Below are 263,550 nucleotides of genomic sequence, written 5' to 3'. Positions count from 1 at the left end.
TTGATCATGTGCAAATGTTGTAGGTATTTTACGGATAAGCTTGGAGTATTATAATTGTTCATTTGGTTTGGTTTGGCACCTACGTTCGTTTAAGTGATTGCAAAAGACTATGAATAAGTTGGGGTACTATAGTCGTTTATTAAGCTGAAACAGGCGATTCTGCCCCGGGCTAGACTGTGAGCACTTTGCGTTTATGTTCGCGTTTGTGTTTTCTTTGTGTTTAGGTTGGGTTTGCGTTAGTGGTTGCGTTTTGATTTGGTTAGTTTTTGTTCTTTCGTTTTTCGTTTTCGTTTGTGTTTTTTTTTTGGTTTTGTGTTTGTATTTGTGTTTGTGGTTGGTTTTGCCTTTGGATTTGGTTTGTTTTCGTTTGCTTTTTCGTTTGTGTTTTTGTCTTTGTGTTTGTGTTTGTGGTTGGTTTTGCATTTGGATTTGGTTTGTTTTCGTTTGCTTTTTCGTTTTTTTTCTTTGTGTTCGTATTGGTGTTTGTGGTTGTGGTTGGGTTTGTTGTTAGGTATTTGTTTTCGTTTGCTTTTTTATTTGCTTTTTCTTTGTGTTTGTATTTGTGTTTGTGTTTGTGGTTGTGGTTGGGTTTGTTGTTAGGTTTTTGTACTTGTAATTGTGTTAGCGTTATGTTTGCGTTTTGTTGTTTTGGTTTTGGTTGGTTGTAGTTTGAGTGGGCAGTGCCGGGTTTATGATGATTACTAAACACACAGGTAATGGTCTTTAACTGAAAGGTTTTTCACAGAAGCCAGAGCAGGACCTGGCCGGGACGACTAGTATTCTTATATAACTTGGAATAAAGACATGATTTTTAATTACTTAAACTTTTTAAAAAAAAATTCATAAAAAACGTTTTAATAACAAGCTTTTATGTAATGATGCACTAAAAAGTAGAAAATAAATTATAGACTACTATTTAAATAACTATAAAGAAAAGCGTGGGTCACTTTAGTATCTATTGGATACCTTTACTAATGTTAAGGAAGACACCCACGCTTTTCTTTATAGTTATTTAAATAGTAGTATATAATTTATTTTCTACTTTTTAGTGCATCATTACATAAAAGCTTGTTATTAAAACGTTTTTTATGAATTTTTTTCAGTACTTTACATGTTTTATTTACAATAGAGTTACATGACTAAAAACCATTGCGCGCCTACTGAACATCACGTTCAGTAGGCGCGCAATGGTTTTTGAACGCAGCCATTACGTGATGGCGCAGCTATTGAAGGTGATGACGCGTGTGGTGTGGTTGGCTAGACATGCCTACTAATTCGGTCCAAATTTTAATTAATTCATAAAAAATTAATTAGGCATCCAATTAAGTCAAATATAGTTTCAGATTGCATTGTCTTCATGTCTTGACCCACGTGCCAAGTGTGAATCGTATCGGTCAAGTAGAAGTTTCCGAATTTTCACTCCTGCGTTTCGGTCTAGACAGACTTACGACTGACGACTGACGAGGAAGTGAGTTAAATAAAAGCTTGTAAAAATAAAAAAAGAATATCATAGAAAAATGAATTACTGTGCACCAAGCGAACGCCAAAACAAAATGTGCATAATAGTGCGCAATATTATTAGTACTTTATAAATTTACATGCGTTTTTTGATAAATCGGAAATAGCGTAAATTAGTACTTCCGGTCAACGGAAATTACTCAAAATTTGACAGAAGGTAGAGAATTAGATCTTTTACTTACACGTGAAATTTCGTTTATCTATCTGAAAAAGTTCTCAAGTTATAGGCTTTTGAAAAATTCAAAGAAGAAAAAGTACCTTTTCCGGTTATCAAAAATCGCTCAGAAGTTGATACGGATCTACGATTTTGATAAAATACTTATATATAAAATTTCATCATCCTAGCTGTAACGGTACTCAAGTTATCGTGTTTACACACAGACAGGCAGACAGACAGATACACACACACACAGGCAGACACACAGACATACGGACAAGATTGCAAATTTATGTTTTTCCGTATCAGTGAGGTGTAAAATAGTCGAGATTTGTAAAAATCTCGATTTTTTTTTTGCACAATTACAAGACTTTCTCTATACTTCGTATATACGAGAAAGTAAAAAAAGGCGAAATGATATAAATAAAAACAAAATCATTGGCATAATTATTTTGCCAAAACAAAGAAAATAGCAAGTTTTGAGTCAGGCATAAGGACAACCCGATTGAGTATTCAATTGCTTATCAATGAGGGGATGAAAATATCAAATGAATTCTTTACTTCTTTGATGCAGTGTCGCACCCGTGGTGGGTGGGGTAAGAAAAGGGTGCTTCTGGCAAGAGAGGAAAAGTTAGGATTTTTGCCCCTATAGATAAAATAAAAATTAATTTAAAAAATTGCACTACAATATGGTAGAAAGCATTAATCTATTAAGACATTTTTGATGTTGGTTATTATGAAGATTTAATAAGAGACTTTCAATACTATGATGATATTATTGAAAAGTTATTTTTATTTTTTTTCATGCATCATAGTTTTTCCGAAGGGTGGGTTTCGTGTTGTATATTATGAGGGGTGATTATATTAAACGGTTAGTGGTTGGAATAAATGCTATATTGTTATGCTATACCAGTGTTTCCCAAAATGCTTCGAGTGGCGACCCCCTTTTATAAGAAGTAAGTAACCCGCGACCTCCGTAGAAATAACAAGTCAAAATTAGTAAAGAAATTAATATGCACTAAGATTTTCTAGTAGATTTTCAATTCTACATTTTTCTTGATAACCGTTTAATTCGCTGAGTGAAAATACATGTTATTTACTAGTCTCAACATTCGTGGTTGAGTTTTTGTTAACGCCAACCTCATGCCATTCTCGACATTTAATTTATTTCTTTGTTTTGTTTTCAATTGGATAAATGTTGAAACTTTATTCTCGCAAAGATATGAAGACACTAAAGTAACTAAAACTCAAAAAGCAAGCAGAGTCACGTTTGGGTATCAATGGTGCATACTACACTAAAATTGTGTGAGAAGGTTTTCTTTAAATACTTTACGTGACGCGGAATCCTTCCACTAATCCAATAATTTATCTTCTAATTCATGGTAAAAGTTGGCAACATCAAGGGCAAGAGAATGGGTAGCGAGTCAATGCAGATTATTCTTTTCTCAGCTCATTGAAATAACGCCGCAGTTCGTTTTCAAGAGATTCAAGATGTCCAGAATCCTCCTTCAAATCATTTATTTATCTCACAGAGTCATCTACCACACTGCAGAGTTTCTCAAACATGGCAATATTTCCAAGATTTATTTTTCTTCGCCAATTTTGCAGCTTTGACAAAATTGCCGCAAGATTATCATAAAAAGAGACAGGTGACCAGAAAGAAAAACGGAAAAAAGCGCAACGGAAAAAAAGCGCAAAACAAAAAGCGCAAACAGAAAAAAGCGCAAACACAAAAAAGGGCAAACGGAAAAAAGCGCAAACGGGAAAAAAGTGCTGTCATAGACTGTATTATTGGGAATGTTTATTATATTGGGTTTTACATGAAGTTGCATGAATGTAGAGTACCTGGCTAACGGAAGGACTGTCTGAGCGACTCGTCATGTATTTTTCCATGCTTTTGTGAGATCGCTCATTGACGTAAGGAGAGAGAAAGTTGTGTATAAAAGGTAGAGCGCAAGATGAACGAGGTGTGCTTGCCTGTGAATGTGTAGTAGGATGTCACCACGTTACTTTGCTTCTTGATTGTACTATAACAGTTTTTCTTCTACTATCATAACTATGGATTATTATCATTTCATTGTGGATATTGTAAATAAAGTTTAAAGTTGCAAACTACTGTTGTGTTAGTGTTTCAAACGAACCCACAACAACAACCATATCATCCTATCAACAATGGATATTACTGTTGTTACATTGGTGTCAGAAGTGGTAACACGTGTGTTACATTATCAGAAGTAGTTGAAAAATTTGTTGCTACATTATTATCAGAAGTGGTTGAAGAAGCTGATAAATTATTGTCAAAAGTGGTCCACATTTGATACATTGGAGTCTGAAGTAGGCGTATACTCAAGTTGTTAGATTGATGTTGTTATTGAAGTCAGAAATAATCAACGTTTTTTCTAATATTCTTATTAGAGATTGAAGTTATGGAAATCTACAGCATCATATATATTGTATTCAAGTCAGGTTATCAACGTGATAATTGAAATCACATACTTTTCGACATTGTCTCACCAATGTCGAATACAGATCGTCTGTAACAGGCATTGTTACATGTATATTCTATCTGGATTAGCTGATCAAATTTCTATTTGGATTTAGCTGATCAAGTATTAGTGTTTTTTCTACTGTGGATTAACAGATCAAGTTTATTATTTGTAACTGTTCTCAAACTGTTCCTAAAGCTGTCTTATCTAAAGCTGGACACATTTCTACTCTAAAAAGGCTACTGGAACTATTTTGAAATTTTCTTCAACTATTTGGAATTTATTATCAAAGTGAACGTTACTATTTTTGGACGTATATATATATGTATATACTATGGATTACCAGATGTCTGATATCAACTGACAAGCCAGAAACAAAAAAAGCATAGTGTTACATTAATCACAATACAAATTGTAAACTAATAATTCTATTTCTTTACATTTTATGTAACAAGTATTCAGTGATTGTGATTGATTATTTCAGGAAGAGTAACATTATAAAAATGTCAGGTTTTGCAACATTTATACAGGTGGGTGAGAAACTAGGAATGAGATTAGATGGAGAAACATTGGCCTACATAGAGGAAGTATGGGAATATAATATGGGAGAGAATCCAGACCGATATGAAAGTACCTTACACATTTTATTAAAAAACCTGCAAAAAGAAGAAGAAATGTCAGAAGTAGATAAAGCAGAGGAGACTGTAAAACCAAAAGGAAAGCGGAAAAAAAGAAACAGAAAACAGAGAGCAGATAAAAGGGCTGAAACTAAGGAAAAACAAATCATGTCAAATTTTGATAAATTAATATTTATAGCGGAGGAAAGCGGATTGAGTTCAGAAGACAGCATAGCCTGGGCAACCAATCAACTCGAAAGAGAAAGGAAAGAGAAAAAGAGAAAATTAGGAAGCAGAAGAAGAAGAAGAAGAAGAAGAAGAAGGCTAGACTAGCCCATGAAAAAGTAATGAAAGAATTAGTCGATGAGGTAGAAATAATGCATTATAGATTAAGAGATTTTACATACACATATGAACCAAAATTCGAAAGTCAACAGGCAGAACATGAAGAAGTAAATATTGGCAACATTTGGAATGAAGAACAGAGTAACATAATCCAGGAAGAATTGAAACCCTAGGATAAAATAGTCGGTGAACTTAATAATGATTTCAAGGTGACAGATACATTAGAAAGTCTTAAGATTGACTCTTTTGACTGATACGCAGGTACGCAAGAATATTGGTAGAAGTTTTACCGTAAGTCCATCAGAGAATGGCAGTCAAGAAGAAATAAGTCCATCAGAGAATGGCAGTCAACAAGAAATAAGTCCATCAGAGAATGGCAATCAACAAGAAACAAGCCCATCCGTGAATGGCAGTGATGATTTAATAAGTCCATCAGAGAATGGCAGTCAAGAAGAAATAAGTCCATCAGAGAATGGCAGTCAACAAGAAATAAGTCCATCAGAGAATGGCAATCAACAAGAAACAAGCCCATCCGTGAATGGCAGTGATGATTTAATAAGTCCATCGGAGAATAGCAGGAATCATGATAAACTAATGATGATTAACGAAGCAGTCAACGTAATAAGCAACAATGAAGAGAACGTACCTATTGAAGATTTACTTAAAAAATTAGAGTCAAACTATAAAGAGGAGATACTAGAACCCAAGAATAAATTTAACTAAGAAATGGAGAAATTGACACAGAAATATATGTGTGAATTAGAATCAATAAAGAAGTACAAGGAAGCTAAGGAAGGTGAAAAAATAACTAGAAACTACAATGTCATTAATGCACAAACTGAAACTAAAAGAAATTTAGCAAACTATGGATACAGTCACCATGTCAATAAGAAGCCAAAATCTAGATGTTTTTACTGCGGAAAAACATGTCATTACCAAGATCAATGTTGGCATAGGTTGGCAAATCAGAGAAGAAACAATTTTGTACAAAGAAAGTTATGTGGGAAATACAGTAACATCAAGTATTTAAGAAAGAATGTATCAAGTTCCAATCAGAACTACAATAATGTGAAGAGGTAGGCTATACTAATGAAAGATACCGAACCAAGACATATTATGAGAGGCCAAGGCAATGCCATAATATTTGTATTAACTCGGTTGATAAACCATGTGAACGAAAACAAATTAAGAAAACTACGACGTAAATCAGAAACAAGAGAAGAAAGAAATGATACAAATAAAGTGTGACGTCGTTCAGAAACCAGAGGAGAATAAGTATAATGGTCAAGAAAAAACTAATATTAAAACAAATGAAGTAAGACAAGTTACACGAAATCTAGGAAATCATTATAGTAGCAAAGCTAGTAGCTACACATACAATTTAAGGGAGAGATGGCAAACAGGTCATTGTCAACTACACAAGAACGATTACACATGCTATAGAGTTAAACAAGGATGCTAATTTAAAAAAGAAACAATATACAGTACCTTATGCATACAGAGATGCAGTGAAGAAAGAATTAGATAATTTGATCGAAACTAACAAAATACAACGCTCGAATTCATTTGTAGCTTCACCAATGGTGATAGTAAAAAAAGAAGAATGGAAAAGTAAGAATTTGCTGTGTATATATAGAATTGAATAAAATCACAAAATTAGACGCAGAACCATTGAGAGATACCAGTGAACTATTAGACGAGATAGGGAATTCAACAATTTTCACTCATCTGGACTTAAACCGAGGTTTTTGGCAAATAGGTATGGAAGAGGAATCCAAACAATACACAGCGTTTACAACTGATGAAGGATTATTTTAGTGGAATGTTATGCCCTTTGGCCTAGTAAATTCAACAGCAACATTCTCCAGATTTATGAGAATAATGCTGGCAGATATAAAGAATGTCGTACATTTTGTAGATGACATAATTATCCATTCCAAGGATATCAAGACACATATACATTCAGTTAGAGAGGTACTAACAAAATTAAGGGAGCATGGGGCGACTATTGCACCTGAAAAGTTGAAATTTGCAAATGAAGAAATGAATTTTTTGGGATTCAAATTAGGCAAAAATCAAATTAGACCTACTGACGTAAATAAAAATAAAATTCTCAACTTACAGATTCCTAAAACCAAGAAAGAAGTCAAATGTGTATTGGGTCTATTTAATTTCTACAGCAAATTCATACCCAAGTACTCAGATATAACTCTACCTCCTAAGACAGCTAATTACCAAGGACAGCAGTAGAACAATAAGTTGGTCTAAAGAATGTCAAGATGCTTTATAGCTAATAAAGCAGTACTTTGAACAGGAAGTAACGCTTAATGCACCTAACTTTGATAAGACACAAACACTAGTAACGGATGCTTCAAATTATGGATTAGGTGTATGTGTAATGCAAGAAGTGGACAAAGTACTACGGCCTATTTTTTATCTAAGGAGGTCACTGAACAAAACAGAGCAAAACTACTCTACTGTGGAAAAAGAATCTCTCGCCGTTGTATGGTCCATGACCAAACTACAGAAATATTTATTTCGAAGGAAATATTCGTCCTTCTTACAGATCACAAGCCATTGATAGCTCTAAACAACAAAAGGAAAGCCAACAGCAAAATAAACAGATGGTCATTGATTTTGCTGGACTTTCAATATGAAATAGTCTATAAAAAGGAATGATAATGTAGTCGCAGATTTCTTGTCTCGTCAAAATGTTGATAATACAGAAACTGATCCTAATCTACAGCACATAAGTCAACACTTATAATGTAAATAATAGTTTCGCTGTCTGTGTATCTATCTATCTATCTATGTATATATCTATGTATCTATCTGACAAGAACGCTCTAGAGAAAACACAAGCAGGGAGGGGTCGCTACGCCTCTGGGTTCAATAAGTGTCATGGGCGGTTCCAGTCCCTTTGTAACATAGAGTTAATCTGGCTAACGTTTCCGCTGGACCGGTGGGTCGCTATTCAAGTGGCAGATCCACTTTTGGCCACACCCAGGGTGATGTAAGAGCTAACGTCAGCTGTATATCAAAACCCCCCGGGTGTGCTTGGTATCTCGCCCCTTTTATAGCCCTAACCCATTGATCGTAACTACCCCTAGTTACATACTCCCCGTCAAACTACATACTCCCCGTCAAACTTTTATTGGTGACTGAGGTAGATTGACGAGGAGCCACATTGGTGTTAACAGCCTTTTATTTACAGACGCCATGATGCAAAGAGAGAGAGCGGAAGTGGCCAGAGACAACTATATATAGATAACAACATGTAAGGGACATCACTCAAGATAACAATATAAATATAATACCAATACAATTATCTCAATCTATTACATCCCTTTACCCTTAGAACACAATAACACATCTCTCAATAGAACAATTGATAGTATCCTAAAATCACCAATTATATTGTAACATGAACACTATGGTAGATTACATCCTTACAAACAATGCACAATATGCCACAACATAATCAAGATACAAAACAATAATGTCAAAGTCCTCTTGACCTTTAAAATCATAGGTCTAACTTATTTGGGACTTTGATTGTCCTGCTTGACCTTCTCAGTGGCTTTTGATTTGGTGACTCAATATTCTGACCATTTGGATTCTCTATCTCAGGAGGTCTAGGATTTAAATCATTAACTCCAGAATTTACATTTTCTGACTCCAGACAACTTGGTTCACTCATATCAACAGAACTTGGTTGTGGAACAAACTGAGTTGGTGTGAACTGATCAGACTTGGTGGGATTGACAGATTCACACTTATTATCTGCACAAGTTATTTTTAACTGGTCTGCATGTCTACGGACAATAAGTCCATCATTTGTTTTTACTTTATAAGACACAGGTCCTGTACATTGAACAATTTGACCTGGTATCCATTTTTCCTTTCTCCCATAATTTCTCAGATACACATTATCATTAACTGCAAATTCTCAATAACAATTAAGAACATTTTGTTCATGAAAGGTCCTGCGAAATCTATATGTATACGTTTCCATGGTTCGATTGGCCAGTCCCAGTTTTGCAAGGGTGCTGTAGCTGGTTGCTTTGAATGTTGTGCACAGCTTGAACAAAGCTTTACATATTTTTCAATATCAGCATCCATATGTGGCCACCAGAACCATGATCTTGCTAGACTCTTCATTTTGGAAGAACCAAGATGAGTATCATGTAAAGTTCTTAAAACTTCTTTTTGTAACATTTTGGGGATAATTACTCTTGACCCCCATAGTATACATCCATCTTCTAGACTTAACTCTGTTTTTCTTATTTTATATGGCTTTAAGTCCTCATTCACTGACTCTTCAGGCCAACCATTTTTACAGTACTCATATACTTTTATTAAGCACTCATCTTTTTGTGTTTCTCTTTTAATATCATTCACATTTATATTGGAGTTATCCATGATAGTGAAGAGAACAAATACATCTTCTGGTACATAGCTCAGGCTCTGGTTTTTTAAAGGTAATCTACTAAGACTATCTGCACTATTCTCAGATCCAGGTTTGTATTTCAATTCATAATTGTATGCAGTTAGTGTGATAGCCCATCTTTGAATTCTTGGTGAGGCATGCTCAGGTAGGGTTTTGTTTTCTCCAAATAAACCTAGCAATGGTTTATGATCTGTAAAGATGGTGAACTTCCTACCAAACAGAAACTTATGAAATTTCTTAACACCAAAAATGATGCCTAAGCCTTCCCTATCTAACTGAGAATAATTTTTCTCAGCCTGGTTCAAAGATCTACTGGCAAAAGCAATGGGTCTGTCACCCTTCTCATCCATGTGGGACAAGACTGCTCCTACACCATCTGGTGAAGCATCACATGTTAATATAAGTCTTTTCCCTGGGTCATAGTGAGTTAGTAAGGTGTCAGCAGACAAAGCCTCTTTTGCTGTATTAAAAGCAGTATCTTGTTGTTTACCCCAGTGCCAAGTTGCATTTTTCTGTAGCAGCTTGTACAGTGGTGATAGTTTACCAGACAGATTTCCTATGAACTTTGCATAGTAATTTATTAAGCCCAAAAAAGCTCTTAGTTGTTGGGTATTTTCAGGTTTGGGTGCTTCTTTAATGGCTTTTGTTTTCTCAGGTTGAGGTCTGATGCCTTGTTTGCTCAATATATAACCAAGAAAACTAATTTCTGTCAGCATGAATTGACATTTATCTTTGTTTATCTTTAAACCTTTTTCACCAACAATTTTCAATACTTTATCAAGTGTTTTAAGATGTTCAGTGTCATTCTTACCAGTTATGTACACATTGTCAAAGTACACACAAACATTTGGAATGTCCTTAAAAATACTGTCCATGACAGCTTGGAAAATTCCAGGGCTGGATGATATGCCAAAACATAGTCTTTCATATTGGTAGAGTCCTTTATGTGTGTTTATTGTCGTATAGACTTTTGAATCTGGATGCAGTTCTAGTTGAGTGTAAGCATGACTAAAGTCTAATTCAGTGAATTTGTCTCCTCCTGCCAAATTCAAAGAGATTTCCTCAATGTTAGGTATAGGGTACCTATTTAGCTCTATTTGCTTATTCAGTGTAGTTTTATAATCTCCACAAATTCTTATAGAACCATCCTTCTTTAACACTGGCACAATGGACGACGCCCAATCGGAATAGTCTACCTTCTTTATAATGCCATTAGATTCCAATCTACTTAGCTCATTTTCAATTTTATTCCTCATTGCATAAGGTGGAACTCTAGCTTTGCAGTATCTTGGATTTGTGTCTTTAATGCTTAACTTCACTGTTCTATCATTTAGTAATCCAGAGTTACCAAAAACACATTTATTTTCAGATATAACTCTATCTAGTGAAGTAAGACTAGATTCTTTTACATTCTTCAATGAACAAATACTCTCCCAATTTAACTTAAGATCACTTAACCAGTTCCTACCTAGTAATGGCGGTCCATTTCCTTCAACCACAAGAAGAGGAAGTTTAACACTTTGACCATTATAACTTACATGAACCATACACTCTCCTATTACCGGAACATTGTCACCAGTGTATGTTGTTAGACACTTGTGACACGGCTGTAGAGACACTGATCCTCCTGTGACAGCGTCAAAATCTTTCTTTGTTATGACTGTTAGAGATGCTCCAGTGTCAAGTTGGAAGCTGATGCTCTTACCGTTGATATAAACTTGTACATTGATGGGAGCATGACTTATTGATTTCACAGAGAACAGGCTGAAATCCGGCTGCGAATCAGTTTGAGCATTTTCACAGGTAGAGTGGTTCATTGGTTGGGTTAGGTAGTCTTGGTGAGAGTTAACATAGTGCTGCTTTTGGTTGCGGTACTGTCTTGACTGGCTAGATTTAGCAACAGACGAAGACTTTGCAAAGCAGGCCTTGGCAATGTGACCTTGCTTACTGCACTTATAACAAGTTGCAGACTTGAACTTGCACCGATGAGATGCATGGGGACCTTTACATCTATGACATTTTTGATAATTATTACTAGATTTAGATCTAGGGTTTGAACGAGCAGGCTGTTTAGCATAAGTTGGAATGCTCTGATGGGGTTGATGTTTATTGACTAACCTGCTGTTTACTGCATGGATCTCTGAAGGTGCTAAAGATCTCGCCGCATCAGATGACTGCTGGAATGACATTGCAAGTTGTATTGCTTTTTCCAATTTTAGATCTGACTCGAGCAGCAACTTTCTTTGAATATCAGGGCTGTTTACACCTGTCACAAACTTTTCACATAGTCTGTCAGACAGCGTGTCTCCGAATTCACAAAATTCACTTAAATGACGTAAAGCAGCAACATATTCTGATATTGACTCGTTTGGTTGACGAGTCCTACTGTCAAATCTAGCTCTACATAGAAACTTTGATGGGGTAGGCGCATGGTGGTCTGTTAGCAATTTGCTCAGCTCGTTAAAGCTCTTGGTAGTTAGACTAGCTGGTGCGCATAAGTCTTTTAGTAGCCTAAATTGTTGAGGCCCTATGACTGTTAACAAAATAGCTCTCTTTTTGGCTTCTATCGTCACGTTGTTTGCTTCAAGGTAAAAGCTTAACCTATCTAGGTAATCCTGAATGATTTCATCATTCGCATCAAATTCTTTTATTTGGCCATACAGCGCCATTATTCTAGAAATAATTAGCTAATAAGCTCTAGCAAACCTCTTTTTTGCGTAAGTAGGTGCTCTTTCTAGTAGATGTTTATCCTTCGTCGCCAAATGAGGTAGATTGACGAGGAGCCACATTGGTGTTAACAGCCTTTTATTTACAGACGCCATGATGCAAAGAGAGAGAGCGGAAGTGGCCAGAGACAACTATATATAGATAACAACATGTAAGGGACATCACTCAAGATAACAATATAAATATAATACCAATACAATTATCTCAATCTATTACAGTGACCACACCAAAGTGTTCTAAAGTTTTCCCTCCCCTCCACTTATTATCCCTTCGTGCCGAACCTGGTACTATCTATTTGCAGTTAAAACATTTTGTACCCTTACGTTTCCTCATGCTCCTCCGCGGGCCTATAATTGGTTTCTCTATGCTCTCTCTGTTTCTGAGAGGGTCTGTCTCCTCATCGTTGTGGTTATCCCCCGCTGGTTTATCACTTTCCCTTTCCTGTTGTTGACCCGGTTCCATGATGGGTATGATGATTTCTGAGTACATATTTGGTTCCCAGAATTTCCTAGCTTTACGTGTGTGGTACTCCTTCTCTTAATTAGGGTAATATTTCTTTAATTGTGCAATGTTTACCCATCGATCGGCTTTGGTGTGATTCTCGGCTTTCACCTTGAAGGGGCCACCGGCAACTTTAGGCATCTCAATGACTTGCCATACCCCCTGTCCCCAATCCCCATACTTCATGTATTTTGTTCCTGCCTATAGGGTGGCTGCGAACTAATACTTTGTCGTTCAGTCGGTTGGCGGATCTTTTGTCTGTACCGGCGGTTCTCTTCGCCGTGCTTCGTGTTCTAGTCTTTCTTGTACCACCATGCACATCTCTCTTATCCGCTTCATATGTTCATTCACATATTCCAGTGCGGTTTATGGGCCAGCCATGTTTTCCTTTGTACCTAGGAATAAGTCAAGAGGGAGTCGAGCCTCCCGTCCGAACAATAACATATGTGGCGAAAAGCCGGTCGTGGTTTGTGGGGTGCAGTTGTATAGATATACCAATTCTGGGAGAAAATCCGGCCAACGTTTTTTCTGTTCAGGTTGTAGAGTACGCAGCAGATCATGCATGCTGCGGTTAAACCGCTCGCTCTGTCCATTACATTTTGGGTTGTACGCCGTGGTCCTCGATTTGGTGATACCGTAGTGGCTGCACAGTTGGCTAATTACTTCTGACTCGAAGGCCCGTCCTTGGTCAGAGTGTAATTGTGTTGGTATACCAGTAGCACCATTTGGTGCCAGTTGGTGCCAGTAGCACCGCCGTCGTAATATTTTGAGAGTTCTCTCCTGCCCTTGGTGTCCCGCTCTGTCGTGTGCCAACCTTATCATTTCTTCTCGTAGCTTTGTAGGTACCACCACCTGGTGTATTGTTCCTTCTATGTCGTCATGTATTCTCCGCATGAGATCACCATCCTTCCTACTGAGGCGGTCCCACTGACTCAGTAACTTCTTTGTTTCATTGGTCAATGGACGGACTGTTCCATGTGTTAATGCCTTACTTCAAAACAAAACACAGGAAACATACATAGCATTCTTACAGCAGCTAACGGTCTTAAACACAAACCTGCAACCAATTTCTATTATGATTGACTTTGAAATGGCTGTGATAAAAAGTGTTGAAAGGGTATTTCCAGAGTGTTAGGTAAAAGGATGTTTCTTCCATCTTAGCCAAAATATATACAGAAAAATTCAGGACTCTGGCCTTCAAAAACTCTACCAAGTTGATAGTGAATTTGCTCTCAGGCTCAGAATGCTACCTGCGTTGGCTTTTGTTCCCATCGAACACATGATTTATGCCTTTGAAAAAATTATTGGAAATTTTCCCCTAGAAGCAATGCCGATTGCAGACTACTTTGAGGACTACTATATTGGCATACCACAACGTTGAGGTCGGAGACAACCTATGTTTCCACTTGATATGTGCAGAAGACCATATGCCAAAAACAAACATATGGGATGTTGCCACCCAAATATTTGGAAATTTATTGACTTTATTAAAAGGAACAATCGCCCCAAGAGGTTTATTGTACACAGATTAATTCAGGTCACTGTTTACGAAAACAGAAAAAAAATATATTGATAGCAGCTCTCGAATTTTAACTGTTGTTAATAAATAAATAAATAAATGTTTAATGAGTCCACCATTATTGAGTATTTGCGAGGCATCGCTCACAATCTGTCTTTTTAAAGTTATAATAAAAATATTAAAAGGAACAATCGCCCCAAGAGGTTTATTGTACACAGATTAATTCAGGTCACTGTTTACGAAAACAGAAAAAAAATATATTGATAGCAGCTCTCGAATTTTAACTGTTGTTAATAAATAAATAAATAAATGTTTAATGAGTCCACCATTATTGAGTATTTGCGAGGCATCGCTCACAATCTGTCTTTTTAAAGTTATAATAAAAATAAAACAGTTTTTTCTAATGTTTGTTTTGTATTTATATATTAATTTTGTTTCTCGTCATCTTTGGTTTTCCTTATATAAACCTCAATAGGGGGGTTTTTTGTCCAGGGGGTTTATATCGCGGAGGGTTTTTGTCCAGGGGGTTTATATCGCGGGGGGGGGGGGTTGTATCCAGGGGGTTTATGTCGCGGGGGATTTATGTCCAGGGGTTTTTGTCGGGGGGTTTATGTCCATGGGGTTTATATCCAGGGTTTTTTTGACCGGGAGCCCCTAATAGATAGTCCCTGAATTTTTCAGTCACAGCCCATTTTAATGTCAAAAGTTCTAGTTTCGTGGCGCTGTAGTTTGTCATGTTCTTCTCTGATCCGTTCTGACATACGCAATAACCCTGAAACCTTCCTCCTGTTGTTGTGATAGCACGGCTCCCAGACCTTTAGAGCTGGCATCAATCTCTAGCCTAAATGTTTGTCAAAGTCTACGTCTCCCAATATCGGTGCCTTGGTCAGAACCTCTTTCAGCTGCTCAAATGCCTTTGGCATTCTTGAGTTCATAACGTCCCTATCAGTTGTGTTTTGCCTTTCTTTTTCTCCTTGTTATGTTTCTGTGCCATTTTGTTTACCAACTCGTGCAGCGGTGCCGCAATTTTAGAAAAAGCCAGGTACACATTTTCTGTAGTATGAAGCAAAGCCTAGGAACGATCTGACCTCGACTGTGGTTGTTGGCTGTTTCCATTCTTTAACTGCGGTTAATGCATCTGGATCGGTTGCAATGCCGTCCCCGGAGATCACGTTGCCCAAAAAAATGTACGGATTTCAAACCGAATGTGCATTTGTTTTTGGTTCATCTTTGGGATGAACTACTGAATGGTTCGACAGAATATAATGGTAGTGTAGACCCTCTCACTACATTGCTGCGGGACACATAGCCCCAGTTATAACATATATATATATATATATATATATATATATATATACTAGCCGTCCCGGCCAGGCCCTGCTCTGGCTTCTGTGAAAAACCTTTCTGTTAAAGACCATTACCTGTGTGTTTAGTAATCATCCTAAACCCGGCATTGCCCACCCAAACCACAACCAACCAAAACAACAAAACGCAAACATAACGCTAACACAATTACAAATACAAACGAAAACAAAAACCTAACAACAAACCCAACCACAACCACAAACACCAATACAAACACAAAGAAAAAACAAACAAAAAAGCAAACGAAAACAATAACCTAACAACAAACCCAACCACAAACACCAATACCAACAAAAAAAACAACAACTGCTGCCTTGTAGTTTGTTCTTGGTTGGACAAAGGCTATGGAAGCAAATCCAAAAAGAAAAGCAGGCTGAAATCGGAGTCAATGGCCTCAATGGCGCATAACCAGTTGACACGTAACGCTTAATTGTGTTGGAGGCGTGGTCGAGTCGGCAAAAAGCTCATGGTTGATAAATTCGAACAAAGTCTCGAGACTGGCAGATAAATCTCGATCCCCTTCAACACTAATAATTAAGAACGAAGAAGAAGAAGAAGAACAAAAAAAACAACGAAAAAGCAAACGAAAACAAACCAAATCCAAACGCAAAACCAACCAAAAACACAAATACAAACCCAAACAAAGAAACACAAACAAAAACGAAAAAAGAAAGAACAAAAACGAACCAAATCAAAACGCAACCACTAACGCAAACCCACCTAAACACAAAGAAAACACTAACGCGAACATAAACGCCCGGGGCGGAATCACCTGTTTTAGCTTAATGAACGACTATAGTACCCCAACTTATTCATAGTCTTTTGCACTCACTTAAACGAACGCGCCTGTTTCAATTTGATGAACAATTTTAATACTCCAAGCTTATCCGTAAAATACCTACAACATTTGCACTTGATCAATCCCCGCTAATTATGTAATTATTTTTTTTTCCCAACACCAAAACAAAGTAATTAAAAAGTAAATTATTTTCGACTAATGCAATGGTTTTATAAAGGGAAGTAATTTTGTTTTCCTAATTTATCAAAGGGAAGTAAGTGCTATAGGACTAAATAAAGACATAATTAGAATTTTTGTAAAAGATGATATTTTTTTTTAAACTTGTGTTTAATGAACATGCCGACAATTATTACTGTAATTTGAAAAATGAAAATGATTTCCCAACACTTTCAATGGTAATTTTTTAGCTCATAAATTTAGACAAATGCGCACGATAATTTTCTAACACTTAAATTCGTACAATTCCAACGACATACAAATGCATTACATACAGAACTGAGCTTTATATATTATATATATATATATATATATATATATATATATATATATATATATATATATATATATATATATATATATATGTGTGTGTGTGTGTGTGTGTGTATAGGTATATGTATATACATGTTTCCAGTTCGTCACAGTCACAGAAAAGAAACCAAATTATAATGGTCATTTTCTTTGGTTTAATTTGGCAAGCCAGGCGACATGACGTATCAGCGTAGCAAATTGTTGGCCAGGTGCTGAAGACATCTCCCTGTCAGTTGCAAACAGGAACATTTATCTTCGGTCGATCTCGGCCAGTGTAATGCTAATATCTTTCTAAGAAAAACCATTATGGCCTATTATATAATTAAAAATTATTGGTGACCTATATGTCAAGACATTATCTCTCTCTCTCTCTCTCTCTCTCTCTCTCTCTCTCTCTCTCTCTCTCTCTCTCTCTCTCTCTCTCTCTCTCTCTCTCTCTCTCTCTCTCTCTCTCTCTCTCTCTCTCTCTCTCTCTCTCTCTCTCTCTCTCTCTATATATATATATATATATATATATATATATATATATATATATATATATGTTACGGTCAAAGCCCGAAGTGCGGCCAAAGTACGCATTGGTCGGCCATTGTGCGCATTTGCCAGCTATCTTGGCCATAGCCCGAAGGTCTTAGAACTGAGAGCTTAATTTGTACATTGACCGGCCAATGCGCGCACTTGTCGGGACGCTCTAGCCAAAGCTAGAAGACCTATAACTTGACAGCGTATTTCATACATTGGCCAGCTAGTGCTCACACTGGCCTAGATGTCCTATCTAGACTAAGTTGTGATAGTTTTTGGCCGGTAGTCCCTAGCCAGATGATCTTTTAATTATGACTTTGACCGGTCCACCATGGCCAAAGGTTGAAATCAAGAGCCATTTCTGACTTTCAAGTTAAGTTTCTTGCTTTGGCCGACTTCGGGTTTGACCGTAACACACACACACACACACACACACACATATATATATATATATATATATATATATATATATATATATATATATATATATATATATATATATATATATATATATATCAGAATAGGGGCTAGGCCTAATGGTGTCATCTGTTAGTGGGGTAAAACATTGATTTGACTGTAAATATTTCAAATTTTCGATTTGATGCCAACCCCTTAAATAGTGTCACCTGGTGCGGACCGTACCTCATTCACCGCCTTGTGACTGCCAAGGCCTACTACTTACCCTGGGATTACCTGACACTGTTTCAATAGATTTGCCCATAATATTACTTAGCAGAAATTTTTTTCCACATATTATTATTAATTCCAGGAGGAGAAGGCGAGGAAAACAAACAAGAAAATGGCTAACGGACACTAAGGAATGGACTGGACTGTTTTTGTTTTTTTTTGTAGTGTAGATTTATTAAAACTACTTTGACTGTTCGACTATATAACTATATACTTAGTATATAGATCTACTATATAGTTCAATCAAACCCGGTTTAAGAACCGCTGAAACTTCAACTTAGTAGACAGCAAATAATGATTTATACTTTAAAACAGTATGATACTATGCTGCAGTTTTTGTTTTGGTAGTTATGTAATTCTGTGTAATATTTTGTCCATTACTTAACGAGACTAATTTAGTTAGTCACAGTTTTAGACAAAAGGTTGATCTACTATAATTTCTAAGCAATATATAATATAGTAGCCTCCCTTGTTAGTAACCTTGACATTTATTTGCTAAAACTAAAACTGAAAGTAAAACTAAACCTAGCACAGCCGACCTAGCATCTTAAATTCTTATTCTTAGTTCTAGTTTCATAGTTTGATCTAGAACTATAGGGGGCCTATGTAGTATATGCCTTTAAGCCTTTATTTTATTATAGAGATCTAGAAAACATTCTCTAGTTTAGTTTTTTAGTCCTATTATATCGATGCTAATGATAATGTTTTAGTACCAGTTTACTGAGTTTAGCTAATAAAAAGTAACAATTCTAGTTTTAAGTTGGCCGCAAGTTAGTGAAAAGTAAAAGTTTATTTTTTTAATCTCCTTTAATATTTAAACTTTAGACTTTAGGTCTTTACTCTCTAGTTAGTCTTCTTTCTTTAGTCTTTAAGTTTTAAGTAGGCCTAAGTCTTCATTGACTTTATTTTAATACTTTTAACTTGTTAGTGATAGTGTAGTGATGACGTAGTGTAGTAGAATAGATCTAGATCTAGACTCTAGATCTAGATCTAGATTAGATTCTAATTCTAGTGGCCGTTAGATTTTTTAAATTTTTAACGAAATTGCACCATCTTAAATCAAAATGAAATGCTCGTGAAAAATGTGTATGGGGGGGGGGGTCATCCATCAATGATTTTTTTTGGACGATTTTTTACCTCCTCCCTTCCCCTCCGTCACATATCGCCACTCCCCCCTACGAGTGTGACGTCATTTATGGACAACCCCTATGACAATGTTGAATTTCCTTACTTTGTCACTTATTTCACTAAGGCCTAAATAATGTATTTATAAAATGATTAGCCTAAATTTGCCTAAAAATAACTTTCGAACCCCTCATCCTCCTTTCTTTCAGGCAGTTATTTTCTATTCTAGGCCTAATAAATGTTTCCTATTTACTATTTTGTGAGGGGGGAATGTCCCCCTCTGTTCTTGAATAGATTACTGAAAGAAGGGTTTGGGGGGTGGGGGTATTTTCTGGATTTATGTAATAATAATATAATATTTAATAATGTCTTAAATTATTATTAATAGTCCTAATGATATATGAAATTATTTTGTAAAGGTATTTGGTGGGGAGCACAACCCATTGTGTCAGATTTTTTATGTTAGGAATATGATTAACCGTTAACATTTCCTATAATTATTTGTAGACCTTGTAGTAATTAGTTAATGAGTAGTAACTTAATACTAATTGTTTTTTTTAGAGTTTTTACACTACAGTAGCATCCCCTTTATTTTTGGAATGGCCCTATTGATAGTGAGAAGTGACATTTAAAAATGCACCTCATGTAGATTTACTACTTAACATTAACATATTTTAAATAGCCATTGGTTACCCACATTTCTTTATTTCATATTTTACCTGAAGGAGACTGATCAAAATTAACTAATATTTCAATCATTATAAAGCTGCTTCACTGGTAAAAATACTCAAACCCCCAACAATACACTCTCAGTCGGACTATCTATGGCCTACCATATTGCTTTAAAGTTATTTAAACTTTAAAGTAGTTCTTACATTTATAGACTATTTCTTTAAAATAAAAAGGATGAAAAACATGCTTATATTGATTACAGTGTGTTTGGGGAAGGAAGGGTTTGCATCATCTAATTAGTAGGATTTATTTTTGTTGGGACATGTTACAAAAGAAGGATCTGAGAAAAAATGCAGAAATACAGAAACATTTGTTGATTACTGACCACTTTCATTTTGTTATTTGCAATTGTACTATACAATGAATTTATTTTATTTGTTATTAAGTTAATTTAATTTTTTCTGTAAGATAATTCATGAGGTGTATTTTTATCCCTTACAGGTGAGTGAATGGAAGCTGACATGATGTTGTCTCGCTTCAAAGGATGTCTTGTAGGTGCTCTCACTGGCGACTGTATTGGAGCTAAATTTGAAGGCCAAAGTTATGTGAAACTTAGGCATGTTTTGGAACATGTGGAGAAAATAAATGATAGTAATATATTTCTTGATACTGTACTATATTCTGTTACTTAGATTACACAGTATTTAATTGAGGTAATTTTTCTACCATAATTGCAAACGAGTAAAGGTTAGTGTTAGGGCACTATTACAACAAGGTTAGAGCTCAGTTAGCTTGTGATAGAACAAACACGAGCTTAGATTCTGTTTTACCTCTGTTCATAGAAGTACCATTATCCCTGCGTAGTTTCTGTAAGTTTATATCAAACTTTAAAAAATGTGTCTTATCAGACAGGCTTGAACAGAAAAAGAATGGGACTAGACCAGCCGATGTTTACTGCCATACCTACACAGATGACACAGCTATGCTAAGAAGTGTGGCATACTCACTCCTTGATAAACATTCTTTTGATGCCAGGGATATGGCAACCAGGTGACTTACTTGATGTGACTTACAAACTGATAGTAAAGTTTATAGCATGCCATGATTAAGATTTTTACAGGAGACTATGTTATGAATAAACATGTTAAATCATTTTATTCTGTTATTACCAGGTTTGCAAAGGAATTTGATAAAGAACCACAAAGAGGGTATGGTGGCAACATTCCTGTGGTATTTAAGGCACTACTAGATCCAAATTTGACAGATGTATTTTTGCCAGCAAGTCAACAATTTGATGGAAGAGGTTCCTATGGCAACGGTGGGGCAATGAGAATAGCCCCTGCCCCTCTCTTCACATTTGTAAACAATGACATCTCCAAACTTATGGTTTGTTGTATTTTTGTACTGCTAAATTTTAGTCTTGACATACAGTTTTATTTTTTCACATTATAATTCTAGTGTTGCAATGTATTTTGTAATTTGCCAGCGTTTATTTCATTCAAATTTTGCTCTGGTTAAATATAAGAAGGAAACAAATCTATCTCTTTCTGAAATAAAGGGAATTCACTGAGTGTTCAGAGTTGTTGATAATGTACCAGGCACCGACCTGCAACTTTTTTAGTATCATATATCACTTATTACAGTGAAGAAGTGCTCTCTTGATGGCCTACACAATTTAGCATTAAAAGAATAAAACACAATATATATCTTGGAACAGAACTTACCTGTTATGGTAATTATTAATTAGGATGTGTAAGTAATAGGATCAACATTAAATAATAAATATTTATTTTATAATAGCATCTAGTCACTGACATTACACGGATTACACACAGCCACCATTTAGCCATCAATGGTGCTATCCTTCAAGCACTAGCAGTTGACCAAAGTCTTAGATTACCAGTGTCCAGTCACGTAGATGCTGACAGCTTTCTTGACTCACTTATATCTAAAATGAGGCCAGTTGAAGAGAAAAATTTGAACTCTTCACCATCTCAACAAACTAAATCTGGGAAACCTTCAAGGCAAGTATTTTCAGCATTCAAGAATTTTAATAGTGAAACAATTGTTAATATAAATGAGATAGCCCTAAAAAAAATTCTGATTTTTGAAAAAAATACTTTTATTGAAGAAGTGATTGTATACAAATTTGTTGTCTAAAATAAGTGGTTGGTAAAATGCAGTTCAAACATTTAAAAATTATTTTAAAATTATGCATTGCTTAACATCTGCTACTCTTGAAATTGGTGGAAAGAATAAGTTGACGTAACTTCTTTAACATTCTTTTCATCCATTGGGCTACATAGTTTTTTTCTAATGTAGGCCCATTGTATATAAATATAAGTAATTTAGCAGCAATATTTTAATGTTATATTTTTAGCTCTAGTCTTTGGTTCTATACAGTTTTCATGAAGTCTTGCAGACTGATTTAGATTATAAAGTTTTTATGTGTACACTGTCTATAGCAATGAGAAGTTCACTCTTTGACAAAAAAGTTAAATGTCTTTATGAGAGCAGGAATGGGATGGTGTGGCCTAGCGGTAGAGAGCTAGACTGATAACCCATAAGTCTCGAGTTTAAATTCAGGTTGTAATAAGTTGAACGTCCCTGAGTCCAACCAGCTCTGATATGTAACTAACTCATGTTAGGGAAACAAAGGTGGCTGTGCATAGTGCTGACCACGCTATCTCTTCATATGCTGAGATCTCTGAAGCAGATAAACTCTACTTCATCTGTCCCATGTGTCTTGGGCACAAATGGGAAATGATGATGATGAGTGTAGAAACAGGATGAAGGATAATTGCCTAAATTTGTAGCCAAGCATATACTAAGTAGTAACTAAAGTATAATTACAGCTTGTTCAGTTAACCACATTTCTTATTTTCTTATTCACAGTAAAAATAAAGCTGGTATGTAATAAGAATTGGAAAAAAAAAGTTAAACTTTTACAAATTTTTAATTCTTATTTATGAATTTTTACTGGCCTGGCTAGCATTTAGTGCTCTGGCAACACTGATTGTTACATTGCCAGATAACACTTCAGACAACTGCATTCATATGCTCCCTTATTATTTCATTCTAGTTTACAAACACATTTTTAAAAAATCTAATTTTCTCTATTTAATTATTGTATTATTTTCTGTAAATTACAATTTAAAGCTTAGTAGCATAAGTATAAAAATGTTTATTTAAATATATTAGAAATGTATAAAATATTTATTTGAATACATTTGAAATGTGTACTATATGCTACAATTAAATTTTTTAGACTGAATGTCTTCAAAGTAAGCTAGTATTTTGAAAGTGCTGAGGTGAAGCTGTTTACTTGATCCAAGAAGTGTTGATAAAAAAGCTTATTAACACAATTGTTTGTAATACAATTTTTTGAAGGACCCCCCCCCCCCCCCACAAATATTTAATCTTTGCTTGAATATTTTACCACAAAAATTCATTCTCATCCTCCAAAAGCTCCTAATATAACTGAGTTCACAATGAAAATCTGGTGCATTTTAGATTAACAGATTGTTTATGTTCTAATGACAATTATCTCCCATATTAAGAATCAGGGGAAGCAACGTAGAATTAAATCTGTATTTGGGGAATAATAATAAAGTCATGCAAAAAATTATAAGTGTTATAACTTAACTAAATTTTAACATTTTAGTAAATCTCATTTTGTAAATTTCTCCAATATCATTACATTTATTTTAAAATTAAAACAAATGTAATGAATTTATAACATACATTTAAACATGCTAATAAGAACTGCTTTAATTAGTCCAGTCACATGGGAGCACTGTGAATAACAAAAGATATCTTCTCTTGTCTTCTGTACAATTATATCGTCAAGTATCTAAATATATTGTTTTCATTTTTACAGAGCCTTGGATCAAAACCCCACACCTTACTGTGCCAAGCTGGAAAGAATGAAAGAATTTTTAAAAGATCATTCCTTGTCTAAGTCAACAGTTGTGGATGAACTAGGTAACTTTTAAAACAAGTCAACTTTTAGCAACTTGTATGACTAACAAACTAGTGAAGTGTTTGTTAGTGTTCAACGTAAAGCCTACATTATGCTTAAATAATTTTGGTTTATGAGATCATTGTTTAGATTAGTACTGGTATATTTACATTTAAAGTTATGTTTTTACTAATTTTTAGTTGGTATTTATATATGTTAATTGAATTAATTGTTTGTTTACATTTGTTACACTTGTCAGAATTTACATATGTTAATTGAATTAATTATGTTTGTTCACATTTGTTACAGGTACTGTTGTGTAGTATTTACATACATTCATTGAATTAATTGTGTTTGTTCACATTTGTTAGACAGGTGCTATTGTTTAGTATTTATTGAATTAATTGTGTGTTTACACTTGTTACAGGTACTGTTGTGTAGTATTTACATTGAATTGTGTTTGTTCACATTTGTTAGACAGGTGCTATTGTTTATTGAATTGTGTTTGTTCACATTTGTTACAGGTACCGATGTGAGTGCACTGGGATCTGTGCCTGCAGCCATTTTTGCTTTTTTAAAATCAGCCACCCAAAACATTCCTAAGCTTGAGGTGAGTCTTGTAATCAATAATCAATACCTATTTAGCAAAATATTAACTTTTAAAATTTTTTTTGTTGTTGGTTAATTATCAAATTAGCAAGATGCTATTATATTTCAATGTAGTTCATTTTGTAGTATACTTAATAGAATTCTAGAAATTGTTACTGAAGGAAATAAACAACATTATTATTAATAGCCATAAGTTTTAGTTTTAGAAGGAATGTTATTTTTGCAACTGAATATAAATGTAGTAAATGTTAACTCCTTTAATTTTTTATTTCGGAGTCACTTTTTGTAAAGATTTTTTATTTTGTTTGATTTTTTCGTTAGTGAACAGCTTAAGTCATAGACTATTTCATAGTCAAATTAAGCATAAAGCTAGCTTTACTGGAAAAGAACTCTAAATTTATCACATTGCCAGTCATTTCAAAGCTTTGTTCATAAAGAAAAACTGCCAGATATCACAGAATTATAATAAATCTGTGAATTACTGGTTTTCACATAATTATTTAGTTAATTTAGTCATCATTTTGTGCGTTGTACTACAGGAGTACATGGGGATGGCTGATGATACTGAAAATTTTAGTAGACTTTAAAAGCTCCTAAAAGTTTCTATCTGAATACTTTATTCACATTTTGTAGAAAGTGAACAGCTTTGAGAAATCCATCCTGTATGCCATATCCCTGGGAGGGGACACAGACACTGTGGCTACCATGGCTGGGGCCATCGCTGGAGCCTTCTACGGCCTGGAAAGTATTCCTGAGCCATGGCGCTATTATTGTGAAGGGGAGGCTGATGCTGAATGTATGGCTGAGAGGTTTTTTGAAGCATTTACAAGTCCAGCATCTAGTAATGACCAGTGAATTGAGATTTTAGCTTTTTATAAAATAAGTATTGTTAGCAGTTTGTCCATTGTTTTTACTAAATCGTTTTTAATACACATTTTAGATAAATTGCACAGCCGTTTAGCCATATTAGCAATTTATTAAGATTTAATGGATTCTAATTTTACAACACTTGATTATTCAATATTTTAAAAAATATTTGATTTTTAACAAAAACAATAAGCAGCAAAGGCGGATGTATATTTTGCAAATAAAATTGACAATAAACTCATAAAATTGTCATTTTTTGTATGGGAGTTTATTGTGCTTATAAAGAGATAGACAAAGAATTTCCTGCTAACTACTCTCAAAACTAAAATAACTAGACCAAGCAAAAATACAGCAAAAAATTGTTTTATTCAAACTTAAGCATGGATATAAAAACATGATAGTCATTAGTCGGAGTCTGAAGAAGATGATGAGCTGCTGCTGCTTGATCCAGCCAGACCTTCAAAGTGATATCTGTAAGGAATTATTCAAATCAAGTGGAAAATCTGTATGTAAAAATCATCCTCCCCACCCCTAATATCATTATTGAAACTAAGATCACCACCTCAATAGATGGAAGCTTAAAGATCCTATTCAATTGACATGACCCCCAACCCAAGGTTTTACTTTATGTGTAATGATGACCTACCTTTCTTGTTCTGTCAAGTCCAAAGTCTGCAGTGCTTGCTCTACTAGTGGAGAAACTTCTTCATAGTCTAAACTTAGCATCAGATTCAGCACTTCCTAAAATATAGGGGAAGTAACCAACTATTACAGATATGCCCCATAATATGCATCGGATTCAGCACTAAAACAAAAACATTGGGAACTACTTTTTAACTCAATATTTCTAGAACATTCAAGAGAATACAAATCTCTACTGTAGACTGTGAATATAAGGTGTTTAGTACAGTTAACCTGAGATTTTAAACCATATGATTTACCTTATGGTATTATAAGATTTCTGAAAGGTAGTGTGTGAAGGAGGGGGGCGTAAAAAGGGATGACTAATAAAGATTCCAATTTACAGCATAACATATATTTGGAGGTGGGCGAGACTTATGAAGAGTGTTTTAAGGAAGTTTTTTAAAGTGTGAGAGTGTCAGGAATAGGGATGGCTATGTAGGAATGTAAGAATGAGTGTTGTAACTAATTTAAACATATACTAAGCTATGTTTTACTGTACATTTCCAACTACCTAACACAGTTCTAAAAGAAGTCTGACCTTTGTCTGGTCAACACTTTTAGCTTGGATCAAATTCTCACACAACTGCTTCAGGTTGTTAGCACTATGGAGTAAAAATTGGAATGGTTTTCATTGGCTGATGTATGGTATCATCATTCTAGTGAAACAGTAGGAATGAAAAAGTGAGAAAAGTTTAGAATCTTTAAAAAAACAAAAAAAAACAACAAAAAGCCTTGACTCTTTACCTTGGATTGGTTACCTTCATATCTTTTCTGTCTTGATACAGCTTGAATAATTCCCTGAAAAGGTAAGTACAGAACATCAAAAACTGGTTGACACATACCTAGTTTAAAAAGATAACATTTTCTAATTTAAAATTCACAAACAAATGATTTGGTGAACAAAAGCTCTGTATTTTTCATTACATAACATTTTTTATGGGTATGGGTAAACAGCTTAATCAGGGTGGCCAACCAATCTAGAAAATATTTTAATTTATTCTCATACAGTACCGATTATGTTTGCAAACATTACGTAGTTATTATGCTACCTTTTTTTTAGCTTCTATACAAAACATTTATATACATATTTTTACTTTTTAAATTAGTAAAAACTTCTTTACTTTAATTAGTAAGCTTATTATGTTAAACAAAAGTTAATGCAAGAATCTTCACAGTATGCTGTGATTTGCCATTATTTGCATCATCATGGGTGGAATCTACCCCTACACAAGAGCACGTATTCACGAAAATATGAGAAAAAGCAAAATTTTGTGTAAAAGTAAAGATGACTTTAAAATTTTACCAGAATTACCTTAGTTAAAGAACTAGGGAAGCCAAAATTTTGTGACACTGATCATTCAAGGTGAAATCAAATAATATGCCTAGGGCAGGTACTTAAAACTCAAAATGGGTGGGTTACACTTCCTTTGAATGTTGAAGGTTAAATCTTCCAGTGTTAATGTATTTCAATGAAATAAAAAAACAAACTACAACAGTAACACAGCTGTACTTAAATACACATACCAGGCTGTAACTAGATCATTGTTGTTCAGAAATACAACAATAAAATCACCAAGGACTGAACCACTAATGCTGAAAATAAAAAACAACAAGAAATGTAACATGGTATGTGATAAATATACTAAAAATAACTATCTCTACAATATGGCCAAGTGAGGTAAAATAAAAAAGCCAACCAACATATGCTAGTTTACCATCCAACACAAAGTAGGATAAAACTAAAAAAAAAACAACCAGCATACACTAGTTTACCATTCAATACAAAGTCAAATAAAACAAAAATAAAACAACCAACATACGCTAGTTTATCATGTGACATTGAACCAACTTTTTGTTCCCAATTTTTCAACATGGACCTGGCAATATCACAGAGTTCACCTTGTAGCTGAAACAAATTATAACTTCACTATAATAATCAACTATTAATTATAAGTATCACTATAACGATCAATAATAAACATCACTATAATAATCAACTGTTAATTATAAGTATCACTATAATAATCAATGATAAACATCATTATAATGATCAATGATAAACATCACTATAATAATCAATGATAAACATCACTCCATTCAATAAAGTCTGTACACATCCCCTAGCTGCTACAAACCATTTCAACATAAACCAAGATATAAGTTAATTCACATATCAAACACCCAACTGCATGAAATATAGTAGTAAAAAAAAATCTAATTACCTTGGGTTCTAGCTTTTGCTTGGACATAGCATTTGTGAAGGCTGATATTAATGTTTCATCTTTAAACATATTAGACATACTGAGTTCTAGAAGGAAAATAAAAACATTGCTGATATCATGAGGTCAGTTTACAATGAAAATAAATACATTGCTGATATAATAAGGTCTATCTAGAATTATCTATCTAGAATTAAAAAAAAAACATTTATCTAAAATAGATACAAAGTGTTCATCATAAGGAAAATTGTGTCACCAAGAAACTGCTTGTGTACAATACAATAGTGAGTGCATGGAAACACATTAACCAATTTGTAAAAAAAATAAAAAACTAGGCATACCTGCATACAATACTGGCAGGTAGTGGTAGCTGTCATACATGACCAGGCTCTCCAAAATAGACAAGTAGGTCTCTACATTTGGTACATAAATCTAAACAAAATAGATATGTGTAATGTAAAACAGATTAAACAGTGGATAGATTCTAGGTCAAGATATTAGGGCATTAGTTAGTTACATGCAGTAATTCTAGTGACAATGTAGCTATTTGAATGGATAAATCCACCTCTTTAATTACTAGGTATAAAACTTTATACAAGAAATGGATGTGTAACACATGAAATAAATGTTTCTATACACTAAAAACATAAAAAAATAGTATGATTTTGAAGTAAGACTTAAATGAAAAGATTCATAAATTATCATTCTATTAAGAATTCCCCATATAAATTATTATTCTATAAAGACTTAGAAATATAAATTATCATTCTATAAAGACTTACAAATGGGACGACACTCTGATACAGTTTCATGGTTTCATCAATGTGTTCCAGCTGTATAACCAGGTGAAACAGGTCATTACTGAAACAAAGATTCTTAGCTATATCGGTCTTCATTATATTTCAGATTCCTCACTTTGTAATCAATACATTTTAAAACATAAGTACGATAAGTCAGATTCATGAATTATGCACCCAGAATCATATCTATCTCAACTTTTTTTTTCTGGAAAACAAAACAGATTCAGTTTAAAAATAAAACTCATCAATAGGAACATATATATTTATAAATAGGAAGTATACTTTTTATTAAATAATTTTGTAAAAAATTATTTTACTACAGTATAAAAACTATCAGCAAAAAATGTAAATGTTGTATTATTTCAGTAATTTTTAGGTAGCACTTCTCATATATTGTGGTAAAACCTTTAAAGAACTTTATTTAAAGTCATTTCACTTTTGACTAAAATAATATATATTTTATTTAGTCCTTTTCGGGTTTGAAATCTGGAAAAATGAGCTAAGGAACTGTGCTATGCTGTCTAACAAAGTTTTGTCAAACCAGTCAAGTGTAACTAGGATTTAATTAGGAAAGATACACGAGTTCTCAGAAACTGTTAGTACCAAATATTTTTTATCCGCCATGACCAAATGGTCAAGACTAGGGTCTAAAAAATGGATTTTGACACTACCTGCTAACCAGTTACAAGAAAAGCAATTTTTTTCAGTAAAAATAATTCTAATAACATCAATTGGTAGAGCGATGCAAGTGTAAAAAGGTTATTATTCATACAAGCAAAAGAGCATTGCAAAACGTGTTCACAATTTCTAACTTACTAATAACCATATTGCAGCTGCCGATGACCAATCAAGTCACTGTTTTTTCCAGTTGTGGCTATCTTGTGGACTCGTAGTGCCAGTGTGGATTCAGGGAAAAATGTTGATATCTGTTTTTTTAATAAGAAAGATTTTACTCAAACTGTGTACACTATGATAGCATTATTAAAAACAGGAAAATTGATTGAAATAAAAAATGAAATATTTAAACCTACCACTCTCATAGCATTTCTGAAAAATAAACCTGAAAAGTAAAACAATTTGTATTTTGAAAATTGTTCACATGTATTTACATTTATAATAATGTAATAATGAAGTATCTCTTTAATATAGACAATATTAGACAATAAAAGCAAAATATCTGTGAAAAGATTTTTAAAAAAATGTTTCTAGTAATTTAATAGAATCTATTAACAAAATTAATTTTAAGTAAAAACTTACCATCATTTTGTGAAGTACATTGAAATTCTTTGCCTTCAATATCATCAAGGATCTCTAAAAACAATGTTGGATCCTTGGCTACTCTTTCTACAGAAAGTAAAACATTTTTTAAGATTAATAAAGCAGGAAACTTTTTTATGTTTGATAATTCAGAAACAAATATATACTTGTAAGTAGAATAATTATATACCTGAGAAAGCAATGATGTTGACTAGACACACAGTACCACACAGTAGTACAATTATAATTATGCATGAAAACACAACAATAGTTTTAGCTAGACTAGAAAGGTAACAATGGTCTGTCTTCAGGACAACACAGCAATATTATTTAGCTAGATAATACAGTATCACATCTTTGTACATGATATTGAAAACACAACAACAGTTTTAACTTGAGTAGAAAGGTAGCAAATTTTAAGATAGACAATACAGGTAGCATAATTACATGCTTAGTATAGAAATTAATAAAAAAAAACACAATTGAGATAGTGGCTGTTAATTTACAATTAAAGAATAAACACATACCTTTAGAGTAGTAGAAAATATTCAATAGATCAGTGTAGGTCCCCAATGATGGTTCTGTAAGGAAAAAAAAACATAAACAAAACTTTTAGAAAACATTCACTCACCATTAAAAATAATAAAATCCCCCACTGACATGCTGACTGAAAGAGCCTATTGAAACTGACCTACACCACAAGCTTTCATCTCAGCAAAGACAGAGAGAGCAAATTTCTTAGCACCAGACCATTTTGAGACCCGTCTGCAGTTGAACAGGATAGAGTTGAAGGTTTCCACATTCGGCCTTATGTTGAGGGCTGCCATTTCCTTCAGTAAACCCTGCAACAGTACAATACAAGCAATTACTCATCATGGATGGGTACCACCGTAGGAAGAAAGCAGCCCAAGTGTATACAGTTTCTAAGTGTGGAGAAAAATGAACAATTAAAAACATGTTAGCAGCGACTAATAAAAAGTATGTTTAAAAAAAATCTTCTTAAGTTTTTTCAAATATTAGGTAGTATTTGACTTAACCGTTGACTGTACTATGCATCAGAATACTCTGTTTTTTGGTAGTACTGTGCCTAAATGTCTGCAAACAACTACTTTTGTTTCCATATAGCCACAGGGCACTGTTAACGAGATTTCCAAAGATTTGCATGCAAGCAGGAAATAATTTTTATTTACATGTTTTATAACAAGAGGCTAGTTTTGATTAATGTTTTAAAGGTTCGTTATTCTTTTTTGAAAGGAAGCACTGGCAATGTATTAGTGAATTAGTGTAATGAAAACGAATTAAAATGCCACTGATAATGGATTGGACTTTGATTACAATGTATACAATATAATGATTTTGAAATAAAAATAATTTCAGTTATGATGTTGAATATTTTATTAAAAAATTTTAATAGAATAAATAGAAAGTGATTTTAAACAAACTGTTTTGCTAGTTTTGATATTATTATTATTTTTAATTTGTAAATCTTGTGTTTTTTTTTGTATTAATTATGTACCAAATAGGTATATTTTAAACTAATTTTAAAAAGAGTAAAGGCTTAAAGAAACATTACCTCAATTTCTTGTGTGATCACATCAAAACTATCATTGTCTAATGAAATAACAGCCAGTAACAGGTTATAAGTGTAAACATCAGCTGAGGACAGATGTGATCATCTTCACAGTATATTGGTACATCTATGTTCCAGAAGTGTACAGAAAAATGAATGATGTGTACAAAAAATTTTAAATTGTGTATAAAACTATGCTTTATTAACATGAAGACAACTGTTTTAATATTGTACACAAACTGTTTTAATACACTTTTTAAATTAATTTTTTCCATTATATAAACACATGAAATCAAATTTCTTTGTATAATTTAGCACCAAAACAACAAATGTTCTGTGTAAAGTTCTAAGTTAAGGCAATGACTGTGAAACAATAAGGTTGAGAGAGTAACAAATGTTGAGATTGAAAACAAAATTACCTTGAAAATTGGCAGATTTCATTTCATTGTACATAGCCATAGCACTTTTCTTGTCAAAGTTCTATTGAATAAAAAATTAGTTACAAATTTTTCCTTGTCACAGATCTATATCACAGATTTAAAAAATAGAAAAAAAAGATTAAAGGATCGAAACAAACACACGAAACTTTGACCTCTACATTTAGCCATTAGGATTTTAATTCTAATTTTATAAAATATTATGGTTGCAAATATTATGGTTGCAGAGGAATGTGCTGAGGAAGTTATTAAGTTCATGGTGTATTTGTAACTAAATAATATATTCCTAATCTAGTAAATCTATAGCAGATGCAAAATTTGGAAACTTTAAACGGTGTGCACACACCCAATACCATCAAAACCTGCATCTAACTATAAAATTGTAAACTACATTCAGTCTATGAAAAGCAAGTGTACACACTAAGAAAAACAACTTACGGCAGCCATCCCTCTAATGATGTTGTTGTAAGCAGTGGCAGTTTTTTCTGGGAGTGAATTAAAAACTTGCTCTGCTATATTGCCTTTCCTGAAAATATAATTTTAAAGTTTTAACATGATGTACTAAAAATATGAAAAATTCCACTTTCATTGAAATAAAAGTTACTTTAACTAAGCTCTACCAATATGTTTAGAGCATACAACTGCTAACAAGAAAGTCTCGAGTTCAAATCTGGATTCAAGTCAGTACATGTCCTTGAGTCTACCCAGCTCTTAGTTGCCATAACTGAAGGTATCACCCAACTCCCTTCTAACAGTTTAGCATTTTCATTTTGTCGCAATATTTTATCATTGTAACTGGATAAAACGTTTTGAAATTACATTTTACCATGTTTTAAAATTTGGTGTCAACTGGCATGGACCGTACCCCCTACCTTGTGACGCTTCTGACACAAACTATGTTTAATAAGCAAATGATTTAACTTACATTCACAAAAACTGTATAATACTCAAACGACCAATAACGGTCTAAATGTAAATCACTTACTCCCAAGTGCATTGTGGGAATGGTGAGTGTTTGGGCACCTGCAATGCTTCAATAAAGAGAGAGCAATCGTCCTCATTGTTTGGATTTGAGCAGTTGTATACAGTCAGTAATTCTAGAAATTTCTCCTGCACTTCTTGACTCAGTTGAATTTCTTAAAAAAAAAATGTTTTTGTTTGAAATAATTTTGCATAAAACTATAAGAAATTAGCTAGAAGATACTTTAAACTAAAAATTCAGGTATGTAGAGTATACATGTACATGAAAGAAAATAGAATTTATTATGTCTACTTCATGAAAAACTTTTAGATTTTAGGAAAGGGAGTAAAATATATACTTTCTGCTTTTGCTTTCTTGTAGACTTGAATGGCATCAGTTATGTTTTTCCTTTTCATCCTTTCCAACAAGGCTTCTTCTGAAGCATCTTTGTGAATATATTCTTTAAAAAGGTCTTCCCAAGCCTGAAAAATATTTTGTTAGACTTCACTGTTTCATTGTTTGGTGATAGATAGCATGTCTCAACTTTGACATTGATTCTGGCCAGATTTTTATAAAAATAAAGCACACAAAATCTTACCTCTGGCATGGGCTCTGGCCAGATTTTTGTAAAATAGTCAGGATACATAGATATCATCATCCTGGCAGTTTTTTGACCACTTCCTTTAGCAGCAATAAAATTTTTCTAAAACAATAAAAAAAATTAAATTCTTTAATATTTGGCTTTGAAGCACCAATTAAACAATTAACAATATTCCCTTGTTTTTCATAACCAATCAATGTAAAAATAACAACCTATTTTATTGAAGTCATTTGACTATAAACAGATTATTATAATATATTGCTAGCGGCAAAATAAAGTTGTCAAATGCTCCCTCACTGCCCTACTGGCGGGATAAGTTGACATTAGCTGGTTATGTATCATGTATGAGAGAGTGAAACCTTAGTAAACTTACTTTTACTCTGTCTGATGTGGCATATAAGTAAGGGTCATCAATCGATGCATGCATTGGTTGATTAACATCCTGTAAATGATTGAATTACATTGCATTATCACATTTTACATATATTGGTCTTCAGAAAATATTTTTCTGTGATAAATAGAAAGGGAGATCTTACTGGATGGCTTGCTACCTAGTTGACTACTACACATTATCTAAAGATCTTATTGGATGGCTTCCAATTTAGTTTACTGCTCCACATACAGGAAGATATTAATGAATGGCTTTCTGTCTAATTAACAGCTAAACAAATTATCTAAAGATCTTATTGGATGGCTTTCTACCTAGTTTCAAAGTTGGCAGTAATGGCTAATATCCTCAGTGTGGTGCTGTGACATGTGTGAAAGGTGTGTAAGTGGAATCAAATATTGTAAAATGTGTACGTATTTTGATTAATGTATAATTAGACAGTAATCAAATATTGTAAACTATGGATGTATTTTGATTAATGTATAAATAGACAGTTTAAATATTGTAAACTATGTATGTATTTTGATTTATGTATAATTAGACAGTCCAAATAATGTAAACTGTATGTATTTCAATGATTGTATAATAAATTATTGGACTGTTACATCTGTGCATGTTGGTGCTGTACAAAGTGAGCGCATTTAACAGAGAAAGCCATTTGGTTGAGCTACGTGGAGTGTGTTGTGGAGGGAAAAATGGAAGGATACTGAGGAAAAAGGGTCAAAAGTGATTGATGCTTGGGAGAGCTACGGGTGAGTAATTGGGTAGAGAAGCCAGTGTATTTGGGATTAAAGAAGAGGAGTTTGATTAATCAGATGTTGTATTTTAGGCATATTGTTGTTAAGTCAATTCCTGTTGGAATCCCAGAACCCACCCATCACCCCCACCCCCGGATGAAATAGAAATAAATAAATAAATAAATATATATATATATATATATATATATATATATATATATATATATATATATATATATACACACACACACATAATATATTCTTTAACACATTGTCTGCCATTTGCCACCCCCCAGGAACTATAATGTCACCCCCCAAGGGAATGTTACTTGTATAATAAATACAATTACAAACTTACATTTCTGACAGTTGCTGCTAGAGCTTCCAATATAGCAGTTGGACTCCTGGATATAAAATGACATTACATTACTCTTGATTGAAAGACAATTACAGACTTAAGTATAGTATCTAGTAAGCTATATGAAGCAGCAACATAATTATTATAATGATAGAAAACTTAAAAGTTTAATTTACCTATCAATTCTATCAGGTATGATTATAGGTTCATCTGAAAAAAAAAGATTGAAAATTCTCAAAATACATTTGCAATTGAAAAAACTGATTACACATTAACTTAACCTTTTTAAAAAAATATGCAAATGGTGATCAGTATAATAATAATCATTAAAAAAGTTTTAAAAAACCCACGTTTTCTGATTGAACTAAAAAGTAGAAAATAAATGCTATACATCACAATAATGCAAGCGATCACTCTACTATAAGCGATCAAAAACGTGGGGCGCCGAAGTAAAAGTTATATTACTATTGATTAGATAATACTATTGACTTTTATTAGGGAGCTTGTAGAGAGTCAACAGTATTAGAAACTGTAAGAAAATCACGGCGCCCCACGTTTTTGATCGCTTATAGTAGAGTGATCGCTTGCATTATTGTGATGTATAGCATTTATTTTCTACTTTTTAGTTCAATCAGAAAACGTGGGTTTTTTAAAACTTTTTTAATGATTATTATTTTCTACTTTTTAGTCTTTGTCTGTTTGTTTGCATTAAAATCTTGCTATCGATTTTATCTTTTCACTTTTTTTTGGGTAAACGAAGACAACTCGTAAAAAGACAACTCGTAAAAAGACAACTCGAAAAAAAATCGTTGTGTGAATACGTTACTGACTAGAACACATAGATTTGAACCCGTGTCGAGTGGGATAGCAATCGTGTGCCCAACCACTCGACCATATCGTCTCCCCCATACTGGCCTACCTCCTGTAAGTTTAAACTCGGTTCAAACTAAATTATCTGCCCCTAAGCCTGTCGCGACTTGGGATCGTTCGCTTCACTGCGCGCGAGGTACGCGTCGCTCGTTTTTTTTCTAATGGCTCGCAGAGGAGAATTATATATATAGATTATATAGCGGTCTAAAATGCTCAATAAAATGTTTCCATTGATCAATTTAGTAATAATAACAATTGAATATTCTATGGTCATCCAAAAGAAAGCTTCCCTGAAAATTTCAGCGCGCTAGCTAACTGGGAAGTGCCAGAAATTTCGATCGCAAGATTTGATTGGAAAAACAAACAAACAAACAAAAAAACAGAGAAAGCAAGTTAAAGAAAACGTGGGAAAAAAAACAAGCAGAGAAAAGATAGTAATCAGAATGAAATCTTTCTTACCATCTTTAGCACTTGGATCTAGAACAATTGGTGTTGGAGCAGGGACAAAGTCTTTGTTTCTTTTAGGCTTTTGATAAATTTTCAATGTATTTCCTAAGCATGCTCTGCTCGTTGATACGTATCTACAAAATGTGATTAAACAAAAAAGACTGAAGTACCACAGTCAATAAGCACTATTTACAACACTACCTTCTTCCTAATTTGTCTATTCCCAGTTGCCTATAATTTCTTGGGAAGGAGGTAAATTTTGGGAGTTCTATTTTTTGCTTGTTTATATTTTTTTTCAGAGAAAAAGTATTTAAATTTAAGTTTATAGCTATTACTAGTATTAGTAAAGAGTATTAGTAGTCTATAGGGCAAGCCGCCCTATTCTGAGCAGTGCTGGTGCCAAGTTATTTAGCACCCTAGGCAAAACTTATTAAACCCCCCCCCCCCCTTGCCCGCAAATTTGTTTCAGGCCCACATATTATGAATATATAACACACACACACACATATATATATATATATATATATATATATATATATATATATATATATATATATATATATATATATATATATATTTACATACATATATACATACATAAATATTAGTTTTTCTCACTAAATCTAGAATTTACGCAATTATCAATTTAAACATGACCACTGAATAATAGACATCCATATTTAATCCATTAGGCACTAACTTTGGAGTTTTTAGTTCGTTTTAAACTAAATTAGTTAATTAAATATTTATTGTCAATCACTGCCATGTCCAACACATCTCTCCATGACAACTCTTCTTAAGCTTGAAGCTAAAGAAAACCACAAATCAGGTTAGACTTTTTAAGTGGCCATGCACAAGAGTTCCTCACTAGTGATCACCAAATAGCGGTCACGTGGTTTTTAAAAAATAAAAATAAATTGGTTGTGATATGGACGCCGGTCTTATAAAAAAACAGCTCACAATATTTGATTTCTTTTTTCATAGACTGATAAAACTAATAATGCTTTACGTTCTCGCTCATTTCTGTACCTACACTGTTGATATTTTTTAAATTCTATTAATTTTAATGAAACCAACTTTTGAATTTAGCCTCCGTTCTCCAAACCAAATTTTAAAATGCTTTTCTGGCATATCTAACCCTGCCACTTATGGTTTGTTGTTATGACACGGAAATCCCGCCATTTTGCGCATGGTAAACATTTTTAAATGTAATTAGTTGAAGGTCCTGGAATTTGGCCGAAAAATCGCCGGAAATCAAACGTCCGGTCCGGGCGCCATATTGTTGTTAGCAACCGACCACGCCTTCAAGTTAGCGAGAAATAATAATAAATTTATATACATGCATATATATATACATATATATATATATATATACATATATATATATATATTAGTAAATTTTAAATTAAACCTTTTAACCTATTTCATTGCAAAGTATATCCACCATAACACAAGAAACCACACAGAGATAGACTGAAACTTATTTCTGGTCTGAAAGAATCCTATTTTAAAATACCTCATTAATGCCTGTCGCAAATTATGAATAGTGGCATAGAAGTGGTTTGAGTAAGGTTTGCCTATTTTTAATACTACAACTTAGGCTATGTATTTTTTCCGTCTGTTTTTTTGTATTCACAAAACCACTTGTCTATCAAGGTACAGAAAAATATTTCTGAGTCGAATTTTGTTCCCCTTATCTAAATGGCCTGCCCCCCCCCCCTTCACTCTCCATTATTGCAGGGTCTGGCGGCATAGTAATTCCGCCCCTGTAAGTGTTAAGAAAGCACCATTTGGTACACAATCTTACAATTTTGGTTGTACTATATAGAGAAGGACATCTGATTGTGACATCTGCTTAGGAAGCTACTAATTGAAACTTGTTGAAAAGATCATCAGCATCAATATCTGATTATCTGTATTACTTATGTATTAGCATAAAATGGCATTATGCATTAACAATGTTTCTAAATGTTTGCAGTCAATAAAAAAACCAAACTACACGGTTGGACTTGGAGACGCTAGGGCGAAAAATCTTATTCCAACTACTAGTCACTTCGTTAATAATAATTTTTTTTTAATAGGCCTAAGTGCCTAATGAAATCTCGAAGGTTTTCTCTAAAAAATTTTGAATGATTCTTTCTTAAGTCACACTGATAGTGATATTATCTAGATTTAGTAACTATGCCTAAATTAATAATACTAAATAGGCCTATCAATAAAATTAAATAACTTAGGCTAATAATAATTAATAAGATACTGAAGTTGAAGAAAGGGAGGTAAGGCCTATTTAATTTTTAAAGTTTAATTTTTTAATTTAGAGGCCTATAAGTGTATAGTGTATCAGGATAGGAAGAAGGTAAAATCTTAGTTTAGCGTCGTAAATTCGGCCAAAACTAGTAATGTAGGAGAGAGTGAATTAATGAATATGTCATTAAATATGAGTATATTTTCGTATATTTTGATAAAATATTATAAATAATTGAATAATAGATCACCATTTATGGTTAAATCAATTTAAATATCCTGAAATTAATTTTTATCAACCCTGTTCGAGATAGTAAATTTGCTATTAAAAACAGCAGCCATCTTAAGAAATTGTTATTTAGAGTAGCTTCCCTTTTATTTCTATTCGTATGAAAATGTATTTAAATATGATTGTCTTGTTGTATAGTCCGTATTACAAAGAATTTTTTTTTAATTCTGCTCTTTAAAAACTGAATTTCCTAACAAACAACTTTATTAATTCTAGAAGCATTGTGAGATGCAACTTGTATTCATGTATTAAATCACGTTTTTTTTACTAATGTTAATTTGATCTTACTATTACTATACTATATAGTATATAGTATATAGTTTGAGTTTTTTCTTATTGTTTGATTGTTCACTATTTTCATTTCAGGTTTTTCTTTTTATCAATTAGTGATTCTATCGTAACTTATGACATTTTTTGCTTCTCTTTACCTTAATTAAACCCCAAACTCCGTCATATTTTTGTTGTCAATGTCACAAGTCATAATGTAAAAAAATTACGCTTCACTCTGCCTTATCTAAGATCTCTAACCATAATTTTGACAACATTAAATGTTTGTCATCATTTATATATACAGAGAGACAAAATGTATTATCCACCAGCTTCCCTCGTAAAACATCATCTAAAACAATGAGCCAGTCCACCCCTTAAGTGCGTGTTGTCATTATGGTCGATCGCAAGTCTCCACCTCCCAGACACATGTTGGTTATCCTTTGTTGTCAAATTGTCATTATCAAGTACACAAGTGAGTGATATGGGGTTGTCCATAAATGATGTCACATATGATTTGCTACGGGAGTGAGTGAAGATTTGTGACGTCAACTCAGGCGGCTTTGCAATTTATGACGTGTCGGTCTCATGAAAGGAGGTGAACGGGGAAAAATACCTAGGTGGTTGATGGAGAACCTCTATAATGCTTTGTTCAATCAAAATAACGATAAATAAGCATTAGTATACGTATACCTTGCTTAAAACGAATCATCACAAATGTTGCAAGCCTGCTAGTTTAAGACATTCGGCAAAACGGCCGCAACACATTATCCCCGTCAAAAAGGCTTGCCACCAAATGCCTGCCGACGAATAAGCCGCGTCTAATGCGGGGCGTTAGGAATACGGCCATTAGCATGGGCCGCGTTAGAGCACCAGTAGGCTATCGCGCTTTGTAAGATGACGTAAATACTTAAATTCAATTTCGCTAAACTGCGCGAAAATTTAGTAATGTTCCATCGTTTGAGGAAATTTATTTTCTTGGACTTAAATTGAAATATCATGTTGACTGTTTGGCTCTTAATTTCCGAATATCACTTTTAATGTATCAAGATTCAGAACTATAATTTACTTTAATATAAGTTTCATCTTATCGTTTATTGTGGTTTTTATAAAGCGCAGAGCAGCTACAAAATCGGGCGGCCATCCTGTTTTCACCAAGCTTCTTTTGGAGCTTAATATGGGTAGTCTAGTTCTATACGGTGTGAGCTTAATACATTTTTAAAGGGCCGAAAGTCTCAAGACAGCAAGCTTGCAGAAATAACTACGTACGTTTAAATGGACGAGTGATAGATGTGTTAGGGGCTGTTTAATGAACACCAACTTTTATGTAATCATATTAAACGTCGCAAAAGCGTCAAAAAGGCAGTGCTTGTTGTTTTTTTTTCTATAAAATTAGCCTAACGGTCGGCGGTACCGACATGACGTCACGTGCGAGCGTTAACTCGGTGACGATCTGCTAAGTGGGGGAATGAAAAGGTGGGGTTCAAGAAATGCGACTCGGCAAGCTTTTTACATTTCTTGACCCTTCTTAATAGTTCTTTTGTCCCCACTGAGAAAATGGATCACCAATGAATGACGCGTCATACTTCTACAGCTGGTCTTTCTCCCACAACCATCCCGTTTTCACGAAAAAAAAAAACCTGACCCGTCTCCAAAATCACATTGCTGAGTTCTACTCAACCTCTCCCCACCACAAATCACAATTTCTATCTGAAACAATATGTTCATATGTTTGCTCTGTAATAATGCAAGCTGTCATTACTATCTTAAGAGCGACGTCATTTATGAGCGATCTAATATTGATTTGCTTACTGCTAATAAAGTGTTCAAAAGTTCGACCTCCCAACAATTGTTGTGGTCTTGGATGCACACTATTAAGTCTGATATGGTCTATTAGTCATTCATGTCAACTATATTTTTAAAAAAAGAAAAATTACTATACAGGGGGTCATCCATAAATGACGTCACGCTCTTTTTGACGATTTTTACCCCCCCCCCTCCCCTCCGTCACACGTCGTCACAAAAAGCCAGACCCCCTCCCCTAAAATGACGTCACACCTCAGCCTACAATCCCCTCAAAATTGCAGTTGAATTGTTTTTAAACAGCTATATTTTTCCAAAATCTTGTCTGAACTCTGTCAAAATAGAGTATTTTAATCAATTGTTATTACAATGTATTAAAACAGTTTTTTAAAACGCAAAATAACGTCTATAATTCGTTTTGTAACATTGCTTTTTTAAAATGCAAAAGTGTGACGTCGCACCATCTGAACCCCTCCCCCTCCCCCTCCCCACACAACGTCACAAAATTACGGACCCCCCTCCCCCCTACGAGTGTGACGTCATTTATGGACGACCCCCCCCGGCATATATTAAAACAATACAAAACAATCATATTAAACCACAAAATCAACACAAAAGACATGCGAATAGACAATTTATTGTTTTTAAAACATGGCCGCTGCTTGTATTTACTCATTGTTGTCTCGAACGGGGTAGTTTAAAGTTTATTATAAGGATATTTATGACTGGTTTGGTCTTGGATTGTGATTTGTTATTCAATTATCTGTTATATTGTGTAAAATATGACATAAATATGGCCAAATGAAAGAAATATTCATTAGTTACCTTCATCGCACATTACTAGCTACGTTGGAATTTACGACGCTAAACTAAGATTTTACCAGGAAGAAAATGAAGTTATCTTCATTGAGTTAACACTTTTCACAATGTTTAAGAAATGCTCTAGATCTACCTGTGAGTAAGTTCCGATACAAAAATTCTGGTAACTTTCAAAGTCACTTTTGTGTTTTGCCGTAAGGCGGCTGCCATTTTTTTTTTGTAAAAATATTAACTTTAAAAGGAACGACAACAAATTAAAAAACCGGATGTAGAGCATGTAGTCGAAAGAGGAGTGTCGAAATGGCCGAATAAAGACCTCAATCTAGGCCTATTTTAACAATAATTTTCTTTGTCAGGACTAACCACTTTTAGATCTATTAATTGATCGAAAAAACTGACAGTTAAATGCAAGGCCAAAACTCCACAATACTGCAGATCAGTGGCGTCGCTATGTCGGGTGTCACCCGGTGCGGCACTTCTTGGTATCACCCCCTCTTGTAATAATTGTCGATTTGTAGGCTTCTTAAAAGACTATTCAAATTTAAGTAACCATTAATGGAACTGGCATAAAGCATTTTTTAAAACATTTTACAATATAAATTCCATTTCGTTCGGGGAGGGGGTAGACTTTTTCGGCACGGGAGGGGGGGGGGCAGTCCTAAAAAGAAATGCCTGGACGACTCCATCTGGCACTACTGGTAGGCCTGTATTCTTGTTGATGATCTGACATTCTGTCCCAAGTCAGATGTAGGAGAAGTTGCGTGTAGGCCAGTAACCCACCCTGACGAGCTGTGAGTTGTTTCTGTACTCACAACATGAAGCAGATGATGTACAATACAAGCAAGGAGCGCCTTTCATGCACAGATGGCGCTTCTTGATGGTAAATACAAGGACCAATTGTAATCTCTCATCATTTATTTAAAACAAAAAGAGGAAGCTCAAGTCATACTATACCACAGATGATGACAAAGATCTCTATGAGAACTTGCTGAGGTTCACCCGGGCAAGGACATCATTAATCTCATGAGAGACAACCCAGGACATACACAGGGTAGTAGCACATCATGGGATCCGATGCTACGTGGTGATGGGAGTGTAAAGACAATTGTGACGCTGGATGGTAAAAAACGGGTGGATGCAACAATGTAAACAACCTTCTCATAACAGGTGAACATAAAAACATACAGCCGATCAGTGACGTAGCGAGGTCGGGTGTCACCCGGTGCGGCACTTAATGGTGTCACCCCCCCCCCCCCAGAGGCGTAGCGACCTTTCCCGGGGATAAACTTTCAAATTTTCGATTTGCACCCCCCCCTCAAGTTTTTCTCTATATATTATGCTCCTTTTTGCCTTGGTGTCACCCCCCTAAATGGTGTCACCCGGTGCGGTCCGCACCTCCCGCACTGCAGCCGATATCTACATGAAGACCAATACACACACACACACACACACATACCCACACACACACACACATATATATATATATATATATATATATATATATATATATATATATATATATATATATATATATATATACTAGCCGTCCCGGCCAGGCCCTGCTCTGGCTTCTGTGAAAAACCTTTCTGTTAACGACCATTACCTGTGTGTTTAGTAATCATCATAAACCCGGCATTGCCCACCCAAACCACAACCAACCAAAACAACAAAACGCAAACATAACGCTAACACAATTACAAATACAAACGAAAACAAAAACCTAACAACAAACCCAACCACAACCACAAACACCAATACAAACACAAAGAAAAAACAAACAAAAAAGCAAACGAAAACAAAAACCTAACAACAAACCCAACCACAAACACCAATACCAACAAAAAAAAAAAAAAAAAAAAAAACGAAAAAGCAAACGGAAACAAACCAAATCCAAACGCAAAACCAACCAAAAACACAAATACAAACCCAAACAAAAAAACACAAACAAAAACGAAAAAAGAAAGAACGAAAACAAACCAAATCCAAACGCAAAACCAACCAAAAACACAAATACAAACCCAAACAAAAAAAACACAAACAAAAACGAAAAAAGAAAGAACAAAAACGAACCAAATCAAAACGCAACCACTAACGCAAACCCACCTAAACACAAAGAAAACACTAACGCGAACATAAACGCCCGGGGCAGAATCGCCTGTTTTAGCTTAATAAACGACTATAGTACCCCAACTTATTCATAGTTTTTGCACTCACTTAAACGAACGCGCCTGTTTCAATTTAATGAACAATTATAATACTCCAAGCTTATCCGTAAAATACCTAAAACATTTGCACTTGATCAATCCCCGCTAATTATGTAATTATTTTTTTCCCAACACCAAAACAAAGTAATTAAAAAGTAAATGCTTTTCAACTAATGCAATGGGTTTCATAAAGGGAAGTAATTGTGTTTTGCCTAATTTATCAAAGGGAAGTAAGCGCTATAGGACTAAATAAAAACATAATTAGAATTTTTGTAAAAGATGATATTTTTTTTAAAACTTGTGTTTAATGAACATGCCGACAATTATTACTATAATTTGAAAAATGAAAATGATTTCCCAACACTTTTAATAGTAATTTTTTAACTCATAAATTTAGACAAACGCGCACGATAATTGATCTAACACTTAAATCCGTAGAAATGCCAACGACAAACATATGCGTTACAGAATTGAGCTTTATATATTACTAGCCGTCCCGGCCAGGCCCTGCTCTGGCTTCTGTGAAAAACCTTTCCGTTAAAGACCATTACCTGTGTGTTTAGTAATCATCATAAACCCGGCATTGCCCACCCAAACCACAACCAACCAAAACAACAAAACGCAAACATAACGCTAACACAATTAGAAATACAAACGAAAACAAAAACCTAACAACAAACCCAACCACAACCACAAACACCAATACAAACACAAAGAAAAAACAAACGAAAACAAAAACCTAACAACAAACCCAACCACAAACACCAATACCAAAAAAAAAAAAACGAAAAAGCAAACAAAAACAAACCAAATCCAAACGCAAAACCAACCAAAAACACAAATACAAACCCAAACAAAAAAAAAACAAAAACGAAAAAAGAAAGAACAAAAACGAACCAAATCAAAACGCAACCACTAACGCAAACCCACCTAAACACAAAGAAAACACTAACGCGAACATAAACGCCCGGGGCAGAATCGCCTGTTTTAGCTTAATAAACGACTATAGTACCCCAACTTATTCATAGTTTTTGCACTCACTTAAACGAACGCGCCTGTTTCAATTTAATGAACAATTATAATACTCCAAGCTTATCCGTAAAATACCTAAAACATTTGCACTTGATCAATCCCCGCTAATTATGTAATTATTTTTTCCCAACACCAAAACAAAGTAATTAAAAAGTAAATGCTTTTCAACTAATGCAATGGGTTTCATAAAGGGAAGTAATTGTGTTTTGCCTAATTTATCAAAGGGAAGTAAGCGCTATAGGACTAAATAAAAACATAATTAGAATTTTTGTAAAAGATGATATTTTTTTTAAAACTTGTGTTTAATGAACATGCCGGCAATTATTACTATAATTTGAAAAATGAAAATGATTTCCCAACACTTTTAATGGTAATTTTTTAACTCATAAATTTAGACAAACGCGCACGATAATTGATCTAACACTTAAATCCGTAGAAATGCCAACGACAAACATATGCGTTACAGAATTGAGCTTTATATATTAGATTAGATATATATATATATATATATATATATATGTGTGTGTGTGTGTGTGTGTGTGTATAAACGGTGTTACTTGTAACATATAAACAAAGTGTGTCGAATTTACAAGGTCAAGGTTCTGATTTTAATAACTAACGTAGGTCGTTCTGTAAGTAAACTTTATGTACCATGCCAACATTGTACAAATCAAGGGAAAAAAAGATATATGGCAAATCTTACCAAAAACAACAACCCAGTACACTTACTTTATATCATAAGTAACATATGTGTCTACGTTGAACCCCCAAATTGATTCGGCCCCACCCCCCCTACATGTGAGTTGTCTCATTGAAAGTGACAAGTGTCATGAGTGTGATAAATGTCACTGGGTGGGATACATGTCATATGGTGAGAAGAGTGCTTGACATTGTCTCTCTGCGTCTTCGTTCTTATTTTAGTGTTGGAAGGGATCCCCTCCAATACAATTACGCGTCAACAGGTTATGCGACAATGTGGCCATTGACTCCTATTTCAGCCTGCTTTTCTTTTTTGGATTTGCTTCCTTAGCCTTTGTCATAATGTCAAATATATTATTGTGTTTTTTCTTCTTCATTTTGAACTTTTAATTATGCTACAACTTCAAACTTTCAAATATTACAATTAAATCTCTTCTTATCCATTTGTTAGCTACATATTAGGTGTTATAAAGCTCGTTTGGTGTTCGACAAAAAAGAAAAAAAAAAACATTTGTATGGAATAAAGCGAAATTTTATTTATATCAATAGATTTGGAAGAATGCATGACATAAAAGTTCCCATCATGTTTATAAAAATTTATACAGTCAAATATCACATTGAATATATTCTAACTCTTTTCTAACAAGTACTTATTTGCAGGAATAAGTGATGTGTTTAAGTATGTTTAACCACACACGAGACCACATATTATGTAAGCCTACGCTTGTTTAATAACATACGTGACTGCATGAGATCAAGAAGGGTCACAAAAAAGCTGCATATATGATAATTTATAAATGATACAAAGTAGCCTAATATTGTAGAATTTTAATATCAATTATAATAATTTATACATGGGCCCATACTGGATCAATGTAATGTAAACATTGTAAAACAAATATATCTAACACTAATGCATAAAATGAAGCTTTGATACAAATACAAATATGTTGAGGATAGAACAAAATAATAAAATGTTCACATTTACAATGGTTTAAATCTTTTTGAACAAAAACAAATCAGGATTCAGACTTCATCTCTTTTTGACGAAAAGCTAGATCAAAACAAAACAACAAAATTGCCATCAATAGTGTCATTATACATAGACTCGAATTATTGTTAGAGATTAGTCATTATTTTACTTTATTTTCTCTATTTCATTCTTTTTCTCAATTAACGCTCTAGCTAATTTTTATACACGCTCTAATAAAATTTTAATTCAAAACTAAACTCTACTACAAATATTCACAATTTGTATACAATGCTCAGCATCGAAAATGTGAAATTACAAATAACTACAGTCGTTCAATTTAGAAATTGTCTATTTTAGTCAGCCAATCATACCTCACGCTAAAAAGTGTAACCCACTTGTGTAGTGTGTTTACCATGCACAGTCACCTTCCTATAATGTTCCACAATTCTTAGCAAAGCCTCTGAAATGGTTCCATGTTTCTTAGCAAGCTTGCAGACCTTAAGCTTGGTACAGTTGAAAAATGTACCGAGTTGCTCCATACTCTCTGAACACATAGATCTATCTAAAGTTTTAGTACCGTCAATCGGTACTAAGGTATCGTGCCAAGGTCGAATTAGTATGCCAAGGTTTGTTATATCAAGGTTGAATCTGAGCAGCATGATCAAGGTAAAATATCAATGCCAAGGTTTGCCGTGTCAAGGCCGAATCTGAATGCCAAGGTTTGTTGGCTTCTTGCGACTGAAGGCTCTCTGTAAGAGGTTGGTCGCCTCCTCCCTGCTCATACCAGCCACAGAGACTCCATTGACACAGGTCACCTCTACACCTGGCTGGGGATAACATAGTGGAACAGGTAAACACAGTCAATACACACCCATTTGATTTAACGCATGATTTATAATTGACTTAAAAGCATATAACAATAACAGCTACTCATTATCTAGCGATTTACTTATCAATGGATAGTCTGGAGTTATTCATTACTAGTTGTTTTTTTTTACAAGTATCCCTATCCTAACAAAGACTCTAGATATAGCCTAACCGTATTCCTGACTGAACCAAATATGCTACCCAATCACTCAGTTACATTGACTGGCGGATTTCTTAAAACAAACCCTAACCCTTATTCTAACCCTAACCCTTCAAACATGTAAGACCCTGTAGATTCGCCTCAAATGAAAGCAGTACCTGGAGTCTTTGGTCGTCTGATGCTGCTCCTGTAGGCACGACACTTTTAATCCTGATGGGATGATCTCCCGAACCATCTCTGCCCCCCTCTAGTTCCAGACCTGGAATACAAGAACTGGAGCACTTCAGAACACATGTATTTACATCAATATATATTGCATAAATATATTTTTTTCACACTTGCACTTTGTATTAGTGGGATGGGCAGGGTGAGTTACTTTACCTAGAAATACGTTACTTTACCTAGAAAGACTTTGTATTTGGAGATATATATTAGGGTGATGGGCAGTATACAGATGCAGCGTGAGTTACTTTACCTAGAAATACTTTGTGTTTAGAGGTGAGTTCCTTACCTAGAAATACTTTGTGTTTAGAGGTGAGTTACTTACCTAGAAATACTTTGTGTTTAGAGGTGAGTTCCTTACCTAGAAATACTTTGTGTTTAGAGGTGAGTTACTTACCTAGAAATACTTTGTGTTTAGAGGTGAGTTCCTTACCTAGAAATACTTTGTGTTTAGAGGTGAGTTACTTACCTAGAAATACTTTGTGTTTAGAGGTGAGTTCCTTACCTAGAAATACTTTGTGTTTAGAGGTGAGTTACTTACCTAGAAATACTGTGTGTTTAGAGGTGAGTTACTTACCTAGAAATACTGTGTGTTTAGAGGTGAGTTACTTACCTAGAAATACTGTGTGTTTAGAGGTGAGTTACTTACCTAGAAATACTGTGTGTTTAGAGGTGAGTTACTTACCTAGAAATACTGTGTGTTTAGAGGTGAGTTACTTACCTAGAAATACTGTGTGTTTAGAGGTGAGTTACTTACCTAGAAATACTTTGTGTTTAGAGGTGAGTTACTTACCTAGAAAGACTTTGTGTTTGGAGGTGAGTTACTTACCTAGAAATACTTTGTGTTTGGAGATGTAAACTATCTGTTCGTTTTCTTTAAGTACTGGGTGGTCATTGACCTCACCATCGTCCTCGATTATAACCCTGTAACAAAACAAAGATGGCTGACATGAGACGATTGCTGAGGCTCTGGTGCTTGTACACACTACAGACTAACGACATGTTGTCAGCTGCTACAGATTAGAGGCTACACCATAAAACCATCTACCATACCACAAAATTCCCAAACACCAACCAAACAAACACCCACCACTTTAAAACCAAACACTCTAACATTACCCCCAACAACACCCACCACAACCCTTTTTTCTTCGTTCCTAATTTTAGTTTTGAAAGGGATTCCCTTCAACACAATTAAGCGTTACGTGTCAACTTGTTATGCGGCGTAAAGGCCGTTGACTCCGATTTCAGCCTGCTTTTCTTTTTGGATTTGCCTCCATAGCCTTTGTCCAACTACGAACAAACCACAAGGCAGCAGTTGTTTGATTTTGGAGTTGTCTCTCCCAGATGGGTTGCTGTCACAAGATATTGAGCCTCATCTGCCAAAGTGTTCGAACTCGAGACTTTAGCAACCATGAGCTTTACCGACTCGACCACGCCGACCCCCTACCATAACACCAATAACCCTAAGCCCCCCCCCCCCCCCCACACCGAATAACAACCAAGCAAACACACCACCCAAACAGCACTCATCCTCACACCAACAACTCAAACATCAACCACCCAAACACCAAAAAACCAAACACCAACTTGACCAACGGTTCCCAGACTTACGCTTCCAGTTGATCCCGTGTTCCCTTAAGGTCATGACCTGTAAAAGACGGGACTCGATTGGTCATTTCGTGGTGTCGTGACGTCAAGTCGTAAAACCCAGTTTTACCGTTGGTCTGATGACCTGATCTGGCAGGTTTGACAGGAGCTGACAGAGGTCGTCTGTCTGTAACACATTCGGACATTGAAAACAATTGGAAATTACAACAACACAAAAAAGGTTCATTAAAAAAAAAACCCAACCAAACTATAATAGGCTTAAAGCAAGTTTAAAAACAGCTCAATACTGGCTAGAGTTTGGGAGAGGGGGGGGGGGGTGAATTTATTAAAAGTTTTTTTAGCTGTTGACATTTCATTTCTATCCATCTGTATTATAATTGTTTGTCTAATTAATTGTCTAATTATAATTAGACACGTACATGTGGCAGTAGTGGATGCGTGAACCTTAGGATGCAGCAGTAAAAAAAAAAAGATCTACGTACCAGCGATGTGATTTTATTTAAACTTGGGGTTGGACAGTAGTGGATGTGCGAATGTTTTAATACAGCAGTAAAAAAAAAAGATCTACCTACCAGCTATGTTCTCAGAGTTGGACTTGGGCGAGATGTGTAGGATGTTGTTGTGAAACCCGGTGAGCAGGGAGTCAAAGCGACTGATGTGGCTTGGCGCTAAAACACGCCTGAGAATGTACACATACATTAGACTTTATCTGTAACTGTTGTGTACACGTACATAAGACTTTATCGTAATTTTTATGCACATATAACGTAGACTATCCTTAATTTTATTTGGAGGAAAAAATGTGTTTGTGTCATGATCTAATCTTTCATTTTTATAGAAGTCCCAATAACAAATGTTCTAAAATGTGTAGTTCTATGAACCGTCTTTCATATCGACACTTTTATAAACAGCCTTTAGCGATGGTAAAATACTAGCAGAGTGAAAAGTTTAGTGAAAAGCTACATTCACATAGCAATAACCCACAGATAATGACTAAAAGACAATCAAACGTGTAATGACCCATAAATAATAATTAAAGGTAACCAAGCATACAAAGACGACATACCTGACGTCATCGAGTAGCGACCGTTTAGTGTCTGTGTCTAGAATCTCCAGGAGAAGCTGGATCAGTCGTTCCAAATCTTTGTTGTCATGGTACTGTAAGACAAGAGTTTAGATACACTTTGTAGTACTGAAAGACAAGAGTTTAGATAAACGTTGTTGTCATGGTACTGAAAGACACAAGTTTAGATAAACTTTGTTGTCATGGTACTGAAAGACAAAAGTTTAGATAAACGTTGTTGTCATGGTACTGAAAGACACAAGTTTAGATAAACTTTGTTGTCATGGTACTGAAAGACAAAAGTTTAGATACAAGTAGCTGTCATGGTACTGAAAGACAAGAGTTTAGATAAACTTTGCTGTCATGGTACTGAAAGACAAGAGTTTAGATAAACTTTGCTGTCATGGTACTGAAAGACAAAAGTGTAGATAAACTTTGTTGTACTGAAAGACAAAAGTTTAGATAAACTTTGTTGTACTGAAAGACGAGAGTTTAGATAAACTTTGTTGTACTGAAAGACAAGAGTTTAGATAAACGTTGTCATGGTACTGAAAGACAAGAGTTTAGATAAACGTTGTTGTCATGGTACTTAGTGACAAGAGTTTAGATAAACTTTGTTGCCATGGTAATGAAAGGAGTTTAGATGAACTTTGATTTAAAAACTGTATTGGCAAAGTTTTGAGAACAAATTACCTCTAATAGCCCACGTTTGACACTCCTCTAAAAGCTCACTTTTGACACCCCTCTATAAGCTCACGTTTGACACCCCTCTAAAAGCTCATTTTTGACACCCCTCTAAAAGCTCACTTTTGACACCCCTCTAAAAGCTCACTTTTGACACCCCTCTAAAAGCTCACTTTTGACACCCCTCTAAAAGCCAACTTTTGACACCCCTATAACATCCCACGTGTGTCACCCCTATAACATCCCTCATATGACACCCCATTGGTACTCACACTATGGATGTGCCTGATGACCGCCCTACATTCGTCCTCCGTGAGTAGAATCCTGGCGTGATCCTCCAACATCCCCATCAGGTTGTACCTCTCGCTCGACGTGTTGAGGATCTGCGAGCCGAAGCTCCGCTCAAACACGCCCTTCTGACGTAACGAACCGGAACTGATGCTGCTCTTCTCGATTGAAAACACTGAAAAAATTAAACAGCTCGCAATTTTTAACGATAAACACGTCTGTGTAAGTTATAACGTGTCATATCAAAATCGTTTTTGTTATATAAGATCGATGCCTGAAATCGAAGATTACATTTCCGCGACATCAGGAATAACTCACTTTTGCCACTTATATATAAAACTAGCCGTCCCGGCCAGGCCCTGCTCTGGCTTCTGTGAAAAACCTTTCTGTTAAAGACCATTACCTGTGTGTTTATTAATCATCGTAAACCCGGCATTGCCCACCCAAACCACAACCAACCAAAACCAAAACAACAAAACGCAAACATAACGCTAACCCAATTACAAATACAAACGAAAACAAAAACCTAACAACAAACCCAACCACAACCACAAACACCAATACAAACACAAAGAAAAAACAAACAAAAAAGCAAACGAAAACAAAAACCTAACAACAAACCCAACCACAACCACAAACACCAATACCAACCAATAACAACACACACAAAAACGAAAAAGCAAACGAAAACAAACCAAATCCAAACGCAAAACCAACCAAAACACAAATACAAACCCAAAGAAAAAAACACAAACAAAAACGAAAAAAGAAAGAACAAAAACGAACCAAATCAAACCGCAACCACTAACGCAAACCCATCGGAGTCGCCTGTTTTAGCTTAATAAACGACTATAGTACCCCAACTTATTCATAGTCTTTTGCACTCACTTAAACGAACGCGCCTGTTTCAATTTAATGAACAATTTTAATAGCTTATCCGTAAAATACCTACATTTGCACTTGATCAATCCCCGCTAATTATGTAATTATTTTTTTTCCCAACACCAAAACAAAGTAATAAAAAGTAAATTCTTTTCCACTAATGCAATGGTTTTATAAAGGGAAGTAATTGTGTTTTCCTAATTTATCAAAGGGAAGTAAGTGCTATAGGACTAAATAAAGACATACTTTGAATTTTTGTAAAAGATGATATTTTTTTAAAATTTGTGTTTAATGAACATGCCGAAAATTATTACTTTCAGTTTGATAAATGAAAATTATTTCCCAAAACTTTCAATATTAATTTTTTAACTCTTAAATTTAGACAAATGCGCACGATAATATTCTAACACTTTAATCCATTGAAGTATGTCAACGACAAACATATGTATTTTTACATACATAATTGAGCTATATATATTAGACTAGGCATGCTGCCCATCTTCGCTTAGGCTTTCGAAAACATTGAGAATTTGAATGCTTAATTAATTCGCCCATATAAGGCGCCGGTCAGTCGAGGTCAGTTTTGACCCCCTCATCGTATACTTTTCGGCCAACCGGCCCCGGTGTTCTGTCGACCCAAGGCAGGATCCTGCCAAATTCGAAGCGCCTGCGGCGCCGGGAAGTGCCCTATCGGGCACCCGACAACTTAGCTTTATAGATCATCTAGATCTAGATCTAGAATATCTAGATCTATATGATCTAGAATCTCTAGATCTAGATGATCTAGAATATCTAGATCTAGATCAATATCTAGATCTAGAATCTCTAGATCTAGAATCCAAATAGATAAAATAATTTTTTTAAGTTAGGCCGAGAAAATCGTATTGTATACATTTCATAGCGTACATAGCTCTAAATCATATTTGAATGAAATAGTTCATTTCTTTGTATTCTAAACTCGGAAGATGACGTCATCAGTTTCGTGCTCTTTTTTTTAGTGTAAACAATAAGCGACGCCATTGTTAAATGCGTTCTTGTCCCAAAATTAAACACTTTTCCGGTTGCATAAATAATACTGTTTCTCTACATTTGAATACGCCTTTATTTTTTTTATTTTTCTTCTTTAAATAAAATTGTGGTTATACATTTAAAACATCTAACATATTATTTTCAACAAAAGTCCGTATAAAGGTATCCATATATCGCTGCCGATTCTGACGTGATGTCCGGCGAAAATATTTTGCGGACAGACAGAGAGAGAGAGAGAGAGAGAGAAGAGCGCACATGGCCTTTTATATGTTAGGATAGTAAAGTATAAATTTATTTTAATCACTACGGAAGAAAGCAGTAAAGTATAAACTTTTCTTTTCAATCAGTTATAAACTTATCTTTTCAGTCAGTTATAAACTTATCTTTGCTTACCATCAGACGAAGGAATAGACGATCGTTTTTCTGTTGAGATAAAATAAAATATTGCTGTTAAATATCGGTTAATATCCAAGTAAACGTATTGTCTATTTGCTACACCATAATCAACTTACTGTAGCCCGACCCCTTGACCCTAACCATAAACAACTTACTGTAGCCCGATCCCTTGAACCGGACCATAAACAACTAACTGTAACCCGACCCCTTGAACCGGACCATAAACAACTTACTGTAGCCAGATCCCTTGATCCGGACCATAAACAACTTACTGTAACCCGACCCCTTGAACCGGACCATAAACAACTTACTGTAACCCGACCCCTTGAACCGGACCATAAACAACTTACTGTAGCCAGATCCCTTGAACCGGACCATAATCAACTTACTGTAGCCTGACCCCTTGACCCTAACCATAAACAACTTACTGTAGCCAGATCCCTTGATCCGGACCATAAACAACTTACTGTAGCCCGATCCCTTGAACCGGACCATAATCAACTTACTGTAGCCTGACCCCTTGACCCTAACCATAAACAACTTACTGTAGCCTGACCCCTTGACCCTAACCATAAACAACTTACTGTAGCCCGACCCCTTGAACCGGACCATAATCAACTTACTGTAGCCCGACCCCTTGAACCGGACCATAATCAACTTACTGTAGCCCGACCCCTTGAACCGGACCATAAACAACTTACTGTAGCCCGACCCCTTGACCCTAACCATAAACAACTTACTGTAGCCCGACCCCTTGAACCGGACCATAATCAACTTACTGTAGCCCGACCCCTTGAACCGGACCATAAACAACTTACTGTAGCCCGATCCCTTGAACCGGACCATAATCAACTTACTGTAGCCTGACCCCTTGAACCGGACCATAAACAACTTACTGTAGTCCGATCCCTTGACCCGGACCATAATCAACTTACTGTAGCCTGACCCCTTGAACCGGACCATAAACAACTTACTGTAGCCCGATCCCTTGAACCGGACCATAAACAACTTACTGTAGCCAGATCCCTTGAACCGGACCATAAACAACTAACTGTAACCCGACCCCTTGACCCTAACCATAAACAACTTACTGTAGCCCGATCCCTTGAACCGGACCATAAACAACTTACTGTAGCCAGATCCCTTGAACCGGACCATAATCAACTTACTGTAGCCTGACCCCTTGACCCTAACCATAAACAACTTACTGTAGCCCGATCCCTTGAACCGGACCATAAACAACTTACTGTAACCCGACCCCTTGAACCGGACCATTAACAACTTACTGTAACCCGATCCCTTGAACCGGACCATAAACAACTTACTGTAACCCGACCCCTTGAACCGGACCATAAACAACTTACTGTAGCCAGATCCCTTGATCCGGACCATAAACAACTTACTGTAACCCGACCCCTTGAACCGGACCATTAACAACTTACTGTAGCCAGATCCCTTGAACCGGACCATTAACAACTTACTGTAGCCAGATCCCTTGAACCGGACCATTAACAACTTACTGTAGCCAGATCCCTTGATCCGGACCATAAACAACTTACTGTAACCCGACCCCTTGAACCGGACCATTAACAACTTACTGTAACCCGATCCCTTGAACCGGACCATAAACAACTTACTGTAACCCGACCCCTTGAACCGGACCATAAACAACTTACTGTAGCCAGATCCCTTGATCCGGACCATAAACAACTTACTGTAACCCGACCCCTTGAACCGGACCATTAACAACTTACTGTAGCCAGATCCCTTGAACCGGACCATTAACAACTTACTGTAGCCAGATCCCTTGAACCGGACCATTAACAACTTACTGTAGCCAGATCCCTTGATCCGGACCATAAACACCTTACTGTAACCCGATCCCTTGAACCGGACCATAATCAACTTACTGTAGCCTGACCCCTTGAACCGGACCATAAACAACTTACTGTAGTCCGATCCCTTGACCCGGACCATAATCAACTTACTGTAGCCTGACCCCTTGAACCGGACCATAAACAACTTACTGTAGCCCGATCCCTTGAACCGGACCATAAACAACTTACTGTAGCCAGATCCCTTGAACCGGACCATAAACAACTAACTGTAACCCGACCCCTTGACCCTAACCATAAACAACTTACTGTAGCCCGATCCCTTGAACCGGACCATAAACAACTTACTGTAGCCAGATCCCTTGAACCGGACCATAATCAACTTACTGTAGCCTGACCCCTTGACCCTAACCATAAACAACTTACTGTAGCCCGATCCCTTGAACCGGACCATAAACAACTTACTGTAACCCGACCCCTTGAACCGGACCATTAACAACTTACTGTAACCCGATCCCTTGAACCGGACCATAAACAACTTACTGTAACCCGACCCCTTGAACCGGACCATAAACAACTTACTGTAGCCAGATCCCTTGATCCGGACCATAAACAACTTACTGTAACCCGACCCCTTGAACCGGACCATTAACAACTTACTGTAGCCAGATCCCTTGAACCGGACCATTAACAACTTACTGTAGCCAGATCCCTTGATCCGGACCATAAACAACTTACTGTAACCCGACCCCTTGAACCGGACCATAAACAACTTACTGTAGCCAGATCCCTTGATCCGGACCATAAACAACTTACTGTAACCCGACCCCTTGAACCGGACCATTAACAACTTACTGTAGCCAGATCCCTTGAACCGGACCATTAACAACTTACTGTAGCCAGATCCCTTGATCCGGACCATAAACAACTTACTGTAACCCGACCCCTTGAACCGGACCATTAACAACTTACTGTAACCCGACCCCTTGAACCGGACCATAAACAACTTACTGTAGCCAGATCCCTTGATCCGGACCATAAACAACTTACTGTAACCCGACCCCTTGAACCGGACCATTAACAACTTACTGTAACCCGACCCCTTGAACCGGACCATAAACAACTTACTGTAGCCAGATCCCTTGAACCGGACCATTAACAACTTACTGTAGTCCGATCCCTTGAACCGGACCATTAACAACTTACTGTAGCCAGATCCCTTGAACCGGACCATTAACAACTTACTGTAGCCAGATCCCTTGATCCGGACCATAAACAACTTACTGTAACCCGACCCCTTGAACCGGACCATTAACAACTTACTGTAACCCGACCCCTTGAACCGGACCATAAACAACTTACTGTAACCCGACCCCTTGAACCGGACCATAAACAACTTACTGTAGCCAGATCCCTTGATCCGGACCATAAACAACTTACTGTAACCCGACCCCTTGAACCGGACCATTAACAACTTACTGTAGCCAGATCCCTTGAACCGGACCATTAACAACTTACTGTAGCCAGATCCCTTGATCCGGACCATAAACAACTTACTGTAACCCGACCCCTTGAACCGGACCATAAACAACTTACTGTAGCCAGATCCCTTGATCCGGACCATAAACAACTTACTGTAACCCGACCCCTTGAACCGGACCATTAACAACTTACTGTAGCCAGATCCCTTGAACCGGACCATTAACAACTTACTGTAGCCAGATCCCTTGATCCGGACCATAAACAACTTACTGTAACCCGACCCCTTGACCCAGACCATAAACAACTTACTGTAGCCCGATCCCTTGACCCAGACCATAAACAACTTACTGTAACCCGACCCCTTGATCCGGACCATAAACAACTTACTGTAGTCCGATCCCTTGAACCGGACCATAAACAACTTACTGTAACCCGACCCCTTGAACCGGACCATAAACAACTTACTGTAGCCAGATCCCTTGATCCGGAAACTTCCTTTTATCCGGCTCTTTATGGACGACCACGTCCCATTTTTCCGATGGTCTGTGTCGTCAGACGAAACTTCTGAGGCGGCTGTGGGTGTGGGAGGGGGGGGGGGTCGAAACAGGGAACACTTTAGTGAGGGACATAGTGGGTGTAAAACACATTCCATATACCAGGTATATTATTCAATTAACACCCAGTAACGCATTTATCACTCACAGAAACAAACACTGATGCATTCACCACACACACACACTCAAGTATTCAACACTCAAACAAACACACACTGAGGCATTCACCACACACACAAACACACACTGATGTATGCATCACTCACACACACCCAGTCATCCCTCACACAAACATACACTGAAGCATGCATCATTCGCACACACCAGTCACGTCAGAACCACTGCTCACCCGAGGAAGATGTCCCATTGACCGAAGTCCCGTTGACCGACACCCCATTGACAGTTATCCCTGCGGCTTTCGTGATCTCCCACGAGCCCAGATGGGACTTCCTGGCCTCGAGCTGTTCAATCTGTGACGCCAGGATCTCCCTGTCGGCTGCTTCCTCGTCTGGCCACTCCTTCACTCTGTCTGGCACCACTACGTCACTTCCTGTTCTGGCACTGGTCTCGTGTTTCTTGCTCTTATTCACCGTGGCGTATATCGGAGCTGACCTAACACTGGACGCTACGCTTGACTGCGTGCGTTTACCTGTCAGTTCCGTGACCTGTGAGTAAATCTCGTCCGTACCCACGTGACTTATTTGTCTCGGTTTCTGCTGTGAGGTGAAATCCGTGACGACCTCCTCCACCGTTGTTTCAATCACCGGCTCCTCCTCTTCCGGCGTGGTCACGTGGTTCAGTGTGTGGGTGACGTCACGAGTCTGCTGCAAGAAGGTCGTGTAGTCCATGACGTATTCGCTGACGTCTGAGCTGTGCTGGCTGTTGTCTGAGAGAGACCCGGAGTGGACGTCCTTCAGACTCTCAATGTCCTGCCATGTGTCCTCATGTCCTCGTCTGAACAGGATGTTTTGCTCACCCGGGTAGCGGTCAGACTGAAACATCAAAAACACATCTAGGCTGTCAGAAACATCAAAAACACATCCAGACGGTCAGAAACATCAAAAACCAAGATCACATCCAAGACTTAACATTACAAAGCAACAAATTCTAAAGATGAACAATTTGTTCTGACACATCCTTTGTTTCTATAAAATAAAATAAGTAATAACGAATGAAGCTTCGACTAGAAATCATTTGCACATCAACATTAATGCAACCAGCTCAATCACTTGTAGTACGTTAGATCACTGTAGCAACAATCCTACCTTAGAATAGGCGTACATCTAGAAAAGTTAACTTTATAGGCTAGTAATAATGTATTGTGCGTTAGGTCACAGCTAGAGCGTTTCATGTGTAGCCATTTTATCAAGGACTCGACATTAAGCTCCCAATTAAGCTCACGTCATTAGCTCACCTCAACCTGCAGGGCAAGGTCAAGGTCTTCTATGACATCAAGGTCAGAAGAATCCCACTCATCGTCTGACGTCACTCGAGCCCCGGGTCCCTGGTCAATGCTGCTCTCACGTGTGTGGTGGGCGTGGCTTCTGCCTGGAGCTGAAACGTCAATCAGACCACTAAACATGTCATCTCATTAGCATACAGTCAGACCACTAAACATGTCATCTCATTAGCATACAGTCAGACAATTTCACTAAACATGTCATCTCATTAGCATACAGTCAGACCACTAAACATGTCATCTCATTAGCATACAGTCAGACAACTTCACTAAACATGTCATCTCATTAGCATACAGTCAGACAACTTCACTAAACACGCCATCTCATTAGCATACAGTCAGACAACTAAACATGTCATCTCATTATCATACAGTCAGACCACTAAACATGCCATCTCATTAGCATACAGTCAGACAACTTCACTAAACATGTCATCTCATTAGCATACAGTCAGACAACTTCACTAAACACGCCATCTCATTAGCATACAGTCAGACAACTAAACATGTCATCTCATTATCATACAGTCAGACCACTAAACATGCCATCTCATTAGCATACAGTCAGACCACTAAACATGTCATCTCATTAGCATACAGTCAGACAATTTCACTAAACATGTCATCTCATTAGCATACAGTCAGACCACTAAACATGTCATCTCATTAGCATACAGTCAGACCACTAAACATGCCATCTCATTAGCATACAGTCAGACCACTAAACACGCCATCTCATTAGCATACAGTCAGACCACTAAACATGCCATCTCATTATCATACAGTCAGACAATTTCACTAAACATGTCATCTCATTATCATACAGTCAGACAACTTCACTAAACATGTCATCCCATTATCATACAGTCAGACAACTTCACTAAACATGTCATCTCATTAGCATACAGTCAGACAACTAAACACGCCATCTCATTATCATACAGTCAGACCACTAAACATGCCATCTCATTAGCATACAGTCAGACAATTTCACTAAACACGCCATCTCATTAGCATACAGTCAGACCACTAAACATGTCATCTCATTAGCATACAGTCAGACCACTAAACATGTCATCTCATTAGCATACAGTCAGACAACTTCACTAAACATGTCATTACATTATCATACAGTCAGACCACTAAACATGCCATCTCATTAGCATACAGTCAGACAATTTCACTAAACACGCCATCTCATTAGCATACAGTCAGACCACTAAACATGTCATCTCATTAGCATACAGTCAGACCACTAAACATGCCATCTCATTAGCATACAGTCAGACAATTTCACTAAACACGCCATCTCATTAGCATACAGTCAGACAATTTCACTAAACATGTCATCTCATTAGCATACAGTCAGACAATTTCACTAAACACGCCATCTCATTAGCATACAGTCAGACCACTAAACATGTCATCTCATTAGCATACAGTCAGACAATTTCACTAAACACGCCATCTCATTAGCATACAGTCAGACCACTAAACACGCCATCTCATTAGCATACAGTCAGACCACTAAACACGCCATCTCATTAGCATACAGTCAGACAATTTCACTAAACACGCCATCTCATTAGCATACAGTCAGACCACTAAACATGTCATCTCATTAGCATACAGTCAGACAACTAAACATGTCATCTCATTAGCATACAGTCAGACCACTAAACATGCCATCTCATTATCATACAGTCAGACAACTTCACTAAACATGTCATCTCATTAGCATACAGTCAGACCACTAAACATGTCATCTCATTATCATACAGTCAGACAACTTCACTAAACATGTCATCTCATTATCATACAGTCAGACAACTTCACTAAACATGTCATCTCATTATCATACAGTCAGACAACTTCACTAAACATGTCATCCTATTGTCATTGTTTAAAACCGTTACAAGATCTCTAGTGTCGAATGAGTGAAGCTACAAAAGACGTGATACAGAGCAAAGAAAAAGTTCACCTGTGATTATTTTGTTTCTCAGCACCTGTTGGTTGTATGCGTGTCTCTGCCCGTCGCTCCACGTGTATTCAGCACAAAGTTCTTTGAACACGGGGTACTTGCCAACAGACTGAGGAGGGACGTAACTCTACATTCATAACTCGTAAATCAGGTCCATAAAGTTAATATAATTTATCTTCTTCTGTCAAACCAGCGGTAATAAAAAATAAAGCGGGAGTAATCTCCCCTAAACTTTCTAGTATATTTTTATACACTAACAATACCTATGACTAGTACAACTTACCTCACCACTAAGTACAACTTACCTCAACACTAAGTACAATAAGTACACCTTACCTCACCACTATGATTTGTACAACTTACCTCACCACTATGACTTGTACAACTTACCTCACCACTATGACTTGTACAACTAATCTCATCAGTAGTTACTACTATAACTTGTACAACTTACCTCACCACTATGTACAACTTACCTCACCACTATGACTTGTACAACCTCACCACTAAGTACAACTTACCTCACCACTATAACTAGTACAACTTACCTCAACACTATAAGTAGTACAACTTACCTCAACACTATAACTAGTACAACTTACCTCACCACTAAGTACAACTTACCTCACCACTAAGTACAACTTACCTCACCACTAAGTACAACTTACCTCACCACAAAGTACAACTTACCCCACCACTAGGTATAACTTACCCTAACAGTGAGTATGAGGTGAGCACTAGACCTGAGCACATCCACAGGATCAGTGTGAGTAATGTTTAGAATCACCATTAGTACAACTTACCCTAACAGTGAGTATGAGGTGAGCACTAGACCTGAGTACATCCACAGCATCAGTGTGAGTAATGTTTAGAAAATCTGTGTCGTTGACCCTGACTATCTGATCCCCTGGTGCTAGACCACTACGTGCTGCAAGGCCACCCTTGTCGACTCTGGTGGAAGATATGTCCATGTTAGAAAACATGTTCATGTTAAACATGTCCATGTAAGAAAACATGTCAATGTAAGACAGACAAATGTCCATGTAAGAAAACATGTCCATGTTAGACAGCAAATAGGTCACATTTTATAGAGAAAATACGTCAGACGGTCCACTCTCTCAAAAACATAGAACCGTATAGGTGTTGTACGCACTTTGATCTTTATATCGTTTATCTAAAAGCACAGATCCGTTGAGTTCGCTCCCACAGAAACATGTCACTACAATCCACTCAAACAGAAACATAGATCCATATAATACCTATAATCACAGAACCCTTGATCATTATTTCCCTATAGCCACAGAAACATAGATCCCTATAACCACTTACCTATAGACCCCTGTAATCCACTCACCTAGAAACAGACCCTATAATCCACTCACCTAGAGATCCCTATAATCCACTCACCTAGAGACCCCTATAACCACTCACCTAGAGACCCCTATAATCCACTCACCTAGAGACCCCTATAATCCACTCACCTAGAGACCCCTATAATCCACTCACCTAGAGACCCCTATAATCCACTCATCTAAAGACCCCTATAATTCACTCACCTAAAGACCCATATAATCCACTCACCTAGAGACCCCTATAACCACTCACCTAGAGACCCCTGTAACCACTCACCTAGATACCCCTGTAACCACTCACCTAGAGACCCCTATAATCCACTCACCTAGAGACCCCTATAATCCACTTATAGACCCCTATAATCTACTCACCTAGAGACCCCTATAACCACTCACCTAGAGACCCTATAACACACTCACCTAGAGACCCCTATAATCCACTCACCTAGAGACCCCTATAATCCACTCCTAGAGACCCATATAACCACTCACCTAGAGACCCCTATAATCTACTCACCTAGAGACCCCTATAACCACTCACCTAGAGACCCTATAACACACTCACCTAGAGACCCATATAACAACTCACCTAGAGACCCCTATAATCCACTCACCTAGATACCCTTATAATCCACTCACCTAGAGACCCCTATAATCCACTCCTAGAGACCCATATAACCACTCACCTAGACCCCTATAATCTACTCACCTAGAGACCCCTATAACCACTCACCTAGAGACCCTATAACACACTCACCTAGAGACCCATATAACAACTCACCTAGAGACCCCTATAATCCACTCACCTAGATACCCTTATAATCCACTCACCTAGAGACCCCAATAACCACTCACCTAGATACCCTTATAATCCACTCACCTAGAGACATAGATCCCAATACCGTACTCTGTCCCCCCACGAATATTGAGGCCGATGAAGTCGGTGTCGCCCCCTAGGGTGAGTACCAGTTTCTTCTCCACTAGAATGTTGGGTAATCCTTTGGATGTTGGACTTTCACTGACCGGTGGTCGACCCACAACACGACTCCTCGAGACATCAAACCTGAGATGGAATAATACAACAATAACTTAATTTAGAACATCTTCTGGCTTAACGAAACATTAGACGTGGTAGAACCAACATCCTTCATCTTTTGTAATGTGAATAAATAAAAAAGAAACTTTCAAAATAGATCCGTTTCTCATTTTTAAAATTTGGAAAATTCGTAATGTCACAGAATTTTTGTTTGTTGTTGTCTACAGTCTACCAACATTGTATCACCACACATGGCGTCAAGTAGAGTCACCACAAATCCACTCACAGGGTCACCATGCCCGTGTCACCATGCCCGTGTCACCCTGCCCGTATCACCACGACCGTGTCACCATTCCCGTATCACCATGCCCGTGTCACCACGACAGTGTCACCATGACGGTGTCACCATGCCCGTGTCACCATGCCCGTGTCACCATGCCAGTGTCACCACGACCGTGTCACCACGACCGTGTCACCATGACCGTGTCAACATGACGGTGTCACCTTGCCCGTATCACCATGCCCGTGTCACCCTGCCCGTGTCACCAACTCACCACAAAACCCTCTCCTTGATTACAGTCACTACAACCGTGTCACCATGCCCGTGTCACCCTGCCCGTATCACCATGCCCGTGTCACCCTGCCCGTGTCACCAACTCACCACAACACCCTCTCCTTGGCTACAGTCACAATGCCCGTGTCACCCTGCCCGTGTCACCAACTCACCACAACACCCTCTCCTTGGCCACCTTCCACTCTGGCACCTTGCCACACCTGAGCACCACCAGGTTGAGCAGCGCTGAGCTGGACAACACCTTGACGGCACCGCTGTTGGCCACACAGTCCAGGTCCACACCGTTGGCGGTTATCACGTGATCCCCCACCTGCAGGCCGGCTAGAGCTGTGGGGGGGGGGGGGAGGTGTAAAATAATTACTTAATTACAAGCAAATTATGTGGGTGTTTCCCACACTCGTTGGTTGGGGGTATACAGATCTCGTTGTTACATTTCAAACAGAGAACCTTTTGTTTGGGCAATTGTTGCTAGAGTCTGTAGAGGATTTAAGGTATGGAGTTAGTGCCAGAGGCGTAGCGACCCTTCCCGGCGACCGGGGACAAACTTTTTCCTCAAGATTTCGATTTGCACCCCCCTCCCTCAAACTTTCGATTTGCACCGCCCCCTCAAGATTTCGATTTGCCCCCTCCTCAACCTTTCAATTTATTTCTCCAACCCATTTTGGCGCCCCCTAAGGTCGGCGCCCGGGGACATATGTCCCCGCCCCCCCCCCCCTCGCTACGCTACTGGTTAGTGCAATTATACAGGTATCGAAGTTTAGGGGAATGGGGTTATGGCAACTATACAGGTATTGAGGTTTAGGGTATGGGGTTATGGTAATCATACAGTTATGTTTTTATAGAAGCTTTATGGCAATCATAACCTATATGTGTCTATAAGAGGTTTAGGTTTTTGATCAAGCGAACAGTTTATAGCGTGATGATTGATTCGATCATGATCGTTTGACACACGTCTACCAAAAAACAAATCTTGACCATTGTCAGGTCAGTCTTAACGACACGATGGAAAATTTGACCATTGGGTGTACCAGTGCTAAATGAGACAAGTGCTAAAGGGAGACGGTGCTAAATGAGACAGTACTAAAGAGTGCCAAATGTTTAATAACCTCTAAACCAGGGGTTCCCAACTTTTTTTTACTCTAGAGCACATTCTTAAATACCGGTAGGGTGGCGGGCACCACCTATTTTACATCGACATACTCCTTCCCGTCACCCGGGGACAAAACTTTCGATTTGTACCCCCCCCCCCCTCAAACTTTCGATTTGCACCCCCCCCCCCTTAAACTTTCGATTTGCACCCCCCCCCCTTTCAAACTTTCGATCTCCATCCCCTTCAACCTTTCAATAATGTTAATGAAAAAAACTGTTTTGTATCGTTCGGCGGGCGCCATTGCGCCCGCGGGCACAGGGTTGGGAACCCCTGCTCTAAACGATGAACTCTGACTGACTTTAACCGTGTCGGTATGTCTCAATCTCGCCAAAAGTTTCTGACAAATCTAAACAATTCAGCTAATGAGATGTCTTGTAGCGATTCACCGCGGGAAACCTTATTACATTCCCATGACATTGTGACCTTCACGACCTTGCTTTATGTCACCAATGTCTTTCATTCCCTCGCTATTTGTCGAACAATTTCTGCTTGACTGGTCAAAGAGAGATAACTCCGTTATTCTGATCTTTATGACACGAGTCGCCCCCCATCCCCACTCACTGACTCAATCGTTTCACAGGCCAGGAGAATCAATAACAAAGTTCCAGGCTATTTATAGTCAGTAAACGTGATTGACAGCGTGAGAGGTGCGACATCTGACAAATATGACGGATGTTGTACGTCAGATAAACGTGACGGATGTTGTATGTCAGATGATGGATGTTGTATGTTAGACATGACGGATGTTGTATGTCAGATAACGGATGTTGTATGTTAGACATGACGGATGTTGTATGTCAGATGACGGATGTTGTATGTTAGATGAAGGTGTTGTATGTTAGATGACGGATGGATATGTCAGATGACGGGTGTTGTATGTCAGATAATGTTGTATGTCAGATGATGATGTTGTATGTCAGATGACGGATGTTGTATGTCAGATGACGGGTGTTGTATGTCAGATAATGTTGTATGTCAGATGATGATGTTGTATGTCAGATGACGGATGTTGTATGTCAGATGACGGATGTTGTATGTCAGATGACGGATGTTGTATGTCAGACAAATATGACAGATGTTGTATATTAGATGACGGATGGATATGTCAGATGACGGATGTAGTATGTCTGATAAACCTGGCGGATGTTGTATGACAGATAAACATAACGGTGTGATTTTTATCGAATCAACCTCTAATATGACTAAAACAGCGTCAACAGCAACACTACCACCAACACTAACATCACTAAATTAACATCAACATCACCACATTTATCACCATCAACATCACCAATGATATCACCATGAGTATCGCCACACATCAACACCCCAATCAACATAATCGAATATGACGTATTAAAACCACCGTTGGTTTGACTTTAATGAATAATCGAATCATTTGTATCGTTAATAAAAGCAAGTAGGTTTATGGCAACATAATCGTTGAAATCGATACTACAGATTCGATCTCAGACGAACAGCTAAAAACAGAAACAAGAAAAGTGCAGTAATGCAAGTTGTATCATACAAAAGCAAACAAATAGCAAATATCAAATATACATTAAACACAAAATTAGACACAATCATCAAATCTTAATCGAAAATATTGATTTAATTTCAATAAGTACTCTAATTTTTTTTTAAATTCCATACCAGCTGTATCTACACACTGCACACCAAGACTTCAATTAACGGCACACTTCTACTATTTATATCGTGTAACCCGTTTAACACAACATAAACATTTATACTTTTGTATACCGCGTACCCCTTTCAACTACACAGATCCCCCCCCCCCCCCTCTCCCCAATAAACATTTTTACTTTTCTCAATGTAGGTAGATCTAAATACCATAGAAAACGCCTCAACACTTAAAGCGTTAGGTCGATCAATACACAAACTGTACCAGGATCGCGTGAATAAGCACATATTTGCATAAAGTCAAAGAGACATTTGTAGAGATATGTCAGCTAGGGTCAGATGTAGGAGGGGCTTTAAATCACTTGATTAAACGGAATGTTAGGGCATATTCAGGATATAATGTCTAGAGTTATGTTAGCTCAATGAACTTTACATCGACTTAATTAAACGGAATGTTAGGGCATATTCAGGATATAATGTCTAGAGTGATGTTAGCTTAATGAACTTTACATCGACTTAATTAAACGGAATGTTAGGGCATATTCAGGATATAATGTTTAGAGTGATGTTAGCTTAATGAACTTTACATCACTTGATTAAACGGAATGTTAGGGCATATTCAGGATATAATGTCTAGAGTGATGTTAGCTTAATGAACTTTAAATCACTTGATTAAACGGAATGTTAGGGCATATTCAGGATATAATGTCTAGAGTGATGTTAGCTTAATGAACTTTACATCACTTTACTAAACGGAATGTTAGGGCATATTCAGGATATAATGTTTTGAGTGATGTTAGCTTAATGAACTTTACATCACTTGATTAAACGGAATGTTAGGGTATATTCAGGATATAATGTTTGGAATGATGTTAGCTTAATGAACTTCGGGGACTTAGGAATATTACATCAACTTGATTAAACGGAATGTTATGGCATATTCAGGACATAATGTCTAGAGTGATGTTAGATAAGTGAACTTCGGGGACTTAAAAATATTACATCGAATTCCCGGAACTTGGGTATACTTTGTATTTTAAGAAAATCTTTATAACCAGCAAATCAGGAATGTTCACAACATGCACAGTAGGTAGACAGTTGAGTAGCAAACACAAGGAAGTACATTGTGTGAATCGACCCACTTTTTGTTGTGTCAGGCAGGTGTTGAGTTCTTAAAGCAGGAAGTAACACAATAGGTTTTCTGTGAAAACGACTTAAAGCGTCATTGAGTCATCACTGCGTGCTGAGCGGGATGGGCATAGTGGCTCATTCTAAGCAGACGATAAATGTCTATCTCACCCCCCCCCCCACCCGCACCTAAAAGCTTTTTATCTATTCTAAATAAAGTAATATATAGAGACAAATTTCCATTCCCAACAAAGCAACAGAGATAACAGAGTTTCTTTCATGCATCCCTGGGGGGGGGGGGGGCGGATCTCCCTCGAAGAAAGTCTACCCCCCCACCCAAAAGAAATGGAATTTATATAGAAAGGGTATACTTTTACAGTGTCCCCCCCCCCCCCACCGAAAATTTCAAGTGCCCCCCCTCCCCTGGAGAAAAAAGTCTGGAAGAAACACTGGCGACACAAAAACTGTCAATTCCAAATGGATCACGGGGTGAATATATGCCAGTTATATATGCCAATTCCCCCCCCCCACCCCCCCCCCCAAAAAAAAAACAACAACAAATAACAACAAACAAACAAAAACAAACAACAACAACACTAGTCTATACAGAGGTAGTTTGTCTCGTCGACTCATAGATATCCATACTGAAGAACATTTTGTTTCACACACACTGTATCATTACGATCATTAGTTAACAGTTTCACTTTAACGACTATAGTTTAGTCCACATAGGCAACACCTAATCTAGACTGTAGACTGTCTCAAGCCATATAGTCTACATTGAGACTTCTACTCAGTCTAAACAATCATTACATAAAAAATATCTACTAGCGATAACAGGCATATTAGCATAGCGATAGCTTCAACCTACACCTACACTATACATGAATCAGGGACATTAGTGACAACTTAGAGATCAGTTCATAAACTAACACACTTATGGATACATACCTCTACTGGTACAAGAGAATGTTCTATCCGAAATTTGTTCTATCTAGATCTAGATCTATACGCTGCAACAGCAACACGACGTATGACCAGGAGCAGACGACAGATCCGTCAAAGTGTGACCCCACTACGTCATCAAACCACGGAAGCGAGTTCAACCAAGCGTGGCGCGCGCTGTGTTCAATCGGGGTTAGAAGTGGGCCGTATTCCCCAAATTGGGGGGGGGGGGGGGTGTGGGGTGGTGGTTAGGGCAGTGGCGTGCAGACCTATGTAGATGCCCGGGGCAAACTCAAGCGGAAGATGCCCCCCATAAATACATATATATATATATATATATATATATATATATATATATATATATATATATATATATATATATATATATATATATATATATACTTTATTTAAAAAATTGTACTTATCTTAATTGAGATGAAAACGTTGACTACAGCCAGCTAAATCCAAATGGAGTAAATGGTTGGAATTTGGGGGGGGGGGGGGGGGGGGGGGGGGGGGGGGGGAAAGGGGTTGGAAAGGGGGGAGACAATTGCGGACGTGTCGTGGTGGGGAGGGGGGGGGGCTGTGATGCACTACAAAAGAGTCTCATCGGGTATTGTATTACCACCCGGGACCGCAGGGACAAAAACGCTGTCCGTGTCTACAATTAGGGCGTCAGACACGCCTTTATTAATGGGATGTTTCTCTCTTGGCCTGTTTAGGAATTCCTATAGTGTAACCAATACAGGTGAGAGTGTGCATTGAACTAGAGATGTTTCAGATTTTTTCTCTAAACCACTTGGTCAAAACGTCAACTCTTTAAAGAGATGGGTGATGCTAGATACTCTCAAAGTATCTGAACCTTGAATATAACAGAAGTGTACATTGTTTGGCTAAAGCTGCCAGCCCTAAAAAAAACACTTCTACACAGTGGCGTAGCGAGGTCGGGTGTCACCCGGTGCGGCACTTAATGGTGTCACCCCCCGGAGGCGTCGCGACCCTTCCCGGGGACAAACTTTCAAGTTTTCGATTTGCACACCCCCCCCCCCTCAAACTTTCGATTTGCACCCCCCCCCCTCAAGTTTTCGATTTGCAACCCCCCCCCCCCTCAAACTTTCGATTTGCACCCCCCCTCAAGTATATATATATATATTGCTATTTTTTTGCCTTGGTGTCACCCCCCTAAATAGTGTCACCCTGTGCGGTCCGCACCCCCCCGCCCCCCCCCCCTCGCTACGCCCCTGCTTCTACATCGGACTGTGTTTAAAAATCTACTATGCTATGTCAGACCCTTAATTTAGCTGTAAATTAAATTGTTCTTCTGGCTGCCTCTTTAAATTAAGCCATAGGCTATTAACCTCTTTTTGAAGTTGGTATTTCAATTTGGAAGGATACGCCTTTTGATACAAATCATTTAATTTAGCATATTTCGCGGTGTTTTGACTAGCCATTATTTCGCACACTTGTAGTCGCATTGACACTGTTATATTACTGAGTCCAACGTTGATGCTAGTGTGTATTAACGCCCCCCATCCTGTCCCACACCTGAACAAGGACAGCGTGCTATGCCCCCCCCCCCTCCACCCCTCTCCCGTCTCACAACTGAACTGGGATAACCCCGCCTACCAAAAATAATGTTAGATTTAATGTGTGGACGTCCACATTGGGCCAACCCCCCCCCCCCCCCTCCCCCTGTCCACACGCGTCCACAAAAGTCAATTTTTTTCGGACCCCCCCCCCCCAGTGTGGACGTCATAAATGGATGACTCCTAATTAAGAAGTGTGAGACTTAAGGACAACTTTAGAATGAAGTTAACTCGGCCCGGCCCAGTGTATCAAAACAGTACGGACTTGAAAGTTTGTATTTAACCGTACACAAAAATCCAAATGGCCATGAATAAAGAATATCATTAGAATAAAAAAAAAACAATAGGCTGTGTGCTTAATCAGTCTACGAATGCCGTTACGTCCATCATAATAAATAAGGATGCCCTACAAACATTATGCAATGAATAGAAACATAATAAAGATGCCCGATAAAATATAAAGCGAACAAGGACATAATTACTGTAGGGATGCCCTTCAGACATTCAATAATGAATATAAGCATAATAAATATCCGATAATATATAAACGAATATGGGCATAATTGCTATAATTATATAAATACAAACGTGAATACAAGTAAATTACTTTAAAGATGCCCTGATGATATATAAAATGTATGCGGGCATAATTACTGTTTGGATGCCCTTCAAAAGTATTATGATGAATATAAGCAAATTACATTAAAGATGCCCCTACAGTGTGTAAATTATAATCATGGGCTTTAATACTCTATGGATGACCACAAAGTATAAAATGATTATGGGCGTGTTCTCTAAAAGATGCCCCTACAGTGTGTAAATTATAATCATGGGCTTTAATACTCTATGGATGACCACAAGTGTATAAAATGATTATGGGCGTGTTCTCTAAAAGATGCCCCTACCTACACAAGTATCAGATACTCTATTAATTGAAAGACTGCATACATTTATTCGGGGAATATCAATGACTACTACACCACTACCCTTCACCGATGCCCCTTTCTCCCTGAAGGTTGTACGACACGGACAGTACGATGACTATAGCAGTGCCATGTGTTGATTGTATATACACATTTCGGTGAATTCGGCAAATTGTGATAATTTTATAATTCTGCCTAGGTAGACAAACCTTAGTAGACAGATTTCCTTAAAAAAAAAAAAAAAAAAAAAAAAAAAAAAAAAAAAATTAAAATTAAAAATTTAAAAAAAAAATCATTTTTTTAAAAACCCCTTTGGATGCCCCCTTGATGTGGCTGCCCGGGGCCTGGGCCCCCTCCGCCCCCCCCTCTGCACGCCACTGGGTTAGGGTACCCTCATATGAAGGCTGGTTGGAGGGTTGTGTGGGGGAACAGAGGGAGGTTTGTGTGAGATGAATGTTTGGGGGGGGGGGGGGGGCGGATGTAAATTTCCCTTCTCCACGTCCATCTTTACAAAATGTTAGACTCCCACTTCCAACTGACCTGGCATCTCAGCGCCCACCCCACCCGCCCCTTCTAATGCCCACCACTAAAGTATGACTCAAGTTTAGTACCACCTCCAGCGGCATACAGCGTATCACTACGATTAAGATCATACTCGCACCTCCAATATCGCCTCAGTGATCACAAAGTAAATTTTAGTTCCTCGTGCGATACTTTACAACACAATCGCAACAACGGCAACATTTCATAACACAATAGCAGCAACGGCGACAATTTACAACACAATAGCAGCAACGGCGACAATTTACAACACATTCGCAACAACGGCGACAATTTACAACACAATCGCAACAACGGTGAAAATTTACAACACAATCGCAACAACCGTGACAATTTACAAAACAATAGCAACAAGCCTCTAGGCGGAGTTTACAGCAGTCTTTGTTTAAAAACTGAATACAAAGTGACAAGTTCTAAATTGACAAGACTTGAAATTGACAAGCTTGCGTGGACCGCGTCAGACAGCTTGACAGATTACAGTGTTGACAGGTAACGTGAAAATTTAATTAAAAAACAAACGAAAGAAATGATTGGTCAAAAACACAGACTGTAGAAGATACAAGGGATTCACATATTTCACCGCAGCAAGCTATAATCAATCGATGAGTTGTAATACTACAGAGATTTAACAATCAGAATTTAGTGTAAATATCGTATTATATGTTGAAGTTATTCTAACACAAAATGTTTTTAGTATAAGTGTTGTGATGCTAATCTTAACCGACCTTTGATTACTATGTTAAATGTTATCGACCTACAGTTTAATTATACTGACGTTCAGTTAAATTAGGTTTAATTTTATTTACATAAGTGAAGTCAGGTTTAATGTTATTGACCTACAGGTTATTTAGGTGCAGAGGCGTAGCGAGGGGGGGGGGGTACATATGTCCCCGTGCGCCGACCTCAGGTGGCGCCAAAATGGGTTGTAAAAACAAATTAAAATATCATTTTAGCTGCAGCTTTGCATTATAAATATAAAAAATCTATGGGGGGGGGGTGCGCCAAATTGAAAGTTTGTCCCCGGGCGCCGGAAAGGGTCGCTACGCCTCTGTTTAGGTGTACTGTTATTGACCAACAAGTCAGTTAAGTTTAATGTTATTGACCAACAGGTTAGTTACGTTTAATGTTATTGACCAACAAGTCAGTTAAGTTTAATGTTATTGACCAACAGGTTAGTTATGTTTAATGTTATTGACCAACAAGTCAGTTAAGTTTAATGTTATTGACCAACAGGTTAGTTACGTTTAATGTTATTGACCAACAGGTTAGTTAAGTTTAATGTTATTGACCAACAGGTTAGTTACGTTTAATGTTATTGACCAATAGGTTAGTTACGTTTAATGTTATTGACCAACAGGTTAGTTATGTTTAATGTTATTGACCTAAAAGAAGTTTAAACTTACCCGCCGGAGAGTTAGGCTTGATGTTACTGACGTAGATTCCCAGTCCGAATTCTGCCCCGCCTCTGATACTGAAGCCCATAGATTCACCCCGTGATCCATAAATCGTGACGTAATGCTCCGATGACGTCATGGTGTTAGGAGGCGTGGCGATTCTACCTGAATAAAAAAACAAAACAGACTTACCACGTGACTTCAAACAGCGCGTGGGACGTCAAGAAAAAAAAAGTCGTCCATAAGAAAAACAAGGTAGGGCCTACATATAATCTTACACAATGATTAATGCGATTTACGACATCAATTCACGACACAAGTAAAATCTAATAGGCAATTATTTTTTTTTTAAATTCTTAAGAAAATTAAATCAACAGCATTGTTTTAAATTATTGGTTTATAAAACCTGACATTAACCCTCAGGCTTTTCAATAAAATATTTTTTTTTTGGTTAAAATTGAATGAAAAATATTACAATAAACAATACATTAGCAAATTTTATAACAAGTCAGAGTACAAATCCGCCGCAATCTTTTACAGTTGAAGTGAGTATACACAGAGGCTTACAAAGCGTAAACATCTATTTATAGAAAAAATAATTAAAATTGAGGATAAATAAAAATAAAGCGGAGTGATCTCCCCTAAACTTGCTGGAAAATTCTTATATAACAGCAACTCGGGATATAGACATGATTTTTAATCAGCTTTTACATACTTGAACTTTTTAAAAATAGAATAGAATCTCGTAAAAGAAAGAATTGCGCACTAAGTGAACGGCAAACAATATGTGTATAATAGGGAGGAATACTAACACTTTATAAATTCATATGCGTTTTTTTTTTGAGAAATCGGAAATAGCGTAAATTACTACTTCCGGTCAACGGAAATTGCTCAAAATCTGACTGAAGGCAGAGAATTGGATCTTTTACTTTTATGTGAAATTTCGTATATCCGTGTGAAACAGTACTTAAGTTAAAGGGTTTTGAAAAACCAAAAGTAGAATACCGAAACCGCTGAAAAATTAATACAGAACTACATATTTTATATAAGCCTAATACTTATATATGAAATCTCATCAACCTAGCTATAACGGTACTCAAGTTGTCGTGTTCACATACATACACACATAGGCCTACACACATGCACAGGTATACGGACACAATTTTCCGACACATGGAGGTGTAAAACGTCGAGATTTGAGAAAATCATAATATCAATATTTTGCACGATTACTATACTTCCTCAATAATACGCATACGAGAAAGTTTTTTTTTTTTCAAACTTTGCGTTAGCAATTGTATATTAAATTTTTATTAACAAAACCAGATGGGTGTATACATTGATAAATTTTGTTTGATGGTCAAGACACTATTTCAGATTTCAGCAGTTTACTTTCTTCAGTGGCGTAGCCAGGATCGTCTCAAGGGGGGGGTTCCAATTTTTACCCGGGGACAAACTTTCGATTTGCACCCCCCCCCCTCAAACTTTCGATTTGCACCCCCCCCCCTCAAACTTTCGATTTGCACCCCCCCCCCTCAAACTTTCGATTTGCACCCCCCCCCCCCCTCAAACTTTCGATTTGCACCCCCCCCTCAAACTTTCGATTTGCACCCCCCCCCCTCATACTTTTTATATATACCGAGGGGTCTATGGGGGGGGTTATGACCCCCCCTAACCCCCCCCTGCCTACGCCACTGACTTTCTTCATACTCCGTTTCATTTAATAATCCCAAGACTGCTATAACTTGGTACTGTTTGGCCTGGAATCCTAACAGGGTTTTTCTGAATACCTTCATATCTTTCCACATCAAATAATTGTTTTTAGCTAACTCTGCCATTTGGTTGTTAGGTGTGCCAGGATAAAAGATAAAAAAAACGCATACGAGAAAATATAATTCTTTTTTTTACGAGAAAGTTTTTTTTTTTTTTTTTTTTTTTTTTTTTTTTTGTTGAGCATGTTCATTTATTATTTTAACTTAAGAAAAAGATATTTTTTAAATTACTGCACATGAAGTCTAAAGGTTTACCATTTTAACTTTTTATGCATGTTGTTTGATATTTTAAAACAACTTTTACAAAGGTTTTGAAATATTTATGAAAGAATGTTTTAGAAGGTTCATATAAAGTTTAAAGATGTGCAGAATATAATGTTCAGGTTTGAAATTTTACGAGAAAGTTAAAAATTGAAGATAAAGGCAAATCGACTTAATTAGATTAAAATCCTTTTGAATTTAATTTGATAACAGTGATTGTTTTAATTCAAACTAGTTGTCAAAGAGTAAATAAAAAGTACATTCAACTAAATACGTGAAAAAATCATCTGATGGAAATTAAAATATTTATAATTAAATATTGTTATAAATAAACCATCTCTTGCTTTGTTGCTACTATTCACCATTTAAATATATCTTTATTTTTAATTTTTTAGTCATAGTTGTATGTTGCTTTCCCTTTATTAGTTAAAAAGATAAATGGGAAGCAACCAATACATTTAATGTGGATATATTTTTAACATTGTAATATAATGAATATTAAAATTACACTCACATATCCTCGCACACGCATACACACACTCACAAACCCACAATATATATATATATATATATATATATATATATATATATATATATATATATATATATATATATATATATATATATATATACATCGATAGACTGCTAACCCGAAGTCTCGAGTTCGAATCCAGCCTAAAGTATTCAGATTGTCCCTGAGTCCACCCATCTCTAATGGGTATATAATTCACATTACGAAAAGTAAAGACGGCTGAGCATAGTGCTGACCACACTACCCCTTCATATGCAAAGGTCACAGAAACAGGTGAACTCTACTTCACTTTCCCCATGCATGGACCTTCAGATTCGAAACCGGAACTTATACATCGAAGTGATCCCAAATCAATTTAATGTTTGAGTTTTTCTGAGAATAAAATACACACACAACGCTTTAAAGTGCACACGAAACAACACAAGACTTTCTTGCTCTTTAGATAATTTTGAAGATCTTCGGAATAAACGGATAAAGACCCCCAATTCTTGTTGCAGATATTTTGTGTTAATCCGTTAGAGGAAAACTATTCAGTTATACAACTGCACTTTTAACTAGCCGAATTTTCAAAATGGTTTCATAATTAAGCTAAAACGATTAAAGTCAGTATAGTCGTACTAATCATCAGTATCACCATTATTCTCGTGGACCTCTAGCGCAGCATCATGCTTGGTCCTGGGCGATTCCTTGAAGTTGGGACTACAACATTCCGGTTTCTTGACTTCACCAACAAGTTTCCAAGTTTGTTTTTGGCCTATTTAATTTCCACTTTTCTTGGGGATTCCAATCTAAGGCCTGTCTGGTGATGTTGCTGTTTTCAACATGTGTCCAATGCATCCCCATTTGTTCATTTGTATTTCTTGATGTGGAGGGTGTTGAATGAGTTCCCGACCTTACTGGGTTGGTTGTTTATTGTCCTCAGTTCTATTATTGAGTCGTGTGAATGCTGTCACTGTCCACGCCTTCAAGTTTATGAAAGCTCCTCGTTCTTGCTAGATGGTTCAAGTTTTCAATAGATGCTCACGCCTCCGCAGAAACGATGGTGTTTTCCATACATAGTCACCATCTATCAACTTAGTAAAGATCCCCCCGCCCCTAACAAGTGGCACAAAAAACGTGTGAGCCTCTTTTGTTTACATTATGTCCGCAGTTTGCGCTTGTAACTGAATCCTTTCAAATTTTTAAACGAGAAATTAACCGAAGTTTTTTTTTACCTGAATTTTAAACCCTTACCGTAATTTTTCCTGCTTGCCTTTCCCTTGTTGCCCCAGATCAGCTGATCAAAATGTTGCCTCTCGGCCCTGCTCATAGGAGCCCGGATGTAAGCAAACAACTTGCTCCGCTCCGGCGTGTTGAGCAAAACTTTCAGAGCCGAGCACAACTTTTCCAGGTCGTTGGTCTTCTGGTAGTTGAATAGAACTTTCTGGAGGGCGTCACGTTCCTTGTGGGTCAACAACTGGCAGGACAGTTCCTGGAAGTGATTCACTGACTCCTTGAACATGGCGTCACAGCACGCGAGTAACTACTCACCTAGGTTGTGTTTAGATCTCCATTGACCACTCACGAATTTTAAAATCTCACAATACGTGTTACAGAATACACAATTATAAAGAAAATCCACCAAAATCAAAACGACCCAGAATGATAATAAGACGTAAAATTGTTGAGCTAGTTGTTCTGATACAATCATCCCCTACACACAACCCTAAGGAGATTTATATTGCCTTCTTCATCTAAAGTAACACGTGACATCGATAAGTAATGAAAACAGAGCAATAATACGGGCGAACTAAAGAGGGAAAACAGCACAGATGTTCAAATCGATACAATCTGTCACCACCAAAGTGACGTCACCACAACAGGGACATATGTTACTCACCTACACGCGGGCTGTGTCTGTGTGTGCGTGCACACGGTGTGTGCTGTGTACCGAGGTTTGACACGGTTCGATGATTAGATGAATAAATCATGAGCAGCCCCTAGTACTCACTGCTTGCTGGTGGCGAGACGGAGATACCAATGCGGGTAGTCATAGTTGCTTCATAGCTCGTGTACACACATTTACTTTATAATAGACTGCCCCATAGGTAGTCATAGTTGCTTGATAGCTCATGTACACATCTTTACTTTAGACTCCCCCTTAGGTAGTCATAGTTGCTTCATAGCTCGTGTACACACCTTTACTTTATAATAGACTCAGCCATGGGTATTCATAGTTGCTTGATAGTTAGTGTAGACATCTTTATAATAGACTCCCCCATGGGTAGTCATAGTTGCTTGATAGTTAGTGTAGACATCTTTATAATAGACTCACCCATGGGTAGTCATAGTTGATTGATAGCTCATGTACACATCTTTACTTTATAATAGACTCCCCCATAGGTAGTCATAGTTGCTTGAAAAGTATTCTTAACATCTTTATAATAGACTACCCGAATTTGCAGTCATAGTTACTTGATTGATCGTGTACTTCGTGTATACATCTTTACTTCAAAATAGACTCCCCCATTTGTAATCATAGTTGCTTACTAGGTCCTGTACACATCTTCACTTTATTCTTCCCTCCACACCCCCCCCCCCGATGTGCAGTCATCGTTGCTTGATATGTCGTGTACACATCTTCACTTTATTCTTTCCTCCATCCCTCCCTCCCCCCCCCCCGATGTGTAGCCACAGTTGCTTGATATGTCGTGTACACATCTTAATTTTTGTAACCCGACTTTGTCATAACTGCTTTATCAGCAACACATCTGATTGTTATAAAACAATGAAACACGCTGACAGTGCAAAATATTCCAAGTACGCGAATCTTTGTTATAAACAAAATCATTTTTACAATCATTATTATTGATTTTATGTTTGTTTTGATCACATTCATGGAATTAATAGGTTTTTTTTGTAACATCATTCATTGGTATAGACATTGTTTATTTTAATTAAAGCAAAGTAGTAATATAATATAATCTTTGTTTCATAGCACCATCACTGATACAATAATTATATCTCTGTGTTAATGAAGCTATATACGGATAGTCGGTATCGGCTTAATAATTATAGTCAACCCCCCCCTCCTCATGCCCCAGTAGTGTCAGTCACAAGCAAGACACAACTTACGTTAATCGGTTTGACTTCGATGTATTTAAGTTCAATAGCCAACACAGCTTACAATCACCCCCCCCCCCCTCCTACCAATTCAATGATGGCCCCTCAGAGCCAATTAAAACTGTTACGTTCTTTGTTTATCTAACATTATACCGTACATAAACATATACTCATACACCCATACCGAATACATGTACGCGTTCAAATGTGTGAATAATATGCTTATTGTAACATCTTGAAATGTTTTTTTCAAATTCTTCAAAACGTCATAACTTAGACCCTTCTCACTATAGCGTGAATACATTATTTAAAAGCCTCTGTGAATCGATATTTGGTTCAAGGTGAAGTTGATGTACTTACATTCAATTCAGGGGCTGACAACTTAAAAAAAAAGATTGAATCACGAAAAAAAAAGAATGAAAAGTTTAAATACAGGGTTACGTCCCTTGCAGCAACAATGGCTGCTTTCATGGGCAGGCTTGGAGTGTTTGTATACAAAAGTGAGTCCCAGAATTCCTTGGGGTTGTATTCAACACGGGATGTTGCAGCACAGAACTCATTCAATGTGTCGTTTGTGTTGGGGTCTTAGACACAAGACCTCATGCTGGGTTCATTGGAGGTCTTGTGAAACTTTCATACAGGTGAGGGTGCTGGTTGGTGCTGTTGTTTGTTGGTTGGTGTGGTTTGCTGGTTGGTGCTGGTGTTTGTTTGCTGGTTGGTGCTGGTGTTTGCTGGTTGGTGTTGGTGTTTGCTGGTTGGTGTTGTTGTTTGCTGGTTGGTGTTGGTGTTTGCTGGTTGGTGCTGTTGTTTGTTGGTTGGTGCTATTGTTTGTTGGTTGGTGCTGTTGTTTGCTGGTTGGTGCTGGTGTTTGCTGGTTGGTGCTGTTGTTTGCTGGTTGGTGCTGTTGCTTGCTGGTTGGTGCTGTTGTTTGCTGGTTGGTGCTGTTGTTTGCTGGTTGGTGCTGGTGTTTGTTTGCTGGTTGGTGCTGGTTGGTGCTGTTGTTTGCTGGTTGGTGTGGTTTGCTGGTTGGTGCTGGTGTTTGTTTGCTGGTTGGTGCTGGTGTTTGCTGGTTGGTGTTGGTGTTTGCTGGTTGGTGTTGTTGTTTGCTGGTTGGTGTTGGTGTTTGCTGGTTGATGCTGTTGTTTGCTGGTTGGTGCTGTTGTTTGCTGGTTGGTGTTGTTGTTTGCTGGTTGGTGCTGTTGTTTGCTGGTTGGTGCTGTTCTTTGCTAGTTGATGCTGTTGTTTGCTGGTTGGTGCTGTTGTTTGCTGGTTGGTGTTGTTGTTTGCTGGTTGGTGCTGTTGTTTGCTGGTTGGTGCTGGTTGGTGCTGTTGTTTGCTGGTTGGTGTTGGTGTTTGCTGGTTGGTGCTGTTGTTTGTTGGTTAGTGCTGTTGTTTGCTGGTTGGTGCTGGTGTTTGCTGGTTGGTGCTGTTGTTTGCTGGTTGGTGCTGTTGTTTGCTGGTTGGTGCTGTTGTTTGCTGGTTGATGCTGTTGTTTGCTGGTTGGTGCTGTTGTTTGCTGGTTGGTGCTGTTGTTTGCTGGTTGGTGTGGTTTGGTGTTCCTGGTGTTTGTTGTTGTTGTTAGTGTGTGTTAATGATGTTGATTAAGTTGTCTTAGTTTGTTGGTGTTGGTGTTGTTGGCAAAGTTATCAGCTTATGTTGATGTTTGTCGGTGTTGATTGGTGTTGTTTGATGTTGTTGGTGTTGGTAAAGTTGTCTTATGGTGTTGGCATTTGGGTATTTTTTGTGTTAGAGTTGGTGTTGGCTTTTGCTGTTGTTGCTGGTTGGTGTTAGTATACTGGTGTTGTTGGCGTACTTGATGTTTGTTAATGTTGTTGGTAACGTTGTCTGCCTGAAAGGTTGGTGTTTGTTGGTATTGGTAGCGTAATTTGATGTTGCTAGTTTTTTTTAATAAAGACGTTGGTTAAGTAGATGTTTGTTGGTGTTGTTGTTGTTGGTAGGCGAAGTAGGAGTAAAGAGAGATAACCAATAATTAACAAATATTTTATAATTTCCTGAGTTATCTTCCCTAACTGCCCACCCTCATCAAATTAATGACGAACTTAAATATCTTAAATTCTTTAAAACTAAAAAAAAAAAAAAAAAAAAAAGAAAAATAATGGACTGCAGATATTTTCTTTGCTCTTCATGACCTACTTGAAAGTAAATCTACCAGAAACGTTTCTGTTGCAGCTTTTATCGCGTGCAACAGCTAACATCGGTTCTAGAGCTAACCCTGACTTCACAGTGCATTGGCTGTAGCCATACCGTTCATTGTCAGACAGCAGACAGCTGAGTATGACGTCACAGGACATTGACCCTACCTGCAGCATATTTGTCCAACAATGCTGAAAAAATGCGAAAAAAATGTCATTCCTTGGAGCGTTACATGCTGCACATGTTGGCGGTATTTTGTCGACTCACGAACAAGTGCTGGTGATTTTACACCGGGTTAACAGACAGTTATAATGTCAAGTAAAGGGAGATTATCAATGCTAAATAAAGGGAGAGTATCAATGCTAAATAAAGGGAGAGTATCAACGCTAAATAAAGGGAGAGTATCAATGCCAAGTAAAGAGAGTAGCAATATCAACTAAAGGGAGAGTATCATGCCCAGTAAAGAGAGTAGCAATATCAACTAAAGGGAGAGTAGCAATGGCAGCTTAAGGGAGATAACAGGCTAGGTAAATATAAGCAAGCCTCACGTGCCCAGCATACCGTCTCTCGCTCACTCGTGCCACACTCCCAGAAGTCCCGTGAGTCAGATGATGGTTCCAGAAGCCTCTTCCTGCCGTCGTTATTTTTAGACCTACGACAGAGCATTAGCCGGGGTAAGTCAATCACAGGCAGATTTAGATGTTTTCAGTCAACCTGTGAGTCATAAGTCACATGAGCAGGTTGTTGTGATCGCACTGATAGGGCGTGGTCTCTGCTCTAGGTGGGCGGAGTTTTGGTCTTAGTCTGTCCTATATCAGCTTTATGTGGGCGTGGCTTGTCATCCAGCTAGGCCATGAGGGTGTGGCTTGCCTGTCCAAAAAGGGCGTCTATTTATCCTATTTTGTCCAATGATCAACTTAAAGTGGGTGTGTTTTGTTACTAACCTCGCCCTAATGAAGGCGTGGTTAATCTGTCTGTCACTTTTAGGATGTGGTCTGTCAGTTTGTAGGTTTCACAATGTGCTGGTTTGTCACCCTCAGCGTAAACAAATTAAACCAGGCATTTCTTGAAGTTATGAATGTATCAAAGCGTGACTATGTCCAGTTTGATAGGCTCATGGCCAGTCTAACATTAATTAACATTAATACATCAAGGGCTATGGTCGTCTCTTGTAAATATATGACTTTAAGATGTACAGACAGTCCAATAGTTGTAACCACAGACAGTCCAATAGTTGTAACCACAGACAGTCCAATAGTTGTAACCACAGACAGTCCAATAGTTGTAACCACAGTCCAATAGTTGTAACCACAGTCCAATAGTTGTAACCACAGTCCAATAGTTGTAACCACAGACAGTCCAATAGTTGTAACCACAGACAGTCCATTAGTTGTAACCACAGTCCAATAGTTGTAACCACAGTCCAATAGTTGTAACCACAGTCCAATAGTTGTAACCACAGTCCAATAGTTGTAACCACAGACAGTCCAATAGTTGTAACCACAGACAGTCCAATAGTTGTAACTACAGACAGTCCAATAGTTGTAACTACAGACAGTCCAATAGTTGTAACCACAGACAGTCCAATAGTTGTAACCACAGTCCAATAGTTGTAACCACAGACAGTCCAATAGTTGTAACCACAGACAGTCCAATAGTTGTAACCACCGTCCAATAGTTGTAACCACAGACAGTCCAATAGTTGTAACCACAGACAGTCCAATAGTTGTAACCACAGTCCAATAGTTGTAACCACAGACAGTCCAATAGTTGTAACCACAGACAGTCCAATAGTTGTAACTACAGACAGTCCAATAGTTGTAACCACAGACAGTCCAATAGTTGTAACCACAGACAGTCCAATAGTTGTAACCACAGTCCAATAGTTGTAACCACAGTCCAATAGTTGTAACCACAGACAGTCCAATAGTTGTAACCACAGTCCAATAGTTGTAACCACAGACAGTCCAATAGTTGTAACCACAGACAGTCCAATAGTTGTAACCACAGACAGTCCAATAGTTGTAACCACAGTCCAATAGTTGTAACCACAGACAGTCCAATAGTTGTAACCACAGTCCAATAGTTGTAACCACATACAGTCCAATCGCCGTATGGCCTAACGGTATACAGTCCAACTTTTTACAGTCCAAATTTTGAACATTCCACTAATTGTACAGTCAAATAGCTGTAAGACTTTAAAAGCCAATAATTATGTGATACAAATTGTTTACAGTTTAGTCCAGAGGCGTAGCGACCATTCCCGGCGCCCGGGGACAAACTTTCGATTTGCACACCCCCCCTCAAACTTTTCATTTGCACCCCCCCTCAAACTTTCGATTTGCACCCCCTCGAACTTTTCATTTGCAACACCCCCCCCCCCCTCAAACTTTCAATTTGGCGCCCCCCCCCCTAAGGTCGGCGCCCGGGGACATATGTCCCCCCCCCCCCGCCCCCCCCCCCCCCCCCTCGCTACGCCTCTGGTTTAGTCACAGGATTCTATCTACCACCAATACACACATCACTAACGCTGTTGCTCTACCACCAAAGTAAACACATCTATCAAAACGACATAAACAAATAGAACCACTTTCATCTTCAAAAACTGTTTCATTTGTCTTTAATCTTGCTACTATGAAAGTTAAAGTAACGAGACAACTTGATAGCATCAGTAATCAAGGTAACCAAATACAAATTGTTTTTCTTTTTTTTAAAGTTGTTTCTAATGTGTGAGTAATTAGTTGATTACGCAAGAACAAAGGTAATTGGATGTGATTATTTATTAAAATAGCATCCGTTCTTGAAGGGATGCTTATACTTTTTTTTATATTAGAAAACCTAAAAGCAAACATTTGTCTGTCTGTGCGTTAGTTGGTTCGGAATTACTGAAAACTTTTCACAGAAGGAAACATTTTTATCTGGAGATATTTTTTGTGTAATCTGACGAAATTCAGATTTTAAAAATTCGTTTTACCTGTAGAATTTTAAATCGGGTATTGAACTTTCACACTTAAATTCAGTCTACGTGATCAGAGTTTAATTCGTTCAAGACAAATTGTATCCGCTTTTGGCAGACACAAAAATACGACGGTTCTCACATGACCATTTATGGGCTCTATTGTAGAGTCTCACGACGAGGTGTCTAGTTACAGACTTCGTTTTGTTTCATGATCTAAAAATACATTCGCCTCGCTTTGATTTCCTAGACACCATGTGATACAACAGTCTCAAGTTTCTTCTATTTGTTGGATTACTTCCCTTCCCCGATGTACGCGAAGACACATGGGAATCAAAGGTCAGGTTATTTTTAGACCTGACCTTTCTCAACAGCAGCTATATTTAGAAACAATCGGGGTTGATACATGCTCAAGGCCACGGTGACTCACCTGCCTATAGTAAACCAAACAATTCAGTCGTACATGCAGGAGATTTGGAGAATTGATGCTACCCGTATACGACAATAGACTCGTCTGAAAACAGATGTGCTAGGTTGTTAGGAATATTGTAAAAATCAGACGTTAGGGTTAAGGCTTTGTTAGAGCTGTATCATTAACCATAACATCTTGCAGCTACATCATTAATTATAACACCCTTTATCTATATAAGTAAAGCTAACATTATAGAGCTCCATTATTAAACCGAAAACGCTAAAACTACATCATTAACCCTATTCATCAATGCTTCATCATTAACTATAACATCATGTATCTACATCATTAACCCTAACATCCATTTGCTGCATTATCAACCCTAACATGGAATAGCCGCATCTTTAAACCAAACCTGCTTTAACAACCCACAAACCTGTCTATCTACTGTAACAACCAACGGCCCCAAGTCTATCTACTGTAACAACCGCAAGTCTAGTCTATGTAATGTTGCAATGTTTGGCACCGATCCCCCACCATAAATCTTTGATCACGACGTCCTGACGTTCCCATTACGTCTTCTTTAGCTGTAGTGCTGTGACTCCAGGTTTATGGGGCAGGTTTTGTACTGTCAGCATTTTCTACAGAACTAGAGTCGGGTCATGTCCATCGTTAATTAGCTGAACACAATCACACAATCACAATTACACAAACACAGACACGTACACTCAGACACATACACAGACAAACACACAGACACACAGAGACAAACACACACACACAGACATATATATATATATATATATATATATATATATATATATATATATATATATATATATATTACTGTCTATGTCTGTATATCTGTATGAAGAACTAGAAGAAGTACTGAGCACGTTGGGTCATATTGCTTTATTCAAATTGGTCATTTCTCTAGTGAACTAGGCTATGACAAAATAGTAAACATGAACATAGCAGATTTCGTTCACACGATTTCACTCAACGTATTGTTTACCACAGACCAACCTTCTATGCCAACCTCCATACAACCATGTCATGTAAAGCCCACAGATCAGTTTTGTCCTCACCTGCCTATATAACCCCTCACCCTCTACGACCCTGAGTACCAGAACAGTTTTGCCTTCCCCTGCCCATATAACCATCCCCCATACGACTCTGGTACCCGACCAGTTTTGTCCCCATCTCCCCATATACCCCCCCCCCCCCTATACGACCCTGGTACCAGACCCTAGCACCACCTTATGGACTACATCGAAGCCTCCCGTCTACCTGCTGTTTCAATAGGTAGCAGCAAGCCTCCCGTCTACCTGCTGTTTCAACAGGTAGCAGCAAGCCTCCCGTCTACCTGCTGTTTCAATAGGTAGCAGCAAGCCTCCCGTCTACCTGCTGTTTCAACAGGTAGCAGCAAGCCTCCCGTCTACCTGCTGTTTCAACAGGTAGCAGCCTGCCTCCCGTCTACCTGCTGTTTCAATAGGTAGCAGCAAGCCTCCCGTCTACCTGCTGTTTCAACAGGTAGCAGCCTGCCTCCCATCTACCTGCTGTTTCAACAGGTAGCAGCCTGCCTCCCGTCTACCTGCTGTTTCAACAGGTAGCAGCCTGCCTCCCGTCTACCTGCTGTTTCAACAGGTAGCAGCCTGCCTCCCGTCTACCTGCTGTTTCAACAGGTAGCAGCCAGCCTTCCTTTATTTAATACCCCCGAACACTTTTGTTTTGTTTTGCCTCTTTTATCAGCTTTTAATTATCTCTTTTTGTTGGCTGAAAAGTCCCAGCAGGTGAAATAAAAGTTTCAAAACTCTAGGCCTCAAGGGGGTTGTTTGGAGAAAATATTTGAAGTAGTTCAAGTAGAGGCTATTTAGCCAGATGCTTGGGTATGGCACAGCTTACAGGCTACCGGCTATCCTGTATCAGGCTACTGGCTATCCTGTATCTTACAGGCTATTGGCTATCCTGAATAAAGCTACTAGTTATCCTTAATCCCACAGGGCACTGATTACCCTTTATACTAAATAGCTTAGCTGCTAATATAAGACTAAATTAATACACGAAGGCCTGGAGCCAGTAGAAAGAAATTTATCTTAAGTTTTCGTTGGGAGAATGAATAAATAACATTCTCAAGTAAAATAGATGTAGTCAGGGCTTTAAAACAACTTGAGACTTGTTGTATTTAAAACGGAAAAAGCTTAAGACACTATTACTTTCAACAGTAAATCTTTAGACCCTTCATAGTTTAAGAAGAAAACTTTCAGACATAACTATTTTAGAAAAAGAACATTTAATACTTTAGACTGTAAAACTTAAGACAGTAAAATTTGAGACAGTAAAACTTGAGACAGCAAAACTTAAGACAGTAAAACTTAAGACAGTAAAACTTGAGACAGTAAAACTTGAGACAGTAAAACTTGAGACTTCCCTACTTGAGACAGTAAAACGTAAGACAGTAAAAGTCGAGACAGTGAAAGTTGAGACAGTAAAACTTGAGACAGCAACACTTAAGACAGTAAAACCTGAGACAATTAAACCCGAGACAGTAAAAGTTAAGAGAGTAAAACATGAGACAGTAGAACTTAAGACAGTAAAACTTGAGAAAGTAAAAACCGAGACAGTAAAACTTGAGACTTCTCTACTTATAACAGTAGAACGCCCCCAGTGCCAGAAAGTTACCCCAGCACTTGGCACCAAAGATAGCCTCCATTATTTCCCTCTACTTGACAGATAAATCTTATCGACAAAGTTTACGTTGACGGTTTTCAAACTTTTCCCCCTCTCAGCTCACCGCTTTCCACACACATGCATGCACCTCCCCCCACACCAACGCTCACACACCTACATGCACCTCCTCCCCCCACCCTCTCAGCGTGCATCTCCCTGCAGTATAAGTCAAAGATTAGATTCTAAATTTAGACCGGCATCGCATCCTCGCTGGGTCGTAGATGAGATTTAACTTTAACCTGTAGCCTAACCAGCAGGGTGGGGTGGGGGTGCAAGGTGTGGTGGGAGAGGCGTGGGGTGTGGGGCCGGGTAGTTGTGTTGCTGATGTGGGGGAACAGGGAATGTGTAGGTGGTAAACAATCTATAAATAGACACGTTTACTATGACTGCATGAAGTGATGTTGCGTAATAATGGACCGAGAAGTTAAATCTGAAACTTAAGTTTGATGACTTGGCATGCCCGTTTATGTCCTACATTTATTCAAGGGGTGGGGGGGGGGGGCTATCAGAACTTCCGGAGGATGGAGTGGGGGGTGGACACTTATTAATATATATTTTCAATACTAATTAATGTTTTTCCCACTTTTGCAGGGGACTGTGACCTCAGCCGTTGGTATGACCTGTATACAAAAAATGTAAAAGTTCCAGTTTTTAAAAAAAGATTTTTATCTATATTTTTTACGTGGTTCCAGTCTCTCAAATACTTCTATGTCAGTAGTTCATGGTGCAAATCTCTAGATCAGTTCCGTGATGCAAGTATGTCTTTGTTCTTGTCTGCAAAACAGTTTATTTAGCTCAGAGCTTTGTCCTGCTTTGTTTAGCTCAAAGAGCTTTGTCCTAGTTTTCATGCTTTTGTTCACTCAACACACACAAGTCCACAAAGTTCATCTGATCTTGGCAACCATTTCTCTACTCACTACATGTGTTTGTCTGCCTTGCTCAGCCAACGTTGTCATTGGTAACCCTGATATTCTTGTCATTAGCCTATCTCAATGATTGGTAATCCTGATATTCTTGTCATTAGCCTATCTCAATGATTGGTAACCCTGATATTCTTGTCAGTGGTCTATCTCAATGATTGGCTACCCTGATATTCTTGTCATTAGCCTATCTCGATCATTGGTAACCATGATATTCTTGTCATTGGCCTATCTCAATTATTGGTAACACCTATAATTCTTAAAGGTCTCCCACAACCTACCAAAACCTACTCATTCATTGTTGATGTTTACTAAAAATCCAATATACCTTCTACAAATGGGATGGCGTGGTCAAAGCAGATAGAGCTCTAGGCTGCTAACCAAAATGTCACGAGTTCGAATCCGGTTCCAAGTCCGTAGAAAATCTCTCCTAATGGATCGCAGGATCTAATGAGGATTCTGTACTTTTTTTTACTTTTATCCCATCAACCTACCTAGGATGAAGTTTACCAATCAATCAACCAGCCTGGGATAAAGTTATTCAATCCACCGGCAAGGGATGTAGAAAAACTCTCCAGTCAGAAGACTAAATGAGCCATCAAATGATCAAACATAATTATTTTTAAATTGACAGGAACGGCAAGATTTACCGGATGCTGTACACGTGAGTTGAGTTAATGAAATGTTTTCGTTATGAAATAACACGTGTATATAAAAATAAAAAAGTGATTGGCACGTCCATAACATTACCTGACTTCCGCGCATGATTTTATTTGTAGGGGAAGTCACCCGGATATTCTCCATCTGGAGACTAGGTTGGATAATTAGTTTGGTTGACGATAATTAGACACCTAGTTAATTAATGAAAGTCTACTTTTAATTGCGATAATTACAAAATTTGTGTGTTTTACTGTAAAAATGTTTTCATATAAGACTGAAGATTTGAAGGTAAAAATTAGGAATAGGTAGGTAAAGATGAGGAATGGGTAGATAAAGATTATAAATAAGCAGGTAAAGTTTGGTGTTACGGGCCGTAACAACTGGTGGCCAGTATGGGGGGTAGTGTTACGGGCCAGTTGTAGGTTAGTTTAGAATAGGTTAGAATAGTCTAGAACTAGGGGAGAGTGCCTGTGTGAGTGGAGTTCACCTTACTGTGTAGTTACCCTTGTGTGTTTATGTCTTGTAATCCCAAGGTCGAATGCGGGTATAAAAGGGCGAGTGAACGATTGTGGGGGGCAGTCAGCGGGTTAGTAGCGGTTAGGACGAGGGCTGTTATGGTACGCTTGAATGCATTGAGACAAATAAAAGGAGTGAAGTTATACACGAAGCGTTGTTCTAGAATTCGAATCTAACCCGGGACGTAACATTTGGATAACGTTGGTAAAGATGTGGGATAGGCAAATAAAGTTTGGGAATAGGTAGTTAATGTTTAGGACTAAAATAGAACGTAAGCAGGAATACGCTGTAAAGCCAGGAGCTAGTGAGGGTTATGTGGAAGCTAACAAGGTAGATAATTCAATAAGCTTTACCTCCCTTGTTAAAGTACAAACTTGTGTGCAACACTTCACCAAAATTCTTTGTTTAAATTATTTTCTTCTTTACCAACCTGATTCACGTTTTAGAGCTATTTTTGGACCACTTTATATTTGTGTGTATTTATCAGGGTTTGTATTGGTACCCACCCAAGACGATCTAACCTCTACTTCCACTTTCATGTCAATAATATTGACGGTGTCGGTGTTTTCATCTAATGTGGGCTTAAAATTTGCGAAAGGAATAGTTTTACCACACAGCAAAACTATAGAATATTTCTAAAACACATGTGAAATCACAGACCCTTCCTACAACACAGCAGACTACAAATAATTTATTGGAGACCATCAAAACTACAGACCATTTCTACACCCCAACAAAACTACAGACCATTTCTAAATCCTAACAAAACTACAGACCATTTCTACACCCCAACAAAACTACAAATAAAATCTTTTAGACGAACAAAACTACAGACCATTTATATCACACCACCAAATCTAAAATAATAACTTAACCGCCATACGAACTAACTAATGAAATTACACCTAAACGAAAACTAAAAATAAAAAAATAAAACAGTTGAACAAAACCAAAAAAAAAATAAAAATAAAACCAGTTGAACAAAACCAAACTGAATCATCTGATATCGTAAGTTTACAGAAATACGAGACGAGAAATGAAGCAGATAACACACTGCAGATAAATTCTTAAAATAACCCCCTCCATCCAGATAGTGCTACTCAGCTTTTTGTTTGAAACCTCCTCCACTTATTTCATGGGGAGATCAATCTTGAGCGCCCCACCTGCCCTCCCCCATCCCCAATTCATTAAGTCTGCAGAACTCTTGTTGTCTGACTAAATTATTGTTTCCAGAAAATGAAGCCATTCGGCACGTGCCGCGAGACTTTCTGACGAGCCAAAATGAGGCTGTAGAAAAAAAAAATACGAGATAGCGAAAGTAAAAAATGTGTACAGTTCAGCGTGTTGGTGCTAGTTAGGGGTCGGCGTGGTCGAGTCGGTAAAAGCTCATGGTTGCTAAACCGAAAAGTCTCGAGTTCGAACCCTCGGGCAGATGAGGCTCGTTAGCTGGGGACAGCCACTCTTCTAGGAGAGACAACTCCAAAATTAAACAACTGCTGCCTTGTAGTTTGTTCTTGGTTGGACAAAGGCTATGGAAGCAAATCCAAAAAGAAAAGCAGGCTGAAATCGGAGTCAATGGCCTCAATGGCGCATAACCAGTTGACACGTAATGCTTAATTGTGTTGGAGGCGTGGTCGAGTCGGCAAAAAAGCTCATGGTTGAACAAAAGTCTCGAGTTCAAACCCACTGGCAGATAAATTTCGATCCCCTTCAACACTAATAATTAAGAACGAAGAAGAAGAAGAAGAAAAAGGTGCTAGTTGTGTTGGTGCTAGTTGTGTTGGTTGGATTTGAAGAATAATGACGTGTTACGTTAGTTTAGGGGAACCGAGTGGTCTAGAGAGCTGGGCTGCTAACCCGTAAGTCTCGAGTTCGAATCCGGGTTCAAGTCAGTAGACCGTCCCTAAGTCCACCCACCTCTGATGAGTACCCAAATCACGTTAGGGAGAGTAAAGCCGGCTGGGCTGACCACACTATCTCTTTATATGCCGAGGTCACAGAAACAAGTGAACTCTACTTAACTTTCCCTATAGACCGTCAGGTTTGAAAGGGGAACTTTACTTCTTTACGTTAGTTTGGAGTAATATTTACTAGATACATTTAAGGTTGTGTTCATATTTGAAAAAGATAGTATTCATTTAATATATTTTTTTTGTAACGGGAGGTAATGTTCATAGTTAAGGGAGGTAATGGGCATATGTAGGGGAGGTAATAAGCAGGTGTAAGGGAGGTAACTTGAATTTTTTATTTAGATTATGGTGATAGATAAAGGAGGCAATGGGCATACGTAAGGCACATAATGTTCATAATAAGTGAGGTGGTTCAAAGGTACGGGATGAAATAGTCACAGATAAGGGAGGTAATATTCAAATGCACGCGAAGTAACAATCACAGATAGGGGAGGTAATGTTCGCGGATAGGAAAATGTTTATGAGTTGGAAAAATTACGTTTGTCAGTACAGATACTGCCTCTGGCCAAGTGCGATAATGTCCCCTAGCAAGGGGAGGCAATGCTGCTGAGTTTAAGATTGTCCCCGAATATTGCAGATAAAGTTCGTGTTTTTATAAGATACTGTCTGACGTAAGGATAGAGGATAATACAAGAGATAAACATATGAGAAATCTGCATCCAGATCTTGGGTTATAGGTGCGAGTCTCAGCCCCATCCCTGGCTCCTTCCCACACACCCAACCCGTTAGCTCATCGAGAGTCTGACCCAGGGATTTAAAAATAGAATCTAGTTCAGGTATGTTTGAGAATTTCAAGCCGCCAGGTGAAAGAATTACAGTTACAAAAGGTTGAGGGAATCACGTGACTGGAAGATTCCTGACGGCCTAGTTGTTGAAGTGATCTAGAGTGATCTAGAAGTGATCTAGAAGTGATCTAGAGATTCTACCTTCAGATTTTTCCACTCACAAAAAATTTTCTTTTACAAATCCTAAGTGCAATGCGAAAAAAGTGTAGTTCAAATAACAAATTGTATCATTTAATTATGCTTAGATTAAGATGTAATTATACTATTGTAGCATCTGGGTAAACAAAAACTACAGTATTAAAAAATCAGGTTTAGAATATATAGGGAGAGAACTTGTTGATACTGATAGATTAAGAGGGTTATAGAGGGATTAGGATTAAAGTATTTGTTAAATCCAAACGTAGCCTGTTGGGCAATACGAAACAACAAAGTGTACACAACGACAAATAGCGATGTGTGGACAAAGGACAAATACAGATGCGGACAAACGACAAATACATATGTAAACAAAGGACAAATACATATGAAAACAAAGGATAAATACATATGTGGACATAGATCAGACCAGCCACATATCGCATTGAACAAATCACATAGCCACGTTTGTGGAAAAAACAGCAGATTTTAATGAGCAAAAATTATTTAATGCAGATATCAATTACGGCTAGAGATCCGTACAGGTATTCAATATGTACTGGCTACCTACAGATCCATACAGGTATTCAATATGTACTGGCTACCTACAGATCCGTACAGGTATTCAATATGTACTGGCTACCTACAGATCCGTACAGGTATTCAATATGTACTGGCTACCTACAGATACATACAGGTATTCAATATGTACTGGCTACCTACAGATCCGTACAGGTATTCAATATGTACTGGCTACCTACAGATCCATACAGGTATTCAATATGTACTGGCTACCTACAGATCCATACAGGTATTCAATATGTACTGGCTACCTACAGATCCATACACACTTTTATGCCACTCCCTTCACTCTGCCACACACAGAAGGGGAAACAATTCCAAGAATTTTTTTTTTCCTTCTGTAACATTCACTCTAGTACATTTATTGCGAAGGTAGCCAAGTGATTCACGAAGTACTTGACTTAGCAAATACTTGACTTGGTGTATAGCGCGACTAAAAAAAACTGACTTATGTTAAAGAGAAGTCATACAGGCAAATAAAAAAAGTTCGATTGTAAAGCTGTAAGACACATCCATTCATTCTGTTATTGCACTTGATTAGTGAGTGGTAAATACAGACAGTGTACAGTTTACAGAAAGGTCAAGGCCGATTAGATAATGTACTCCAGCAAGGTGGCGTACTTGGACTCGTCTGCGCCGTAGTTGGCGTTCAGCGTGACCTTGACATCTTTCCCGCGGTGCTTGCTCAGGGCTGCAGTCCCCTCCCAGTTGTCGCCCTTTTTGGTCAAGTGGAACCACTCCCCCGCTGCTACGGCGGCCACGGCCTTGGCATTGGGGATAAAAACCTTGAACTCTACCTTGGCCAGGCTGGTCTTGGCGTTGAGCACTAAAGGTGAGTACAGGTAGCATCCATCTTTCCATTGGGCGTACTGCTTGGGGAAGGCGTAGGCGGCTTTCTGCGCCTCCTTGACGTTGATTAAATAGTTGTAGACGTTGGGGAGGGACTTGCTCTCGTCCGAGGCGTCTAGGGCGAAGATCTGGAATTTGAAGTAGCCGGCTTCAGGGAACACAAGGACAAAGTGAAGCTCCTTGTCTTTGGTTTGTGTGAAGACGTACTCCGTGACTTCCTTGTCGCTTCGGCAGTTGATTAGGTTAGTGGTTACCTGTAGTGGGCGATACAACAGCAAAAGTTATACGGATTGTTTGGAGTAAGGTGTAAGGTAAGGTTTGCAGTAATATATATATCAGTAAGGTGGGCAGTAATGTCTGCAGTAGTATATCAGTTATGTTGCAGGAATTGTGTAACTCATTGGACGACAAAGTGTCAAATTGGTATGACAGTTTGTTCATCTACACATCATTACATAATTGTCTTTGTCAATATCTCTGTTCTCTTTATTTCGTATTAATATATATATATATATATATATATATATATATATATATATATATATATATATATATATATATATATATCGATCTATCTCTTAAGTTCAATTACACCATCTAGTAAATTACCCTATTCTGCAGAAAGCCAATCTATCAGATCATTTATCCAAAGAATAAACATATTGTATGTCCACAATCCACACACATTTTTTTTTACCTTATTTACATACTCACATCCACACCACATTTTTTTAAAAAGGTTAATCTAAAATAATCACGGCTTATCACGATTAAATTCAACTTTAATTCCTCAAAGAAAACACATCCAACTAAGCAATTGTTTGCAAAATTTCGACTTACGAAAATGTTAACAAGATAATGTAAAATTATACAAAAGTTAAAGTTGACACGAGATCCAAAGTTAATACAATATCTAAAATTGATACGAAATGTAAAATGGATACAAAATGTAAAATTGATACAAAATGTAACGTTGCTACCAAATCTAAAGTTTATACAAAAATCTAAAGTTGTTACCAAATCTAAAGTTGAAACAGAATCTAAAGTTGATACAATATAAAGTTCATACAAAACCTTAAGTTGATACCAAATCTTAAGTTGATACAAAGTGTAAAGTTGATATAAAATCTAAAGTTTATGCAAAAACTAAAATTGATAAAATACAAAGTTGATAAAAGGTGAGTAACGTACCTTGACCGGCTTTGGAGCTTTGAACTTAATTTCCAGTTCCCCATTGTTGTCCACGGAAAATTCCGGACTGTCGTGGGTTAGGGTTTGGAGATTGAGTTCACCGAACTTTGGCTGGCTACCCAGGTAACCCACGGGGAGATCGGGTTTCTCGGACATCGTGTAGGGCGGGGAGGGAGGGGTGGGGCAGAGCCTGAGTCTACTCACGGGGAAGGTAGTGTCACAGACCTCTGCTCTCCAGCAAGCACAAATGAGCAGCACGTCAGCGAAATTGGATGTCTACCTCTTATTTATAGCCGTCGGTTCACGCGGCTCGGAGCACGCGAGAGGCGGGGCGTTAACCAATCGGAGAGAAGACCGGAAGTTGCCGGAACTTGACGAGACGTCGGCACGGTTACCGCCAAGCTATTTTTAAAACGGGATTGAAAAAAAAGTTTGTTGGTAAAAATCTTCACCGGCAACCGTTTTGTGGGGGAATTTTTTTTTTTTTGGGAAGAATTGTGTAATTATTGCCGGCAAATACCAGAGGGGATGGAACTAAGGAGGGGGAGGGGGGAAGGAAGGGGGGTGAGAGATAATATTTGCCTAAAATAACCCGATTAATGCCGACGTCCTGCTTTATGTGCAGGGAGTGATTAAAGATGCCAGGTCAAAATAAAAAGGGGAAACAATATGGCCGTGCCAGAGAGAATAAATTTATTTAACTCTAAATGTTTGGATGTGGTAAATCTAAGGCCAATGTCTGGATGTGGTACATCTAAGGCCGATGTTTGGATGTGGTAAATCTAAGGCCGATGTTTGGATGTGGTAAATCTAAGGCCGATTTCTAAAGGTGGTAAATCTAAGGCCGATGTCTGGATGTGGTAAATCTAAGGTGGTAAATCTAAGGCCGATGTTTGGATGTGGTAAATCTAAGGCCGATGTCTGGATGTGGTAAATCTAAGGCCGATGTCAAAAGTTGGTTAATCTAAGGCTGATGTCTAGATGTGGTAAATCTAAGGCCGATGTCTAGATGTGGTAAATCTAAGGCCGATGTCTAGATGTGGTAAATCTAAGGCCGATGTTTGGATGTGGTAAATCTAAGGCCGATGTCTGGATGTGGTAAATCTAAAGCCGATATCTGGATGTGGCAAATCTAAGGCCGATGTTTGGATGTGGTAAATCTAAGGCCGATATCTGGATGTGGTAAATCTAAGGCCGATGTTTGGATGTGGTAAATCTAAGGCCGATGTCAAAATGTGGAAACTATAAGCAGCCTGTCAACGTTTAGGATATAATGGCACGTATATATATAACTTCAAGTTAAGGCAACCGATCCTTAATGTTGCCCACTTTAGTGACCAAAGCCCAAATGTTGCCCACTTTAGTGACCAAAGCCCAAATGTTGCCCACTTTTGTAACCACAGCCCAAATGTTGCCCACTTTTGTAACCACAGCCCAAAAGTTGCCCAACTTAAAACAACCAAACAATAATAACTTTCTGATGTGCATCTTCTAATCAAGGTATACAATGGCGTCTGGACTGCAAACGACCTCATCACTTACTGCAGTCAAAAGCCAACCGCCCGACTAATGTCACCATGAAAGGGAGATCAATACAAACTCTGCTCCACCCCCAATGCTAGCCAACACGTTTGAGTAAAATATAATTTACGGTGGTTTACTGAAGTCAGGATTTAATCGGGATGATCAAGAACATCAAAGAACTGCGGGGTGCAAGTGGGAAACATCTGCTTTTGTTGGGGGCTACATTTTAGACTTTTGGACAATTAGAAGAATCCTGGTCAATAGACGCAGAATTTTGGCTAATTGACGTAGAGTGTTGGCCCATTGAGGAAGATTGTTGGTGAATTGAGATAGAATGTTGACCAATAGGGGCAGAATATAGACCGATGGGAGAAGAAATAAGATACAATAGTACAAAGATTTATGTGTGAAATAAGATACAATTTAGCGACAGACAATCAGTAGACAACAGCCCCAAACTTACAAGGATCTGTAGAGGTAGCGTTACATACTAGACAAACAATGCACCTGACAAATTTACCCCCCCCCCCTCCAGCCATAAACTCTCATTACAAATTTTTTTACAGATTTAAAAAAGTCAAATTTAAGCTTCAAAAAACTGTTGTGGTAAAATTATTTGACCCTTTATTTTAAAGCCAATAGAATCAGACTCAGAATTAAGCTGTTTATTTCTGATTTATAAAGTCGTAATATTTATGGGTTTGTAATGTTTTGTGGTTGCTTTAAAGGAAGGTCGATCCAAATAGATATATTGAACTAGTGTTAGTAATCGAGCTTTAAATAGGCGCATGCTATAAATTCGTTTTTTTTTATCGCTAAACATTGTGAATTTCTTTTTAATGTATGTTATTGTTTCTTATACTAATAGGCCAAATACTTCAACATTGTGTTAATTGGAGAACCGTGGAAAGAATTAGTTGTAACAATGTAGGTTATGTGACATATTTGATAAATGGTATGTTTGAAATCATTGATAAATGATATTTTAGTCATATTAGATAAATGATATTTTAGCCATATTTGATAATTTTTTTAATGATGTTTGACATAATTGATAAATCAAATGTTAAGAAGGTGATCATTGGGGGTATTCGTGTGTGTGGGAGGGGGTGGGAATTTAGTGCCCCCCCCCCCCACCCCCCCCCCCCCCCGATCTGAAGAAAAAAATATCTGAAAGAAACCTTATGTGGAAAAAACCAGATCTAGTTACCTGGTCAGTACTTTTGTCATGGTCAGACAGACGGCATGCTAACTTGTATAACAGGGGAGGTAGTTGCGGAAAAATGTTTTTGTGTTAAATAAAATAAAGATTATGCCCCTTGAATTTGTTTTATAAATTAACAAATAATTAATTATATTTGTATCTTTAAGCTGATACTGAAGAAGTCATCAAATAAAGTCAGCTGATGAAGTAGCAATTTAAGTCATGAAACAATAAGCTGGAGTGAACTCCATTAATCTTTCTAGTTGGTATGGTAATTCTACTTGAAGAATCGGACTTTCAAAAATCTAGGTTGTGATAAAATATTATAAAACCGCTCGATTTTTAAGAAAAAATTTATTATTATTTTTTTTTTTGTTGAGAAAACTTATTGAGACGAAAGATGTTTAGATATTACTGTTGTTTTAGATTATGATATACAATTAACTCGAATTTTCTTTTCAATTACACAAAATAGAGTAAGGTTTCACTTTCAGTTATCGGGAATCGCTCTAAAGATGATAGAAACAAAGGTATATAACGAATAAATATTCCTTCTTAGACCTAGCGATCTATTGGGCAGATAAAGTAGAGTTCATATTTATTAATCTCGGCATGTGAAGGGATGGTGTGGGCAGCACTATGCCCGGCGGCCTGTACATTCCCCAACGTAAGTCAGGTACTCACCAGAGCTGGGTGGACTCAGGGACATCCCAGAGTCACATATAATCGAATACTTACAAACCGGTGTCCGCCTATCTGAAACGGTTCTCAAATCATCGTGTTTACACACTGACAGACACACATACAGACTAGATAAGAAACTTGTAATTTTCCTGCTCAGGAAGGCGGAAAACGAAAGAATTTGTCAAACTATCGATTTCAATGTTTTGCCCGATTACAATACTTACCCTACTCTGTATACAAGAAAAATAATGTTCAACCAACCCTAGTAGAGTTGTAGGAATTTTAAAAAAACAACCCCCTATGGTAGATGCTTCTCTATACTGTAAGCCCTATACGGCCCACCCCACCCCACCCCACCACCACACGTTTTATATCCCCCAATACATTCCGGCATGCTAGCGGGAGACATTGCGTGCACAAAAGATCTGTCTGATGTATGGGGTTAACAGCCATTTTTCTTTGTCACAAAATTATTTTTTTTAGGTAGGTGTGTAACAGTGTTTTACTTTTCTACAGGTGTGTCTAAAAGCTTTTACTTTTCTGCAGGTGTGTTACACAATTTTATCTTTAGGCAGGTGTGTCTAAAACAGGGGTCTCCAAACTACGGCCCGCGGGGTCCTCTCATCCGGCCCGCGGAGATCTTTTTGTCCACGGAAAAAACATTTGTTGGTAATGGCTGAGGAACTTTGCTCAGAAAAATCACGACATGCCTGGAAGAAACTGGCCCCCGAACTGAAATTTGATATGTAATGCGGCCCTCGGGCTGAAAAGTTTGGAGACCCCTGGTCTAAAAGTTTCACTTCTCTGCAGGTGTGTCCCACCTTTATGTCCAGGAAGTGAATTGTTCTCTGATACATCACTAAACTATCAACTTGCTAGGGCAAACAAAACTAAGTTTGGTTTGTTGACAGGCTTTGTTCTCTAGGCACAACTTGTGTGACTTATTGGATGATATGTGTGTGGAGCAGGTGTGTGGGGCAGGTGAGGGAGTCAGGTGTGTGGGGCATGAGTGTGAGGCATGTGTGTAGGGTGCGAATGTGTGTATATGTTCAAAATGTATATATGTGTATGTGTACCTATAAGTGCATGTTCATATATGCATGTATGGGGGTTGTTGTATGTATGAATGTGTGTGTGTGTGGATTTGTAAAACGGTTTATGCACGTGTGTATGCGTATGTGTATGTGTGTGTGCGTATAAGTGTATGCGTATGTGTGTGCAGGTGTTTGTACATAGCACACACTGTAAGACTTTGATACCAGAGCGTGTTTGAGCGTCACTCCAAAAGTGTATGTGTGTGCTGGTGTTTGTACATAGCACACACTGTAAGACTTTGATACCAGAGCGTGTTAGAGCATCAGTCCAAAAGTGTATGTGTGTGCAGGTGTTTGTACATAGCACACACTGTAAGACTTTGATACCAGAGCGTGTTTGAGCGTCACTCCAAAAGTGTATGTGTGTGCTGGTGTTTGTACATAGCACACACTGTAAGACTTTGATACCAGAGCGTGTTTGAGCGTCACTCCAAAAGTGTATGTGTGTGCAGATGTTTGTACATAGCACACACTGTAAGACTTTGATACCAGAGCGTGTTTGAGCGTCATTCCAAAAGTGTATGTGTGTGCAGATGTTTGTACATAGCACACACTGTAAGACTTTGATACCAGAGCGTGTTTGAGCGTCGGTCCAAAAGTGTATGTGTGTGCAGATGTTTGTACATAGCACACACTGTAAGACTTTGTTACCAGAGCGTGTTTGAGCGTCAGTCAAAAAGTGTATGTGTGTGCAGGTGTTTGTACATAGCACACACTGTAAGACTTTGATACCAGAGCGTGTTTGAGCGTCAGTCCAAAAGTGTATGTGTGTGCAGGTGTTTGTACATAGCACACACTGTAAGACTTTGATACCAGAGCGTGTTTTGTGTGCAGGTGTTTGTACATAGCACACACTGTAAGACTTTGATACCAGAGCGTGTTTGAGCGTCAGTCCAAAAGTGTATGTGTGTGCAGGTGTTTGTACATAGCACACACTGTAAGACTTTGATACCAGAGCGTGGTTGAGCGTCAGTCCAAAAGTGTATGTGTGTGCTGTTGTATGTACATAGCACACACTGTAAGACTTTGATACCAGAGCGTGTTAGAGCATCAGTCCAAAAGTGTATGTGTGTGCTGTTGTATGTACATAGCACACACTGTAAGACTTTGATACCAGAGCGTGGTTGAGCGTCAGTCCAAAAGTGTATGTGTGTGCTGTTGTATGTACATAGCACACACTGTAAGACTTTGATACCAGAGCGTGTTAGAGCATCAGTCCAAAAGTGTATGTGTGTGCTGTTGTATGTACATAGCACACACTGTAAGACTTTGATACCAGAGCGTGTTAGAGCATCAGTCCAAAAGTGTATGTGTGTGCTGTTGTATGTACATAGCACACACTGTAAGACTTTGATACCAGAGCGTGTTTGAGCCTCAGCCCAAGATAAAAAACAAACCGGAAGTGTGGAACCACAGCCAGATTAGCTTATCATTAGCCAGCTATAATTCCAGCTATGATTGGCCAGCTATGATTCCAGCTAGCCAGTAGCGTAGCGAAAGAGGGGGGGGGGGTGAGGGGGGGACATATGTCCCCGGGCGCCGACCTTAGGGGGCGCCAAAATGGGTTGGAAAAATAAATTGAAAGGTTGAGGGGGGGTGCAAATCGAAAGTTTGAGGGGGGGGATGCAAATCGAAAAGTTTGTCACCGGGCGCCGGGAAGGGTCGCTACGCCTCTGCAGCTAGCTCGACGTAACCAGCTTGCTGTTTGATTTTGAAGGCTCTATTGTCGTGTGTGCATTCTTCTTCACCTACCCTATCAAGTTCAAGATCTCAAACAAAATTTCAAATTTTCCAAAAATTTCAAATTATAGTCAAGCCCTTAAGTGTGTGTACACATTAGTCTAGAACAGGCCGTTACATTTTTATTTATCTTAAAGGACTTTCCCGTTAAGAAGCGCGAGTGGTGTTTTCTTAACCCCGTCGGTGACCCCATGACCTCTGTGTTTGTTCGCCTGAGTCGGCTCTATTCAATCGTTTGACACTTTTACTTTTCGTATTGAAGCTTTGAGTGTAGGCCTACCTGTACTCTAGCGGCGGTTGGTGAATACCTGGCCAGGTGACGTCACAGCTCTGTGCGACACGAGTTCATATCTGACACATAAACATTTCGACTAGACGATTAGCAATAGGCTATTGGCAGCTACACAACTAGACTATTGGTAACTACACAACTAGACTATTGGCAACTACACAACTAGACTATTGGCAACTACACAACTAGACTATTGGAAAACACACAACTAGACTATTGGCAACTACACACAACTAGACTATTGGAAACCACATACAACTAGACTATTGGCAACTACACACAACTAGACTATTGTCGACTACACAACTAGACTATTAGCAACTACACATGCCTAGACTATTGGCAACTACAATACTAGACTATTGGCAACCACACACAACTAGACTATTGGCAACTACACAACTAGACTATTGGCAACTACACTACTAGACTATTGGCAACTACACACAACTAGACTATTGGCAACTACACTACTAGACTATTGGCAACTACACACAACTAGACTATTGGCAACTACACTACTAGAATCTTGGCAACTACACTAATAGACTATTGGCAACTACACACAACTAGACTATTGGCAACTACACTACTAGACTATTAGCTACTAGAAATAATTAGGCAATTGACAACTATGCAAGGTTGGATAGTTAACAACTACTTACTACCTTTGACAAATCATTATAACTAGACTATTGAAAACAAATACAAGTTTAGATATTTGGCAACTACACGCATGTAGACCACAGGCTGACATTATTAAACATTTAACAAACATACAAGTATATTTAATATACATTGACACAACTACAAGCTGGTCTAAATATTGAAATAGAAATAAAAAGCTTCAACATATGAACAAACTAGATTTAGCTTAAAATATTTAAATTTAATACAGTAAAATTATTTACAACTCTTTGTTGATGAGAACTTGAGGCAAAGTCAGATACTAGCCTGTCACTATGACGTCATAATTGTCATGTGATGTCAGTGTCATCTAGTCGTTGAATGTCACATCTGCAGAATTTTTATATGTCAGTGCCTACACATCACAGAGATGGCATCAATCCTTGTTTTTTTGACATTTGTGATGTCACTTAATGTCTGCAAGCTAGACGGAATCTATAAATAGATTTTAAAAATCTATTTGGCAGACGGAAGTCAGAGATTTAGCTGGACCAAAATCAGACTGTTAACTGGCCACACAGTTTACATCAATCGATGATTACCTCTAGCTCACAATCAATCGATGATTAGCCACAGCTTTACAAAGATTAACAAACTACAGATCAATAACTGCATGGCTACAAATATAAAATCAATACACTTAAGAAGGAATGCTTGTATCAGGAAACCAAATTGTAGCAAGATATGTAAATATATGCAAAGTATGGGAAGCGAAATGTTTTAAAAAGTCTGGATGTTTATGTTAGAGTTTGTACTCAAGCAAAACGTCATAGCTGGTGCCATCCTTGTCGTAGTTGGCGTTGACCGTTGCTTTGTTTACTTTACCTCGGTACTTGTACACCTCCGCCTTCCCTTCCCACCAGTCCCCTTTCTGGGCCAGGTGGAACCACTCCTCCCCGCAGTGGATTGCCACCTTCTGAGCTTTTGGGACGATCATCTTGAAGTGGACGCTTCCGGTTTCAGATGGGTCAAGAAACAGAGGCTCATCCAGGTAGCAATGATCCTTGTAGAACTTCGTGTAGGCTTTGACGTAAGGTTGAGCGGGTCTGGAAACGCGCGCGAATTCGATCAGGTAGTTGTAGACGTTGGGTAGGGATTCCGTGGCCTCGCTCTCAGACAGAGAGAAAATCTGGAACTTGTAGAAGCCACTTTCAGGCACCCCCACATGGAACCGTAGGGCGCTGTCGTCTTTCCGCTGGATCAACACGTACTCGGGCAGTTCCACGTTGTCACGGCACCTGGTCAGCTTCGTCACCACCTGATCGAGATAATTAATTGTAATCAATTTAATTACCGGCAACATATTCATACGTTGACAATAGATAGACAAGAGAAACAAACGCAATACATGCGAGTCTAGAAAAAAAAAAAAAAAAAACAATCCAAAAAAAAAAAAAAAAAAAAAAAACCCCACTGTAAAAAAAAAAATTTCCAACTGCTGAATAACAATTTTCCACAGCATAAAAAAAGTTTTACACTGCTATAAACTGCAACAAAGACGCTATAGAATGGCTGATAACAATGGGCTATAGGAGCATTGTGGGTGGTTTAGTGTGGCTGTATCACAGAAAGCTTTAGGTGGGTAGATCAAGTAACTGTGTGGGTGTACTTGATCACACAGCTGTGTTTATAAAGTTAAGCCATGATTCAGTGTTAGTCTCATACATTGACATCTGGTAGGTTGATCAACACACCCAACAAGTGGACACAATCAGCTAGTTGGCCAACACAACCAACAAGTGGCCAACATACCAAACACGTTGGCCAACATACTCAACAAGTGGCCAACACAATCAGCTAGTTGGCCAACACACTCAACAAGTGGCCAACACACTCAGTTAGTTGGCCAACACACTCAGCTAGTTGGCCAACACACCCAACAAGTGGCCAACACACTCATCAAGTGGCCAACACACTCAGCTAGTTGACCAAAACACCCAACAAGTGGCCAATACAATCAGCTAGTTGGCCAACACACCCAACACGTTGGCCAACAAACCCAACACGTTGGCCAACAAAGCCAACACGTTGGCCAACACAATTAGCTAGTTGGCCAACACACTCAGCTAGTTGGCCAACACACCCAACACGTTGGCCAACAAACCCAACACGTTGGCCAACACAATCAGCTAGTTGGCCAACACACTCAGCTAGTTGGCCAACATACTCAACACGTTGGCCAACATACTCAACACGTTGGCCAACACACCCAACAAGTGGCCAACATACCCAACAAGTGGCCAACATACCCAACACGTTGGCCAACATACTCAACACGTTGGCCAACACACTAAGTAATTTGGCCAACACACTCAGTAAGTGGCCGGCACACTCAGCAAGTTGGCCAACATACTCAGCAAGTGGCCAACAAACACAGCAAGTGGCCAACACACACACGTCAAAACGGCTAACACACCCAACACATGAGTGCAATATCAGCCATCGAGTTATTACCCCACACACGTCCTCAAACTGACTGTTACAACATTAATCACGTGATACGTGTATCCTGTTATGACTCATTCAATCGATGAAATATTTCACAACCTGCCGCTAACGAAAATCATTTTTTTATAATATCGAGTTTAAATCAGCAGTCAGTTGAAGCTTAACGGTCTGCAGAGCTGAAACCATTTTTCATTTCAACTGTCGTCTTTGTTAGGGTTGTTTGAGGGTTGGATATACAATCAAAAACTTGATGTGTGTTGGGTTTTTGTTGGGATTAGACAGATTTATTTTCTTAATTTTTTAGCCACACGTTATGGTGCACAAAAAACGTGGGTCGGGCAGATGGGTCGGGAAATTTGATGGTGAACGTACCCACGTTTTTTGTCAGTCATCACAAGAACCTGCACAGCTCGAGGATGCACAAAAGAAAAATTTATTTTCTACTTTTTAGTCCACAAGAAAAACGTGGTTTTTTAAAAAGTTTTTTTAAAGTATTATATATATATATATATATATATATATATATATATATATATATATATATATATATATATATATATATATATTCATACACATTAATATGTATACCACCCCGTATGTATTCGCGCTCAACTGGCATGTGAATGTACTTCAAGAAAAAAAGAAAATTATACAAGTCAGGCTGTCATTTAATGTCATGCTACTGTCATTTAATGTCATGCTACTTTTTTTCATGATTACGTTACATGTCACTATTTCTAAGCATATCAAAATAAACACTTAGAAACAAAAATTACATCAGATAGCACTGAACTAACTGTAACTGAAAAAAGGATCTATGGGAGTTCTTAGACCCCCACCTCTCTCCCCTCCCCCCTTACGGTCTTATTTACGCCTAGCATAAACGCCTGCGGATGAGAGAGTGTACAAATTAAGCTTGACACGAATTCAGCAACCATAACTCTCCACCGTTCACATTTTTTTGAACAACTGACACGTTCAAAACTTTTCTTTTTAAAACATGGCGTGTCTCAACCACTCGGAAATCTGTTGACTGGGCACATCCAAGTAGGTCAGATATATATTCACTTGTGTTAAACACAGCTGGGATGTTTTCTTTTGTAAGCAATTAAAGAGGGTGGGTGGAGGTGGTACGGTTAACCGAATGTTGGGATACAGGTGCAGTAAAGTGGTGTTGTTATCGAGGTAAGGCACATTTGTGTTGTGGTATAACTCAGCGAAAAATTAAAGAAGTGCTTAAATTCTCTCATAATTTCTATAAACTGCTTTTTGTTTCAAAACATCTATGTCTGTGCTAAAACATCAAATTTTGTGATGTGTAAAATAAGTTCCAGTTGTTTTCCTAAAACATCCAGATGTTGGGAAAAAACATCTCCAGATGTGCTTAAATATCCTGATGTTGTGATAAAATATCCAATTGTTGTGGTAAAACATCCAATTGTTGTGGTAAAACATCTCCAGATGTGCTAAAACATCCAATTGTTGTGGTAAAACATCCAGATGTTATGCGGACGTGTCCTGGAGCAGACGACTTAACATCCGTCTTCCCTGTCACCCTCCAGCTGTACACGAAACGACCGTGACCTTGTGTCATGTTTTTGTTTGTTTGCATATCTCATGGAGATGAAATGAATATTTTCCACACTAAACCTTGACTGGCCAATTAATTTTGGCCCCGTGCCTAGTGGATATAGTACATCTGACCTGCTAGCGTACACATGTCTTGTTACTATAGTACACGCTTCTTGTCTACGAGGTGTTTTTGTACATAAGTGCACAACTGTACGCCGTATGAATCATTCAAGTAGAGCAAGGGTCTCCAAACTACGGCCCGCGGGCCGGATCCGGCCCGCGAGGTCCTCTCATCCGGCCCGCGGGATCTTTTTGTCCACGGAATAAACGTTTGTTGGCGATGGCTGAGGGACTTTGCCCAGAAAAATCAAAGACATGTTTGGAATTAACTGGCCCCCGAACTGAAATTTGATAGTTAATGCGGCCCTTGGACTGAAAAGTTTGGAGACCCCTGAAGTAGAGCATGCAAGACCTCAGTTGATTTATAGTAATACAACAACGTACCTACTTGCATCTGTGGTTTATTTTATGTTTATTTTATTTAATGATAAAAATACACACACACACACACACACACACACACACATATATATATATATATATATATATATATATATATATATATATATATATATATATATATATATACGGTTTTCCGTATGGGCAGATATCTCCAACCACGCCCTAGAGTCTTGACATTCGATGAGTCAGCGAGCAGGGAGTGCTCACTGTTTTCTACGTACGAGCGCGTTAGAAAAAGAATTGACTCACTCGGCCACAATGTCCCAGGACGAAAATGACCCACCCGGATTGCGCCACAATGTCCTGTACAAGTATATGACCCACCCGGAAACCACCCACCGTCCAGTTTCGTCTGGAAATGTTGACTAAAACGATGGTCTTACCTTGACTGGGATGCCTGTCTTGAGCTTGATCGAGACATTGTTGTTGGCCACCACCTTAAACTCAGCGTCCTTGTGGCTGTCAGTCTTCAGGTGCAGTTCACTGAACTTGGGCTGAGCACCCAGGAAGCCATGGGGTAGGTCGGGCTTAGCAGACATGATACAGGTCTGTCGTCTGCTGATTCACACAACGTGAATGGGTGGGGAAGCTAGCGGTTATTTACTTCTATATACATCCAACTGTGGCCAATCAGACGCCGCCTGGCTTGTCACGTGAGCTGCGAGCGTAGGTTCGTGTGTCTATAAATAGCCAGCGCATGTGACGACGGAAATTTTCTCTTTAAGGTAGTCAAGTAGGCGAAGTGGGGGACAAGTGCTGGGACGGCGAGAAGAGAGGGGAGGGCGGCGCTCGGAAAATTAGTCGTGGGGGTGATGGAAGGCGGCGCTGGGCAAATTAGTCATGGGGTGGGGCGATGGAAGGTGGGGTTGCGCTAGTTGTTTGTGGGGTGGCGGTTGGACGACGGAAGGCGCGGCTAGGCAAAATAGTTGTAGGCTGGGGGGGGGGGGGGGGGGGGGCGACGTAAGGCGTGGGCTAGATCTTTGGCAGGGGCGACGCCAGGCCATATGATCTGAGTGCTCGGTCGTTTGATTTAAATGTAGAGAAAGACAGCAAAGATGGCTGCCGATGTTTTTTTAGTTAAATTTGTCTAAAACGTGTGTGTATGTGACTTCGGACACTTGAGGGGGGGGGGGGCATTTATTGAATTTCGGGCGTTGAAAGAAACTCTGGGCATTTTTTTTTTGACAAAATGAGAAGTATGTTGTGTGATTTATAACTGGAGCTATTAGCTTACAATGTTTGTAGTAGTTGGTTTAGAGATTATATAGGTATATACATTGTCATATCGCATGTAACAGTTGGTTTAGAGATTATATAGGTATATACATATTGTATGTAGCAGTTGGTTTAGAGATTATGTAGGTAGAAATGAATATTTTTGGTATTAGAAACTTGGAATAATAAGCTTTAAACAGAATACACTGGCAATCATAATGGATTGAATAATATAATTAAGCAAACGAATTTTTCCTCATTTAAGACTACGATTTATTATAAAACTTTAGAATTCATCCACCCTATATTTTAACGCATCTATTTATTCATAAGTCGCCCACGCTAGTCCATGCTAGTCCACGCTATTCCACGCTAATCCAGGCTAGTCCACGCTAATCCAGGCTAGTCCACGCTAGTCCACGCCATTCCACGCTAGTCCATGTTGTTCCACGCTAGTCCACGCTAGTCCACGCTATTCCATGCTAGTCCACGCTATTCCACGCTATTCCACGCTATTCCACGCTAGTCCACGCTATTCCACGCAAGTCAGCCTTTATTGTAATCAGTTTCTACACATGATGAACGACCAGGGTCTAGCTTGGATGTGTACCCGCATATTTAAACAGATGTCATCATCTAGCAACCACTTGTCTACCTGACAGCATGTCTTCTCTCCAGTCCTCTACATCATCTACCTGATTTTGTTAAGGTAGGGAAGGGTGGGACAGGCAGACACACACGTATAAGTAGACACCACAACACCTGTTTTATTAGACCTTTGTACCTGACCACCCCGCATTATTCAAGATTAAAGCAAAGAGCCCCTAAGTAATTCTATGTTCATACACATTGTACAATAAGTGACCACAAAAATCTTGTCCAATTTCCTTTATTTTATGACAAAGTCATTTGTCAAAAATACATCTCTAATAAAAAAGAAAAATGCCAACTCGTAGTTATTTTAATCTAGTTACATTGAAACAACATTGATTTAATCTGATAAAAGTAATTAGTTCTGATTAAAGATGTAAAAACCGGAACAAAGGTCTGCTTGTTGTTATTTTGTCTAACTAAATGTATCTTCTAGGGTGAGAGTGGGTGTGGGGTTGGGGGTGTTAGTGGGGGGGGGGGGGGAGGAAGGTAGGTTGTGACCCCAAGAAATTTTTATTATGTTAACAAAGGGTTGGTGGTTGTAGAAATATTGGAGTTGTGGGTGTGGTTGGGGGGGGGGGGTTAACGAAATGTTGTAAGGAGGTTAGAGTTATCGTACTTTAACATTATTTTGTAGATGTGAAAAGCCCTTAAGGGACATCAAACTGTATCATGATTGCGTTGTTTAAAGCTGTAGTTGACCGTTGGCGCCCGTACGGTTTAATAACAGTTACCACGGAAACAGCGTGCTACAAAGGTATCATGTAAAGGCTACACCTAGATGTCGTCAGGTAATTGTTTGTCGCCTTCGTCACGTGACTTAGTACCTGATATCAGATCTGGCATCAAACGTCTCCGCTACGGTATACAGGTGCAGGCGTGACGTGGGGTTGCGGGGGTGGGGGGGGGGGGGGTTCAGAGGATAATGGGATTACATTGGGTTTTTTTTGGATAGCTTTATTGGAAAGATTATTTTCAAGAAAGTATTAACTATATACAACAATAATATAACAAAGATCAATACTAAATATTTACACGTTAAAATTCTTTAATATATTTTATATTACACCTACAATCAATCATCATTCTATACACACATACATATTTCCTATATAAAGAAAAAACATTTCTATATTTCTAGGTCGTCCATGAAGGCAATAGTTATATTGTGGGTGAACTGAACTGCTTTGGTTTTAATATAACGCTTAATTAGCACTAGAATTATCCAAAGTTAAAGTGCGATTTTATTTCAGTGCTGTGCCATGGTAAAGTGCGATATCACTGTAGAGCTTTGCTAGGGTAAAGTGCGAGAACACTGTCGAGCTATGCTAGGGTAAAGTGCGATATAACTGTAAAGCTATGCTAGGGTAAAGTGCGATATCAATGTAGAGCTATGCCAGGGTAAAGTGCTATATCAATGTAGAGCTATGCTAGGGTAAAGTGCGAGAACACTTCCGTATGGTGTCATAAAAGAAAAGTAAATGAGGCAATGCATGTGTGTTGGATTCAATAATCTATTTATAGAGATACACTGTGCCAGGTCAACCTATGTTACTATATATAGACAGGTCACACTATGTTATATATAGACAGGTCACACTGTGTTATATATAGACAGACCACACTATGTTAAATCTAGACAGATCAGACTGTGTTATATAGACAGGCCACATATGTATGTGGTAAGGATAGCTTGACTTGTTCACGCGGGCACTCAGCATGTAGACATCTAACCACCCAACTGAAACCCCCGTGACCCCAATGTTTACCAAACCGTAAACTACGTCCGGCCACCCTAGACGCCCCCCACCCCCATGTAACTATGGAAACAGACAGGGAAACAACAGACCGAATCAAAGGGACACCATCTAACCACACGACCACATAAACAGGGAATTCCCTCTGTAAATACAACACCAAATCCTGTTGAGATAAAATATCTAGTCATCAAATCAATCAAAAGACATACACATCTAGTGCATGAAATAAAACACAACACCTATTACAATGTTGTTTAGTGTGTTTTGTAAACATCCTCTTAAAAAAATATTTAGAATAATTCTTTCAATGTTTTTCTCTTTACTGTGATGTCTGTAGCTTCCTATAATCAATAAAACACTCCACCCTTTCTATTTTAAAATGAAAAAAAAATAACGCCTCCCCAATACAACTCATCCCATTTAGGTAGGAGGCTATACAAGAATTGCTATGACAATGAACGATCAAATTATAGGCTACCTGGATAACAAACAATCAACAAACAGTAAAGCTATTGAAGTGGCTTTCATACCGGAGTTTTAAGTAGTTGCCAGATGGCAGTTTTAATGACCAAATTGGAATACCCTTTTAAATCTGCAAAGGAAAATAGAATTTATTAAATGATATGTAAATAAAGTATAAAAGTTTCGATAAATGGCTGATTCTACGAAGGGGGAGGGGTAGGTGGGCTCATGCGAACGTTTTTTTTTTTTTTTTTTTTGCGTGCTGAAATTAGTTCTTTGAGCACTGTGTGAGTCTAGCATCTGACATACAGCAAGTCTTTGAGCACTATGTGACGTCTAGTATCTGACATACAGCAAGTCTTTGAGCACTATGTGACGTCTAGTATCTGACATACAGCAAGTCTTTGAGCACTATGTGACGTCTAGCATCTGACATACAGCAAGTCTTTGAGCACTATGTGACGTCTAGTATCTGACATATAGCTAGTCTTTGAGCACTATGTGACGACTAGCATCTTACATATAGCAAGTCTTTGTGACGTCCAGTATCAACACAATTTGTAAGAGATCTAACAAAACAAATGTTTAAACTAACAACCGTTTAAAACGTTGACAAACATGCAAACAAATACACATTTATTTTATTTTCTTCTTTTTTAGCGCCCATATATTTGTTTATTGATATAAACTTTTTTTTTACATTTGTTTTTCTGTTATAAAATAGAGTGAATGTTATGATTTATTAATGAGCCATAACTGAGTGCACACGATATGTGTGTGTGTGTGTGTGCGTGTGTGTATGAGAAAGCGCGACACTTTTAACATACGTATCTTTAATTAATAAAAAAAATTAAAATCTAATTATGTCCAAATGATTCACACATCACACTGTCAAAAGAAAGTGGCCGTAGTTTCAAGTTAAGCAATTATGATGATTTCAAAAAGATTAATTTTCTAACAAAAGTTACTCCTGACGAAAGAGGTAAGCGTTAAAACTGCCAACTAATGTCACTATTGAATAAAAGTAGTAAAAGTTACTTCCCTTGAATGTATTAATAATTTTACAAAGGTACACAACCATAATGTTGCTTTAAGAGAATGCTAAGAAATTAGATTGTAATAAAATAAAAAAAAGTTAACCAATTGTTTTTAAAACAATCTAAGTAAATAATAATATTCTATGTGATTGTATTTCACTTTGAATATTTTTCTCACAAACTTATAAATTTCAATTATTATTTTATTCTAGTTTAAAATAAAAAACGCTTACCAATATTTAAAAAACTTTATGTTGAAGAAAAAGTATTTAAGATAGGTAAGTGATGTCGATAATTCTCTCGTCTATGCTTTACTTGTAAACGACTTAACATTAACAGGGGTCGGAAAAAAAATTAAAAAAAAAGGGGGGGTCGACAACCTGCGGCTCGCGAGCCGCATGCGGCTCTTTTAATGTCAAGATGCGGCTCTCCAGTTCCATAATTATTATATTATTTCATTTTCATAACTCATAAAAATATTATACTGTAAAAAACAACAACTTTAAACAAGATAAAAACACTAAGAATAGATGGAGTAGACTGTATGCTGACAGCTACTTGGACACAAGGCCCAGCCCCACAATTGTGCTGTGGTTAGTCCCGTGGCAGTGGTTCCATGCTTTCCCCTACCGAAGTGCACATTTTTTAAAATTACATTCGCTTCCTCTGTCTGTCTGTCTAGATTGAAACGCCGGAGCGAAAATTCGGACACTTCTAACTGACAGATACGGTTATTGTTACGGTAATTGGTACGTGGGTCAAGACATAAAGACAATGCATTATGACATTAAATTTGACTTAATTGGATGCCTGATTAATTTTTTATGAATTAATTAAAATTTGGACCGAATTAGTAGGCAGTTCTATCCACACGCGTCATCACGGCCGTGTTGGGCGTGGAGCGAGGGGGGCTCTACGTCAAATGCGCGTCATCACGTTCAATTGGCGCGCGATGGTTTTTAGTCGGGTCAGCAGTATAGTTCTTTACCACTAGAATACGCCGTCCCTTAATATTTTACTGAAACTTTAGCTATAAACTTGACAATGGTTTTTAGTCATGTAACTATTGTAAATAAACCATGTAAAGTACTGAAAAAAAATTCATAAAAAACGTTTTAATAACAATAACAAGCTTTTATGTAATAATGTACTAAAAAGTAGAAAATAAATTATACACTACTATTTAAATAACCATATAGAAAAGGGTGGGTCTCTTCCTAAATATTAGACACTACTATTTAAATTACTATAAAGGAAAAGCGTGGGCCACTTTAGTATCTATTGGATACCTTTACTAATATTTAGAAAGAGACCCACGCTTTTCTTTTATGTTATTAAAACGTGTTTTTATGAATTTTTTTTCGAATATTTTTAATTGTATTTGTTATTTTATTCAGAAGGCATTTTTGTGTGTGTCAGTGTGCATTAATTTCAGTTTTTTTTTAGTTATTAGCTTCTAAATTGGGTAAGGATAGTGCTCTAGCTGATAATTTGATTTTATTATCCTAGCGGAGCTAGCTAAAATTCTTTACTATGTTTTGTGCGAAACGTGTATGTATTTGTATGAATATATATTATTTTATACTTAAACCAATTTATTTGAATTTATTTACCTAATTCTAATCAAATACCATAATACTGAAAAAAATATATTTGTAAGTGGCTCTTTAAAAACTGCGAGATTTTGAAAAATGTCGCTTTTGGCTCTCCCGCCCCAAAAGGTTGCCGACCTGACTTAGCATAAAGAAAGTATTGCAATAGTGCAATTAATCGAAATCGAGAATTTCACATGTCTCGACGTTTTACATCGCCCTGAGTCGGAAAAATATTTTGTTTTCATTCTACCGCTATGAATCTTTGGGAAGTTGTCAGAGGCGTAGCGATGGGGGGCAGGGGGGGGACGGACATATGTCCCTGGGCGCCGACCTTAGGGGGCGCCAAAATGGGTTGTAAAAACAAATTAAAATGTCAATTTAGCTGCATTTTTGAAGTTTGAAGGGGGGTGGGGGTGCAGTTGAGGGGGAGGGTTCGAATCGATGTTGAGGGGGGGGGGGGGTCCAAATTGATAAATTTGAAAATTTGCTCCCGAGGGGGGCCGCCAAATTGAAAGTTTGTCCCCGGGCGCCGGGAAGGGTCGCAACGCCTCTGGAAGTTGTTGAGAATACTCCTGGGGAGTGATATGCGGAAAAAAAAATCGAATTCACAGGAGTGGCACCCCGGCAGTCTGCGATTTTTCTCAATGTTTTGTATAAAAAATAAAAGTCGAATGCGGTCTGACACCGTTCATCCAAGTGCTATAAAGTATCACCTGATCTGGTATTATCTTGCAGGTGATCCAACAAACATCAGGTCAAATGTTACAGGTATTCAACATACATCAGGTGAAATCTTGCAGGTATTCAACATACAGGTTAAATATTGCAGGTGTTTAACAAACATTAGGTGAAATCGTGCAGGTATGCAACAAACATCAGGCCAAATGTTGCAGGTATTCAACATACATCAGATGAAATTTTGCGGGTATTCAACATACAGGTTAAATCTTGCAGGTATTCAACAAACAAAGGAATGACAGCTAACCGTAGGATATCAGCTACATCTCGTGTGCACATACATATGCGCAGGCGTAGACCAATATTTTCTTTGTGACATCCCCCCCCCCCCCTCCCCCCCCCCCCCCCCCACCATCAATGACCAATCTCTTGACTTTACCTGTAAACATCCGTGACGAATGTTTTCCCTGTCACATGACTGGTCTACAAAAATAACTAGCACGTGACTTGCGACCCTTTCAAAAGAAAACAAAAATATTATCTGGCTGTTGTACGATTTCTGTGATACGTGTCTAACTTTAACAGGGGACTGAGGAATTTCTTAAGTAAGGTAGAAAGACAACGGTATGGCCGAGTGGTGGTACATTCGACTGCTAACCCCAAAATGTTCGAGTTCGAGCACTTTTTTACGCTAGGGAAAGATAAAGCACCTGCATACAGTGCTGACCACAAAATCCCTCCACAGACAGAGGTAACTCTACTTCACCTGCCACACAGACCGCCAAGTTTGAAATGTTAACTTTCTGTTTACTCTACTTAATTAGAAAATTCCCTTCCGCCTCAAGAAACAACAACGTGCCAGCACACGTCACGTGTCTGAATATGTGACATAACACACGAACTGATCTCACATACGGTGGGATATGTTGTGCGTGGGCTGGTAGAAACTGCTGGGGACAATTGGGTAACATTATACCACAGGGACAATTGCGTAACATCACACCACAGACTGGGAAAAGTTAAGTCGTCTTTTATGGCTCGGCACAATAGACCAGTTTTACTTGGTTTCATACCCATGTGTTGAGGTGGGTTGATGTGTTGAGGTTGGTTGTTGTGCTTAGGTGGGTTGATGTGTTGAGGTGGCCTGATGTGTTGAACAGTGGCGTCGCAAGGTCGGGTGTCGTCCGGTGCGGCACTTCGTGGTGTCACACCCCTCCCAAGAAACAAAGGATATATATATATATATATATATATATATATATATATATATATATATATATATATATATATATATATAAGGGGGGTGGCTACATAAACCTATAAGTTAAATATATGCAACATGCGCGTACATGTATCTGTATAAGCTTTAATTACTGCAAACAAATAGTAACGATGTTTATCTATAGTCTGTTAATAATGCATTTGGATGTAGTATTATTTTCTCTATAGTTAAAAAGTTTAAATCATTCTGTCACCCCACCCTCTTGTTATAATTGTTGATTTGTACTTAAAAGACTATTTCACTTTAATTAATCATTAATGGAACTGGCAAAAAGGCATTTTTCTTTTGTACATTTTGCAATTTTTTGCCTTGGTGTCACCCCCTATATGGTCATTTGTCTTTTATACATGCACACCCCTACTCTAATGTATACATACACACCCCTAGAGGTTGTCATGAAAACATCAATACCCCACTGTGCCTATAGGTTGCCAACCATCTTAGCCCCAACACCAACACCTCGATGACTAATGTGCACCTAATGAATGTACCGATATGACGAATGTTCTAGAGTGGCAGTGGGAGTTGATAAGTGTGTGTCAGTTTTGCTCTGGCCAATAAAGAACACAGACAAGAAACCCGTCACGTGATCGCTGACTGACATGTTTGCGGTCATTTATCATTCTTATCTAACCTGCTGCGATCAGGGAGAAAAAAACCTATCCCGATCTCACGAGTCCGATCAAAGCATACTGCGCTTGCCAGATAAAATATTTCTGTAGCGGCTGTTTTAGACGCTGGTCACATTGGCAATTTTACGATTTTACTTTTGAAAGTTTTGCTTTATTTAGCACAGTGTGTATTCATTCTACTGAAATTGACAGTTATTTGAAAGTTTTAATTTTGTAATCTTTAATATAAAATATTGTGCTAAACATAACACACAAGCGTACATCTACGTCATAACGCATGAATACATTAAAAAAATATTAAATAGCGCTAATATATATGTTCATATTATATATATATATATATATATATATATATATATATATATATATATATATATATATATATATATATATATATATATATATATATATTATATTATATTTTATATATATATATATATATATATATATATATATATATATATATAAAGGTAGTAGTCCATGACATTACTTTTATATAACAAGGGAAGTAAATCATATTTTATCAATGCAAAAACGGTTATCTACCCTATTACTATATAACTAACTTAAAATAATAATTTACTGGTTTTACGATTATAATGCCGTAGTATTTAGAGTTTTTTTTAATATCATGTGACACGGCATACTGTGATGTAATTTAGCCCACAATAACATAAGGGAAATTAAAAAATCCAAAAATCAAGATTACAAAATACACACAATTTTTAACTTTATTGTTATAAAGTACATACAAATTTTACAGGCCTGAATTTCATGACTAAGACGATAATAAAGTTGTAAGTTTGTGTGTAGTGACACAATCTAATGATACACAGAGAAATAAAATATCCAAGAGTTGTTTCTCTAGTTACAGCCTAGTTGAACCACGTCTAGAAGAAAACAGTTTTCTGAGATACAAAAAGTGCTGGAAGTCTCAAACATGTAGGTGCTACAGCCTGGCATTTCACACATACAGGCGGTGCTAGAGTTGACACTTCTAACATACAGGCGGAGCTAGAGTCTTGCACCTCTCACATACAGCTGGTGCTAGAGTTGGCACCTCTCACATACAGCCGGTGCTAGAGACTTGCACCTATCACATACAGCCGGTGCTAGAGACTTGCACCTCTGACATGCAGCTGGTGCTAAAGTTGGCACCTCTTACATACAGCCGGTGCTAGAGTTGGCACTTCTCACATACAGCTGGTGCTAGAGACTTGCACCATGCATACAGCTGGTGCTAGAGACTTGGACCTCTCACATACAGCTGGTGCTAGAGTTGGCCCCTCTTACATACAGCCGGTGCTAGAGACTTGCACCTATCACATACAAACGTGCTAGAGACTTGCACCTCTCACATACAGCTGGTGCTAGAGACTTGCACCACGCATACAGCTAGTGCTAGAGACTTGCACCTATTACATACAAACGTGCTAGAGACTTGCACCTCTCACATACAGCTGGTGCTAGAGACTTGCACCACGCATACAGCCGGTGCTAGAGACTTGCACCTATCACATACAAACGTGCTAGAGACTTGCACCTCTCACATACAGCTGGTGCTAGAGACTTGCACCGCTCACATACAAACGTGCTAGAGACTGGCACCTCACATACATCCCGTGTCAGAGCCTATTCCTACAGAACATACTCCAACAGACCCTTGTAGTTGATGCCTTCTTCATCGTATGTTGCCATCACTTGAACTTTGGCCTTAGGTTGATTGTACTCATGAAGGTCAAGGGTATCCTGCCAGTTGTCCCCGATCTTGGTCAACTTGAACCACTCGTCCCCTACATGGACAGCAACCTTGTTAGCTCCAGGCACCAGAAGGTCGAACTTGACCTGGTCAAGATGCTTCTGTTGGGCGTTCAGCACCATAGGTTGCTCCAGGACACAGTAGTCCGTGTAGAACTTTGTGTACACCTTGGGGTAGGTCCGGGCTGGTTTGGGAACCACCGCGTCGATCAGGTAGGTGTAGACGTTAGGCATTGATTCACTGGGGTCGGTCTCCCGCAGGGCGAAGATGGTGAAGGTGTACCAGCCGGAGGAGGGGAAGCCAAGGTGGAAACAGACGTACGTCTCGTCTGGTCTCTGTGTCAAGACATAGTCTGGCAGAACTTTCTCCCCGTCACACTGGGTTAACTTGGTTCCCACCTGGCGGGGAAAGAAAAGTTAGTTTAATTAAAGTTTATTACCCATTAGCTTTAAATGGGAGCCGGACGTTTTCCGAAAGACACTTTCACGAATGCGACAAATGCCCGAATAGACACTTGCCCGAATGCGACAAATGCCCGAATGGACACTTGCCCGAATGGACACTTGCCCGAATGGACACTTGCCCGAATGGACACTTGCCCGAATGGGACAAATGCCCGAATGGACACTTGCCCGAATGTGACAAATGCCCGAATGCGACAAATGCCCGAATGCGACAAATGCCCGAATGGACACTTGCCCGAATGTGACAAATGCCCGAATGCGACAAATGCCCGAATGGACACTTGCCCGAATGCGACAAATGCCCGAATTCAACAAATGCCCGAATGGACACTTGCCCGAATGGATACTTGCCCGAATGCGACAAATGCCCGAATGCGACAAATGCCCTAATGGACACTTGCCCGAATGCGACACATGCCCGAATGGACACTTGCCCGAATGCGACAAATGCCCGAATTCAACAAATGCCCGAATGGACACTTGCCCGAATGGATACTTGCCCGAATGCGACAAATGCCCGAATGCGACAAATGCCCGAATGGACACTTGCCTGAATGCGACAAATGCCCGAATGGACGCTTGCCTGTATGCGACAAATGCACAAATGCCCGAATGGATTGGATACTTGCCCGAATGCGACAAATGCCCGAATGGACACTTGCCTGAAAATGACAAATGCCCGAATGGACACTTGCCCGAATGCGACAAATGCCCGAATGGATACTTGCCCGATTGCGACAAATGCCCGAATGGACACTTGCCTGTATGCGACAAATGCCCGAATGGACACTTGCCCGAATGCGACAAATGCCCGAATTGATACTTGTCCGAAGGCCGTTCGACCGAAAAATGTTATCCTGGTGTACCCTCGATGACTGACAAGCTGCTTGAAATATCTAAGCACACAGCGGAAGTAGTTCTAGAAAGATCTTACCTTGACAGGAATAGCTGTCTTGATCCTGATGCATACATTGTTAGCTGCCACTTGAAACTCGGATTGTCTGTGGCTGTCAGTTTTGAGCTTAAGCTCACTAAACTTTGGCAGAGCTCCGAGAAGTCCATCTGGCAATTCAGGTCTCGTGGCCATAATGTCGTGTAGTAGCGTAGTGGTGTAGTAGCGTAGTGGTGTAGTAGCGTAGTGGTGTAGTAGCGTAGGGATGTGGTGACTTAGTGTCGTAGTGATGTTGTTCCTCCAAAGCTGAATCACCTTGTCCAAGTGAGATATATTACAGCTTAAGTTTACTTCTATATATATACATTTGTGACCAATCAACTGACGCCATTCGGTCATGTGATCTGGGCCCAAAACAATAGTTAATGGTTTATGGGTAAACAGGATACATCTGAATACGTTGTAAAACATTTGCGTTATAGAAAATAGAGTGTGTGTGGAGGTGGGGGTTGATTAAACTTAAGATTTGGGTGACATAGCGTTACGTAAGTGAGGGTGGGAGAGAGCTTGAGGGGGTGGTGGGCATATTTTCTAGATCCTGTTAAATATTTCGTTACGGCTATCAGAATTGAATACAGATATTCATAAAACTGTGTGGGTAATTTTAGTACGGGACACGTGGAGGTGTATGTATGGGTAGGTCTAGTATGTGTGGGTCAGATGTGTGGGTCAGTCTAGTATGTGTGGGTCAGTCTAGTATGTGTGGGTCAGTCTAGTATGTGTGGGTCAGATGTGTGGGTCAGTCTAGCAAGTGTGGGTCAGATGTGTGGGTCAGTCTAGTATGTGTGGGTCAGATGTGTGGGTCAGTCTAGTAGGTGTGGGTCAGATGTGTGGGTCAGTCTAGTATGTGTGGGTCAGTCTAGTTTGTGTGGGTCAGTCTAGTATGTGTGGGTCAGTCTAGTATGTGTGGGTCAGTCTAGTATGTGTGGGTCAGATGTGTGGGTCAGTCTAGTATGTGTGGGTCAGATGTGTGGGTCAGTCTAGTATGTGTGGGTCAGTCTAGTATGTGTGGGTCAGTCTAGTATGTGTGGGTCAGATGTGTGGGTCAGTCTAGCAAGTGTGGGACAGATGTATGGGTCAGTCTTGTATGTGTGGGTCAGATGTGTGGGTCAGTCTAGTATGTGTGGGTCAGATGTGTGGGTCAGTCTAGTATGTGTGGGTCAGTCTAGTATGTGTGGGTCAGTCTAGTATGTGAGGGTCAGATGTGTGGGTCAGTCTAGTAGGTGTGGGTCAGATGTGTGGGTCAGTCTAGTATGTGTGGGTCAGTCTAGTATGTGTGGGTCAGTCTAGTATGTGTGGGTCAGATGTGTGGGTCAGTCTTGTATGTGTGGGTCAGATGTGTGGGTCAGTCTAGTATGTGTGGGTCAGTCTAGTATGTGTGGGTCAGTCTAGTAGGTGTGGGACAGATGTGTGGGTCAGTCTAGCAAGTGTGGGACAGATGTATGGGTCAGTCTTGTATGTGTGGGTCAGATGTGTGGGTCAGTCTAGTATGTGTGGGTCAGATGTGTGGGTCAGTCTAGTAAGTGTGGGACAGATGTATGGGTCAGTCTTGTATGTGTGGGTCAGATGTGTGGGTCAGTCTTGTATGTGTGGGTCAGTCTAGTATGTGTGGGTCAGTTGTGTGGGTCAGATGTGTGGGTCAGTCTAGTTTGTGTGGGTCAGATGTGTGGGTATGTCTTGTAGGTGTGGGTCAGTCTAGTATATGTGGGTCAGTTGTGTGGGTCAGTCTAGTATGTGTGGGTCAGTCTAGTATGTGTGGGTCAGTCTAGTATGTGTGGGTCAGTCTTGTATGTGTGGGTCAGATGTGTGGGTCAGTCTAGTAGGTGTGGGTCAGTCTAGTAGGTGTGGGTCAGATGTGTGGGTCAGTCTAGTATGTGTGGGTCAGTCTTGTATGTGTGGGTCAGTCTAGTAAGTGTGGGTCAGTCTTGTATGTGTGGGTCAGATGTGTGGGTCAGTCTTGTATGTGTGGGTCAGTCTAGTAGGTGTGGGTCAGTCTAGTATGTGAGGGTCAGATGCGTGGGTCAGTCTTGTATGTGTGGGTCAGTCTTGTATGTGTGGGTCAGATGTGTGGGTCAGTCTAGTATGTGTGGGTCAGATGTGTGGGTCAGTCTAATATGTGTGGGTCAGTCTAGTAGGTGTGGGTCAGACGTGTGGGTCAGTCTTGTATGTGTGGGTCAGTCTTGTATGTGTGGGTCAGTCTAGTATGTGTGGGACAGATGTGTGGGTCAGATGTGTGGGTCAAACTAGTAGGTGTGGGTCAGATGTGTGGGTCAGTCTAGTATGTGTGGATCAGTCTAGTAGGTGTTGGTCAGTCTTGTATGTGTGGGTCAGATGTGTGGGTCAGTCTAGTAGGTGTGGGTCAGATGTGTGGGTCAGTCTAGTATGTGAGGGTCAGATGTGTGGGTCAGTCTAGTATGTGTGGGTCAGATGTGTGGGTCAGTCTAGTATGTGTGGGACAGATGTGTGGGTCAGTCTAGTAGGTGTGGGTCAGATGTGTGGGTCAGTCTAGTATGTGTGGGTCAGTCTAGTTTGTGTGGGTCAGATGTGTGGGTCAGTCTAGTATGTGTGGGTCAGTCTAGTATGTGTGGGTCAGTCTAGTATGTGTGGGTCAGATGTGTGGGTCAGTCTAGTATGTGTGGGTCAGATGTGTGGGTCAGTCTAGTATGTGTGGGTCAGTCTAGTATGTGTGGGTCAGTCTAGTATGTGTGGGTCAGATGTGTGGGTCAGTCTAGTATGTGTGGGTCAGATGTGTGGGTCAGATGTGTGGGTCAGTCTAGTAGGTGTGGGTCAGATGTGTGGGTCAGTCTAGTATGTGTGGGTCAGTCTAGTATGTGTGGGTCAGATGTGTGGGTCAGTCTAGTATGTGTGGGTCAGATGTGTGGGTCAGTCTAGTATGTGTGGGTCAGATGTGTGGGTCAGTCTAGTATGTGTGGGTCAGTCTAGTATGTGTGGGTCAGATGTGTGGGTCAGTCTAGTATGTGTGGGTCAGATGTGTGGGTCAGTCTAGTATGTGTGGGTCAGATGTGTGGGTCAGTCTAGTATGTGTGGGTCCGATGTGTGGGTCAGTCTAGTATGTGTGGGTCAGTCTAGTATGTGTGGGTCAGATGTGTGGGTCAGTCTAGTATGTGTGGGTCAGATGTGTGGGTCAGTCTAGTATGTGTGGGTCAGTCTAGTATGTGTGGGTCAGTCTAGTATGTGTGGGTCAGATGTGTGGGTCAGTCTAGTATGTGTGGGTCAGTCGAGTATGTGTGGGTCAGATGTGTGGGTCAGTCTAGTATGTGTGGGTCAGATGTGTGGGTCAGTCTAGTATGTGTGGGTCAGATGTGTGGGTCAGTCTAGTATGTGTGGGTCAGTCTAGTATGTGTGGGTCAGTCTAGTATGTGTGGGTCAGATGTGTGGGTCAGTCTAGTATGTGTGGGTCAGTCTAGTATGTGTAGGTCAGATGTGTGGGTCAGTCTAGTATGTGAGGGTCAGATGTGTGCGTCAGTCTAGTATGTGTGGGTCAGATGTGTGGGTCAGTCTAGTATGTGTGGGACAGATGTGTGGGTCAGTCTAGTAGGTGTGGGTCAGATGTGTGGGTCAGTCTAGTATGTGTGGGTCAGTCTAGTTTGTGTGGGTCAGATGTGTGGGTCAGTCTAGTATGTGTGGGTCAGTCTAGTATGTGTGGGTCAGTCTAGTATGTGTGGGTCAGATGTGTGGGTCAGTCTAGTATGTGTGGGTCAGTCTAGTAGGTGTGGGTCAGACGTGTGGGTCAGTCTAGTATGTGTGGGTCAGATGTGTGGGTCAGTCTAGTATGTGTGGGACAGATGTGTGGGTCAGTCTAGTAGGTGTGGGTCAGATGTGTGGGTCAGTCTAGTATGTGTGGGTCAGTCTAGTTTGTGTGGGTCAGTCTAGTATGTGTGGGTCAGATGTGTGGGTCAGTCTAGTATGTGTGGGTCAGTCTAGTAGGTGTGGGTCAGACGTGTGGGTCAGTCTTGTATGTGTGGGTCAGTCTTGTATGTGTGGGTCAGTCTAGTATGTGTGGGACAGATGTGTGGGTCAGATGTGTGGGTCAGTCTAGTAGGTGTGGGTCAGATGTGTGGGTCAGTCTAGTATGTGTGGATCATTCTAGTAGGTGTGGGTCAGTCTTGTATGTGTGGGTCAGATGTGTGGGTCAGTCTAGTAGGTGTGGGTCAGATGTGTGGGTCAGTCTAGTATGTGAGGGTCAGATGTGTGGGTCAGTCTAGTATGTGTGGGTCAGATGTGTGGGTCAGTCTAGTATGTGTGGGACAGATGTGTGGGTCAGTCTAGTAGGTGTGGGTCAGATGTGTGGGTCAGTCTAGTATGTGTGGGTCAGTCTAGTTTGTGTGGGTCAGATGTGTGGGTCAGTCTAGTATGTGTGGGTCAGTCTAGTATGTGTGGGTCAGTCTAGTATGTGTGGGTCAGATGTGTGGGTCAGTCTAGTATGTGTGGGTCAGATGTGTGGGTCAGTCTAGTATGTGTGGGTCAGTCTAGTATGTGTGGGTCAGTCTAGTATGTGTGGGTCAGATGTGTGGGTCAGTCTAGTATGTGTGGGTCAGATGTGTGGGTCAGATGTGTGGGTCAGTCTAGTAGGTGTGGGTCAGATGTGTGGGTCAGTCTAGTATGTGTGGGTCAGTCTAGTATGTGTGGGTCAGATGTGTGGGTCAGTCTAGTATGTGTGGGTCAGATGTGTGGGTCAGTCTAGTATGTGTGGGTCAGATGTGTGGGTCAGTCTAGTATGTGTGGGTCAGTCTAGTATGTGTGGGTCAGATGTGTGGGTCAGTCTAGTATGTGTGGGTCAGATGTGTGGGTCAGTCTAGTATGTGTGGGTCAGATGTGTGGGTCAGTCTAGTATGTGTGGGTCAGATGTGTGGGTCAGTCTAGTATGTGTGGGTCAGTCTAGTATGTGTGGGTCAGATGTGTGGGTCAGTCTAGTATGTGTGGGTCAGATGTGTGGGTCAGTCTAGTATGTGTGGGTCAGTCTAGTATGTGTGGGTCAGTCTAGTATGTGTGGGTCAGATGTGTGGGTCAGTCTAGTATGTGTGGGTCAGTCGAGTATGTGTGGGTCAGATGTGTGGGTCAGTCTAGTAGGTGTGGGTCAGATGTGTGGGTCAGTCTAGTATGTGTGGGTCAGATGTGTGGGTCAGTCTAGTATGTGTGGGTCAGATGTGTGGGTCAGTCTAGTATGTGTGGGTCAGTCTAGTAGGTGTGGGTCAGATGTGTGGGTCAGTCTTGTATGTGTGGGTCAGATGTGTGGGTCAGTCTAGTATGTGTGGGTCAGTCTAGTAGGTGTGGGTCAGATGTGTGGGTCAGATGTGTGGGTCAGATGTGTGGGTCAGTCTAGTATGTGTGGGTCAGTCTAGTATGTGTGGGTCAGATGTGTGGGTCAGTCTAGTATGTGTGGGTCAGTCTAGTATGTGTGGGTCAGATGTGTGGGTCAGTCTAGTATGTGTGGGTCAGTCTAGTATGTGTAGGTCAGATGTGTGGGTCAGTCTAGTATGTGAGGGTCAGATGTGTGCGTCAGTCTAGTATGTGTGGGTCAGATGTGTGGGTCAGTCTAGTATGTGTGGGACAGATGTGTGGGTCAGTCTAGTAGGTGTGGGTCAGATGTGTGGGTCAGTCTAGTATGTGTGGGTCAGTCTAGTTTGTGTGGGTCAGATGTGTGGGTCAGTCTAGTATGTGTGGGTCAGATGTGTGGGTCAGATGTGTGGGTCAGTCTTGTATGTGTGGGTCAGATGTGTGCGTCAGTCTAGTATGTGTGGGTCAGATGTGTGGGTCAGTCTAGTATGTGTGGGTCAGTCTAGTATGTGTGGGTCAGTCTAGTATGTGTGGGTCAGATGTGTGGGTCAGTCTAGTATGTGTGGGTCAGATGTGTGGGTCAGTCTAGTATGTGTGGGTCAGATGTGTGGGTCAGTCTAGTATGTGTGGGTCAGATGTGTGGGTCAGTCTAGTATGTGTGGGTCAGTCTAGTATGTGTGGGTCAGATGTGTGGGTCAGTCTAGTATGTGTGGGTCAGTCTAGTATGTGTGGGTCAGATGTGTGGGTCAGTCTTGTATGTGTGGGTCAGATGTGTGGGTCAGTCTCGTTTGGTTGGGTCAGTCTTGTATGTGTGGGTCAGATGTGTGGGTCAGTCTCGTTTGGTTGGGTCAGTCTTGTATGTGTGGGTCAGATGTGTGGGTCAGTCTCGTTTGGTTGGGTCAGTCTTGTATGTGTGGGTCCTAGTCCTACTTGTTGTGTTGTTAAAGGGGTAAAAAGTCTGCGGATGAATATTTGTCAGAACAAAAAGTGGTTTAAAACCGCAGTGGGTAATTGCTTGACACCTTGATCACGTGATTTGGGACCGGATAATTTGATCTGGCATCAAATGTCTTAGCTGTAACAAGTACAACATATGCCTTTACTTGTGGGAGGTGTTTGTGGGAGGTGTGTGTGGGAGGTGTGTGGGGAAGGAGTGAAGGGAGGGACGGGGAAGGACCTACAAAGCCAAAAGACCACACAGTGGGCGGGGGAGGGGGTAGACCTAGGCCGCTAAGGGGACAAAAATCAGACCAAAAAAGTAAATGAATTGAAAAAAAAAAACAGTTTTAGGCCCGAATTGAGTTTGGGATATTTTGTGTTATTGTTAGTCTCACGGTGGAAAAAATTTCCAATGACATATTTTTATTTACTAAATTAGGAGTTTAATTTGAAAATGTAGTGAGACCGTTTAATATATATATATATATATATATATATATATATATATATATATATATATATATATATATATATATATATATATATATACGCCCATATATGACCATATCTATATATATATGACCATACCTATATATATGACCATATATAGGGGCCCGGCATTATTTGCAGTGCGGCCTTTTGTTCTAGTTCCGCCATTGGAGACGGGTGGGTATTTTCAAGACATTGCGACACTTGTAATCATGCAATAGGCCTACCTGAGTCTGTTTTAGACGTATATTAGTTGTACAACTACACATGGAGGTGTACACAGCTTAATTTTCAAATTTCATCCACTACTATTTTTATATTAACTGGAAAAAGAGATACACATTTTTTATTATCATATGTTAAAATCAATGAATAAGCTATACTGTAATTATAGCCGTGAGAAATTACGACATGAATGTGCGCTATGTAAGAGATTGAATAGAACGGGTAAGTTTAATTCTCGCTTCAATAACTTTACATGGGCACGATGATAGAGATATTTTGTTCTTACAGTAGCACTGCTGAAATCTAGGGTGCTGTTTGTGTCTCTGTCTCACTATGTCTGTCTCTGTATCTCCATGTCTCTCTGTCTATGTCTCTCTATGTGTCTCTGTCTACTATGTCTGTCTCTGTCTGTCTATGTATCTTTGTCTCTCTATGACTAAGTCTCTCTATGTGTCTCTCTGTCTACATATCTAAGTCTCTTTATGTTTTGCTATGTCTCTGTCTATGTTTCTATTTCTGTCTATGACTCTCTATGTTTCTCTGTCTCGCTGTGTCTCTCTGTCTGTCTATGTATCTATGTCTCTCTAAGACTCTATATGCATCTCTATGTCTCTGTGTGTCTCTCTGTCTATGTATCTATGTCTCTCTATGACTCTCGTTGTCTCTCTACGTCTCTCTATGCCTGTCTATGCCATGTACAGACCGATCAAACAACACAGTACCACTGTTCCTATAGTTTACCCCAACAAAGACCACGACCCAGTCAACTGGAACCAACCGACTCTAATCCAGAGCTCTAAGAAAGCCATAGACAGCCTACATGTCTGACATTCTAGGAACTGACACCCAGGTGTCGATAAAATAGGATTATAAAACTTTTGTTCGCCATTCTAGGAATTGTTACAGAGAAGACAACGAATCGTAACACAATCTAGCTCGGCCTTATATGTTCCTAACCTCGATGAACTTTGTCTATTTAAAACTTCTTTAATTAACGCCAGCCATGTTTAGATGTCCTGAGAAGACAAGCCACATTGAAGGCTAAAAATAAAAATAAACCGGGAGTGATCTCCCCTAAACTTCCTCGAATATTCTAATATAAAACTACGAGGGATGGCAACTCAGGACATAGACAATATTTGTAATCCATTTTTTATTTCTTAAACTTTTTATAATAGAATGGAATCTCGTAAAAAAAAATGAATTGCACACCAAGTGAACGCCTAATAAAATGTGCATAATAGTGCGCAATATTATGAGTACTTTATAAATTTACATGCGTTTTTTGAGAAACTGGAAATAGCGTAAATTACTACTTCCGGTCAACGGAAATTACTCAAAATTTGATAGAAGGTAGAGAATTAGATATTGTACTTACATGTGAAATTTCATTTATCTATCTGAAATAGTACTCAAATTATAGGCTTTTTAAAAATTCAAAGTAGGAAAAGTACCACTTCCGGTTATCGGAAATCGCTCAAAAGTTGATCAGGATCTACGATTTTGATAAAATTCTTATATATGAAATTTCATCAACCTAGCTGTAACGGTACTCAAGTTATCGTGTTTACACACAGACAGACAGACACACAGACATGCGGGCAAGCTTGCAAAATTATGTTTTTCCGTATCAGTGAGGTGTAAAACGTCGAGATTTTTAAAAATCTTGATTTTTTTTTGCACGATTACAAGACTTTCTCTATACTTCATATATACGAGAAAGTAAAAAACTAGGCTTTTAAAACCGTTCATAGCATGATCAACTCATTTATATCTTGCTACAACTGATCTTGTTTTTTTCTCTCTAGGAACTAGCAGTCAAATGGTTGAGCTTGTAGGATGTTTGTGTATCGAGCACCAAGAACTATAACATAATGTCTAGGATCTAAATATATGTAGCTGTACCAAGAACCATACTGTACAGTTTAGGTCTCTAGATGTAGCTGTACCAAGAACCATAAAGTTTAGGTCTCTAGGATCTAGATGTAGCTGTACCAAGAACCATAAAGTTTAGGTCTCTAGATGTAGCTGTACCAAGAACCATAAAGTTTAGGTCTCTAGATGTAGCTGTACCAAGAACCATAAAGTTTAGGTCTCTAGATGTAGCTGTACCAAGAACCATAAAGTTTAGGTCTCTAGATGTAGCTGTACCAAGAACCATACCGTAAAGTTTAGGCCTCTAGATGTAGCTGTACCAAGAACCATAAAGTTTAGGTCTCTAGGGTCTAGATGTAGCTCTACCAAGAACCATACAGTAAAGTTTAGGCCTCTAGATGTAGCTGTACCAAGAACCATACTATAAAGTTTAGGGCTGAAGGATCTAAATGTAGCTGTACCAAGAACCATACAGCAAAGTTTAGGTCTCTAGATGTGGCTCTGTACCAAAAACCATACAGCAAAGTTTAGGTCTCTAGCTGTACCAAGAACCATACAGTAAAGCTTAGGTCTCTAGATGTAGCTTTACCAAGAACCGTACTGCAAAGTTTAGGTCTGTATGATCTAGATATATCTGTACCAAGAACCATAAAGTGTAGGTCTCTATGATCTAGATGTAGCTGTACCAAGAACCATAAAGTTTAGGTCTCTAGATGTTGCTGTACCAAGAACCGTACTGTAAAGTTTAGGTCTCTAGATGTAGCTGTACCAAGAACCATACAGTAAAGTTTAGGTCTCTAGCTCTACCAAGAACCTTACAGTAAAATTTTAGTCTCTAGATGTAGCCAGTGTTTCTTCCAGACTTTTTTCTCCGGGGGGGGGCACTTGAAATTTTCGGGGGGGGCGGTAGACTTTCTTCGGGGGGGGGGGGGGGGGCGGACACTGTTAAAAGTATATATTTTCTATATAAATTATATAAATTTCATTTCGTTCGGGGGGGCGGTAAAATTTTTTCGGGGGGGGGGGGGGGGGCAAAGCCCTCCCGAAGAGATGCCTGGAAGAAACTCTGGATGTAGCTGTACCAAGAACCATTAAGTTTAGGTCTCTAGATGTAGCTGTACCAAGAACCATACCGTAAAGTTTAGGTCTCTAGATGTAGCTGTACTAAAACCCGTACTGTAAAGTTTAGGTCTGTTGGATCTAGATGTAGCTGTACCAAGAACAATACTGTAATATTGATGATAGCGACAGTCTTTGTTTCTGTCTTTTGTGTATAGTGGTTTATTGTCCTACGATTTAAAACCATTTGTTTGACATTTTCTAAGGTCAAATATGACAACACACAGAAACGAGAACCACATAATTATTCAGAAAATGTACATATTTTAAAATTATTCCTAAATCCAAATGTTTTAATAAAAATTAAACCATGTCAAATTGTCTATTAATATAGCAATATAGACCTGCTTTAAAAAAGGCAAGGCGAATTGGAGCCTGGTGGAGTGCGGGTTCGAATCCTGTTTGGGTGTAGACTGTCTTTTCTGTGACTTTAATACTTTCCTATGTCTACCTTGTGTACATTTCGGGGTCAGAGGTCACGCTAGACCACGTCTAATGTATAAACAAACTCCAAGATACAAACTCTTTCTTAACATCACCCCCAAACCCCCACTGTACAAACCCTTAACACCAACCCCCACCAGCAAACTCTACTGAACATTAAACAAAACAAAAAAAGATAAAATTAACACACACACACAAAACATTACATAACTCCATCCTTATCGATAATATTATTATAATTTCTTGAAACTCAAAATATTTTCTCTAAACAGACTTTTTTAATTTTAAGACATTTGGTAAACATAATAAAAGAATGTAATTTTATATGAAGGAAAGCGATACACAGACATAGGCTTATATCGGATCTCTAAAAATTTCATACTTGCCTCAATTTAATATGAGGTGAGTTATTCTATAAACAACCAAAATACAAACAATCCACAAATTTACTAGACTATACGCATTTATTTTACGTACTGAGTTACAAATTCATTAGCTGTAAAGTTGAACTGCTTCTCTTGTGTATAGAACATCTTAATTTTGTTTTCCTGGCATGGCGGACGACCGAGAGAAGAAAAAATTGAAGCTACAGAGATCAGATTGTAGAGACAGCAAGAAGTCTCGTGCCTTATGCAGCCCAAAACTTAACTATTGAGTTTTTTTTTCATATGCAGGCTCAAGTGATACCTGCTTGTCGACGTTTTAGATACGGACATTGGAAATTTGAAATCTTCAAATCGATGTCTGAACTCTCACTTCAAAGCTAATTCCTAGGCCCATTCCGGGGTTCTAGATCTAAAGCTAATCCCTAGGCTCATTCCGGGGTCTGGATCTAAAGCTAATCCCTAGACCCATTCCGAGGTCAAGATCTAAAGCTAATCCCTAGACCTACCATTGTCGATGTATGTAAAGCTAATCCCTATGCCTACCACTGGTGATGTATGTACAGCTAATCCCTATGCCTACCACTGGTGATGTATGTACAGCTAATCCCTATGCCTACCACTGGTGATGTATGTAAATTTAATTCCTAGCCCTATCACTGGAGATAATTGTAAAGCTAATCCCCTGCTCCCCACCCGGCGTCTATATCTAAAGCTAATCCACAGCCCCAACCTCCCCTATTCTGTATCTAAAACAACTCCCTCGCCCCACTCCGGGGCCTCTCACAGCGTATACTCCAACAGAGCAGTGTAGGAGCACGCCTCAGCCTCGTAAGACGCCATCACTTGAACTTTGGACCCAGAAGTCGCGTGCTCGTGAAGGTCAAGGGTGTCACTCCATCTATTCCCGTCCTTGGTCAACTGAAACCACTCATCCCCTGCGTGGACAGCAACCTTGAAAGCTCCAGGCACCAGAAGGTCAAACTTGACCTGGTCAAGACGCTTCTGTTGGGCGTTCAGCACCATAGGTTGCTCCAGGACACAGTAGTCCGTGTAGAACTTTGTGTACACCTTGGGGTAGGTCCGGGCTGGTTTGGGAACCTCTACCTCGATCAGGTAGTTGTAGACGTTGGGCAGCGACTCCTTGGGTTCGGACTCCTGCAGGGCGAAGATGCTGAACTTGTACCATCCGGAGGCGGGGAAGCCGAGGTGGAAGAAGATGGAGGTCTTGTCCTTCCTCTGGCTCAGCGTGTACTCTGGGAGTTCTTTCTCCCCGTCACACTGGATCAGCTTGGTGACTGTCTGAGACAAAAACACCAGAGACATTGTCAGCTTCGGTTGATCAACTTTATGTAAATTCTGGTTAGTTTGTCGTGATCGGTGGCCGGAAAGAACCGCAACGGAAAAAAGCGCAACGGAAAAAAGCGCAAATCAAAAAGCACAACGGAAATAAGCGCACACAGAAAAAAGCGCAAAGAGAAAAAAGCGCAAACGGAAAAAAGCGCAAAGAGAAAAAAGCGCACACAGAAAAAAGCGCAAACAGAAAAAAGCGCAAACTGAAAAAAGCGCAAAGAGAAAAAAGCGCACACGGAAAAAAGCGCAAACAGAAAAAAGCGCAAACAGAAAAAAGCGCAAAGAGAAAAAAGCGCACACAGAAAAAAGCGCAAACAGAAAAAAGCGCAAACGGAAAAAAGCGCAAAGAGAAAAAAGCGCAAACGGAAAAAAGCGCAAACAGAAAAAAGCGCACACGGAAAAAAGCGCAAACGGAAAAAAGCGCAAACGGAAAAAAGCGCAAACAGAAAAAAGCGCAAACGGAAAAAAGCGCAAAGAGAAAAAAGCGCACACAGAAAAAAGCGCAAACAGAAAAAAGCGCAAACGGAAAAAAGCGCAAACAGAAAAAAGCGCACACAGAAAAAAGCGCAAACGGAAAAAAGCGCAAACAGAAACAGAAAAATGCGCAACCAGAAAAAACAACGAAAAATGTGCAAAAGAGAAATTTAGCACAAAGACCATATGGACTAGATGACACATTTATACATGACTGTTAGGGCTGCTGTGAGAGTGTCGTGTTTGATCACGTGATCTACTACCATTTAAAGCGTACCACTACCATCTGCATTCCCATCACCACGATACAGGCGATAATCACTTTACACAATGCCTATTATTTTCTTGGTCAATAATTATTCAACTACTATTCTCGTATAAACATAAAACTATCGACATTACACGAAGTATCTTTCACATTCTCCCTAGTCCGAACTACCTAGCTTGCATACTATAACAACCCGTTCCTATATATATATATATATATATATATATATATATATATATATATATATATATATATATATATATATATATATATATATGGGGGGGGGTTATGACCCCCCATAAACCCCCCCCCCTGCCTACGCCACTGCATAAAAGTATTCGCATAGATTTAGAGTAGCGTCCCTTTTGTTTACATGTTTTCATTACCCTTCAAACAAAAGTCTATTTTAGTTATATTGAGATTAAAGAATGTAAATAAATAGTATACACAATTCTGTAGAATAGGAACGATTGGGAGGGAAGTGACATTTAGCGCAGTAAATTTAGAGGTTAGGTAGGGTATAATAAATGGTGGGGTTAGGAAAGTTAAGGGGTCCATTCTCTAATAGGCAATCTATGTCTCTTTCGTACTTTCGTGTTGGTTTATTGTCGAACCTGTCCTCACCTCACATCACAACAGTTGGGTGACGCTTACCGTGTAATGTTAAAATAAATAGCATGTAATTGAGTTAGTTCGAAGTGAGTTTTCATACAAGCCCAACGCACTAATTAAGGTTGTCGCAAAATGTAACATATATGTAACATATGTCAATGATGTCAATGAATTTTCATTAAAAAAATGATGTCTAGTACAGTTTACGAAACTTACGAACTTCGCCGATACTTTTTTGGTGGGTAGTTTGGTAAGTATGTAGGCGGGTAGGTGGGTAAGTGGGTAAGTGGGTAGGTGGGTAGTTAGGTAGGTAGGTAGGTAGGTGGGTAGTAGGTAGGTAGGTAGGTGCGTCATAATGTGAAAAAATATTAAATACAAAATTGTTATTTTGGTGCGAATGAATGTTGTTACGAGAGATATGACGAATGCATGTTTAATGACGCGGATGAAAGAGAGTGAAGTTTTGCCATAGGAACGGGTTGTTATAGTATGCAAGCTAGGTAGTTCGGACTAGGGAGAATGTGAAAGATACTTCGTGTAATGTCGATAGTTTTATGTTTATACGAGAATAGTAGTTGAATAATTATTGACCAAGAAAATAATAGGCATTGTGTAAAGTGATTATCGCCTGTATCGTGGTGATGGGAATGCAGATGGTAGTGGTACGCTTTAAATGGTAGTAGATCACGTGATCAAACACGACACTCTCACAGCAGCCCTAACAGTCATGTATAAATGTCATCTAGTCCATATGGTCTTTGTGCTAAATTTCTCTTTTGCACATTTTTCGTTGTGTTTTTTCTGGTTGCGCATTTTTCTGTTTCTGTTTGCGCTTTTTTCCGTTTGTGCTTTTTTCTGTGTGCGCTTTTTTCTGTTTGCGCTTTTTTCCGTTTGCGCTTTTTTCTGTTTGCGCTTTTTTCTGTGTGCGCTTTTTTCTCTTTGCGCTTTTTTCCGTGTGCGCTTATTTCCGTTGCGCTTTTTGATTTGCGCTTTTTTCCGTTGCGCTTTTTTCCGTTGCGGTTCTTTCTGGGAACCGTCGTGATCGTACACAGACATTTAATTGAACTCTATTTATGAATAAATATTATATTCAATTCGTTTAGGAACTGTAAATCTACATTTTAGTGAGTTTTTGTTCTTCCTGCTAATTATGTTTTATCTGAGATTTTAATTTATAAACAGTCGCCTATGCTAGTGCTAGATATTTTGAAAGAATATAACCAAATTGATATTTTTTAGTGGTCGGATGGCGTTGGGGATGTAAATAGTTAGCAGCTTTGGAATCCAATGGCCAACTCTTCCAGGTTACCTAGGATTGAAACTAAACATACCTGTCAGCTCATGGAACTGTGATCAAACGGTAGAGCATACGACTGCTGACATATAAGTCTCGAGTTCGAATCCAGGCTAAGTCGTAGAACGTCCACCGAGCCACAAAAGATTGGACTTACGTTAGAGAAAGTAAAGACGGCTGGGCATATTGCTGACAACGCCATCGCTTCATATGCCAAGGTCACAGAAACTACTGCACTTGCCCATGGTTCGAAAGGAAATTTACTTTACCTGTTAGCTCCGAGTTTAAACTCAACTTACCTTGATTGGGACAGCAGTAGTCAACTCTATGACTTCCCTGTTAGCTCTGAGCTTAAACTCCGGGGTCTTGTGACTTTTAGTTTTGAGCTTAGCCTCGCTGAATGTGGGCAGGGAGCCCAGAAAACCATCGGCCACTGTGGGCCTGTTGCCGGCCATGACAGGGGGGTGACTGGACCTCTGGGTGTGACTGGACCTCTGGGTGTGACTGGACCTCTGGGTGTGACTGGACCTCTGGGGGTGACTGGACCTCTGGGGGTGACTGGACCTCTGGGGGTGACTGGACCTCTGGGTGTGACTGGACCTCTGGGTGTGACTGGACCTCTGGGTGTGACTGGACCTCTGGGGGTGACTGGACCTCTGGGGGTGACTGGACCGCTGGGGGTGACTGGACCGCTGGGGGTGACTGGACCGCTGGGGGTGCTGCTTGAATACAGGTATACAGGAAGCTGTGGGACACGTAGGGGTTCTGGTGTTAGGTGGGCGGAGTCAGGTGATGGTTCGTGTGTTGGGTGGGCGGAGTCAAGTGATGGTTCGGGTGTTGGGTGGGCGGAGTCAAGTGGTGGTTCGGATGAGGAGGGCGGAGTCAGGTGATGGTTCGTGTGTTGGGTGGGCGGAGTCAAGTGATGGTTCGGGTGTTGGGTGGGCGGAGTTAGGTGATGGTTCGGGTGAGGAGGGCGGAGTCAGGTGGTTCGTGTGTTGGGTGATGATTCGTTTCTTAGATAGGCGGAGTCAGAAGGAGGTTCGTATAGACGGAGTCAGATGAAAACGTGTGATGTCTCTAAGGATGTGAGCTGTGAAGCGAGAAGATGTGAGACACATCACAAGTTGCTGCCAACTTAAAAGAACCATCAGCTCTGATACAACGCGCCAGAGTTGTTCGTGGTGGTGTTACATCATTGGGCAAGGGTTTGGAATAGGTCTTTGGTTAAAACTTGGCTAAGATTGGGGTTGTGAAATATCTTTGGAAATGGGTCGTTCATAAACCACGACACATTTAGTGGGGGGGGGGGGGCTATGTGCGGTAAAGGGGGTATGTGACGATTTGTGACGATTTGTGACGATGGACAAGGAGCGGTGGAAGGTCCATACGTGTGATGAGTTTTTGTATTTTAAAAAGTAATGTTAAAAAATAAATTGTAGCCATTTTATTTGGAATTTGTTTTCTGTTATATTTTTTAAAAATAGATACATTAATATACTCAATATTACCCTAGCTTATTAACTTCGTTTAAATCAAAATAACATCAAAACTACATGTATTTTATATTAATTAAACAAAATGATTTATCCAAATTAAAAGGGATTTTAGAACGTATTTTTAAGTAAACTTTACACTTGTTCTAGATCTAGATCCAGAAATGTAGATCTAGATCTGGATCTAGATTCTAGATGTAGATCTAGATTCTAGATTTATTCTAGATCTAGATCTATCTAGAATCTGGGAGTCCTTTTATAATTAATAACAACTAAATTATAAACTTTTTGTTACACGATGATATACAGCTGAATAATTAAAACTAAAATATTAAATAAATAATTAAAGTTTGCTAATTAGCTTTAAAATGTCCTAAATAAAATGAATTTCTCCACTAACCAGTGATGTTTTGACTAGACAGAATTTAAAATGTCTCTCATGTACACTGATCCATCAATCTATAGTGTACACCGGTGCGTCATACCAGCGGATATTCCCGTTGATAACATTTTGATTTGGTGTGATGTTTACAGTTTAGCTCTCACTTCAGCATTCATCCATATTAACTCAGAAACCTTTTTTAAACAACTTATCATAATCTTTTCCATGGGACAGATGAAGTAGAGTTTCAAAGATCTCGGCATACATAAGGATAGTGAGGTCAGCGTTATGCCCAGCTGCCTTTGTTTCCCTAATATAAGTTAGGTACCCATCAGAGCTGGGTGGACCCAGGGATGTCCAACACACTTAAACTATAGAATCTGATGATGTTAGCCACATGATCTGATGATGTTAGCCATATGATCTGATGATGTTAGCCATATGACCTGATGATGTTAGCCATATGATCTGATGATGTTAGCCATATGATCTGATGATGTTAGCCACATGACCTGATGATGTTAGCCACATGACCTGATGATGTTAGCCACATGATCTAATGATGTTAGCCACAAGACCTGATGATGTTAGCCACATGACCTGATGATATTAGCCATAGGATGTAGGCCTACTGATTTAGGCAGTGGCGTATTTGTATTATTAGCAGTTATTTAACAGTTTTGAAATAATTTCTGGTACACGGTAATGAAATTATATCAATAAATCTTATATAAAACCAGATTAGCTAATCAAATAGTAAAACATGTAGCTAAAGAACTTAAACAACAAAAAGTTAACACTCAAAAAAAAATTATACGAGCCGACCCGCGGCGTAGCATACGCCGCTATTTAGTTGTTTAATTTTTTACTTTTCAGTAATTTTATAACTTGTTAATTGGATACTACCCTACACCCCCGTGAAAGCAGCCGTCCGTGACGACAATTGACATTTATAGACGATAATGAAATGATCAAGCAGAACTTTTTTATTACCCCCCCCCCTTAGTTTCAACTCTTTTAAAGACTAAATTATCTGCCCATAATAGCCGTCACTAATTCGACCCGGCTCTAAGATTGTTGACATTTGGCGTGAACCACAACTCACAAGACTGGAGAGCAAGGGAGGGGGCGGTAGGAGGGTTCGATAGTCAGCTTGCGTCGTGGTGTCCATGAAGAAAATTATATTTTTTTATCATTATATAGATTCCTCGTGAAGGGAAACAACTCAGTAAATATTTTCGTTTAAATCAGCCTAGATTGGTTATTTTTCCTAACCAAAAGTAAACAATTAGTACTCTTATTAAGAAGCTGGTGGGGGAGGGGAGGGGGGAAGGCGCTAGTTGTGGTTTTTATTTCCATTGGGGGGGGGGGGGGGGGAAGGGGCTTTTGTGAAAATGTGTGAAGAGGGAGGGAGGGGGGGGGGGTGGCGGCAAAAAAATTATGTTATAATCAACGACCCCCAAGTACAAAATCAAGCGAAGAACAAAGTTGGTTTTAAATTTATTTCAGATATTCAATGCATAGTAATATAACAACCATTAATAATTATAACAAAGAAATCAAGCAACAAGAAATTATATACATTGAAACTGGTTTATCAACATTTATGTAAAGGTTTCAAGGATTAAATTAATTTACAAGTATAACATTGTGATTTAAGTGTCCAGGACTATAGACATATAGGGGTTCTATTTTAAGTTAAGATGACCTCCACGTCCGTGATCACATTTACTAGCATATCACGTGACCTTATTTACTAGCACGTCACGTGATCACATTTACTAGCATATCACGTGACCACAATAACTAACAAAACGTGGTTACACACTGATCAGCATTGTATATGTCATGTTGACCATCACATTATGAACCATATTGGTCTACACGATAAGTCACCATATTGCCAACAGTACGTATGTTTTGAGACAATATTGTCCAGAGAAACTATATACAGTATATTATTGTCTGGTCAAACTATACACGTTTTATAATAATATCCAGAAAACTATCCACATTTCATCATACACAAAACTATCCACAGTTCACTGAAAGAGCACTACCTCGCTCGTCCAGCACCACGTGACGTCATCAACTGTCGCATTAGTCCCGTCCTCCATCTTGTCACGACTTAGGTCTAGTCACAGAACTTGGGTAGACCAGTACACGGTTGGCTGAGCCTGACAGATCACAACAAAACGAATTACAACATCACAACAAAACTAATTACAACAACATCACAACAAAACTAATTACAACAACATCACAACAAAACTAATTACAACAACATCACAACAAAACTAATTACAACAACATCACAACAAAACTAATTACAACAAGATCACAAGAAAACTAATTACAACATCACAACGAAACTAATTACAACAAGATCACAACAAAACTAATTACAACAACATCACAACAAAACTAATTACAACAACATCACAACAAAACTAATTACAACAACATCACAACAAAACTAATTACAACAACATCACAACAAAACTAATTACAACAACATCACAACAAAACTAATTACAACAACATCACAACAAAACTAATTACAACAAGATCACAACAAAACTAATTACAACAACATCACAACAAAACTAATTACAACAACATCACAACAAAACTAATTACAACAACATCACAACAAAACTAATTACAACAACATCACAACAAAACTAATTACAACAACATCACAACAAAACTAATTACAACAACATCACAACAAAACTAATTACAACAACATCACAACAAAACTAATTACAACAACATCACAACAAAACTAATTACAACAGCATCACAACAAAACTAATTACAACAACATCACAACAAAACTAATTACAACAACATCACAACAAAACTAATTACAACAACATCACAACAAAACTAATTACAACAACATCACAACAAAACTAATTACAACAACATCACAACAAAACTAATTACAACAACATCACAACAAAACTAATTAAACCAGTACACGGTTGGCTGAGCCTGAGAGATCACAACAAAACTAAAAATGTTAAACTTTTAGTGTGAAATGCTGATTGTTATACTGATTGTTATGCTGATTGTTATGATTGTTACGATGATTGTTATACTGATTGTTATACTGATTGTTATACTGATTGTTATACTGATTGTTATACTGATTGTTATACTGATTGTTATAATGATTGTTACAACCTTGGCAGAATAAAGCGAAGGTCATTACTACAGCCTCACCTGTAGGTCTTAAGGTCATTACCCTCTGGTCTACAGCCTCACCTGTTGGTCCTAAGGTCATTACTACAGCCTCACCTGTAGGTCCTAAGGTCATTACCCTCTGGTCTACATCCTCACCTGTAGGTCCTAAGGTCATTACTACAGCCTCACCTGTAGGTCCTAAGGTCATTACCCTCTGGTCTACATCCTCACCTGTAGGTCCTAAGGTCATTACTACAGCCTCACCTGTAGGTCCTAAGGTCATTGCCCTCTGGTCTACATCCTCACCTGTAGGTCATAAGGTCATTACTACAGCCTCACCTGTAGGTCCTAAGGTCATTACCCTCTGGTCTACATCCTCACCTGTAGGTCCTAAGGTCATTACCCTCTGGTCTACATCCTCACCTGTAGGTCCTAAGGTCATTACCCTCTGGTCTACACCCTCACCTGTAGGTCCTAAGGTCATTACTACATCCTCACCTGTAGGTCCTAAAGTCATTACCCTTTGGCCTACAGCCTCACCTGTAGGTCCTAAGGTCATTACCCTTTGGCCTACAGCCTTACCTGTAGGTCCTAAGGTCATTACTACAGCCTCACCTGTAGGTTCCACCTGGTGATCTGCCAGATCATCCAGCGCTGAGACCTCCACCTGTGGAGTTTTGGTGCCACAGCCCAGGGCGGGCAGACAGGGGTTGATGCAGATCTCGTACAGAGACCCACCCAGTACCGCACCGATGTGGGGGCCAGCCACAGGGATCCAGAACCAGCAGTAGTTGTTGTAGCTGGGGATGGGATCAGGAGGGCTTTAGATTTATTGGGGTTGTTGTAGCTGGTGAAAACTGTGGTTATTTTATGATGAAGTGGTTATAAGTGTGGTTATTTTACTGTGGTATGTGGGTTAAATTGTGATAATTTTATATTGTGTGATTAGGTGGCTACAAGAAATTAACCCTCCCCCCGTCAATTACCCCACGGAGATTCCACGCCGTAGTTATCCCCTGAGCAATTACCCACTGTCAATTACCCTTGTCAATAACCCCCCCCCCCCCCTCGGGAAATTACTCCCCCCCCCTCAAGTTAGAATCCCAACTCTAACTCAAATTTTATATCCCATATATATTACCTCAATCATAACCTTCAGAAAAAGACCAACACCTAAACATTCACCTCAGCCTAAAACTTAACACAAAACCAAAACCAACATTTGGTTTAAGTCTAACCTTGACCATAAAATTAACCCTGACCCTAACCCTAGCATTAAACCTAACTTTAACCCTAACCCTAGCTGTACCGTAAGCTGTGTCGGGGGGGGGGGAGTTATATTTTACTGGGCGAGGGGTAATTAATAGGGAGGGGGGTAATGTGATAGTTACTCCGGGGGTAAGATCGGGGGGGGGGGGGTAATGCCCTGTGGTTATTTTATGGTAAGTGGTTAAAATGTTAGTTTTAGCTAAATGTTTAGCTTGTAGTTACAATAGGGTAGTACGTGTTGATCAAGTCAAATGATTGTTTGCCCCTGTAGTGTTGGAGAATTCCAAAGACCTAAGTACCATTGGACTCTTAGTCAACTGACCTAATGACCAGACCTTACTCTAAAGAGCTTATAGATCCGGTCTATGGAGCTTAAAACCTCATCACAAATCCATTGAACATATGGCCTACGTTCCCACCCTACTGACCTAATGATCTGTCCCGTATCTTCTTACCTAAAGACCTTCTTTTCCACTTTTTTGGCATTATGACCTGCTCCACTAGACTACGTTCCCGCTCTACTGACCTAAAAACCTGCATCCAATTCAACTCACTTAAGGACCTACATCCTAAATCTACTGACCTAAAGACCTTTGTCCCAAATATACTGACCTAAAGACCTTTGTCCCAATATACTGACCTACAGAGATTGGTCCCAAATCTACTGACCTAAAGACCTTGGTCCCCAAATCTATTGACCTAAAGACCTTTGTCCCAATATACTGACCTAAAGACCTTTGTCCCAAATCTACTGACCTAAAGACCTTTGTCCCAAATCTACTGACCTAAAGACCTTGGTCCCCAAATCTATTGACCTAAAGACCTTTGTCCCAATATACTGACCTAAAGACCTTTGTCCCAATATACTGACCTAAAGACCTTTGTCCCAAATCTACTGACCTAAAGACCTTTGTCCCAAATCTACTGACCTAAAGACCTTAGTCCCCAAATCTATTGACCTAAAGACCTTTGTCCCAATATACTGACCTAAAGACCTTTGTCTCAATATACTAACCTAAAGACCTTTGTCCCAAATCTACTGACCTAAAGACCTTTGTCCCAAATCTACTGACCTAAAGACCTTTGTCCCAAATCTACTGACCTAAAGACCTTTGTCCCAATATACTGACCTACAGACATTGGTCCCAAATCTACTGACCTAAAGACCTTAGTCCCCAAATCTATTGACCTAAAGACCTTTGTCCCAATATACTGACCTAAAGACCTTTGTCCCAAATCTACTGACCTAAAGACCTTTGTCCCAAATCTACTGACCTAAAGACCTTTGTCCCAAATCTACTGACCTAAAGACCTTGGTCCCAAATCTACTGACCTAAAGACCTTTGTCCCAAATCTACTGACCTAAAGACCTTTGTCCCAATATACTGACCTACAGACATTGGTCCCAAATCTACTGACCTAAAGACATTGGTCCCCAAATCTATTGACCTAAAGACCTTTGTCCCAATATACTGACCTAAAGACCTTTGTCTCAATATACTGACCTAAAGACCTTTGTCCCAAATCTACTGACCTAAAGACCTTTGTCCCAAATCTACTGACCTAAAGACCTTGGTCCCCCACCCTGCCAGCAGGAGAAAGACCCTGGGAGCTAGGTCCCGTGCCGGGTTGATGGCGTAGCCACAGTTCTGGGAGAAGGTCATCCCGATAGCCACGACAACCAGGCCTACAACCAGCGGGACATAGCCTTTCCCCGGGGACATGTTCTTGGGGTCGTTCAGTGCAGACACTAGCAGCATCAGCACAGCGGTTCCAAATACCTGAGAAGGTAGATACAGCATATGTGTAAGCTCTGTTGGTGGAGTTTTTAAGGAACATAGGAGCCGGTGTTAAGTAGAAATTCTTTAGGCAGTAAATTATTACAGTATATAAATACAGAAAAAAAGGTGATGACGTAACACAACAACAGGAAGTAGGTGATGACATAACATAACTTCAGCAAGTAGGCAATGACGTAGCACAACTGCAAGAACTACATGAGGACAACACGTACCTGGTCCCCTAGGCCGTTCGCCACCGACAGGTAGTCCTGAGGGTAGGTCACAAATATGCTTGACGTCTCGATAGTTTTGTTACCTCCCTTGAATGAATGGAAGGCATCTGTGGACCAATCGGTGAGGTTCCAGCAACATGAATATATGGTGTATAGAAACAAAAACAAAACAGTTGAATGGACAACCAGCAGTTGTATTAATAACTCTCAGGTTTATCAACAGTAGTCAGGTATATCAACATAGTCATGTATATCAACAATAGTCATGTATATCAACAATAGTCATGTATATCAACAATAGTCATGTATATCAACAATAGTCATGTATATCAACAATAGTCATGTATATCAACAATAGTCATGTATATCAACAATAGTTATGTATATCAACAATAGTCAGGTATATCAACAATAGTCAGGTATATCAACAATAGTCATGTATATCAACAATAGTCATGTATATCAACAATAGTCATGTATATCAACAATAGTCAGGTATATCAACAATAGTCAGGTATATCAGCAATAATCAGGTGTATCAGCAATAGTCAGGTATATCAACAATAGTCAGGTATGGGAACTCGTGTCAAGAATATCATTAAGAGTTAAGTTTATCAACAAGATTTACATATATAAACAATAGTTAAGTATATCAACAAGAACTAGGTAAATTAACAAGTGTTAAGTATATCAGAAAGTGTTAGGTATATCAGAAGGTGTTAGGTATATGAATAACTATCATCAAGCTGTAGGTAAGCTGACCTACTAGATCTACCTGTTGTGACGTCATACAGGTACTTTGGTCTAGAGACCACTGCAGGCCTAGTTTACATTGGTCTAAAGTTTTATTTTAATGGACATGCAGACAACGACCGTGTAGATAACATGCACATTACCATACCAGAATGGGAAAACAAACTGAACATTAAATTACCGTAAAAGAGTGCTTAAATACAATAAAAATTACAACTCATTAGCATAATAGACAGGGTAGACGGATAAAATATGACATTCCCTAAATATAGAGCTTAGATAAAATATGTAGACAACGTTACAACACATTACCATAGTAGACGGGGTAGGTAAACAAAACATTAAATTGCTATAATAGAGTGCTTAAACAAAACAACAATATCACAACACATTACCATAGTAGATTGGACAGACAGACAGACAGACAGACAGAATATGAAATGACGACATTCCCTACATAGAGACAGCAGATTACCGTAGTAGACAGACAGACAGAATATGACGACATTCAATAGAGACAACACATTACCGTAGTAGACTAGACAGACAGACAGACAGAATATGACGACAGCCTTAAATAGAGACAGCACATTACCGTAGTAGACAGACAGACAGAATATGACGACTGTAATATATTGAGAATGTGAAGTCAAGGGAACTCACTCTTCTTGAATTAGTATTATATTTATAATTATATCTTGAGTGATGTCCCTTATATATATATATATATGTTTATGTCTCGTCACTTCCTCTTCCTCTTTCCATCATGTAGCTAAGTTAAAGACTAGTTAACAAAACAGCTCTCTTTTTGGCTTCTATCGTCACGTCGTTAGCTTCAATGTAAAAGCTTAACCTATCTAGATAATCATGAATGGTTTCATCATTCGAATCAAATTCTTTTATTTGGCCATACAGCGCCATTATCCTAGAAATACTTAGCCAATATACTCTAGCAAGCTTCTTTTTAAGTAAGCATGTGTTCTTTTAAGTCGATTGATCCCATCCTCGTCGCCAGTTGTGGTGGATTGTAGCTGTTCTATTATCATACACTGACGAGAAGCCACGTTGGTTGTTAACTAGTCAGCTACATGATGGAAAGAGGAAGAGGAAGTGACGAGACATAAACATATTTATATATATATAAGGGACATCACTCAAGATAACATTATAAATATAATACTAATACAAGAAGAGTGAGTTCCCTTGACTTCACAATTCTCAATATATTACAACGACATTCCCTACATAGAGACATCACATTACCGTAGTAGACTAGACAGACAATATATGACGACATTCCCTACATAGAGACAGCACATTACCGTAGTAAACAGCGTAGACCAGACCTGAAGCAACGAACGAGCCCAGGTACTGGCCAATCCAGTAAGGGATCAACTTGCTCCAGGGCAGTTTCCTGAACAAACACAGGGTCAAGGTCACGGCTGGGTTAAGGTGACCCCCTGTCGCATTAAAATTGTACACATTTATTAATTAAACTTGTACCCGTTGTTCAAGCATGGTTTAAAATTTTTCTTGTTTAAAGCTAAGAAGGTGAATTTGACTAGATATCTGTGAATTAAAACTAAATAATCAACGATAGTTAATGACCCCTAAGATACTAGTTGACAGACCCCCCTGTTACCTGGAAGACCCACCTGAAGTTCCTCCAGCCACGTACACGCCAAAGGTGACCCCTAGACCCCAAGACCACCTGACCTGATCAGGTGACCCCGCTTTACCTTCGCTGAAAACAAATTGAGCGACAGATCCCATGCCAAACACCTGTTGAGAGACATGAATGATGTCATCTGACAATAGTGACATGCATGGTGACTGTGACCTACTTAGGTCCAGTAATGTTTTATTTTGACATTGTATAATACCTTATATGGATTGATGGTGCAACTACCGGGGTTTTTCCACTGTCTTATTAAGGGTGTCTAGGACCCAGAAATTTTCCATCAAGATCTGATTGATTGATTCTGATCAGATGACCATCCCAACCAATGGCTACATGAGTTGAGGATAACCTCCCCTGTTGCATAAGTCTTTAACTGGATCGCACCCTCGCAACACGAGGCAGTCTACCTTGATCAAACAGTCTATTAAGACCAGGCCGTCCATTTTGTCCGGCAATAGATTCTGTCCATTTGAACGTGAGAGAGCTTAAGTCCTGTGTGTGCTATGCTTTCTTAAGTTGTTTTAGTCTTCTAGTATAATATTACTTGTCGCCAAGTGATTCATGAAGCTATAGCAGTGTTGTGTGACCTGTGGCTATTTTTATACAGTGTTAAAATCTGTGATAGTATTTTTTCTTACGCTTTGTAAGTTGGGTTTTGTTATTTTCTAAATTAAATATTTTATCTCGTTTAACCTAGTGTTCTGCCACAACTGTGTTCGCTTATTAAAGGTTGTATGCAGATTGGATGAGTTGTTAACTTCAATAGTATCGCTAGTTTTCCCTAGACATCGAGATCGAGCCCTAGTGTGTTGTTGAGTTAGTGTTCATCCATTTAGGCTTTAAGTCATTTGCATATAACCCCGAAAAAAGAATCCGGGGACGTTCACCATCTATCTGGCTGATAGATAGGTAAACGTTACATGACATATGACTATAAGGACATGAATGTTGACATCTGACTATAGTGACATGAATGATGTCACTTGACTATAGGGACATGAATGATGTCATAAGACAATAGTGACATGAATGGTGTCATCTGACATTAGTGACATGAATGATGACATCTGACTATAGGGACATGAATGTTGACATCTGACTATAGGGACATGAATGATGTCATAAGACAATAGTGACATGAATGGTGTCATCTGACAATAGTGACATGAATGATGACATCTGACAATAGTGACATGAATGGTGTCATCTGACAATAGTGACATGAATGGTGACATCTGACTATAGGGACATGAATGATGACATAAGACAATAGTGACATGAATGGTGTCATCTGACAATAGTGACATGAATGATGACATCTGACAATAGTGACATGAATGGTGTCATCTGACAATAGGGACATGAATGGTGTCATCTGACTATAGGGACATGAATGATGTCATAAGACAATAGTGACATGAATGGTGTCATCTGACAATAGTGACATGAATGTTGACATCTGACTATAGGGACATGAATGATGACATCTGACTATAGGGACATGAATGGTGTCACCTGACTATATGGACATGAATGATGTCATCTGACTATAGGGACATGAATGATGTCATCTGACTATAGTGACATGAATGATGTCATCTGACTATATGGACATGAATGATGTCATCTGACTATAGTGACATGAATGATGTCATCTGACTATAGTGACATGAATGATGTCATCTGACTATAGGGACATGAATGATGTCATATGCAGACTGTATCATCGATTAAATGATGATCAGTAAACATTTCTTTTAATATCAACTTTAGCTAACGTTGACTAACAGATGAAGTTTGATCACAAGTCCGACAAATGGAATCACCCAGAAACTGTTGTATGGGGCGGCGTGGTGGGACAGTAGATCACACGAATGCTACCCCGAAAATCTCGAGTTAGGATTCATGGCTTACGTCCATAGAACGTCCCTGAGTTCAACCAGTATTAATGGGTACCTGCCTCATGTTTGAGAAAGTAAAGAGTATAATGTTGACAAATGTATCTTTTTATATCCTTATATATGCTGAGGTCACTGAAACAAGTGAACTCTACTTCCTCTGCCGCATGGTAACAAGATCGGCTCTACTGAGACACCGTAACAGTCTATACGGACGAGAATTAGACTCATCGAATAATGGCTGTACTACAGCTTAACTCACCATTATATACCAACACAATTTGACTTATCTTAAGGACAACTGTTCTATATTTTGACTCACCATAAGTTCGCCTGTACCACAATTTAACTCACCATAAGTTCGCCTGTACCACAATTTGACTCACCATAAGTTCGCCGGTACCACAATTTGACTCAACATAAGTTCGCCTGTACCACAATTTGACTCAACATAAGTTCGCCTGTACCACAAGGTACTCACCATAAGGACAGCTGTTCTATAATTTAACTCACCATTAGGACAGCTGTTCTACAATTTGACTCATCATACGTTCGCCTGTACCACAATTTAACTCACCATAAGTTCGCCGGTACCACAATTTGACTCACCATAAGTTCGCCTGTACCACAATTTAACTCACCATTAGGACAGCTGTACCAAGACATTCCGCCACCCCCTCCTTCACGTGAGTTAAGAAGATCGCCTTGCACTGCCCCTTCACACTCGATCCACCTAGCAATAAAAAGTAAACTTGTAACAACCAACCTAATGCACCACAGATACCATATAAAACTAAGGCCCAGCTAAATGAAACAACTCGATCTAACAATGTAGAATAAAATTACCTTTTTCAGAATTTCTTTCCATTCTGTCACTTCTTCAAAAGTTCCATGTCTTTATCCGAGAAGTCTTTGTCTCCGCATTCAATTGTTTATAATTTTAATTAAGTTCTCTAGTGAGCTAAGTCGTACAGAAGAAAATTGTGACAGAGTAAACAAAAACTTGAAATAGACACGAAACGAAAAATCTGGCCACACTTGTTGTTTCGTCACTTGCTGCGAGGGGAGCTGATAAAAAACTTGACAACAAGGGGAGACAAGTGGACCGTAGTTCTTAGATTACTGGCCTTGCAAGTTGAAACTAATTCCAAAATAACACAAACTTATCTATGTAAGCTAATCACGTCTTCAATTACCATTACAAGACTCTCAGGTCTAGCAGGACTTTCACCATATAAACATACATATATATATATATAATATATATATATATATATATATATATATATATATATATATATATATATATATATATATATATATATATATATATATATATGTTTGTGTACATATATATATATACGTACATATATATATATATATATATATATATATATATATATATATATATATATATATATATATATATATATATATATATATATATATATATATAGCAAAGTGGTCGGGTGCCCGATAGGGCACTTCCCGGCGCCGCAGGCGCGTCAAATTTGGCACGAAGGTGCCTTATGGCGATAGAACACGAGGGCCGGTGACGGTTTGGCAAAAAGTCTACGGAGAGGGGGTCAAAACTGACCTCGACTGACCGGCGCCTTATATAAGCTATATTACGAAAAAAAAATTCCTCCGACGACCCCCCTTGAAATTTTGTGAGGTGGTAGGAGAACACCTTGGGGTGTCACAAAAAACTCGGCATATCTGGGAAAACTTCGTAAAGCGGTCAAAACTGACCAGTTGTATTTCCCTATATAATCTTTGTATTTTATGGGAAAAACAGAGGGTCATTTCAACGCAGACTTTAGGATACTTAAGCTCAGTATATCTGGCTAATTTTTTGCATGCTCCTAGGCCAATGGCTTGACCTTTAGGGAAAACTGTCGGTTACACTCAAAGCCCTCGACGAGGGCTAAAAAGTGACCGCGAGTGAAATTCTCTTTATATGAGCTCTATTACGAAAAAAAAAATTCCTCCGACGACCCCCCTTGAAATTTTGTGAGGTGGTAGGAGAACACCTTGGGGTGTCACAAAAAACTCGGCATATCTGGGAAAACTTCGGTAAGGGGTCAAAACTGACCAGTTGTATTTCCCTATATAATCTTTGTATTTTATGGGAAAAACAGAGGGTCATTTCAACGCAGACTTTAGGATACTTAAGCTCAGTATATCTGGCTAATTTTTTGCATGCTCCTAGGTCAATGGCTTGACCTTTAGGGAAAACTGTCGGTTACACTCAAAGCCCTCGACGAGGGCTAACAAGTGACCGCGAGTGAAATTCTCATTATATGAGCTCTATCACGAAAAAAAAATTCCTCCGACGACCACCCTTGATATTTTGTGAGGTGGTAGAAGAACACCTTGGGGTGTCACAAAAAACTCGCCATGTCCGGGAAAAATCGGGAAATGGGTCAAAACTGACCAGTCGTATTTCCCTATATAATCTTTGTATTTTATGGGGAAAACAGAGGGTCATTTCAAAACGGATTTTATGGACCTTACGCTCTTTACATCTGGCTCAGTTTTGGCATGCTTATAGGTAAATGGCTTGACCTTTAGGGAAATCTGTCGGTTACACTCAAAGCCCTCGACGAGGGCTAAAAAGTGACCGCGAGTGAAATTCTCTTCATATGAGCTCTATTACGAAAAAAAAATTCCTCCGACGACCCCCTTGATATTTTGTGAGGTGGTAGGAGAACGCCTTGGGGTGTCACAAAAAACTCGCCATGTCCGGGAAAAATCGGGAAATGGGTCAAAACTGACCAGTCGTATTTCCCTATATAATCTTTGTATTTTATGGGGAAAACAGAGGGTCATTTCAAAACGGATTTTATGGCACTTACGCTCTTTACATCTGGCTCAGTTTTGGCATGCTTATAGGTAAATGGCTTGACCTTTAGGGAAAACTGTCGGTTACACACAAAGCACTCGACGAGGGCTAAAAAGTGACCGCGAGTGAAATTCTCTTCATATGAGCTCTATTACGAAAAAAAAATTCCGACGACGACCCCCCTTGATATTTTGTGAGGTGGTAGGAGAACGCCTTGGGGTGTCACAAAAAACTCGCCATGTCCGGGAAAAATCGGGAAATGGGTCAAAACTGACCAGTCGTATTTCCCTATATAATCTTTGTATTTTATGGGGAAAACAGAGGGTCATTTCAAAACGGATTTTATGGCACTTACCCTCTTTACATCTGGCTCAGTTTTGGCATGCTTATAGGTAAATGGCTTGACCTTTAGGGAAAACTGTCGGTTACACACAAAGCACTCGACGAGGGCTAAAAAGTGACCGCGAGTGAAATTCTCTTTATATGAGCTCTATTACGAAAAAAAAATTCCTCCGACGACCCCCCTTGAAATTTTGTGAGGTGGTAGGAGAACACCTTGGGGTGTCACAAAAAACTCGGCATATCTGGGAAAACTTCGTAAAGGGGTCAAAACTGACCAGTTGTATTTCCCTATATAATCTTTGTATTTTATGGGAAAAACAGAGGGTCATTTCAACGCAGACTTTAGGATACTTAAGCTCAGTATATCTGGCTAATTTTTTGCATGCTCCTAGGTCAATGGCTTGACCTTTAGGGAAAACTGTCGGTTACACTTAAAGCCCTCGACGAGGGCTAAAAAGTGACCGCGAGTGAAATTCTCTTTATATGAGCTCTATTACGAAAAAAAAATTCCTCCGACGACCCCCCTTGAAATTTTGTGAGGTGGTAGGAGAACACCTTGGGGTGTCACAAAAAACTCGGCATATCTGGGAAACTTCGTAAAGGGGTCAAAACTGACCAGTTGTATTTCCCTATATAATATTTGTATTTTATGGGAAAAACAGAGGGTCATTTCAACGCAGACTTTAGGGTACTTAAGCTCAGTATATCTGGCTAATTTTTTGCATACACTACTATAGATGACTAGGCCGTATGGAAAAACTGTTGGTCAGACTCAAAGCCCTCGACGAGGGCTAAAAGATGATCTTGAGTGAAATTCTCCTTATATGAGATATATATATATAAATAAATTGACGAACGATCTCTTAATATTATGTGACGTCGTAGACCGACCCTGGAGGCTAACAAAAAAACTTTATTCCCGTCGGAAACAGCCATTATAGTTGTTAAATATGTTCATATACCGTAATTTCTTATATAAGCATAGCAACTGTTTGTAAAAAAAAAACAAAGACATACGTCATACGTTCAGTTTTCAAGGGAGGTAACGTTTTTTAAATTATTATTTTTCAAATAATTGTATACTATTTTAAACAGAAACAGAAAATGACGAAGTATAGCATTTGTTTTAGTACAAAATTAAGTTGTTAATTTAGTTACGTATCCCAATTAAATAAATAAATAAATTTCAAAAGGCAATGTAATAAAAACTATGAGATGTACTGTTCATGGAAGCTGTGTAGTTCTAATTCCATTTTACTTATACATTGCGTACTTTCCGATATTTCTCTGCGAACGGTATTTAAATGACAAACTAAAACATTTTTTTTCTAAAGTTAGCATTACTGTTTAAATTAAAGCACTCAACACCAAATCCATCGCTAAATAATTAAGTATTCAAATTCTCAAATGTTATTTAAAAACCTAAGCGAAGCTAGGCAGTATGCCTAGTATATATATATATACGTACATATACGTATATATATATATATATACGTATATATATATATATATACGTATATATATATATATATATATATATATATATATATATATATATATATATATATATATATATATATATATATATATATATGTGTGTGTGTGTGTGTATCATAATGATGTCTTGATACTATCTATAATTTGTGTCTATTAACCTGAAACACTTTCATTTTGGGGTAGTTGGGGGGGGGGGGGGTGGATCATTCCTAATTCTCGCGCCAGCACCCTCCTGCCTCCGCCCCTGTCTACCACACATACATACAAACGAAAGAGTTAGGGCTAGTCCAAATCTATGCATGCCTGACATCACGAAAGACCAAGTGACTGAGTTATGTTCCCACTGAGAAACGCAAACCCACAGATAGCTCTGGGCCTGTTGATATCGTATGTGGGTCAGGGTTGGTCTAACGAGCCGATATTCCAAGTGCTGGGTTTGTTGTAGGAATAGGGCGTAGGTTGGGAGCACGATATTTCTAGTGCTGGGTTTGTTGTAGGAATAGGGCGTAGCTCGGGAGCATGATATTTCAAGTGCTGGGTTTGTTGTAGGAATAGGGCGTACATCGGGAGCATGATATTTCTAGTGCTGGGTTTGTTGCAGGAATAGGGCGTAGGTTGGGAGCATGATATTTCAAGTGCTGGGTTTGTTGCAGGAATAGGGCGTAGGTTGGGAGCACGATATTTCTAGTGCTGGGTTTGTTGTAGGAATAGGGCGTAGGTTGGGAGCACGATATTTCTAGTGCTGGGTTTGTTGTAGGAATAGGGCGTAGGTTGGGAGCACGATATTTCTAGTGCTGGGTTTGTTGTAGGAATAGGGCGTAGGTTGGGACCACGATATTTCTAGTGCTGGGTTTGTTGTAGGAATAGGGCGTAGGTTGGGAGCACGATATTTCTAGTGCTGGGTTTGTTGTAGGAATAGGGCGTAGGTTGGGAGCACGATATTTCTAGTGCTGGGTTTGTTGCAGGAATAGGGCGTAGGTTGGGAGCATGATATTTCTAGTGCTGGGTTTGTTGTAGGAATAGGGCGTAGGTTGGGAGCACGATATTTCTAGTGCTGGGTTTGTTGTAGGAATAGGGCGTAGGTTGGGAGCACGATATTTCTAGTGCTGGGTTTGTTGAAGGAATAGGGCGTAGATCGGGAGCACGATATTTCTAGTGCTGGGTTTGTTGTAGGAATAGGGCGTAGATCGGGAGCACGATATTTCTTGTGCTGGGTTTGTTGTAGGAATAGGGCGTAGATCGGGAGCACGATATTTCTAGTGCTGGGTTTGTTGTAGGAATAGGGCGTAGATCGGGAGCACGATATTTCTAGTGCTGGGTTTGTTGTAGGAATAGGGCGTAGATCGGGAGCAGTTCTTGCTCGGCAGGGTGTATTTAGCTTGAGCGGGGCCCTTGCGAAAAACACACGCACACACGCGCACATGCACACACACACACACGCACACACAAACATATTTTATATATATATATATATATCTAATATATAAAGCTCAATTCTGTATGTAACGTAATAAGTTTGTTTGTCGTTGACATACTTCTATGGATTTAAGTGTTAGACTATTACCGTGCTCATAGTCTAAATTTATAAGTTAAAAAATTACTATTGAAAGTGTTGGGAAATAATTTTCATTTTTCAAACTGATAGTAATAATTGTCGGCATGTTCATTAAACACAATTTTAAAAAAATAACAAAAATTCTAATTATGTCTGAAAATTATTTATATTTAGTCCTTTAGCACTTACTTCCCTTCGATAAATTAGGAAAACACAATTACTTCCCTTTATAAAACATTGCATTAGTGGAAAAGAATTTACTTTTTATTACTTTGCTTTGGTGTTGGGAAAAAAAATAATTACAAATTAGCGGGAATTGATCAAGTGCAAATGTTGTAGGTATTTTAAGAATAAGCTTGGAGTATTATAATTGTTCATTTGGTTTGGTTTGGCACCTACGTTCGTTTAAGTGAGTGCAAAAGACTATGAATAAGTTGGGTTACTATAGTCAATTATTAAGCTGAAACAGGCGATTCTGTCCCGGGCTAGACTGTGAGCACTTTGCGTTTATGTTCGCGTTAGTGTTTTCTTTGTGTTTAGGTTGGGTTTGCGTTAGTGGTTGCGTTTTGATTTGGTTCGTTTTTGTTCTTTCTTTTTTCGTTTTCGTTTGTGTTTTTTTTCTTTGGGTTTGTGTTTGTATTTGTGTTTGTGGTTGGCTTTGCGTTTGGATTTGGTTTGTTTTCGTTTGCTTTTTCGTTTGTGTTTTTTTCTTTGGGTTTGTGTTTGTGGTTGGTTTTGCGTTTGGATTTGGTTTGTTTTCGTTTGCTTTTTTGTTTGTTTTTTCTTTGTGTTTGTATTGGTGTTTGTGATTGTGGTTGGGTTTGTTGTTAGGTTTTTGTTTTCGTTTGTATTTGTAATTGTATTAGCGTTATGTTTGCGTTTTGTTGTTTTGGTTGGTTGTGGTTTGGGTGGGCAATGCCGGGTTTATGATGATTACTAAACACACAGGTAACGGTCTTTAACAGAAAGGTTTTTCACAGAAGCCAGAGCAGGGCCTGGCCGGGACGGCTAGTATATATATATATATATATATATATATATATATATATATATATATATATATATATATATATATATATATAATATTAATGTACATGATCCTATTATTATTATTTAATGTCATTTCCTCAATCTGTGTTGTATTTCCAGTTTATTTGTAATATAATTGTGTGGAGGTAATTTTTCTAAATGGTAATATGTTAATGAGCGTTCAGCAGTATTTTTCATCAATACGAAACATTGTTCGGTTATAAAGGGTGAAGTGCGCGGACGCCCAGGAGAACAGCTATTTGTCGACGCTCACATTACACCAATTTTTCTTTACCGTAGCGAAGCACGGGCGTATGATAGTTATAGTGTTATTGCTGCAGTTATAGCTATAACTTTGCCCTTTTAATGAATCTAGGTGATAAAGTATAATTTTACTTAACTCAGATTTATTATTTCAACAGTTTTCACATTTACTTTCAAACTTATATTTCAGCTCACACAGGCGGCCTAAATGGATGGAAAAAAAAATAGTTTGGGGGAAATTATGATTTGGAAAATTGAATTTTGAGAACTAAATATTTGTAAATTGATTGAGGTGAAATTTTAAATTTTCCGGTAGAAGGCAAAGATTGTTTTATTAAGTACGTTTTTTCTATTTAGTTATTTTAATAGTGGTTCTTTATTACATAATTATAGAAAATCAATTACATTTTTAACCAATGTTATAAAAGCGTGTTCATATTCAAATTTTTACCCAACTGTTACAGAAATGGAGTTTTTAAAAAAGTAAAAATTAATATTGGAAATATCAAGTTAAATTTTAATTAAAAAATAAATTGAAATTCTACATTTAATACACTATTAACAATAATATATTAAATGTAGAATTTCAATTGTATTAATAATTTGAAATGAATAAAAATAAGACTCCCTAGTTTAGTAGACAATCGCATTGAAAATCCAAGCACAAATCAGGGCCCTTAACTGAGAAGAACCAGATATTGCCCATGAATCAGCCCCCCCCCCCTCTCCACCACGGATGGACCCAAGGGACAGGGCCTACCTGTACATCTTGGAATCAGCTGTGTCGCAGGAGCTGCCGAAAGGAAACCAGAGCTGGTAATCCTATCGCCTAAGGGGCTTAACTCCGGTTTGATTTCGGAGTTTCCTCTCTTAGAGGGGCTGCTATTCCCAGCAGACGAGTTACATCTGCCCGGGGGATTGAACTGGACTCTCGGGTTAGTAACCATGTGCTTAATCGCCCGACCACTCCAATCCCTCGAAATGAATGTTGCAAGTGAAAACAAGGTAAGTTTTTCTTGCAAAAACATGCGTTCCTTAAAAATTGCATCACGGGTAACAATACTACACGAATATCTAGGCAGCACGCGAGAATGTAGCATGTTACACTACGAGAAACTACGCGTGGTGTGGATATTTGGCTTGTATTTCCGAACAAGGTGTTATCAAAATAGCGTCGCCTAGGATATACCTAGGATAACGAGGCTTTACACAGCTGAGAGCTGGCTTTTGAAACCACATGTATAGACTAAAGCTATACATGACAGAAGAAGCGAAAGTACACACTACCACTACACGAAGTTAAGGTAGCACACGAAAATGTAACATTTAACGCTACGAAACTAAACGTGGCGTGGATATTCGGGCTCTATTTGTGACTTAGGTGTCTTATCAAAATAGCGTAGGTTACCTAGGAAATACCTAGGATACGAAGGCTGAACCAGCTGAGAGCTGGCTTTTGAAACCATATGTATAGACTAAAGCTATACAAGCCAAAAGAAGCGAAAAGTACACTACCACGGCTAAAAACAAAGTTACTCTCTAAGTTGGTGCATTGATTGGTGTAAAAAACAAGCATTTTTCGAAGTTGCTGCATAGATAAAAATAAGTCTACACGTCTAAGTAGTATAGATCCGATTAATACATTTCAACAAATTCATACAATGCCGGTAAATACATACACCAAAGTTAGGCAGTGCTCGATAATTAGCGGAAACAACATTAGAAATGCCGATTCATGCGTTAAAAAACATTACAAAGTTTTGCATGCAATAAATCATTCCATTCCAAAACTGTGAGCTAGTTCATCATACACATGGTAAGCAGGCTCGTGCTTAGTTTACCAGACGTATTTGACCAGCCAAAGTAGTTTTAACATTAAGATATATTTAATTTAAATGCGCGAACCAACAAGAAAGCTCCCTTTTTGTGTTGCTGTTCTTAATGAAGAACTCAACAAAGGAAGACACAAGTAAAGAGAACGAAAGAAAACGTAAACTAAAGTGAAAATAAAAATTAACTAAATAATATGGATACAACAACACATAATCATTGAACTCGGTTTTGTGAGTAAGTAGTAAAGTTCCCTTTTAAACCTGACGGTCTACGGGGCAAGTAAAGTATGTTTCTGTGACCTCGGCATATGAAGGGATAGTGTGGTCAGCACTACGCCCAGCCGCCTTTACTTACTCTAATGTGAGTTAGGTACCCATCAAAGTTGGGTGGACTAAGGGACGGTCTACTGACTTGAACCCGGATTCGAACTCGAGTTAGCAGTCCAGCTCTCTACCTTGTTGGCCACTACATCCCTCTCCGTGCCACTTAGTTTCCGCAATTGAAATTGTTGAATTGAAATTCGATAAATACCTAAGCCTATAGATTAGTATCTAAACTCACACGTCCAGAAAAATAATGACCTATTTTTAGAATATCATCAAAACGGAAACACAGAGAAATAAAACATCAAAACTATTTATAGAAAAAACCCATCACAGATCAACCACCAAATTTCCCTAATTACTGAAAATGTAGTTAGGTTAAAAACAGCAACTCACCAATGTCAGAGTTGACTAGAACTGTACCACAAAAACAGCAACTCACCAATGTCAGAGTTGACTAGAACTGTACCACAAAAAACAGCAACTCACCAATGTCAGAGTTGACTAGAACTGTACCACAAAAAACAGCAACTCACCAATGTCAGAGTTGACTAGAACTGTACCACAAAAAACAGCAACTCACCAATGTCAGAGTTGACTAGAACTGTACCACAAAAACAGCAACTCACCAATGTCAGAGTTGACTAGAACTGTACCGATTCAGACAAAAACAGAAACTCACCAATGTCAGAGTTGACTAGAACTGTACCACAAAAACAGCAACTCACCAATGTCAGAGTTGACTAGAACTGTACCACAAAAACAGCAACTCACCAATGTCAGAGTTGACTAGAACTGTACCACAAAAAACAGCAACTCACCAATGTCAGAGTTGACTAGAACTGTACCACAAAAACAGCAACTCACCGACGTCAGAGTTGACTAGAACTGTACCACAAAAAACAGCAACTCACCAATGTCAGAGTTGACTAGAACTGTACCACAAAAACAGCAACTCACCAATGTCAGAGTTGACTAGAACTGTACCGATTCAGACAAAAACAGAAACTCACCAATGTCAGAGTTGACTAGAACTGTACCACAAAAACAGCAACTCACCAATGTCAGAGTTGACTAGAACTGTACCACAAAAAACAGCAACTCACCAATGTCAGAGTTGACTAGAACTGTACCACAAAAACAGCAACTCACCGACGTCAGAGTTGACTAGAACTGTACCACAAAAAACAGCAACTCACCAATGTCAGAGTTGACTAGAACTGTACCACAAAAACAGCAACTCACCAATGTCAGAGTTGACTAGAACTGTACCACAAAAACAGCAACTCACCAATGTCAGAGTTGACTAGAACTGTACCACAAAAACAGCAACTCACCAATGTCAGAGTTGACTAGAACTGTACCACAAAAACAGCAACTCACCAATGTCAGAGTTGACTAGAACTGTACCACAAAAAACAGCAACTCACCAATGTCAGAGTTGACTAGAACTGTACCACAAAAACAGCAACTCACCAATGTCAGAGTTGACTAGAACTGTACCACAAAAAACAGCAACTCACCAATGTCAGAGTTGACTAGAACTGTACCACAAAAACAGCAACTCACCAATGTCAGAGTTGACTAGAACTGTACCGATTCAGACAAAACAGCAAGTCACCAATGTCAGTTGACTAGAACTTTACCACAAAAACAGCAACTCACCAATGTCAGAGTTAACTAGAACTGTACTGATTCAGACAAAAACACACGAGCCAGTCTCACAGCGCCCCCAGTCTTTGAAAACAAGTTCCATCTGACCAGCACCAAATATGTACCGAGCTAATGCCAGATAAGCCATGCACGTCACCAGAGATGGCGGTGGCACTGACCTCATTCTGACAAACAAATCCGACAACAACATACAGGAGTCACGTGATGTGGCTCATCGTTCACCAACACAATACAAAATGTTTTGTTTCGTAAAACGTCATTCATCAACTGCACCTGTGTGTTTATGTGTATGTGATTTGTATCACATTCATCAACAGCACCAGTGTTTGTGTTTTATTGCGTGATTTGTTTTCTTAGTATTGTCAAATGTCACAGAAAAAAAAATGTGACATAGCAACATCGTTAAATCAATCAAAAGGAAAACGAGTTCGCTAAAATTCTGTAGAGCTTTCCTAAAACTTCCATCGCTGATTTTAAGTGTCCGTCTACTCTAGTAGTCCTAACCGTCAATCACAAACTGAAAATTGTGGTTCCTGTTATTATGATGTCTAAGTTAAGCAATAATTAACTGAATCCATTTATAGCTGAATCAATAATTAACTGAATACCGCTAACAATGACCTACCCAAAAAATTTCAGCAAATTGTCTTATTAATGAAGTCCATCTGCTATGTGATGAAGGTAAGATGAAAAAGTTTATAAATATGTGTACAAGCATTTTGATCTTAAATATCTACATTCCCCTCCACGCCTCATACTACACTTAAACAATCGCTTGTAGTACACATATAATCTTGTACACAATTTATATAGCACACATATAGTCTTGTACACAATTTTTATAGCACATATATTGTCTTGTACACAATTTTTATAGCACACATATGGTCTTGTACACAATTTTTATAGCACACATATAGTCTTGTACACAATTTATATAGCACACATATAGTCGTGTACACAATTTTTATAGCACACATATAGTCTTGTACACAATGTATATAGCACACATATGGTCTTGTACACAAATTATATATGACACATATAGACTTGTACACAGTTTATATAGCACACATATAGTCTTGTACACAATTTATATAGCACACATATGGTCTTGTACACAATTTATATAGCACACATATAATCTTGTACTCAATTTATATAACACACATATAGTGTTGTACACAACTTATATAGCACACATATGGTCTTGTACACAATTTATACAGCACACATATGGTCGTGTACACAATTTATACAGCACACATATGGTCTTGTACACATATAGCAGCCTACAAACCTGCCTGACAAGTTAATTGGCTTATAGAACAATCGCTGCCAAACGTCGTAAATGTCTTAAAATTTAAAGAAATGAACTCTTCTCTACAGATATCATTAAAAACTTAAAATATTCTTAAATAGCACTACGGGGGATGGCAACTCGGGATATAAGAATGATTTTTATCTTTCTTTAAAGGACCATGACTTGTATGTTTAGTAATCAGCATATATCCGGCATTGTCGGGATTTAGGAAATGTATTACTTTTCGAATTAACACTAACCACAACCAACCAAAAAAAAAAAAAACGCAAACATAACACAAACGCAAACTCAAACACAAATATAGACACAAACGAAAACACAAACCCCATCACAAACACAAACGAAAACACAAACACAAACGCAAACAAAAAGCAAACTAAAACAAACCCAAATCCAAAATCAAAGACAAACCTAACCGCAAACGCAAATCAAAGACAAAAAAACAAACAAACACAAACGCAAACATAAACATAAACGCATAGTGCTCACAGTTCAGCGCGGGGCGCTAAATTGCACCATTCTGGAGCGCCAGCGGAACCGCCTGATTTAACTTAGTAAACAACTATAGTAACCCAACTTATTCATAGTCTTTTGCACACTTAAACGAACGTAGGAACCATAGCTAACACGGGAAGGCCCTGGGCGCCAAATAACACCCTGTCGGGATTCGATTCAGTTAAAGACTATAGTGACCTTTCTTATCCATAGTCTATCACACTGTATAAATCGAAATTATGCACCATAGCGCCTAGGGCGCCAAATCGAACCCTGCCGGGGCGCCGGCGGACGCGCTTGATTTAATTTAGTGAACAACTATAATACCCCAAGCTTATCAGCAAACGGGAAGACAGAAGTAAACATAGAGGAAATTTAGGTGCTCCTTGTAAACTGTAATTGTTTACAAATCATATTTAGTAAACAGTACGTTCATTGTATAAAATAAATAAAAGGCAGCATTTTCTTCTTCTTCGTTCTTAATTATTAGTGTTGAAGGGGAGCCAGATTTATCTGCCAGTGGGTTTGAACTTGAGAGTTTGTTCGAATTTATAAACCATGAGCTTTTTGCCGACTCGACCACGCCTCCAACACAACTGCTTTTCTTTTTGGATTTGCTTCCATAGCCTTTGTCCAACCAAGAACAAACTACAAGGCAGCAGTTGTTTAATTTTGGTGTTGTCTCTCCTAGAAGAGTGGCTGTCCCCAGCTAACGAGCCCCCTAGGCAGCATTTAAAATATTTGTGTTTTACTTACCACATTGCACTTGATCAATCCACGCTTATTATGTAATTATTTTTTCCCCGACATCAAAACAAAGTAATAAAACCTAGCTGTAACGGTACTCAAGTTATCGTGTTGACAGACACACACAAGCACACACACATACATACTGACGAAATTTGCATAACTATGTTTTTCCGACTCAACGACGTTTAAAACATCGAGATATCTGAAAAACTCGACTACAATACTTCCTCTATACTTCGTATACGAGAAAGTAAAAATATCAGTAGTGCCGATGGGAGGCAATTTTATTGACATCACTTTCAAAATAATACACGATTACTTCTCTTGACAAGATTTACTCGCAGTCCTTAAATTTTATCACATGACCCAAATCCTAGCCTGACATTTCAATACAGCAGCATGACAACTGCTAGAAGGCACAATGTTGTCTTTGGGACATCTAATGAAACGATACAGTAACAGCTCTACAGATGAAACTATACAGTAACAGCTCTACAGATGAAACGATACAGTAACAGCTCTACAGATGAAACGATACAGTAACAGCTCTACAGATGTCTTCATTGCGCTGGAGTGTAACCCGGAAGTCTCTAGTTTTGATCCCGGTCTGTAGGGCTTCCCTGAGTCCACTCAGCTCTAAAGGGTACCTGACTAGTACATCCACCTCAGATGGGTACCTGACTCTAGTCCACTCAGCACTAAAGGTACCTGACTAGTACATCCAGCTCAGATGGGTACCTGACTCTAGTCCACCCAGCTCAGATGGGTACTTGACTCTAGTCCACCCAGCTCACAAGAGTAGACCAACGATTCATATAAGGGAAACAAAGGCCACTGGGCATAATGCTGACCTCACCATCCCCTTGTATACCAAGATCATTGAAATAGATTAACTCTACTTTACCTACTCAATGTTTCTTGGACACACACAGGAAAAGATGATGATGACGAAATGTCTTCACTAACCAGATAGTAACCGACTTTATTCTTCACCCAATCAAAAGATGACCACTCCTTCAATCAACTAAATAAATCAAACGACACGTGGATTAATTAGTGTCAATTTTTTATTGGAACCTCTTGGACAAATTACTTCACGGAGCAGGAGTAGCGTCAGACATGTTCATCGTATGGTATGGTGGCAAGGTCAAGGTTATTTTTGTATTGCGTTTGAAATACTCAATGTATCACAAAATTGATGGTACATGATGGTGACTGATGGTATTGAAGTGCACAAAACAGATGATGGTTAATGATGATGGTGTAGTTCACAAAACGGCACAAGATGGCGACAGATGATGGTATAGTGTACACAATAAGTGACACATGATTATTGATGATAAAATAGTTGAACAGCTCAGATCATAATGTCAATTGTCATTAATGTCCAACTGGACAAGAGAAGAACATGGTACATGATTATAGACTGTATGTTTAAAATGTAATGAGTGACGTAAGGAAATGACATAAATATGTGTGTTGAGTGTTGTGTGTTGTGAATATCGTTGTAGATCGTGCTTTGAAGGGAGATCTATAGGGGATAGGTTGTGATGGTATATAAGATGGTATAGATAGTAGGTTGTGATAGTATATAAGATGGTATAGAAGGTAGGTTGTGATGGTATATAGAATGATTTGGATGGTAGGACTGTATATGTAGGAGTGTATATAGGATAATATAGACTTTAGGTAGTCATGGTATATAGGATGGTATATAATTTAGGTCTTGATGGTATATAGAAAGGTATATATTTTAGGTAGTGATGGTATATAGGATGGTATAGATGGTACACCCGATACAGTAAACACATTGTGATATATCGTTCGACAAAAGAAGTGACAACTATCTGACAGGATGAGATGATAAAACAACAGCTATGTGATGGAACAAGTTCGATGGTAAGAGGGTCTTCCATAAACGACGTCACAGTCTTAGTGGGGGGGGGGGGTCGGGCTTTAGTGACTTGTGAGGATGAGAAGGGGCGGGGGATTTTAAAAATGTGACGTCACATTTTTAAATTAACAAAAGTCATGTTTGAAACTGAATTAAAGCCATCGTTTCCCATTTTTAAAGTATGTTAATGCTATTTATCATAAAAAGTAATACATATATCCAATGTTGGCTAAGCTAAACTTATATGATTAGGAAATCGCTTTAAAAAATGAACGTTGAGGTATGACGTCAGTTTACTTTTTGTGACGATAAGTGACGATGGTCAGTGGGCAGTCAAAACTCGTCTAAAAGGTGTGACGTCGTTTATGGAAATGTGTGATGAATAGGTGTTTAAATAGAAGAGGTGTACCAAAGATATTGAGAGTAAATCTGTACATTATTAATTTAAGGGCCCTAACATGTTGAGCAAGAACGATAACAACACCACATCATGGTGCACATGACAACATCACATAATGGTGCACATAACACCACATCATGGTGCACATAACAACACCACATCATGGTGCACATAACAACACCACATCATGGTGCACATAACAACACCACATCATGGTGCACATGACAGCAGCACATCATGGTGCACATAACAACACCACATCATGGTGCACATAACACCACATCATGGTGCACATAGCAACACCACATCATGGTGCACATAACAACACCACATCATGGTGCACATAGCAACACCACATCATGGTGCACATAACAACACCACATCATGGTGCACATAACAACACCACATCATGGTGCACATAACAACACCACATCATGGTGCACATGACAGCAGCACATCATGGTGCACATAACAACACCACATCATGGTGCACATAACACCACATCATGGTGCACATAGCAACACCACATCATGGTGCACATAACAACACCACATCATGGTGCACATAGCAACACCACATCATGGTGCACATAACAACAGCACATCATGGTGCACATAACATCAGCACAACACGGTGCACAAAACATCAAGGTGCACATAACACATAACATCATGCCATAGCTTATTGTTTCTAGAGACTTAGCATCATATTGCCATCTAGGCATTAAATAAACAATCAGGTTGGATTATTCAAATAAAACATTGACTGTTCCACATGACCCACTGATTGATGCACTAATTAGGTCATTTCTTTATTCTGTCCTTTAAGTGGGTCACCATTACATCAACTGGACAGTTGAATACCGTTATTAAAAATATAATGTGAAAACAAACCACAGTACCCACGACTGACAATGTGAATATATTTATAAATAAATTAAAATAAATACAAAAATAAATTAAGGTTAGAATATTTATATTTATAAAACTTAAGCTGTTCGAACTTAGGGCAGGCGAGGTGGCCTAATGCGTGCTATGGGCAGACTTCAGTTTCAGGTTTCGTATGTATTTACTTATTTATTTATTTATACATAATTATATTTATCTGTACAAAAAATAGTTACAATTATATTCCAAAGGTCCATCCGGTATAGACAATCATTAACAAAACGTATATAATTTCTTTTAACATATTACAATATACACAGTTAAAAAAGCAATTGATGTACAAAGTAGAGGACATTAGACATTATTACAATATAACATTACACTTTAAAAAATTATGATTGCCAAATATAGAGAACGCATCAGATTATTTGGCTTAAGAAGAAAAATGATCACTGTCAAGTTGTAACTGATAAATTGATTTCAGTACCGCTTGGCTCAACGCTTTTTGCCCTTTTTTAATTAAATACAAAATCTCAAATCCTGGACTAGATTAAATGTTCTCCAATAATGATTTGATATTCACAATTGCTAGTCTTATACTGTAGATAATTTGGTATACGTCTTTGGATCTTAGACCCATTATGGATAGTAAGTCTTAGACCCATGATGGGTTGGTACCCTGTCTTAGACCCATAATGGGCTGGTACCTTAAGACCCATAATGGGCTGGTACCCTAAGACCCATGACAGTTTGGTACCCTAGGTCTTAGACCCATGATGGGTGGGTATCTAGGTCCTAGACCAAGACGGGTGGGTACCCAATCCTAGACCCACGACGGGTAAGTATCTAGGTCCTAGACTCACGATGGGTGGGTACCCTAGGTCCTATACTCACTACGGGTGGGTACCTAGGTCCTAGACCAATGATGAGTTGGGTACCTACGTCCTAGACTCACGACGGGTGAGTACCCCAGGTCCTACACTCACGACACGTGCTTGTACGAGTTGAGCTCATCATCCTCGATGTGTCCTGCCATCAGAGGATAATCTCCGTTAGCTTTACCTCCCTTAGTGCTCTCGTGGTTGTTGACTGGCTGAAGCGGGATCATCTGACTCGTATCCCCCTCGCCATTGGTCGATTTTTTCCGCGTGACGTCAGAAGCGTACTGGGTAGTCATGGTGATGGATCGTGTTGTGAAATCTCGCCGAAGTCCCGTGCGGCCTATGCATCTGCTGCAGAACGTTGAGAGGTACCCTTGGACCTGGAAGTCAAACACAAACATTTAACATGACCCACACGTTAATCTAAAGTCAAAAACAAACATTTAACATGACCCGGAAGTCAAACACAAACATTTAACATGACCCGGAAGTCAAACACAAACATTTAACATGACCCATACGTTAATCTAAAGTCAAACACAAACATTTAACATGACCCACACGTTAATCTAAAGTCAAAAACAAACATTTAACATGACCCACACGTTAATCTAAAGTCAAAAACAAACATTTAACATGACCCGGAAGTCAAACACAAACATTTAACATGACCCATACGTTAATCTAAAGTCAAACACAAACATTTAACATGACCCACACGTTAATCTAAAGTCAAAAACAAACATTTAACATGACCCACACGTTAATCTAAAGTCAAAGACAAACATTTAACATGCCCCACACGTTAATCTAAAGTCAAAAACAAACATTTAACATGACCCACACGTTAATCTAAAGTCAAAGACAAACATTTAACATGACCCACAAAGACAAACATTTAACATGACCCACACGTTAATCTAAAGTCAAAGACAAACATTTAACATGCCCCACACGTTAATCTAAAGTCAAAGACAAACATTTAACATGACCCACACGTTAATCTAAAGTCAAAGACAAACATTTAACATGACCCACACGTTAATCTAAAGTCAAAAACAAACATTTAACATGACCCACACGTTAATCTAAAGTCAAAGACAAACATTTAACATGACCCACACGTTAGTCTAAAGTCAAAGACAAACATTTAACATGACCCACACGTTAATCTAAAGTCAAAGACAAACATTTAACATGACCCACACGTTAATCTAAAGCCAAAGATAAACATTTAACATGACCCACACGTTAATCTAAAGTCAAAGACAAACATTTAACATGCCCCACACGTTAATCTAAAGTCAAAAACAAACATTTAACATGACCCACACGTTAATCTAAAGTCAAAGACAAACATTTAACATGACCCACAAAGACAAACATTTAACATGACCCACACGTTAATCTAAAGTCAAAGACAAACATTTAACATGCCCCACACGTTAATCTAAAGTCAAAGACAAACATTTAACATGACCCACACGTTAATCTAAAGTCAAAGACAAACATTTAACATGACCCACACGTTAATCTAAAGTCAAAAACAAACATTTAACATGACCCACACGTTAATCTAAAGTCAAAGACAAACATTTAACATGACCCACACGTTAGTCTAAAGTCAAAGACAAACATTTAACATGACCCACACGTTAATCTAAAGTCAAAGACAAACATTTAACATGACCCACACGTTAATCTAAAGCCAAAGATAAACATTTAACATGACCCACACGTTAATCTAAAGTCAAAGACAAACATTTAACATGACCCACACGTTAATCTAAAGTCAAAAACAAACATTTAACATGACCCACACGTTAATCTAAAGTCAAAGACAAACATTTAACATGACCCACACGTTAATCTAAAGTCAAAGACAAACATTTAACATGACCCGCACGTTAATCTAAAGTCAAAGACAAACATTTAACATGACCCACACGTTAATCTAAAGTCAAAGACAAACATTTAACATGACCCACACGTTAATCTAAAGACAAACATTTAACATGACCCACACGTTAATCTATCACACATTGGCTGCATTTAAAATCTGAACATTTTCAAAACTGATTGTAGATATGGTTACTGACAGATTAATACGGATAATTCCGTGTAGTTGATAGCACTTACAGTAGGTCAAAGTGCGCCAAATGACCCACCCGGAATAACTAAACGGCTAATTATAATTGATGAAAATCCAATAAATTATCGAAATTTAAAATGAGATCTATAATTATTGAGTTATTTTGAAGTATTAGAACATTTCTGTACTGAGACTGTGAGTTATAAATAACAAAATTAATTATCCAATTAAGTCCCTCCCTATCAGTGCACACTAGAGTAGCCGCCCTTGCTTAATATCATGTGGCGTCCTTGCTCACATGACCACATAATTACATGATCACGTGGTCACGATGTCACGATGACCTACCTCTCTGTTGAGATAACAGCAGACGATGGCAATGAACGCGCCCTGAAAATAGATCAAAAAATTTAAAAATAGACAGTGATTATTTCGGTCCCCCGTCCCCTCCGAAAATTTCAAGTACCCCCCCCCCCCCTCACCCCCTGAGAAAAAAGTCTGGAAGAAACACTGCTTGTTATAAAGGCTTTTTTGTTTCACCTCAGATATTGTTTTGGTTATGATAGAATACTTAAGAATACATAAGCATTGTGCTTATTTTCTCTGAACTGTAAGATGGTATAAGGTTGTGTTAATTCGTCGAAAGCCTAAGATAAAAATACATCGAGACATGTTAACTATGCACGCGTTTTCTTTGCAATAAGTTCAACTCACATGTAGATTTGTGATAACTCACCTGTAACTTGTGACAACTCACCTGTAGACTTGTGATAACTCACCTGTAGATTTGTGATAACTCACCTGTAACTTGTGACAACTCGCATGTAGATTTGTGACACTTCACCTGTAACTTGTGATAACTCACCTGTAGACTTGTGACAACTCACCTGTAGACTTGTGACAACTCACCTGTAGCTTGTGACAACTCACCTCTAGCTTGTGACAACTCACTTGTAGACTTGTGACAACTCACTTATAGATTTTTGACAACTCACTCGTAGACTTGTGTCAACTCACCTGTAGCTTGTGACAACTCACCTGTAGACTTGTGATAGTTGACAACTCACCTGTAGCTTGTGACAACTCACCTGTAGCTTGTGATAACTCACATGTAGACTTGTGACAAATCACTTGTAGCTTGTGACAACTCATCTGTAGCCTGTGACAACTCACCTGTAGCTTGTGACAACTCACCTGTAGCCTGTGACAACTCACCTGTAGCTTGTGATAACTCACATGTAGACTTGTGACAAATCACTTGTAGCTTGTGACAACTCATCTGTAGACTTGTGACAACTCACCTGTAGACTTGTGACAACACACCTGTAACTTGTGACAACTCACCTGTAACTTGTGACAACTCACGTGTAACTTGTGACAACTCACGTGTAACTTGTGACAACTCACGTTTAACTTGTGACAACTCACGTGTAACTTGTGACAACTCACCTGTAGCTTGTGACAACTCACCTGTAGACTTGTGACAACTCACTTGTAACTTGTGACAACTCACCTGTAGCTTGTGACAACTCACGTGTAACTTGTGACAACTCACCTGTAACTTGTGACAACTCACGTGTAACTTGTGACAACTCACCTGTAGCTTGTGACAACTCACCTTTAGACTTGTGACAACTCACTTGTAACTTGTGACAACTCACCTGTAGCTTGTGACAACTCACCTGTAGACTTGTGACAGTTGACAACTCACCTGTAGCTTGTGACAACTCACCTGTAGCCTGTGACAACTCACCTGTAGCTTGTGATAACTCACATGTAGACTTGTGACAACTAACCTGTAGCTTGTGACAACTCACCTGTAGACTTGTGATAACTCACTTGTAACTTGTGACAACTCACCTGTAGCTTGTGACAACTCACCTGTAGACTTGTGACAGTTGACAACTCACCTGTAGCTTGTGACAACTCACCTGTAGCCTGTGACAACTCACCTGTAGCTTGTGATAACTCACATGTAGACTTGTGACAAATCACTTGTAGCTTGTGACAACTCATCTGTAGACTTGTGACAACTCACCTGTAGACTTGTGACAACACACCTGTAACTTGTGACAACTCACCTGTAACTTGTGACAACTCACGTGTAACTTGTGACAACTCACGTGTAACTTGTGACAACTCACGTTTAACTTGTGACAACTCACGTGTAACTTGTGACAACTCACCTGTAGCTTGTGACAACTCACCTGTAGACTTGTGACAACTCACTTGTAACTTGTGACAACTCACCTGTAGCTTGTGACAACTCACGTGTAACTTTTGACAACTCACCTGTAGACTTGTGACAACTCACTTGTAACTTGTGACAACTCACGTGTAACTTGTGACAACTCACGTGTAACTTGTGACAACTCACCTGTAGACTTGTGACAACTCACTTGTAACTTGTGACAACTCACGTGTAACTTGTGACAACTCACCTGTAGACTTGTGACAACTCACCTGTAGACTGTGACAACTCACCTTTAACCTGTGACAACTCACCTGTAGCCTGTGACAACTCACCTGTAGCCTGTGACAACTCACCTGTAACTTGTGACAACTCACCTGTAGACTTGTGACAACTCACTTATAGATTTTTGACAACTCACGTGTAACTTGTGACAACTCACGTGTAACTTGTGACAACTCACGTTTAACTTGTGACAACTCACGTGTAACTTGTGACAACTCACCTGTAGCTTGTGACAACTCACCTGTAGACTTGTGACAACTCACTTGTAACTTGTGACAACTCACCTGTAGCTTGTGACAACTCACGTGTAACTTTTGACAACTCACCTGTAGACTTGTGACAACTCACTTGTAACTTGTGACAACTCACGTGTAACTTGTGACAACTCACGTGTAACTTGTGACAACTCACCTGTAGACTTGTGACAACTCACTTGTAACTTGTGACAACTCACGTGTAACTTGTGACAACTCACCTGTAGACTTGTGACAACTCACCTGTAGACTGTGACAACTCACCTTTAACCTGTGACAACTCACCTGTAGCCTGTGACAACTCACCTGTAGCCTGTGACAACTCACCTGTAACTTGTGACAACTCACCTGTAGACTTGTGACAACTCACTTATAGATTTTTGACAACTCACCTGTAGACTTGTGTCAACTCACCTGTAGCTTGTGACAACTCACCTGTAGCCTGTGACAACTCACCTGTAGCTTGTGATAACTCACATGTAGACTTGTGACAAATCACTTGTAGCTTGTGACAACTCATCTGTAGACTTGTGACAACTCACCTGTAGACTTGTGACAACTCACCTGTAACTTGTGACAACTCACGTGTAACTTGTGACAACTCACGTTTAACTTGTGACAACTCACGTGTAACTTGTGACAACTCACCTGTAGCTTGTGACAACTCACCTGTAGACTTGTGACAACTCACTTGTAACTTGTGACAACTCACGTGTAACTTGTGACAACTCACCTGTAGACTTGTGACAACTCACCTGTAGACTGTGATAACTCACCTTTAACCTGTGACAACTCACCTGTAGCCTGTGACAATTCACCTGTAGCCTGTGACAACTCACCTGTAGACTTGTGACAACTCACCTGTAGACTTGTGACAACTCACCTGTAGACTTGTGACAACTCACCTTAAGACTTGTGACACCTCACCTGTAGCTTGTGACACCTCACCTGTAGCCTGTGACAACTCACCTGTAGACTGTTGACCACTTTATAAACCAACTCAAGCGCGTGCCCCTCGTCGTGTGTCGAGCCATCTGGCTTGTAGACGAGCAGGATATACTGGACACCAAACAACGGCATCAGTACCCAGATGGCCTTGACCGCACGCCTGTAGAGCAGTTACAACACGTTAGGTCACGTGACACCACAATCTAAAACGAGGCTCTCAAATAGACGACTGACACGTGGTTAGGTCATGCTAGACAAATCAGTCATGCGTGAATACATGTAGTTGTATATAATTACAACCGTCTGAAAAAATCAGTCAAGCGAACAAGGGGTGTATTTCCGATTCATCATAATCATTTAATAAATCGGTTACCCGAACAATTGTTATATTTCTGCTTCATCACCGTCATAAAAAATACCGCGTAATACTAAGTTATCCCCCTTGTCTGGATGTTGAAAGATTATCTACCCTTGGCTAGTCATAACAGATACATGCAGTCTAGTGTTACTAATGCTGGACATGGAGTCCTTATGTGTACATTCGTTTTCTGGTGTGTACATAACCTTTAGCATAATAAGGACACGATGTCCGCGGTCAATGGCCTAAAGGTCAACTTATTGTCACCGGGGTCAGCGCCACACGGGGCCGGAAGGCAGACCATGTTACTATATTTAGACTGGCCACTAACGGCCCCTTCTCTAATGATGGGCTGCTTGAATGTCTTCTCTTACGGTACTTTTACCGTCCAATATGCTGGATGCCGGTCATAAAGACAGACTGTCATAAAGATGATGGTCTGACATATTTTGACAGACTGTCATAAAGATGATGGTCTGACATATTTTGACAGACTGACATAAAGATGATGGTCTGACTGTCAGGACTATGCTAGTCTTTGAGAACACGTTCAGTCATGTGTGATATTTCTAATGTTTAATTACGACGGTTTAATTAACAAGTTCATTTCTTATTTGTTTATTTTATTACGTAATCATAAATATTGTGGGGTAACGCAAAATTTATAACTAGCAGATATTAACTTTAATTGGGTATGTATTGGATTAGCATAAAGCTAGTATGGATGTGTTTGGTTGGGATAAAATCAAGTACGGATGAGTGGAGTTGGCATAAACTAGCATGAATGTGTGTCAGAGTAGGATAAAATCAAGAGGGAATGAGTAAAGTTGGTATGCACGTGTAAGCATCAAAGGCCAACTCAACTTAACATACCCGACTTATTAGGGTGGGGCTGACTCAACTGGACATACCCCACTCACCTGAACATATCCTACTCACCTGAACATACCCCACTCACCTGAACATACCCCACTCACCTAAACATACCCACTCACCTGAACATACCCCACACACCTGAACATACCCCACTCACCTAAACATACCCACTCACCTGAACATACCCCACTCACCTGCACATACCCCACTCACCTGAACATACCCCACTCACCTAAACATACCCCACTCACCTGAACATACCCCACTCACCTGAACATACCCCACTCACCTGAACATACCCCACTCACCTGAACATAGCCAACTCACCTGCACATACCCCACTCACCTGAACATACCCCACTCATTTGAACATACCCCACTCACCTGAACATACCCCACTCACCTGAACATACCCCACTCACCTGAACATACCCAACTCACCTGAACATACCCCACTCACCTGAACATACCCCACTCACCTGAACATACAGCACTCACCTGAACATACCCCACTCACCTAAACATACCCGACTTATAGGCTGGGGCTGACTCACCTAAACATACCCCACTCACCTAAACATAGCCCACTCACCTGAACATACCCCACTCACCTAAACATACCCCACTCACCTGAACATACCCCACTCACCTAAACATACCCCACTCACCTGAACATACCCCACTCACCTGAACATACCCCACTCACCTGAACATACCCCACTCACCTGAACATACCCCACTCACCTGAACATACCCCACTCACCTGCACATACCCCACTCACCTGCACATACCCCACTCACCTGCACATACCCCATTCACCTGAACATACCCCACTCACCTGAACATACCCCACTCACCTGCACATACCCCACTCACCTGAACATATCCCACTCACCTGAACATACCCCACTCACCTGAACATATCCCACTCACCTGAACATACCCCACTCACCTGAACATACCCCACTCACCTGAACATATCCCACTCACCTGAACATACCCCACTCACCTGAACATACCCCACTCACCTGAACATACCCCACTCACCTGAACATACCCCACTCACCTGAACATACCCCACTCACCTGAACATATCCCACTCACCTGAACATACCCCACTCACCTGAACATATCCCACTCACCTGAACATACCCCACTCACCTGAACATATCCCACTTACCTGAACATACCCCACTCACCTGAACATATCCCACTCACCTGAACATATCCCACTCACCTGAACATACCCCACTCACCTGAACATATCCCACTCACCTGAACATACCCGGCTCATTAGGGTGGGGCTGACTCACCTGAACATCCCCGGCTCATTAGGATGTGGTTCCAATTGGTTGACCATGATGTAAACAATGCGTATCATAAAAATTAGATTCGCCTGGGGAAGAGAGCGAAACAATTCAATGATATTTTACATCGAACATTAACGTTAACCCAGTTAAGGGGAGGTAATTACAATATGTCGTTTGGTAGAAACTGACAGAACATTTTAATCAACATCAATGACAATCTTTGTCATACTATCACAGTTCGATATTAGCTTGCTAGATTGTGTTTTCAATTACATTTAAATTTCTATTTTTAGGTTTTCGATGAAACTAGGATGATTTAATCAGTTTTAATCAATAATAGCTGAGACAGTCGGCGCTAAGTTAGGTTAGTAGGGATTGTAGTTTTCGTTGTTAGGTCAGTAGGGGTGTGTCCGGTGATGTTAGGTCAGTCAGAGGAGTGTCCGGTGATGTTAGGTCAGTCAGAGGAGTGTCCGGTGATGTTAGGTCAGTCAGAGGAGTGTCCGGTGATGTTAGGTCAGTCAGAGGAGTGTCCGGTGATGTTAGGTCAGTCAGAGGAGTGTCCGGTGATGTTAGGTCAGTCAGAGGAGTGTCCGGTGATGTTAGGTCAGTCAGAGGAGTGTCCGGTGATGTTAGGTCAGTCAGAGGAGTGTCCGGTGATGTTAGGTCAGTCAGAGGAGTGTCCGGTGATGTTAGGTCAGTCAGAGGAGTGTCCGGTGATGTTAGGTCAGTCAGAGGAGTGTCCGGTGATGTTAGGTCAGTCAGAGGAGTGTCCGGTGATGTTAGGTCAGAAAGAGATGTGTCCGGTGATGTTAGGTCAGTCAGAGGAGTGTCCGGTGATGTTAGGTCAGAAAGAGATGTGTCCGGTGATGTTAGGTCAGTCAGAGGAGTGTCCGGTGATGTTAGGTCAGTCAGAGGAGTGTCCGGTGATGTTAGGTCAGAAAGAGATGTGTCCGGTGATATAAAGTTGGTGTTGGGAGGTGGGTCCGGTGATATAAGTCCAGTAGGGGGTGTGACCGGTGATATATGATATAAGCCATAAGAGCGTTGCTGTTTTGAGTTACATTATGTAATGATCCTATTTATTTAATCTCGTGTGATTAAAAATTATTCTCTGCTTTCTTCACGAAAGACGAGTGTTAAAACGCCCGCCCATCCAATATAATAATAAAGTTTATTTAATTACATTAATTACTTAAATTAGTGAGATTTCTTTTGTTCGGTCAAGCAGTCAAACTGTCACGCCCTTGTTCAGCCGACGTCTGTGCAACTGATACAAATCTCAACTCGTTCTCTCAATCTTTAAAATATATTTTTATACCAAGTTTCCGTTGATTGTCAGGAGACCATTACCTTTTAATGAGGCTCTCCAGCAGGCAATAAAAGGCGGTCGTCAAGTCAAAAAGGTCAATGTAGAAATGTAATGAGACAACAAATGTAATTGTCGCTGGGAGTGTATGCCACTCATACCATCTAAGAAATACTTTACAAGCCGATACTTACAAGCAGACACTGCAATGGGTTGTGAATGTGACCCACCATCTAAGATATGCATACTGGACATTACCCCCCCTCCCGGACATTTACCCCCACCCGTATTAAACCCCCCCCCGGAGCAATTACCCCCTGTCGATTACCCCCCCCCTCCGGGCAATTACCCGCCCCCCTCCAACCCTCAAGTTAGAATCCTAACTCTAACTCAAATTCTATACCTATATATTACCTTATTCCTAGCTTTAAGAAAAAGACCAAAACCTAAGCATCCAGCTCAGCCTAAAACTTAACACAAAACCAAAATCAATGCTAGACTTTGGTTTAAGCCTAACCCTAAATCTAGCCTTAACCCTAACCTTAGCCATAGCTATAGCTCTAACCCTAACCCTGACCATAACACTAACCCTACTCCTAACCCTTACCATAGCCCTAACCCTATCTAAGCCTAAGCCTTTCTGGGGGGGGGGGAGTAATGTCTTACTGGGCGGGGGGAAATTGACAGGGGGGTAATTGATAGGGGGGTAATTACTCCGGTGGTAATGTCGGGGGATGTCCGGGGGGTAATTGACGGGGGGGGGTAATGCCCTGTTCCCCTAAGATTTTTCCATTACAAGCCGATACTTACCAGCAGAAACACTGCAATGGGTGTGTAGATTATCCACTCATATGGTCCGGCCATGTAGACCCAGCAACTAAGATAAACAAAGAGAGCACGTGCTGAGCTATATTTAGACAACCCGAGAGCTATATTTAGCCACACTTAGCTTTAAACTAAACACAATGGTAGTAAAATTAAAGTGCATAGCATTCGAAATGTTAACTTCTCAAACGATCAATGTATTGTTTTGTTCCTAATGTTGTTTTTTTTTTAAAGTTTATTTAAACAAGTTTAGAATTGTGGAGTTTGTTAAAACTTATGTTTGGAATGAATCAACTTTCAAGTATGGAATATGAAGAAAAATAAATCACATGTTCGGAATGTGATTGCGTTAACTCTTGTTTTTGTTATTATAGATTTGTTAAATCTCATATTTGGAAGTTTCACGTTCGGAATATGGTGAAAGATAATTCTCATGTTTGGAATGTAGAATTTGCAAAATATCAAGTACTTTTGTTGGTTGTGGGCTAAAAATTGAGCTCTATACCTTTGTTGGGTGGGAGATGGAATATTTTAGCTGATGCGGATGTTTTGTATTTTGCTAATGCGGGTTTCTTGAAAATTCTTGAATTAATCATTCAATGCTTTTAGCTTTTTCTCAAATCTAAAAGCTGGGCGTGCTAAAAATAGGAGACATAAAGCTTAGGGGAAAATGGGGACTTATCTAGTAGAGGAGGGGAGTGGTGGAGATGTGTTTGGGGAATTTGTATGTATGTCTATGTGTGTGTGCGCGCATGAGTGAGTGGGATAGAAAAAAATATAGAAATAACGTATTCTTTATGTTGGGTAGGTTTTTGGGGGAGGGGTGGGGATGGTATGATGAATAATTTTGCCTGGTGGGGGAGGGGTAGGGGGATATTATGATGAATAATTCTCTCCTCATTGAACTGAAACGGTGTTTATGTTTTTGTTTTGAGAATCCTAGATGAAAACTTTGGTTCCAATCCAAGCATGAATGAATGCGGGGCTTTTGTCACGTGTTGGGGTAATTATAAATGTACGTGTTCCGGGAACCAGAGGAACCAGCATGCCTTGAAGGCTGGTAGGGAACAATGGGCGACACAAATATTCATGTAATTAAACGGAATTTTTAAAGACGTCAATTAATTATTTCGTTCCGGTCTGTTTCACATTTAACGGCTTGCTAAGTCGTGGCTATATTATGTGTTTATATATATATATATATATATATATATATATATATATATATATATATATATATATATATATATATATATATATATATATATATATATATATATATATTGATAGCCAAAATGAAAGGAGCCTATTTGTTGAGAGTTGTAATAACGGGAGCCATTTTGTCGAGAGCCTAAACGTCAGGAGCCCATTTGTCGGGCGCCTATATGTCGTGAGTCAATATGTTGGGGCCCGTTTGACGGAGCTATTTTAAATGGGTCGATTTGACGGGGTGATAATGACGGGGCTGTTTTGACGGGGCCGTTTTGTCCCGGACCATTTTGACGGTGCATCTAAATGTAACCACCCCTGTATCAGAATCAGCTGATGTACCGACGTTTAGCCTGTCTTACCCACACAATGCCTGCACAACTTGAAATCGGACATAGGCCACTTCCTCTGACACAGTACAATATAGCCGGCATCCCGGCAAACTTTCTGAAGCCGGTTTTTTCGTCTTTGTCACAGTTTATTACACAGCAATGTTTAACCTCTCAGTCAGAATATCAACTACAGCAGACGACACCGATTCTACCAAAGGTCAGCTTTTAATACAATGTTAGTTCGGTTATTTTATTAAAGCTCAAGATCACTTGACCATAAAAAACCGGCGTATTCCGGCGACCGGTCAGACGGGGTTTGAGCGGCAATTGATTGGGTATCTGAAGGAAATTCGTCTAGACCTATTAACGTGAGAGCTTCTAATGTGTTTAAGCGGTCATTTGGTTAGTGCTGTACGTCTGCTAGTCCTGCCCGGGTCTGACCAGCGCCATCTTGGTTGTGGGGCAGATGGGTGGGGTGGGGCTACGTCCCCGGGGTGGGTGCTATCAGCTTACAAAAATCCCAAAAGATACATCGGTTTTCTGGTGAGCGGATCACGTGGGCTATCTGGTGAATTATCTGCGGTCACGTGGTCTGCCTGGCCATTTATGGAGTGGTCTCGATGGCGCCTCGGTTAATGTTCAGGGTGGGGTGGGACTGGTGGGGTGGGACTGGTGGGGTGGAACTGGTGGGGTGGGACTGGTGGGGTGGGGCTGGTGGGGCGGGGCTGGTGGGGTGGGACTGGTGGGGTGGGACTGGTGGGGTGGGACAGGAGGGGTGGGAATGGTAGAGCGGGACTGGAGGATGGGACTGGTGGGGTGGGACTGGTGGGGTGGGACTGGTGGGGTGGGACAGGAGGGGTGGGGTGCGTGGAGCCCCCTGAAAGATGTACCTCCCCACCCACCTAACGAAAGAATTTATTTAGAAAATACTTTTACCAATGTCCGCTTTCACCCCCCCCCCCCCCCCAAAATAATTCAAGTACTCCGGAAAAAAAGTCTGGAAGAAACACTGGACGAGAGTGAGTGACGTTGACCTGTATACCGGACATGACCTTGCACTAGCAGGTTTGAAAATGCGTGACCTTCAGGCACCAGCCAGCTATGGCCCACACAAAATTGAGCCATTATTTACTTTTTTTATACCACGTGACACCCTCTAACCCTGGCTCAGTGCGGCCCTTGACTCACGTATGTGACAATTTAATTAGCGGGGAGAAGATTGATTTCATCAGGTAGCGGGGTGTTGGGGCGGGGGGGGGGGGGGTGTTGGCGGGAGGTGGGGGGAGACACATGGCATGAGGAGCACGTGTCACGTGACATGACGTGAGGGTATACTGACATTTGTAGGACGCATGACAAATATGCATCACACGCAACACGAGGGCAGACATTATAGGTGTCATGTGTGTCATTCAATACAAGGTGTCACACAGGCAACTGAAACTCTCGAGAATGTCACGTCGAACTGCAAATGCCACAGACTCATCACCTAGGACCAGAGCCAGACCCCCGGCCTCCCGCCCCCCGACCCCGCTCGTGTCACGTGTCTAATTATTTTAATTATTCTTTGAATTTCATAGTTCCGTCTAAGATTGATGACGTCACACCGCCTACATTTCATTGCATGATTTCGTTAAGCTCGAGTTAATTCAACTCATTTATCTTAGAAAAGTTGAACACGAGATATTTTTTTTAATTATGAACGTTAATTAACGAACCGTTTTATGGACAACGTGAATAATAATTGCAAAATTTTCATTATTACTTTATGGCTAATGCCAAAGTGCAAAAATTTCATTAGAGAGAAATTACTTAGAATAAAAGAACATCTTAAGTCAAGGTGCAAAGATTTCATAAGAGAGACCTTACTTAAAACAAAAGAATAGCTTAAGTCAAGCTGGAAAGATTCCATTAGGAGACGACATTACTTCACATAAAATAATCTGTGCGAGACTGGAGTAGATGTCTAGGTAGAGTTATCAACAACAACCAAGACATACAGTACTGCTTAGAATCTTGGGGTATAAGAATGAATACGGTCGTATAATTAATTTTTTTTTGGGTTTCAACAGGGGTTCTAGAAAAGTTCAATGTGTGCTTACACTTTGTATTGATTAAAATCGCCCTAATTGTGATAACAGACTCATTAAAGACAAGACAGTCAAGAGACAAGACAGTCGAGAGACAAGACAGTCGAGAGACAAGACAGTTGAGAGACAAGAGTCTAGTGGTAAGACAGCCAAGAGAAAAGAGAGACTAGTGACAAGACAAGACATACAAATTAGAGACAGAACCGTTTAGAGACAAGACAATTGAGAGACATGACATACACATTAGAGACAGAACCGTTTAGAGACAAGACAGTTGAGAGACATGACATACAAATTAGAGACAGAACCGTTTAGAGACAAGACAATTGAGAGACATGACATACAAATTAGAGACAGAACCGTTTAGAGACAAGACAATTGAGAGACATGACATACAAATTAGAGACAGAACCGTTTAGAGACAACACAGTTGAGAGACATGACATACAAATTAGAGACAGAACCGTTTAGAGACAAGACAATTGAGAGACATGACATACAAATTAGAGACAGAACCGTTTAGAGACAAGACAATTGAGAGACATGACATACAAATTAGAGACAGAACCGTTTAGAGACAAGACAATTGAGAGACATGACATACAAATTAGAGACAGAACCGTTTAGAGACAAGACAGTTGAGAGACATGACATACAAATTAGAGACAGAACCGTTTAGAGACAAGACAATTGAGAGACATGACATACAAATTAGAGACAGAACCGTTTAGAGACAAGACAATTGAGAGACATGACATACAAATTAGAGACAGAACCGTTTAGAGACAAGACAATTGAGAGACATGACATACAAATTAGAGACAGAACCGTTTAGAGACAAGACAATTGAGAGACATGACATACAAATTAGAGACAGCACCGTTTAGAGACAAGACAGTTGAGATACATGACATACAAATTAGAGAAAGAACCGTTTAGAGATAAGAAAGTCTGGAGACAGGACAGTCTAGATAAGACAGTCTAAAGACAGGAAAAAAGTCTGCAAACAAGAGTACTTACGTGTGATTGTATTGCTCATGTGTTCCTTTAATGATTGCATACACCAAAATAGGGAGCCACGTCAGACCTAAGGAGAAATTCACTCATTAAAATTTCTTAATTAAACTAATTACCATTAAAAGTTTAATGAACACTTCAGCATGAAATCCTTGGACAGCCATTCTAATTGGGCAGTTAAGTAAAAGAATGATTCAAGGCTGATAAACACACGAATTAATGTGTAGGCGTGGTACTTTTTCTTGATGTGATTTCCCACACTATCACATGGCCAATACACTCCATAGGGCCCTGGCTTCTCCATTGGGCTCTGCCTACACTTCTCCATTGAGCCCTGACTTCTCAATAGGGCCTTGACTTCTCCATAGGGCCCTGAAAACACTTCTCCTTAGGGCCCTGACTACATTTCTCCATAGGGCCCTGATTTAACTTATCCATACGGAACTGACTACAATTCTTCATAGGGTTGAAAACATTTCTCCATAGGGCCCTGACTCTTCTCCATATATACTAGTATACTTCTATATATATTATATCTCGTTCGGAGGTGGGGGGGGGGGGGAGGCGGTAGACATGCATTGCCCCCCCCCCTGCTAATACACAACTTACCAAATCCAGTAACGTAGTACGGCGCCAAAGATTTGGGCACAGAAAATGCCCTCACCAGCAGACGATGAAGATGGAATCCTTCAATAAACATCCAGGCAAATGGCATGAGAAGAGTGTACCTGTACAGGACGTACAGCAGACGGCAGCCAACCTGCAAGGATATCGTCTGGTCAAGCTCTAATGAGGGCAGTAGGTCAGACAGTATAGTGTAACTAGGACAGTAGGTCAAACAGTGTTGTGTAACTAGGACAGGAGGTCAAACAGTGTTGTGTAACTAGGACAGTAGGTCAAACAGTGTTGTGTAACTAGGACAGGAGGTCAAACAGTGTTGTGTAACTAGGACAGTAGGTCAAACAGTGTTGTGTAACTAGGACAGGAGGTTAAAATGTATGCTCTAACTAGGACAATGGCGTGACATAACTCACCAACCACTGACACACAATGGTGCTGACACTACTCACCGAGTTTCCCTTCATGATAGAGCTCTCGTTGTGGTTGACTATCCTGTCCTGGAAGACCACGAGCTCCCACAAGAGCGTGAAGGCAGACGACAGACCTGACGACACCATCAGGCAGACGTGCAGACGGATACGATGCTGCTGTCGGAGCTGTCTGTGGTGGAAGTGAGACATTTTGGTGGTGAGACATTTTGGTGGTGAGACATTTTGGTGGTGGTGAGACATTTTGGTGGTGAGACATTTTGGTGGAGGTGAGACATTTTGGTGGTGGTGAGACATTTTGGTGGTGAGACATTTTGGTGGAGGTGAGACACTTTGGTGGTGAGACATTTTGGTGGAGGTGAGACATTTTGGTGGTGGTGAGATATTTTGGTGGTGGTGAGACATTTTGGTGGTGGTGAGATATTTTAGTGGTGGTGAGACATTTTGGTGGTGGTGAGATATTTTAGTGGTGGTGAGACATTTTGGTGGTGGTGAGACATTTTGGTGGTGAGACATTTTGGTGGTGGTGAGACATTTTGGTGGTGGTGAGACATTTTGGTGGTGAGACATTTTGGTGGTGGTGAGATATTTTAGTGGTGGTGAGACATTTTGGTGGTGGTGAGACATTTTGGTGGTGGTGAGACATTTTGGTGGTGGTGAGACATTTTGGTGGTGGTGAGATATTTTAGTGGTGGTGACACATTTTTGTGGTGGTGAGACATTTTGGTGGTGGTGAGACATTTTGGTGGTGGTGAGACATTTTGGTGGTGGTGAGATATTTTAGTGGTGGTGACACATTTCGGTGGTTAGACATTTTGGTGGTGGTGAGACATTTTGGTGGTGAGACATTATGGTGGAGGTGAGACATTATGGTGGAGGTGAGACATTTTGGTGGTGGTGAGACATTTTAGTGGCGGTGAGACATTTTGGTGGAGGTGAGACATTTTGGTGGTGAGACATTATGGTGGAGGTGAGACATTTTGGTGGTGGTGAGACATTTTGGTGTTGAGACATTTTGGTGGAGGTGAGACATTTTGGTGGTGAGACATTGTGGTGGTGGTGAGACATTTTGGTGGTGAGACATTTTGATGGAGGTGAGACATTTTGGTGGCGGTGAGACATTTTGATGGAGTTCACCTGTTGATGGTGGTGGATACGTTTTATTGGAGGTTGAGCAGGTTGGTGGAAATGAAATTTAGTTAGAGGTGAGACAATTTAGTTAGAGGTGAGACAATTTAGTTAGAGGTGAAATAAGATAGAGGTGAGACAATTTGGTAAGAGGTGAAACAATTTAGTTAGAGGTGAGACACTTTGTTTGATGTGAGTCTCACTCGCTGGTGACAGAAGTTTTGGTTGATATCAAACTTGTTGGTGTTAGTGGATCATGTGGACGTTGCAGGTCAACCAATTTTGATGCAAGTGATACTCGATGTGATGATGGTAAATGATACTAACGTCATGAATGATATATTATGTTGGAACTTTAACAATTCAATTTTATTGGAACTGAGATTTAACGGATAACATTTGGAAATTAGAAAGATTGATGGAAAGAAAATATATTAGTTATCTCGTTTTCAGTGCGAGAGTTTTAGAAGTAAGTCAATGCGCACCAAATCTCTCAGCTAAGCTGGCACTACGCTACCAGAAATTACACATCGCTGCCAAAGTGTGCTGACTACATGAGAAGAGATATTTACTACTCCGGTCAGCAAAGACATGCTTCCATCTCCTGAGTATGCCAGGTTTTTAAATTGTTTTTATTGTCCACAAAACGAATGGGAATTGTGATTAATTATGCATGAATAAGATGAAAAGCTAATGTTTTATCAAATGTTGAACGGTCTGTTTAGAATGAAGGCCAACAACCCATTAGGCTCTATTGTTAGATATAATAAAGACATTTATAGTTTTTGCATTATGAATGAACATTTTCTAAGTAGAAATGTTGAACATAATTCGTCCTTAGTACAAACGCATACGGAGGTTATAGAAGCAAGAGAATTTGAAGTTAAGTTGATTTTTTTGGCAATAATTTTATCGGGTTATGGTCGGATAATTGTGTGACGGTCAAGTAGATTTATTTAGTAGCTTTTTCTAAATGGTTTGAAATATATATATAAATAAAGGGTTAAAGGAACCGTGGTTGAATGTGTTAAATGACCTTGTCTTACGAATGGGTTAAATGACCTTGTCTTACGAATGGGTTAAATGACCTTGTCTTACGAATGGGTTAAATGACCTTGTATGACGAATGGGTTAAATGACCTTGTCTTACGAATGGGTTAAATGACCTTGTATGACGAATGGGTTAAATGACCTTGTAAGACAAATGGGTAAAATGCCCTTGTCTTACGAATGGGTTAAATGACCTTGTCTTACGAATGGGTTAAATGACCTTGTCTTACGAATGGGTTAAATGACCTTGTATGACGAATGGGTTAAATGACCTTGTCTTACGAATGGGTTAAATGACCTTGTATGACAAATGGGTAAAATGACCTTGTCTTACGAATGGGTTAAATGACCTTGTCTTACGAATGGGTTAAATTACCTTGTCTTACGAATGGGTTAAATGACCTTGACTGACGAATGGGTTAAATGATCTTGTATGACGACAACACATTATTTTTTTATCATAAGACATATTTATTTTTTATTTAATTAACACGTAAGGATATTTGTTATTTAAAGTGTTGAAATATTATTTAAATTTTAAAAAAAAATTAGTTGTTGAAGTTGTAAAATATCCTATTTGGGATCAAGAATCCGATCCATAATGTGTAAGTGTGTATATGTGTTTAAGGATTAAACGCTGATGTTTGAGAAACAAAAAGGCCGTGTTTGTGAGGTTAAAAAACATCCTATCTTAGTGAGAAATTTTCCCAGAACCTCAGCTGTGTCTAGTGTTTTATCAATATGTTTCTCTCGTCCATCTTACGAGGCACTGAAGTCTAGACGCTGGGTCGCCGATAGAATTTAAGATCCGTGTTTTGTGTTTCATTTTTATAAAAAATATGTTTATAGGAATTGTGAAGACTATTTTTTGTTGGCTGCATATATGAATAGCCAAGTGGTCAGACAACTTTAGCCACAAATGGCTAGACAAGTTTAGCCACAAATGCGTACATAAGACTTGATACGTGGATGGAAAGTTTTTACATCGTGTGGCCGGGTGTAGGCTACCACACAGCCCAACACAAAGCTCTACCACACAGCCCCACACAACCTACCCCCACACAGGCCCACACAACGCTCTATCACACAGCGCCACACAACGCTCTACCACACAGCCCAACACAACCTACCCCCCACACAGCAACACACAACCTACCCTCACACATCCCCACACAACCTACCCCCACACAGCACCACACAACCTACCCCCCCCCACACACACATACAGCACCGCACAACCTACCCCCACACAGCGCCACACAACACTACCACACAGCGCCACACAACAATCTACCACACAGCCCCACACAACACTCTACCACACAGCCCCACACAACCTACCCCCACACAGGCCCACACAACAATCTACCACACAGCCCCACACAACGCTCTACCACACAGCCCCACACAACGCTCTACCACACAGCGCCACACAACGCTCTACCACACAGCCCCACACAACGCTCTACCACACAGCCCCACACAACCTACCCCACACAGCCCCGCACAACCTACCCCCCCCCACACAGCACCACACAACCTACCCTCACACAGGCCCACACAACGCTCTACCACACAGGCCCACACAACGCTCTACCACACAGCCCCACACAACGCTCTACCACACAACCTACCCCCACACAGCCCCACACAACCGACCCCCACACAGCACCACACAACCTACCCCCACACAGCCCCACACAACCGACCCCCTCACAGCCCCACACAACCTACCCTCACACAGCCCCACACAACCTACCCCCCCCCCCCACACAGCACCACACAACCTACCCTCACACAGGCCCACACAACGCTCTACCACACAGGCCCACACAACGCTCTACCACACAGCCCCACACAACGCTCTACCACACAACCTACCCCCACACAGCCCCACACAACCGACCCCCACACAGCACCACACAACCTACCCCCCACACAGCACCACACAACACTCTACCACACAGCCCCACACAACCTACCCCCACACAGGCCCACACAACAATCTACCACACAGCCCCACACAACGCTCTACCACACAGCCCCACACAACGCTCTACCACACAGCGCCACACAACCTACCCCCACACAGCCCCACACAACCTACCCCCACACAGCACCACACAACCTACTCCCCCACACAGCACCACACAACCTACCCCCCCCCCACACAGCACCACACAACCTACTCCCCCACACAGCACCACACAACCTACCCCCCCCCACACAGCACCACACAACCTACCCCACACAGCCCCACACAACCTACCCCACACAGCACCACACAACCTACCCCCCCCCCCCACACAGCACCACACAACCTACCCTCACACAGCCCAATACAACCTACCCCCACACAGCACCGCACAACCTACCCCCCCCCCACACACAGCACCACACAACCTACCCTCACACAGCCCCACACAACCTACCCCCACACAGCCCCACACAACCTACCCCACACAGCACCACACAACCTACCCCCCCCCCCCACACACAGCACCACACAACCTACCCTCACACAGCCCCATACAACCTACCCCCACACAGCACCACACAACACTCTACCACACAGCCCCACACAACCTACCCCCACACAGCGCCACACAACCTACCCCCACACAACGCCACACAACCTACCCCCACACAGCACCACACAACCTACCCCCCCCCCCCCACACAGCACCACACAACCTACCCTCACACAGCCCCACACAACCTACCCCCACACAGCACCACACAACACTCTACCACACAGCACCACACAACACTCTACCACACAGCCCCACACAACCTACCCCCACACAGCACCACACAACACTCTACCACACAGCACCACACAACCTACCCCACACAACGCCACACAACCTACCCCCACACAGCACCACACAACACTCTACCACACAGCCCCACACAACCTACCCCACACAGCACCACACAACACTCTACCACACAGCGCCACACAACCTACCCCACACAACGCCACACAACGCTCTACCACACAGCACCACACAACAATCTACCACACAGCCCCACACAACACTCTACCACACAGCCCCACACAACCTACCCCCACACAGCGCCACACAACCTACCCCCACACAACGCCGCACAACACTCTACCACACAGCACCACACAACACTCTACCACACAGCACCACACAACACTCTACCACACAGCCCCACACAACCTACCCCCACACAACGCCACACAACCTACCCCCACACAGCCCCACACAACCTACCCCCACACAGCACCACACAACCTACCCCCCCCCCCCACACAGCACCACACAAACTACCCAACACAGCGCCACACAACCTACCATCACACAGCCCCACACAACCTACTCCAACACAGCCCAACACAACCTACCCCCCACACAGCACCGCACAACCTACCATCACACAGCCCCACACAACCTACCCTCACACAGCCCCACACAACCTACTCCAACACAGCCCAACACAACCTACCCCCCACACAGCACCGCACAACCTACCATCACACAGCCCCACACAACCGACCCTCACACAGCCCCACACAACCTACCCCCACACAACACCACACAACCTACCCTCACACAGCCCCACACAACCTACCCCCACACAACACCACACAACCTACCCTCACACAACACCACACAACCTACCCTCACACAACCCCGCACAACCTACCATCACACAGCCCCACACAACCTACCATCACACAGCCCCACACAACCTACCCTCACACAGCCCCACACAACACTCTACCACACAGCCCCACACAACCTACCCCCACACAGCCCCACACAACCTACCCCCACACAGCACCACACAACCTACCCCCACACAGCACCACACAACACTCTACCACACAGCGCCACACAACCTACCCTCACACAGCCCCACACAACCTACCCCACACAGCACCACACAACCTACCCCCACACAGCGCCACACAACCTACCCCCACACAGCACCACACAACACTCTACCACACAGCGCCACACAACCTACCCCACACAACGCCACACAACGCTCTACCACACAGCACCACACAACAATCTACCACACAGCCCCACACAACACTCTACCACACAGCCCCACACAACCTACCCCCACACAGCGCCACACAACCTACCCCCACACAACGCCACACAACACTCTACCACACAGCACCACACAACACTCTACCACACAGCACCACACAACACTCTACCACACAGCCCCACACAACCTACCCCCACACAACGCCACACAACCTACCCCCACACAGCCCCACACAACCTACCCCCACACAGCACCACACAACCTACCCCCCCACACAGCACCACACAAACTACCCAACACAGCGCCACACAACCTACCCTCACACAGCCCCACACAACCTACTCCAACACAGCCCAACACAACCTACCCCCCACACAGCACCGCACAACCTACCATCACACAGCCCCACACAACCTACCCTCACACAGCCCCACACAACCTACTCCAACACAGCCCAACACAACCTACCCCCCACACAGCACCGCACAACCTACCATCACACAGCCCCACACAACCTACCCTCACACAGCCCCACACAACCTACCCCCACACAACACCACACAACCTACCCTCACACAGCCCCACACAACCTACCCCCACACAACACCACACAACCTACCCTCACACAACACCACACAACCTACCCTCACACAACCCCGCACAACCTACCATCACACAGCCCCACACAACCTACCATCACACAGCCCCACACAACCTACCCTCACACAGCCCCACACAACCTACCCCCACACAACACCACACAACCTACCCTCACACAACACCACACAACCTACCCTCACACAACCCCGCACAACCTACCCTCACACAGGCCCACACAACCTACCCCCACACAGCCCCACACAACACTCTACCACACAGCGCCACACAACACTCTACCACACAGCGCCACACAACATTCTACCGGACAGCGCCACACAACACTGTACCACACAGCGCCACACAACCTACCCCCCACACAGCGCCACACAACCTACCCCCCACACAGCGCCACACAACACTCTACCACACAGCCCCACACAACACTCTACCGGACAGCGCCACACAACACTCTACCACACAGCACCACACAACACTCTACCGGACAGCGCCACACAACACTGTACCACTCAGCCCCATACAACCTACCCCCACACAACACCACACAACACTCTACCACACAGCACCACACAACACTCTACCACACAGCACCACACAACACTCTACCACACAGCCCCACACAACCTACCCCCACACAACACCACACAACACTCTACCACACAGCGCCACACAACACTCTACCACACAGCACCACACAACACTCTACCACACACCCCCACACAACCTACCCCCACACAACACCACACAACACTCTACCACACAGCACCACACAACACTCTACCACACACCCCCACACAACCTACCCCACACAACGCCACACAACACTCTACCACACAGCGCCCCACACATATTACCACACAATCAATACATAACATGGTACCAGACGACGACATTATCAGAGAAAATCTGGGAGGATCTCGATACAGTTCTGGCACTGACAGACCTGAACCCAGTGTCCGGAGGTTAAGGTCATTCCAAGGTTAGAGGTGGGCTCCTTAAGACAGGGATGTCCGCACTAAGACAGGGACTTGTCAACAATAAGACAGGGACTTGTCAACAATAAGACAGGGACGTCACCAGGAAATGTTGCAGATACAAGTAAAGTATTTGCTACGGGGTAGCGGCGTAAGTATGGGGTAGCGGCTCGGGTATGAGATAGACGATGTAGTATGGGCTTCTCGTTATGTATAATCATATGGCCATATTTAATAACTTATCTTTAATTAAAGTGCCATCTTGAATCACATTGCCATCTTTAATCCTATGGCCATCTTTAATGACATGACCATGTTTAATTACGTGGCCATTTCAATGACATGGCCATCTTTAATTACGTGACCATTTCAATGACATGGCCATCTTTAATCTCATGACCATCTTTAATCCTATGGCCATCTTTAATCACATGGCCATCTTTAATGACATGGGCATCATTAATCCCATGACAATCTTTAATCACATGGTCATCTTTAATTACATGGCCATCTTTAATTACGAGGCCATCTTTAATGACCTGTCCATCTTGAATCAGATGGCCATACTTAACCACACCTACATCAAGCGTGGTGGTGGTCCTGATGTGATAAAGCCAGCAACAACCTCGGGACGGCGTACACACAACGGCAACACAATTTGTCTAAGATATCCCCTTAATCTGGCCAGCCCACTCATCAGGTTTTACAACTAGATTAAGACTATTGATTTTTGGCCGTCTTGTCCTTTGCGAGCCGGCAGTGTCCAGATAGGGGAGATAACGTGATTCTAGTCGGGTTAATCCTGTCACGGTGCCAGCCTAACGGATGCTCTTATCTCCCTTGATCTCTTCTAGGAATTGTTCTACATCCGACCCGTATTGCCAGAAATGTTCAAGGGTTGTTCCATATTATGTAGTTGATTACCTAATGTTCAAGGGTTGTTCCACGTTATGTAGTTGATTACCTAATGTTCAAGGGTTGTTCCACGTTATGTAGTTGATTACCCAATGTTCGAAGTTCGTCTACATTATGAAGTTGATTACCTAATGTTCAAGGGTTGTTCCACATTATGTAGTTGATTAGCTAATGTTCGAAGTTCTCCTACATTATGTAGTTGATTCTCAAAATATTCTAAAATGTATGCCACTGTTAGTCTTTTCCGAAAGTGGTCAAGGTTGTTATGCATTCTGTTATTGATACAAATAACGTTCTAAGCAGAGTTTCTTCCAGGCATCTCTTCGCCCCCCGAACGAAATGGAATTTATATATTTATATATAGAAAATATATACTTTTAACAGTGTCCGCCCCCCCCCCCCCGCAGGAGAGTCTACCGCCCCCCCCCCGAAAATTTCAAGTGCCCCCCCCCCCCGGAGAAAAAAGTCTGGAAGAAACACTGGTTCTAAGTCTTCTATCTTTTGCAATAGACTCCCGTAAGTTGTTCTACCTTCTGCAGTAGTGCCCTTAATGTTTTAAGTTGTTCTACATTCTACCGGTATTTCTTCAATGTTGAAGATGAGTTCTGTGTCCTAACGGTTATTTCCTCATGTCCGAAGAGCTGTTTTTATTCCGAATGTATTCCCTGAAGTGTTCTAAATATATCCCATTTCTCTAAGGACGTCACTGAGTACACCCAGCTCTAAAGAGTACCTAACTTACGTCACTAAGGCGACTGGAAATAGTGCTGACCAGACAATTCCCCGAGTTCATTAAAACATCTTCTTCTTCATCTATCCCATGTGCCTGGAAGCACAAATAGGAAAAGATGATAATGATAGTATACAGCTATACTGCATTATTTTCGATAAATTGCGAATTGTCTTATTTCGTAACTTCTTTTATCACCGATGTACCGTCCGTTAGTATTTTTTTTTATTGAACTAATTGATCTAATAGCTGTTTGGCCAAATCAACTGGTTTGTTTTAAATTAAACTAATTGGTCTAATAACTGTTTGGCCAAATCAACTGGTTTTTTTTAATTGAACTAATTGGTCTAATGACTGTTTGGCGGAATCAACTGGTTTTTTTTAATTGAACTAATTGGTCTAATAACTGTTTGGCCAAATCAACTATTTGTTTTTAATTGTCGAGTGTCAGGTTTTACGTTTTACGTGACGACAGGAACTGAGAACAATAATTGACTTAATTATAATTAGTGTACACAGAACGTCTGTTGCAACTTGATTTCTATAAAACTTGAGGCTCTAATAAAATTTGGGATCCCTACAAAACTCGGGGCCCCTATAAAATTTGGGGTCCCTATACAACTTGTGGCCCCTTTAAGAATGGCACATGGCACAGATGCCTTAGTTGCCTCTTCATCCCCCCCCCCCCCTCCCCTCAATAACTCTTCTCGTTTTCTGTTTAGCATTGTTCTACATTTACATGTAGTCAGGGCTGAGGTTAGTGGTTAAATTATTACAAGCTATTTCACAAAATAAAATAACCCGGAATAGATGTTACTAACAAAAATATTTCCATAGTTTGAAGGGCGTCGGTGAGGTAAAAAAAATATTTTCTAAACTAAATCGAAGCTAAAGTTTCGTCGACAAAGAACTTTTGTCAGCGTTGTTTTTTCAGCCAAGCTGACGTTCTTTAATCTTTAGGCTAAGCATTCAGCAGCTGAACAATGTATTTAAACGTGATGGCCCTTCACATCAAGGGGACATTTATTTTAAACTGCTACATTCCTAATCTACATCGAAGATAAACAATGTATCATTAACGTTACGGCCATTGATGTTGGGGGAGAGGGGAAAAAGGGTCGGTTTGCTTTTGCAAGCGATTTTTTTTTGTCTGCAGAAAATTTCAAGTTCGCTACTATGTTTCTATAAGGATATCTTTGGAATAGGTGAAACAGAGTAAACCAGAGTAAATGAAGGCATATTGTGTTCAGTTTTATGCCCAGTCAAACTGACTTTCTATAAGTGGAGTCAGGTACGCATGAGTGCTGAGTCGGCTCAAGGGTGTTCTAACAACTCTAGCCCGAGATCCGAACGAACTAGCAATCAAATGCTCTGCCATACGACCAAGCCGTCACTACGATGTTTTTTATTGTTACAAATAGCCATACATTAGTTGACACATATCATACACGGATAGCGTTCAGGGGACTTTGAGGTACAGTACAGTGCACTATGGTGTATATGTTACACAACTGTACCGAAGACTCTACGTGATCTGGGTTTTATAGAAAATAGATTTTTTTTTAATTCGCTGCGACGGGAAAGTCTACGTCATGTATCGCACAATATTCTGAGCTGGATAAAACAATAGACTGACTTTTCCAATAGACTGACCTTTCCAATAGACTGACTTTTCCAATAGACTGACTTTTCCAATAGACTGACTTTTCCAATAGACTGACCTTTCCAATAGTGAATAGACTGACTTTTCCAATAGACTGACTTTTCCAATAGACTGACCTTTCCAATAGAGTGACTTTTCTAATAGACTGACTTTTCCAATAGACTGACCTTTCCAATAGAGTGACTTTTCCAATAGACTGATTTTTCCAATAGACTGACCTTCCTTTACTATACAGCAACCTCTGATATACACTGCAGTACAGTGAACTGTGTCCACTCTCTATGCGTGATTACAAACCTTAGGAGACCAAGACGACAAGTGTTCGGTGAGTATTTGTTACTTATTCAATTATATCACCAATGTATGATGTAGTTTATAATTCATACATCGGGAACAGCCGATAGTAGAATCGATATGACGTAGCTCGCCAGCACTGGCGGTATTTGAAATAGTGGAAAATGATAGCAGGCTTGGAAGGGAGGGAGAATAGAAACGACGGGAAGGCGAGGGAAACAAATGAGAGGAAAATGAGGAGAAAGGGAGAAGTACTAAGAGGAGGTGAATTATTTTCTCCGAGCGTCCAAGCTCTAATTAGGGTTATTTCAAGGCATGAGACTTAATTCATGGGACAGGAAGTACGTCATTTTTTTTAGACATTGTAGAGCTGGGTGACAGGTTTAATATGGTGGGTTGGTAACTGGTTATATTAGGTTAGGTTTTACTGGGGTGTTAACTTGTTATTTAATTAGGTTTAACTGGGGTGTTAACTTATTATTTAATTAGGTTTAACTGGGGTGTTAACTTGTTATTTAATTAGGTTTAACTGGGGTGTTAACTTGTTATTTAATTAGGTTTAACTGGGGTGTTAACTTGTTATTTAATTAGGTTTAACTGGGGTGTTAACTTGTTATTTAATTAGGTTTAACTGGGCGTTAACTTATTTTTAATTTAGGTTTATATTATATGGACGTTAAACTGGTTTGTAGGTCGAGTTTCAGGCGAATTATGAACATATAAAATACGACACCAAAACAGATACTAGTAACACATGTGACGATACCACCACATAGAAGGAACAATTCCACGCACACATGTGAGGCTCATCATCTTTTTCTATTCGTACCCAAGACACATGGGGCAGATGAAGTAGAGTTCATCTGTTTCAATTACCTCTGCTTACACGGGGATAGTGTGGTCAGCGCTATACCCAGCCGCCTTTGTTTCACTAACTCGAGACTTTAGGGTTCGTAATCGTGAGCTCTACTATACGACCCCCCCCCCCCCATATGTGACGTTAAAAACATACAAAAAAGGGATACTAGCATACTTTTGAGGTGGTGCCAGAATCGTATTTGTCGATACCATCACATAAATACAACGATACTTGCACTATACCATCACACTTGTAGCGATACCAACACACTCTACTGCAATCAATACCAGTTAACGCAGTTGATACCATCAAACAAATATACACGATACCATACGTGTAAAAATACCAACACACACAACATAAGACTAATCCTTGACCATACATTGTTATCATACAACCAAGATGGCGGCGACTGTTGAACTTTCTTCCCTTGTTTACCCAGTTCTCAGACGACAATCTTTCAATTGCCAGATTTTTCCTCGTGATTTAAATCTTGCCGTCTTGGCCATGCCACCATCTGGTCAAGGAAACTATTGTAGTCTGACAGATTAGCGTCCGGTTAAAAAATAACCGGCAAAATATAGGATCCGTGTCAGGGGTGTGTAAATCAGTCATCGGCTGAAATATTATGCTGGAACAGGAAACACGGAGTTCAAATAGGGTGGGGGAGAGGGGATGGGGGGGGGGCCTGTCGTTGAGTCAGTGACTCATGTATTAGATTTGTTTGAAGAAAGATGAGTCTTTGAGTCAATGAAGCGTACACTGTATTTCTTAGAGTAGAATAGTCATTTAGTTATTGACTTCAGTAATAGATTTGCTTGAAGAAAGATGAGTCTTTGAGTCAATGAAGCGTACAATGTATTTCTTAGAGTAGAATAGTCATTTAGTCATTGACTTCAGTATTAGATTTGATTGAAGAAGCAGGAGTCATAAGGTCAGCGACGCCTACAAGTAGGCTATAAGAGGAGTCACTTAGTTAAAGATGGGTTCATTACTGCAGCGGTATTTCTAGTTATTCCTGACTGAAATGACTGACGCAGTAAGATGACTGCAGGGAGTAAGTGCAACATTTAAACTACTGCGGGAGTGTGTGATTGGGAGTAACTTGACAGCGACATTTTTATGACTGAGGCAGTAATTTGACTTGGGCAGTCAGATGACTGAGGCAGTCATTTGACTTGGGCAGTCAGATGACTAAGGCAGTCAGATGACTGAGGCAGTCAGATGACTGAGGCAGTCAGATGACTGGGGCAGTCATTTGACATGGGCAGTCAGATGACTGAGGCAGTCAGATGACTGAGGCAGTCAGATGACTGAGGCAATCATTTGACTTGGGCAGTCAGATGACTGAGGCAGTCAGATGACTGAGGCAGTATGACTTGGGCAGTCAGATGACAGAGGTAGTCAGATGACTGAGGCAGTCAGATGACTGAGGCAGTCAGATGACTGAGGCAGTATGACTTGGGCAGTCAGATGACTAAGGCAGTCAGATGACTGTGGCAGTCAGATGACTGAGGCAGTCAGATGACTGGGGCAGTCATTTGACATGGGCAGTCAGATGACTGAGGCAGTCAGATGACTGAGGCAGTCAGATGACTGAGGCAATCATTTGACTTGGGCAGTCAGATGACTGAGGCAGTATGACTTGGGCAGTCAGATGACAGAGGTAGTCAGATGACTGAGGCAGTCAGATGACTGAGGCAGTCAGATGACTGAGGCAGTATGACTTGGGCAGTCAGATGACTAAGGCAGTCAGATGACTGTGGCAGTCAGATGACTGAGGCAGTCAGATGACTGGGGCAGTCATTTGACATGGGCAGTCAGATGACTGAGGCAGTCAGATGACTGAGGCAGTCAGATGACTGAGGCAATCATTTGACTTGGGCAGTCAGATGACTGAGGCAGTATGACTTGGGCAGTCAGATGACAGAGGTAGTCAGATGACTGAGGCAGTCAGATGACTGAGGCAGTCAGATGACTGGGGCAGTCATTTGACATGGGCAGTCAGATGACTGAGGCAGTCAGATGACTGAGGCAGTCAGATGACTGAGGCAGTCAGATGACTGAGGCAATCATTTGACTTGGGCAGTCAGATGACTGAGGCAGTCAGATGACTGAGGCAGTATGACTTGGGCAGTCAGATGACAGAGGTAGTCAGATGACTGAGGCAGTCAGATGACTGAGGCAGTCATTTGACTTGGGCAATCAGATGACAGAGGTAGTCAGATGACTGAGGCAGTCATTTGACTTGGGCAGTCAGATGACTGAGGTAGTCAGATGACTGAGGCAATCAGATTACTGAATCAGTTAAATGACTGAATCGGTTAAATGACTGAACAAATAAAATGACTGAAGCAGTCAAATGACCCATCGCTTTATCTACGTATCACGTGACATTGAACCCTTAAATCAATCGGTCTGTTCGATGAGCCAATTTTCTCCGGTCGGCCTTGAGAGTCCCTGAAAACTATCCCCGCCGAGTCAATAAAAACATTCCATTTAAATTACGATAACCTGTCTAAGCTATTAGTGGGAACTTTTATTGCGTACGTCCAAGAGGTTAGTTAAAGTACAATTGGATTCACTGGTACGGTTAGTGGTTACTGGTTGAAGGTTTAGTGGGTTTCAATGTGGTAGTGGTTTTATTAAAAGTGGTTTTCTTGTGCTTGATGATTTGTTAAAGCTTTGTCTAAGTGGTGTAGTTATGGTAAATCGATTTGAATTTTGATTACATTGGTTTAATTAGAGATTGCATAGCTTGTATTGAGTAGTTTTGGTGAATTAAAACAAGTAGGGTTCAGTTGTAGTAGTTATAGTTAGCTAAATGTTTGTAAAATTACGTTAGTTTTTGTTTGTTAAATTAAAGTAGTTGAATTTAGCTGATGTGGTGATTTGTTTAAATGTTGTGTTAGTTATAAGATAGTGTGTTTTATTCAGAAGTGTTACTTAATTTTTTTTAGAGTAAACGTTGAAATATGTAAACGATTGTGTTGTGTTATTGCAGTGAGTTACAAGAGCTGTGGGTTGTATGGTTGGCAGTCGGGTGAGCATAAACCTAAGACAACTTACTTGAAGTAGAGAAAGATGAAGCAGGCTGGCAGTAGCAAGGTCAAGGTGATGACGTTACCGGCCACTGAGGCGACGAGGAAGTCCTGAAAGCGCTGTGGATAGAAGCATCAGTGGATTAGGTAAACAGGACAGGTAGAGGACATGTGAGGACACAGGTGAACAGGACAAGTAGAGGACTTGTGAGGACACAGGTGAACAGGACAAGTAGAGGACTTGTGAGGACACAGGTGAACAGGACAAGTAGAGGACATGTTAGGACACAGGTAAATATAACAGTTGGAAAACACGTCAGAACAAGGTGTTCCGGTTTTTCTCTATATTCAGTTATTCTCCTGTTGTTTTGAGCGTTGACTTTCCCCTCATGCACACACACCAGCAACCACACACTCGAACACCAGAAACCACACCACTAACCTCAAACACCACCAACCGCACTAATTACCAAAAACACCACCAACCACACCACTAACCTCAAACACCACCAACCACACCAATTACCAAAAACACTACCAACCACACCACTCACCTCAAACACCACCAACCACACCACTCACCTCAAACACCACCAACCACACCACTCACCTCAAACACCACCAACCACACCAATTATCAAAAACACCACCAACCACACCACTCACCTCAAACACCACCAACCACACCAATTACCAACAACACCACCAACCACACCTCTCACCCCAAACACCAGCAACACCACAACGACTCACCTCAAAGTTGGTACACTGTGAGTAGTCCGTCCATTCGTGGACCGTTCCCGGCAGTCTGTACCACGTCCCGTTGGGCAAACATGTTTTATAGGCTTGTTCTAAAACACAAACATGTTTTATAGGCTTGTTCTAAAACACAAACATGTTTTATAGGCTTGTTCTAAAACACAAACATGTTTTATAGGCTTGTTCTAAAACACAAACATGTTTTATAGGCTTGTTCTAAAACACAAACATGTTTTATAGGCTTGTTCTAAAACACAAACATGTTTTATAGGCTTGTTCTAAAACATAGACATGTTTTATAGGCTTGTTCTAAAACATAAAGGTTAAACATGTTTTATAGGCTTGTTCTAAAACATAAAGGTTAAACATGTTTTATAGGCTTGTTCTAAAACATAAGGTTAAACATGTTTTATAGGCTTGTTCTAAAACATAAGGTCAAACATGTTTTATAGGCTTGTTCTAAAACATAAAGGTCAAACATGTTTTATAGGCTTGTTCTAAAACATAAGGTCAAACATGTTTTATAGGCTTGTTCTAAAACACAAACATGTTTTATAGGCTTTTTCTAAAACACAAAGGTCAAACATGTTTTATAGGCTTGTTCTAAAACATAAAGGTCAAACATGTTTTATAGGCTTGTTCTAAAACACAAAGGTCAAACATGTTTTATAGGCTTGTTTCAAAACACAAAGGTCAAACATGTTTTATCGACTTGTTCTTAAGCAGAAAAGTTTAAAGCATGTGGCACCAGCTGACTGACCCGGCACCAACAGACTGACGCGGGACCAACCGACGGACGCGGCACAAACTGACTGACGCGGCACCAATTGACTGACGCGGCATGAACTGACTGACGCGGCACCACCGACTGACGCGGCATGAACTGACTGACGCGGCACCACCGACTGACGCGGCATCAAACGACTGTCGCGGCATCAACTGACAGACGCGGCATCAAACTACTGACGCGGCACCACACGGCCCCAACTGACGCAGTACACAGCTCTCACATCTCCTACACCAGCCCCCACCCCCTACACCAGCCGCCCCTCCCCCCTACACCAGCCCCTCCCCACCCCCCATCCGTGCCTTGTATCTCATCCATTGGCTTAGCGCCGCACTCCCAGCCAATGAACAATGAAGATGAAAAGCACGCCAAAGCCTTCAAAAGCCCATCTAGCCGACTTAAAAAGCCCATCTTTCTACATCTGCTAAGCAGACGTGAAATTAAAATTCATGCCAGCTGAAGTCGAGGCCAGACCCTCTTTAATCTGTTGTCATTTAAACATGTGTCACTGTGCTAAAACAATTTGGGAGAGCTTCAAACGGACCTCTTGACGTGTGGGAAGCCTTCATGCAGTATTCTTCAAGCAGCATCCGTCATCCAACATCCGTCAAGCAGCGTCAGTTATCCAACATAGCTCCCGATCGACGCCTGTCGACATTAAAATTACACCTTTCAATGGGAAGACGCCTGGATCAGCAAGGGAAGCGATCTGACCTGCTTAAGCAAAGGGAGGCGATTCAACCCGCTCAAATAAGGGAGACAATCAAGCCTGCACTTTCTCCCGAGGTATTTGTAACAATACGCGCAAGATCACAAGAACAATTTAATAGACGGGTCACGTGGTCTAGGCATCAAGAAACAAAGGCTAGTTTTTATGTTGAAAGAGAATTACATTTTGTTTTTATAGCTAAACAGGTAGGGTCTGAGAGAAACCTTGGGAAAAACCAAACAGATTTTTTAAACTCGGATATTGTTTGTCAGCATTTTTCAGTGATTTATTTGTTTTTTTTTTAATCTAAATACCAGGTGGTGTAAAACAACAGTGACATCTACTTGACATTTATGTTTGAAATTAATGTGACATGTGTATTGGCTTTAGCCTGAGTCAGGAAAGTGACTTTCATAAGACAACAAAACTATGTGTTTGTTTGATGTGTTGAGTTTGAAAATAACACCCCTTCGTTATTACCCATTCTTGATACCCCTATGTTAAAACTGATTTGTTAAACCTTTTTGTTAATACCACCCTTTGTTAACACCCATATTTAATACCCCTTTGTCTTTCTTCTTCTTCGTTCTTAATTTTTAGTGTTGGGAGGGATCAAGCCTTATCTGCCAGAGGTTTTTGAACTCGAGACTTTTTTTCGAATTTATCAACCATGAGCTTTGCCGACTCGACCATGCTTCCATCACAATTAAGGATTACGTGTCAACTGGTTATGCGCCATTGAGGCCATTGACTCCGATTTCAGCCTGCTTTTCTTTTTGGATTTGCTCCCATAGCCTTTGTCCAACTAAGAACAAATTACAAGGCAGCAGTTGTTTGATTTTGGAGTTGTCTCTCTTAGAAGATACCCCTCTGTTGACATCCCTGTTTATATTTTTTATTGAAGTGATAGTAAAGTTTTTTAAATGGAAGAGGTGCTAAAATTGTTGGTGCTAATGTGTAGGTGGAGTGCTGAGATATCGAAGTTATCGGGGTGTAGTGTTGAGATGTTGATTTGGGGTGTGGGTGCTGATATGTGATGTTGATTTGGGGGTGTGGGTGCTGATATGTGATGTTGATTTGGGGGTGTGGATGCTGATATGTGATGTTGATTTGGGGGTGTGGGTGCTGATATGTGATGTTGATTTGGGTGTGTGGGTGCTGATATGTGATGTTGATTTGGGGGTGTGGGTGCTGATATGTGATGTTGATTTGGGGGTGTGGATGCTGATATGTGATGTTGATTTGGGGGTGTGGGTGCTGATATGTGATGTTGATTTGGGGGTGTGGGTGCTGATATGTGATGTTGATTTGGGGGTGTGGGTGCTGATATGTGATGTTGATTTGGGGTGTGGGTGCTGATATGTGATGTTGATTTGGGGGTGTGGGTGCTGATATGTGATGTTGATTTGGGGTGTGGGTGCTGATATGTGATGTTGATTTGGGGGTGTGGGTGCTGATATGTGATGTTGATTTGGGGGTGTGGGTGCTGATATGTGATGTTGATTTAGGGGTGTGGGTGCTGATATGTGATGTTGATTTGGGGGTGTGGGTGCTGATATGTGATGTTGATTTAGGGGTGTGGGTGCTGATATGTGATGTTGATTTAGGGGTGTGGGTGCTGATATGTGATGTTGATTTAGGGGTGTGGGTGCTGATATGTGATGTTGATTTAGGGGTGTGGGTGCTGATATGTGATGTTGATTTGGGGGTGTGGGTGCTGATATGTGATGTTGATTTAGGGGTGTGGGTGCTGATATGTGATGTTGATTTAGGGGTGTGGGTGCTGATATGTGATGTTGATTTAGGGGTGTGGGTGCTGATATGTGATGTTGATTTAGGGGTGTGGGTGAAATTAATATGGGAGGGTGCGTGGGTGCTGATATTGTTGATTTTTATTTGGGGTTTAGAGTGCTGGAATGTTAAAGTGTGTTTGAGTTCAACAGGAAATAGAACCTTGATGGAACCGACGTAAGATGTCAAAAAGACCGGAGAGAAGCCAGATAACTCCGCCTCTACCACAGATAACTCCGCCTCTACCACAGATAACTCCGCCTCTACCACAGATAACTCCGCCTATTAATTATGGTATGACCTGCTCGACAGTGAAAAAACTGAGGATTGTAAAAACTTGTTTCTGTCGTGTCTCGAGTTTTTTTTTTTTTTTTTTTTTTTTTTTTTTTTTTTTTTTTTTTTTTTTTTTTTTTTTTGCTCGTCGATTTACATAATTCTTAATGCATTTTAGCATTAACTGTATGTTTTTTTTCTGTTGACGTTTTTTTTTTCTTTTTTTTTTGCCATCTAAACTGTGAGCAATTTTAGCTGAGGCTGTGCTTTCTGTTTCAAATTGTTTATTTGTAAACTGTTTGGTAGTTCTTGGGTTCTTTTTATGTTATTGTTACAGCCAGTGCCAAAAGTTGGATAGCGTATCCAATAGAATCATCACAGCTGTATGTCCCAGTAGAAGTATTAGACTGTCCTAGAGTTAGCTGGGGTAAACACAGCTAAGGGCTATGTAGCTTACATACGTTAGTTAGGATTTGGATGATAGGGTATAGGGTTCTGGTTTACGGTTAAGGGCGTTGGGTTATGGTTAATGCATAATTTTGTAGGTTTATAGTTCTGTCTAAAGGAGTAGGGATCTGGCTAAGGGTGTAGGGCTGCTAACGGCTAAGGGTTTAGGATTCTGGTTACAGTTAATGGTGTCGGGTTCTGATTTACGACAAAGGTTGTAGGGCTGTAGTTCTGTCTAAAGGTGTAGAGTTCTGATTTAGGTTAAGGGTGTAGTGTAAGTTTCACGTTAATGGTTCTAGATCGGGCGATTTGTCTAAGACGGCAGGCTCTGGTCTGGTTTACGGTTAAGGATGTAGGTTTCAGGTTAATGGTTCTAGATCGGGCGTTAGGTTAAGGGTGTAGGTTTCAGGTTAATGGTTCTAGATCGGGCGTTAGGTTAAGGGTGTAGGTTTCAGGTTAATGTTTCTAGATCGGGCGTTAGGTTTAGGGTGTAGGTTTCAGGTTAATGGTTCTAGATCGGGCGTTAGGTTAAGGGTGTAGGCTTCATGTTAATGGTTCTAGATCGGGCGTTAGGTTTAGGGTGTAGTGTAGGTTTCAGGTTAATTGTTCTAGATCGGGCGTTAGGTTTACGGATAAGGGTGTAGGTTTCACGTTAATGGTTCTAGATCGGGTGTTAGGTTAAGGGTGTAGGTTTCACGTTAATGGTTCTAGATCGGGTGTTAGGTTAAGGGTGTAGAGTAAGTTTCACGTTAATGGTTCTAGACCGGGCGTTAGGTTAAGGGTGTAGGTTTCAGGTTAATGGTTCTAGATCGGGCGTTAGGTTAATGGTGTAGGTTTCAGGTTAATGGTTCTAGACCGGGCGATTTGTCTAAGACGGCAGGCTGTGGTCTGGCCCTGAGAGAAATAAATCCTTGAGCCCAGCAGCCAACTTTTAAAGAGCACTAAAACTTTGTCGCGGGGTTATGGCGGGATGGCGTGCCGGGCCACGACCCAGGGTAAGATTAATCGCTAATGACCGGGTGATCCCCTCGGGTCCTCCCCTCGGGCCCTCCCCTACCCTCAGCAAACAGCCTGGGACCCGTTGCACGCGCATCGATATGATGGTCATTTAGCCGCGGGAGTTGTGTGCACAAATGCACGAAATGATTTTTTTCATTTTTGAAAAATCGATTTGGATTTTAAAATATTTTAATTTTTTACGACAATATGGCTAACAAAGATGTAATTACTGTCGCAGAATGCAGGGTAAAAGTAAGCATTAAGCCAGCTTAGGAGTGTACAAGACATGAACGAAAACATTAATTAAATTCTAATTATGCTCGCTTTAAAAAAATACCAATACTATATCACATTAGTTTCGACCCTCTTAACCTCATTAATTAAATTTTTGTCTTTGAGTCTAATTAAAAGCTTAAAACTGTCATCGCTAGGTTTAATAGAATATTGACTTAATTTAATTACAAAGCACAAGTGCAATGAATATTAGAAATTTTAAAAAATATCCCAAAGTTAATGCATCAAACATTAGAAAGAAGACTAAATTATTAATAAAAAAAATCTTGTATCACTATGAAGTAAAAGATAGGTAAAGATAGGAATACAAAAATTGGAAGATTGATTGCCTATTATATTAAAGAAATATCTAAACATCAATGCTATCCCCTCATTCTGTCGGGATTAAGTCTAAAAGGTCTCAGTGTATGGTGTATTCAAAAAAAATTTTCAAGTACACCAACATGGCGGTTCTTGCCGTACATCGCAAGATTTTTTAGCCAGGCTCGTTAGGTTTTGTCTTCTCTAAATATTTCTATTGTTGTGTTGTTTGTCTTCTCTAAATATTTCTATTGATGTGTTGTTTGTCTTCTCTAAATATTTCTATTGATGTGTTGTTTGTCTTTTCTAAATATTTCTATTGATGTGTTGTTTGTCTTTTCTAAATATTTCTATTGCTGTGTTATTTGTCTTCTCTAAATATTTCTATTGATGTAATGTTTGTCGTCTCTAAATATTTCTATTGATGTGTTGTTGTTGTTTGTCTTCTCTAAATATTTCTATTGATGTGTTGTTTGTCTTTTCTAAATATTTCTATTGATGTGTTGTTTGTCTTTTCTAAATATTTCTATTGCTGTGTTATTTGTCTTCTCTAAATATTTCTATTGATGTAATGTTTGTCGTCTCTAAATATTTCTATTGATGTGTTGTTGTTGTTTGTCTTCTCTAAATATTTCTATTGATGTGTTGTTTGTCTTCTCTAAATATTACTATTGATGTGTTGTTTGTCTTCTCTAAATATTTCTATTGATGTGTTGTTTGTCTTCTCTAAATATTTCTATTGATGTGTTGTTTGTCTTCTCTAAATATTTCTATTGATGTGTTGTTGTTGTTGTTTGTCTTCTCTAAATATTTCTATTGCTGTGTTGTTTGTCTTCTCTAATTATTTCTATTGATGTGTTGTTTGTCTTCTCTAAATATTTATATTGATGTGTTGTTTGTCTTCTCTAAATATTTCTATTGCTGTGTTGTTTGTCTTCTCTAAATATTTCTATTGATGTGTTGTTTGTCTTCTCTAAATATTTATATTGATGTGTTGTTTGTCTTCTCTAAATATTTCTATTGCTGTGTTGTTTGTCTTCTCTAAATATTTCTATTGACGTGTTGTTGTTGTTGTTGTTTGTCTTCTCTAAATATTTCTATTGCTGTGTTGTTTGTCTTCTCTAAATATTTCTATTGATGTGTTGTCTTCTCTAAATATTTCTATTGATGTGTTGTTTGTCTTTTCTAAATATTTCTATTGATGTGTTGTTTGTCTTTTCTAAATATTTCTATTGCTGTGTTATTTGTCTTCTCTAAATATTTCTATTGATGTAATGTTTGTCGTCTCTAAATATTTCTATTGGTGTGTTGTTGTTGTTGTTTGTCTTCTCTAAATATTTCTATTGATGTGTTGTTTGTCTTCTCTAAATATTTCTATTGATGTGTTGTTTGTCTTCTCTAAATATTTCTATTGATGTGTTGTTTGTCTTCTCTAAATATTTCTATTGATGTGTTGTTGTTGTTGTTTGTCTTCTCTAAATATTTCTATTGCTGTGTTGTTTGTCTTCTCTAATTATTTCTATTGATGTGTTGTTTGTCTTCTCTAAATATTTCTATTGATGTGTTGTTTGTCTTCTCTAAATATTTCTATTGCTGTGTTGTTTGTCTTCTCTAAATATTTCTATTGATGTGTTGTTTGTCTTCTCTAAATATTTATATTGATGTGTTGTTTGTCTTCTCTAAATATTTCTATTGCTGTGTTGTTTGTCTTCTCTAAATATTTCTATTGATGTGTTGTTTGTCTTCTCTAAATATTTATATTGATGTGTTTTTTGTCTTCTCTAAATATTTCTATTGCTGTGTTGTTTGTCTTCTCTAAATATTTCTATTGATGTGTTGTTGTTGTTTGTCTTCTCTAAATATTTCTATTGATGTGTTGTTTGTCTTCTCTAAATATTTCTATTGATGTGTTGTTTGTCTTCTCTAAATATTTCTATTGATGTGTTGTTTGTCTTTTCTAAATATTTCTGTTGATGTGTTGTTTGTCTTCTCTAAATATTTCTATTGATGTGTTGTTGTTGTTGTTTGTCTTCTCTAAATATTTCTATTGATGTGTTGTTTGTCTTCTCTAAATATTTCTATTGATGTGTTGTTTGTCTTCTCTAAATATTTCTATTGATGTGTTGTTTGTCTTCTCTAAATATTTCTATTGATGTGTTGTTTGTCTTCTCTAAATATTTCTATTGCTGTGTTGTTTGTCTTCTCTAAATATTTCTATTGATGTGTTGTTTGTCTTCTCTAAATATTTCTATTGATGTGTTGCTTGTCTTCTCTAAATATTTCTATTGCTGTGTTGTTTGTCTTCTCTAAATATTTCTATTGCTGTGTTGTTTGTCTTCTCTAAATATTTCTATTGCTGTGTTGTTTGTCTTCTCTAAATATTTCTATTGATGTGTTGTTTGTCTTCTCTAAATATTTCTATTGATGTGTTGCTTGTCTTCTCTAAATATTTCTATTGCTGTGTTGTTTGTCTTCTCTAAATATTTCTATTGATGTGTTGTTGTTGTTGTCCACAAATGTCATTGACACTGTCCAGGAAGTTTTACAGCTAGTCTTGGACAGAAGAAAAGCATACACGGACCGCTCACAGGCCACCTAGAACATAGAGGCCAACTGGAGTTTAGAGGCCACCGACAGCTAATAGGTGATCTAAAGAAAACAGGCCACTTAATCTAACCAAGCCACCTAAAGCACACAGGCCATCTAGAACATAGAGGCCATCTAAAGCACTAACGGCCATCTAAAGCACTAACTGAGATCTAAAGCACTAACGGAGATCTAAAGCACTAAGGCCATCTAAAGCACTAACGGCCATCTAAAGCACTAAGGCCATCAACGTCTAGCACTAACGACTGACAATGACATCTGACCACTGGGCAGTAAATTAGCGCCATTAGCGGTACGGCAGAGATCTGACAGAGATCAATGTCTTACATAAGCTGGACATTTTCTGGAACCATTTCAGCCTGGAAAACTTTTCATGCCAACATATCGAATTTCTCTTCTGATGGGGGCCATTTGGCAAGACATTTGAGTTAACTACAATACCTCTGACCACTTAAATAAATACCGTGCTTTTTAAATGTCTTTTATGTATAGACCACTAAACGTGGGCTGTTCCAGATGAAAACACCTCTATGATCAGAGCTACACTGTGAAGTAGCATTAGCTTTTTTTACTGCGGGAATACAGTTTGTATGCAAATACGGATCTTTGTTGTTTAGGCAACTTCTGTTCACACACAATCTCAGAAAATACAACGCTTAAATATAAAAATATAAAAACACACACACTCTCTCTCTCTCTCTCTCTCTCTCTGTATATATATATATATATATATATATATATATATATATATATATATATATATATATATATATATATATATATAACAAAGGAGCTGGCTTATCTAGGTTAAATGCCCCTGATTTCCTGTCTTTTACCCTCTCATGTGTCCATGTCATCCACCGACTTCTCCGTGATAGTTTACTGCAACATCGCGATGATTAATTTTCTCCCGATCACGTGAGTTTACCCACCAATCAGGAGAGTCCACGACTCCCCCCTCATCCCCCACAGCCGCTACGGCGCCTGCGCTGGAAAATCTGTAGCTACACTTCCCGTCACCTTGACCTTGACTCGAGAACCAGAGCCCACGAGGAAATTTATCATCGCCGGCCGTAAACGTCCGCCTCTAGGGACTAGTTCCCCGTTTGTTTACCAGCGCCACGTGGTCCTGTTTTTCTAAGCGTAGTAATACAGTCAAACAATAAACCACCGCCGTTCTAAAGCAATCCGCTCGACGATTCATCCGCCTAATCTCAGCTGCTAAAGTACTCTACTTTTATTTCGATATCGGCAATCTCCTAAACGTGCTATTACAAGTTATGGTGACTATTTACTAGCATCAAAATAGAAAAAAATTACCGTTTCTGTAAAGATGAACACAGCTATAAAGAGTAGATCACTGCGGCTATTAACATAAATGTTATAGAAAGTAGATAACTACAATGGTAGGAGTAGCAAGTTGCTACTTTACTGGCGCTGACGTGAGTTGACAAACCGGATGTTTACAGTCGACTATTGTCCTAAAAGTTGTATGAGTGAAGTAATTTCTACAGAGAAAAATGTAAATTTTATTCAACGCGACTGGATTGTATTAACTTGTATGTTGTATGTGGAGCAATGTACATCAATTTTGTCCTACTTTTTAACGCTGTTTGTACTGTATAATGTTGTAGTCGTTGTTGTATTGACGGTATTGTTGCAGTCGCTTGTATGACAGAAAATGCACGGCACGATATAATTGTTCGAATTGGGAAAAAAAAACAAATGTGACATTGGTTGATAGATTGATACAACCTTTAAAACAAAATGACTGTCATTTTACAGTGTCTAATGTTTCTTAGCTCATAAGTTATTAATTCATTAATTATATTGACTTAAAGTAATTGTCCAAAGTGAGAAATTGTGTATGTGTGTTGTCTATGTGCGTGTGGCTGAACTGAGTTAGGGGTGACATATGACACCGATGACACCTGATTCACATACTTAATACATGAATCATGTGTTGATTTCAATCAAAGACAGTAAATATCAACTTACGGCCATCAAAGACAGTAAATATCAACTTACGGCCATCAAAGACAGTAAACATCAACTTACGGCCATCAAAGACAGTAAATATCAACTTACGGCCATCAAAGACAGTAAACATCAACTTACCGCCATCAAAGACACCCGGCACATAGGAAGGACACGTGATGGTCAGTTGCTGACCGGCCGGTGTGTCTGTCCAGCAGGAAAAACCGTCCCAGGTCCGTGGACAGACGGGCTGACCTGACACCTGTGGGTACAGGGGGGGGGGGAGGGGGGGTTAGAGCTGGACATGTGTAGATCTACTACATGTGTGTTTATAAACCTACAGCAGTGGCGTAGGCAAAGGGGGGGTTAGGGGGTGTTATTACCCCTCGCATGGACCCCGACACCTATATATATATATATATATATATATATATATATATATATATATATATATATATATATATATATATATATATATATATATATATATATATATGATTATGTACGTATGGAAAAATTTTTGAGCCCCTCCTATGACCAATTCCTGGCTACGCCACTGACCTACAGACATACGTCAAGTTGCTGAATGTGGTCCACATCTAACTGCACTCGTTAGATCACCGACATCACACATGAACACATTTTTGTTGTCAGTCTACGTAAGTAACTTACTCCACATGCTGTCACAAGTTTTTATTGCCTCCATTGCATGTGTCCATATTGTATTAGATCTAACATCTGCACATCTTAATTTAACATGCTTTAAAGAAAACAAAAAGTATTTTTGTATGTATGGAAGAGTAGGAATTAAATTAAATGTAAGACGCAAATAGAAACTGTGCGTAAATAGAAGTTGTATGTAGAAGGGAGATTTATCTATGTGAGGTAATTGAAGATCTGTGTAAGAAGGGACTGGAGATTTATGTCATGTAGTACAAATGTATTGGAAGAAAACCACGAAGGTCGGACAATTGAATTGGAAGACTGTTGTAAATTACAAATCAGTGTCGGCCCGGAGCCCTGGTGTCACGACCTCCCCCACCCCCACATCCCATGCTGTAAAAGGTCAAGCCCCTTGCCCCCCCCCCCCCCCCCACCCCCGGGCCAGCCGTGCGAGCTGGGATCCAGCCGTGATTCTCCAAGACCTGGTCTAGCGGAGTTCTCTAATTTCATGCCAGGAGCGGGCATTTCACGACGTCTGGTTCGCACTTTACCTAACTTGTCATCACATTCTACAGTTTATGTACTTTGCGAGCTGCCCTTTAAGTTACCCTTTAAGAAACCCTATAAATTACCCGTATAATTTACCCTATAAATTACCCTTATAATTGACCCTATAAGTTACCTTACAAGTTAACCAATGATACCCTCTATATTAGCTTAAAAATTTTCCGATGATACCCTATGAGCTACCCTGTTACCAATAAATTACCCTATTAGTTACCTTATAATCTATACTATTAGTTACCATATAAGCTACCCTATAAGCTACCCCATACGTTACCTTATAAGCTACCCTGTTGCATATTAGTAACCCAGTAATCTTCCCATTTTAGTTACCCTATATTACCCCAAAACGTACCATATAATTTACCCTTTGTTACCTCATAACGTACCATATAATTTGCCCTGTTACCCCATTACATACCATATAATTTACCCTATGTTACCCCATAACGTACCATACAATTTACCCTATGTTACCCCATAACCCACCCTATTAATTAGTGACCCTCCCCTTCCCCTAGGCCCCACAGTCGACCAGAGAAACAAATCCCTGCCCTACGAGTTTCTCGAACTGAAATACGATCTACAATGCTAAATGTCAAGTTTTAAACCAGCTCGTGCATGCTATACGTGAAATGATTTCTATAGAATGCCATTAGATACCGTGTTAAAACTGAAATGTATATGAGTATGTGCATGGTATGATCAGTTGATTTTTCTTATAAATGAGTAATTAGCCCCGCTGTGGGATATGGTGTGAATAGACTCTAGTCTCTTGTGTATTCCTGTTTTCTTATGTATGCACATGTAAACCAACATATAAACCAACCTGGTTAAATTCAAGTTAATTAAATATCATGATTTTATTTACAGAAAGTATTAAATTGTATGTAAAGTAAAGCCCTAAAGAGTTGCCGTACCCCATTAGATGTATGTAAGCTTTAAGTAGATAGTTAATGCAGGCTTAAAAACGTCCATTTAAAAGATAGAGATAGGGGTCGTATGCACGTGACTTTGTGAGAACTTGGAATATGGTGTATGTATTATTTGTCATATGTTAAGACATATGTGTGTTATATGTCATGATGTTATGACGTATTTGTGTTACATGTTATCGTGTGATGACGTATAAGTTTGCCTAACCAACCAGCATTCCAAGAGACCAAACCGTGACCTAATTGTATACAACTACGTCATAACAGCACGTCACCTGTGATGGCCTTGGCCCAGCTTTGAGCTGCTCCTGGCAGCAGTCGATGGCCTTGCTGCAGCACGTGACCCAGTGCTCGCACGTGCTAGGCTCGTGCAGGGAGCCACACACCTGGGCGGTATTGTTGAGCTCTGGCACCATCGTTGTCCCCAGGAGGTAGGCAGATTTTGGACCAGTCTCCAGCTCGAAGGACCTGGAACGTACACATGTAGTGATGACGTATACACACGATTTTGACCAAACAAAACGTCATGACGATGTAGTCGGGTGATATGTCATGTATGTATTTGTCTACAATGTATTGTCTATTCTGTGATTCGGGCTGCTTCTTTCAAATATAGTTCGGGGAAGGGGGAGGGGGCAATCCGACTATATAGAACAAATATAACATATATTTAAAAAGTACTTTTACAACTCCAAAATCAAACAACTGCTGCCTTATAGTTTGTTCTTGGTTGGACAGGGGCTATGGAAGCAAATCCAAAAAGAACTGCAGGCTGAAATCGAAGTCAATGGCTTCAATAGCGCATAACCAGTTAACAAGTATACTTAATTGTGTTGGAGGCGTGGTCGAGTCGGCAAAGCTCATGGTTGATAAATTCGAAAAAGTCTCGAGTTCGAACCCTCTGGCAGATAAGGCTCGATCCCTTCCAACACTAAAAATTAAGAACGAAGAAGAAAAAGAACATTCAAATATCTGCTGTAGGTATTTTGTCTTATATCATTTTCCTGACATCATTTGTCACATTTTTATATAAATATTTGTCTATATATAGCGACCAATGCGCACATTGGCTGGGCAATGAGGGCTTTGGCCGCACTTCGGGCTTTGACCGTAATATATATATATATACTAGCCGTCCCGGCCAGGCCCTGCTCTGGCTTCTGTGAAAAACCTTTCTGTTAAAGACCATTACCTGTGTGTTTAGTAATCATCATAAACCCGGCATTGCACACCCAAACCAAAACCAAAACAACAAAACGCAAACATAACGCTAACACAATTACAAATACAAACGAAAACAAAAACCTAACAACTAACCCAACCATAACCACAAACACCAATACGAACACAAAGAAAAAAAAAACCAAAAAGCAAACGAAAACAAACCAAATCCAAATGCAAAACCAACCACAAACCCAAAGAAAAAAACACAAACGAAAAAACAAACGAAAACAAACCAAATACAAACGCAAAACCAACCACAAACACAAATACAAACACAAACGCAAAGAAAATAAAACACAAACGAAAACGAAAAAAGAAAGAACAAAAACGAACCAAATCAAAACGCAACCACTAACGCAAACCCAACCTAAACACAAAGAAAACACTAACGCGAACATAAACGCACAGTGCTCAGAGTCTAGCCCGGGGCGGAATCGCCTGTTTCAGCTTAATAAACGACTATAGTACCCCAACTTATTCATAGTCTTTTGCACTCACTTTAATGAACGTAGGCGCGAAACCGAACACGGGAGGCCCGGGACCCCAAATAGCATCCTGTCTGGGCGCCAGAGGACGCACCATGACGTCACCGCCTGATTGAACTTAGTAAACGACTATAGTACATAACTTATTCATAGTCTTTTGAACTCACGCGAACGTATATACCATAGCTTACACCGGAAGGCCCGGGGCGCCAAATAGCACCCTGTCGGGGTGCCGGAGGACGCCCGGATTTGATTCACTTAAAGACTATAGTAACCTTTCTTACCCATAGTCTATCGCACTGTTAAAAACAAAACTATGCAGCATAGCGCTCACATGATAGCCCAGGGTGCCAAATCGAACCGTGCAAGGGCGCCGGCGGACGCGCCTGTTTCAATTTAGTGAACAAAAATGATAATACTCCAAGCTTATCCGTAAATGGAAAGAAATAAACATATAGGATTTGTAGGACCTGGCTTATTAAATGTTATTGATTTAAAAAAAAAAAAATATTGAACAGTATGTTCAGTGTATAGAATAAATAAAAGGCAGTGTTAAAAATACCTAACGACATTGCACTTAATCAATCCCCGCTGATTATGTAATTATTTTTTTTTTCTTAACACCAAAAACAAAGTAATAAAATGTAAATTCTTTCTTCTTAAGAATTTTTTTATTAAAGGGAAGTAACTGTGCAGTCAATACATTTCCGACACAATTTTAGAAATTTTATAAACGTCGATACACTTTTTAAAAATTTTATGTCGCGTTCATAATTGAAAATTATTCTTCTAAGTAAATAGAATGAAAATTGTTTTTAAAGACTTTCAATGGTAATTTTTTGACTCGTACATTTAGACTATGAGTACGATAAAAAATCTAACACTTAAATCCATAGAACTGTCAACGACAAACTTTTTTGCCACACGTTACAGAACTGAGCTTTATATATTAGATATATATATATATATATATATATATATATATATATATATATATATATATATATATATATATATATATATATATATATATATATGTATGTATATATATATATATATAGTTAGCCTATATATATATATATATATATATATATATAGCTAGCCTATATATAAATATATAGATATATACACATTTTCTTGAAACGCTGCTTAATTTACATCTCTTATTTAGCTAAAAAAAACAAATCCGCTCGATATAAAAACGATCCGAGACGCTTTGTGTAAAATTGCAAATATTTCCCACAATAATTCCTCACAGAGCGTTATCCCAACTTAGATATCACATTTTTATGTCCACGGGAAAACCCGTTGAATATTTTTATCGCTAGATGTGGACGTCAAAAGTTTGGAGTGAAGGGCTTGAAAGCTAGAGCCACAAGACGTCTGTCTTTTGGTGACTCACTGGTAGTGCTGACTCTACTATGCCTCACTATAGTGCTGACTCTACTATGACTCACTGGTAGTGCTGACGCTACTGTGACTCACTGATAGTGCTGACGCTACTGTGACTCACTGGTAGTGCTGACGCTACTGTGACTCACTGATAGTGCTGACGCTACTGTGACTCACTGATAGTGCTGACGCTACTATGACTCACTGGTAGTGCTGACGCTACTATGACTCACTGGTAGTGCTGACTCTACTATGACTTACTGGTAGTGCTGACTCTACTATGACTCACTGGTAGTGCTGACTCTACTATGACTCACTGGTAGTGCTGACTCTACTATGACTCACTGGTAGTGCTGACTCTACTATGACTCACTGGTAGTGCTGACGCTACGGTGTAGGGGAGGATCTGCCCGTGTGTTAAGACAATGGTGTTGAAAAGTGTGTGCTAAAATCTGTGTTGTGTGCTCGTGTTGTGTGTGTTTGTAAGTGTGTTGTGATATTATGTGTAGTGATATCGTATGTCGTTATATAATGTTGTCTTGCTTTATTGTTATGAAAAGTGCCTTTCGAATCTGACACTCCCAAGGGTAGGTGTAGTAGAGTTCATCTGATTCAGAAACCTCAGCACATTAGGGATAGTTTGGTAAGCACTATGCTCATTGTCTATACTTTAACGTGAGTCAGTTACCCATCAAAACTTGGCGGATTTTGTGGGGCGTTCTGTCGATTCGAACCAGGATTTGAACTCGAGACTTTCGGGTTAGCAGTCGTATGCTCTATTACCCGATCACGCCTTCGCACACTGTATTTGTGAGCTTAGTCAATTGGATGATTTTGGTGAATTCAGTACATGTAGGCTACTCCAACTAGTGAATGCGGGAAAGTGAATAGATTTTGTGTATGTTTCAAGGTAGTAAAATCGTATGTGTTTGTATAGAATGTGATTATTTCATGTGATTTCCCCATTGTTTACATTTGAGAATAGTATGTGTTTACACGAAACATAAAAACAAACTGGCATTTGGTCCACCGCGCTATCCCTCCCATGGGTGTCTGTAGCTAGTGTGAGATCACTCCCATGGAGATCTACAGCTGGCGTAATACCACTCCCATGGGCATGTCAAGCTGGTGTGGACGACTCCCATGGGCGTGCCAAGCTGGTACAACGCCAGACATTAATGAGCCCCCCCCCCCCCCGTACAACGGATGCGGCCAACCCGTCCTGCGCACGTGCGTACTTTAGCGTGAGTAGTGCTCATCTCTGATCAGTGGATTATCGTCTAACAGGTCATTACAGCTCGGCTTGGCCCGTGTGTCATGTCATACAATGCCAGTATCTGATGTCAGTCTAGTGGACTGGGTAGTTGGTGTCATGTGTCATAGACAGGACGGCTAACCCCACGTTTAACCTGACGACACAGCACTAACCCTAATCCTAATCCTAACCCTAACCAAGATCAAACGACGACGATTGGGACGAGATGCTGATGTCGCTACCTCATGTAGCATTTGTCTATGGTATCTTTTGGCCTCATAGATTTTGTCCTGATATTTTTGTCCTGAGATCATTTGTCCTGAGATCATTTGTCAGTGAGATATTTTGTCTCGGGTATTGTGTCTGAGATCATTTGTCCTGAGATCATTTGTCAGTGAGATATTTTGTCTCGGGTATTGTGTCTGAGATCATTTGTCCTGACAAGTTATCTGAACTTGTAATAAGTTATCTGAATTTGTGACAAGCTATCTGCAAATACCCGAGTCTCCTAGACTGACGACTCACCAATGTCCAACCTCCAAGTTCCCAAACTACCATCTATTTTATCAATGCAACCACTCACACCGACCGTGTCTATACTTTTTTTTTTAAATCACCCACCCCCTTTGTGTCCATGTTGCTTTTTAAAAACTGAACCTACCCCCACCATTCCCACTCCACCAGCGTATAAAAAGAGAGTAATTTTCTAAAATGTTAAGTAAAAACCAGAAAGATGAATATCTATAAAGTTAAAGCCGCGGATTTTTTTTCCCGTTATGAAACCCATCAGTAGGAGAGAGATGGATACAGTTTTTATTAAATTTATGATCTCATTAATTAATGATTGATGCTTGTGGGACCGTTCGGCTCGTGAAGTTAATTGAGTTACGTCTCATTTAAGTTGGTCTCGGCCTATGGTGGTCACCATTGGTCTCACATGGTCTCTGGCCATCGGTCTCACATGGTCTCAGTTGGTCACCATCGGTCTCACATGGTCTCTGGCCATCGGTCTCACATGGTCTCTGGCCATCGGTCTCACATGGTCTCTGGCCATCGGTCTCACATGGTCTCTGGCCATCGGTCTCACATGGTCTCTATTGGTCACCATTGGTCTCACATGATCTCAGTTGGTCACCATTGGTCTCACATGGTCTCAGTTGGTCACCATTGGTCTCACATGGTCTCTGGCCATTGGTCTCACATGGTCTCAGTTGGTCACCATTGGTCTCACATGGTTTCACTTGGTCACCATTGGTCTCACAGGGTCTCAGTTGGTCACCATTGGTCTCACAGGGTCTATGTTGGTCACCATTGGTCTCGGTCTCTGTTGGTCACCATTGGTCTCACATGGTCTCAGTTGGTCACCATTGGTCTCACATGGTCTCAGTTGGTCACCATTGGTCTCACATGGTCTCAGTTGGTCACCATTGGTCTCACAGGGTCTGTGTCTGGTTAATCTATCTGGTTTTTATCCATCCGTGGAACCACCGACAGAACCATTCATTCCACCATACATCCATGGAGGATCCATTCATTCAATCATTCAACTAAAACGTCCATTCAAGGGACCATTTATTTAATAATCCATCATTTAACATTGAATTAATCCAGTATACAACCGTTTGTTGAACTATTTACTTAACAACTTATTAATGCAATAAAATCTTTATTCAGCCATCCTTAACAAAATTAAACCATTGATTAATCCAACCACCCATCCATCTATTACTGCAAATAAATCTTTCAAATCACATCTGAAATCGACCAATTCCGTGTACAAGTAGAACGTACATCCCTCTAGGTTTCTTACTGTTATCATTGTCTTGTGTGGGAGGGGGAACGGTTAAAAACTTGACAGATATCCATGTACACGGACAAGAAATGTGGATTTATGAAATTAGTTTTGTTATACATCCAAGTTTAATTGGACACAAATTTAAAATATTACAAAACGAATGTTTATAGACTTTTGTATCAATGTCCGGTCAATGTTTGTATTAACGTAGACAGATGTGTCGTGTGTCTATGTCCGGTCCATGTTTGTATTAGCGTAGACAAATGTCTGTGTCAATGAGACAAAAATAGATTTAAAATTCTTGTGTCACATCTGGTGGCACGTTGATGAAGCTGTTCTAGATGTGGGCTATTTTTAGACAAGTATCAGATACAGCGAATATATACTTGAGTACACGTGGGCTGTATAAAAGAGATTTGTGTACAAGCATTTGCACACTAAAAATGTGTAAAAAAAATAGAGTGCACAACAAAACGAATGTGTTTGAAATTTGTGTACAAGAAAATTTTGTACAAGAGAGCTATGTAGGTCTACAAGAAAATTGTGAATAACAAACTTGTGTAAATGAAATGTGTGTACAAGAGACGTGTATACTAGAGACGTGTGTACAGGGACGTGTATAGCAAACTTGTGTACAGGGACGTGTGTACAGGGACGTGAGTACTTACGTGAGGTTGAAGCTGGCTGAAAGGGTGCTGTAGATGTAGATGTAGCATTGAGCACATGAGATGAGGTTGTACCTCTGAGGAGTCAAGTACCCATTCCTGTAGCGGCAGCTCACGTCTGCCGATGACGTCACATCCGCGGTTCCCAGCACCAACGGTCCGGTTGTGGAGATTAGGTTCGACCCATTCATGGTCGATATACTTAATCAAGAAAATTCCGTGGATAAAATCCAAAAAAATGTAATTTCGGAGTTAACAAACAGCATTCAATCGTCTGCCCATCAATGACGTCATTCAGATCTGGTAATGTCGTTGTTTTCTACAACTTCCGGTTCCTTAGACATCGACTCTGGAGTGAGCGTGACAAAAGACAGTTGTATGACGACACGTCTGCTGAGTCGTCTGTTTCTGTCTCGAGTTGTCGCTCTGTTGGGTGACGGGACCTGGTGTGCGAGGAAGTGGGCGTGTCTCTGCTCACAATGATTTCAGGGGCGCTATGAGCGATTGATGTAATTGAAGATACGTTTTTAGCCCAGCGTTCATTTCTTCCCAGCATTCATTTCATCCCCGATGTGGCTCTGCAGGAAAAAAAAAATAGGTAACAAAATCAAGGCAAAATTTGTGCTCGTTGAATTGAGGAAATGAAAACCTCTCTCGTTCTTAATCTTCTAAGCTCGGGTTTTTAATCCCCGGCTCAAATTGTGATCCCAATTTGTTTTTGATAAGGTGATGAAACAGTTTTCTTTACTGTAATTTCATTGAATAACATTTAGCTTTTAAATGCAAGTATTTGATTGGTGGTTTGATATCACGTGGTATTAGATAAGTAGGTCAGTTCTATGTTATTTTTATCATGCAGCTGACTTTCCATCTCATTAGACTTTTATTAGGATCATCTGTTTTAAACGATTAAATAATCCCAACGTTGCAGTAAATCTGAGGTAATAAATGTAATGCGATTATATCTAAAGATAATCTGTGGCTAAAAGATTGGTGCAGGATTAACCTGATTAGTTAGTGCCCCATGCATTCAAACCAAAGCCTGCTGGAAACCTTCTCTTATTGGAGTTGTAGAGCCACTTGCTTCCTACATCCGGTTCCAATTAACCTAATTGCCTTAGAGGGACCTAATTGTCCGACCTCGATGTGCCTCAGTCACGGACTTAACAAACAGTAACCACGTGATGGTGCGACAACATGGCTGAACTCAGTCTTCATGTCGCCTGAGTACAGAAAACTTTACCACACCTACACACACCCACACACACCCATAGATACTCCTGATCGCTCCTGCTATATATATATATATATACTAGCCGTCCCGGCCAGGCCCTGCTCTGGCTTCTGTGAAAAACCTTTCTGTTAAAGACCATTACCTGTGTGTTTAGTAATCATCATAAACCCGGCATTGCCCACCCAAACCACAACCAACCAAAACAACAAAACGCAAACATAACGCTAACACAATTACAAATACAAACGAAAACAAAAACCTAACAACAAACCCAACCACAACCACAAACACCAATACAAACACAAAGAAAAAACAAACAAAAAAGCAAACGAAAACAAAAACCTAACAACAAATCCAACCACAAACACCAATACCAACAAAAAAAAAACGAAAAAGCAAACGAAAATAAACCAAATCCAAACGCAAAACCAACCAAAAACACAAATACAAACCCAAAGAAAAAAACACAAACAAAAGCGAAAAAAGAAAGAACAAAAACGAACCAAATCAAAACGCAACCACTAACGCAAACCCACCTAAACACAAAGAAAACACTAACGCGAACATAAACGCCCTGGGCGGAATCACCTGTTTTAGCTTAATGAACGACTATAGTACCCCAACTTATTCATAGTCTTTTGCACTCACTTAAACGAACGCGCCTGTTTCAATTTAATGAAAAATTATAATACTCCAAGCTTATCCGTAAAATACCTACAACATTTGCACTTGATCAATCCCCGCTAATTATGTAATTATTTTTTTTCCCAACACCAAAACAAAGTAATTAAAAAGTAAATTATTTTCGACTAATGCAATGGTTTTATAAAGGGAAGTAATTGTGTTTTCCCTAATTTATCAAAGGGAAGTAAGTGCTATAGGACTAAATAAAGACATAATTAGAATTTTTGTAAAAGATGATATTATTTTTAAAACTTGTGTTTAATGAACATGCCGACAATAGTTACTATAATTTGAAAAATGAAAATTATTTCCCAACACTTTCAATAGCAATTTTTTAGCTCATAAATTTAGACATATGCGCACGATAATTTTCTAACACTTAAATTCATCAAGACCAGCGACAAACATTTGCATTACATACAGAACTGAGCTTTATATATTAGATATATATATATATATATATATATATATATATATATATATATATATATATACATATATATATATATATATATATTTATATTTAGATTTATATTTATATCATATATATATACATACACACATTTGTATATATATATATAAATATATATATATATATATATATATATATATATATATATATATATATATATATATATATATATATATATATATATATATATATATATATATATATGTGTGTGTGTGTGTGTGTGTGTATTTATGTATGTGTTTGTGAGTGAATGAATGGCCAGCTAATACAACTTCACGTAGATATATCATTACTAGGTGACTTTGATGTAACATTACACGGAAAGGTCGGAAATTTGTATACGACGGATATTTCATTTAGCCGTTTTTTTCCGTGAGATCAGGCGAATGAATTTGTCGGATATTGACATCAAACAGACAGTGTTGAAATTGATATTCACATCGGACTGGTAATTTGAAATTGAGCCAGGTCCTAACAATGTTTTAGATCGGATATGTTAGTTAGATGGACGGTTACTAAGCCGGATATTTTTAATTTGGTGCACGTTTTTTTTTTGGCATTTAATTTTTATCGTAGACACATTTCGATAAGCTGGAAATTTATATCTATCGACGTTTTGCTCAACCAGAGGGACATTTTTCTGGGCTGTAGATAAACGGCACTAAATGATCGACATTTCGTCAAATGTGCCATTATAGGATGAAGAGATAAAAGATGCACCGGTAATCAGATTTAAAACGGATTAACGAGAAATTCTGGTCGTCCCGAGATCAGGGGTTTATCTCTATTTTAGGTATAAACGGATCAGCCGTGCACACGATAAATTGAGAAATATCATACGTGATGAATATGGGGATCAGACATGCTTTGATACAGGCGGTGATGGCATTACCTCATGCACACTTTTTTTGTGAAGTAGGAGCCTGTATGTTGGTGTGTGAGTACTGGCGAGGTGTATGTGTACAAGTTGATGTGGAAATGTGTACTTGAGAGGTATGTGTGTACACGTTGATGCGAATGTGTATACTGGAAATGTACCAAGTTGGTGTGGATGTGTGTAAAAGTAAAGTTCCCCTAAGTGAAGTAGAGTTCACTTGTTTCTGTGACCTCGGCATATGAAGAAGTGAGGTTCGCACTGTACCCGGCCGATTTTACTTTCCCTAACGTAAGTCGGGTACCGATCAGAGCTGGATGGACTCAGGGACGCTCTACGGTAGTGAACCTGGATTTGAACTGGAGACTTCCGGGTGTACTGGTGAGGTATGCGTGTCCTCTAAACATACGGAGACGTGTATTGACTTCGGTGAAGGGGTTGTTCAAATGTGAAATAAAGCGCGATAACATGAGACGTTAAACCAGTTTAACACTGAGTTAAGACATCACTCTATGATTTTAGGAGGGCATTCAGGATATGTTACATATATAGTGGTAGGGCATTAATAAAAAAAACAATTATAAAGTGGTAGACCATTAATGACCAACCCACCGATAGAGCAAAATGACATTAATGACCAACCCACCCCTACAGAAACTCAGCATTGATGTCCACAGCTCACCTGTACAAAAGCACACCCGGGTATCAAAGTGCGACGTATTATCTTTTACACCTTCAACGGATGTCGCCCCTGCACTAACCCCAACCCTAACCTCCAGCTTAAGTTTACAAACACAACAACAACCTGCCGGCATCCGGCTAACGACGCCATCCCTCGCGGCCATTAAACCAGCAACAACGGCTTCATGCGCCACATTCACATTAACCTTTATGTTAAGCCTAACGTAGCAGAAAGTGCCGAAACATGCCGGTCAGCCTTGTACTGTACAACAGCCCTGTACTAATACGACCGGAAATTTCCGGCAATTACAGTAGTGATTGCAGGCCATTGATTGACACCGCTAGGCCGGCTGTAAAAGTTGATTAAATATTGTTGCAATCGAAGTAAGGGCGGTATTAAAATCTCGCCGGTCCCCGAATACAAATCACCTGAGTTGGTAATTACAATAATAAATTAATAAATTCTGATGAAACTGGAAATCCCGGCCATAGGGATGAGGCTTGAGGTGGCTGATTAGTTCCTAGGTAGCTTCCAATAAGGGGATTCTCCAGGGCCAATTCACAGCTTACAAGAACAAATTCCTAGCGATTCCAGATGGGGAATGATATAAATATCTGTCGACTACGTTCGTCATATGGCTCCACACTCTTCTTCGTTCGTAATTCGTAATCAGAGTTTCTTCCAGACATATCTTCGGAAAGTCTACCGCCCCCCACTCCCCCCCCCCCCTAGGAACAAAATGGAATTAATATAGAAAATAAATACTTTTAACAGTGTCCGCCCCCCCCCCCCCTCCCGGACATATTTTAGTCCACCCCCCACCCCAAAAAAAATTTCAAGTGTCTCTACCCCCCCTCCCCTCCCCGGAAAAAAAAGTCTGGAAGAAACACTGTTAGTAATAATGGTTCCACACGGGACTAATATAAATTATCTGTCGACTATGTTCGTCATAATGGTCACCTATCAATTATACGAAGACTTGATCATTTGTCTTAACACCTGTCTTGATTTGACTAATTACATGACTTATGATAATTATTTAACAAAATGCGAGATCGCCTGACAATATCGCCAATTACTGAAAGATGGATTAGAGGAGTGATAGTTAATCAAATAATACTTGGGTAACCGAAGCCGTCGCACAATCGAAGTTATAACCGGTTTTTTTTTTCTGTTTACATTGGATAATAAAAGTGCTTCTAAATGCTTAATCCTCTGATAAACCAACGCGATATATTTCTATTTTAACCCTTTAATCAACCTACGTGAAATGTATGTGTTAACCCTGTATTCAACCTAACCGGTCTCTTTATGTTAACCCTTTAATCACCCTACGTAAAGTTTCTGAATTTTATTTCAGTAGATTGAAATATTTATTTCCCTAATATAAAAGATGGGTTGCTCATAACAGCTGACCATATGAATAACTAAAGTTTACTTTTACCCCCCCCCCCCCCTAAATTCTGATATAACAACTGACCATATGAATGACCAAAGTTCACTTTCACCCCCCCACCCCCCACCCCCACCACGTAAATCCTGACCATATGAATGACCAAAGTGTTTACTTCCCGCCGCCCCCCCCCCCCCATAAATCCTGATATAACAGCTGACCATATGAATGACTAAAGTTTACTTTCACCCCCCCCCCACCACCACCCCCCCCCCCACATAAATCCTGATTGGTGTCCACAGTGAGACGTTGAGCTCAGACATAATCACGTGACTATTATTTACAATCCACAGGTTGGACTAAACAAACCACACGACCCGTCATAAAAATAGCAGTTCGAACTCAAGGACATACTGATAGAATCGATAACTTAAGTCCCCCCCCCCCCCCCCCATGTCATGGTACTTGTGGGTAGCGATAAAAAACTTGAGGGACTACTTGAAAGTTTTATACCCCACTCACATCTCCCACACACACCCCACTCACAGTTTCCACACGCACACACCTCTCACAGCTCCCCACATTTACTCGACTCACACAGATATCTACAAACAAAAATACTAAAAAACCAATCACACAAAATATACAGGCACCATATCGCAGAAAAATCTATACAAAGATTTTTATGAAACAATTTTCACAAAAATCGTCATAAAAGAAACAAATAAATTTATATATATATATTAACAAAACACAAAAATAATAACAAAAAAACAAAAAAATGACTTTAAACACAAAAAAGTATCATCACAACCGAAACGGAAATAAAAAATAATAAAAATATGTGAAGAAATAAAGAACGACTTACAGAACTACTTTGAAAAAAACTGCATTCTAAAATTAACTAAATCTAAATAAAACTCATTAAATGTAAATTTGAAAAAAAGCGAGTGATCTCCCCTAAACTTTCTCGAATATTCTTATATAACACAACGGGGGCTGGCAACGCGGGATATATACCTGATTTTTAATTACTTAAACATTTAAAAATAGAATATAATCTCGTAGAAAAAAGAATTGCGCACCAAGCGAACGCCAAACAAAATGTGTATAATAGTGCAGAATATTATTAGCGGTTTATAAATTCTCATGCGTTTTTTGAGAAATCGGAAAATAACGAAAATTACTACTTCCGGTCAACGGAAATTACTCAAAATTTGATAGACGGGAGAGAATTAGATCTTTTACCCACAAGTCAAATTTTATTTATCTACCTGAAATATTACTCAAGTAATAGGCTTTAGAAAAGTAAAAAAGTTCCACTTCCGGTTATCGGAAATCGCAAAAAAGTTTATACGGATCTACGATTTTTATATAATACTTACTTATGAAATTTCATCAACCTAGCTGTAACGGTACTCAAGTTATCGTGTTTACAGACACACACACACACACACACACACACACACACACACACACACACACACACACACACACACACACACACACACACACACACACACACACACACACACACACAGACAAGATTGCAAAACTATGTTTTTCCGACTCAGGGAGCTGTAAGACGTCGATATTTGCAAAAATCTCGATTTTTTTCCCCACGATTACAAAACTTTCTCTATACTTCATATATACGAGAAAAAAAAAAACTAAACCAATCTAATGCTAAATAAACCTAACCGAACATGTATGAATAATTAAACCTAACCAAAACTTTTTTTAAAACCAAACTAAATCTAACTAAGTCTTACTAGACAAAACTAAACTAGCTTAACTTAACTAAAAACTTATTAAAACTATTTAAAACCAATAAAAACGATCGAAACCTAACTAGACCTACCCTATAGCTCAAACTAGACAGTGTTTGGCTATCTTCAAATCAAACTCAGCTATCAAAGCTATCGAGATCAAACCCATGTTGGTCTTGTCTAGCCGAGTTCAATAAAATTTCATGCCAGTATTGTTCAGGTCCCACCAATAAATGTCAGAAGTCTAAACTTGACAACTTTTAGACTTGTCACTTTACATAGCTGGCTGTCAGCATAGGCCCAAACAGTGAACTTACACCAGCGCTTACAGCAGATCTTACAGCAGAGCTTACACACGCACTTACAGCGGCACAATAAATTCTTCCAACCCTATCAACTGGACATTAAATAATTTCGTAAGCTCCGGCTTCGATTTTGTAATTCACTTTTGACCTAAGTTCAAGGACTATTGATCTCTCCAACCGTTTATCAGTGCTTGGAGTGGTAGATTGGGGTCGCTCTGGGGGTACACAGTGGTGGTAGTTTGGGGTCAATATGTGGGGTATACAGGAGTAGTAGTTTGGGGTCACTATGGGGTACAGGGGATATATATATATATATATATATATATATATATACATATATATATATACATATATATATATACATACTATAAACTAATGCACTATTCTATTGTATATGTTTTATGTGTCCCAGGTTCTTAGAGCCCAAAAAGTAATAATGGGGTTGGGGGGGAGGGGGGGTGAAGTCTGTCAAGAATTTATTTCAAAACAGTTAAATGACCGACTATTTTACCAATAAAAAAAGAACATTGTCTTTACTTTATCATTTTTGGGACATAAAAAAGTATTAAAATGTATTTTATATACTTGTTTGATATAGATCTAGGTCGTGTTTCGTATAGCTTAGGGCGTCATATCAAGCCGAAGAGAAAACTGGCCCCCAGCAACTGCAAGAGTCACTCATTGTACCAGGATACACATAAAGTTTCGCGGCAGTCACAGTCTATATATAAACAGCCCCCCCCCCCCACAACACTAATAGTCAGCATCAGAGTTTCTTCCAGGCATCTCTTAAGCCCCCCCGAAAAATTTTTACCCCCCCCCCCCCCGGACGAAATGAAATTTATATAATTTATATAGAAAATATATACTTTTAGCAGTGTCCGCCCCCCGCCCCCCCCCCCCCCCCCGAAGAAAGTCTACCGCCCCCCCCCCCCGAAAATTTCAAGTGCCCCCCCCCCCCCCCCCCCCGAAGAAAAAAGTCTGGAAGAAACACTGGTCAGCATGACTACCAACAGTCGAACCCCCCACCCCACCCCTCCTTCCACTTATCGTTTTTCAGTAATTTATTAATAAAAGATGGACAATTTTCACTTAACAGTGTAAACTTCTAATAACGTGAAGCGATCTCTATATTAAAAAATAGTGAGAGAAAGTCCTTAAAGCTGATGTTCATGTTTACAGCTGTGAGAAAAGTGCGCACTGCGAGTGTTGCCAAAAGATGAATCAAGCGAGAGATGGCGGAGACAAAAACATGAATTACATGCTCAACGGACTTCTCTTAATTTGTCATCCCACGCACCAGGTGAACGGACGTCCAGGAGAGCACGCAATGTTGTGAACTGCTCGTCTAGCTAGCCACAGCTAATCTGTCTGCTGTTCTAGCTAAAAATAGCTAATAATAAATAGCTATTAGCTAAAAATAGCTAATTCCGGAGCTAATCTAACGAATAACATAAGCTAGTCTAGTTAATAACAGCTAACTTTGCCTCATTAGCTAGTCCAAAAGCAAGTATAACTAGCCCATCAGCTAGTCTGGCTAACAACAGCTAGTACAAGAACTAGTATAGCTAATAATAAATAGTCCATCAGCTAGATCAGCTAGTCTAGCTAATATCAAATTCTTTAGCTAACCTATCAGACAAAAGATACCGATTGATTTTTCTCTTCAAAAGTCGCTGACTCCACACATTTTAAGACGTAGACATGTTTTATAGTTTGCATTGTACTGTAAATGAATTTTCATGTTATTGATTTAGGCTACATATTATATATATATATATATATATATATATATATATATATATATATATATATATATATATATATATATATATATATATGCGTCCAAATATAGGTGGACACTTATTAACTGCATTATAAATATATCTATAGGTTTTAAAGAACATTCAGGAACGACCCAGCTATACGCACCTCTGTCGTCTAGATCACGTGGTACTGACGTAAGTGAACTAAGAATCTGATTGGCAGTTCCCTCAAAGTTTCCCGACAGCTTGGACCACAAACTAGAACTCAATTCAATTACTTTTTTTTTAGTTGGTCAAAGTGGAGAAATTTATAAGTTTTCTGGGAGAGAATTCTAGAAGCCCCGAGAACAGTGAGAAGTTCTGGAACTGGGGGTCCGGGTGATAGGTAATAAAAGATGGCGGGGACATGTCGTCTGTTGGGGGTGGACGCAAACCTAGGGGGGGGGGGTAATAGGAGAAACATTGTAAGGTCGAGATGAAATCATTCGTGTTGGTAAGGATGTCTGATGTCTATTTTTTAATTATCAGATTGATTAGCTAATCTGGTTTAGCTAATCTGGTTATGTTGGGCTAATCTGGTTATGTTGGGCTAATACGCCTATTTAGCCAATCTAGCTAAGTGTGGCTAATGGGACTATATTAACATCTTTTCCCGGACACATGGGCACATAGGGTAGATGAAACAGAGTTTATCTGTTTTAATTACCCAACGGGAATTGCGTGATCAGCGCTATGCCCAGCCGCTCTTTTTCCCTAACGTGAGTTAAATACCCATCAGACCCTTGTGGACTTATGGACGTTCAGACTCGAGCCCGGGATCCGAACTCGAGACTTTCGGGTTAGCAGTATAGCATTTTTAGATATATATGACTATGTTTGGTTAATATGCCAAGTAAAGCACCTAACCAAACTGTTGAATAAAATGGCTATTAACTATTAACTATGACTGGCAAATTGCAAGTCATAACACAAGCTTACACGATTTTAACAAATACCAATTCATATCAAATCTAACTTTAACAAATCATAACACATGTAATCTATCCTTATCAACTTTAGAACGTCAAATCTATCCATAACAAATCATACTACATGTAAAATCTATCTTCTACTAATTCTTACATATATCAAATCTATCTTATACATACCTCTACACTTGTCAATTCTATCTATAACACATCTGAGCACATATCTAAAAATAACAGGTTCTACTGTCCTCAGGAATGAACTCATGCATCTAACCTACTTTAGTTCCAGACTAATGCCATTACGTCACAGCAAGGTAAATCCTCCAATAGAGTTTGATTGACACAAGTGTAGGGGAGGGGGGGGGGGGGGGTAGGAGGGAGGGATCAATAATGTCAATCATACCCTTGTGAACACTGAACTATTTATATCCTTTGTTTTATACCGTAAAGAATGTAGTCACGAGATTTTAACACATTGCATCTAAGAGCTACATCAAAGACAAGAAATAATGAAAACTATAAAATTGAATATTGTACAAATGTATGTTAAAATATCGTCTTTATTAAAACAAATTTTTTGAAAGGTATTAACATATTAAAATATTTTTCTCCGTTCATCCTACTCAATGAACTGCATCAAAAATTGGCCAGATTTTTATAAAAATTCCATTTAACTAAAGCTGGCCTCTGACGTGCCAAGTTGTCAACGAGCCAAAGCGAATATTCCTTTTGTCGCCAAAATAAAGTTTCTTTAAATCGCTTGCCAGAATTTTCTTGAATCAAAGTTGACAAGAAGCAAAAACAAGTTTTTATCATGGAGGAGCCGCTTAAGATGGATGAACTTGATGGAAGGGTCCATATAATTGGAATGTGGCTTTGTAGGGTGGCGATCATTTTTAATGCTGTTTCAAAGTTGTTTTTTCTCTTCTAGGCTTCTGGTAGAATGAAAGATTTAATCAATGTCAAAGCGGCATAAACATTAAATTTTCATTTTTAAATATTTTATAAGTGTATTTGTGTTCGAGAAATATTGATTTACTTAAATAATAAATGAACTTGTTGATTTGTTTTTGAAATCTTGTTGTGGCTGTTGTTAGCTGCTCTCAAAGATCATGTTCCCATTGTTACTCTTCTCTAAAATTACGTTGCTGTTGTTAACTCCTCTCAAAGATCACGTTGCTGCTATTTACTTCTCTCAAAGATCACGTTGCTGCTATTTAATCCTCTCAAAGATCACGTTGCTGCTATTTACTCCTCTCAAAGACCACATTGCTATTGTTGGCTCCTCTCAAAGAGCACGTTGCTGCTATTAGCTTGCTCTAGGATTAAAGTCTATGCCAGACATGCCTTATCTACTGGCCCTAGATTACTCTTGTAACACGTGTCGTGAACCCCCCCCCCCCGCCACCCCCACCGACAGGAAACACTGGAGACAAAATCCTTGACAAAAACCCCAGGGTATAAGCACCCCCCCCCCCCTTTGATGTCCCTCTAAGAAAAACAAAAACATTGCCAAGAATAAAAATAGATTTTTTTTGTATGTGTTTAATACTCCTGTGGCGATTGTTCCTAGTTTATATAGATCGGAATTTCCCAAATATTAAAATGTTTTGCTTAACGCTCTTTGCTTGAATGTAGGCATACATTGCATGTAGGGAACTTTTCTCACAGAACTTTGTCATTTGGCAACATAATAGTGAGCTTCCTTCATCCACTGTTTTGTTATACAAAGTATCTTTTCTTCGCAACTAAACAAAGTATCTTTTCAGTATCTCTTCAGTATCTCTTTACCTTCCTCGCAACCAAGTCAGGACCTATAAAAATTATAACTTGCTCCATCATCATGCAGTAGTAATATTTACTGAGTTTTTTTTTGGTCAGAAGAAAGGGTAGTGAGGGGGGGGGGGAGGGGGTGTCGAGAATTCTGAAGGTGACGAACACAAGACAAGCATTAGTTATTGCATTTCACTCAATAGTGATACAAAGTAGGCTATAGCATAGAATGTCTTGAACAAAAACTATGGGGTTTGAATGTCTTAAACAAAAACTATGGGGTTTGAATGTCTTGGAAAAAAAACGATGGGGTTTGAATGTCTTAAACAAAAACTATGGGGTCTTAATGTCTTGAACAAAAACTATGGGGTTTGAATGTCTTGAACAAAAACTATGGGGTTTTTATATCTTGAACAAAAACTATGGGGTTTTGATATCTTAAACAAAAACTATGGGGTTTTATTGTCTTGTAAAGAAAAAAACTGTGATATTTTAATGTCTTAAACAAAAACTATGGGGTTTGAATGTCTTGAGAACAATGAAACGCCCATCCCTAGCCACACATGTACGGGTTCATCAACACATTTCACGCGAGATTCCAACTTTAATGACATTTTCTGCGATAGCCGCTAAAAAAAAACATCCCTCGTCGTATTCGCGAAATCTCAGGAACAATTTTCACGGCAATTTTCTGTTTTTGAAACCGGTCACCGGATAAAAAATAATTGCCAGAATCTTTATTCCCTCCTCCCCCACCCCACATCCTTTCTCACATCTCTCTCTGTCCTTCAGCCCCCCCCCCCCCCACACACACACACTTGAGAATAAACACTGCATCAGATCAAATCCAATGGACAATTGCGAACGAACTAAAGTGCTCAAAACTTTTGGGGTTTGAAAGAGAAAAAATAAAATTTCGGGGTGCGAAATTTAATAGTAAGTTTTTAAAACGGTTTGAAAACAACACGAGCACTGTTTTTGTTTTCTTAAATTATTTCATTTTGCAATTCGAATTTTTTATTTTAAATGTTAAAATGAATTTTTATCCAAACTAAAATGTTGTTAAACATGTGGCATTTGTGAGCCGGGGGAGGTTTTCACATTTGGTTTTGGTGGACGGATTATAAGGACAGAAATTATACAAGAGAAATTAAATCACACACAGCACCAGAAAACACTAGAAAACGAGAAAATAAATGTTACAAAAGCCATGAAAAATAAGTTAAAATTAAAACAGTAAATAGAGGACCCTGTTTAATAATCACTTAAAATTATATAGGCTACATAATGCTACTTAATTTTTCGTCAGTGCAACGTCACGTTATGTAATGCAATTTTTTAATTGTTCAACATGTTCTGTAATATAACCAAAAAAATGTTATATAACATTTTTTGTCTTGTTTTTGAGAATTTTGTCTTTGCGTCATTTCAGTTAACTTGAACAGTCTGACTAACTAGACAATTTTGCCTCACCACTACCCCCCCACCCCTTACAAACAACGTCAATTCTTTAGTTAGTAATTACATTATGTATCTAGATCTATCTTTTTAAACAACATATTGTATTATGAGAGTAAAATAAACATTGAAAAACTAAACTATCGTTTGATATTTATCTGTAATGTTCAAGTTCGGTCGCCTTATAAATAGCATCTGATGTTTGCCAAAGAGATCCTAAGATAATGAACGATTTAAATATCCATAATTATGTTGCACTGAAAGGATCATAGATACTATAAGGATAGCAAGATATTGCCTTAGCATTATTTTAAATAATTTCTAAATAAAATTTTAAGATACTGCTATGGTAGGTTATTCAGGTCATTCCCCAGCATGATTATAAGATAATATATTATGATCGAAACATATTTCTTTAGTACAATCAAAAGATACGGGACGGCGTGGCCTAGCGGTAGAGCGCTAGACTGATAACAAAGTCTCGAGTTCGTACCTGGATTCAAGTCAACGGAACGTCCTTTAGTCCACCGAGCTCTAAAAGGTACCAAATTCACGTTGGGGAAAGTAAAGTATACATATATATAATTCTCTTCATGTGGATCATGCGAGACACCACGTAAATGCACGCCGTTACTCCCCTGCTCTCTAGGCATATAGCTACCACCCCCACCCCCACTATTCTGGTGAGCTAAGGTTCACCCCGCAGAGCCGGCTATTAGGGGCAGATAATTTAGCTTTCAAACGATTTGAAACTAATAGGAGGTAATAACAAGTTCTGCTTGATCTTTTCATTGTCACGGACGACTGCTTTCATTGGGGGGGGGGGGTGGAAGGGAGGGTAGTGTCGAATTCACTGACTATGAAGTACTGAAAAGTAGAAAATAAAACAGCTAAATAGTGTCGTATGATACGCCGCGGGTCGGCTCGTTTTAAATAATTTCTTTGTAGGATTATACGATACTGCCTAGGCAGATTATTTAGGTCATTCCCCAGCATGGTTATAAAATTTTATATTGTGATAAAAAGATATTTATTTAGTACAAATAAAAAATATGGGACGGCGTGGTCTATATGTAGAGCGCTAGACTGCTAACCACAAAGTCTTGTGTTCGAATCTGGATTCAAGACTGGATCGCTTGGTCTAAATTGGAATATTTTCTGTTTTTTTTTTTACTTCAATGATTACACGATATTACCTAAACGGAATCTTAAGATATTACCTTTTTAACTACGCTATACTTTTTCGTAGTACACACAATTTGTTGGTGAGTTGTTTACTTTCTCAACTACAATAAACTCAGCTGCTAATACTAAACAGCTTATTATGAAAAGTATAATAATCTAACAAAAGTGTAATCTGAAAAGTATAATAGTCTAACAAAAGAATAATATGAAAAGTATAATAGTCTAACAAAAGTATAATATGAAAAGTATAAAAGTCTAACAAAAGATTCATCTGAAAAGTATAATAGTCTAACAAAAGTAAGTATTAAAGCAGAAGATCTAGTTAGGCGAAAGTGTATTCAAAAAGCTTCTGATTCTCCATGTGCCTTTCATATATTTGAATTCATCTAATCTTTCGTTAATACCATCTATTCTATTTAGATCAACAAACAGAATAAACGATTATGTCTATTTAATTATTTACACCTTTGTATAAAATCACTACTGTCTGATATAAGAGAATTGGCATCAGAAAAACTCAAATCCCCGCATACGACTGTAGATTTGATCGATCTTTGGACCTACCCTTGGGCCGTGTCAATGTAATTAAAGCCCGCTCTTCTCCTCAAAAAACTACGGGAGGGGATATAACTCCTGATTACTTATTAAGGAACATGGCGTATGGATTATTTATAACAGAAAAACTAACAGTAAAGGGAGATAACGCTGGTTATTGTACAAACTCGTGAGAGAAAAAAAAATGGCAGTTGGGTGAGTTGTGGTTTAGTTTGTTGGGGGTTGGCGAATCCAAAGCGAGGCTCACAACGACGATCAGGTCGAGAAAGAGTCCAGGAATAATTGACTTGCAACACTGGGACTCGCTTTCCATTTCCGGGTAGAGCCGGGAAAAATAGTTTTAACTAGCAGACGTTCGTTGATTAGTTACTATTTTTAAACCGGCGAGGTCATGTGACGTATGTCCGAGAAATGTCCAGTGGTCAAGGGGGATAAAAAGTCAAGCGTACATTGATGAGCGGCCGGGAGAAAATCGTTTTCACTGTGTTGGGGTGAAGGCAAGTTGAGAGCTTTACTACCAGCGTCCTTTAGTCAAAGTCCCCCAGTCGAAACGTTGGCTGCGAGAGATTTGGCCGCTACTAACAGTTAAAAGGAGTAGCGTCCCCTTGTCTATTCTCGCGGCCGCTTCTGTCAAGAGCAGTAATCAGCATGCATTAAAAGGTCGGTCACGAAGGCGGAAACCGTTTTTACACGAGTCATGTCCCCTGTTCAGCGAGGCTATGGGTAGAAATTAGAACAAAGATGGCCCTTCTAGTGGTGGTGAGGCTTTGTCATGTGGCCAAGACTTCACAAAGATGGCCCAGCCAGAGGTAGTGAGGATTAGTCACATGGCCCAGAATACACAAAGATGGCCCAGCCAGAGGTAGTGAGGATTAGTCATATGGCCCAGAATACACAAAGATGGCCCAGCCAGAGGTAGTGAGGATTAGTCACATGGCCCAGAATAAACAAAGATGGCCTAACAAGGTTTAGTATTCTGGCCAAGACTTCAGAGACATGGTCACACCAGAGGTAGTTAGGTTTCATCAAGTGGCCAAGACTTCATACAGATGGCCCAACCAAAGGTAGTGAGTGTGTCAAGTGGCCAAGACTTCATAAAGATGGCCCAAACAAAGGTAGTGAGTGTGTCAAGTGGCCAAGACTTCATAAAGATGGCCCAAACAAAGGTAGTGAGTGTGTCAAGTGGCCAAGACTTCATAAAGATGGCCCAAACAAAGGTAGTGAGTGTGTCAAGTGGCCAAGACTTCATAAAGATGGCCCAAACAAAGGTAGTGAGTGTGTCAAGTGGCCAAGACTTCATAAAGATGGCCCAACCAGAGGTAGTGAGGATTAGTCACATGGCCCAGAATACACAAAGATGGCCTAACAAGGTTTAGTATTCTGGTCAAGACTTCAGAGACATGGTCATACCAGAGGTAGTTAGGTTTCATCAAGTGGCCAAGACTTCATAAAGATGGCCCAAACAAAGGTAGTGAGTGTGTCAAGTGGCCCAGACTTCACAAATATGGCCAATCAAATACAGTTACATTTAGTTTAATGGCCCAGACTTCACAAAGATGGCCAATCAAATACAGTTACATTTCGTTTAGTGGCCCAGACTTCACAAATATGGCCAATCAAATACAGTTACATTTAGTTTAATGGTCCAGACTTCACAAAGATGGCCAATCAAATACAGTTACATTTCGTTTAGTGGCCCAGACTTCACAAATATGGCCAATCAAATACAGTTACATTTCGTTTAGTGGCCCAGACTTCACAAATATGGCCAAGTTAAAACAGTTACAATTTGTTTAGTGGCCCAGACTTCACAAGGTTTCCTTACATTTTCAACTCATTACACCTGAGTGGGAGGAACTAAAATAATTATATCATCGTCACGTGAGTAGGTAAGCAGCGGAGCACATGGTAATAGTTTTGAGAATCACGTGATAGTCACATAATAGTCACCTGACTAGTCACGTGATAGTCACATGACTAGTCACGTGACTCTGTAAACAGTGAGGCACATTGTGTTAGTTATGCGAATCAAATGACAGTCACATGATAGTCACATGACTGTGATCAAGGGACAGAATTCTAGAAAGCGCGTCTCCGATTAGGTCGATATTCAGAACTCACTCGACTTGTGAAAATATGAACTCGTTGAGCTGAGTTACTTTCTAAGCTCATTCATGTGAAAATATTAGCCCATTAAGCTCAGCTATAGCAACTATTGATTTGGGGAACAGGCATTTCTGGACCATTAACTTTTGAGTTGTCAATTTAACTAACAATATCTCTCGGCCAACTGTTAAGAAGTGGTCGAACATTTTAAGATGGCCGAAAGTTTGGAGGTGGCCAACAGTTAAGATCAGTGGCGTAGCGAGGTCGGGTGTCACCCGGTGCGGCACTTAATGGTGTCACCCCCCAGAGGCATAGAGACCCTTCCCAGGGACAAACTTTCAACTTTTCGATTTGCACCCCCCCCCTCAAACTTTCGATTTGCACCCCCCCCTCGAGTTTTCGATTTGCACCCCCCCCCCCCCTCAAACTTTCGATTTGCACCCCCCCTCGAGTTTTTTTTCTATATATTTTGCTATTTTTTGCCTTGGTGTCACCCCCCTAAATGGTGTCACCCGGTGCGGTCCGCACCCCCCGCCCCCCCCTCGCTACGCCCCTGGTTAAGATATGGCCAATAGTTTGGAGTTAACACTTTGAAGATGGCCAACTTTTTAAAGGTGGCCATAAGTTTTGAAGTGGACAACAGTTTTGAGATGGCCAACAGTTTATAGATGGCCAACAGTTTGGCCAACAGTTTAATGATGGCTAATAGTTTAGAACCTGGCCAACAGTTTATAGATGGCCAACAGTTTGAAGATGGCCAACAGTTTGGACGAATGGCCAACAGTTTAGAGATGGCCAACAGTTTAGAGATGGCCAAAAGTTTGAAGATGGCCAAAAGTTTGAAGATGGCCAAAAGTTTGAAGATGGCCAAAAGTTTGAAGATGGCAAAAAGTTTGAAGATGGCCAAAAGTTTGGAGATGGCCAACAACGTGTTTCTACTGTAAACAATGTCGTTACACGGCATGATGTAGAGGCTGTCGGTGAAAAAAATTAATGAAGCGGTCGGGAATGTTAAATCAATGTTGATGATCAGTTTAATCAAGTCTTCTCAGATAACTCGACTGGCTATCAAGATGTGCTGCGTGGGGAGGTGTTCTTTGTGTGAAGCTGTCTTAAGGAAAATGTTCTATGTTACAGGCTCCTTGTGGGGAGGTGTTCTTTGTGTGAAGCTGTCTTAAGGAAAATGTTCTATGTTACAGGCTCCTTGTGGGGAGGTGTTCTTTGTGTGAAGCTGTCTTAAGGAAAATGTTCTATGTTACAGGCTCCTTGTGGGGAGGTGTTCTTTGTGTGAAGCTGTCTTAAGGAAAATGTTCTGTTACAGGCTCCTTGTTGGGAGATGTTCTTTGTGTGAAGCTGTCTTAAGGAAAATGTTCTATGTTACAGGCTCCTTGTTGGGAGATGTTCTTTGTGTGAAGCTGTCTTAAGGAAAATGTTCTATGTTACAGGCTCCTTGTTGGGAGATGTTCTTTGTGTGAAGCTGTCTTAAGGAAAATGTTCTATGTTACAGGCTCCTTGTGGGGAGGTGTTCTTTGTGTGAAGCTGTCTTAAGGAAAATGTTCTATGTTACAGGCTCCTTGTTGGGAGATGTTCTTTGTGTGAAGCTGTCTTAAGGAAAATGTTCTATGTTACAGGCTCCTTGTTGGGAGATGTTCTTTGTGTGAAGCTGTCTTAAGGAAAAATGTCCTGTTAGAAGCTGCTAGTGGGGAGATGTTTTGCGTGAGAAGCTGACTTAAGGAAAAATGTTTTAGGTTCAGGATACTAGTGGTGCGATGTTCTATGTGTGAAGCTGTCTTAAGAAAAAAAAAACATCCTGTTAGAAGCTGATAGAAGGAGAATATTTTGTTGGTATAGTCGATAAAATTGTTTTTATAAGCTGCATTAAGGTCGTTTAGTTGGGCTACTACAATTACCCTAGGCTAGGGGTCGGCAACCTGCGGCTCGCGAGCCGCATGCGGCTCTTTTGATGTCTAAATGCGGCTCTCCAACTCTTTGTACAAATAATAATAGTTAGGATATATTATTTTATTTTTTAAAACTCATAACATTATACTGTAAAGAAACACAAGTTTAATTAAACAGAGTAAAAAAAACCATCAGAGAACAGAGAGAATATGTACAGTAGAAAGTATACGGACAGCCGCTTGGGCACCACAGCCGTGCTGCGGACAGCCAGGTGACAACAATTCCATGCTTGCCACTGCCCAAGTGCCGACTTTTATCGAATATCGTTAAATGGGGAATGTTATTTTATACGGAATTCGTCTCTCTATCTGTCAGTAATCATTAATATGACGTGTGTGACGTAGATTTTTAGTTATTAGCTTCCTAGGCCTGTCTGTCTAATGGCAGACACCCCCTGAGCCGGTGATGTCCGTAAAGAAAGAAAAAAAAGTAAACTGCTTCTTAAGTGGATTTGGGATAGTTCTATTTTATTTTAAATTTTTATTACTAATTACATTAATCTGGCGAAACAATCGCATGTTTGTATATGAATAATTATTATTTCATATTTAAAGCTATTTATTTTAAATAACAAATCAAATTTATTTACATAATCCTAATCAAATAATAAAATATTGAAATTTAAAAAAAAAATGTTACTGGCTCTTTAGACACTGGGAAAGTTTGAAAATTGTAACTTTTGGCTCTTCGGCCTCAAAAGGTTGCCGACCCCTGCCCTAGGCAGTTACCAAACAAACATGTCGTTGATTCACAGCATCATCACGGCATGCTTCCAACTGTCGTGTCAAACAATACAAGAACTCTCCGATTCCTGCAGTTACTGACACAACTCACAGAGAACTCATCAGAACCTTCCTGCAAGTGCCAGAATATTGGTGGTAGTCCTGGTTCTGTTGGGCTGTTTAGGGCAGAGTAAAGGCTACTGTTGTGATGCCTGCGTGGTACCAGCTATAGAGGTGTAACATGCAGGGTACCAGCTATAGAGGTGTAACATGCATCATGGTACCAGCTATAGATGTAGAACATGCATGGTACCAGCTATAGATGTGTAACATGCATCATGGTACCAGCTATAGATGTAGAACATGCATGGTACCAGCTATAAATGTGGAACATGCATGGTACCAGCTAAAGATGTGTAATCAGCATGGTACCAGCTATAGATGTGGAACATGCATGGTACCAGCTATAGATGTGGAACCTGCATGGTACCAGCTATAGATGTGGAACATGCAGGGTACCAGCTATAGATGTGGAACATGCAGGGTACCAGCTATAGATGTGAAGCCAGCAGGGTACCAGCCACTCATGTGGAACCGGCTAAGAAGAAGCCACTGATGTGGAACAAACAGGACAAGAAATGCATGTACCGTGTACACATATCACGACATAGACCCATCTATATTTTATGTCACTCGCCACCTCAACAGTCCTCCCCCCGGTTTCGCATTATTTAAATTACCTTCAAGTATTTTTTCCCTCTAAATTCAGCAATTGTTCTCAATTGAGAAAAAAAAATCGATCAATTTCTCAAACACCCAAGGCGCATTACCTTCCGCCCTATAAGGAAGAGTTTAAAACTTTGAACATAAAAAGCAGGAAAGAATTATAGCCCTAATAACGTAGACAAAAAAAATAACAGTCTAGTTAAGTTAGAATAATACATGAACTCCTTCCTTCGTGTACCTTCCAGCTATGCTGTTTTTAAAGCTAATTTTAGATCTCTTAAACTCGTAATTAACTGTGGGTTGGCCTCTGCAGTAATTAACATATTGATTATTGGAGTATAAATGATTCAGAGAACGAATAATTCACAAGACGAGTCATGACAATGACAATCAGCAGCAGCTAGAAAGATCTTAGGTTAAAGCATTATTCGAATAACGAATGTTTCGCACCTCAAATATGTCAGAACGAAATAGCAAAGACAAAAGACGATTGCAGTTGCATATGTCAATATTAGAGACGTCCTATATGACAAGACTGTGAGCATAATACTTTTTCGCATAAAGATTTCTTCCACACATTGAATGCTTATATTACTAACCGTTCACATAATGATATAAGGATCTGTACATTATGCATTGTTCACTTAACGGTTTAATTCAAAAATAGGTTATCGTGTATACTAACTAAGCTCTACACGTAACGAACAAATACTACAAATTGTTCATATAATGAAATACACCGTTAATGATATGCAGGCAAAATGGATTGTCCGCATACCCTAGATAACGGTTGATAACAAAAAGTTCGTATAACGAACTATCCACCAAACTAACTGTTCACATTACGAAATGTTCGTATAACGAACTATCCACCAAACTAACTGTTCACATCACGAAATGTTCGTAAAACGAACTATCCACCTACCTGCCGGTTCACGTAACGAATTGTTCGTACAACAAAGTATTCATCAAACTAGCGATTCACAAACAAAAAAATTCGTATAACGAACTATCCACCAAACTAACTGTTCACATCACGAATTGTTCATATAACGAACTATCCACCAAACTAACTGTTCACATCACGAATTGTTCATACAACGAACTATCCACCTACCTGCCGGTTCACATAAACCTATCGTCTAAACGAGCAGCATACCAACAGTGTCAGAACTCCAGAATTGCCACACGACTTTAAACACAGCACAAGTTAAGCACATGTTCCTGCTGTCCCCCATTATTTAACCCATGTATTTATCAACACCGTGTTGCGAGAAAAAAAATCGTTTTCTCGATGTAAACACGAACACCGGGTCTAAAACCTTAGTTCTGCAACACTACAGTTCATACCCGATAAATCAGCATTGAAACTTAACCAAGGGCGAATCACTCGGACAGCAATTGATGATATGTTGAAACAATGTATCATGTTCTCGACATTTAGATGAAATACTACACCGTTTTTAACTGTTCGAACTAAGTGTAATTTGCTTTATATATTTTCACAGTATTTGACACGTTTTTGACATAGTGGGTATCAGGCTATTGGCTTGTTTAGACTAGAAACAGCTATAGTGTAGTATAACAATGCCAATATATCATTTGGTAGCATGAACGTTGGTGTTAAAATATATATGTCATCTATTTGTGATGTCTTTCAGTCTATAGTGATGTATGTCGATCTATATGTGATGTATGTCTGTATGTCTGTAGGTGGCGTCTGTCAGTCTATAGGTGGTGTCTGTGATTTTTTCCATCTACGTGTGGTGTCTGTCTGTCTGTATGTGGTTCTGTTTGTCTGTATGTGGTTCTGTATCAGTCTGTGGTGTCTGTCTGTATTTATTGTCTGTCTGTCTGTCTGTATGTATTGTCTGTTTGTCTGTATGTAGTGTCTGTCTGTTTCCTTGTGGTGTCTGTCCGTCAGTCTGGTGACTGTGGTCCAACGATATCATGATGTCAATGGTATCAATGGTGTCATGGTGTTAAAGGTGTCAGTGTGTTAAAGGTGTCAGGGTGTGGGTGATGACAGATTATCTGTAGCGTCGAGTTTACTTAGGTGTTAATCTATTTGTGTTGTCAGACTAGTTATGGTGTCATGGTGTCCATGGTGTCCAACTACATCGATTCTTAGTAAAGGTTGTGAGAGCATCCTTTTATAATCTCAATAAAGTCTCTTAAATTTTCGACTGTCCCATTGAGTCAGACTTTGAAACTAGATTGACATTCCACTACCCTCATACACCCATAACGCTACCCTTATACACCCACAATACCATCGCCCACATACACCCACCATACCACTACCCCCATACACCCACCATACCACAACCCCCATACACCCACCATACCACAACCCCCACGCACCACCTACACACAACCAGACACACCACCACACCCCCTGGTATATCTGCCCTCTATGAATGATGTGTGATCTCAGATACGGTTGAGTCAGATATTCCCTGGGGTGATTAGAGCAAGGATTAAATAATACGATTTGATTTCTTTCTCACGCGTAAAAAAAAATCGATTTTCTTATTTGAACCCAAAATGTGTTAGGTAATCTCGTGGCGCGGGAGTGGAATGAGCATCAATAATCGAATCAAACATCATCAAGTAAACATCAATAATCGAATCAACATCATCAAGTAAACATCAATAATCGAATCAACATCATCAAGTAAACATCAATAATAGAATCAAACATCATCAAGTAAACATCAATGATCGAATCAACATCATCAAGTAAACATCAATAGTCGAATCAAACATCATCAAGTAAACATCAATAATCGAATCAAACATCATCAAGTAAACATCAATGATCGGCATCAACCTTAAAAAATTATCTAGACATACTAAAATTAATTGGAGTTAGTTAACTCGTACTAATCCGAAATCAGGAATAACTGAGGGTGGTAATTTATTAAGCTTGTAAACATTCTCGTGTGGTTTAGTATTCGGCAAGGAAACGATTATGAAAGTAGAGAAAGATTTTTTCTTCTTCTTCTTCGTTCTTAATTTTTAGTGTTGGAAGGGATCGAGCCTTATCTGCAAGAGGGTTTGAACTCGAGACTTTTTTCGAATTTATCAACCATGAGTTTTTGCCGACACGATCACGCTTCCATCACAATTAAGGATACGGGACAACTGATTATGCGCCATTGCGGCCATTGACTCAGATTTCAGCCTGCTTTTCTTTTTTGGATTTGCTTCCATAGCCTTTGTCCAACCAAGAACAAACAAGGCAGCAGTTGTTTCATTTTGTAGTTGTCTCTCATAGAAGAGTGGCTGTCCCCAGCTAACGAGCCTCATCTGCCCGAGGGTTCGAACTCGAGACTTTTCGGTTTAGCAACCATGAGCTTTACCGACTCGACCACGCCGACCCCCCACGTTTCTCTGAAATTGGCATATACTGTTCCAGGTACTTATTAAAGCTGAGTGAACTCAGTGGCGCCCGACGACAGAACAAGAAACCATGCGGTGAGTAACCGTCCGCTCTACCACACAGCCACGCCACAGCTGTATGACACTTGTTTAATTATGGATCGCAAATAAACGATTAACTGAAGATGCGTGATCAGCTAATGAATTAATTGCGAATATTCATGTGATGATAATTGGCTCAAGGGCGGCGAGATTTGGCAATGAATATTTCCATTCAACATAGCACTAATATATGTGTGGGGGGGACGGTTTTGGTCTAAGCCAAGATCCAATGTACAGAGTGATCCAATGTACACAGTGATCCAATGTACACAGTGATCCGATGTACACAGTGATCCAATGCACACAGTTATCCAATGTACAGAGTGATCCAATGTACACAGTGATCCAATGTACACAGTGATCCAATGCACACAGTGATCCAATGTACACAGTGATCCAATGTACACAGTGATCCAATGTACACAGTGATCCGATGTACACAGTGATCCAATGTACACAGTGATCCAATGTACACAGTGATCCAATGCACACAGTGATCCAGTGTACACAGTGATCCAATGCACACAGTGATCCAATGCACACAGTGATCCAATGTACACAGTGATCCAAAGAACACAGTGATCTAATGTACACAGTGACCCAATGTACACAGTGATCCAATGTACACAGTGACCCAATGTACACAGTGATCCAATGTACACGGTGATCAAAAGTACACAGTGATCCAAAGAACACAGCGCTAACAAAGTGACTTTATGGTCACTATTGGTAGGTCGGCTGAGATTTCACATTGGTGAAGAGAAAACAGTTCAAACAGAGGGCTTTCTGTTGTTTGTAATGTTATTTATAGTATTGAGCTATCAGTTGTACGGGGCTCTTGGTTGTAAGGGGCTCTTGTACCGGGCTCTGGTCTTATGTGGGTTATACGGGGCTCTGGGTCGTATGGGGCTCTGGTTTGTATGGGGCTCTGGGTCGTATGGGGCTCTGGTTTGTATGGGGCTCTGGGTTGTATGGGGCTCTTGTACCGGGCTCTGGTCTTACGGGGCTCTGGGTCGTATGGAGCTCTGGGTTGTAAGGGGCTCTTGTACCGGGCTCTGGTCTTATAGGGGGTCTGGGTCGTATGGGGCTCTGGGTTGTATGGGGCTCTGGGTTGTATGGGGCTCTGGGTTGTATGGAACTGTGTATGGGGCTCTCAACCGTACTGGGCTCTGGCTTGTACAAAGTTAGGGGCTATAAAATGTTTCGAATTGAACAGGTATGTTAGATGCAAAATGAATTTGACACGAACTTGTTGACATGGACAGACCCCTGGGGTGTTTGAAAACCCTAAGACGCATAATACACCCGGTCCCCACTTCTGGATGCTTGGAACTCTAGTGCATGTACCTCCCCCCCCCATCTCATGTTGCATGATCCCTGTCAAACCCATGGAATCCACGACGAGCACAGCCTCCCTGGGGATGAATAACCTCCCCGGGGGTGAGGAGCCTATTCACTCCATTCAAGTCTATCACTCCAGGCCTGCCATGGCTGAGATGATGAAATTAGAAAGTACAGAAACAGCGTGTTCATACGGCTAAACACGTAAACAATACCCCACCCCCTCGCCACCTCAGGCGGAGAACTATTAGTTCCATTTACATGGGGTGGGGTGGGGCTTTTAGTTCTGTTGACATGAGGGTCGGGGGTTATTTGTTCCGTATATTTTCTCAGTATCTTTGCTGACTTGTGCTTGCATCCTGGAGACTCTTTTTGATGCTCGCACGTGCTTAATGATATCATTTCCGGTCTGACAGCGATCACACTTGGGTTCAAAGCGCGAGCTTCATCTCACGCGCAACTTTAATTGGATGTTTACAAGAAATTTTTAAAAATTATTTTTGCTCTTTTCGCCTAGACCGACGTTGTTCTTTAACAGCTTTATATAGCCATGTTTCTACTCGTGCTATACAATCTTTGAAGCCAGTCTAAGGATTTTTCTTGTTTGATTTTTTAAGCAGTCTATTAATTTTTCTTATATAATTTTTCAAGGCGTCAATTATTTTTTTCTATTATAAATTTTCAAGAAGTGTATTAATTTTTCTTATATAATTTTTCAAGGAGTCTAATAATTTTTCTATTATAAATTTTCAAACAGTCTATTAATTTTTTTCTATTATAAATTTTCAAACAGTCTATTATTTTTTCTATTATAAATTTTCAAGCAATCTATTAATTTATCTGGTATAATTTCCAGCAGTCTAATGGTATTCAGTTTATAACTCCAATCAGTCAAATGCCTTTTCTCTTATAATTTCCGAACAGTTTTTTTTATTTTCTTATGACATTTTGGAGCAATCTAATGTTTTTCCACCTAGAAAGATGGACCCCACTAACCTTACGACACACTGCATTTATCCCGTCAGAAGAAAACCCTCCTAAGATTTTTCTTTCAATTGCAAATTCTATTTTTAAACAAAAGCAATTCTACCTCTCGTACGCGTCAGGATATTTATCTTTGTTACTTTGTTAATTAAACGTCGTGATTTGCTACTCAAACAAATTGTTTGCCGTTCTCTATATACGCGTTGAAAATTCGGTTAATGGTTTACACATTGTATATATATATATATATATATATATATATATATATATATATATATATATATATATATATATATATATATATATATATACATATACATATACATATATATATATGTATATATATATATTTATGTATATATATATACATAAATATATATATATATATATATATATATATATATATATATATATATATATATATATATATATATATATATATATATATATATAAGCACCCCTCCCGCCGTGACAACCAGTACGTGCATCTAAAACAACAATACCATCCACATCCTTGACCTACCCCCCCCCCCTACCCCCACATCTCACCCCCAACCTCTCATTGATGCTATAGCCCCTCATATTTTGCACTTGGTGAATTTTAAAGACTCGTATTGGCCAGATTTATGACATACTTGACCCAGACGTGGCAATAAGATGAGTTGTTTTTAGCAGGGAAACTAATTTGTTAATGTTTGGGTCGACATTCAATTGGCGAATGTTTACCTCTGTTGCCAAGTAGTGTGGGCAACTGTAAACTGTTACCAGTCGAGTGTGTGTGTGGTGTTGTGTGGCGTGTGTTGAGTGTTATACATAAAATCTTGGGCGTGCGGACACTACGGTGAGTGGGACACCATGAATAGACACCACATACAAACTAACACCATTGATAGAGTGACACCTTAGAGAGACTGTAACTATAGATACATGGACACCATTAATAGAATGACACCATTAATAGACCGACACAATCAATAGACTGACACCGTCAATAGACTGACACCATCAATAGACTGACACCATTAATAGACTGACATACGTAGACTATCACCATTGATAAACTAACAGCCTAGATAGAAGGATATCATAGATACATTAACGAACACAACAGAAGATAGGCTGACACCATCAATAGACTGATACAGAGAGACATTTATACAGTATGATACTTCAGATAATATTATAGATAGACTAATATAGATTGAGACTTAGTACCAGTGTTTCTTCCAGACTTTTTTCTCCGGGGGGGCACTTGAAATCTTCGGGGGGGCGGTAAACTTTCTTCGGGGGGGCGGACACTGTTAAAAGTATATATTTTCTATATAAATTATATAAATTTCATTTCGTTCGGGGGGGCGGTAAAAATTTTTCGGGGGGGCTTCGCCCCCCCGAAGAGATGCCTGGAAGAAACTCTGCTTAGTACGGTCTGGTACCTCAGATAAAGTTGCACCATTGATAGACAGACACCCAATATAGACATATTTTGTCGCCCTTGACTTTGGTAAGACTTGTCGGCGCCCTTTGTGGCAGCCACATGTAGACGCCCTTTGGGGCTGCCATATGTAGGTACCCTTTACTTGGGGGTCGTCATATAAGTGCCCTTTTGTTTAAAATTATCCAACACATGTTGTAAACGAAAACAAGGCCTCCATTTTGTTACGTTTATTTTTATTTGTGAACCCATTGAGCGATTTTACTTTACGCATCTACGTGTGTGTAATGTTTAATGTTGTGATGGCCTTGGCCTAGCTTCTGGGTGGCCATGGCCTGGTAGTGTAAACGTTTGTCACTGGCCAGTGGTGTGCTTGTTTACATTCCGCTTGCTGTGAAGTATACATTCTGCTTGCTGTGAAGTATACATTTCACGTTCTTGTTTCCGCAATTTCAACGGTAATCCTGTGTTTATCAATAATCATTTCTTTCGTAAGCTAATGTTTATCATTCATTTTTTTGTTTCTTTTGCAAGCCTTTATTTATTAATAATCTTCTAATTCAAGCTAGAACTAGCGTCAAGAAGGCATATCATCAACTGAAATCCTAAAGGATTGTTTACATTTCAGTTGTTTGCTTGTTCAACAATTATTTTTATAAATTTTTTTCTTAGATTAACTTTTTTTTTTAATTTGGCTCTCAACAAACATTTGGCCTTATTTTTATTAACTTTCTCTGGCTTTTTATCTCCTATCTCTGTTTTCAAACAAGCAAGAGGGTTGTGTGTATAAGGACGGAGGGGGGGGGGGGGGAGTCTTTTCTGGTATGCACAAAACAGATTAAGTTTGTTTCATTAATGGATCCGGTCTTTATCCCGGCTCCGTGTTTTCTTTATGTCCATTCAATTAGTTGATCAGGTTATCGAACAGTTTAATCCCAATTTAATTCTGACTTAATCCCAGGTGACTTTAAAGTCATGCGAGGCATGGGTCTTGGTTTTATAACACAGTCCCACATATGAAATGAACGTAAAATGTATTTGTTTACGTTTTGATTTGTATGCGCTTAAGTAAACAAGGTTCTCGTAAGGAGATTAGTTTTATCTCAGAATATTATGTCGACGTGGTAGGGATAGACAAGAGTACGGCTAAACTGATATGATGAAAGGGTATAACGAAAATGACGATGTAAACAAACAGGAATGAAGGTCGACAGTTAACTGTCAGCTTTTTGCCTCGGCTCTACTTCTAAAAGTGAATTGTGACGTTTGGCTTTATGCTTGATGAGCAGACGGTGAGCAGTTGACATCTGCTGTGTGGAGATGGGATGAGTTCTATTGTTCTGGGTCTCGTGTAAAGACACGCGTGACGGACGCAGAAAACCACGTGACGTACGCAGGGAACCACGTGACAGATGCAGGGAGCCCACGTGACAGTTGCCGGGAGCCACGTGACAGATGCTAGAGTACCGTTTCAAAGTCTCAAGAACTTATTTTGTTAATGGATTCGTTGTCAGTCACATAAACTGGAAACTTTTTAAACGGATCTCAGTGGCTACTGGTCTGTCATTGGTAGCTATATGAATGACAGTGGCTACTATATGACTGTCAGTGGTAGCTATATGACTGTCAGTGGTAGCTATATTAATGTCAGTGACTGCTATATGAATGTCAGTGGCAGCTATATGACTGCCAGTGACAGCTATAGGACTGTCGTATGCTGCTATATGACTGTCAGTGTTAGTCGTACACCTGACATGACAACCGTACAGCTATCAGTGGCAGTCTTACACCCGAAATGACAACTAGACAGCTGATATTGACACCTGTACAACCGTCAGTGTCAGCTGTAAATGTTACTGTACATCTGACTTTGGTGACTAACTGACAGTAATATTTTACAGACAATGTTATTTCACTGATTGTGCCAGAATAAATTTTAAACTATCTGACAGTGACAGCTAGCCTAGTGTCAGCGTCAGCCATTCACCTGACACTGACAGTCATCTAAATAAAAGTGACACCCAACTGAAAATGACCCCCATACAATCATACGTCCCTATGGACAACATAACAAAAATCTTTCCATCAACATATTGTAGAACATCACCAACACCATTTTTTTTTAAATTTATCCAAGGAACAAAAAAAAAAAAAAAAAGGAAACTCCCAGACAGGAACCCGTCACTTCCGTACCCGAATACCTCTCCAGCTACGCATGACCGGAACACTCCTTGTAAAATTCACTGGAAAATTCGGAGCCATCGGAAAAAATTCGCCGAAGCGTGAATCCAAGACCGTGAGCCTCGGGACGGCCGTAATTTGTCGACCCGGCAACCAGCCGGCAGTAATCCGGCCTGACGCTTGTCAAAAGAGAGAAAACCTACGCCGACGCAGGCAGCGTCCACGTAATGATATAATCAAATTTTGTTGATGTCTCAAAACGGGCGAAGAAAATGAGACGGGGTCAGTTAGAAAAATTGGATTTTAAAATGACGTGATACGTTGGAGCAGTACTGTCTGGTGGAGGTACCTTTGTAGCGTGTGAGTAGTCTGTCCTGACGCTAGAGGCGTGGGAGTAGTCTGTCCTGACGCTAGTAGCGTGGGAGTAGTCTGTCCTGACGCTAGTAGCGTGTGAGCAGTCTGTCCTGACGCTAGTAGCGTGTGAGTAGTCTGTCCTGACGCTAGTAGCGTGGGAGTAGTCTGTCCTGACGCTAGTAGCGTGTGAGTAGTCTGACGCTAGTAGCGTGTGAGTAGTCTGTCCTGACGCTAGTAGCGTGGGAGTAGTCTGTCCTGACGCTAGTAGCGTGAGAGTAGTCTGTCCTGACGCTAGTAGCGTGTGAGTAGTCTGTCCTGACGCTAGTAGCGTGGGAGTAGTCTGTCCTGACGCTAGTAGCGTGGGGGTAGTCTGTCCTGACGCTAGCGGCGTATTTAGAGTCGTCTGTCTAGTGGTCTATTGTGACGCTAGTGGAGTATTTAGAGTCTATGACCGCGATGGTAGCGTCTGTCTAGTTATCTGGGTGGATGCTAGTAGCGTCTGAATAGTACTTTGTAGTGGCGGGGCCGCATATGTTTATTAGACTCTGTCGATGTTATGTTAATGTTGTTTGTTTTCACACTAGTAGCGTCTGTCTAGTACATCGTCGTGGATTAGTGTGTCTAGTACATCGGTGTGGATTTAGTAACGTCTGTCTAGTACATCGTCGTGGATTAGTAAAGTCTGTCTAGTACATCGTTGTGGATTCAGTGGCGTCTGTCTAGTACATCGTTGTGGATTAGTAGCGTCTGTCTAGTACATCGTTGTGGATTCAGTGGCGTCTGTCTAGTACATCGTTGTGGATTCAGTAGCGTCTGTCTAGTACATCGTTGTGGATTCAATAGCGTCTGTCTAGTACATCGTTGTGGATTCAGTGGCGTCTGTCTAGTACATCGTTGTGGATTCAGTGGCGTCTGTCTATTACATCGTGGTGGATTAGTAACGTCTGTCTAGTACATCGTTGTGGATTCAGTAGCGTCTGTCTGGTACATCGTTGTGGATTCAGTGGCGTCTGTCTAGTACATCGAGTACATTGCAGCGCACACAAAGTACGAAATCCACAGTCTGATTGCACAAGATTATTCCCAGATTATTTCCAGATTATTTCCAGATTAAGATAAATAACTATTGATACAGACCACATATTGTGTACACATATTTCTACCCATGTTAAAAACAAAACTTTACTCCTCCCATGATCCACAATACTTTATAACTGATCTAGATCCAAAAGTCGTGCATACTTTAAAATCACACCAGAAAAACTATTTTACAAGATCCTTACTTACCAATTGATTAGTTTGTGCTTTTCCTTCCCCTCAAATACATCAATTTACAACCACCCCCCTCCCACCCTTTATGTCCAATATTATTCTAGAGTTCTGCCTCCAAAATAAACCACGGCCTCGACCTCTCTACACCAACGGTCTTGACACACTAAGCAGGGTCATCTTATGAATTCTAATTCACTTGTCGAGCATAAAGCTTGTTTACAGACACCCCCACCCCCGCCCCCACCCCAAAAAAGGCCCCACCCTGACAACCTCCCCACCCCATATAGAGCTGTAAGCTTACATCGTAGTCCGAGCGGTCTGTACTCTAAATGTCATTACATTTGCTTACACGACGGCCGAGTTATTAAATACACCCTTGCACCCCGGTGAATAACTCGATCGCTGCCCCTGCGGTCGTCTGGTAGATTCTCTCCCTTGGTTAAATTGAAGTTGACTAGTTTTAGTGCCGGCTGGTTAGGACTGTGATTAGCCAAAGCTTGAGGTGGGAACAGCCACGTTCAGATCCGGCAAATATTTGATTCAATTTAACGCCGACTCGAACTGGCTTAGTCGAATACATTAACAATCTGATTTGATTTCTTTGAACTGATTCAAAGTACACATAACAAAAATGTATTTTGATCATAATAGATTTAGTAGCGTACGAGAGGAAGAAAATAGTTTTCCTTATACTAGTTGCAAGCACATAAAATTGGTTTTGGTTTAATTTTAATATATTTAGTAGTTCACAAGACTGATTCGATTTGGTATTTTTAACTAATTTAAAGCAAATAAACATCCTACAGCTCAAGTTGTTGGCTTCTGTTTATTAACATACAACAGACTTAACAGCATGTAGACTCTAGGTGGTGACAACTGAGTTGGATGCATACAGACACGATTTCTGTTGATTGCTACAACAGATTTGACAGATATATCTGACGCTTAAGTTGATTGCTACATGAGATTTGACAGCATATATCTGAAATGCACGTATGCTCTGCTGTCAACAATCAGCCATGCAACAAATTGTGTTTAAACCGCGCTGTAAGGTTTGAAACGCTGATAGACGTCATGAACAGAAAAGTGGCGTATTTATTTTAGCTTGCTGTGACCGTCTCCACTGACCCGTCACTTTAGACACACCAGTTATCTACATGCAACTCGCCACATCTAATAACTGTGGAGCTCGCCTATATTACCTAATGATTGTGTGCACTTGATGCATGTAATAAACGAGAATAAGTTACACTCTGGGCTGTGGTCTACTATTAGAGCTAAATGAGATACAGTTAGAACACTTAAACATTACATTTAGGCATATCACGGCACATCGCGGCATATCACGGCATATCATGGCATATCAAACATATCACGCATATCACGCATATCACGGCATATCATGGCATATCACATTCACAGCCCTTTCACGCAGTTGAGTTGGTGCTGACACCTGTCTTCTAATTATTACTTTTATTGGGTTGGGGCGCTCTTGTCCCCCATTTTACATCGGGGCGTTCTAGTTCCACATTATATATCGAGGTGCCCTAAATAATTTTTTTCTATAAAGGCGTGCCGTAGTCCAAAGTTTTGTAATGAGGCGCAATAGTCCCACCTTATGGAGGCGCTTGTGTTTTCCTTTCTTTTTAGTCCAACGGTCCCTGGCTCCACTTTCTAGCGCGGTCCTAGAATCCTATTTTCTATACAGCGCAGTTCTACTCGTATTTTCAAGAACGGGCGCCCTGTCATACGGCCCTCAACTGGGTGCCATAAGCTGTTTACAATATGGACAGTAGCTACGTGTATTTTGTTAACAATGTGTCTAGTATTGAAAAGTCCTACAAGTGATTTTTAACATTTGGACCAGTATTCACATAAGCTATGTGATTGTTAACACTTGGACAAGTATTCAAATCAGCTATGTGATTGTTAACACTTGGACAAGTATTCACATCAGATACGTGATTGTTAACATCGCGACCAATATTCACATCAGCTATGTGATTGTTAACACTTGGACAAGTATTCACATCAGCTATGTGATTGTTAACATCGCGACCAGTAGGCCCTATTCACATCAGCTATGTGATTGTTAACACTTGGACAAGTATTCACATCAGCTATGTGATTGTTAACATCGCGACCAGTAGGCCCTATTCACATCAGCTATGTGATTGTTAACACTTGGACAAGTATTCACATCAGCTATGTGATTGTTAACATCGCGACCAGTATTCACATCAGCTATGTGATTGTTAACACTTGGACAAGTATTGACTGGGGCTCCCCGGACGCAATGCTTGCTTGTAAATCCAATCGTCGTATGTTCGATACGGACCGCCCTCAAGGCGTACATGTGCTCTGGAATATTCTGGAAAAACCTCAGATAATTTATCGTCTGATCAGCAATCGATCAGCAACGTGAAAGAAAAATTTTAACAAGCATGTGTTTAAAAGAAAGATGGCAGCTCTAAATTTTCTCCACGGCAGTCTCGGGGAGGATTCCGTCAATTTAAAGTTGACCAAGGGTTTTCCCCAGTACTTCTTGACAAGCATGGCTGCTAACGACAGCACTTCCGGTAAGTGACTGGGAGACGCCAGCTGTCAGCACGTGCAGAATGCCATTAAACAAAGTAGCACTGGGGGGGGGGTCGTCACATGACTGAATATTGGATTTCCAAACTGAGTTACGTGGAAGTGATTTGGCGGTAAGGGAAAGGGGGTCGGGCGATCAAACATTGACATTTTTAAAACCTTATGTCTGCTTAGTAAATAAATGAAAATAAATAAACCAAGATTCAGTAGTTGATATTGATCGTCTACAGATATTTAGCATACACAATTGAAGCTCTTTTACATTTTCAGGCTAGTTGGTACCTTTATGTGACGTGACTAGTGTATACGATGGGTTGGTCGTCTGCAGAATATCAAAGAGTCGTTCTGCCAACAATAGAAAGATAAATAGAATGGACAATCGTCTGGTCGTAGCAGGAAATTCAAATCACGAATGTAACTTGTATGGTAGGGCTGCAAATCATTTTAAACTGCTGGTGGATACAAGGTTTTATACTGCTGGTGGGTGGGTAATATTTTCACTTTCTCGTATACGGAGTATAGAAGAAGTATTGTAATCGTGCAAAAAATAGATTTAAAAAAATCTCGACATTTTAAACTTCCCTGAAACGGTAAACTTAATGTTGCAATCTTGTCTGTATGTCTCTGTGTGTGTGTGTGTGTCTGTGAACGCGATAACTTGAGTACCATTACATTACAACTAGGTTTACGAAATTTCATTTATTAGTAATACATCAAATGTGTAGTTTTGTTTCAACTTTTCAGCGATTTCCGTAAGTAAAATTTATTCTACTTTTGGTTTTTGAAAAGCCTATAACTCCAGTACTGTTTTTGATAGATAAAATTTCACATATATGTAAAAGATCTAATTCTGTGTTTTCTGTCAAATTGTGAGTATTTTCCGGTGACCGGAAGTAGAAATTACGCTATTTCTGATTTCTCAAGAAACGCACTTGAATTTATTTTTAACTCGATTACTCCGTCTTTCTTCATAAAGTACTATGTTGCGCGCTATAATACACATATTATTTACTCTTCACTTGGTGCGCAATTCATTTTTCTATGAGATTCTATAAAAAAATTTGATTAAAATCATGTCTATACCCCGAGTTGCCATCCCCATTTGTGTTTTATATTCGAGAAATTTTAGGGGAGATTACTCCTGCTTTATTTAGTCTACTGGTTGGTGGGCACAATGTTTTAGATTGCTAGTGGTTGGAAATGTTTTTCATACATCGTCACAAAAATGTCCTAACCCCTCCCCCTTTCTTACATCGTCACAAAAAGTCCCGACCCCTCCCCCTTTCTTACATCGTCACAAAAATGTCCTAACCCCTCCCCCTTTCTTACATCGTCACAAAAAGTCCCGACCCATCCCCCTTTCTTACATCGTCACAAAAATGTCCTAACCCCTCCCCCTTTCTTACATCGCCACAAAAAGTCCCAACCCATCCCCCTTTCTTACATCGTCACAAAAAGTCTCAACCCCTCCCCCTTTCTTACATCGTCACAAAAAGTCCCAACCCCTCCCCCTTTCTTACATCGCCACAAAAAGTCCCAACCCCTCCCCCTTTCTTACATCGTCACAAAAAGTCTCAACCCCTCCCCCTTTCTTACATCGTCACAAAAAGTCCCAACCCCTCCCCCTTTCTTACATCGTCATAAAAAATGTCCTAACCCCTCCCCATTTCTTACATCGCCACAAAAAGTCCCAACCCCTCCCCCTTTCTTACATCGCCACAAAAAGTCCCAATCCCTCCCCATTTCTTACATCGTCACAAAAAGTCTCAACCCCTCCCCCTTTCTTACATCGTCACAAAAAGTCCCAACCCCTCCCCCTTTCTTACATCGCCACAAAAAGTCCCAACCCCTCCCCATTTCTTACATCGTCACAAAAAGTCTCAACCCCTCCCCCTTTCTTACATCGTCACAAAAAGTCCCAACCCCTCCCCCTTTCTTACATCGTCATAAAAAATGTCCTAACCCCTCCCCATTTCTTACATCGCCACAAAAAGTCTCAACCCCTCCCCTTTTCTTACATCGTCACAAAAAGTCCCAACCCCTTCCCCTTTCTTACATCGTAACAAAAAAGTCCCAACCCCTCCCCTTTTCTTACATCGTAACAAAAAAGTCCCAACCCCTCCCCTTTTCTTACATCGTCACAAAAAGTCCCAACCCCTTCCCCTTTCTTACATCGTCACAAAAAGTTCCAACCCCTTCCCCTTTCTTACATCGTCACAAAAAAGTCCCAACCCCTCCCCCTTTCTTACATCGCCACACAAAGTCCTAAGCTAATTCCCCTTTCGCTTTTCTTTTCCAAAATGTGACGTCCAATATGGCTGCAACTTATTACAAAAGAAAACAGTAAGCTTGAAAGTTTGTCCTAACAAAAAAAAATCGTTTAACAACCTGGCTCAAAATGTATTCATACTTTTAATCATCTAGGAAATAATATTGTATGTTATATGTAAAATAAACTAAACAAACCTATTTACATGTAGATATAATCAGTGGCGTAGCGAGGTCGGGTGTCACCCGGTGCGGCACTTAATGGTGTCACCCCCCAGAGGCATAGAGACCCTTCCCAGGGACAAACTTTCAAATTTTCGATTTGCACCCCCCCCCCTCAAACTTTCGAGTTGCATCCCCCCTCAAACTTTCGATTTGCACCCCCCCCCTCGAGTTTTCGATTTGCACCCCCCCCCCCTCAAACTTTCGATTTGCACCCCCCCCCTCGAGTTTTTTTCTATATATTTTTCTATTTTTTGCCTTGGTGTCACCGCCCTAAATGGTGTCACCCGGTGCGGTCCGCACCCCCCGCCCCCCCTCGCTACGCCCCTGGATATAATAATATAGCTGTAATTGTCCTTTATCGAAACGGGCAAATGTTATACAACACTTAAACTTAGACAATTTAAACCAACCCCTCAACCTACCATCGTAGTCTCCACATTTTTAGACAGATATGATAAATAGATAAGCACAACGTTTCAGATAAATTGCTTGTCATATTTTAAACAGAAATAACTAGACCTACACTGGAATATATAAAGTTAAACGAAAATAAAAGATAATTAGTTGCCAACTTATTTATTCTGTCGGTTATGTTACATTGCTCTAAACCACCTGTTCCAGTTTGTTATAAAGCCATGATCCTTATATATGTATATATATATATATATATATATATATATATATATATATATATATATATATATATATATATATATATATATATATATATATATATATAATATAATAATAAATAATTATCTCAGTTATTGTAATTGACTCTCAGCCAGAGTTTTTTTCAGGCATCTCTTCGGAGGGGCCGAGCCCCCCCCCCCCCCTTCCCAATAAAATCTAGCAGTAAACAACAATAACGTGGTGATGTTGTGTACAAATATACACTGTACCCACCTGTACCCACAGTACCAGAATCAGCTAGACCAAGTCACATACAGGTCAGTCTACAATAGTTTACATGTTGGGCGTCCCTTTATCGAACGTAATGTTCATAGCCAAAGGTCGAAAACACAAGGTACGAACAATCCACGCACTAGACGTATTAGGTCGTGAAAAACAAATGGATTGTACAGATATACAGCACCTACACATATATCAACTAGGGGCGGAACTACCACAAAAAAAAAATTTAAAATATTCCAAAACAATGTTTTTAGTGTACCTTGACAGTGGTTTTGTAAAAAAATAAACACATCTACGACAGCAGTGATTGTTCTACAGTAACTATCGCACGCTGTTGCATAGAAAATGTATTTAAAGAATCTACATGAGCTGTAGTGTGAAAGTATGGGGGGGGGGGGGTCTAATTCGCCGCTGAATTCAGCATTATATTCCTTGTGCTAGATATGGTTTCTCAAAGTCTCCATTTTAATTCGGTCTAGAATTTGCCCGTATGTTTTGTATCTCGACAATGTCAACGTTATCTGTCTAGGAAATGTCCGTATGTTTTGTGTCAACGTTGTTCCTCTCTATGTATAACTTCCACCTTCCCTGCCTTGTCAATCAAAACTGTACGTGTATAATCAAGTTCTATCTATATATATAAAGCAAAGTTGTCGGGTGCCCGATAGGGCACTTCCCGGCGCCGCAGGCGCGTCAAATTTGGCACGATGGTGCCTTGGGGCGATAGAACACGAGGGCCGGTGACGGTTGGCCGAAAAGTCTACGGAGAGGGGGTCAAAACTGACCTCGACTGACCGGCGCCTTATATGGGCTATATTACGAAAAAAAATTTCCTCCGACGACCCCCCCTTGATATTTTGTGAGGTGGTAGGAGAACGTCTTGGGGTGTCACAAAAAACTCGCCATGTCCGGGAAAAATCGGGAAATGGGTCAAAACTGACCAGTCGTATTTCCCTATATAATCTTTGTATTTTACGGGAAAAACAGAGGGTCATTTCAAAACGGATTTTAGGGCACTTACCCTCTTTACATCCGGCTAATTTTTGGCATGTTTATAGGTAAATGGCTTGGCCGTAGGGCAGATCTGTCGGTCTCACTCAAAGCCCTCGACGAGGGCTAAAAAGTGACCGCGAGTGAAATTCTCTTTATATGAGCTCTATTACGAAAAAAAAATTTCCTCCGACGACCCCCCTTGAAATTTTGTGAGGTGGTAGGAGAACGCCTTGGGGTGTCACAAAAAACTCGGCATATCTGGGAAAACTTCGTAAAGGGGTCAAAACTGACCAGTCGTATTTCCCTATATAATCTTTGTATTTTATGGGAAAAACATAGGGTCATTTCAACGCGGATTTTAGGGTAATTAAACTCAGTATATCTGGCTAATTTTTTGCATACATTTAGGTAAATGGCTTGACCTTTAGGGAAAACTGTCGGTTTGACTCAAAGCCCTCGACGAGGGCTAAAATGTGACCGCGAGTGAAATTCTCTTTATATGAGCTATATTACGAAAAAAAATTTCCTCCGACGACCCCCCTTGATATTTTGTGAGGTGGTAGGAGAACGCCTTGGGGTGTCACAAAAAACTCGGCATATCTGGGAAAACTTCGTAAAGGGGTCAAAACTGACCAGTCGTATTTCCCTATATAATCTTTTGTATTTTATGGGAAAAACAGAGGGTCATTTCAACGCAGACTTTAGGGTACTTAAACTCAGTATATCTGGCTAATTTTTGGCATACATTTAGGTAAATGGCTTGACCTTTAGGGAAAACTGTCGGTTTGACTCATAGCCCTCGACGAGGGCTAAAATTTGACCGCGAGTGAAATTCTCTTTATATGAGCTATATTACGAAAAAAAATTTCCTCCGACGACCCCCCTTGATATTTTGTGAGGTGGTAGGAGAACGCCTTGGGGTGTCACAAAAAACTCGGCATATCTGGGAAAACTTCGTAAAGGGGTCAAAACTGACCAGTCGTATTTCCCTATATAATCTTTGTATTTTATGGGAAAAACATAGGGTCATTTCAACGCGGATTTTAGGGTAATTAAACTCAGTATATCTGGCTAATTTTGTGCATACATTTAGGTAAATGGCTTGACCTTTAGGGAAAACTGTCGGTTTGACTCAAAGCCCTCGACGAGGGCTAAAATGTGACCGCGAGTGAAATTCTCTTTATATGAGCTATATTACGAAAAAAAATTTCCTCCGACGACCCCCCTTGATATTTTGTGAGGTGGTAGGTGAACGCCTTGGGGTGTCACAAAAAACTCGGCATATCTGGGAAAACTTCGTAAAGGGGTCAAAACTGACCAGTCGTATTTCCCTATATAATCTTTGTATTTTATGGGAAAAACAGAGGGTCATTTCAACGCAGACTTTAGGGTACTTAAACTCAGTATATCTGGCTAATTTTTGGCATACATTTAGGTAAATGGCTTGACCTTTAGGGAAAACTGTCGGTTTGACTCATAGCCCTCGACGAGGGCTAAAATTTGACCGCGAGTGAAATTCTCTTTATATGAGCTATATTACGAAAAAAAATTTCCTCCGACGACCCCCCTTGATATTTTGTGAGGTGGTAGGAGAACGCCTTGGGGTGTCACAAAAAACTCGGCATATCTGGGAAAACTTCGTAAAGGGGTCAAAACTGACCAGTCGTATTTCCCTATATAATCTTTGTATTTTATGGGAAAAACATAGGGTCATTTCAACGCGGATTTTAGGGTAATTAAACTCAGTATATCTGGCTAATTTTTTGCATACATTTAGGTAAATGGCTTGACCTTTAGGGAAAACTGTCGGTTTGACTCAAAGCCCTCGACGAGGGCTAAAATGTGACCGCGAGTGAAATTCTCTTTATATGAGCTATATTACGAAAAAAAATTTCCTCCGACGACCCCCCTTGATATTTTGTGAGGTGGTAGGAGAACGCCTTGGGGTGTCACAAAAAACTCGGCATATCTGGGAAAACTTCGTAAAGGGGTCAAAACTGACCAGTCGTATTTCCCTATATAATCTTTGTATTTTATGGGAAAAACAGAGGGTCATTTCAACGCTGACTTTAGGGTACTTAAACTCAGTATATCTGGCTAATTTTTGGCATACATTTAGGTAAATGGCTTGACCTTTAGGGAAAACTGTCGGTTTGACTCAAAGCCCTCGACGAGGGCTAAAATTTGACCGCGAGTGAAATTCTCTTTATATGAGCTATATTACGAAAAAAAATTTCCTCCGACGACCCCCCTTGATATTTTGTGAGGTGGTAGGAGAACGCCTTGGGGTGTCACAAAAAACTCGGCATATCTGGGAAAACTTCGTAAAGGGGTCAAAACTGACCAGTCGTATTTCCCTATATAATCTTTGTATTTTATGGGAAAAACAGGGTAATTTCAACATAATTTTTACGTTACTTAACCTCTGTACATCATGCTAATGTTTTGCATACACTTCTATAGATGACGAGGCCGTATGGAAAAACTGTTGGTCAGACTCAAAGCCCTCGACCAGTGCTAAAAGATGACCGCGAGTGAAATTCTCCTTATATGAGATATATATATATATAAATAAATTGATCCCCTTAATATTATTTGAGGTCGTAGACCGACCCTGGAGGGTAACAAAAAAACTTTATTCCCGCCGGAAAAAGCCATTGTAGACGTTAAATATGTTTATATATCGTATTTTCTTATATAAGCATAGTAACTGTTTAAAAAAAAAGTAAACACAGACATACGTCATTCGGTTAATTTTCAAGGGAGGTAAACTTTTTAAATAATTATTTTTCAAATAATTGTATACTATTTTAAACAAAAACAGAAAACGACAAAGTGTAGCATTTGTTTTAGAAAAAAATACGTTGTTGATTAAGAAACGTATGATAATTAAATAAAAAATTAATTTTAAAAGTCAATGTAATATAAATTGTGAGATATACTGTTCATGGAACCTCTGTAGTTTTATTTCCATGTTAGTTATAAATTGCGTACTTTCGAATGCTTTCTCTGAAAGCGGAAAAGCGGATATTAAACAAGATACAACAACATCTTCTCTAAAATTAGCATTACTGTTTAGATTTAAGAACTCCACGCCTCATCCATCACCAAATAATTAGTATTCAAATTATCAAATGTTTTTGAAAACCTAAGCGAAGCTAGGCAGAATGCCTAGTGCAGGGGTCGGCAACCTTTTGAAGCGGAAGAGCCAAAAGTTACAATTTTCAAAATTTTCCTGGTTTTAAAGAGCCACTAACATTGTTTTTATTTCTAATATTTTATTTTTTTATTAAGATTATTAGTATTTGTACAAGGAGCTGGAGAGCCGCATCTTGATATCAAAAGAGCCGCATGCGGCTCGCGAGCCGCAGGTTGCCGACCCCTGGCCTAGTGTATGCATATTTCACAAGGTACGCTTTACGATGTCAAAAGTTTTCATGTTATTTTGTGGACATGGATATTCATATGTATACGGATAGTTGGATAATTAAAGAACTAAATGCAAGGTGGACATGGATATTGATATGTGTACGGATAGTTGGATAATTAAAGAACTAAATGCAAGGTGATATTGATATGAACACGGATAATTGGATAGTTAAATACATGCCCCTACATTACAGGTAAACTAAAACTAAGATGATAAGTTAAGTTAGTGAGAGGGCTAAATATTGAGCCGAACACTAAATGGTCATTATAATTAAAAAGGTCAAACTTCAGAGACTAATAATTAGACTTAGAATGTGATTAAAGTTAACAGCAATAAAACGCAAATGTGTTAAAAGAAAGTATTTTTTTTATACCATCAACACACACCCGTTGACCCTGTTACCGGCCACTAAATTCCCCCCCCCCCCCCCCTGCTCTCCAACGAAATAGAATTTTTATAAACAATATATACTTTTACCAATGTACCCCGGAGAAAAGGTCTGAAAGAAACACTGGGTGCAAGCCGTGCAGATGTACAGGTTGATGGTGTTCGCATGTTGTTATGACGGGGTGTGTTTACATCAAGAAGAAAGACATGCGTTGCCTTGATCGTAAGACTAGACATTACAAAAATCATCCTTACTGCTGCAGTAGAGCGACCCTGAATTCTCAATGTCGAGAGTTATAACACAACTAAGTCTCCGGCTAGACAATATCAAATTTCTTTAAAACATCAAATCTTATCTTGTCTTTAATAACATAAAAACAGAAGAAAGAAAATTAAAATTGAAACACCTTATAATGCTAGTCTATATTTAAAACGTAGAGTGTAGCATGTCTATTAATTCTAAGTGTTCTCGTGAATAAAGTTAATTCAGCTTACCTTCGGAATCAATCACTCGTATCAGATCGAAGAGGTTAAACAGCTCTTGTTCACTAATTCCCGCGCTAAGGTCTAGCAGACCACAGCACTAGCAGACGTCTCGCGCTGGCATCGGTGCCGCGGTTTTTTCTCGCGCTAGGGAGCAGACGGCTGAGAATTGGAGGTGACCTTTGACTTTCCGTAGCTCCACACAAATTGTGACGAGTGTACATGAGTAACTAGACTCACCACAAGAGATTGTGGTCACGTGATTGGTAACTAGATTCGCCAAATGATTGTGGTACGAATATTGGTAACTAGATTCGCCAAATGATTGTGGTTCGAATATTGGTAACTAGATTCGCCAAATGATTGTGGTACGAAGATTGGTAACTAGATTCGCCAAATGATTGTGGTACGAAGATTGGTAACTAGATGCTAAATGATTGTTGTCACAAATATTGGTAACTTGATGCTAAATGATTGTTGTCACGAATATTGGTAACTAGATTCGCCAAAAGATTGTTGTCACGAATATTGGTAACTAGATTCGCCAAATGATTGTTGTCACGAATATTGGTAACTAGATTAGCGGAATGATTGTGGTACGAATATTGGTAACTAGATTCGGCAAATGATTGTGGTCAAGTGATTGGTAACTAGATTCGCCAAATGATTGTGGTGACAAAGATTGGTAACTAGATTCGCCAAATGATTGTGATCACGAATTTTGATAACTAGGCTTTCAACGATAAAGTGTAAATTATACGAAATTATCAAATTCTAAAGGTTTTTGAGAAACCTGAAATAAAGTAAATTACCATTTCTTTTTGCTGGAAATCGTTCAAAAGTTGAAAGAAACCTACGAATAGGATCTGAAACTTAAATTTGAAATTTCGTCCTCCGATATGAAAAAGTACTCAATCATCATGTTAAAACTCTCACACACACATACACACACACACAGATAAACACACAGACACTCACGAACATACAGACAAGATTTAAAAAACTGGATTTTTTCCCGACTCAGGGCGGTATAAGGCGTAGATCTAGAGATTTGACAAAATTCCGAATTCGATTTCCTTCACGATTACAATACTTCCTCCTAAACTCCTTGTACGAGAAAAAAATAAAGCAGGATTTATCTCCCCTTAACTTTCTCGCATATTCTTATATAACAGTAATGAGGGTGGCACTTCCAGTCAAGCGAAAAGGACTACTTCCGGTCACCGGAACTCACATAAAATTTGGCAAGATAACGAAACAAATTACATTTAGCTATGTATAAAATTTGCTTTACCTAAATAAACTGTACTTACATTTTCAATATATTTTTACTCACCAGAAATTGAGTAAATTACCACTTCCGGTTATCGGAGGTGACTTAATGATTAAAAGTTATCCAGGAATAAAAATCTTGTACTTATTTATGAAGTTTGGTCAAATATCACTTCCGATTATCGGAAATCGTTCAAAACTTTTAAGATATATGCGCATACAATGTAATACTTATTTGTGAAATTTCGTCCACCTACCTAGAACAGTGATCAAGTTATAAGCTTTTAAGAACCGGAAATAGACTAGGTGCCACTTCCGTTCACCGGAAACCTTTCAAAAGCCGTTAAAGTTAAAAATTAGAGATAATATCTATATATGAAATTTCCTCAACAACTGAAAAAGGTACTCAAGTTATCTTTTTTTGAAAATCTCGATTTCGATTATTAGGTATGAATTTTTTGAAAAAATGATTTTAAAAATATGGCAAGCGATAAAAATATAGTTACATTTCAAAAAATTAAAGCGTTTTGAGAACCATCGATAACACTCATTTTTATATTTTTATATCGAATATAAGCAATTAAAAAGCCGTTAAGAATTATTTTATCAATTCAAATATTTTCAAAAACTGCCCTCAACCTCCCCTTGAAGTCAACGGGAATGGCCAGGGAGAGTAAAACAATAAAAGTCAGAACTATTGTTTTTTATGATAAATTACACAATATTGATCTATTGTTTTATAGCGTAGTATTGTATTTATATTAAATAATATAACATCCAGAAATCACCACAGCACACAGACTCTACTAATGCAAATTTTTTTTAAAGTGTTTGCTAAATTTCTATTATATTACTAGTAATTATTTCTTTGACTATTTCTAGCCTTAAAGAAACCGGAAGTAATTTTGTACTTATTACACAAATGTCATAAAATATTCAATTTTCGTTCCAAAATATTCTTTCTTGCATAAGAGAAAGTAAAAAAAACAGGGGAAAAAAGGGAGGCAACCCAATAAATGTAGCATTTTATTTTCCTCGATTATATCCCTTACATCTTCAACCTAATACATATTTGATGTGCTTGGGGGAGTATAGAGGTGCGAACATCGGGATTTCTCTATTGAACGGATCTTGAAATAACACCAGAAGTTAAAGTTAGCGCGACGCTTTAAAGAGCGCAGTCTATCAATCTTCACATGTTCAATGAATGATTATATTTGTAGTTACATTTTCTTCCAAAGTATTTTCTTCTAATATTCCATTGTGTAATTTTTAATATCATTATTTTCATTTTCTGAATTTGGTACGTATAGAGGATTTAACTGAGTCTTAATCCTTGTAACTTACTCAACTACATAGATCTAGATCTTGGTCTCTTAGATCTAGGTTCTAGCTAGGGTCTATTTTTGTTGGGATCTGCAATGTTTACCCGTAAGGACTACATTAATAATTGTTGGCATGGACTAAGAACGTGCTTAACGTAACTTTCGTCTTCTCAGAACACTAGCATTTTTACAATATATTAAAATCAAAGCTCAAATATTAGACGCTAACACTTTAAATCAAAAGCACAATCATCTTATGCAGGAAACTTTAAAAAATAATTACTTTAGTGCTATATGTAAGTCAGTGGCGTAGCCAGGATCGTCTCAAAGGGGGGGGGGGGGTTCCAATTTTTACCCGGGGATAAACTTTCGATTTGCATCCCCCCCTCAAACTTTCAATTTGCAACCCCCCCTCTTATACTTTATATATATACTGAGGGGTCTATGGGGGGTTATGACCCCCCTAACCCCCCCTGCCTACGCCACTGATGTAAGTGCTTAATTTAGTACATCCGCCTCTATAGCCTAGGCGTGTTTTTATCTTTTCACATTTCAAATACGAAATTTGATTGGTATTTCCCCTAATTAATAAAAGTAAAGACTCCTCGTTAGACCTAACGAACCATTGGGTGGATGAAGTGGAGTTCATTTGTTTCTTGACCTCGGTATATAATGTGGTCAGAACTATGCCCAGACACCTTTACTTTCCCTAGCGTGAGTTAGATAACCATCAGAGATGGGTGGACTCAGTGACGTTACACTAACTTGAACCCGGATTCGAACCCGAAACTATCGGGTTAGCATTATATCGCTCCACCGCTAGGCCACGCCGTCCCAAATTATGTTTACCTATATAATATTTCAAGCAATTTTTTATTCGTGGCTTTCGATATAGACTGTAGTTGTTCAATGCTTTTTATGTGAAATCAGCATACTACAACATGCAGCTGGAATACGTTTGCCCGCATTTTCCCTTTCATTTGTTGTTGTATTTTTGTTTTTCATTTTTGGTATCGTTTTGGCGACGACCAAAAGCTTTGGCTTGTTTCTGATGTTGTTTCTGATGTTGTTTCTGATCTTGTTTCTGATGTTGTTTCTCTGTGTCACAAATATTACCTAAGGTCTCAGTGTCACCACTAGACATTACCTAAGGTCTCTGTGTCACCACTAGACATTACCTAAGGTCTCTGTGTCACCACTAGACATTACCTAAGGTCTCTGTGTCACCACTAGACATTACCTAAGGTCTCTATGTCACCACTAGACATTATCTAAGGTCTCTGTGTCACCAGTAGACATTACCTCAGGTCTCTGTGTCACCACTAGACATTACCTAAGGTCTCTTTGTCACCACTAGACATTACCTAAGGTCTCTGTGTCACCACTAGACATTACCTAAGGTCTCTTTGTCACCACTAGACATTATATAAGGTCTCTTTGTCACCACTAGACATT

At 39.4% G+C, this 263,550-nt stretch overlaps 9 protein-coding genes across 17 annotated transcripts; 1 reads left to right on the top strand and 8 right to left on the bottom strand.

Moving 5' to 3' along the window:
- Window positions 1-18,704: 18,704 nt before the first annotated feature.
- Window positions 18,705-25,705, top strand: LOC131943752 (ADP-ribosylhydrolase ARH3). 3 transcript variants are annotated; one of them, XM_059304006.1, is made up of 8 exons: window positions 18,705-18,734; window positions 20,520-20,669; window positions 20,927-21,068; window positions 21,191-21,404; window positions 21,819-22,042; window positions 23,899-24,002; window positions 24,504-24,589; window positions 25,222-25,705. In XM_059304006.1, exons 2-8 carry the CDS (start codon window positions 20,528-20,530, stop codon window positions 25,441-25,443), a joined length of 1,134 nt encoding a protein of 377 aa, XP_059159989.1. In that variant the 5' UTR covers window positions 18,705-18,734; window positions 20,520-20,527; the 3' UTR covers window positions 25,444-25,705. The 3 variants fall into 3 exon arrangements, with proteins under 3 accessions (XP_059159989.1, XP_059159988.1, XP_059159991.1); XM_059304005.1 differs by lacking the exon at window positions 18,705-18,734 and adding an exon at window positions 18,870-19,002; XM_059304008.1 differs by lacking the exon at window positions 18,705-18,734 and adding an exon at window positions 19,083-19,100.
- A 97-nt stretch (window positions 25,706-25,802) lies between these two features.
- LOC131943751 (small ribosomal subunit protein mS39) lies at window positions 25,803-42,419 on the bottom strand. Its single transcript, XM_059304004.1, has 25 exons — window positions 42,340-42,419; window positions 36,797-36,918; window positions 35,644-35,677; window positions 35,468-35,513; window positions 34,358-34,426; window positions 33,982-34,086; window positions 33,742-33,865; window positions 33,408-33,558; window positions 32,861-32,948; window positions 32,405-32,465; window positions 31,989-32,071; window positions 31,107-31,257; window positions 30,943-30,996; window positions 30,416-30,502; window positions 30,190-30,218; window positions 29,975-30,084; window positions 29,141-29,219; window positions 28,700-28,790; window positions 28,362-28,447; window positions 27,960-28,045; window positions 27,664-27,732; window positions 26,884-26,937; window positions 26,678-26,741; window positions 26,102-26,196; window positions 25,803-25,926 (listed from the first exon to the last, which is right to left on the bottom strand). Exons 1-25 carry the CDS (start codon window positions 42,414-42,416, stop codon window positions 25,860-25,862), a joined length of 2,082 nt encoding a protein of 693 aa, XP_059159987.1. The 5' UTR covers window positions 42,417-42,419; the 3' UTR covers window positions 25,803-25,859.
- A 4,244-nt stretch (window positions 42,420-46,663) lies between these two features.
- Window positions 46,664-78,215, bottom strand: LOC131943776 (uncharacterized). The gene is made up of 17 exons (XM_059304050.1): window positions 77,716-78,215; window positions 73,927-74,082; window positions 64,742-64,916; window positions 63,860-64,042; window positions 62,431-62,578; window positions 61,628-61,736; window positions 59,602-59,741; window positions 58,537-59,179; window positions 58,099-58,206; window positions 54,314-54,343; window positions 51,994-52,184; window positions 51,041-51,132; window positions 50,547-50,653; window positions 49,978-50,140; window positions 49,193-49,287; window positions 48,300-48,400; window positions 46,664-47,941 (listed from the first exon to the last, which is right to left on the bottom strand). Exons 1-17 carry the CDS (start codon window positions 77,981-77,983, stop codon window positions 47,810-47,812), a joined length of 2,841 nt encoding a protein of 946 aa, XP_059160033.1. The 5' UTR covers window positions 77,984-78,215; the 3' UTR covers window positions 46,664-47,809.
- A 15,074-nt stretch (window positions 78,216-93,289) lies between these two features.
- On the bottom strand, window positions 93,290-95,712 carry LOC131943808 (uncharacterized). Its single transcript, XM_059304096.1, has 2 exons — window positions 95,445-95,712; window positions 93,290-94,507 (listed from the first exon to the last, which is right to left on the bottom strand). Exons 1-2 carry the CDS (start codon window positions 95,598-95,600, stop codon window positions 93,995-93,997), a joined length of 669 nt encoding a protein of 222 aa, XP_059160079.1. The 5' UTR covers window positions 95,601-95,712; the 3' UTR covers window positions 93,290-93,994.
- A 7,144-nt stretch (window positions 95,713-102,856) lies between these two features.
- Window positions 102,857-107,816, bottom strand: LOC131943807 (uncharacterized). Its single transcript, XM_059304095.1, has 2 exons — window positions 107,595-107,816; window positions 102,857-103,927 (listed from the first exon to the last, which is right to left on the bottom strand). The coding sequence occupies exons 1-2, from the start codon at window positions 107,748-107,750 to the stop codon at window positions 103,412-103,414; spliced, it is 672 nt and encodes a 223-aa protein (XP_059160078.1). The 5' UTR covers window positions 107,751-107,816; the 3' UTR covers window positions 102,857-103,411.
- A 9,412-nt stretch (window positions 107,817-117,228) lies between these two features.
- On the bottom strand, window positions 117,229-119,967 carry LOC131943812 (uncharacterized). Its single transcript, XM_059304102.1, has 2 exons — window positions 119,681-119,967; window positions 117,229-118,680 (listed from the first exon to the last, which is right to left on the bottom strand). The coding sequence occupies exons 1-2, from the start codon at window positions 119,831-119,833 to the stop codon at window positions 118,162-118,164; spliced, it is 672 nt and encodes a 223-aa protein (XP_059160085.1). The 5' UTR covers window positions 119,834-119,967; the 3' UTR covers window positions 117,229-118,161.
- Window positions 119,968-130,355: 10,388 nt separating this feature from the next.
- On the bottom strand, window positions 130,356-136,613 carry LOC131943790 (uncharacterized). The gene is made up of 3 exons (XM_059304068.1): window positions 136,541-136,613; window positions 134,771-135,216; window positions 130,356-131,772 (listed from the first exon to the last, which is right to left on the bottom strand). Exons 1-3 carry the CDS (start codon window positions 136,611-136,613, stop codon window positions 131,254-131,256), a joined length of 1,038 nt encoding a protein of 345 aa, XP_059160051.1. The 3' UTR covers window positions 130,356-131,253.
- Window positions 136,614-137,840: 1,227 nt separating this feature from the next.
- LOC131943774 (aquaporin-7) lies at window positions 137,841-158,588 on the bottom strand. Of its 6 annotated transcripts, none has more exons than XM_059304045.1 (9): window positions 158,507-158,588; window positions 148,000-148,114; window positions 147,795-147,886; window positions 145,230-145,356; window positions 144,897-145,034; window positions 142,822-142,928; window positions 142,371-142,588; window positions 140,154-140,338; window positions 137,841-138,523 (listed from the first exon to the last, which is right to left on the bottom strand). In XM_059304045.1, the coding sequence occupies exons 2-9, from the start codon at window positions 148,019-148,021 to the stop codon at window positions 138,468-138,470; spliced, it is 945 nt and encodes a 314-aa protein (XP_059160028.1). In that variant the 5' UTR covers window positions 148,022-148,114; window positions 158,507-158,588; the 3' UTR covers window positions 137,841-138,467. The 6 variants fall into 6 exon arrangements, with proteins under 6 accessions (XP_059160028.1, XP_059160030.1, XP_059160029.1 ...); XM_059304047.1 differs by lacking the exon at window positions 158,507-158,588 and adding an exon at window positions 157,471-157,505; XM_059304046.1 differs by lacking the exon at window positions 158,507-158,588 and adding an exon at window positions 157,238-157,316.
- Window positions 158,589-164,019: 5,431 nt separating this feature from the next.
- LOC131943730 (calcitonin gene-related peptide type 1 receptor) lies at window positions 164,020-259,564 on the bottom strand. 2 transcript variants are annotated; one of them, XM_059303952.1, is made up of 14 exons: window positions 259,511-259,564; window positions 216,522-217,096; window positions 209,978-210,170; window positions 207,682-207,802; window positions 197,351-197,448; window positions 196,626-196,717; window positions 181,312-181,462; window positions 180,851-181,001; window positions 180,245-180,311; window positions 175,579-175,645; window positions 173,466-173,548; window positions 170,939-171,077; window positions 167,588-167,629; window positions 164,020-165,527 (listed from the first exon to the last, which is right to left on the bottom strand). In XM_059303952.1, the coding sequence occupies exons 2-14, from the start codon at window positions 216,707-216,709 to the stop codon at window positions 165,249-165,251; spliced, it is 1,671 nt and encodes a 556-aa protein (XP_059159935.1). In that variant the 5' UTR covers window positions 216,710-217,096; window positions 259,511-259,564; the 3' UTR covers window positions 164,020-165,248. The 2 variants fall into 2 exon arrangements, with proteins under 2 accessions (XP_059159935.1, XP_059159933.1); XM_059303950.1 differs by lacking the exon at window positions 259,511-259,564 and adding an exon at window positions 223,719-223,767.
- Window positions 259,565-263,550: the final 3,986 nt, after the last annotated feature.

Source organism: Physella acuta, unplaced genomic scaffold (genome assembly GCF_028476545.2).
Source record: "Physella acuta isolate Inbredline_101_S28 unplaced genomic scaffold, ASM2847654v3 ptg000466l, whole genome shotgun sequence".
NCBI lineage: Eukaryota > Metazoa > Mollusca > Gastropoda > Physidae > Physella > Physella acuta.
Note: the sequence above shows the minus strand (reverse complement) of the source record. Positions and strands in the feature narration are given on the sequence as shown.

Excerpts from the sequence above, each read along its gene's own strand:
- LOC131943752 (XM_059304006.1), top strand. The coding sequence starts at position 20,528 with ATGGAAGCTGACATGATGTTGTCTCGCTTCAAAGGATGTCTTGTAGGT. Across the intron at positions 21,069-21,190 it reads GCCAGGGATATGGCAACCAG|GTTTGCAAAGGAATTTGATA; the intron begins GTGACTTACTTG and ends TGTTATTACCAG. Across the intron at positions 22,043-23,898 it reads AAATCTGGGAAACCTTCAAG|AGCCTTGGATCAAAACCCCA; the intron begins GCAAGTATTTTC and ends TCATTTTTACAG.
- LOC131943751 (XM_059304004.1), bottom strand. The coding sequence starts at position 42,416 with ATGGCAGCCGCCTTACGGCAAAACACAAAAGTGACTTTGAAAGTTACC. Across the intron at positions 35,678-36,796 it reads AGATCCAAGTGCTAAAGATG|ATGAACCTATAATCATACCT; the intron begins GTAAGAAAGATT and ends TTTTTTTTTCAG. Across the intron at positions 30,085-30,189 it reads TCAGAAATGCTATGAGAGTG|ATATCAACATTTTTCCCTGA; the intron begins GTAGGTTTAAAT and ends TTAAAAAAACAG.
- LOC131943774 (XM_059304045.1), bottom strand. The coding sequence starts at position 148,021 with ATGGAAAGAAATTCTGAAAAAG. Across the intron at positions 140,339-142,370 it reads TGGGGGACCAAGGTCTTTAG|CTACAACAACTACTGCTGGT; the intron begins GTCAGTAGATTT and ends TCCCATCCCCAG. Across the intron at positions 138,524-140,153 it reads TCACCAGGTGGAACCTACAG|GCTCAGCCAACCGTGTACTG; the intron begins GTGAGGCTGTAG and ends GTGATCTGTCAG.
- LOC131943808 (XM_059304096.1), bottom strand. The coding sequence starts at position 95,600 with ATGTCCGAGAAACCCGATCTCCCCGTGGGTTACCTGGGTAGCCAGCCA. Across the intron at positions 94,508-95,444 it reads AAGCTCCAAAGCCGGTCAAG|GTAACCACTAACCTAATCAA; the intron begins GTACGTTACTCA and ends CGCCCACTACAG.
- LOC131943807 (XM_059304095.1), bottom strand. The coding sequence starts at position 107,750 with ATGTCTGCTAAGCCCGACCTACCCCATGGCTTCCTGGGTGCTCAGCCC. Across the intron at positions 103,928-107,594 it reads AGACAGGCATCCCAGTCAAG|GTGGTGACGAAGCTGACCAG; the intron begins GTAAGACCATCG and ends TATCTCGATCAG.
- LOC131943812 (XM_059304102.1), bottom strand. The coding sequence starts at position 119,833 with ATGGCCACGAGACCTGAATTGCCAGATGGACTTCTCGGAGCTCTGCCA. Across the intron at positions 118,681-119,680 it reads AGACAGCTATTCCTGTCAAG|GTGGGAACCAAGTTAACCCA; the intron begins GTAAGATCTTTC and ends TTTCCCCGCCAG.
- LOC131943790 (XM_059304068.1), bottom strand. The coding sequence starts at position 136,613 with ATGTATGCCGAGATCTTTGAAACTCTACTTCATCTGTCCCATGGAAAA. Across the intron at positions 135,217-136,540 it reads TGATAAGTTGTTTAAAAAAG|CTTCCTGTATACCTGTATTC; the intron begins GTTTCTGAGTTA and ends CGTGTCCCACAG. Across the intron at positions 131,773-134,770 it reads CTACTGCTGTCCCAATCAAG|ACAGTCACCAAGCTGATCCA; the intron begins GTAAGTTGAGTT and ends TTTTTGTCTCAG.
- LOC131943776 (XM_059304050.1), bottom strand. The coding sequence starts at position 77,983 with ATGTTCAAGGAGTCAGTGAATCACTTCCAGGAACTGTCCTGCCAGTTG. Across the intron at positions 54,344-58,098 it reads GATCAAGGGATCTGGCTACA|AAAAACGATCGTCTATTCCT; the intron begins GTAAGTTGTTTA and ends TTATCTCAACAG. Across the intron at positions 48,401-49,192 it reads CAAACACAAAGTATTTCTAG|GTCTGGAACTAGAGGGGGGC; the intron begins GTAAGTAACTCA and ends CTTGTATTCCAG.
- LOC131943730 (XM_059303952.1), bottom strand. The coding sequence starts at position 216,709 with ATGAATGGGTCGAACCTAATCTCCACAACCGGACCGTTGGTGCTGGGA. Across the intron at positions 210,171-216,521 it reads TCAGCCAGCTTCAACCTCAC|GTCCTTCGAGCTGGAGACTG; the intron begins GTAAGTACTCAC and ends TGTACGTTCCAG. Across the intron at positions 196,718-197,350 it reads CACAGTGTACCAACTTTGAG|CGCTTTCAGGACTTCCTCGT; the intron begins GTGAGTCGTTGT and ends TTCTATCCACAG.